The sequence below is a fragment of the Homo sapiens genome, chromosome 2 (assembly GCF_000001405.40).
Source record: "Homo sapiens chromosome 2, GRCh38.p14 Primary Assembly".
In the NCBI taxonomy this organism is placed as follows: Eukaryota; Metazoa; Chordata; class Mammalia; order Primates; family Hominidae; genus Homo; species Homo sapiens.
Genome location: NC_000002.12, coordinates 10,720,383 through 10,945,555, shown reverse-complemented (window position 1 = coordinate 10,945,555; position 225,173 = coordinate 10,720,383). Strand labels below are relative to the sequence as shown.

General features: G+C 48.8%; 3 protein-coding genes, 3 long non-coding RNA genes and 2 pseudogenes across 25 annotated transcripts, besides 22 other annotated features; 4 read left to right on the top strand and 4 right to left on the bottom strand.

Moving 5' to 3' along the window:
- Positions 8,833-10,032: an enhancer, noted in NCBI's record as "P300/CBP strongly-dependent group 1 enhancer chr2:11075650-11076849 (GRCh37/hg19 assembly coordinates)". NCBI's record gives its function as "activates an origin of replication core promoter dependent on BRD2, BRD4, P300/CBP, MED14 and CDK7 cofactors, with strong dependence on P300/CBP, by STARR-seq in HCT116 cells {active_cell/tissue: HCT116}" and the evidence as "EXISTENCE:reporter gene assay evidence [ECO:0000049][PMID:35650434]".
- Positions 24,928-25,831: an enhancer, noted in NCBI's record as "H3K4me1 hESC enhancer chr2:11059851-11060754 (GRCh37/hg19 assembly coordinates)". NCBI's record gives its function as "activates a minimal SCP1, AML or CMV promoter by ChIP-STARR-seq in primed H9 embryonic stem cells {active_cell/tissue: H9 hESC(primed)}" and the evidence as "EXISTENCE:reporter gene assay evidence [ECO:0000049][PMID:30033119]".
- Positions 25,832-26,735: an enhancer, noted in NCBI's record as "H3K4me1 hESC enhancer chr2:11058947-11059850 (GRCh37/hg19 assembly coordinates)". NCBI's record gives its function as "activates a minimal SCP1, AML or CMV promoter by ChIP-STARR-seq in primed H9 embryonic stem cells {active_cell/tissue: H9 hESC(primed)}" and the evidence as "EXISTENCE:reporter gene assay evidence [ECO:0000049][PMID:30033119]".
- Positions 31,331-33,622, bottom strand: KCNF1 (potassium voltage-gated channel modifier subfamily F member 1). The gene has a single exon (NM_002236.5). The coding sequence runs from the start codon at positions 33,127-33,129 to the stop codon at positions 31,645-31,647; it is 1,485 nt and encodes a 494-aa protein (NP_002227.2). The 5' UTR covers positions 33,130-33,622; the 3' UTR covers positions 31,331-31,644.
- Positions 36,077-36,577: an enhancer, noted in NCBI's record as "H3K4me1 hESC enhancer chr2:11049105-11049605 (GRCh37/hg19 assembly coordinates)". NCBI's record gives its function as "activates a minimal SCP1, AML or CMV promoter by ChIP-STARR-seq in primed H9 embryonic stem cells {active_cell/tissue: H9 hESC(primed)}" and the evidence as "EXISTENCE:reporter gene assay evidence [ECO:0000049][PMID:30033119]".
- Positions 43,117-43,687: an enhancer, noted in NCBI's record as "NANOG-H3K27ac hESC enhancer chr2:11041995-11042565 (GRCh37/hg19 assembly coordinates)". NCBI's record gives its function as "activates a minimal SCP1, AML or CMV promoter by ChIP-STARR-seq in naive H9 embryonic stem cells {active_cell/tissue: H9 hESC(naive)}" and the evidence as "EXISTENCE:reporter gene assay evidence [ECO:0000049][PMID:30033119]".
- On the bottom strand, positions 60,438-67,289 carry LINC01954 (long intergenic non-protein coding RNA 1954). Its single transcript, NR_110575.1, has 2 exons — positions 67,112-67,289; positions 60,438-60,722 (listed from the first exon to the last, which is right to left on the bottom strand). It is a non-coding gene; the product is annotated as a long intergenic non-protein coding RNA 1954 (long non-coding RNA).
- Positions 71,440-71,699: an enhancer, noted in NCBI's record as "active region_15314". NCBI's record gives its function as "activates an Ori minimal core promoter by ATAC-STARR-seq in GM12878 lymphoblastoid cells {active_cell/tissue: GM12878}" and the evidence as "EXISTENCE:reporter gene assay evidence [ECO:0000049][PMID:35858748]".
- Positions 80,424-80,593: a silencer, noted in NCBI's record as "silent region_11168". NCBI's record gives its function as "represses an Ori minimal core promoter by ATAC-STARR-seq in GM12878 lymphoblastoid cells {active_cell/tissue: GM12878}" and the evidence as "EXISTENCE:reporter gene assay evidence [ECO:0000049][PMID:35858748]".
- Positions 81,624-81,673: a silencer, noted in NCBI's record as "silent region_11167". NCBI's record gives its function as "represses an Ori minimal core promoter by ATAC-STARR-seq in GM12878 lymphoblastoid cells {active_cell/tissue: GM12878}" and the evidence as "EXISTENCE:reporter gene assay evidence [ECO:0000049][PMID:35858748]".
- Positions 83,166-83,667: an enhancer, noted in NCBI's record as "H3K4me1 hESC enhancer chr2:11002015-11002516 (GRCh37/hg19 assembly coordinates)". NCBI's record gives its function as "activates a minimal SCP1, AML or CMV promoter by ChIP-STARR-seq in naive H9 embryonic stem cells {active_cell/tissue: H9 hESC(naive)}" and the evidence as "EXISTENCE:reporter gene assay evidence [ECO:0000049][PMID:30033119]".
- Positions 83,668-84,169: an enhancer, noted in NCBI's record as "H3K4me1 hESC enhancer chr2:11001513-11002014 (GRCh37/hg19 assembly coordinates)". NCBI's record gives its function as "activates a minimal SCP1, AML or CMV promoter by ChIP-STARR-seq in naive H9 embryonic stem cells {active_cell/tissue: H9 hESC(naive)}" and the evidence as "EXISTENCE:reporter gene assay evidence [ECO:0000049][PMID:30033119]".
- Positions 93,126-98,159, top strand: LOC124905973 (uncharacterized). The gene is made up of 3 exons (XR_007086215.1): positions 93,126-93,270; positions 97,286-97,483; positions 97,637-98,159. It is a non-coding gene; the product is annotated as an uncharacterized LOC124905973 (long non-coding RNA).
- Positions 105,250-105,750: an enhancer, noted in NCBI's record as "H3K4me1 hESC enhancer chr2:10979932-10980432 (GRCh37/hg19 assembly coordinates)". NCBI's record gives its function as "activates a minimal SCP1, AML or CMV promoter by ChIP-STARR-seq in primed H9 embryonic stem cells {active_cell/tissue: H9 hESC(primed)}" and the evidence as "EXISTENCE:reporter gene assay evidence [ECO:0000049][PMID:30033119]".
- PDIA6 (protein disulfide isomerase family A member 6) lies at positions 107,844-162,165 on the top strand. Of its 6 annotated transcripts, NM_001282704.2 has the most exons (15): positions 113,071-113,354; positions 124,638-124,785; positions 126,202-126,282; positions 142,916-143,057; positions 147,799-147,856; positions 148,349-148,475; positions 152,354-152,460; positions 153,631-153,761; positions 154,723-154,837; positions 155,667-155,807; positions 156,575-156,659; positions 156,787-156,859; positions 158,117-158,275; positions 160,526-160,622; positions 161,230-162,165. In NM_001282704.2, exons 2-15 carry the CDS (start codon positions 124,692-124,694, stop codon positions 161,296-161,298), a joined length of 1,479 nt encoding a protein of 492 aa, NP_001269633.1. In that variant the 5' UTR covers positions 113,071-113,354; positions 124,638-124,691; the 3' UTR covers positions 161,299-162,165. The 6 variants fall into 6 exon arrangements, with proteins under 6 accessions (NP_001269634.1, NP_001269633.1, NP_001269635.1 ...); NM_001282705.2 differs by lacking the exons at positions 113,071-113,354; positions 124,638-124,785 and adding an exon at positions 107,844-108,032; NM_001282706.2 differs by lacking the exon at positions 124,638-124,785.
- Positions 109,791-110,291: an enhancer, noted in NCBI's record as "H3K4me1 hESC enhancer chr2:10975391-10975891 (GRCh37/hg19 assembly coordinates)". NCBI's record gives its function as "activates a minimal SCP1, AML or CMV promoter by ChIP-STARR-seq in primed H9 embryonic stem cells {active_cell/tissue: H9 hESC(primed)}" and the evidence as "EXISTENCE:reporter gene assay evidence [ECO:0000049][PMID:30033119]".
- Positions 113,926-114,426: an enhancer, noted in NCBI's record as "H3K4me1 hESC enhancer chr2:10971256-10971756 (GRCh37/hg19 assembly coordinates)". NCBI's record gives its function as "activates a minimal SCP1, AML or CMV promoter by ChIP-STARR-seq in primed H9 embryonic stem cells {active_cell/tissue: H9 hESC(primed)}" and the evidence as "EXISTENCE:reporter gene assay evidence [ECO:0000049][PMID:30033119]".
- Positions 124,644-125,843: an enhancer, noted in NCBI's record as "BRD4-independent group 4 enhancer chr2:10959839-10961038 (GRCh37/hg19 assembly coordinates)". NCBI's record gives its function as "activates an origin of replication core promoter dependent on BRD2, P300/CBP, MED14 and CDK7 cofactors, and independent of BRD4, by STARR-seq in HCT116 cells {active_cell/tissue: HCT116}" and the evidence as "EXISTENCE:reporter gene assay evidence [ECO:0000049][PMID:35650434]".
- RNU7-176P (RNA, U7 small nuclear 176 pseudogene) lies at positions 130,010-130,071 on the top strand (annotated as a pseudogene).
- Positions 132,469-133,218: a silencer, noted in NCBI's record as "silent region_11166". NCBI's record gives its function as "represses an Ori minimal core promoter by ATAC-STARR-seq in GM12878 lymphoblastoid cells {active_cell/tissue: GM12878}" and the evidence as "EXISTENCE:reporter gene assay evidence [ECO:0000049][PMID:35858748]".
- Positions 133,709-133,768: an enhancer, noted in NCBI's record as "active region_15313". NCBI's record gives its function as "activates an Ori minimal core promoter by ATAC-STARR-seq in GM12878 lymphoblastoid cells {active_cell/tissue: GM12878}" and the evidence as "EXISTENCE:reporter gene assay evidence [ECO:0000049][PMID:35858748]".
- Positions 134,755-134,864: an enhancer, noted in NCBI's record as "active region_15312". NCBI's record gives its function as "activates an Ori minimal core promoter by ATAC-STARR-seq in GM12878 lymphoblastoid cells {active_cell/tissue: GM12878}" and the evidence as "EXISTENCE:reporter gene assay evidence [ECO:0000049][PMID:35858748]".
- ATP6V1C2 (ATPase H+ transporting V1 subunit C2) lies at positions 160,446-224,613 on the bottom strand. Of its 15 annotated transcripts, NM_001410707.1 has the most exons (15): positions 223,825-223,926; positions 222,578-222,732; positions 218,987-219,054; positions 191,490-191,575; positions 188,100-188,129; positions 181,131-181,225; positions 176,746-176,837; positions 173,619-173,717; positions 172,946-173,014; positions 170,676-170,768; positions 170,485-170,578; positions 167,834-167,971; positions 166,887-166,984; positions 163,181-163,313; positions 160,446-162,382 (listed from the first exon to the last, which is right to left on the bottom strand). In NM_001410707.1, the coding sequence occupies exons 2-15, from the start codon at positions 222,704-222,706 to the stop codon at positions 162,293-162,295; spliced, it is 1,314 nt and encodes a 437-aa protein (NP_001397636.1). In that variant the 5' UTR covers positions 222,707-222,732; positions 223,825-223,926; the 3' UTR covers positions 160,446-162,292. The 15 variants fall into 15 exon arrangements, 14 of the variants coding, with proteins under 14 accessions (NP_001397636.1, XP_016859234.1, XP_011508642.1 ...); XM_017003745.3 differs by lacking the exons at positions 188,100-188,129; positions 223,825-223,926 and adding an exon at positions 224,380-224,451; XM_011510340.4 differs by lacking the exon at positions 167,834-167,971.
- Positions 172,153-177,686, top strand: LOC105373428 (uncharacterized). Its single transcript, XR_922797.4, has 3 exons — positions 172,153-173,115; positions 175,501-175,559; positions 176,763-177,686. It is a non-coding gene; the product is annotated as an uncharacterized LOC105373428 (long non-coding RNA).
- Positions 173,701-173,856: a silencer, noted in NCBI's record as "fragment chr2:10911826-10911981 (GRCh37/hg19 assembly coordinates)". NCBI's record gives its function as "represses an EF-1alpha promoter that drives an FKBP-Casp9 reporter gene in an ReSE screen in K562 erythroleukemia cells {active_cell/tissue: K562}" and the evidence as "EXISTENCE:reporter gene assay evidence [ECO:0000049][PMID:32094911]".
- Positions 179,626-180,163: an enhancer, noted in NCBI's record as "H3K4me1 hESC enhancer chr2:10905519-10906056 (GRCh37/hg19 assembly coordinates)". NCBI's record gives its function as "activates a minimal SCP1, AML or CMV promoter by ChIP-STARR-seq in naive H9 embryonic stem cells {active_cell/tissue: H9 hESC(naive)}" and the evidence as "EXISTENCE:reporter gene assay evidence [ECO:0000049][PMID:30033119]".
- Positions 186,126-186,706: an enhancer, noted in NCBI's record as "H3K27ac-H3K4me1 hESC enhancer chr2:10898976-10899556 (GRCh37/hg19 assembly coordinates)". NCBI's record gives its function as "activates a minimal SCP1, AML or CMV promoter by ChIP-STARR-seq in primed H9 embryonic stem cells {active_cell/tissue: H9 hESC(primed)}" and the evidence as "EXISTENCE:reporter gene assay evidence [ECO:0000049][PMID:30033119]".
- Positions 199,989-200,048: an enhancer, noted in NCBI's record as "active region_15311". NCBI's record gives its function as "activates an Ori minimal core promoter by ATAC-STARR-seq in GM12878 lymphoblastoid cells {active_cell/tissue: GM12878}" and the evidence as "EXISTENCE:reporter gene assay evidence [ECO:0000049][PMID:35858748]".
- Positions 201,307-201,370, bottom strand: RNU7-138P (RNA, U7 small nuclear 138 pseudogene; annotated as a pseudogene).
- Positions 207,708-207,888: a silencer, noted in NCBI's record as "fragment chr2:10877794-10877974 (GRCh37/hg19 assembly coordinates)". NCBI's record gives its function as "represses an EF-1alpha promoter that drives an FKBP-Casp9 reporter gene in an ReSE screen in K562 erythroleukemia cells {active_cell/tissue: K562}" and the evidence as "EXISTENCE:reporter gene assay evidence [ECO:0000049][PMID:32094911]".

The following is a 225,173-nucleotide window of genomic DNA, read 5'->3' as shown; positions in this document are numbered from 1 at the left end:
ACTGGATAAAGAAAATGTGGCACATATACACCACGGAATACTATGCAGCCATAAAAAAGGATGAGCTCATGTCATTTGCAGGGACATGGATGAAGCTGGAAACCATCATTCTCAGCAAACTAACGCAGGAACAGAAAACCAAACACCACATGTTCTCACTCATAAGTGGGAGTTGAACAATGAGAACACATGGACACAAGGAGGGGAACATCACATACGAGGGCCTGTCGGGAGTGGGGAGCTAGGGGAGAGATAGCATTAGGAGAAATACCTAATGTAGATGAAGGGGGTTGATGGGTGCAGCAAACCACCATGGCACGTGTATACCTATGTAACAAACCTGCATGTTCTGCACATGGATCCCAGAACATATATATGAAAGTATAAAAAAAATCCATGTCAATACATTACCTTTAGAAATGTTGACAAGGCAGCACTTTCAGAGGATGTACCCAGAGGGAGGAGCCCTCCCTCACTGCTGCCCGTCGGCTACACTCAGGACTGAGCAACCTCACTCCCTGCACCCTGGGGGGCTGGCTTTCTTTCAGACAGAAGTGCAAGGTCTGAACCAGGAGCCCCTGCCCGGGCGCCTGACCTGCCTCTGCACCCTCACACCAGCCTAGCCTGGAAGCCTGATCTCTCTCATAGCTGGGATGCTGGGTCCCCAGATCCATGTGGGGCCCTCTTCAGCTTGTCCCTGTCAGTTCTCCTTGGGCTTGGGGTACCTGAGGCTGGTGTTGGCAGCCCGAAGGGAATCCAATGTCCTTTGGGCCACCTCCAGCTAGATGGAGTCTTTTGTTCCCCATAACTTGTCAGTCAGATGAGCAGAGCCCACAGGTGTTTCTGGAGAGCAGGCAGTGGAGTCCTGGAGGACAGCAGGGGAGAGGGCAGGGAAGGGGCCAGGAGGAAGGGGCACAGTGACTATGCACCTCTTCTGGCCGGGACAGGAAGCCTGTGTTACCTCTAGTCCACACCAGTCCTGGAGGGAGGCATTACTTCCCAGCTCAGGGAGGTAAGCAATCCATCCAGTGTAACAGAATGAATGGTGAGAGTGGGAATCAAGGTCAGCCTGGTCCCGAAGCCTTTGTTCTTTGCACCAGACTGTTTTTTCCAATAGCTCAGAGAAGGTTATTTCAAAGGACCAAGTACTCAGCTCCACGCTGGGGCTTTGTTTAGTAGCAGGAAGCTTTGTGGGGTCACCGGTCAGGCAACTGGCAATTTGTAGGACAGTCTTTATTTCAAATGATCTGTCTTGTTGTCATAATTCATGGAGGTGTCTTGGAAAGCTCAATCTTTGAGCACCCAGACTTCCAGAGTCCCTCCTGCACCCATAAGTCACAGAAGTTTATCACCAACCCAAGAACTCCAGATTTTGGCTTAGTTCTGAGCATCCCGAGAGTAAAGGATCTGTTTTTCATCTCGACACCCTCCCTTGAATGGAGCAGGCATCCCACACATCCAGTGATTCTCTCCCACCTTTCTAAGGGCATGGGGCAGGTCTTGTGCCTTATTTATCTTGAAATCTCTGCACCCAAGGCAGATTAACTAGGGTGCGCTCGAACCTTATGGATGACCATGCAATGAGCCTTGGACTCGCCCAACTGCAGAGTGGGTGATAAAGGCTGGATCCCAGGAAGCAATTCCAAAAAATGAATGTCCAAGGAGGCTGCAAATCCAAGAAATGTAAAACATTTCTATCCCACGAAAGGACACGGGGCTGGAGCTAGACTTATTTTATAGGCATGTGTCCCTGTGCAACTTAAGGTTGCCAGTGTTGGGAACATGGGAAGACGGCAGTGAGGAATGTGAGCTCACCTTGCACCCCCTCCTGGCTCACTGCTCTACACTATAAGGTCAACATGTTGCTGGCAGATCCTATGGTAGCCCCACCTGATGACCCCCCACGCTTGTCAGGTAAGACAACTTAGTAGGTTGGAGTCACCCACGGGACTAGACTCCCCAAACGAGGTATAACCCTAAATTTTCTAGCCCGAAAGAGAGACTTTGCAAGCAGTCCTGGTGTAGGTGCCCAGGAATTGTCCTTCTCAGCCCTTTCCAATGACCTCTGAAATTCCAGCCCCTTCCCGATCTGAGCCCTAACTGCCAAGTCTCACCCACTGTGGGCTTGAGCCTCTCTGGCTTGTCCACTCATGGCCCCCGATCCTTCCCTTAGCCAGAGTCAGGGCCCCTGTGGGTCGGCTTTCCTGGTCCTAGGAGAGATGGCGCTGCCTAACATGCATTCATTCAACAACACTTCCTGAGCCCTTCATGCGCTCCAAGCCTTGGGCCCAGTGCTGGGAAATGAACATCTCCTTAGAACTTCCTCCTCCAATGAGCCTTCCTCCTGCCAAGGCAGGCAGGACACAAGGTCCACGCTCATGGAGACAAGGTGGGTGCCTCTCCCAGCTCAGACAAGCACCATCCCTCTGCGAAGCCTTCCCTGGCCGCGTCCTGCCCCCTCCAGCACTGTCAGCCCCCTCAGGCCCTTGCGCCCTCTCCCAGGTGGATCCCTTGTTCCTCTGAGCCTGTAACCCCTGAGAGAGGGCTGCTGCCTTATTCTTCTCCATCACCATCGCTTCGTAACGAGCCAGCCACAGAGTAAACACTCAATCAGAGTTTGCTGGATACAGGAATAAATTTTGTCACCTTCGTGTGTGTGTGTGTGTGTGTGTGTGTGTGTGTGTGTGTGTGTGCTGGCAAGGCAGGGAAGACAGTTTCGAGTCTGAAACATCTCCATGCCTTCTCTCAGATCAGGCAGCTGAGAGTGGGTTGGAGGCCGTCAGCAAGACTCAACGGAGGCTTCATCACACCATCTCCTCTTCCAGCCACCGGCCCAGCAGCCACCTCTGCCCAGGGGCCAATATGCTCTGTGATTATTTTCAACCCACAGATAAATTGCTTTGAAAGATTTATGTTTCAAATTTGCCTTGGGCCTGATGACATTTGATTAAGACCTACGCAGAGCCAGAAACCTCAGGTCTGCTGTCTCCTATAAAAATCTAGGCCACAGAGGGAGGTTTTGTGGTGGACGGGTCCCGCCAACTCAGCTATTGTTAGTAACTGCGTCTGCCATTGCGATGGCCACCAGGCGGGCCAGCTGGGGCTACAGGCCGGGGCGAGCGAGGCTGGCGATTCTTCAGCTCCCTGCCCCCTGAACACATGGCCCCCTGGGTGAGGGATATGAGGGTGGCAGGGAAGTGGGGCGCAGACAAGCCCTCTTCCAAGCTGGGGGGCTGCCAAGGCGCTAATGTGGGGGAGGGCCAGTTATAAAGGTGGAAACAGCTGGCACCAGCAGTCTCCCATGGCAGGGACAACGAGCAGGCGCCCAGCTCTGTCCTACTAGGGATGGCATGATCTCCAGGTCAGAGGTGTGGAGACCAGGCTCAAGGAACACCTGGGGTCCCCCAGCTCTCAGTGACACTAGAATACTAGCACAGATCCTGGAGCTAGAGTCAAAAATGCACACAGGTTGGGCGCGGTGGCTCACGCCCGTAATCCCTGCACTTTGGGAGGCAGAGGCAGGTGTATCACCTGAGGTCAGCAGTTCAAGACCAGCCTCACCCATATGGCGAAACCCCGTCTCTATTAAAAATACAAAAAAAATTAGCCAGGCATGGTGGTGCGTGCCTGTAATCCCAGCTACTTGGGAGGCTGAGGCAGGAGAATTGCATGAACCGGGGAGGTAGAGGTTGCAGTGAGCTGAGACTGTACCATTGCACTCCAGCCTGGGGGACAAGAGCAAAAATTCAACTAAAAAAAAAAATACGCACAGAGGACAATGCAGATTTAAGGGTGAGAATGTAGTGTGTTTTATTTCTCATAACTGCCTCCATCCTTCTCCTGGGTTTCCCTCCAACTAGGGAGTGGAAGATAAACTTGCCAATTACAGACATCTCCATTTCTTCTGGTTTAAAGCCATATCTTGGCAGTCAGCCCAGTCACTTTTGGGTAGATCCCAAGGTGGCATCTGAGTACAGAGCCCATGTCTTGCCCCACACACAGCTGAAGTAACCGAGTGGTCCCTCTGCCTGGTCCTATGATGCCCTGAAGAACAGGCAAGAAATTCTAGACCCACTCACAACTTTGGCAAAAGCTACAGGGAACAGAGTTCCCTGGGGGCTCTGGTGTCTTGACTGCTCCTTCATCACTGCTGTGCCGCCCTTTCCCACGTGGGGCTAGAGGAGCCTGCCCGTCTCTCCTGCTGCTGAGCACCTCCGTGATATATCCTGAGTTTCACATCTGTGGGGTCCAAATCCACCAGCACTGTCTTACATGTAGTGGAGACTGTTAGAATTTAGAAATCCCTTCTTTCTCCTGATGAAAACTCTAGACTCCTAGAAAGTTAACTTAAAGGTAAAGATGACTCCGAAAGGCATGGAAACCCATTGGTTCGACAGGTGGGGACAATTGAAGGAGAATAAAAGATGCATCCGTTTAGTATTTTCAAGAAAGGAAACTAAACCTGTCTGACTCGAGTCCATGCTTCCCTCTCCCTGCTCCCTCACCTGCCTGGGTGGTCCTAGAGGCAGCAGGGGCTGAAGATCCCAGGCTGAGGTGCCCACAGGCAAATGTGGCACCCTTTCTTTGGGCTGTACACAGAGTGACAATATGACGTATTATCCAAGCCCAGATGTTCTTAACAATAATACCAGAACAGTAGCCATAAATTGGGATTGTCAGAGGCAAACTGGAGCATATGACCATTCCAGCTACAAGTTACAGATGATGGACAGCAAACAGATGCAGTCTTCTCTTGCAGAGCTCATCTTGGACCCCTGGCACTTCTCCCATAAAATAGAACAGTGCCAAGCACAGCTTTGGAGTCAGCTAGACCTGGAATTGAAATCTGACTTGACCTGTGCAAGTTGCTTGATTTTTCTGAGCCAACTTTTCTTTGTGTGTAAAACAAGAATAACACTGAGCTCACAGGATTGTTGTGAGGAGAATGAAATGACGTATACAATCAGTGTTATTGTCCAAAAGAACACCAGGATGGCTACACAATAGGAAAGTTGGATTGGCAATATCAGTTAGCAAACCAGGAAGAGACAGTCTCCAGCATGGACCAAAGGTGCTCTGTCTTCAAAGAAAGGATGGGCAGGTTAGGTTTTATGCTTCACAGGCCCTGGATTACACAATAAAGTCATGGAGATTCAATAGGTTTGGGGGGAAAGTCACACATATTTATAAGGGGGTTAGGGCGCAGGCACAACAGGTAAGCATATATGTGATATGTATCCCATCTTCACTTTGGGACCAGGTTTTAGCATTAAAATGGTAGAATTTGGCTCTTTTCATTAAGAGGTAAACTACAGGACACAAAGAGAGTTTATGCACAGCTTCTATAAGCTGCTGACATCGGCTTCAGGTCTGCAGTCACTTATCAGGAAAGAATGTGTGTAAGCCTGGTCCTCTGTCCAGTTGGAGTTGTAGTGATCTGGGTTGTAAAGCAGAGTTAGGACGAGTCTGATCATTTGCCTGATGGCTCCTATTCTTAGGAGTTTAGCAAGAGTGGGGTTTTTGGGTAGCCATAGGAATTAAGGAAAGTTGCCATGCCAGTCAGTCTCTGAACCCTTGGCTCACAGGTAACTTTTGTTTTCTTAACCCCAGGGTCCATCTCAGTTGATACAGGGGCATTTATTTTGAGCTCTCAGATAACAACGTGTTGCTTGGATCATTGCAGGCACCCAATGAAGGGTAAGCAGTACCATCTCTGCTGAAGTTGTCACTCTAATAATCACGGAAACAATGACTTTCCAACATTTGCAAAGGTATGATCAATTTGTAAGATTCTTTCAAATCCATTTTCTCATTTAGTCCATCTCGTTCTGTCTCCATATTCCTTTGCAGTCATTCACTATGTTCTTCATCATCCTCTAGCGGACTTCAGCACTTCTTACTTGGTGATATGGTTTGAGTCTGCGTCCCTGCCCAAATCTCATGTCAAATTGTAATCCCCAAAGTTGGAGGAGGGGTCTGGTGGTAGATGGGGGTGGACTTCTTTCTTGCTGTTCTCATAATAGTGAGTGAGTTTTCACACAAGTTCTGGTTGCTTAAAAGTGTGTGGAACCTCCTCCTTCATTGTCTTCCTCCTGCTCTGGCCATGTAAGATGTGTCTCCTTCCTCTTCACCTTCTACCGTAATTGTAAGTTTCCTGAGGCCTCCTTGGCCATGCTTCCTATACGCCTGCAGAACTGTGAACCAATGAAACCTATTTTCTCTATAAAATCCCCAGTCTCAGGTAGTTCTTTATAGCAATGCGAGAGCTGACTAATACAGAAAATTGGTACCAGGAGTGGGGTATTGCTATAAATATACCTGAAAATGTGGAAATGACTTTGAAACTGGAGAATGGGCAGAGGTTGGAACAGTTTGGAGGGCTCAGGAGAAGACAGGAAGATGAGGGAAAGTTTGAAACTTCCTAGAGACTTGTTGAATGGTTGTGACCAAAATGCTGATAGTAATACTGACAGTGAAGTTCAGGCTGAGCAGGTCTCAGATGGGGATAAGGAACTTATTGTGAACAGGCCTAAAGGTCACTCTTGCTACACTTTAGCAAAGAGACTGGTGGCATTGTGCCCCTGCTCTGGGGATCTGTGGAACTTTAAACTCAAGAGAGATGATTTAGGGCATCTGGTAGATTAAATTTCTAAGCAGCAAAGCACTCAAAAATTACCTGGCTGCTTCATAAACCTAAACTCATATGCATAAGCAAAGAAATTACCTGAAACTGAAATTTATATTTAAAAGGGAAGCAGAATGTAAAAGTTTGAAAATTTGTAGCCTGGCCTTATGGTAGAAAAGAAAAACCCACTTTCAGGGGAGAAATTCAAGCCAGCTGCAGAAATTTGCATAAGTGAAGAGGTGTTGAGTGTTAATAGCCCAGAAAACAGGAAAAAGGCCTTGAAAGCATTTCCGAGAACTCTGTGGCAGCCCTCCCATCACAGACCCAGAGGCCTGGGAGGGAAGAATGGTTTTATGGACTGGGCCCAGGACCTTGCTGCCTGTGCAACATTGGGATATTGTTCCCTGCATCCCAGCTGCTCCAGCTCTAACCATGGCTAAAAGGTCCCCAGATATGTCTCAGGCCACTGCTCCAGAGGGTGCAAGCCATAAGCCTTGGTGGCTTCCACATGGTGTTACGACTGCATGTGTGCAGAGGACAAGAGTTGAGGCTTGGGAGCCTCTGCCTAGATTTCAGAGCATGTATGGAAATGACTGGATTTCTAGGCAGAAACTTGCTGCAGGGGCAGAGCCCTCATGGAAAACCTCTACTAGGGCAACGTGGAAAGGAAATGTGGGGTTGGAGCCCCTGCACACAGTACCCACTGAAGCAATGGCAATGGAGCTGTGAGAAGAGGGCCACCATCCTCCAGAACCCAGAATGGTAGGCCCACCAAAAGCTATACCATGCACCTAGAAAAGCCTCAGGCACTCAATGCCAGCCCATGAAATCAGTCCGGCTTGCATTAGTGTGGCCTAGATGTAAGACATGGAGTCAAAGGAGATTATTTAGAGCTGCAAGATGTAATGACTGCCATGTTGGGTTTCAGACTTTCATGGGGCCTATAGCCCCTTTGTTTTGGTCAGTTTTTCCCTTTTGGAAAGGGAATATTTGCCCAATGCCTATACCCTCATTGTATCTTGGAAATAACTAACTTGTTTTTTATTTTACAGGCTCACAGGCAGAAGGGACTTGCCTTGTCTCAGATGAGACTTTGGACTTTAGATTTTTTAGTTAATGCTGAAATGAGTTAGTATTTTCAGGGGGGCTGTTGGGAAGGCATGACTGTATTTTGAAATGTGAGAAGTACATGAGATTTGGGAGGGACCAGGAGCGGAATGATATGGTTTGGGTCTGTGTCCCCACCCAAATTTCATGTAGAATTGTAATCTCCAGTTTTGGAGGAGGGGCCTGGTGTGAGGTGATTGGATCATGGGGGCAGATTTCCCCCTTGCTGTTCTTGTGATAGTGAATGAGTTTTCATAAGATCTGATTGGTTCAAAGTGTGTAGCACTCCCCTGCCCTTCACTCTCTTCCTCCTGTTCTGGCCATGTAAGACATGCCTCCTTCTCCTTCACCTTCTGCCATGATTGTAAGTTTCCTAAGGCCTCCCCAATCATGCTTCCTGTACAGACTGCAGAACTGTGAGCCAATTAAATCTCTTTTCTTTATAAATTACCCCATCTCAGGTAGTTCTTTATAGTGACGTGAGAACAGACTAACCCACTTGGCCTTGGGGATGCCCTACTCAATTCTCCATGGCTTCTCCCACCCAACAGATGTAATTCACCACTCTGCCCCATCTTGGCCTGTTGGTGCCTAGAATAGACTTCCACCATTTCAGCCAGAGCTCTTTATGTTCCCTGCTCACCTGGGTGGCTCCCTCTCCCACTTTCTGGGCAGAGGGGGGCAGGTACTGAGTCCCATTAACCTTAGCAGCCCCACTACATAGCACATGGCCCCCTCAGCAAGCACCCAGAAAATGGTTTTAAATGGAGAAAATAAAGGAAGGAGCAAAGATGAATAAGAGAATCTACCTACCAGGAACTCCCAGGCTGGTGGAGCAGCCTGAGACAGGCACTGATAAATTCTTACAGCATCCAGCCACCTCCTTACCCCTGTCCCCCCACCCCACCAAACTGTACCCAAACAACACAAAATAAAATCTAAATTCTGGCAAAAAGAAATGTGCTTATTATCTCATCAATGCTATGCCGCGAATGGATCATCTCTATTTGATCACATGAAAACCGAGGCTCAGAGAGGTGGAGTGATTTCTCCAAGGTCACACAGCCCAACATATATTTTTCAAATGTAAACTAATGCTTCAGAGGCCTTAGGAGAGTTCGAGGAGAAAGAAACTGACGGAAAAGGGCAAAAGTGAGAGGAAGGGGCCACATCTCGGGACCCACATTTTCAGAAAGAAAATCCCAAATGTCCCGTATACATGGAACGTGGAATTCTCCCCATTTCTTGGGGTAAGCCTTCTGCTTTGGAGCCTTAAGAGGAGAGAAGGGCTCAGTTGCCATGGTTTTCTGATGGCCGGAGCTGGGAATGCACCCTGCAGCTCACAGTGATATTTGCTTGTTTTAGTTGCATCCCGTGAGTCACACTTGACCCAAGCTTTGTCATTGTTTACTTTACTCCTGAAACTGCAGCAGAGGATGGGGCCATATCCTGCCCTTTGAGATGCTGGGCTTCTTTCGTTCATTCTGCCACTGTCGCCAACAAATATGCCTGGCCTTTACTTACTCATCTACTGACTCATTCATTTGCTCAGTCACCCACTCATTCATTCCCATGTCTGCTCCCTCCGTCATTCACCCACTCCCACTCATGCGGTCCTTCCCGTAGTCACCAAAGTGTTCCCTTGTTTCTTTGTGCATTCACTCATTCACTCACTTATTCATTCTTCTTTGAGGACCTGCTACATGCAGTTGGCCTTCTCTAACAATGCGTTCTGCATGTGCGGATCCAGCCACAGGAAGGTGGAAAGGATTTGAAAAAAATAAATAAATGATAACATACAACAATAAAAAATACAAATAAAAATATAGTATAACAATGATTTGTATAACACATTGTATAGATATTATCAGTTATCCAGAGATGATTTAAAATATACAGGACCAGCAAACTATTACAGTGAACCACACTGTAAAATCGGTGGGGGGAGCCTGGGGCCTGGAGAGACTGTGTGGGGCCCGAGGATATAGAGACAGCCACTGGAGGCCTCCCGCCTGCGGGGTGGGAGAAGAGTCTTCAGCGGTGGGCAGTGAGGATGAGTCCAGCACGGTTAGGAAAGCGAGAGAACGGAGTGAATGAACAGCAGGAGGCCGGGCACGCTGAGGAGAATGAGAAAGTGATGTAGACCAGGGGCCGCCGCCTGAAGAGGGCCACACAGGTCATACAGACAAGGATGCTTGTGTTTCTGGGGACCACATACATCCTGTGAGGAGCCCCAGTGGCCCGGAGGTTGGGGAGCTCAGCTCTCGTCCTCCTTGGAGGCGCGTGCCCCCAAGGAGAAAGCCACTAGGCCAAGTGGGCTGTTCTTTAAAGTCTCTGGGCTCAGTTCCGGAAGACAGACTTGGGGGAGAATGTGACAGAGGGGGTGAGGCAGAGCTTCCAATCATGCTCCCCTACTCCTGCAGGAGCCCCGTGTACTCAGGCCACCCCTTAAAGTCTTGGCCCTGGATTTGTTGCTTTAATTACGGTGACATTTTGCATCTGCACACGAAGCCATCATCACCCAGCAGCAGACGTCGGGGGAGGGAGGGAGGAACTCCACCAAGGGCCAGCTGGCCTGCCCCCGAGATGGCAGGGACGCCCTCAGCTCCAGATCCCGCCTCCCCCACAGCCTCGAAGCACTTGGCCTCCAATTCAGCTTCATTTACTCCACAAACATTACCAAGCACCTTCTCGGGGTCAGTGTGTGCTGAACACTAACAGCACTCCTGCAGGTGCAGCTCAGCGGAACTTCAGCATGGCCCCACAGAGCGGGCTGCACACAGCTGGTCATTTGTGCAGCCGGGATTTGAAGGCGGCGGATGTAGCCTCCTACTCCGGCATCACCTTCCACAGAGCAGCCTCCCAGCCAGCCCTGCCCTCAGGGGCTCATGGCCTGGAGGGAAAGACAGAGCCTGCCCCTCTGGGATGCACCCATCTTTGACAGGCAACAGGAGCCAGGGCCAGAGACACTATTTGTTATTGTTCCCAGGTGTCTATGCCCTTGAGCAACAGTGGGAGGCTGACCTTCAGCCTCCCACAGGACGGGGAGGCTGCCAAAGAAGGAAGACAATGACAGGGAGGCAGAGGGAGGGGCAGGTGGGGGCTTTCCCAGGGATGAGGGGTCTGCCAAACCTAAGAGAAAGTACAGCAGCCAAAATCAAGGGGCACAAGCAGGGCGGGGTGGAGGGAGGGGGACACAGTCGGCCAGCTGGAAAGGGCCTCATGCTCTCCTCCCCTGTAGATGAGGCTGCAAACCCCAGTCTTGCCCCCTCCAACACTTGGAGGAGGAACAGGGATCCAGTGGAGATGGGCACGCGGATGCCAGCACAGGGCAGGTGAGGCAGGATCACGTATTGAGAATCCATGTGTGCTTTGCTCTTCTCTCTCCCTTCCCTTGCGGGAGGCAGGAAGCTTGCCTGGGGAGCCTGTCTCTGTGTGAGGCCATGTGGGTTCTAGGGCTGAAAGCAGAAGTGACTGGAACTGGTCCCCTTCCTGCCCTCTCCAAGCAGAGCATGGTGGGCTACTTTATCTCTAAAGAGGAGACTGACTGTCTTTGAGAAGAGATGGGAACAGCAGGACAGAAAAGAGAGATTTTCCCCACAAGATAACATGGCTCCTGCAAACACTGGGGACCCGCACTCTGTTGCCTGGCAGCAGCCTGGACACAGGTCATGAGGGATCCCAGGGCTGCAGGTTGTCCAGAGGCAGGAGCTGGAACCCAAGTGATGGTACAGTGGGTGGGTGGCTCGTAGGGAGCTAATGCAGACCCGAGAATGCAGGCGCCCCCTTGACTATGTGGTGCTAGAAAAGACCCCAGGACCTGGAAACCACCCAGTGTCCATCAGTGGGTGAATGGATGAGCAAACGTGGCATCGCCGTAGCAGGGAGTATTACTCAGCCCTAAAATGGAATGAGCTGGCACACCCGGCAATGTGGACGAGCCCAGAGCATGATGCTGAGTGAAAGAAGCCAGACACAAAAGGCCACATAGTGCAGGATTCTGTTCATGCGAAACACCCAGGGTAGGTAAATCCCGATGGACAGAGAGCAGGCTGGTGTTGCCAGGGCCTCACAGGTGACTGGGGAGTGGCTGTGTTCCAGGTAGAGGGTGTCCTTTGGGGATGATGAAAGTGTCCTGGAACCAGATGCAGGTGATGGCGGCAAAACACTGTGAATGTGCTGAATGCCACTGGATCGTACTTTTAAAATGACTAGCGGTTCATTTTGTCATGTGAATTTTACCTCACTTTTATAAAAAGGCCCCGTCAGGACCTTTGCCCATCCCTGGGGAGGGAGAAGGAGCCCTAGAGCCCTAGCAAAGACCACCCCCAGTGACGTCCTGGTAGCTCAGAATCCGAGGGACGTTTATTTGGCACAACGAGACCGAAAAGTGTGGTCTACTGAGTTTGTGGAGTGGGATTTGTATCATTTACAGAAGAAGGCGTGGGTATGGAAGAGCTATTTATGGGTCTCATGGGGCAGAAAGGGGTGCTGAAGGAATGAAAGGACCCCTTTCATTCATGGGGTGGTGGGACAGGAGGGCAGCCCTGAGGAAAGCCTGGGAAGACTCGTGAGTCCCGACCCCTCCAGTCCAGGCTGGGAAATGTCTCCTGCGAGAAAGGAGGAGTTGCTCTCCTCTCCCTCCATGCACACACACACACATATACATGTACACGCACACACACAAGGGCACAAACACACACAGGCACACACACAGGCACACATTGCTCCAGAGCTCACCCCTCAGCGCCCTGACCCCCTGGCTGCCTGGGGTGCTGTTTGGCCATGCAGGCTGCTGACCGCCAAGGCCTGCTGGCCCACGGACAGTGTCCAGCCTGGGGTCCCCAGGCAGCCCTGTGACAAGAACTGCATGCTGCCAAGAAGCCTCCCAGGTGGCTTTCCCAGAGGGCTCTGCCCCTGCTGTGACAGTGTCATTGAGAAAGGACATCTGGAGGAGCCTCTGAGAGCAAGTGGTTCCCAGATCCCAGCATGCGCACCCAGACAGATACATCCTCCCCTTCAGACTCCACGTGGAAAGGAAACACACACAAAACAATGGCAGGTCAGGACAGGGGGACCCTGCAGGGGGAGCGGAAGTGTGTGCGTCCTCCTGGAACAGGGTATGAGCCCGGCCTCAAGCAGAACAGTAATGCAGCAGACATTTGTCTCTGGGACTGGAGGCCTCGCTCCACAAAGCCAGCTCAGGCAGCAGCCGGTGCCCAGAGAAGGCTCTGGCCGTATTCTCAGAGGGGGCTCCGTCCTCCACTTTGGGGTTTTCTGGTGGTGGGCCCTGGGCAGGTGTGTAGCTTTCCCAGCCTGTCTCCTCTTCCTGGCCTTCTTGCCTGTTTGGGGATCCCACTTCACCTCGAGGCCCCACTCTCCTCACCTGTGGAGACCAGAGGCCGGCCCATCCTTCGCAGAGTGCTTGCCAAGCTGAGAGCCTGGAAGGAGGGGAGCGAGGGCCAGGTCTCTGCAGGTCCCAGCCACCGGTCTGTAGAGCCCTACAGAGCAGCAGCGCTGTGAAGGGGTGTGCGTTCAAGGCTTTGTCTGTTATAAAATGCTCAAGAAATATGAGTAGTTCACGTTTCAAAGATGAGAAAGGGATGATCGCGGTTGACCCCGTGAATGGTGGAATCTTGGCCAGGGCTACTTTGAGGGAAGGCTTCCAGGGACTCTTGAGTCACCCTCTGGAAGGGATGACCTGGCCAGCCTTGAGCAGGTGCCAGGGTTGACCAAGAGCCACATGCACAGAAGGCACAGACCTGGAGATGCCTGCTGTGATCTGGGCCTCTGTTCATGCCTGGAGCCTGTCCATGCGTGTCCTGGGACCCCAGGGCCTGCCAGGGAAACCACAGGTCTCAGACTGCGAGTCAGACTGCTGCGTGAGCTCCACACTTCATCTGCCAGGAGCAGCAGGTGGCATCTAGCAGCCCCCATAGGGTTTCTGGCCCACTTGTTCCTCCCTGGGAACCCGTAACATGCCTGCCCCAAGGAGTGCTGATCAAGGGAAGCATCCCTCCGCAACTGCACTGCGTCAAACGTGGACCTGGCCTTGGTCCGGCCCCATAGCCGCTGCTGAGCGACCACCCAGCCCCAGATGTCATTCCCAGGAGGACCCTGTGTGAGGCTCTACCCCACCAGCTCTCCGCTCAGAGCTACACACAACACGCACTTGGCCTCCCAAGTCATGATGGGAGGGAGCGCTGGCCCCCACAGGACCCCAGGAGAAATTAGATGAATTAGAGGAATCAGAAGTAAACGTTTTGTTAATAAAATGTGCCTGGTAGAGATCAGGGCTGCTGGGAAGTGTTATTGACATAAGCAAGCTAAAATGGGTTCTTCATAGCGAGGGGCAAATGCCTTCATTCATTCATCACGTATTTATTGAGCACCTACTATGTGCCTCACAGTTGAAGAGGTGTAGGAAGGACTTAAACCAGGCGACAGCTTGAAGCCGGCTCTACTTCCCTGCAGAATCCTGTGTCCCCATTCTGGGGCCACGCCACCCCCAGGTGGCAGCTGCTCAGCTCTGTCTGGTGCAGCGGGAATGGGCCTTGCTGGGCCAATCACACCTGGTCTAAATCATGGGCCCTGTACAAGGAATTGTCACCAGAGCTTAGGGACATGCACAGCATCCCCAACTTTCCCCTCTTGACTGCAGGTCATCTGTAGAAAGGATGATGAAAAACTAAAAGCCAGGGGATAAAAAGGGATCCCTCAACCCTGCCAACCAAGTCTCTATTAGGCCTGGGGGGCAGAAGTTTATGGGGATTATTGATCTCCCTTGGCCCAAACAGATGGTGGGGGAGGTGAGACCCGCGTGCAATTACATTCTTTGGTGACACGGCTATATTAAGATCGATTACATTGTGCAACAAACATATGAATCATTCCCAGAACCCTAACTGCTTGAATTTGAATATGCATGAGAAGCTGCCCAGAAATGCCTAAAATACATACATACACATATATATAGTCAAAAAACAAGACAGCTCACGGGGTGAAGAATAACAAAAGGCAATTTGCCACTCTGATGAAAGGGGCCGTGTGCTAGGTTAACTGATGAAGACTCATTCACAATCAGTGTACACATCCAGGGCCCATGGGAGCTTTGCCCACACCATCCCCGTTCATCCTCACCACAAGCCTACACACCAGGAATTATTTTTCCCATTTTACAGATGGGGAAGCTGAGCCTACAGCTGAGTTAAGATCATACTGCGTGTTGGTCAGTCCCAAGGAAGAATTTGAACTGTGGGCTTTCTGCGCCCAAAGCTCTGCCTTTCTGTGCGAGACTCTGTCTCGCACAGACACTACAAAGATCTCACCCCTACCCACTTTAGTCTTCCAGGTTCAGGCTTCACAAAACCACTATTGTCTCCTGCTTCCTGGAGTTCTGCATAAGAGAACCAAGTTTGAAGGAACAATAAGCTGATACCAAACAGCAACAACAGGAAAACAAAGATGTCTTGGAAATTAAGAACCACAGTTCCAAAAAGGGTCAATTAGATGAATGATAAGATGAACACAGTTGAACACCAAACCAACAATATAGATATAGATAATCTATATCTATAGATAAAGATAGATAAAGCCAACAAAATCTTCAAACATAGAGCAAAAAGGCAAAAAAACAAAACAAAACAAAAACACAAAATAAAACATACACACGCACACTAAGTCAATAAGAGTGCTTGGGTAAGAAAACAGAAGAAATGCAGGAGAGAAAGAAAGCAACAGTAGAAGTAAATTTCTCTGGGCTAAAGAAAGATTTGAGTCTTCAAAGTAAAAGTCCCTGCCAAGTGTTCAGTGGAAAAAGTTTACTTTCTAGGTGAAATTTCAGGTTGTGAAAGAGTTTCAGAATTCCAAAGATACAGAGAATTCTAAAAGCCTCCAGGATGGAAAACCGAATGACCTGAAAAGGAACAGAAAGCAGATTGACTTCAGATAAATTAGCCAGAAAGCATCATGCAGCCAAACTGTCAGTCCTGTGTGAAAGCAAAATAAAGGCATATTCAAACATACAGACTCAGAAAGTCTATCATCCATAGATCTATCCTGAAAGATGCACCCAAGGGTATATTCCCAGCAAATCCAAAAAGGAATCCAAGAAGGAAAATGATGCAGTAGCTAAGAAACTAAGAAACTATCCACCAAACCCAGGAAGCTACGTGAAAAAGAAATCATGGATGGCAACTGTGCCACCAACCCCAAGAGCAAATGGTACAAATCCAATCGGGAAATTAGAAGGTCCTGAAAAGAATGTCTCCAAGAGGAAAAGGACATTTGTCTTTAACAAACACTAGAATGAAAAAGCTGCATAATCCTAGTGATAAGAAGAAGGCATATCAAAATACGAAATTTGTAAAAATTACACGCTGTCTTCTTCATCCTGTGGCATCAGATGTAGAGAATGAAATGGATGGAATTGACATTTACATCTGCGGATGTAGAGAACGGGATTCCATCCGTTCTATCCTCTGCATCTGCAGTGAAGAATAGTTGCATAATCATTATATTAAAAACACTGATTATTGGTTTAAATTTGTTTAGAATCAGCTGGTTGTCAAAGCACAGAAATAACTATAGTCGCAGAACAGAGTGTTTGTGTTTTAAAGCTTGTCAATGTAGCAATGAGAGGTGGGGGCCAGGAAGTGGGCAGTGAGCGGGGAGAAAAGGCAGGGGGATCTAGTGGGGCCTAGGGGATTTTCACATAGGGGAATCCAGGAGATACCGACTAGAGCTGATATTCTGAGAAACCGAAGTTTAAGCATGTGACGTAAAGCAGTAATGGTAACTAGAGAAGAAGTAAACATTTTATTAATAAAATGTGCCTGGTAGAGATTAGGGCTGCTGGGAAGTGTTATTGATATAAGCAAGCTAAAATGGGTCCTTCATAGCGAGGGGCAAATGCCTTCATTCATTCATCACGTATTTATTGAGCACCTACTATGTGCCAGACAGTGTGTAGCATGCTTGGGTGGGAGGTGGAGGTTCAATAGCATGCAGAATCTCAATCCCTGTCCTCAAAGAGCTGCCAGTCTAGTGTAAGAGACAGATATGAATTCTATAAATTAAAAAAAAAGGTAAAATTGCAAGTGTGATGAGCATCAGAAGAGAGGCACAGGGTGCAGTTAGAGTGTAGCTTAGACACATTTGAGATCAGGGAAAGAGACAAGGATTCCACCCAAATCTGAAGGACGTAAACAAGTTAAACAGCGGAGAGAATGTTTCCATCAAGGGAGCAGCATGTGCAAAAGCCCTGTGGCAGGGGGAGCCAGAGAATGAAAGAAAACCAAGATATGAGAGGGTAGAGTAAGAAGAAGAGAGAGCAATAGACAGGGAGGCTGGGAGGTAGGTGGTGGACACATGCCTTGTGGGCCCTGTGGGCTGGGTTAAGAATTTGAGCCTCAAAGGATTGGGAGTAATTACCATGTTCTGTTCCAAAGTATGGACTAAGAGATAAAGTTGTCTGTCTCATTTCATGAGGCTAGTGTAACCCGGATACCAACACCTGAAGAAGATAGCCCAAAACTAGAAAACTATAAGCCAATCTCACTCAACAATATTTAGGCAACGATCTTAAATAAAACATTAGCAAGCAGAATCTGGCCACGAATTAAAATAAAAATGCATTATGACCATATAGCTTTTACTCCAAGAATGGAAGGGTATGTAAACATTAGGAAATCATTTCATCATTAATCTTCACAGAAATACATTAAAGACATATAAAATACATGAAAATATATCATTCCAATAGATAATGGAGAGCTGGGTGGCTCATGCTTGTAATCCCAGAACTTTGGGAGGCCAAGGTGGACAGATCACTTGAGGTCAGGAGTTTGAGACCATCCTGGCCAACATGGTGAAACCCTGTCTCTACTAAAAATACAAAAATTAGCTGGGTGTGGTGGTGTGCACCTGTAATGCCAGCTACTCAGGAGGCTGAGGCAGGAGAATTGCTTGAACCTGGGAGGCGGAGGTTGTAGTGAGCAGAGCTTGGGCCACTGTATTCCAACCTGGGTGACAGAGTGAGACTCTGTCTCAAAAAAAAAAAAAAAAGATAATGAAGAAACACTTAAAAAGATGTAAATGTTCAACGCTGAATTTTAAACAACTTTTTGAAACCTAGAAATGAACGAAGCTTCCTTAACTTGAGATCTACCAGAAGCAGACATCACCAGAGAAAAGATGCTGAAAACCACAGGCTACAGAGATCCCAGCCTATGCAGAAAAGCAAGACACAATGGCACTTAATTGTAGGAGTGAAGAAACAAAACTGTCCTTTGCAGATAATATGATTTTTTTTGTTTTTAGATAAGGTCTTTCTCTGTTGCCCAGTCTGGAGTGCAGTGGTATGATCATGGCTCACTGCAGCCTCGAACTCCTGAGCTCAAGCAAGCCTTTCACCTCAGCCTCCCAAGCTGGGACGACAGGTGTGAGCCACCGTGCCTGACAATAATATGATTTTTGAAACCTATAAATCAAAGGAAAGCAGCTGAACAGTCATTAGAACTAATATGAGAACTCAGCAAGGCACTGGTTCTCAAAGTGCTATCCAGGGACCAGCAGCATCAGGCTACCTGTCTGTGTGTGTGTTAAAAAGGCAGACCCTCGGGCTGACCCCAGGCCCACTGAATCAGAAGCCCTGGGACAGGCTTAGCTTTGTGTCTTTCAGCAAATCAAGCCATGCGTGCGATGCTAACACACACTGAAAGTTTGGGAACCATTAGTTGAAGGCACTAGACTACCAGAAATGTAATCATCTCACTTCAAAACCATATACAAATAAATAGGTGGAAGGGTTTTGGAAAAAAAAATTCTTTTTACAATAAAATGGATAGCATGATAAATTTGCAATCTCTAGTCAAGGTTTGTGTGTATGTGTATGTGTGTGTGAATGTGTGTTGTAATGGCTTTGAGATATAATTTACATACTATGCAATTCACCCATTTAAAGTTTACAAATCACTGGTTTTTAGTATATTCACAGATACTTGCTACTATCACCACAGTCAATTTTAGAACATTTTCATCACCCCAGGAAGAAACCCTGTACCCCATAGCTATCACCTCCCTATCTCTCCTTTCTCCCTTTGCTTCTCTTCCCCTCTCAGCCACTTTCTGTCTCTACAGACTTGCCGTTTCTGGACATTTCATATAAATGGAATCACGGTGGTGACTGGTTTCTTTCACTCAGCGTGATGTTTTCAAGCTTCATTCATCCGTATGTCAGCACCGCATTCCTTTCTATGATAATGTCCCATCCCATGTCTAGACCGCATTTTGTGGCTGGAAGGGAGTTTGAGCCTGGGCTCCAGGGCAGCCTTCTCTGTATTGCCTGGGACAAGTCACGCATCTCTTCAAGTCTCAGTGACCCCATCTCTAGAAGGAGATGACCAGCCCTACCCAGGGAGCCTGGGAGAGCCATCCAGGCGGCCAGGGCGCAGGGGACAGCCCAGAGGTGTCCGAAGGAAGGTAACATCGAAACTGATCACTGACGAACCTGGGGGAGGCTCTAAGCAGGCAGAGGGCAAAGAGAGCAACGGGCTCCAGGCAGAGCCCCCTGGAGTTTAGAAAAAAGAGAGCGAGCCCCGCTGGCTTTTAAAGAAGTGGTTCTCAGCTTGGGTGATTTTGCCCCTGGGGGACATTCACGATGTCTGGAGACTTTTTGGTTGTCGCCATAGGACGGTGGGGAGAATACCATTGACATCTAATGGGTAGAGGCCAGGGGGACTGCTAAACATTCTACAACTCACAACGCAGCCCCCAACCAAGCCCCCAAACAAAAAACTATCATATCCAAAGTGTCACTAGTGCCGAGTTTGAGAAACCCTGACTTCCAGCTTCACATGGTTGTGATCATGTGGAGTGCTGGAGAGGAGGGTGGTGCAGACAGTGAAGTGTGGGAGACACTCTGAACAGCTCAAATGTTCCCCCAGGGTAATGGGGAGCCATGGAAGGCTTTAGGCAGAGGGGTGATCCCTCGGATGTGTGTTTCAGGGGGAGCTTTTTGAAGAATGTCTGGAAAGACTTCTAATGGTTCCAAATAAGCAAGAAATGGGATCTCCTTTGTTGACTCCAGGTCCTGGGATACCAGAGATCTCCAAACCAGAAAGGGTGTTTGTTCTTCGCTAGTGGACTCCTATCAAGCTGTCGGTGGACCCCCTCTGACAGAGTGTTCCTGGGACAGAGGCAGGGCTGGGGACACACCCTGGGAGCTCCCCAAATCCCTCCCTGGGAGCTCCCCAAATCCCACCTGGGAGCTCCCCAAATCCCTCCCTGGGAGCTCCCCAAATCCCACCTGGGAGCTCCCCAAATCCCACCTGGGAGCTCCCCAAATCCCTCCCTGGGAGCTCCCCAAATCCCACCTGGGAGCTCCTCAAATCCCACCTGGGAGCTCCCCAAATCCCTCCCTGGGAGCTCCCCAAATCCCACCCTGGGAGCTCCCCAAATCCCACCCTGGCTCCAGTCACACCCAGGACTCATCCCAGTGAGGCATGGAGAGAAGCCCTGTGCATGGGCACACACAGAGCTACTGCAAAGCTCATGTCCCCTCTCCTCTGCCTCAGAGATGGTAGCAGGTGCCAACACACAGGTGAGTGCCTTTAGGGGACCCCTCCTTGCTGGGCAGGAGCTTCTGGCCCTCCCTGCTCCAACAGCAGCCAGGCCCTCCCATGAAGCCCTGCTCAGCCCCTTACCAACCTCTTCACTCACTGCACACACACTGAGGCCCTGGGCCAGGCTGGGCTTAGGGCTTCTTGGAAACACATCTCCCCGAAATGTGCAGTGTGCTTCTAGTCAATTCTGTGAGGCAGGGAGACCTGACACAGCCCGTGGCCTGAGGCACTAACATGGGTAGGGGGGTCGGGGGAGGGAAGACAGGCAGCAGTGACAAGACAAGGAGCTAGGCGCTCTGATCAGAAGAGGCCAGGGAACTCAGAGAAGGACAGCACGCCCAGACTGTGTGGTCAGAGAAGGCTTCCTGGGGGAGGTGACCAAGAAGATGTGCCTCAAAGCATAACCATGAACCATGGGGCTGTTGCGCCTTGTCCTCCCTGGCAGGAGCAGCACAGTAATTGCCAAGAGGTGTAAGGAAAGTCTGGGTGCGGCGATGCTGCTGCCTGCCCCGCAGTCCTCGGCAGCACCACAGCCATCTCTCCTCAGCATCCTCTCCTCCTTGCTGTAATTCCCACATGGTGACCAGAACCCAGCCCTACTCCAGTCAGGGCATGGCTGGCCCCAGCCACAGGAATGTCCCAGTTCTGGCCAGTGAGCAGCCATGGGGTGTTTGCTAGGGTCAAATTCTACACAAAAATTCATGCTAGCAGAAGGGAGCCAAGAGTTGCCAATGGGAGATAAGGGGGCACACTCCTAGCCTAACAAGATGAAGAGAGAGGCCATTAAGCTGAGGTCCAGCGGGGATGGGCAGGTGCAGAGTCTTGCTGCTGGGACAGAGGTGTTCCCACGGGAAAAAGGCTGGACAAGATCTTGTATCTCCTGGAAATCACAGAATCAGCAGGAAGCCTACTAAGCATTGAAGGGAGAGGTGTCAAAGAAATCCTCAACACAGCCGACCAAAGCCTGGTCTACGCAACACAGAAGGTGGGCCCCAGACCTGCTCCTGGCTGCTAGACCCATGCGGGCCTGGCAGGGACCCTCATCGCCATGTTGGAGGACAGTCATGAAGGAAGTCTCCCAGGGGACAGACCAAGGACAGGGTAGGAGAGTGGACCAGGGATATTTTCCCAAAGTGCAGAAGCAAAGAGTGCCCGGCTGTTTTGGAAGCAGTGCTTTTTTCCCCAGTGTATGATAAGTGCTATGGGCCAGGGCCAACTAGGCTGCCTGTTTTCCAAATGTAAACTTTGAACATCATTTTCCTGCCCTTTCTCCAACACTGGGTACTTCGAGTGTGTGGGTAGAGATGATTTTCTGTGACCAGAAATCGTCAAACCCTGAGGCTCGACATCCAGACCTGAAGGGGACAGAGGCATTTTGCAAAGGCCTGGTGGGCCGCCTGGAGACAATGACTGCCCGTGCCTCCGAGTCTGCCTTGGGGAAGATGTTTGAATTTCATGTATATATGAAAGGTGTGTCAGCCCATGTGGACATTGAAGACTACATATTGTACACACTCCATCAGGCATGGCTTTGTGCTTTGTCATTCACTGTGCTACCCCCAGGTGCTAGAATGACACCCAGCAGATAGTAGATGCTTAATAAAAATGAACTGCATGTGTGTGTGAGTATTGCGTAGACAAAGGAGAGGGCCGTGGAGTCTCCCCACCATCCCACCATTCAGCCCACCCTCACCCCATGCAGTCTGGGGATTGACACCTGGCACAGGATCTGAATAGTCCAAGCCAGTCACAGTAATCTTGACCCTGTGTGAGCGCTGCAGAAACCCAGGCCTCAGCAAATGGCTGTCCCCTGCACACAAGAATGGACTAAAATACGAGCATATCATCCAATGTCTGCCAGTGAAAAGTAAGGGCTATCTGCAGGGGGCTTTGGGGAATGCTTTCTTCGCTCTGGAGCAGGCTGCAGGAGGCAGTGCCTCTCCCGGCTCTGGGTGCCGCTGGAGAGGTGAGGCACATGCCTGCTGCAGCTGTCTTTCTACCAGCCCACGTGTGGAGGAGGCAGAGCTGGGACAACTGCAGAGAAGGGAGCCGAGCCCCTGGATGGAGCCCAGCCTGAAGTCCACCTTCTCTTAGCTTTAAGTCAGTGTGGCTCAGATTTCCTGGTCACTTGCCACCAAAGCACCCCGTGTGAGCACAGGGAGAGAAGCTTCCAAGGGATGCCAAGGAGTTTGGGCCTCACCCCGAGGGCACTGGGGGTTTAAGCAAGGCGATGCCTTGCTCAAGCTGGGGGTTCTTTTGACAAATCCCTTTGTTATGTAGAAAATGGCCGAGACTGGAGGCAAGCGATACGTGAGTGGGCTTTTGCGGCAAACCAGGCTACAGCGGGTGAGGCTGGGACCCTCTGGCCCTGTGGGTTCACACATTCTTGGCCTCTGAGGTGCCCTCTTTCCTCAGAAAGTGCAGTGGGGGTGGGAGGGGAGGGGACTGTGTATCCCAGGGTTGGTGTCACCTCAGACCATCCCCCAGGAGGAAGGCGGGACATGGCCAGGACCCACTGGAAGCAGAGAGCAGGTGAGGGGCTACGGAGGAGGGGCTACGGAGAAAGGGCTGCGAATGTTAAAGGAAACGGAAGCATCCCCTCCCATCTCCCAGCACCATTGCACAGCACATGCTGCCTGCTCTCAGTGCGTCCCCTACTCTGAAGTGAGCCCCCACCGTGCCGCCTGTGGCTGGGCTGCGGAGCCCTCACCTGCCGGCCTTGCCCTGGCTCTGCTCAGGGAAAATCTCTGGAAACCTCTCAGTGCTTCCTGCCCGCACTGGGAGGGCAGAGAGCAGGCAAAGCCTTGTGATCCATCATGCCGAGGAGAGACTGGGGGCTAACAGGGAGGGACTCAGTTAAGGTGGCAGCAGGGACACCCGCTCCAGCTCCACTCTGGTGCCCTGAGGTGTTTGGGAGCTGGCCAGGCCTTCTCTTCCTCCCTCCACAAAACAGGGTGGTGGAAAGCTTTAGGGGGGAGCTTAGAAAATGCTTGGTGATTTTGTCAGGTGTGGAAATCACATTGTGGTTATTTTATTTTTGGAGCTGCATGATGAAGTCTTCAGGGAAACGCGTCTGCGTGTCTGACACGTTTAAAAGGTTTAACAAAATGCGAAATACTAAGAACGTGTATGTAGTGGTTATTTTGATGATAGAATTTATTTTTCTGTGTGTTAGAAAAAATTTATAGTAATGACACTTTTAAAAAGAACATTTTTAAAAAAAGGAAGAAAATACCAGGGCCAACAGTTCTCAAAGGGTATCCTTCAACACACTGGTTCTGGGAGATGTGGAGGGATGTTCTGTGACCAAAGGAAAGAGCACCCTTCTCCCTTTCTAGGGAGGCAAACAGGCCAGAGAACGAGAGGAGCAGCCTGCAGAGGGCACGCATCGCAGGCTAGATCCTGGGGCTCCAGCTTCTGGGCCACAGTGGGGCTGCCCCAGGAGGGAAGGCAGAGAGGGTGAGCCACATGGGTGTAGCTCCGTGGAAACAGGCCCCCAGACACAACCCCAGGTCTGTGGCTGGCCTGAGGGTCTTCCCTCACTGGGCCGGGCAGGGGCCCAGGATCAAAGGCAGAGCTCTGCAGAGGTGCATCCCAGCTGGGCAGATGCTCATTACTGGAACTTTCTGACCAAGGAGTCTGAGCTTCCTCACGAAGGATGCCATTAGGGGCTCAAGTATTCAATGTGAGCATTTAGAGAGGGCACTTCTCTGTGCTGGCAGCCACTGGCAGCTAGGTACAGGGCATGGAGGTGAGACACGGACCCCATCATCAACAGACAAGACAGCCACATGCAGAATTTGAGGACGAGAAGTTCTGGGTGTGGCCACCCCAGGGCACAGCACCGTGCACAGAGTGGGTCCATCCCATAAACATTCGTTATGTACCAACTATGTGCCAGGCACTGCCCCGGCTGCCAGAAGGTACACCTGTGACCCGAACACAAACCTGTCACCCTGGGACTCACACCACAGCTCAGGTCACTGTCCCACAAGGGGCAGCCCAAAGGTGTCATGAGGCACAACAGGGAGGCACATGTTCCCCAGGTTGGGGTGCATGCCCTGGCCCAGCCACTGTGCCGCGGGTCAGTGGAGAGCCTGGACAAGCCACTTAGGCGCTCGAGCTTCAGGTTTCTGGGAAATGTGCACAAGCTGGACACAGAGTCGGTCATTGAGAGAGGCCAACTCTCGGTCCGTCCCTCTGCCATCTCTGCCTGTGCTCTGAGCAGCCAGCTCTTGAGGATGTTTGGGGCCTCCTCCCCCACATGTTCTATGCCCATCTGGTCCCAGGGCCAGAACGCGGCTGGTGTTTCCAGGCACGGGAAGTGGAGCAGTCTATGGCCCCTGCCTTGCTGGCTGTGAAGCAGATTTTTGCGGAAGGTGATCAGCTACAAAGGGAGGCAGCATGCAGTAGTCCTCGTCCTTTCACTCAGAGGGCAAGAAAGAATCTGTTCACACACACACGCACACACACACACACAGGCACACGCACGCATGCACTAAGGTCTTGTGCGTGTATGGTGTGCTCCCAGCTTCATGAGAAGCAGAGGATCCCTCAGTCTGGCTGTGAACTTCAGGTCTTTAAAAGGCCAAGAGGCTTCCACAAAGGTTTGACATGAACAGGAGACTATGGGCAAAGCACTTGGGGCTGGCGAGCCCCGGCCTTGTTCTGATGCCTGCCACACCACACATGGGTGACGGGAAGCTGTTCCTGGGGCTGTCTTTCAGTCTCATCTCTCAATCCTCACCTCTGACTTGGTTGGGCCTACACCTGTGGGCAGTCGTGGGTGAGGGTTGATGGAGTTGGAACAGAGCTGGAAAGTGAGTGTAGAGACAGGATCAGGAGCCTCGTTCCCACATGTGACTCCCGATGGTCACATGACCTCCTGAGATGCTTTCCTTGTGTGGAGTGAGGTGGGTTGACCATAGGATCTCCACAGCCCAGATTCTGCCCCACAGAGCCAGGCCCCTCCCTAGGCTGTGTGGGGGCAGTGTCACCTCCGAGGAGGAGAGTGTGGGGGCAGCGTTCTGACAGGTGGAGGACTGGGGGAAGGGCGACAGGGACAACAGGAAACACCTGTGCACAGCAGGGAGCGTTCGGTGCTAGGGAGGGCTGAGGGTAGCAGCATGGGAGATGACGCTGGAGAGGTCTTTGGAGCCGTGGAGGGCCTTTCCGGCAGGCTCAGCAGCCTGCACTTGGCCATGTGGCCAGGGAGACTGAAGCGAAGGAGGGGGAGGAATCTGGCTCGCACTTGCTACCCACTCTGGAGCAAGGTGTGGGTGCAAGCTGCGGATGCTTCCCTACGGCTCCAGTCTACCTGCAACCTGGCTGCCCGACAGCCTCCGTGGGGCCTCTCCTGGGGCTGGTGCTCCAAGGTCAGACCCATTCTGCTGAATCCAGCAATGGGACTACAACAGACAAAGCCCTTGGCTTCTAGTGACAACTTCGCTAACAGACGCACCAGCAGAAGCCCGGCCTAGATATATTAATATTTGCACCTCTCCCGGGTCTGGGCTGCCGCTATTGCAAGCACAGTCCCCATCTTCCCAACCAAGCCCTTGACAACAGGCATAATACTTTGTGTTTGGGGAGAAGAGGTGTGGCTGCCAGCAGGCGCCCCAGCAGGGCTGGTCTTTCCTTCACCTGCAATCTACCTTTGTGCCAGGGAAGTGACCTAGAGGCTAAGCTGGAGTGAAGGGTTGGCAGTGGTGGGCTCCATCCTCGCTCCTTGGGGACGGACACTGGCCCTCAGGGCCGCAGGCACAGGGCCCTCTTGGCAAGTGGAGAGGGAGGCGGAGGGCTGTGCAGTCCCTTGGGCCCAAGCTGGAGTCCCTCTCTGACTGCACTGACGTCTCTTTAGCCGCGTGACCACAGGCAATTTGGACTCACGGGACCTCACAGGTGTCACCTGAAGTCGGAGCAATCAACGTTTCTGGCCAGTTGTTGGGAGTGTAGAATAAAATCATGATTACGGCGGCCCTGGCGCCGAGCCCGGCTGGCCGATAGCGATAGCCTCAGAAACGAAAATGACTAAGCATAGAGCCTCCCAATCCTTGTTTTGTTTTTTTCCTTTTGGAAACTGACATCCTCTCTATAGCTACATTTTGGGCTGCTCCAAGTGAGAAAAGCATTTAGGGGGAACTTCCACCTCTGATTGAGGGATGGGTGAAATCCCCTTTCAAGTCAACTGGGAATGTGCTCTCCGGAGGAGCACAGAGCTGTCTCCGCACAGGCAGACAGGTGGGAGGCCCCTGGAAATGCCCCCAGCCCTCTTCTTCCTGGGAGATGACAGGAGGCTTGGAGACATTTAATTATCCTCCCTTGGGGGGAAGAGGGCTGGGCCTGGGGGCTGTGGGAGGAGCAGGCAGCCCTTCACAGGATGAGGGGAGACCGGGCACTGCCTCTCAAGTGTTCCTCACACTGGCTCATCCTCCTGCTGGTATCTCTCCATGAGGTCAATGAACCACCTTCCTGTAACCCTGGGGCAATTGCTAGTGTCTTACGTGCCGCCCACCAGGTTTCATCAGGGAATGTGTGAGAAGTAGTTCTAGGTCTTGCCATTTTCACAGATATTTTTCCAGTTTCCCTCGTTTTATGGGGTCCCTCCAGACCCCAGATGGGGGGCTCTAGGCTCCAGACCCTCCTACAATTGCCAAGATGGATCCTGAACTCCGCATGGCCCAAGCATCTCTTCCAAGGAAATGGGTTTGCCTTCTTTTTCTTTCCTTAAAAAAATACTGTGCCAAAACTAAAGCGTAGTTCATGAAGTGAAGCCTTCCAGAGAGATCAGATGATGGCATCCTAGAGAGATCAGATGATGGCATCCTAGAGAGATCAGATGATGGCACCCTAGAGAAATCAGATGATGGCACCTTAGAGAGAGCAGATGATGGAACCCTAGAGAGAGCAGATGATGGAACCCTAGAGAGATCAGATGATGGAACCCTAGAGAGATCAGATGATGGAACCCTAGAGAGATCAGATGATGGCATCCTAGAGAGATCAGATGATGGCACCCTAGAGAGAGCAGATGATGGCACCCTAGAGAGAGCAGATGATGGCACCCTAGAGAGATCAGATGACGTCACCCTAGAGAGATCAGATGATGGCACCCTAGAGAGATCACATGGTGGCCTTATTAGGAAGCTCAGGTCAGACCTTAATTGGGGTCTGTTGGGCGCCAAGTTCTGATGGCAGCAGGGAGAGGTGCACAATCCGCCTCCAGATAAATGTCAGCTGGAGGCTCTGGGCTCGGCTACTAGCTCTGCCACCAACGAGCAGCAAGGCCATCAGCCTGTTGCTTCTGCCCTCTGGGCCTCAGTCTCCCCATCTGTAAAACTGCAGATTAATAGCTCACTGCACGGAGTTATTTTGGGGCTAAAAGGGGATTGTTTGTGAAAGTGTCTACCACATGCCGTTTCATTAAAAGTCAGAAATTGATTTGTTTTTACACACACACACACACACACAGTCTTGTACTCACACGTCTCTATTTTTGAAATGGCATGCACAGAGTGCTCCCAATTTTATGAGAATCAGAATGGGGTGGGCCCCTCACCAGGCTGTGGCATGCAGGCCTCGCTCAGCCGTACACACTCAGAGCCACCATGTCCCCATCTGTACAACAGGGGCTTGCACCCGATGATGCCCTGCTTTTCTCTTAACTTGCGCATTCTGCAACTCCAAGAAACACATCTGCCTCTCACTCAATAGTCATTATTAGCAGGTTACAAGAAGCTTGTGAGAGTCACCCAAACCAGGGAAGAGTATGTGAGGCAACTGCCCCAGGACAGGGAGATTTTACAAGACTGTGGATGGGAGGTCAAGAAAGGAGGAAGAGAAGCCAGTGGCCTTTAAGCACAAGCCAGGACAGCAGAGAGCTGGCTGCAGGGGACCTGGAATCGGGGGTCTCCGTGGGAAACAAAGCAGGGAGCTGTGAGCCCTGGGATGCAATGAGAAAGGAAGATATTTTTACTATGATTCCTGCACCTGCCCTGTGGTTATAGAGTGGGCCTCACTCCCTCTGAAGCGGGTTCCACACTCCTGTGTCTTGGCACCCACACTGTTCATGGTGAGTGGGACGTTCTTTCTACTCCCTCTTCCGGGAGAGCTCCTACTCATTCTTCAAGGCCTAACTTAGACATCATTTTCTATAGGGGATGGAAAATAAATAGTCCACACTTGTTTTGTGGACACTGAAATTTCAATTTTATGTACTTTTCACGTGTCACAAAATGTTATTCTTCCTTTGAATTTTTTCAGCCATGTAAATACATAGAAACAATTCTTAATTCATGGACTGTACCAAAACAGGTAGCAGATCAGATTGGCCACAGCCAGAGTTTGCCAGCACCCCCTCTGCCCTCTTGCTGTTCAAAGTGGGGTCCATGCCCAGTAGCCTCAGCCTCATCTGAGAGCTTGTTGGAAATGCAGATTCCAGGGACCCACCCAGACCTACAGACTCAAAGACTACATTTTAACAAGGTCTCTGGATGGCTCAAGTGCATTTTAAACTTTAAAATCTACGCTCACACCACTGCACTCTAGCCTGGGTGACAGAGTAAGACCCTGTCTCAAAAAAAAAAAAAAAATCCTGCCTGGGTGTCACCCCCAGAAATTCTAATTTAATAGGTATGGGGTGCAGCCTAAACAGCTAAACAGTGGGACTTTTTAAAGCTCCCCATGTGGTTCTAATGCACAGCAGAGTTCCAGAACTCGTGCCCCAGAGAGATTACCCAGGGAAAGAAGACTGCTCCTCCTCCTAGATCCCAGAGTCCCCAGGTCACTCCTGCATAACACAACATGTCACTGTAGAGAAACTATTTGTTACACTCTGAGCTCCTCTGAGATCAGAATCCTGTCCAATCCTAATTTATGAAGGTCTCAGACAAAACACCTACCGCCTCTGGGACTGGATCTCCTCCTCTTCCAATGCATGGCTTTGTAGCCGTAAATCTGCTCTTCACTGACCGCCTCCCTCCCCTGGTGCCCCAGGTGAGTGCAGAGAAGGCGGCCTCCAGAGCCAGGGTCACCCTGGCCTCTCCCGCCCTCCCTGAGCTTCCCCCGCTCAGGCCAGCACAGGCTCTGGGGAAAAGGGGAACAAAAAGAGGCAACCCACACATCCAGCAAACCCACTGAGCCCAGGGGGTGCACAGACTGTACCTTCCACAACCCTCCTCCCCTCTTTCCCAGCTGGAGGGCGTGCAGCCCCTCTCCCCCTTGCAGTGGGTCCCCGCTGCCCCAGCCCCTGCCTCCTGACTCCTCTGCCTTTTGGCCCTGACCCAGCATTTTCCTGGAGAAACGTGTGAGGGAGGGGTGCACGGCACTGACTGAAAGCCACACAAGAGTCTTGCCTGGGAGGGCCTCTGTTCGGGAGAGGGCTGGGGGACACAGGACAGCCCCTTTCAGGCCAGGGCTGACACTCCTGCCCCACCTGGCCTTGCACCCCCTGGCCAGGCCCCTCTCTACCTGGGGCCCTCTCATCACTTTTAGCTCTACAGCTAAGCCCTGCACTCCACAGACCCTAACTCTCTCCCAAGACCTCCCACTCCAAGCCCCCTACAACATGGCAGCCTCCCACCCTCCAGAGTCCCCACCACAGAGCATCCACAGCCTAAGGCTTCCGAATCCTCGAAGGTCGGATCTAGATGGGGCCTCGAGAAGTCTTATTATACGTATAGGGAAACCTACGCCCAGAGGAGGGGAAAAATTGGCCCGAGATGGTGGCAGACTGGGGACCACCACCTCCCTCTCCCCCATCTAGTCCCACACACTTGCCCCACTGCAGGGCTCCTCCCACTGCACCAGCTGCCTTAGCAAGAGAAGCAAGGACACAGCTCTGGGTTTCAGGAAAGATGGAAACCCAGAAGAAGGGGCCTGCTGGGGCCAACTCTTAGCCTTTGACTAAGGACAGTGTGACAATGCCCTGCCCCCAACCTCCCCCCACCTACAAGCCCAGCCCAGATCAGTGGAGGTCAGAGTGGGCAACCGTGCAACCCACCTCCCTCCCAGCACAGAGTAATAGAAACAGCTACTATTTATTGAGCACTTACTAAGTGCCAGGTGCCATGCTAAAAGCCACGATTCTCTGCCGTACTTATTAAATATTATATTCCCATTTACCAGATGATCAGAATGAGGGTCAGAGAGATGAATCAGCAGGCCTACGGTCACAAAGTTGGTAAGGGAGTGGTGGAGGAGAGGCCTTAGAGAAAAATGTTTAAGCTCAAAGGCATCTCAGGGTTCCTCTTCACTGCCTGGGCTTCGAACCCAGATCTGTTTGATCTGTTCCCTCGGGGCTCTCAGAGGAGATTCAGTGAGACACCAGGACACGGGTAGGGGCATCCACACTCGGGTTTATCCATTCAGCAGCTATCTCAAAGGTATCAGGGCTAGAAAGATGGGCTGGAGGACAGGCACCCCCACACCAAGGAAGATCAGCCCCTCTCCTGGTCCAAAGACTGTCTCATCATGAGCCCAAGCAGATGCCTCTGTCCCAAGACCACCTGGTGTCAGAGAGAACACATGGGCTTTGGGATCATCAGACCTGGGATTGTTCCCTTCTCTGTGTGACCTTGGGCCTCAGTTTCCTCATCTGTAAAATGGAGATACCTAGCTAGTAGGGTCAATGGAAGGAATAGAAAGAGGTTGTGAAAAGGGCCCGGTGCACGTGATAACTAAATGCTGCAGGCTGCTGGGCGTGCACTGTGAACTCTCCCCCATCCTGGGCCTGCAGGGGGAGCAAGCTTTACCCCAGAAGGAAGCAGCAGGGAAGCACGGCCTGCAGAGCCTCCAGGAATGTGGTAAGGCTCCTTGGCGCCGAACCTGACTATGAGCCCTTCTTTAATTAGTTCCCACTAAAAATAACTCCCCCACCACCCGGCTGCACACCTACCTCCTGGCCTGGCACTGAAGTGTGCCTGAGCTACTCTTGGGGGTGACAGCCAGCCTGTGACAGAACCTACAACACGGAGGGTGCACAGAGCAGGAGGCTTTATTGAGGGAGATACAGAAGCGGGCGTGGGCTCTCGTGCCAGCCAGGCCGCGGCCTCCACTCGTCCCACACGGCCCTGCGGCTCCTGCACACCCCTCCCTCCCGGGCTCCTGGACAGCAGGCAACATAGAGGAGTCTTACCCAGCCTTGGCAGAGGTGCCGGGAGGGCCTTCAGAGTCTGTCCAGGGGAGGGTTGGGGGGACACAGGACAGCCCTTCTGTGCTGTCGATGACATGCCTGCCACATCTACCCATCTGTCCACCGCCTGGTCCATCTCTGCCTGAGGGGCCCTCCTGTCACTTGCAACTCTGGAGCCGGGTCCTGTGGTGCTTCTCCTCGGTCAGGAGGGGGATGAAGGTGTCGCTGTGGGAGAGCTTCAGCCGGCTGCTGCAGCTCGGCGCCTCCTTCCCCGCAGGCTCTGGAGGGAGGTTGTCCAGGTCACTGCGGGAGCCCCCGGTCTTGCCCTCGCCCCCGCTGCTGGAGTTGAGTTCCATCAGCTCCAGCTCGTGCTTGGCCGCGGTCTCCAGGACGCGCTGCTTGTTGTAGTACCTGACAAAGTTGTTGATGATGGGGTGGATGGGCAGGGCGATGGCGATGACACCACACAAGAAGCTGATGGCCGCGTTGAGCTTGCCCAGCGTGGTCTTGGGGTAGATGTCGCCGTAGCCGACGGTGGTCATGGTGATGATGGCCCACCAGAAGGACTGGGGGATGCTCTTAAACAGGGTCTCTGGATGGCTCTGCTCCATGGTGTAGCCCAGGGCAGAGAAGACGAAGATACCCACTGCCAGGTACATGAGCAGCAGCCCCAGTTCCTTGAAGCTGCGCTTGAGGGCATAGGTGAGGGTCTGCAGGCCCGAGGAGTGGCGGGCCAGCTTGAAGATGCGCGCGATGCGCATGATCCGCAGCGCCTGCACGGCCTGCTGCACGTTGGTCAGCTCCATCATGCGGGCACCCAGGTGCGTGAGCGTGAGGCTCACGTAGAAGGGGAGGATGGCCAGCACGTCCACAATGTTCATGAAGGACAGCGCGAAGTGCAGCTTGTTGGGTGACGAGAAGAGGCGCAGCAGGTACTCCAGGGTGAACCAGCCAATGCACGCCGTCTCCACGTTCTCCAGCGTCGGGTGCTCCACGCGGTTGCCCTCGGCGTCCAGCACCTGCAGCTCGGGGATGGTGCCCATGCACATGACCACGGACGAGACGAGGATGAGCAGGAAGGAGAGCACGGCCACCACCCGCGCCGGGCACGACGACTCGGGCTTCTCCAGGAACTTCCAGACGCACTTCTGGCAGCGGCGCCAGCGGCCCTCGGCTGCGTCCACGCCCAGGTCGTCCAGGATGAGCTGCACGCGGCGCGCGATCTCCTCCAGCTCCTCGCGCTTCTCGCTCAGGTGGCTCTTGCAACAGTCGTCCAGGAACTTGAGGTCCACCTTCCAGAAGTCCATCTCGTTCTTGAAGCAGATGGGGCAGATGCCCTTCTTCATGTGGACCTCCCCGAAATAGTACACCTCGATGACACACTTGAAGGCGTCCGGGTCCCTGTCAAAGTAGAACTCGCGCTTGCCGGGGTCGTAGTCGTCGCACAGGGAGAAGATGGTGTCGTAGCCCCCAGCCAAGCAGTTGATGAGCTCCGCCAGCCGGGTCTCAGGGTACTGACTGAGGAGGTCCCCGTACAGCACCTGCCGCACGCCCCCCACGTTGACGACTATCTCTATGTCGTCGCTGGCAGCGGAGCTCTGGCTGCCCGGCTCCGGGAGGCTGCGCTCCCCGGACCCGTCCATCCTCCCCGCGCGCGCCCTCGCAGCCTCCGCCCCGCGCCCCCTGCAGCCGCCGCCGCCGCTGCCGCTGGGGGTCCGGCGGGTGCCACCCGTGCGCTGATCTCGGGGAGAGCCTGGCCGGCGCCCGCCTGCGGGGAAGGGCGGTCACAGCGGGCAGCAGCCTGCGGGGGCGCGCCGCGGGGGAGGCATGCACCCGGCGGCGGGGCTCGGGGCTGGCATCCGGGCGCCCGGGCGAGCCCGCGGGGGCTTTGGCGGCCGCCGGCCTCGCCCGGGGCACTCACCCCGGCTGGCTGGCGGCGCGCTCCGCCGCTTCAGCTCGGCCTCCTGCGGGAGCGGGGTCTCCTCGTGGGCGGCTGGCACCGTCCTCCGCCCCGGGGCGCGCAGGCAGCGGCGGCAGGTCCCGGAGCTGGCGGACCCACGCCGTCCGCGAGGTGCTCGAGGTGTGCAGAGAGCGAACTTGGGCTGGCTTTGCCCGAGCCTTTTCTAAACACAATAGGAATTCCAGCCTGACGTCAGGAGCTTTTCAAACTGTACCCTCTTCTGGTGAAATTCTGCAAGGCACGCGCGGCAGCTGCAGGGGACGGATTAACCCTTGGGCAGACGGGCACAGCTGCCGCGCCCGCCGCCACCACCGCGCACCGCCGGCCCCTCCTCGGGCGCAGCGGGTCACCGAGGGGTTGCGACCTGGCTTGAAGCGGCAGGCATTCTCTCTCACTGCTGTTTGGAGAGGATTAGTGGGGAGAGAATGCTGCCGCCTGTTGCTGGGCAGGAAAATGTGCTCCAGGAAGCCCCTTAGAAGGTGACTCCTATGTCTGGGTCCCTCCTCCGGCCTTAGACCCGCGCCGGCTTTTCCTGGTGGGAGGAAAATCCTGCCTGATCCTTGAAGCGTTTCCTGCCCCATCCCCCCGACCCAGCAATGCCCTGCTGTGTTGGTGGCACTGTCTCACCTTCCCCGCAACGCTGTACAAGGAGGACATCTAGTCCAGCCTCCTGTAGAAGGGAAGGGACTTGCCCAAGGTCACGCGGCGGAATGAGAGCAGAGCTCAGCTTGACCGCCTCCTGATCCCGAGCTTTCCGGCTGTCCCAGCTGACCGACGCCTGCTGTTCAGCAGATTTCAATTCTGCCTTGAAGTCCCTGCCGTCTGGCACCTCCTATCTCTCTGCAGTCCCACACCAAGGCCACTAGCTTCCAGACCCCTAGGGTCCAGTGGCTCCTGCTTCCCCGTTCCTCACTCCTTGACCAAGGCCTGTCTCTTCCTGACCAGTGTCCCACACCCTCCTCTCTTCCAGCCTTTGCAGCCACAGCTGTCCTTCTGTCCTCACTCACCTGAACCACTACAGCAGCTTCCTAACAGTGTCTCTCTCCTCCGGTTCACCACTATCATCAATACTGCAAATTACTGATATCATCTATGGCCTCGAGATCGTGTTAAAAATATTCTGGAGGGAAGAATGAATAGGCAGAGCAGAGGATTTTTAGGGCAGTGAAACGTACCATAATGGCGGATATGTGTCGTTATGCAATGGTCAAAATCCATAGAATGTTCACCACCAGGAGCGAATGTTAATGCAAACTCGGTGCTGGGCGATGATGACGTGTCCATGTGGGGTGGTCCACCATGACAAGTGTCCCACCCTGTGTGAGATGTTGATGCGCAGGGGAGAGCTGTGGAGACAGGGGGCATGTGGGAATTCTCTGTACTTTCTGTTGAATTGTGCTCTAAAATATAAAGTCTATTTAAAAATGTATTCTGTAGGCTGGGTTTTTTAAAACTTAAGGACATGTCCGTTAATGGATTATGAAATCAATTTACTGGGTCACTGACAGTATTCTTTTTTCTTTAATGAGTTAGCATAAAACAGAATATATTAGAATACATCACATGAAGTATTATTTAGTGAAACTTCGTTTTACAAATTTTACTTCATTTCCATTTAGCATCAGACAATGACATGCTACTACAGAGTAGGAAATCGAGGCTCAGAAAGGTTGAGTAATAATAAGAGTTGCCACTTATTCTCCATGGGCATCGGAGTGCAGTCTCTGAGTGCTTTGCATTTTTGTCATTTAATTTCCCAGCAACCCCTAAGGAAACAAGATGTCAGGTAACCTGCCGAGATCACTCTGTGGAGCTGGGATTTAACCATTGTCCTGCTGGGTTCTGAGGCCTATTCTTCTCCCCAGTACAGTGCTACACACCACCTCCTACACACACCCCAGCTTCCTCTTCCAATCCTTATGCATGCTACTCCCCTTATCAGCTGTCCGAGTACCTGCAGGGTTAAGTTCAAATTGCATCCTAGTCTGAGCTTAATGGGCTTCTAAATACCCATTCATTCACTCAGTTATTCAAATATTTATCGAGCTCTTATGGCACATGTGTGCAAATGCACACACACACACATACACACACCACCCTAGGTGTGGGGACAGGGTTCATATTCTAGTAGATAATATGTTTTTTGTAAATAATAATTAACAGTTTGGGGTAATGACCTTAACAAGAGGGGTATATGTATTATACAAGAGTGGTGCTTCCTGAATTTCTCCACAGGGGGCGCTGAGGGGCGGCCATCTGGTTGGAAGAGGGAGGGGCTGCATTTGCCTAGAAGCCCAGCCTTCACTCACTCAGGTTTGCATCGGGGTGTCTGATGAATCTCCCTCAGCAGATAGAGCCCCAATAGCTACTCCTTTGTATCGTCATGAAATACAAGGTGCTGTGGAACCCGGGAGTTTGCAGATACCTGGGCAGGCCCAGGAGAGGCTGGTGCATTAAAATTATACCGCTGGGATTTAGAGAGATCAATGTCATTGAAAGAACGCATTACTAACATGTCCTGAGAGAAGAGGACACGCCAGAGGAAATTCCAGGTGTGGCCAGGCAGAAGCAGGAGCGAGGGGAAAACGAGGCCAGGCCCTCTATTGGGGTTTCCTGGGGGAAAAGTTAGGGCAGAACAGAGGAAAGAGTCCAGGATTGGCTCCTTGGGATAATTCTGGTGGGCTTTGAACTACAGAGGTGGTCTCTAGTTGCCTGGTCCCTGGTCTGGGATGATTTAGGGCAGGGAAATATTGCCTTGGTGTGTGAGAGTTTGATGAGGGGAAGTTGGGGGTCTGGGCCTGGAATTGGTGGGTTTGCCTGTGAAAGATACGCTCCAGCCTTTCGCAATCTCTAAGGATGTCACCCACTGGGAGGGGCAGTCTCTCCAGTCTGTGAGGCCACATTGCCAGTCATCAGGAATGCAGAAAATAAGAAATCATAGTTAATACACTATTGACCCCAGGCTGAGAGGATGGCAGGCGGACAAATCTAGAATCTAGAAAGATGTGATGACAAGCTGGAGACTCAGGCCCCCGGAAGAGCCAGTGCGTGAGCTGAGCCTGGAGGTCTGAGTGCCACCTGCCTGCTCAGCTGAAAGGGCCACACGGTTTGGAGGTGAGGCTGGCAGGCCTGAGGCTGGTGGAGTCAGCTGGAAACAGACCCCGGAGGGTCTCAGCGGCCCTGGAGGCATCTGGACCACAAGTCAGCACTTCATACTTTAGGTCGTGGCTCAGTAGCTGGCTGTGAAATTAACGTATTGAGTATTAGAAAATAACAGAGAATATCAGACGTGGAAAAATAAATACGGCTTGAATCAGGTCATAGCAGCCAGAGGCTGACTCTGACTCCAAGTCCATTCAGCAAATCCCAGGCCCAGTGGGGAGAAAGCTGGTCTGGTGCAGAAGTGGGAGGGGAGGGGCAGCAGATGCAAAGCCCAGCAGAGAGAATGTCCGCACACAGCCCACAGGAGAGCAAGTGCCCAATGACAACAGGGGCAAGAGAAAGAAACAGCTGTAAATAGCAGGTCAAGGCTGGAGGTGCGAGACCAGCCTGCAGCCAGAAGCCAGGGGAGGGAAGAGAAGAGGCAGAGACACAAATCCTGCTCTGTGAGGATCAGCCCTGTATCCTTAGATGGGGGAGCAGAAGGCTGGCATTCATGTGCCCCTCAGTTTCCCGGGCTGTTAAATGGGTGACATGGACTTACATATTCACACGTTGTCATTTGTTGAATAGCATAGTGAACAGAGAGGCTACAGGTGGAGGCCTTGCCAAGCTCTGACACTTACTGGTGGTATGAGGCTGTGGGTTCAACTGTGTCCTCTCAAAAGATATGCTCAAGCCTTAAACCCGGCCCCTGTGAATGTGACCTGATTTGGAAGTTGGGTCTTTGCAGATGTAAGTGAAGATGAGATCACCCTGGAGTAGGGTGGGCCCTAAATCCAATCACTGGTGTCCTTGTAAGAAGAGACACAGATACACAGGGGGAACACCACGTGGCAACACAGGCAGAGGTTGGAGTGATGCTGCCACAAGCCATGGTACAGCAGGGACTGCCGGCAGCCACCAGAAGATGGGAGAGACGCATGGAGCCCTCTGAGTCCCCAAGAGGGAACCAACCCTGACGACACCTGGATTTTGGACTCTGGTCCCCAGAACTGTGAGAGCATAAATTTCTGTTGTTTTAAAACCACCCCAGTTTGTGGTATTCTGTTACGACAGTCTTAAGATACTAACACATGTGGCCTTAGGCAAGCTGTAACTTTTTTTTTTTTTTTTGAGTTGGAGTCTCTTTCTGTCGTCCAGGCTGGAGCGCAGTGGTGTGACCTCGGCTCACTGCAATCCCCGCCTCCTGGGTTCAAGCAATTCACCTGCCTCCGCCTCCTGAGTAGCTGGGATTACAGGCATGCGCCACCATGCCTGGCTAATTTTTGTATTTTTAGTAGAGATGAGGTTGCACCATATTGGCCAGGATAGTCTCATCTCCTGACCTCGTGATCCACCCACCTCGGCCTCCAAAAGTGCTGGGATTACAGGCGTGAGCCACCACCTCGACCTCCAGAAATGCTGGGATTACAGGTGTGAACCACCACGCCGGGCCGGCAAGCTGTAACTTCTTTAAGCCTCCAATTTTTCATCTGTGGAATAAGGAGACTGCCACAGTACACGGTGATGGGGCTACAGAATACAGTGGGGACTCAGTGCTAGAACAGGTGGGGACTTGGTGCTGGAACAGGTGGGGAGCAAGTGCTGGGACAGATAGGAACCAGATGCTGGGACAGGTGGGGGCCAAGTGCTAGGAGAGGTGGGGGCCCAGTGCTGAGACAAGCGGGGACCAGGTGCTGGGACAGGTGGTGACCAGGTGCTGGGATAGGTGGAGAGCAGGTGGGGACCAGCTGCTAGGAGATGTATGAGCCAAGTGCAAGGGCTACCCTGGAAAAGGGAGGCTCTGAATCAGCGTGGGGCCTAGGGGAAAGCTCACAGAGAAGGTGCATGCACCCGTCTTTTGAACCGGCAGGGGTGGTTCTTACTGCATTCCAGGCTCTGTTCTGGGCGCTGAGAACAGAGCAGAGATGAGATGGACGAAGGTGCTACATCTGCAGAGCTAGAGGATTTGTGTGGAGACCTCAAAGCAGTGCCAATTGTGAAAGATGACTGCTAGGCCAGTGACTGAAGGGACATCTGGGAGCCTCCAAGGGGACATCTGGGAGGCCTGGCTGTCCAGGGAGGTCCAGCCTGTCCAGTGGAGCTCTCAGAATGACTGAAGGGCTCCTTACCCACACTATCCAGTACAGTAGCCGCAGCTGCACATGGCTGCTGAGTGTTTGGCATGGGCCTAGTGCACCCGAGTAGCTGAATTTTTATTTCAATTATATTTGATTTTTAACAGCTTTGTTGAGATGCACTTCACATTCCATACGATTGATACACCAGTGGCTTTTAGTGTATTCAGAGCCGTGCAGCTATCAGCACTGGTTCATCTTAGAACATTTCATTACCCCCAAAATGAATGCCACACCTTTTAGCCATGACCCCCAACCTCCCCCTGCCCTAGACACCCACTAGAATACTTTTTGTCTATGAATGTGCCTATTCTAGGAATATCATGTAAATGAAATTCTATAATATATGACTTTTTGTGACTGGTATCTTTCACTTACAACTTACCATGGATTTTTTGTTTGTTTGTTTGTTTGTTGTTGTTTTTGAGACAGAGTCTCACTCTGTTGCCCAGGCTGGAGTGCAGTGGCACAATCTTGGCTCACTGCAACCTCCGCCTCCTGGTTCAAGCGATTCTCCTGCCTCCCTAGTAGCTGGGATTACAGGTACACGCCACCACATCCAGCTACTTTTTGTATTTTTAGTAGAGATGCGGTTTCACGATGTTGACCAGGTTGGTCTCAAACTCCTGACCTCAGGTGATCCACCCATCTCAGCCTCCCAAAGCGCTGGGCTTACAGGCGTGAGCCACCGCGCCTGGCCACTTAACGTTTTTAACGTTCATCGGTGCATGGCATGTGTCAGTACTTCATCCCTTTTTATGGCTGATCATATCCGTTGCATGGATAAGCCAAATTGTGGTGATAATCCCCTGTGGTCAGTGGCTGCCATGTTGGGCAGATGGAGTCTGGGGAAGCTGAGCCAGGTCAGGTGGGCGTGGGCAGTGAGGAGTAGGGCCAGGCCTCCCAGGCAGACAAGGCAGTAGCATAGACAGAGGCAGGAAAGTCCCCACCAGGGTTCCAGGCCCCGCACTGCACTGGTCTCTGCATGCTCCACGCTAACTGTGCCCTCTACTGCAGTGCTGCCCTCACCCGTCCCTGGGGTCATTCTTTCCACCCTTTCAAAGCTCAGTCCTCAGTGTCACCACTTCCAGGAGGTCTCCAGGGACTGCACCCCTCTCCAGCCCTCCTTTCCCCAAGGGATCAGGGCCCATTCCCTATGTGCTCACAGAGCCCTCAGCTGTCCTATGGCACAGGGTCAGTTCATGCACCACTGGTTTGTCTGCCCCCAACTCCAGCCCCAGTACAATCTGGATTATTCTTCTCTGTGACGGTGCCCAGCATCGGGCCTGGACATGCAGGTGCTAGGCAGGCATGTGGAGGGAAGGAATGAGAAAATGCTTCATTATGCCCAAACAGAACCCACATAACTTTGAAACCACAGGACCTTCATGGTCTCTGATGAGCCTTAATTTGCTCAGCTGTCCCACAGAGCCAGGCTTCAGCAGTGTCTGGGGCGTGGCGGTGAGAAAGACATGGTCCCCTGGGCATGCCCCAGACTTGTGGGCAGACTGATGGGAGGTGAAAAGCACCTGGGAACTGAGCAGGGCTGGGCCGTGGCTAGAGAGATTTTTGGGGGTCAGAGGATGGTCTTCCTTCCACGGTCAGGACACAGGCATTTTCCCTTTACCCCTGCATGCTGCACACCCCACCTCCTCATCAAACCCTGGCAAGTCCACATTCTGGTCTACTGACATGCCCAGGCCCAGAGTGCCCCACACCTGGAATCCCACAAACTCCACTTGTCCTCCCAGGCCAGAGCAAACGGAGCCTGCAGATCAGGTTGGCTGACTCCTTGCCCAGTGCTCTCCCCAAGCCTGTACTACTGCCTCTGTTATGGACTGAATGTTTTTGTACCACCCCCTCCAAATTCGTACGTGGACGCCCTAACCCCCAATGTGATGCTATTTGGAGATGGGGCCTTTAATGAGATAATGAAGGTTAAATGAAGCCATAAAGTTGGGGCCCCAGCCCAACAAGATTAGTGGCCTTAGAAGAAGAAGGTAGAGAGACCTTGCTCTCTGTCTTCACCACGTGAGGGTACATTGAGAAGGTGGCCATCTGCAAGCCAAAGAGAGAAGCCTCAAAGAAATGAAACCTGCCAGCACCTTGATCTTGGACGATAAATGCCTATTGTTGAAGCCTGAGGTCTGTGGTGCTTTGTTACACGGCCCAAGCTGACTAGTACGTTCTCCTTCCCTCACACTTGCTAAGTGCCGCCTCTGCCTTCCTCTTCTCAAAGCTCTGGAAACAGGCCCTTTGTCCTCTGACCATATAGATCCTGTTTGGAAAGGCGAGGCTGGGATCCCATGGATTAGGAAAAAAAGAGAAAAATCAACATGCTGCTTTCTCACTGAAGGTCATTGTTGCATAGAAACTTGAGCCAGCAGCCTGGATCCATTTAGAATTTCCTGAAGGGTTAAACCAGAAAAAAAAAAAAAAAGTCTGAACTTTTTGGCTAAAAATGGAAAGCTTCTTGCTGTGATGTATTCAGTCCAGCATAGACCTTCTATGAGAATTATACATTTCATGATGCCATGGGGGAAGGGACGTAGAGCACAAAATCTATTAGACATAGAAGAAGCAGCAATTTTACCTTGCGGGTTTCTTATTTAAATAAAGGGTGGGGGAACAGTTTATTTAGGCATAATGGGAAGTAGTTGTTTGAGCTGCATTTTCTCATTAAAAATTTTTTTTATTTGTTGAACAATACCATTTTGGGCTACAGAATGCTAGATTTCTATGGCAGTAATTAAAACCAGTGCCTGTGTATCTAAGTGATTTGTCTAGACGGCAAATGATGCAAGCTGTAATCTATTCCTTTTTATGGGCTAATCAGTTCTGCTCAGTTAAAATTTCCTTGTGTTTTGCTGAATTGAATAATACCTTTCATTAAGATTCAGTTCCCTCTCCCTCTCCCTCTCCCTCCCCCTCCCCCTCTCCCTCTCCCTCTCCCTCTCCCCACGGTCTCCCTCTCCCTCTCTTTCCACGGTCTCCCTCTCATGCTGAGCCAAAGCTGTACTGTACTGCTGCCATCTCGGCTCACTGCAACCTCCCTGCCTGATTCTCCTGACTCAGCCTGCCCAGTGCCTGCGATTGCAGGCTCACGCCGCCACGCCTGACTGGTTTTGGTGGAGACGGGGATTCGCTGTGTTGGCCGGGCCGGTCTCCAGCCCCTAACCGCAAGTGATCCGCCAGCCTCGGCCTCCCGAGGTGCCGGGATTGCAGACGGAGTCTCCTTCACTCAGTGCTCAATGGTGCCCAGGCTGGAGTGCAGTGGCGTGATCTCGGCTCGCTACAACCTGCACCTCCCAGCCGCCTGCCTTGGCCTCCCAAAGTGCCGAGATTGCAGCCTCTGCCCGGCCGCCACCCCGTCTGGGAAGTGAGGAGCGTCTCTGCCTGGCCGCCCATCGTCTGGGTTGTGAGGAGCCCCTCTGCCCGGCCGCCCAGTCTGGGAAGTGAGGAGCCCCTCTGCCCGGCCGCCATCACGTCTGGGAAGTAAGGAGCATCTCAGCCCGGCTGCCCATCGTCTGGGATGTGAGGAGCGCCTCTGCCAGGCCGCCCAGTCTGGAAAGTGAGGAGCGTCTCCGCCTGGCCGCCATCCCACCTAGGAAGTGAGGAGCACCTCTTCCCGGCCGCCATCCCATCTAGGAAGTGAGGAGCGTCTCTGCCCGGTCGCCCATCGTCTGAGATGTGGGGAGCGCCTCTGCCCCGCCGCCCCGTCTGGGATGTGAGGAGCACCTCTGCCCGGCCGCCCCGTCTGAGAAGTGAGGAGCCCCTCCGCCCGGCAGCCGCCCCATCTGGGAAGTGAGGAGCGTCTGCGCCCGGCAGCCAGCCGTCCGGGAGGGAGGTGGGGGGGTCAGCCCCCCGCCCGGCCAGCCGCCCCGTCCGGGAGGGAGGTGGGGGGGTCAGCCCCCAGCCCGGCCAGCCGCCCCGTCCGGGAGGGAGGTGGGGGGGTCAGCCCCCCGCCCGGCCAGACGCCCCGTCCGGGAGGGAGGTGGGGGGGTCAGCCCCCCGCCCGGCCAGCCGCCCCGTCCGGGAGGGAGGTGGGGGGGTCAGCCCCCCGCCCGGCCAGCCGCCCCGTCCGGGAGGGAGGTGGGGGGGTCAGCCCCCCGCCCGGCCAGCCGCCCCGTCCGGGAGGGAGGTGGGGGGGTCAGCCCCCAGCCCGGCCAGCCGCCCCGACCGGGAGGGAGGTGGGGGGGTTAGCCCCCCGCCCGGCCAGCCCCCCCATCCGGGAGGGAGGTTGGGGGGTCAGCCCCCCGCCCGGCCAGCCGCCCCGTCCGGGAGGTGAGGGGCGCCTCTGCCCGGCCGCCCCTACTGGGAAGTGAGGAGCCCCTCTGCCCGGCCACCACCCCGTCTGGGAGGTGTACCCAACAGCTCATTGAGAACGGGCCAGGATGACAATGGCGGCTTTGTGGAATAGAAAGGGGGGAAAGGTGGGGAAAAGATTGAGAAATCGGATGGTTGCCGTGTCTGTGTAGAAAGAAGTAGACATGGGAGACTTTTCATTTTGTTCTGTACTAAGAAAACTTCTTCTGCCTTGGGATCCTGTTGATCTGTGACCTTACCCCCAACCCTGTGCTCTCTGAAACATGTGCTGTGTCCACTCAGGGTTAAATGGATTAAGGGCGGTGCAAGATGTGCTTTGTTAAACAGATGCTTGAAAGCAGCATGCTCGTTAAGAGTCATCACCACTCCCTAATCTCAAGTACCCAGGGACACAAACACTGCGGAAGGCCGCAGGGTCCTCTGCCTAGGAAAACCAGAGACCTTTGTTCACTTGTTTATCTGCTGACCTTCCCTCCACTATTGTCCTATGACCCTGCCAAATCCCCCTCTGTGAGAAACACCCAAGAATTATCAATAAAAAATAAATAAATAAAAAAAAAAGATTCAGTTCTGTACTCCATTGAAAATTTACATTTCATTTTTTGCTGTGTACCCATCGGTATCAGGGAGCTGCCCCGTCCCCACCCCCGCTCCTTCTCCTCATCATCCCCCTCCCCTCATCATCCCCCTTCCCCACCTCCACCAAGAAGAGCTGATTGACAGAAAGACCCAGCTGGTCTACTCCTGTCTGAATACCATGGCCCCTGGAAGTCAAGTGCATGAGGCAGCTGGGTGGGAGGCGGTGCTGGATGGAGGTGGGTAGAGAAGGATGTCAAACTGAATCATCAGGAAACTTCATTTTTTTCACCCCAGCTTCTAAGCATTTTTTTTCTTTTCTATGCCTCAATTTTTTCATCAGTAAAATGGAGCTAATGACTCTTTCCTTCCTGGCTATAAGATCTTATAGGAACAAATACATTATTGGGCATGAACAGCTTTGTAATCGACAAGCTGCTGAACCTGCCAAGGCCAAGAAGAGCAGGGGGAGGAGAGCGGGAGGGGTGACTTCCTTGTTCCCATTCCCGAGGTGGGCACGTTTCCTGAAGTCTGCTCGCCTCTGCCTCTGCTTCCCATGGCTTCTGTTCAGCCATGACTCATCCTGCCTGCAGGCAGGTGGGAGGACCGGGACAGGGTTGCCACACACCCCAGATGTGTAGAAAGATGTCAGAGGCTTTGGGCGCATTCAGCTGCCCCAGAGGCTGCGGGTAGGACCCCTCTGGGCCTGAGATCTGGGAAGAGAGAAAAGCAGTTAGGAAACAAGACCAAGAAGGATAAATGTTCCTGCCTGTGGCCTGCCAGGTTGGAGTAGTGGGGCGTGGGGCTGCTGTTGGCTTTTGTGCTTGCTTTTAAAGCACACTAGGAAAGTAAACAAAATGATTGAAGAAAACTCTTCAGAAACAAATCCTTTCCCATTTTCCTTTACTTTAATTGCAAAATTGTTATCTATTTATTGTAAAAAAAAAAAAATGTAATGTGAAAGGAAGGCTTTTATTTACATCCCTGACTTCCGTCTTGCCCAAAGGTCAGAATGATACACAGTCTATCAATTTTCTGTTACTGGGTACAAATTACATCAAACATAGAAGCTTAAAGTAACACACTTTTGCTAGCGCACAGGTGCCATGGGGCAGGAGTCTGGGCACAGCTTAACTGGGTCCTTTGCTCAGGGCCTCGCGAGGCACAATCAAGGTGCTGCCCAGAGCTGCAGCCTCATCTGAGGCTCAGGGTCCTCTTCCGTGCTCATGCAGCAGAATCCATGTCCTTGCAGCTGTGGAACTTACCCAGGCTTCCTTCTTCATTAAGGCCAGCAGTAGACTCTCATCAGAACGGTCTAAGTTATCTGTTCAGAGGCTTACCTGATTAGGCCAGGCCCCCCCCCAACCCAAGGAGATTCTCCCATTTAATTAACTCAAAGTCAGACTGATTAGGGATCTTAATTACATCATCAAAATCCCTTTACGTGTGCCACATAACCTAACCACAGGACTGAGCTCTGTCATAATCACAGTCCTGCCCAAAATCAAGAGGCGGAAATTGTACAGAAGGTGGACACCAGGGGGCGGGAATCATGAAGCCATTGGAGAACTGTGTCTACTACACACTTCTGATGTGCATATTTCCAGGCCTCTTTCACAGATAGACGGATAGATAAAAAGGAAGAAAGAAAGATTCTTCTGTTTGCATTTTGCTTTCTTCCTGTTGAGTAACACCTCACAGACATTACACCATTTTAGTAATCATAGAACTTATGTATCTACTCTCCTATGGTTGGATATTGTTTGTTTATAATTTTCTACTATTAAAATAATCCCATAATAAATATCATATACAGCCTGTATCCTTGAACACTTATACCTCTATAGGATTGATTTCTACTGGTGGAATGGCTAAGCTAAAGGGTGCAGACCTTTTAAGTTTTGATAAATACTACAAAAATAACTTTCAAGGAGGCACCCTCAAGTACCTATTTCCCCAAACTCTTACCATTTCTGAATGTAATCAATCTTTTAAAATTTTTGACAGCCAGAAGAGTGGAAATGGTACCTTGTTCTAATTGCATTTCTTTGATTATCAATGAAGTGCATTTCAATGATTTTAGAAGCTCCATTTTTATTCTATTTTTTTGTTATCACCTTTATGTCTCATTAAAGCATGACCCTTCGGAACTCTACTAGACAATATATTCAGTCATTAACTTTAGTTGCTTTGGTAGAGATTTTGCTCATTAAAGCAGACTCTTAAATACTCCTTCTCATTCCACAGACATTAACTGAGTGCCTGTTTTATGCTGGACTCTGGGCCAGATGTGGGAAATACAGAAATGAAAATGCTATTGTTCTTGCCTACAAAAATTATTCACTCCAATGAGCATTACAGCAACATCTAGTTCAAGATATTATATTTATGTGCAAAGACTGGCAATTCTCAGTTTCCTTGAAAGACACAAACTACCAAAGCTCATTCAAGAAAAATATAGGTCACATGAAAAGCCCTATATCTATTAAAAATCGAAATTATAGTTAGAAAACTTCCCACAAAAAAAAAACTCCAGGTACAGATGGATTCACTGAGGAATTGGACCAAACATTTAAGAAATAAATAATACAAAGTCTACACAAACTTTTCCAAAAAATAAAAGAGGCAAAAACATTCTCCAAATCAATTTATGGGGCAGCAATACCCTGATTCCAAAGCCAGATGAAGACACTGCAAGATAACTATATTTCTTATAAAGACTAAGACAGATATCTCTCTTACACATAGATTCAAACACCTAAACAGAATTTTGGCAAATCATCAAAACTTACTACAATATTGCAGTAATAAGGACTATAATCAAATATATATGTCATAAAGACAGACATATAGATCAATAGAATAAAACCCTCACCTTTATTGTCAAATTGATTTTCAAAGAGGGTGACAAAACAATTCAATGGAGAAAGAACAGTCTTTTTAACCAAAGGGGCTGGGAAATCATTTATGCAAAAGAATAAAGTTGGACCTTTACCTCACACCATATACAAAATTAACTCAAAACAGATCAAAGACCTGAATGTAAGAGGTAAAACTATAACTCTTAAAAGGAAACATAGGCAATATCTTAGTGGCCTTAGATTAAGCAGTGAGATGCTTCTGAGATGACACTAAAAGCACAAATGACCAAAGAAAAAATAGATACATTTAGAACATTTGTGTGTCAAAGGACACTATCAAAAAAGTGACAAAAAGACCCATAGAATGGGAGTACATATATGCAAACCATGTATTTGATAAGTGGCTAGTATCCAAAATATATGTTAGCCCCTTAGAACTCACCAATTAGAAGACAAATAGCCCAATTTAAAAATGCTCAAAGGATGTGAATAAAAATTTCTCCAAAGAGACTATGCAAATAGCCAACAAGCACATAACAAATGCTGTCTCTTGGTGCTCCCAGCTCCATATCTGTTCCTGACCAGAGATTAGGAAGGGAGGTGCTGGAGGAGGAGGACCTTATGGGGTCAAATGAGGAGAGAAAGGAAATGGTATAAGAAGTGGCGTGGGCTGAAAGTAAACTGGGAGCACAGCAGGAGATGGATGGAGAGAGAGCAGGAAGGTGGAATGGGAGTAGAGAGAGAAAATTCTGGAACATCCTCCAATGTTTGGGAGAAAATGTCATGCCAGGCAGAACTTAATAATTACTGTCATTTGTGGGATATTTCAGTACAAGAGAACCAAATAATTATGATGTCATGGGCCTCAGAGCCTTCCTCCAAATCAGCATCCAGTCATCAGATGCACTTGGCTTAGGCGTCCTCGACAGCCTCCTATGCCTTAGTCATAGCACCGGCTGTGAGACAGAGCTCTTTGGGGGAATAGAAGTTTCTTCCTCCTGTGGTTATGACAATCAAATAGGATTTCACAAGTGCACAGATGGATCCTTGAAGATCCTCAGTTTCCAGGGAGTCTGAATCGTTGAGGTCAACCTTCCACCCAAAGTAGAAATCTCTGCCACTGTATCCCTCTAAGCAGGCCTCAGCCTCAGCCCGGATTCCTCCAGTGATGGGGAGCTCCTAACATCCAGGGAACAGGGTACAACATGCAAACTCTTGGGAGGAAAAAGAATCCCTTTCAACTTCCTGATGGTGAAGTAATTTTACACCTTAAAACGGTGCAGGCAATGTCTATCTAGGTAGGCTGGATCTCTAGTTGGGAAACTCAGCTTTGAGTCCCACCTCTACAGTATACGAGCTGTATAACCTTGAACAAGTCATTTTGTCCCTCAGTCTCAGTTGCCTCTCTGTAAAAGGGAGATGATACTCAGTAGACCTATATCAGATGGTTACTTTTAGTAATAAAGAAATCACATTGGGAAGTATGATATGAAGAATTGCTATCACTGCACATATTTTTCATAATATTGGGTTTCAAAGGGACCTAGGAAATCAGATACACATTTCTTCACTTCCCAGCACCAATAGATGTATAAGCTTTAATGTCCCAGTCTGTAACAATGTGCTAACAGTCAGATGGAAAAGGAAGTAGAAAGAAGTTAGGTGTTGGGAAGATGCTTCTGTCCCTATTGTTTTCTTTTGGCTTTGCATATGCACTAACGTAGCTTTGCTCACTGTGTCTGCCTCTCCTACGTTCATTCCACCTGCCCCACCAAGCATGTAGTAGCTATGGGGTCTGGATAGGATTGGCCCCATCTCCATCTTCAGAGGGAGTCCTATCAGTCTAAGCCACTCTCATCATTCTCTTGACATATACATCTCTGTATTAGTCCATTTTCACACTGGTAATAAAGACATACCCGAGACTGGGCAATTTACAAAATAAAGTGGTTTATTGGACTTACAGTTCCACATAGCTGGGGAGGCCTCACAATCATGGTGGAAGGCAAGAAGGCAAGTCACATGTTACATGGATCGCAGCAGACAAAGGGAGAGAGCTTGTGCAGGGGAACTCCTCTTTTTAAAACCATCAGATCTCGTGAGACTTATTCACTATCATGAGAACAGCACAGGAAAGAGGTGCCCCATGATTTAATTACCCCCCACTGGGTTCCTCCCAAAACACGTGGGAATTCAAGATGAGATTTGGGTGGGGACACAGCCAAACCATGTCAATCTCCCTTGTCTTCATTATTGTTTTGGGGAAAGACAAGTGGCCCAGTCTCAAACCACTCAGGGTATTTCCCTGGCCATGGTGATGAGGAGTGGACAGAAGCCAAGTTGTTCCAGTTGAAATGTAACAAAAGATTTTTGTTTGATTGTTGAGGCAAGAAAAACTCCCTCTTCTTCTGGATAAGGACAAGAAAGCATGATTCTCTGGAGGCTGTGGCACTCATCTCGCAACCATAAGGAGAGCCAGGCTTCAGATGAAATGTATGTGGTCAAAGGCAGGATGGAGAGACACACTTAGATGTTGTCCTCTTGAAATACTAGATCAAACTGATCCTGAAGCCTGAACTATGTCTGGATTTTCTAGTCACGTGAGCCCATACATTCCTTTATTGCTTAAACCACTTTGCGTTGGAACTGTCAGCATCCCCATTACCAAATTTTGTACAAGGAAATGTGATCATTACAACAAAACTTAAAATCTGTAATTGGTTGAATAGAAGCTGGCAAGTAGCAGTGTCCCAGGTTGGAATGTTGGCGTTCTTGTTTTGCAGGTGTTTAATAGTTATTTGTGGTTTGGGGAGATACAAGCATGCTTGGTCAAGGCTATACCATCAGGGAACACAGAAGAGAAGGATTAGAATGTCAGGGTGATGCCAGGCGCGGTGGCTCACGCCTGTAATCCCAGCACTTTGGGAGGCTGAGGCGGGCGGATCACGGGGTCAGGAGTTCAAGACCAGCCTGGCCAACATGGTGAAACCCCGTTTCTGCTAAAAATACAAAAATTAGCCGGGTGAGGTGGCGGGCGCCTGTAATCCCAGCTACTCGGGGGGCTGAGGCAGATAATTGCTTGAACCCGGGAGGTGGAGGTTGCAGTGAGCCGAGATCGTGCCACTGCACTCCAGCCTGGGCGACAGAGCGAGACTCTGTCTCAAAAAAACAGAAAACAAACAGAATATCAGGGTGACTTGGCTGCTTCTTGCAGTCTTCCCTGAGGTCCTACAAGGAGACAAAGACAGGATTCAAAGGATCCCATCCAAAAGCAGAAAATATAACTTTGATTAAAAAAATAAGCTAAATATCCAATAATATTTATTTATTTAATAATATTTAGCTTATGATTAAAACTTTGTATCTCTGCTCTCTTAGCAAAATTAGACTGCCATCCTAAAATGCCTAAGGCCCGAGAATTTGGAGTTTTTGGAGTTAGAGAAGCCAAATTATTTTCCCAAGATGTTATTGAGGGCAGGAAGTGCAACAGAGGAGAAAATCCAGTTGGAACCTCTGTTCCTTTTCCTTGGACCCATTGGGCATAGCTAGAGACACAGCAAATGCTATGGCCATGGCCACTGGGCATTTTGGAAGCAGGCCGATCTGTCTACTGCAGGTGCTGTTGCCTCTTCTCATAGCTGATCTTGGAACAGGCTTTTTAGGGTGGAGTGGGAGGGAAGGCAGGGAGAACAGGACAGGTTGAACCTGAGGCCTGGGAGGGCAAAAATAAGAAGAGAAAGTCCACTAGAAGGATCTAGGAAGGATGAGAAAAGTTCCAGTGACCAGGAAATAATTCATCCCTGACTAATTGTTCCCTATCGCCCATTCCCACTGGAGGACAGTCTGGGTGGAAGCACTAGTCATGGGAGACCGAGCCCCCAGTCCGGTACCTTCAGGAGGTAAGACATCCTGGGGCTCAGGTTATCCTCTGAAGGCTCCCAAGGCCATGTAGCAGGAAGGAGAACACAAATATGGTATACAGAGCCAGGGACCAGTTGAGCACTGACTGAGGAAGACGGAGTAGAAACAGCAACCATGCTGCTGGAAGCTGGAAGGTCACAGGAAGGATAGCACGGGGGCAGAAATCAAGGCAGGCAAAGGATCAGGACAAAGTCTGTGCACACCAAACAAGAGGATGCAGGTGTCCCTTCTGAGGTAGACCCAGGGAAGGTGGCTAAAGAAACTAACACCCCTGGGAGGGCTCTTGTCCCCAGCAACACTTCCCTGGGGAACGACAGTGCCCAGAGCACAGGATGTGGACCACAAATGGGGATGCAGTCAGGAAAGAATGGTGAGTGCAGAGTCCCTTTGTTACAGACCACAGGCTCTTTGGCGCCCCATTTAATGGAAATTAACACAGGGCCAAGCAGATGTCCCAGACAAGCCTTTTATTTCAGGGCTTGTGCTGTATCATAAGGGAGACAGCAGAGGCGAGGTGCAAGGATCCTCCAGCTGGCTCCCCAAAAAGCTGGTAGGGATTTTTTCTATTAGGAAAAGTGCGGGAATTGGCATCAGAGGTAAGATATACAGGCTGGGTTGGGCAAAACACTTGAGGGGTAAGGTATGTGGGTCAGCATTATTTGGTTGCCATGGTTATCTTGAGTAATGGGGCACCTTGTGGTTGGGCCACCTGGTGGTCTGGCCAGTGGTAACAGGGCTGCAAATCACTTGTTCAGCATTCATTCCCAAGGTGGGATACTCTGCAATCTTAATTCAATGTTTAGATTTCCTAAGGCCAGTTTCTGGAATTCTTTAAGTAGAAGGCATGGTGAAGCATTATGAGAGCACAGAAAAATGGCTATTTTTTTGTGTGTGACTAAAGCCTTGGGGTTAGCAAGTATAGTGTCAGAGAGGTGGTGGTGTGGGTTTCGTGAAGAGAAGAAAAAAAGCAGAAAGAAAAAGAGTGTGAAGAAGAAGCCATGTCCCACTCCTATTCTATCTCACCTTTCCCTCTGAGGGCAAATGGAGCTGAGCCCACCAGAGAGTAAGAGCAATGCCCCATTAACTGCAGCATCTTTATCTCTGCCCTGTCAAGCTCCCTGGCCCACAGCCCATCAGGACCTTAACAAAAAAAACACTTTAAAGCAGAAAGTATACAGATCTCAACTCCTGCTATGGTCTAAATATTTACGTGAGAGGTGTAGAGAAAGTTTCAATCTTCTGGAGAATGTCTAAGTGGTTGTGAATAGAATGTTGGTAGAAATATGGATGGAGAAGGCCATTCTGATGAGGTCTCAGACAGAAACAAGGGACATGTTATCAGAAATTGTAGGAAAGGCAGTCCTTCTTATAAAGTGGCAAAGAAGTTGGCTAAGTTGTGTTTGTGTCCTAGTGTTTTGTAGAAGGTGGAACTTGTGAGGAACAAGATTGGATATTTAGCTGACGCTATTTCTAAGCAAAGTGTTGAAGATGTGGCCTGATTCTTCTTGACTATTTACAGTAAAATTCTGGAAAAGATAAATTATTTAAAGACAACAATGTCAATAAAAAGAGAATGAGAACTTAAAATTTGGAAAATTCTCAGCCTATCCATATTGGAAAAAATAAGAAAGTCTTTTCAGAGACAGAAGGGTGTGGCCAAATTTGATAAGGAGATTAGTATGAATGGACCATCTCAACAAAAGCTATGAGGTATTCGTCAACACAATGGGGAGATCAGTCAGCCACCTACACAGAAGCCAGGACCTATTGTCCAAGGCAATAACTCTACCACAGAATGCAAGGATCACTAGGGCAGAACAATTTCAAAAGAGAGTCTGCAGTGCAGCATGCATTGTGCCCTGAGAAGCCATGGGGCCATATCTGCCTCCACCTAGATTTCAAAGGATACCCCACAGAGCTGGGGGTCCTAGGCAGAGAACTACCTTGTGGTTTGGCCCCTACAGAGAGCCCCTACTAGGGCAATGCCCCCAGAACCATCGAAGTGGAGCCACGCCATGACCCCAGACTGGTAGAGCCACTGGCATGCGATTTTGTAAGAGTCACTAGCATGTGACTCCAACTCTTGCCACCTGCAGCATGGGCTGCACCTGGCAAATCCATGGGGGCAGGTGAAGGTGTGGAGGTGAGACCCTCACCCCAGTAGACCTGGAGGGCAGAGCATCAAGTCAAAGCTAGATGCAGTTCCTGGCTACCCTGGTCTACCTGCACATCCTTTCTGACCCCTTCATAAATGCCTGTCTGAATCCTCTCAACCCACAACTCCGCACACCATCTCCAGAGGCCTTCGCCTGATCCAGGGATATACAGTGCACTTCTCAGTTCCCCACCCCTTTGCTCACTTCCGCCATGGCTCCTCACACGCTGGGTGGCAATTATTGATTTACAGGCAAATCTGCCTCCCCCTCTAGACAGTGAGCTCTTTGAAAGCATGGACTCTCTATTTTGTCTATGTCCTCAGCACCCAATGTAGGACCTAATGAATGTTTGAGGTAAAAAGATATGGATGGATGGATGGAAGAAGGGATGAATGGGTGGAAGGAAGGAAGGAAGGAAGGAAGGAAGAATGGATAAATGGATGGTTAGGTGGATGGATGGGAAGATGAATGGAAGGAAGGATGAATGGATGGAAGAATGGATGGATGGGAGGATGGATGGATGGATGGATGGATAAATTGATGGATGGATGGTGGATGGATAGATAGATGAGTGGAAGGAAGGAAGGAAGGATGGATGAGTGGAGGGTAAAGGCTCTGATTTTGAGAGCTCTTACTGATGGAATAATGGGAAGCACATAGAGGGAAGAGGTTTTTCTACATGGTGTGCAGGACATGCCCCATGGGTTGGCAAACACTGGGCTTCTCTCACATTCTTTCTTGCTCAAGAATCAGCAGAGGGGTATCATGGGAGATGAACATGACAGTGCCCTGAGCAGGCAGACCAGGTTCTGGATATGGCTGTTTGATTAAGCTGCTGCGTAATCTTAAGCAAGTCATGAAACCTCTCCAGACTTCAGATTTTTTATCTGTACTCTTAGACTAGATGAACTAGCACGGCCTTCTTTGCTCTAAAATGCTGACTGTCTGTTAAATGCTCCACAATGGAATGGTTTCCTTTTGGGTTGCTGAGTCAGGTGGAGCAGTTTTAGCCCCAGTTTTCCTCTCATTTGCTGTGTGACTTTAGGTAAATCGCCCGTCCTCTCTGAGCTTCTTTTCTCTAATCTTTAAAATGTGAATGTTAACAGTACTTACTTCACAGCGCACTTTCAAGGATCAGAGACAACTCTGGAAGGACCACGTACATGTATTGTCACACAGTTTGCAGGTGACAGAGGAAGTGCCCATTAGCACTGTGTGGTGCATGTTTGGGGCCATCTGAGATGCCCTGTTTCCATCTGCACTGACTCTCCAAGGCCGAGGATCGTACTGATTCCAAGGGAAATCTGGGAGCAAGGCTGTGTGCACAATTTTATATTCTGTGCCCAGAACAAAGGCTCCTGGCAGAGGAGCTGAGTGGGAGCTGAAACCCAGCCCGCGTGCCCCTTGCCAAGCCATGCTCCCTGGAGCAGAGCTGCATCTGTCTACGGGAGGGGGCACCATTTTGCTTACCCAAAAGGGCCATCTGCACACCACACCAAGTGCCTGTGGGATGACATCCAGGTGGGAACTGGGCAGACAGGAGGTGCCTTCTCCTAATTTGTATAAAGTTTCTCTATGGGCTAGTGGCAGCCGAGCTCCTGAACACTGAAACAACTCCTGAAGTTCACATTCATGGCCTCAGCTGGCCACTTTAATCCTGGGTCTGGGAATCAAGTCCTTACCTGGATAGCCTTCCTGGTGCCTGCCCACCTGAGCGTGTGCCTGGGTCAGCTCACCTCCCCAGCCTCTTAGAGCACGACCCATTATGATGCTCTTTCCTCTCTGGCTGGACCTCCCTGCTGAGAACGTATGGACCAGCATTCCCTCTGGACACTATTCAGTCTGGCAGACAGCACCTCCTTTCCCCAGAGTCGCCGACCTGTCTCGTCTGCCCTGCTTAGGTCACTAACTCACTCTTTCAAAAAGGACTGATGTAGGGCATCACCTCTTCTTCATCCAGCATGTCACAGGGCAGGCAAGAGGACCTTGTCACAGAGGTGTTGCCTGTTAGGTCCTCTGGAAGCAGATGTGAGGAGGCACTCACTGTGCCAGAGGGTTATCAGGGGTAGACACCGGTGAACAGGAGGACCAGCAGGCAGGACTGAGCAGACAAGGAACCCAAGCTGCACTGCAGGCCCAGCAAAGCCTCGTCAGCCCCCTGGGGAGCTCTGGAGTGGATTTGTCTAGCAGAACTGGGCCACGATGGCTGAGTTGAAGCCCTTGCCTTGATCACTCATTGAAAGTGGACAATCCTGGGAAGGGCCCTTCCCTGCCCAGCCTGGGCTGAAGTCACCCTCTGAAGCCCCAGCAAGCCCTGAAGGAGCGGACATTGGCAGCAACAAGCTCTTACTAAAAGGGGACCTGGGTGGGGCATCTCTACTTGATGTCGAGTAGATAGTCTACTAAAAATTTTTTTTAAAAAAATTCCCCCACAGGAGCTGAGGAATTGCCTGCATCCCTCCTCTTTTTAAAGAAGATTTATCTCACCCGGCTTTTGAGCCAAGTAAAGGCAATTGCAACAACGCTGATTTCCTCGTAGGGCTTTCAAATTGCAGGTCTGCACCTCAGAGTTAGGAATGGTAAGTACTGACTTGGCAAAGACTGTCCCATGTGAAATGGGGAGGATTCCTCAGGAGGGGCTGCAAGAAGGGTGGTTTCCATCTGAGCACTGGCTCTCACCAGGTGCCAAGCAGGAGAGTGTGGCAGGTCACAGCCCACACCTGTCAGCTCAATGGTTTAGAAAACTCGTGAGATCAACTTCATGCATTCAAAATATCCACTGGTGAATGGCAGGGATCCATGGTTACAGGTGTAACAAGCTGATCAGCGTTTCCAAAATAGAGCCACAACATATGGAGATGGAATCTGTCCTGATTTGCCCCTCCGGATTTGCCCAGCCTCCGGCGTGGGGCCATTTGTTGGATGGCAGCCAGAGCACCCACCTGCTCCAGCCTCCAGCATGCCTTCCCCAGCTGGGCAACGCGGATGGGCACCGCTGACTCATAGGCTGCCTAGGCTGCAGCAGCATGGTCCACATGTGCAGCTGGCCCCAGACTGTACCGTACAGACTTGCCTCTAGCACAGAGGCTGCTTGAGCTGAGCCCACCTGCCTGGGAACGGCTGGCAGCTCCTACAGCAGAACATGACCTGGCTCCTCCTACAGCTTCTGGTCTCAAATGGAACACAGTGCATGGTTCTGGTTTCCCCAGAGGCACTCAGTGATTCAACATAGCCTCATGGAGAAGTTACCAACCATGAGGGTGAGCTTTAACCAGTGAGAGCCAGGAGAGCAGAAGGGGCTGGCTGATGAATTTCCTGCCCTTCCAGCACATCTCCCACCACCACCCTAATGGGTTGTTCTGTAATGCAGTGGTTCAGATGGCTTCCCCAGTGACATCCATGTGACTGTGAAGTCAGCTCCATCTTTCTTAGGGAGCTGTGGCCGGCCCAGCCGTGCATTGCTTTGTGTTTGCTTTCCCCCTTTTCTGGACTCACTTCCCTTTCACCTCACCCTTACTTCTCTGGAATTGCAAACCCACCCTGATCCTCTTCCAAAAAATGCCTTGCCTCTTGTGCTATTCCTAGAGAAAGCTAAAGCCTTCATCTCATAAATGTACATAGCCAAGGAAAACATGGTGCATAATCTATGACGGCATCTGTAGAGTCTTCCTGTCTTTAACGATATAATTTGAGACAGCACAAGTTTTTCTTATGTCCTCAGGCTGTGTTGCAATTAGTGACTGATATGATTTGGCTCTGTTTCCCCGCCCAAATCTCACCTTGAATTGTACTCCCATAATTCCCACGTGTTGTGGGAGGGAGCCGGTGGGAGGTAATTTGAATCATGGGGGCGGTTTCCCCCATTCTATTCTCATGGTAGTAAACAAGTCTCACGAGATCTGATGGTTTTATCAGGGGTTTCCGTTTTTGCATCTTCCTCATTTTCTCTTGCCATCACCATGTAAGAAGTGCCTTTTGCTTTCCGCCATGATTCTGAGGCCTCTCCAGCCATGTGGAACTGTAAGTCCCATTAAACCTCTTTTTCTTCCCAGTCTCAGGTACGTCTTTATCAGCAGTGTGAAAATGGACTAATACAGTGATTACACAGTTGACTTACGCTCAGCGGCATGACAGGTTACAGGTCCATTGGTGGCATCACAAATCTCATTATGAACAGTGTGTTATGGGTTCAATTGTGCTTCTCCTCAAATATATGTTGAAGTCTTAACTCCTGGTACCCCTACTTGGAAATAGGGTCTTTGCAGGTGTAATCAAGTTCAGATAAATTATGAATTGTGTTGGACCCTAATTCAATACAACAGATGTACTTGTAAGGCTCGTGTCTCTATTTCCACCCAAACCTCTCAAGGCAGGAGAATGGAGGATTCTTCTCTGGGAAAATGTATGACATCTCGTGTCAGTTCCTCCCCTTATTTTGCCCAAGTTATTTAACCACTCTGAGTCTGTATATAAATCTACAAACTGGATATAAGGATGTTGTGAGTGCAAAAGAAACCATGAATGTGAAAATTCTTCAGAAACCAAAAGGCATGGTGCAGTGTTCATCGTTACTGCTATCACTGTGGCCAGCCAACCCATCTGTGTATGAACAACTTTGGCTTCTTTCAAAATTGAAAGAAAGGCCAGGCACGGTGGCTCATGCCTGTAATCCCAACACCTTGGGAGCCTGAGGTGGGCGGATCACCTGAGGTCAGGAGTTCGAGACCAGCCTGGCCAACATGGCGAAACCCTGTCTCTACTAAAAATACAAAAATTATCTGGGCATGGTGGCATGTGCCTGTAATTCCAGCTACTCGGGAGGCTAAGGCAGGAGAATCGTTTGAATTCAGGAGGGGGAGGTTGCAGGGAGCCAAGATTACGCCACTGGACTCCAGCCTGGGCGACAAGAGAGAAACTTGGTCTCATTAAAAAAAAAAAAAAAAAATTGAAAGAAAAACTCTGATGCCATGTGCAACTATGTCCTTTAAGACCACAACCTTCTCAGGAATTCACTTATCACTGAATATCTAATTGGTTGCAAAGCTCCCTAAAATAATTTATCATAAACAGAGCCTCTAAAGTTCTCTGTCCCTTGTTTTGCTTTATATGAAATAACTATGAAGATAAAAGCAACTGTTAACAGACAACCTCTTCCTACCTACAGAAGATTCTCTCGTGTCAAGGGGAGCACAGTAAAATATTCTCAGATGAGGCATTCATGTGTGGGGTTATGGGCCCATTATTGAACAAAGTAAGTGTTTGCAGCTCACCAGGCATCTGTCAGTGTGCTTGCTGAAATCAAACATGTAAACCCAGACGCATTCGCCCAGACAAACACCACCTGCCTCTGCATTTTAGAAGATCACTTTTTAATCCCTCCAAGTCAGAAATTTTCTTCCTAGACACCAACTGCTTCTTGAGGAACAGTTTTTGGGAGAAGAGTGGAATCCCACTCTCATCTCAGCCCAGTACTTTGGCAGGTGCTAATTACATCCTGGATCAGAGAGAAACTTCTGCACACTTCAGCATTGGGGGAGGTGGCAATTGCAGCTCAGCAGGCAATGAGTGGATGAGAAATTGCTAAAAAGCCTTTCTGGCCAAACATGGGGGCTGGGGAGGTGTGGGTCATGGGCTGTTTCCCTTGGAAGGAAGGGAGCCATTGCTGTAGCTCCCCACTGTCAGCAAATAGACGGGCTCTCCTCGTGTCTCCAGAGCCCCTAGGACCATCCAGGCCATTGGAGGAAGCCCCCAGACTTGCCAGCTTTCCAACTGTCAATAAGCTACTTCTTTCTTCTCCGTCCACCAGAAGAGTGACATCTGTTGAATGGTCAGAGTGCATGATCCCCAGTTGGCCATTCTGAAAACAGAAGGTCATTTCATAGATTTGTGGTGGTACTGCTGGGCCTGACAGGTTGGGCTGCCTTGACCTATCCCACGTAGTGTGCAGACGCTGAGATTTCTCTGCAGAAGTATTTATGTGTTTGATTCCAGGGTGTTGCCTGGATCTCTAGAGTTGCTGGAGGTGTCGTGCAATGTACAGAATATAGATGATATTACTTTTTAAAATATTTTTGGGAAAAACACTGATTCCAAAATACATCTGGCCCTGAGGAATTGTCAACTTGTACTTGGTGGTATTTGAGACCTGCCTTGACCATCTCACCTAGACTCAGAGGAACACTTCCCAGGCAAACAAGAGCACAGCCTGGGCGTTTGCCTGATGCCCTCCGCATTAGCTGTTCCTCCCATAAAGTTGCTCATGGAGAAGGATAAAGTGAACACATCTGGCTGTACCTCTCATTTGCTGCATCATTTCCCCATTGAGGACTCAGTTTCCCCATCTTCAAATGAGAAGTTCTACTTTCTAACATCTAGTCCTTGTGTGCCGTTGAGTCCCAAAGCACCAACTGTGAAACTCAGTGTTATGGACTGAAGTTTCTGTCCCCCCAGAATTCATATACTGAAGCTCTAACACCTAATACAGCTGTAGTTGGTGATGGGGCCTCTAGGAAGTAATTAAGGTTAAATGAGGTCATACACGTGTGCCCTTATAAGAGACACCAAGGCAGGCACAGTGGCTCATGCCTGTAATCCCAGCACTTTGGGAGGCCAAGGTGGGTGGATCACTTGAGGCTGGAGTTTGAGACCAGTCTGGCCAACATAGTGAAACCCCATCTCTAATAAAAATACAAAAATTAGCTGGGTGTGGTAGTGTGTATCTGTCATCCCAGCTACTCAGGAGGCTGAGGCAGGAGAATCACTTTAACCTGGGAGGTGGAGGTTGCAGTGCACTGAGATTGCACCACTGCACTCCAGCATGGGTAACAGAGTGAGACTCCGTCTCAAAAAAAAAAAAAAAAAAAAAAAAAAAGAGACACCAGAGAGCTCAACCTCTTTCTGTGCACATGCATGGAGGAAAAGCTGTGAGCATGTGGGGCACAGAGAACGAGACCCGAGGATATGGTGCCTGGCATGCTGGGCACTTCTGAATGTGAGGAAATTGGAAGCTTTAGAAGGTGCCTCACAGCCAAGGACTTTCTAATCTTCTCTTGCTTCTTGCCCACCTCTCCCCACCCCTGTCCCAGCATAGAAGGGGCACTCTGGAATTTCGTTATCTGATTTTGGAAATCAGATTAAGCACAGGGAGAAGATTAACCACAGGGAGAAGATTAATCACAGGGAGAAGAGGAGAGACCAGGAGTCTTCACCACTCCCCGAGAGAATTTCATCTACTCTTCTGAGGGCAGCTGGAGACATCACCTGGGAGACTCTATCTGCATAATTAGACAACCTTTGTGCACAGTGAAGTTCCACCCCTCACCTTCCCACCACGTCCTCCAGAGCAGAGGGGAACTTTGTCCCAGGACATTGTTCTTTGGGCTCATGCGTTTACTGAAAGTCATTTACTGCCCCTCGCAATTGCCTACAACCCCATTTCCCTCTCCCTTATGAGGAGGGTATTTAAGCCTCAGGCGCCTGGTGCTCCTTTGAATCTCATATTTTCTGTGGCCTTGTGCTTATGCACATTAGCAACTTTGAATGCCTTTCTTCCTCCTATTAGTCTGCATATTGTCAGTTTGTTCAAACCTTCAGAGGAAAAGTTTGAACTTCCCTACAGGACACAGAAGAATGGCAGCCATCTGCAAGCAAGAAAGAGAGGCCTCACTGGAAACCAAATCATCCAGAACATTGACCTTGAACTTCCAGCCTCCAGAACTGTGAGAAAATACATTTCTGTTGTTTTAAGACACACAGTCTATGGTATTTTGTGATGGCAGTCCAGGCTGACTGATACGCACAGTGTGTTTGCCTTTCTAAGAAAAAAAAAATCCACAAAGTGCTGGTGAGATTTTAATTAAAAACCACAACAAATAAAATCTGAACTTGGATTTTAATTGTAAAGGATTAATCTGTATTCCATGGCTAGAGGAAAATGAAATTCAAGTTTTAGGAAAATCTAAGCAGCTAAACCCTTGAGTTGGACAACAGTTGGACCAGAGTCACTGCCCGATGCCAGGACTGGATGTGAGGGATGGTTTCCCAGCAGCACTAGTGTGAGACCATGGCCGAGAGGGAGACCAGGATCAGACTGAGATACAGAGGACTCCTCCCATCACACTTCAGCTCAGGACCCCAGGATGTTTTCTGTGGACCTTCCTGAAATTAAGAAGTGGATTTGCCGTTAACACAGAAACAGCAGAAAGAAAAAAGAGGATATACGTATCTCAGTTACAATGGAGGAGAGATTCACTGCAAGCAGCAGAGCCTGGTTTTGTATGCTGCCCTGACGGCTTCAGAAACCCCACTCCTCCCACTGCGTGGTTCAACCACCCACTGATTTTTTCTTGTTCTCAGGGGCCCTGCCTTTTCCTGTCCTTGAATAAATGTTTGCAGGAACAGCTATCCTCCCATGCAAATGCACACCTCTTTTTCTACAGGCAGCCAGAGAGAAAATCTTGAGTTTGGGGTTAGAATAATATGTCATCTGAGCTGATTCTCTAAAGGATTCCATTACAAAAAGTCCCCTAAATGATAATTGCGGACTTTGTCCTGTTATCAACCACCCCCACCACCCCCCAAGCAGCTGGGCTTAAAATTGCCTGCTGACTGATTCCCTGGGGTTTTCTGTGTAACTCTTCCATCTCCAGTAACATTGCACATGTGTACACATGTGTGCATACACACGCATGCACCCTAAACCCACAAATATTTATTGAATGCTTGTGTAAGACAGTGAAGGCCTTGTGGAAAGTGTACAGTGTGATACCTGCCCTCAAGCAATGATGATCCTGTTGGAGAGTGTGTAAATCTATGAAAAAACAATTTGCAAAGCAAGAGTTAAATATTACCAGCCCCAAGGGAAGAGAGGACAGCTTAATCTTTAATAAAGCTGTCACCTCTGACCCACTGGGTTCTCACAACAGCTCCGAGAAATGCTCATGGCAAAGGCTGCAGAGTGATGAGGGAAGGACCGGAGGGGTTAAGCCATGTGGATTCGCAACACAGAAGGAAGATTGGCCTCGCCAAGCCATCAGCAGGAATGAACAACAACCAAGCGCCGTCTCATTTGCAGTCTTGGCAGCTTGTCTGTACCAAATAAACAACTTAACAAAGAGACCTTGATTTTGATAGTTTGAAAATGGGAGCGGGGTTGATTTACCCAGCGTCTGGCTTTTGCAAAAATCATGCCATTTGAGCTTTCGAGCACTCTGTTCCCCCATCTCCTGGGGTAAATTGACTTTTAAATGAACACAGTTAAATACCCAAGTCTCTGTAACCAGGACAAAGGCTAAAAAGTGCACCTCCTTCCTACACAAGCCACATCAATTTCAGAAAGCACTTTCTCTCGGACCATAGTACATAGCCCTTTCCAGCCCCAGCCAGCAGAACAGAGCCCGTAGAGCCAAAGCCTGGGGTCAGCAGGCTCAGGGGCTGAGGAGGTGGGACAGGAGCTTCTGATTTAGAGGAGGGGAATGTTGAGAGAACCATTTCCCCACCTGCTGCTGTCATCTCCTCTCCTTCCCACTTACTCTTGCACACATAAAGGGAAAAGGATTGAGTTCTTAGAGCAGCGGGTTCCAGTCGGCGGCCTGGGGACTCTTGGGGGGCTGTTGGCAGGACTCTCATGTGCAGGATGCTGATCACTCTATCCGATCATCCATCTACCTGCCCACTCCCTTGTCGCCCCACCAGACATCAGATAAGTCCCCTGCCCCAACCCATGCGTGCTGTGCTATGCTGGATGCTGCTGAGAAGACAGACATGAATCTGATAAGGTCCCTGCTGTCAAGGCCACAGAGTTGCCTGTGGAAAACATAAGGCCTGCTCACTGGTCTGAAGCACTGTGCAGTTAGACAGATCCAGGTTCAAATCTTAACTCTACCATACAATAGCTTTGTTTCCTGGGGCCTCAGATTCCTCATTGGCCAACGTCCCAGTCAAGTAAGTGAAACTGAAATGACCCTCCCTGAGCACACAGTAGATACTCAATAAATGTTAATCCCCATTCTCCTTCCCAGGAGAGGATTAAACGATTACCTAAGACTGGCCTACAGGACTGAAAATGGAGATTAAGACAGAGCAAAGCATGACAGAATTGGGAAAGACATTTTCTGCCTCACCTAAGAATTTTATTCTATTATGGAAAGGAAGCTGCTGGCCCACTCCTGCCCAAAGCATTGTAGTGTAGCCTCCCTCTTCTCCCGATGTCATAACCATGTGTTCCTAGCACCTAGACACATGGTGGACATTAGTGGGTATTTCATTAAATGAGGTTCTCCTGGTGTTTCCCAAGTCAAAAGCAGCTCTGTACCCTGCATTGCTGTGTTCCCATCTCAGCAATCCTGTGCATTATTTTGTTTTGGAAAGATCCAAAAACAAGAGAGAAATAAACTTCTATCACGCAGACAACCCAGGGAGGGAGTGATCTGTTATGAGGGAACTCAGTTTCTGCTAGGCCTTGTGTTCAAAGTTATATGCAGTTTCCAGCTTAGTTTTCCTAATGATGATGGAAGAGATGACAACTATTCCAGGTTTACAGAGAAGAAAAATAAGTTCAGAAAGGTGACATGATGACAGACTCCCAGGCCAGTGCTCCTGTTCCACAGCTGTTCCACAGCTGCCTTTTCTGATGGCTGTGAGTTGTGGGGTGAAAGTCCTGGGGAGGGGAGCGGTTCTCTAATTCCAGCTACTCGGGTGGCTGAGGCAGGAGAATCGCTTGAACCCAGGAGGTGGAGGTTGCGGTGAGCGGAGATCGCACCACTGCACTCCAGCCTGGGCAACAAGAGCGAAACTCAGTCTCAAAAAAAAAAAAAAAAAAAAAAGTTAAGATCCATAAGATCCAGCCATTCTACTCCTAGAGGAAAAAATATAGATGTCCATGTCAGGGAGGGGAACAACACACACTGGGCCTGTTGTGGGGGCAGGAGGAGGGAGAGCCTTAGGACAAATAGCTAATGCATGCGGGTCTTAAAACCTAGATGACGGGTTGATAGGTGCAGCAAACCACCATGGCACATGTTTACCTGTGTAACAAACCTGCACATCCTGCACATGTATCCTGGAACTTAAAATTAAATTAAATTAAATGTTAACAATGTATAGATAGATGTCCATGTAAAGACTTCTGCATAGATGTTCAGAAGAGCTGTATTTGTAATAGACCCAAGTTGGAAACAGCCCAGATGTCCTTCAGCAGGTGAAAGAATGAACACACTGGCATATCCACACCAGGGAATACCACTCGGCAAGGAAAAAGAGGGAATGGCGGACACAGTCAACAACATGGATCACACTCAGAGGTATAATCTAAGTGAAAGAGGTCAGATACAAAAGGCTGTTGTATGATTGCCTTTATGTGCCACTCAGAAAAAGGCAAAACCATTAAGGACAGAAATCTAAGCCACTGTTGCCAGGAGCTGGGGATGGGAAGAGTGATTGAGTTCAAACGGGATGAGAGTGATCGCTTGGGGGTGATGAAAATATTCTGTCTGGATTGTGGATTGTGGTGGTGTTGACACAACTCTATACATTTTGCAAATCTTACAAAACTGTCCAACTAAACTTCACAGTATGCAAATTACACCTCAACAAACCTGACTTTAAAATTTTTTAAGTATTATCATTACCATATTCAGTGATGGTTTCCTCCTTTTTTTTTTTTTTAGCAAAAGCTTATCACTAAAATGAGAGAAAAAGAGCACTATATATACCAATTTCTGCTGATTAATCCATGACTAAATGCCATATTTTTGTATGGAGGGCTATAAATAAAGATTTCTATCACACACACGGTGCATGCGTGCACTGTACCTGATGAGGAACTTTTAGAGCCCCTGCCTCTATGACAGTCGCTGGCACAGAATGGAGATGAGGAAAGTGGCTGTTATCATGCTCATGATGCTGTTTCTCATGCTCGTGTCACTCGCCACAGCCACAGACACATGCGGAAGGCCGGCAGGGCCAGTATTATCATTGCTTCTGTTTTATAAATGTGAAAATGAAGTGAAAGATCTTACCAAAGGTCACACGGCAGGTCCATGGCAAACCCTGAACTTGAATCCATGTCTTTATACCACAGACAAAGTCATACATTTCCATTCATCTTCTCTCCAAAAGCAAGGAAGTGAAAGCCAGGCGGGAGGCGGGGGTATGGACTTAATTGTAAGCCCTGTCGAGGGAAAAATTCATGGGCAGGAAGTAAGCTTGTTACAGACCGTGGTCTGTTCTGGGAGCTTCCGCAAACCAGCTCTGGCGAATCTGAAAAGGCCGCCCACTCCTTCGCACCGGGAGCCTGTGAGGTGGTGCGGGCCCAGATGTGACCAGGACACACTGGACGTTGCTCAGCGGTGGCCTCCACACCAGGTCATGAGGCAGACAGAGTTCCTGGGAGTTTGACATCCTGGACCCAACCCGGCCCAACCCACACTGGCTGCATTTTGAAGCCACCAGGCAGCCCCTGGGCCCAGGACGGCCTGGGAAGGGAGGGCTTGATGAACAGGTCCCCACCCTCCTCCCTCCTGTGTCCCCGTTCTGCGGCCGCCTCCTTTGCCAGGGCCCCAGGTGGCGCCGGACTCCCCTTCCTGCCCTAGAGGCCTCCTCTACGGCCCTGTCCCCATGGGGAGCTCCATCCTGTTCACCACAGGAAGCATTTCCCAAAGGGAGCTGCTCCAGCCACCAGGTCTGAGGGATGGTGGGTGGGGCGGGTGGGGAGGGGGCATTTTCAGAAAGAGTTCTGAGGAAAAAAATGACTTCTGTGGGAAATTCCAGGTTGAAGCGTCATGGGTTGAATCGTGCCCCCTCCGAAAGCTTTGTTGAGATTCTAACCCCCAGTGTTACCACTAGAGGGTCGTGACGGCAAGCTGTCCAGGTTCTTGGCTTTTTGAACGAAGAATTGGACAAAACGCCCAGCAAAGCAAAGAAAGAATGAAACAACAAGAGAACGAAAGGAGGGATTTATTGAAAATGAAAGTACACTCCACAGTGTGAGAGTGGACTGAGCAGCAGCTCAAGAGCCCAGATCTGGAATCTTCTAGGGTCCAAATACTCTCTACACGTTTCCCATTGGCCACTTGGTGATCATATTATGTAAATGAAGTGCTGGCCCACAATTGGTTGCTTTCTGCAACCAATCAGAAGCTGAAATGAAGTTACCAAGATCACGCTCCTGTGCAAACATCTGATTGGCTGCAAAAAGCAACCAATCAGAGGCTAAGATGAAGTTGCAAAGTTGCATTTCTATGCAAAGGAAGACTCAGCGGCCCGGCAATCAGTCTGACTGGTTGCGGAAAACCAATTTCCCATCTGTGGTGCAGAAAAGGTGGGGGTTTTGCACAGGGAGTAGCCTCTGGTCCTTTTGTTACTTAGTCCTGGAAAGTTAGGTGTTTCCTTTCAATTCAGTTCTAGGAAGTCGGCTTGAAACGGCCTTAGGTTCCCCGCCTCCAAACCCTATTCTCCTGCCTCACCAGCACCTCAGAAGGTGACCTTCACTGGAAACAGGTTTGCTGAAGATGTGATTAGTTAAAATAAGATGTCCTGCTGCACTAGGGTGTGCCCTTAATCCAGTGTGACTGTGTCCTTAGGAGAGAGACACACAGAGACACATGAGGACAGAAGCAAGCCTGAGGTGCCACGGATGCCACAGACGTCACAGACGCCATGGACTGTCAGCCACCAGCAGCTGGAGGAGCAGGAAGGACCCTCCCTAGGCCTCCAGATGGGGCACGGCCCTGCCGATTCCTGGATCTCAGACTTCCGGCCTCCAGAACTGTGAGAGAATCGATGTCTGTTGCTCAAGCCCCAGCGTGGTGCTTTCTTACAGCAGCCCCAGGACACTGGGACACTGGGACACTCACACACACAACGTCCATAACCATTTTACTTTTCAGAGACTTGAACAAGCTAACCTGCAAGAAGTTCCAAGAAGGAGGAGGCAATCACCCCCTTGTCTCCATTTATTTTACCACAAACCTTTTTCCTCAAAAAAACTCAGTGTGCCATGAAACGTACTTTGAGAAGTGGGGGTCTTTGGCATGCATCTGTGGTACCCCAGGAAGGTGACATAGAAGGAGGGGCCAGGCAGGGACCACAGAGTCTGGGTGCCCCTCCAGAGAGGGTGTCTCACCAAGCCACAGGCCAACACCAGGCCCCGCAGAGACCCCTGCTCGTGCTCAGTGAATGAGTGGGCACCCCGACTAACAGGAATTTCATCCTATTGACAGACAACCGACCCTCTGCCTCTGGACCAGTGTAGGGGTTCACCCCAAAGGGAGGCCCCACCAGACATTTGCTCGCCTCCCTGGCCTCAACTCCCAGGCCTCCCCAGCCCCTTGCCCACCCCAGGCTTCCGTGACACCAAGCTGCCACATGCCTTGCCTTCTCTGCTCTGGGCCTTCTCACACATTGTTCCTGCTGTCTAGAATGACCCCCTACTCTCACTCCAATTCCACCTTTTGTCTGCTGACTGGATCGCCACTCATTCATGAAGGCCAAGTTCAGGGACTATGGACGCCCCTCTCAGGCCACACCTCCCCACCCTCTGCCAGCACCTTCCACAGTGAGGGCCCTGACAGCTCCTCCACCCTGGTGTCCAGGCAGCTTCTCGCAGTGAAGAGAAGATGAACTTCAACATGGCGGTAGCAGTTCACGCTGACCTTCTCCCTTGGCCTTGGGCAACTTGCTTTGCCTCTTCAAATTTCTGTTTTCTCATCGATAAACATTATCTATGAGCCAGATGTTTGTGAAAATAAAATAGCGTATTACTGATAGGTGCTGGACATCTAGTCGGTGTAAATAAAATTGCGTTGTTATACTGTTGGTAACATAGGATTTGTCCGGGGGCAGCTGGACCGGGAGCTCCTTGAGGACAGAGGCGGTGGGTGTGCCGCTCCTCTCTGCAGCCGAGCCCCCAGTCCTCCCAGAGTGAATGTTTGCTGACTGCACGAGGGAGCCATCCCCTTGGAGGCTCAGCAGGGTGTGGGCTGTGTTGTCAGCCCTTCCTCCTCCTGTTCACAGCCTTCCCTTAATGACTCAGGAGCACTCCCGGCAGCATCCCCTCTTACAACACACTGCCTTGCTCCAGGGTTGGCGATGGGATCGTTCCCCCCAGTTCCTAGAGCCTAACAGCACCTAGAGCACTGTGATTCTGCGTCTGATTCTGAGTCGTGGGGACATGAGCATCAGGGGTCTCCCCCAAGCACTCCATTTAACATTCACCCCCACGCTGGCACCATCAGCCGAGCAGATAGCATTTCCTGTCTCAGAACGTTCTTGTCATTTGTTTAAGCAAGTTGAAAACTGCTGCACCAGATCCCACTGAAAGGAAGTACTCAGAAGTCAGGTGGGTTGGGAAGTCGGGGAAGAAGGTCCCTCCCTTTACATGTCGTAATTTTTTCTGTTTTCTAAATTTATTTATACTGGATGTTCTAACATGCTGATAAAAGCCATCTACAAAAACATGCATTCATTAAACAGATATTGGGTACCTTCTATTCACCAAGCTCTGTAATGGGGTAATGGAGTCAAAATTAAAATTAAAAATTCCTACCCTTAATAAATATATTGATTAAGGTACACATTAAATGGCTAGAACAAAAAACGCCCCTACAGACAATGACCCAAACACTATAAGAGTTTGTTTTTCTCTTTTGTAACAGTCCCAAGGTGACTTCCACTCCACAAGGGCATTCCAGGAATCAGCTTCCTTCTATCTTTTTTTTCTTGCTGAGGTATAACTTACATGCAATAGGCACATAAATCTTAAAAGAATAGCTCAATCAATTTTTATGTGTGTATACACCTGTGTAACCACCACCCAAGTCAAAGTACAGAACTTTTCCAGCACTCAGGCTAGGCATGGTGAGTCACGTCTATAATCCCAGCACCTTGGGAGACCCAGGTAAGAGAATCACTTGAGGTCAGGAATTCAAGAATGGCCCGGGAAATCTAGTGAGACCCTGTCCCTATAAAACATAGAAAAAATTAGCTGGGCATGGTGGCTTTCACCTATAGTCCCAGCTACTGTGGAGGCTGAGGCAGGAGAATCACTTGAGCCCACGATGTTGAGGCTGCAGTGAGCTATGATTGTGCTACTGCACTCCAGTCTAGGCTACAGAAGAAGACCTTGTCTCAAAAAAAAAAAAAAAGAAAAGAAAAGAAAAGAAAAAGAATGCTTCCAACATTCAAGTTCCTCCTGTCTTATTGCTTTGTAATACCCTATGGTGTTATCTTCATTCCACAACAAAAACTCACTCATTTTATCACCTCTACATTTCAACCCACAGGAAAGAGAGAGAAAAAGGAGGAAGGCATGTAATTTCCTAATTTAAAAAACAAACGGTGATCTGGAAGTTGCAGAGATTGCTTCTGTCACACTCTATTAGCTAATTCTTAGTCTTATGACTATACGAGCTATAAGCATAGCTGGGGAAAATTGCCTCTAGTTGGGCAACCACATAAGCCAAATAAATTCTTGAGTTTTTATTACAAAGAGGAAGTAGGTGTTATTTCCATTTTATAGATGAAGAATCTGAAGATCGGAGAGATGAAGTGGTTTGCTTTAGCTGAACTGAATTATACACCAAAGTTTGTCTGATCCCAGAGTTAGTTTCCTAACACTTGTCTTTAAATTAACAGAAAGGCCAGGCATGGTGGCTCACACCTGTAATCCCAGCACTTTGGGAGGCCGAGACAGGCAGATCACCTGAAGTCAGGAGTTCAAAACCAGCCTGGCTAACATGGTGAAACCCTGTCTCCACTAAAAATGCAAAATTAGCTGGGCATGGTGGCACGTGCCTGTAATCCCAGCTACTTGGGAGGGTGAGGCAGGAGAATCACTTGAACCCAGCAGGCTGAGGTTGCAGTGAGCCAAGATTGTGCCACTGCACTCCAGCCTGGACAATAGAGCCAAACTCCATCTCAAAATAAATAAATAAAGGCCAGGCGTGGTGGCTCACGCCTGTAATCCCAGCACTTTGGGAGGCTGAGGTGGGTGGACCACCTAAGGTCGGGAGTTCGAGGCCAGCCTGACCAACATAGAGAAACCCCATCTCTACTAAAAATACAAAAATTAACCAGGCATGGTGATGCATGCCTGTAATCCCAGCTACTCAGGAGGCTGAGGCAGAAGAATTGCTTGAACCCAGAAGGCAGAGGTTGTGGTGACCCGAGATCGTGCCATTGCACTCCAGCCTAGGCAACAATTGCGAAACTCCATCTCAAAAAATAATTAATTAATTAATTAACAGAAAGTTTCAGTTGAGACACCTATATCTAAGAATACTTAAGCCATTAGCATAGACATAATAGCCTTACGTTCTGTAGCAGAGCAATTCAGAAACAATTGAAGTTTGTATAAAAATTTCTGTTAAGTTTCGACTTCCAGTATGGTGACATGAGTAGCTCCTGGACCTGCTCCCCAGTGAAACTGGTGAACATTATTTTTTTAAGAAACCAACAATTTAAATTCTCTGGTAATAGTCCCAAGGGCATGAGTAAATGAAACATTTACTCAAGAAAATCTGCAAGAACTCAGTAAGAAGAGTGAAAATTTGTGGTATTTGAACCACGACTTACTCTCTCCTCCCCTAGTTCCACCTCAGAGTGACTGAAATTCCACTCCAGACAGGTGCAGCCAAGAACACAGAGCTCTGTCTGGCTCACCCACCCGCAACACACAGCTCTTAGTTGGAGAGCTATGGTGTCTTCCTGCTTGCCTGGAAGGAACAAGATGTCAGCATTTCTCATTCTGCCCCCAATCCCTTGCGGCAGAGGCAAAGCTCTGGGCCAGTACAGCTGAAAGGAGGAGGCTTCCTCCAAGCTGAGGCAATGCCAAACACAATGGAGGCTGTGGTGAAAAGCAATTAGGAGAAGACTAGTAGATTCATTAAAGATATAAGCTAAGCCATAGGTTGGCTAGTTTTCCAGCAAGAACCAGGAAAAGAAGCAGATAAAAAGATCTCTCCTAGAGTAAGAACAAATCTGAAACACTGACCTTAAAAACTATCCCTCAGAGGCCGGGTGTGGTGGCTCATGCCTGTAATCCTAGCACTTTGGGAGGACGAGGTGGGCAGATCATCTGAGGTCAGGAGTTTGAGACTAGCTGGGCCAACATAGTAAAATCCCGTCTCTACCAAAAATACAAAAATTAGCCAGGCATGGTGGCTTATGCCTGTAATCCCAGCTACTCGGGAGGCTGAAGCAGGAGAATTCACTGGAACCCAAGAGGCAGAAGCTATAGTGAGCCGAGATCGCGCCACTGCACTCCAGCCTGGATGACAGAGCAAGACTCCGTCTCAAAGAAAACACAAACAACAACAAAAAGCTATCCCTCAGAGAGGTTACACCCTATCAGTCTTTGTGTGCCACCATCCCCCTCTTTCTCGGTGCTACCTAGAGTGGTGGCAGCCATCTCTTACTCGGCATCATGGCCACCCTCAGACCCCTTGTGAAACTCAAGATCATAAAAAAGAGGACCAAGAAGTTCATCCAGCACCAGTCAGACGTATGTCAAAATGAAGCATAACAGGTGGAAACCCAGAGGTATTGACAACAGGGTTTGTAGAAGGTGCAAGGGCCAGATCTTAATGCCCAACATTGGTTATGGGAGCAACAAAAACACAAAGCACCTGGGGCCTAGTGGCTTACAGAAGTTCCTGGTCTACAATGTCAGGGAGATGGAAGTGCTGCTGAAGTGCAACAGAGTTAAGGACAGCAGAGGCCACACCACGCTCAAGAGCTGGCACTGCCTATCCTTGGAGTGAGCTCTGTGCTGGAACGTAGCTTGTGCTGGTGCCAGGAGGGCACAGGAAGGAGTGTGAAGGTTGCTTGTTTGTTTGTGAGAGGAGACATCTAAGGAAACAGAATTGACTTTATCATCATCACTTCTTATCAGCTGTCAAAGATAACTGTGGGCCTCATGCGGTATGGGACCAAGTGACTGCTTTTCACCTATAATCTGGAAACACCCGTCAGGCCAGGAGAACCGGAAATGAGCCATGAAGAGAACGTTTGCCTGATGCACAGCCAGGATCGAGTCATTCTAAGAAGCTCTAATTTATTCTGCTTGAGAAATCCCCTGAGAAACTTCTCTTGGGAAGCCACAGTTGCCTCTGTTCCTGGCCCCACCTTTTCTCATCAGTGACTTTATCATCTCACCAAATGGAGGCACTCAGAAGGCAGACGAGTCAGACGGCTCTTACCCAGTGAAGGCCTTGCTGTCACTCTAAAATGGACTATGATGGGTGGGTGGGTGGGTGGGTGGGGTGAAGCTCTTGGCACAGCCCCTAATCCTCTCAAGGATGGATTTCTCTACAGGGCACGGGGAGCCAGTGAGCTGGAGGATGGGGGTGAAGCCACAGAAGGGGCAGCTTCAGCTGCTTCTGCCAGCCTCAGGATGACCACTTTTCTTGCTGGCCTGGCTAATTTTATGCACCCGCCTCTCACACCAGAGAAGTTGAGGTTGTTGGTTGGGGGAAAGAAGGGAGAAAAAAAAAACTGGTCCCTGAAATGGCTCTCACAGTCTGTATCTGGAAAGTACCAATGGCATTTTCTGCCAAAATGCTACCCAGCAGGTTTTAAATATCACACAAGCATGTCTCCACATCAGTGATACGTCTGAGTCTGCAGTGCTGGTCAGAGGCAGTTCAGCCCAACAGCAGGCACTGGGGCTGTCATGTTAACACTCATATCCCTGGTGCCTCCCACGGGGCTGGCACAGAGCTGGTAGTCAATAAAGATTTTCTAAATGATTTAATGAATGAAACAACAACAACAAAAAGCTATTCCTTAGAGAAGCCCAAATTTAATTGAATCAGTCAATAGAGCAACCTAGGGCATTGTTGAAAACAACAGGGAAATCAGCCAGCAATTTGTGGAGTTTAACAACATATGGCTGTGGTCAGGGAAAAAGACAATCAAAGAGAGCCCTGTCAAATCTGCTGCTAACCCAGGGTAACTGTGCATATGCCCAAGGCTGTGCCTCTGAGGAGCAACATCAGAGGCTTTAACTTGTGGGGACTGGAGGGTGGACTTCACAGCCAGTCACTAAACAAATAAACAATCAAGTATTACTAACAAGCCCCAGAGGAGAAGAGAACCCATCTCTACAGTTGCTGTATTATTTACAATGTCCCATTTCCAACAAAAAATTATGACATGTAAAGAAACAGGAAAATCTGACCCATATATGAGTGGAAAAGCAGGAAACACAAACTGAGAGCAACCAGCTATCAAATTTGACAAAGACTTCAAAGTAGTTATTATAAATATATTCAAATAACTAAAGGAAATCATGATTATAGTAAAGTAAACCATGATTAAAGTAGGGTAAAGGAAGGTGTGATGACAATGTTGAACTAAATAGAGACTATTGATATAGACTAAAGAGATGGAAATTCTTAAAAAGAACCAAATGGAAATCCTGGAGTTGAAAAGTAATAACTGGAATGACATTTTCACTAGATGGGCTCAAAAGATTTATTTGAACTGGCAAAAGAAAGAATTACCAAACTTGAAGATGGATCAATAGAGATTATGCAATTTGAAGAAAAGAGAAAAAGAAAGAATGAAGAAAAATGAACAGAATCTCAGGAAAATGTGGAACACCATTAAATGCATCAACATATGCATAATGAGAGTCCCAGAAGGAGAAAAGAAAAAGAAAAAAGCAGAAAAATTATTCAAAGACATAATAGCTGAAAACTTCCTAAATTTTATGAAAAACATTAATCTACACATCCAAGAAGTTCAACAAATTCCACATAGGATGAACACAAAGACATCCACAAACAGACGCATCAAAGGAAGTCACAACATGATCAACAGCTGACTTCTCATCAGAAACAATGGAGGCCAGAACACAGTGGACAACATTCAAAGTACTGAAAGAAAACAGCTGTCAGCAAAGAATCCTGTGTTCATTAAAGCTGTCTTTCAAAAATAAAGACATTCTCAGATCAACAAGAACAGAGAATCCATTGCTAGCAGACATGTCTTAGAAGAAATGCCAATATAAATTCTTATGACTGGGCCAGACACAGTGGCTCACACCTGTAATCCCAGCACTTTGGGAGGTCGAGGTGGGTGGATCACAAGGTCAGGAGTTTGGGACCAGCCTGGCTAACATGGTGAAACCTGGTCTCCACTAAAAATACAAAAATTAGCTGGGTGTGGTAGCATGAGCCTGTAATCCCAGCTACTCAGGAGGTTGAGGCAGGCGAATCGCTTGAATCTGGGAGGTGGAGGTTGCAGTGAGCCAAGATCATGCCACTGCACTCCAGCCTGGGTGACAGAGCTATTCTGTTTTTTTTTTTTTTTTTTTTTGTCTCAAAAAAAAAATTCTTATGACTGAAAGTAGGTAAGTCAATACCATAGTTCAAATCCACATGATAAACAAAGACCATGAGTATAGATAATTATATAATTATAAAAGACATTATAAAGACATATTTCTTTTCCTTTCTTAACTGATTTAAAAAGCAATTATATAAAACAATATGTACTTACTTGTACTGTTGAGCCTAACCATGTAGAAATGGAACATATTCATAAATAACAGCACAAAGGAAGTGGGTGGGAAAACAGCTGTATTGAGCTAAGGCAATAACTCCCTATGGTAACTCAATTTACAGGAACAAATGGAGAGAGCCAGAAATAGGAAATATGGAGGTTAGTATAACATAAGCTATAAATATATACTTGCCCTCCTTTCTTTCCTTGGCTTCTTTAAAAGACATAAAATTACATAAAGTAATAATATAACAATGTATTCCTGGGTTTATAACATATAAATGTAATATGTCTGACAATAATACCACAAAAAGGTGGGAAAGAGAATAGAACTATACAGGACTAAGTTTACTGGAACTTAATTAAATCTCACTGGAATTAAGTCAGTGTAAGTCTAAAGCAGATTCTGATACATGAAGATGTATATGGTGAGCCCTAGAATAGCCCCGGAGAAAAACCCTCCAAAAATTAGAGGGAATATTATTAAAGTAATTAAAATGTTGCATTGGAACATATTCGCTTAATGTAAAAGAAAGAAGTAAAGGAGGGATAGAAGATAGAAAAAGACATAAGACATATAGACAACAAAAAGTAATTCCAGCTCCTAGGAAAATTTGTAAAAAAAAATTTTTTTAAGTAAAATAATAGATGTAAAACTAACTATATCAATAGTAATATTATGTGTTAATGGATTAAACAATCCAATCAAAATGTAGAAATTGTCAAACTGGATTTTAAAAACAGGATCCAACTACATGCTGCCTGCAGAAGACACACTCTAGACACAAAGATAGAAATGGTTGAAAGCATTTGCTGCCTGGTAAGCAGAGAAACCCAGAGAAACAGGCTGCCTCCACCTTGGTTCCTCTCAATATCCTTCACCACATCTTTTGCCATATAAGGTGACATTGACAGGTTTCAAGGGTTTAAAGTGGATGTCTTCTAGGGTGTTATATGTTGGATTAGCGCAGACGTTGATAGCATCAGTCACTGTCCATCCATTGCCTAAGCCAATATATTCCTTGTCATTAAAATGGGCCAGAGAGAGGAAGGCAGGGGTAGAGACCTTTCAGTTCTGACCTCTAAAATTCTCTCTTGAGGAATGCAGAAACAGGACTTCCACATTTTTTCTATCACATTTCTCTTGTGCTACCCCCACCTTACCTCATTTATGAGCCAACACATATTCATTGAGTATCTCCCCCACAACTCCATATTTCTTTTACAACTGAGCAATTAAATGGATAAAATTCTAAAATTTCCTATTTGGAATGAGACTAAGGACAGTGTATTAGTTGCCTAAGGCTGCCACAACAAATCACCACAAACTGAGTGGTTTAAAACAACAGCAATGTATTCTCTCACAGTCCTGGGGCCCAGACGTCTGAAATGAAGCTGTTCGCAGGTCCATGTCCCCCAACACTCAGAATAGAGCCCTTCTTGCCTTTTCCTAGTTTCCACTGCTGGCCATCAATGCTTAGTGTTTCTTAGCTTGTAGCTGCAACCACTCCTCACTCCAGTCTCCACCTCTGTCTTCACATGGGGATCTGCCTGTGTGTCTCAAAATCTCTCTGTTCTTAAGAGGACACCGATCATTGAATTAGGGCCCACCGAATTCAGTATGACCCCATCTCAATTTTGTTCTACCTGCAAAGATTCTATTTCCAAATAAGGTCACATTCACAGGTACAGGGGGTTAGGATTTCAACATATCTTTTGGAGGAACACCATTTAACTCACCAGCAGCAGGAGAGTGAAAGAGCGGTGATCTTTAACTGAACATTCACTGTTACATGCATTTTCGTATGAAATCCTCCATGGCATAGGGATTATCATCTTTGATTGATAGATGAGGAAATCGAGCCTTAAAGAGGTCGAGTGATCATCTCAAGTCACGCAACTTGTAAGTGGCATAAATAAGATTCCACCCCAAACCTGCCTTCTTCCAAATCTGGATGACACTTACACCCAATCTGGCTGTCTCATATCACCCAGCCCACCCGTGCATTCTGCAGACTACAGAGCTCTTAACACCCCTGAGAAGGGCAAATGCATGCCCTTGTCTCCCAGCAAGTCTCTGGCAAAGCTAAGGCCAGAAGTTGCATCTCCCAAGCCCCGGTCCAAAGCACGTTCGATCACTGTGCCTAGATAGTATCCACAGAAGAGGCTCCTCAATTCCTGTGAGCGTGTTTGTGACAAGTGGAATTCTGTTTCCCACTGCGAGCAGGACCAGGGGTTAAGAAGTGGCTCTGTGATTCACGGAGACCTGAGTGGCTGCCCGGAGGACACCAAAACAGGAGATGGTCTAGAGGAGATGCATAGCTGGAAGCTGAGCTGGCATGTGATGAGGCGCCAGGCACTTAGGGCAGGAATTCAGCACCCCTCTCTCAGGGCACCTCTCCCAGAAGGAATGAGCTGGCGAGCCCGAGGATGGCCCCTCTGGGGGATGGCTTCTATGCAGCAACAAGAGCCTCAGAGGCCCCAGTCAGGTGGGCCTGAGCCCCGAGCTTCCTGTGTCCCGCAGGCCCCTAGGCCGTGGCATGGGGTGGGCTGAACCAGGGCCTGGAAACCCACAGGAGTGGTTTGGACCTTGGCTCAGGCATCTGCCAGCTTTGTGCTGCTGGGCACATTCCAGCCCAGAGACAGGGATCAAGGATCCCTCACGGGCTTTGGTTTGGGGGATAAACTAAATGAGATCGAGCATTAAAGCCCTGAGCCAGGGCCAGGGGGAGCAGCATCGTCTCTCTGTGGCTGATTGGAGGTGGTAGATGGGAATGCTGAGTCCCCAGCTCGCTCCTTTCAGAGCTTTCCAGGCACACAGCAGGCCCAGTGCCAGAGGCAGGCCCTTAGCTGGGCCTGGCCTGTGCCACAGCCTTGCAGGGATGGCTGAGGGAACAGTAGGCCAGAGCTAGTATTCCTGAGCCCCCACAATAGGTACCCCTCTGCCCAGCCACACACCCAGTTGCCCTATTTTGTCAGTTTTCTATTTCCTCAAGCGACCCTTTTGCTGGATCAAGGGCATATTGAAGGGTATGGTCAACCCCTCTGCCACTGCCTCGCTGTGTGAGCCTGGGAAAAACCCCTCCCCGCTCTGGTGAACACAATGGTGGCTGACAGCCCCTGTAGACAACATTTTCTGATTCTGCACACAGGTTTTCCAAAACACAGCCCTGCTCTTATCATTCTTCATAACAATCTGTTTAATGTCTCCCTTCTTCCCGAGCACTCTTGGTTCCACAGGAGCAGAGACTGTGCTTATCTCTTCCTCTCTTATACCCCTGGCATCCAGCATGTGGCAGATGCTCTATAAATCTTTGCCTACTGACATCCTCCCAACTCAGGGCTCATCGGGGCCACAGGGCAAGAATGTTGATTATCTACTGCATGCCAACAAGTGAACTGAGGATTTCCCCATGTGGTATCTTCGTTAATCTTCATAACTGTGAAAGTTAGGGATTATTATCCTCACTGGGGCCAAGGATGGAGCCCAGGTGCCCTACTAGGAACTATCCTATAGTCTCCATATGACAGAATTCCAGAATGAAGGAGCAGAAGCAGATCCTAAAGGCAGCTTCACCTCCCCAGCCTGTAAAAGGCAAAATGCCAAGAGGTGGCATCTCAGGAGAGGCCGGGAAAGGAAGGCATTAACTCATCTTGAGTGCTGCAACATGTTAGGTGGAGTTCCTGGTGCTTCATAGTCGTTACCTGGTGTAATTCTTACACAGAGCCTGGGAGGCATGACCTTGTTATCACCATTACAGAAGAGGAAACAGGCTCAGAGAGGTTAAAAACTTGCTCCAAGTCTCTCAGCTATGGGCAGCAGGGAAGGGTTAGAACCTGGGTCGGTCTGACTCCTAAACCCTAGCCCCTTCCACCTCTGCAGACTCCACACTTGAAATTTGTTGTGGACTAAATCGTGTGCCCCCAAAAATCATACGCTGAAGTCCTAGCCCCCCTCCCCCACCATGTGGCTGTATTGGAAATATGGCCTTTAAGAAGAGATGAAGGTCAAGTAAGGTCATAAGGGGTGGAACCCTCATGGGGTAGAACTGTTGTCCTTATAAGAAGCAAAGTCAGGCCGGGCACGGTGGCTCATGCCTGTAGTCTCAGCACTTTGGGAGGCCAAGGCAGGCAGATCACTTGAGGTCAGGAGTTCAAGACCAGCCTGGCCAACATGGTGAAACCCTGTCTCTACTAAAAACACACACACAAAAAAAAAATTTGCCAGGCATGGTGGCACACACCTATAATCCCAGCTACTTGGGAGGCTGAGGCAGGAGAATCACTTGAACCCAGTGAGCCAAGATCGCGCCACTGCACTACAGCCTGGGCAACAGAACGAAACTCTGTCTCAAAAAAAAAAAAAAAAAAAAAAAAAAAAAGAAGCGAAGTCAGAGCTCTCTGATGTGGCTGTGTGAGCACACAGCAAGAAGACAGCTATCCAGGAGTCAGGAAGAGGACCCTTTTCAGAACCCAGCTGTGCTGGCAGCCCAATCTCAGACTTCCAGCCTCCAGAACTGTAAGAAAATACATTTATATTATTTAAGCCACTCATCTGGTTAGGGCAGCAAACAAAGATTTTTTTCAAACACCAAATAGCTCAGCATTGAATGGAACAAGCTTTTATGAACTCCTTTCCCCATTCCTCATTCTTTTAGAGAAAAAGTAGCTTTAATATCCCCCAAGGACATTATAGCATTTGCAGAGAACTGGGAACTACTGCTGATTGATTTAACTTCCTCAGCAAGAATTGATGACCCCATGAGTGCTCCCCAGGAGCTTCCAGAATCCCTGAAAGTGATTTTTCCCTGGTCTGAAGACTCTACCTTATAAATTCGCTGACCGTCATCACCCCTCTTTCTGGATGGCAACTGTCTGGTTTTCTCTGGGAAGCATCTGTTCTGCGAAAAAGACCTCATATCTTCTCAGTTAATACAGAGTGTTCACACATATGTGATCTGCTCCACAATACTGAGGACAGAGTTGTCTTCTTCCCAGTTTCACGGATAGGGAAGCTTTGGGGTGGGGGCAGTGTTACCTGACTAAGGAGGCTTTGGGGCGGGAGTAGTGTTCAGCTGACTTGCTCAGGAAGAGCGTTCTTGAACTCTGTTCCTGGTCTCTGATCCCCTGTCAATGTCACAGCTAAATGCTCTCATTTTGCACAATAAGTGTGTGCATTGGAATAAATTGTGTTAAATAAGTGAATCAACTCATGGGCAAACAATTAAATGCAAAATGACAACTCAATAATTAGAGCTATTTGAACATCAGCCAGAGAGAACTAACACAAAAATAAACAGGAGGAGGAGAGGGAAGAGGGAGGAACAAAGGAGAGAAGAAGTGCACCTGTGGTTCCTAGTGGTCACTGTTCGATTAGATTCTACTTCCCCATCATGTGCTGGGCACCGGGCTGGGCACTGAGACTCAGAGGTGACTCAGCAGAAGTCCCCCAGGGACCCACTCGCTTTGTCATAGCTCCTCTACACCGTGTCGACCTGCCAGAAACTGGCAGTGAGGGATGAACTTGTCTCTGGGGCTAAGCCATGCTGGTTTTTTCACCATCACACACGATAGGACTCCAAGGTCTTCCAGCGTTCTGATCACACCCTCCGTGAGACACGCTGAGTTTGCCGGTGATCTCCAATGCAGGGTGCTTCATCATTTATAAGATGCTTCCACATTCCATGTCTCATATGTGCCTCGAAATCCCTCTGAGAAGAAGGTACTGTAACCAGCTCCATCTTGTAGAAGAGGTAAATTTACCCTCAGAGGGGCAAATAACTTGCCCAACGTCAAGTAACTAATAAGAGACCAAGCCAAGACCTGAACTCAGGTCTTCATAGCTCCAAATCTAGCTTTTCACCCTTCCCAGTTGCCTCTAGGTCCCGTGCCAGACACCTCATTTATGCACACATACATATGTCTAACTTGGCACATAGAGGCCAGACAAATTTGGAACTGGGTACAATTCAAATTCGTGGGTACAATTCAAATTCGCCTTGACTCTGACTGTGTGAGCAATGTGTGCCCTTTGAAGGAAACTATTTGCACCTGTTTCCGAGAGAGATCTGAAATGGGTGAAGTAATGCCTATGGATGAGACTTGTAAATTGCTGAGCCACGCAAACATGGGTTAATGCCAAGGTCGAGGCTGCTCTGTGTCTGCTAGCCAGCAGGAAATAGAACTGGGGCACAGATAATGCCACAAGACCTCCTAGGACTCTCTCCAGACTGCCCAGCTGACAGTCCCCCACCCCGGCCCCTTCCACATCTTCACCATATCCTAAAGCCACCATGCCTCCATCAACAAAAATATAGTTTAAAATACATTTGATGACTCTCAGTAAAGAACAGAACGGCGCATGGCGCCCTGGCATCTTAGCAGGTGTAGGTTCTGCCAAAGGAAGCCCTTGTGGCTTTCAGCAGCATTGCACACTTCTTCAAAAGTGAAAACTGAATCTCACCTTCTCGGTAGACACTAAACCAGAAAGCGAGTTTCAGATCTATATTTTGAAGTGTTTCGTGAAGCACTCCACTGGAAATAGAGATGCCTTTGCTTTTTACCAAATGCACAGAGTAGCCGGTTTCTAAGCTCTGGAGGTGATCCTGTTTTTTTCAGGGATGTGGTTCCAAGGGGTAACATTGAGCTTTATAAGGAATTCTCTTACAAATGTTGTTTTCCCAATAACTAATGGTCCCATTCAAACCTGAGTACATTGCCTTTTAAATTTCTAAGTGGTTTAATAATAGAACCGCTCCATTAACTCTGACACATGCTTGGGAATCAAGCAAAGAAATGAAGAGACGGCTGGAAAAACAAGCAACCGCAGCCGTGTGCGCTCCTGAGTCCTAAATGCTAGCGAGCTCAGCGGCTGAGATTTTATATCAAAAAGCCATGACCGGGAGCTCTTTGTCTGTGTGGGTCACAGAAGGATCGTCCTAACTTCTCTGCTCCTCCCAAGCCAGCCCCCTCCTTCCCTACAGAAAGGCCATCCTCCACTCCCTCCCGTCACCGCACCCACTATCTCCTGCTTTCTTCCCCTAAGAGTTCAGGCGTCCCTCCTGCTGTTTCAAACACTCCCTGGCCTGGCTACTATGAGGGACTGCAGTTTATTCACCAAGAACAGCTCTAGCTTCACTTCATTCCTCTCTCCTTCTGGAAAAGATTTAAGACCACAATTCACAGAATTAGCCCTGCTTTCCGATAGAATCCAATCCAAGGAGGAAAGCTCCGCATCCTTAAAACCTCTTCCAAATCCCCTAATGCAGCCCAAGTGAGCAGGTCCTTCCTGAACCCCTCTCCTGAGACACCCCAGGGCCTTGCGCAGTGTGCTCCCTTCCTGGTTGCAATGAGCCCAGGGTTGTTCAGATGCTGGTCTGTGGCTTGAGCTGAAGGGCACTGACCACATCCTCATTTGTTTACAGAAGGGGTTTCGTGTGTGTGTGCGCGTGTGTGTGTGTGTTTGTGTGGGTGTGTGTATGTGTTTTCTTTACTTCTTCTTTTTTTTTTTTGACACAGGGTCTCGCTCTGTATCCAGGCTGAAGTGCAGTGTCGTTAACACAGCTGACTCACTGCAACCACCACCTCTCAGGCTCAAGCGATCCTCCCACCTCAGCCTCCCAAGTAGCTGGAACTATAGACACGCACCACCACACCCACCCAGCCAATTTTTTGGTTTTTTGTAGAGATGGGGTAGTGTCATGTTGCCCAGGTTGGTCTCAAATTCCTGGACTCAAGTGATCCTCCCACCTCGGCCTCCCAAAGTGCTGGAATTACAGACATAAGCCATGGTGCCCAATCCAGAAGGGATTTCATACATGCTTTTTGTAATGGAGTCTCACACCTATTATGACGATAGTGAGATTATTTTCATGTCTATAATGAACCACATTATCATCCCTCTAAACGCCTCCTCTCCTGGTAGGCTTTCCTGAACTACGTCTCTGCCACTTTCCTGCACGTAATCCTCTTCTTGATGCTTCTCTGATCCCCAAAGGAGAGCACCTGCAGGTTTCTGCTCTTGGTTTTTCTCTGTACATCGTCTCCCTCAGTTACTTCATCCCTGCCTATCTTATCCTCTCCCTTCCATGTGAAGAACTTCCACACCAGGGCTCCAGCCCTGACCTCTTCCAGCCACCTGCTGGACACCTGCTCCCTAACCCCGGTGTCCTGCCAGCATGTCAGCGTCAGCAGTCACACCAAGCCTGTCACCTCCCCGCACAGAGCTGACTGCACCTGACCCCCTCGTCCCTGCTCACAGCCTGCCCTCCCAGACCCTGAAGGACCAGAAGCAGGGGTGCCACCCCGGAGTCTCCCTCCCTCTGGCCTGCACATCCAGTCAGCACCATGACCCGCATCGATTTCTACAGGCACAGCTCATGCCAAGAGAAGCCGGGAATGCAGAGGCCCAGGGCGGGAGATCATGGTGGCTCTTCGTTTTGCTTGCACTGAGAAACTAAAAACCCAGAGAGGAGTGATAACATGACCTGGGTCCATCCACTGGGGGAGACCAAGCCAGGACTGGCCCCGTGTGTTCAAGCTGCCTTCCTCTTCCCCGCCAGGCAGCGCCTCCTGCATCCCTCAGGACCCTCATGGACCTACCGCAGCCACCTCCCAGCCGGCCTCCCTGCTCCACTCTCCTTTAGCCACCTGCCTCCCGCGGCCAGCAGCACAGCTCACTCCCCAGTCTGAAGCCATCAGTGTCTTCCCAGTCACTGCAGGTCACACAGAGACCCCCATCTTCTCCCGGCCCGGGCCCTCAGGAGCCACAGTCACTCTATCCTCCCACAGCTTCCCACATAAACTTCCAAACGGGCTGCACAGGGACGCTGGGGCCCACCTGCTTCTTGCCTCCTCTGGTCTGAGGTCCTTTCTATTCCACTAGCCAGTCAGCGTCTGCCTGCCCTCTGTCCCCTCCCACACACAGGGGCCGCTCCTCTCCCATGGCACAGTGTGGGCTCCTGTCCACAGCACCGGGCCCTAGGCCGCCAGGGCTCTCTCTGGCTGTGTGGGCTCTGCTGGGCTTGGGGCTCTGCGGGTGGGAGACCCATCGAGTGAGCTTTCCCTCCGAGCCCAGTGCTTAGCATGCACCAGGCCCTTAGGAAAGGTGGAGGGAGAGAATGAGGCGGCCCTCCTTTTTAGAGCACATTAACAAAACCCCCCAAATGGTGGCAATGATCGTTGTCTATACCATGGAGGCTTTCCGTTGACAGAGTTCCAAAACAAGCCTGGTCTCTGAAGATGCTGAGAGGAGCGGTACTTGCTCTTTGACTATAAGAACCGAAGCTAAGGACCTTCTAAAGAGAGTCATCAGGGTCCCTCACAAATAGGGGTACGAATACCTCCCATAGGGACTACGAAGAATTCATGAAACGGCCCTGCTTTCAGGGACTTCCCCACCATGCCCCCGACCATGTAAAGACTGCACTGGGGAGGGGCAGTAAGGGACAAGTGTGCAGCACCAGGGAGCTCACAGCCCAACAGGACAGGGGGACACAGGAAGGCAGAGCTCACAGCCCAACAGGATAGGGGGACACAGGAAAACAGAGCTCACAGCCCAACAATACAGAGAGAGACAGGCAAGCAGAGGCCTGCCACAAGCACAAGCCCACAGGCAAAATCCAAGGGGCCCCATGCAGATGTGCTGGATGGAGGCGGCCTGGCTTTGATGGGGAGGTGACCTTTCAGAGCTGAGCCCCAGAGCTTTGCATCCTTGCACTTAACCATCATCAGCCACATACCATCGAATAGTTGATATCACACAAAAAGACACCAGTTGGGGGGGGGCATTTCCTCCTGATAATTACTTTTCTTACAGAGAAACATCTTTCCCAGAAGTAATGGCCTCTGCAGATTTACTCCAACCTCTATTGGCTGGAATTAGGTCACATATCGACATTTTGACAACCACTAGCAAAAGGCATAGAATTACCATTATGACTAATCAACCTGCACACCCTAGGGCAGGAGAAGGTCTCAAGCATCATCTAGACCCCCCACAACTGAAGAGAATTGGGGTTCTGTTGGGAAGGAATAGGGTGGAGGGCAGTGGCCGTGGCAGCTACCAAGGGACACCCTTTGCCCCACACCCTCCACTTGCCATAGAGGACTGTGGGGCCAGCACAGCCTCTCCCAGGCTGGAACAAAATGCCAGCGGTGAGAGGCAATGTCCCAGTGTAGGAGGGGTTCTGACTGATGCCTCAGAAAGTCTGGGTGCTCCTTCTAGTTCTGATACCTGCCAGTCATCTGACGTTGGCCGGTCACTTGCCCGGGTCTGTTTTCTCACCTGTAAAATGGAGATTGTAATCTTTCACCCACCTACGGTAAAGATCAGATGAGGAAACAAGTTGTGTGTGCTTTGTATAACCTTATTGGGTGTAAAGTGACTTCCTTTTCCTCCCCTCAAAACAGGGTAAAAAAAAATGATTGTGATATGGAATGCAGTTTGCTGGCTGGCACCAATGGAGGCTATTTTGGGATGAGTGGTAACTAAGAAACATGAGGCACTGGTAACCTTGGCAACCATAGGTAAGGCAGGATCCCGGTGCCCCGGCTTTCTGTATTCCACTCTTATCTCCAAATCTAAAGGCTCACTCTCTGGTGATTTGTCAGGCATGGCATCTCCTAGGGCCCAGGAACGCCTGGTGTTGGCCTGGCTAAACTCTTGGACGAAAAGGTCTGCACAGGCTCCGAGGGACAGGCAGCTCCTTGCCTCTGATGTCGCCATGGGGAAGTGCAGGGTGGCCTCCTCAGGAACCCGCTTTCTGCCTTCCTCCTGTCTTGGCCCTTGGCAACATGGCAGCCTCCTCACTCCTGCTGTCCAAGGTACAAACACCGCATACAGAAATCAGGCTTGTATTCAGTAGAGTCTAGTTAGCAATTACAGTGGGCCCCTCTTATCCCTGGGGGCTACCTTCTAAGACCCCCAGGATGCCTGAAACTGCAGACTGCACTGAATCCTCTATATGTTTTTTCTTATACATATATACATACATAGCTATGATAAGATTTAATTCATAAATTAGGCACAGCAAGAGAACTAACAACAATAACTAATAATAAAATAGAACAAGGATGGCCACATGTGGCATCACTACTCTTGCACTTGACACTAGTAAGTAAAATCGGGGTTATTTGAACACAAGCTCTGCAATCCCACGACAGCACATCCATCACCCAGAGAGCTACTAAGTGACTCACGGCCAGGGAGTGTCTACGGTGTGGAGACGCTGGACACGGGGAGGAATCCCACCCTAGGGAGCCATAGTGGGAAGGCACAAGACTTCACCACACTCCTCAGACCGTGTGCAATTCAAAACTTATGAACTATTCATTTCCGGAATTACGCATTGAATATTTCAAGCCTCAGTTGACCAGGGGTAACTGAACCTGCAGAAAGCAAAAGCTCAGATAAGCGGGGACCTCTGTACAAGCACAAAAGCAGTTACAAGCAAGGCAGGTCTGCCCAGGAAGACGCAATAATGATATTCCCTTATAAACTCAAAGTGTTTAAACCGTTGTTTCTATTGAGCAGATATAGAAGAAATTAGTAGATATAGATAGATACAGGATATTTATAAGCAGTGCGTAGGGTGTCAAGACCACTAGTGCTACAAATACCGACAGCCCCACGGCCCTGCTTAAGAACCAGGACACAGCAGGTACCTTTGCAGCCACCTCTATGCCTTGATCATGAATTTCATAAGTCGTGTGATTACATTTCCTTGCTGTACTTCATAGTTTTATCATGTTTGTACCACTGAAGATGTATTTAGTTTTGCAGAGTTTTGAACTTTACACAAATGATATAGACTCATTCTTCTCCTACTGCTTTTTTTTTTTTTTTTTTTTTTTTTGCTCAACTGTATATTCTGGGTTTATTCTTCTTCGTGCACGTATTTGGAGTGGCTTTGATTTCACTGCTTTGTAGCATTCCATTATGTAAATATCAGTACTTACTATGTAAATATGTAACTATACAGGAACTTATTTATCCCTTCGCTGCCAATGAACATTTGGGTGGTTTCCAATCTTAGGCCACCAGGAGCAATGCTGCTATGAGCATTCTTCGTAAGACTTTCTCTCTAGGCTCCATACCGAGGAGTGGAACTGCTAGGTACTAAGATACGGGCATCTTAAGCTTTACTAGGTAATGCCAGAGTATTTGTGCCCATTTACATTCCCACCAGCAATGGACAGATTCACAGAGTCTCTTCATGTCTCTTTTTTTTTGAAACAGGGTTTCACGCCTTCACCCAGGCTGGAGTGCAGTGGCACGATCACATCTCACCACAGTCTCAGCTTCCTGGGCTCAGGTGATTCTCCCTGAGAATACAGTTGGGAGGAAAAACAGGACAAAAGTAAAATGTGCTGGGCCGGGTGTGGTCACTCACACCTATAATCCCAGTACTTTGGGAGGCTGAGGCAGGAGGATTACTTGAGCCTAGGAGTTTGAGACCAGCATGGGCAACAGAGAGTGAGACCCCATCTCTATCTTTTGTTTTTAAAGTAAAATGTGCAGTAATACTCCAGCAGCAGTCAATTTAAAAATATTTAAAATGCCATTTATAGTATCATAAATATATGCGTAGTGATAGATACATATTTAAAAGTATGCAACCCCAAGGTAGATAAAATGACTCAATTTTTACTGAAAAACATGAAAGAAGACCTAAGTAAGTGGCAAGGTATATCAGGTTCCCTAATTCAAAATATTCTAAGTCATGTAGATGTTAATTCTTTCCAAACCAACCTACACATACAATTCGACACTATTCAAAGCCCCAACAATGTTGTGTGTGTGTGTGTGGAATCTGACAAGCTGATAAGCAAATGGATCTGGAAGAGCAATTGGCCACGTATAGCCAAAATACTACAGAAGAACCAGGTCGGGGAACTAGCCCTGCAGGGGAGCAGTACTTAGTAACAAGTTACAGTAATTAAGATACTTTGGTATTGGGAAGGGATATAAAAATAAACCAGTGGAACAAAATATAGGCCCAGAAACAGACGAGGCATACACAGAAACTTGATTTATGACAAAACAGTCTGTGTGGACTAGTGGGGGAAAGTACTTTTTATGAATGATATTGAAATAAAAATAATCATACAGAAAAAAAAATAAAATGGGATTCTTCCTCATGCCATTTACCAAAATCAATTCTAGGCAGGTTAAAGACCTGTTTATGAAAAGCAAAATTGTAAAACTTTAAGAAGATAATGTAGTTTTTATCTTTATGACTTCGGGTTAAGAAACTCTGAAGACACAAAGAAGTACAAATCATAAAGGGAAAGATGGATAAATTTGATAACATTAAAATTAAGAATTTTTGTTCATTAAAGAAACATGAGTGGCTGGGCTCAGTGGCTCACATCTGTAGTCCCAGCACTTTGGGAGGCCAAGGCAGGAAGATTGCTTGAGCCCAGGAGTTCGAGAGCAGCCTGACCAATATGGTGAAACTCTGTCTCTACTGAAAAAATACATATATATAAACTAGCCAGGGGGCCAGGCGCAGTGGCTCACAGCCTGTAATCCCAGCTGTAATCCCAGCACTTTGGGAGGGTGAGGCGGGCCGGTCACCTGAGGTCAAGAGTTCGAGGCCAGCCTGGCCAACATGGTGAAACCCTGTCTCTACTAAAAATATAAAAATTAGCCAGGCATGGTGGCACATGCCTGTAATCCCAGCTACTCTGGAGGCTGAGGCACAAGAATCACTTGAACCCGCAAGGCAGAGGTTGCAGTGAACTGACATCGCACCATTGCACTCCAGCCTGGGTGACAGAGTGAAACTCCATCTCAAAAACAAAACAAAACAAAACTGGGGACTACTTAAACAGAGGAGAACTGGTGAACTCTAAATAGAATAGGCTCTTCCACCATCTACAAAAGGAAGAAGAAAGAGAGGGAGGAGGTGTTGGGGAGGAGGATAAGAAGGGGGAAGAGACGAAGGAAGAGGAGGAGGGGGACAAATCTGTTCATATAAATTGTCATTCCTTTGAAAGTAATCTGTCTTCTCTCACCACTTTTAATGTCTTCTTATCTTTGGTGTTCTGTAGTTTCAGTACGATATGATCTCTCACACATTCTTTTTTTTTTTTTTTTAATGAAACGAAGTTTCACTCTTATCACCCTAGGCTGGAGTAAAATGGCTCTACCTCGGATCCCTACAACCTCTGCCTCCTGGGTTCAAGCGATTCTCTTGCCTCAGCCTCCTGAGTAGCTGGGATTACAGGTGTGCACCACCATACCCAGCTAATTTTTTGTATTTTTAGTAGAGCCAAGGTTTCACCATGTTGGCCAGGCTGGTCTCGAACTCCTGACCTCAGGTGATCACCCGCCTCGGCCTCCCAAAGTGCTGGGATCACAGGCATGAGCCACCACACCTGGCCTATTCTTTACAACAACCCTGTGAGGCAAACTAGATGGCTATTGTATCACTTGAAAGATTCAGAAGCCAAGACTCAGAGAGGTTAAGACTTACAAGGGAGTGAGAGGTGAGAATGCATTTTCAAGAATGAAATTTCTTTCTCTTTATAATAAAGGATCAATGGAGAAATGGCTAAGTTAGGTCTAAGTTCTGTCAGAACTAGCAGCAGAGGACTGAAATAAAGGAGCCCAATGTCAGAAACATCACTCAGGGAGTCAGGTTGGCCTGCAGAGCTATGCATCTGTTGGAGGGAAGGTGTGAAAGTTAAGAGGCTGGTACTCAGCTTTCCCACACCCAGAAGCTCCACCTTTCTGATCACCTTTCTGATCCACTTCTCTGATCGGGGAGTCCAACTGCTAACACTCAAGCTCCCAAGAAGCTGATTGGGAGCATAAGAAAGGATTTCAGAGAATTAATTTGCAACTCAAAATAGAATGACCACACGGATCAGACAGTCTAGAGTAGTGATCTCCCAATTGTTTTTACATGCAGCCCATTGGTAAAATAAAGCATGCACCCTCAATAAGTGCACATTCATTTTTTATAAACGTTCTAAGTATTGAACATGATTATACGACCCATTATTATACTCTTAACAAATAAGCCAAAAATAGGCTGCTAGGACAAGAAGAGAGACAGAGACAAACGGAAGTTATAATATTTGTCCCCAGTGAACCATCTTGTGCACACCCACTCCGGAGACTGCATCTGGACCCCTGCAAGCCCGGAGAGCATGACACAAAAAGTCTAATGATAATGGGGGTAGGGAGAGAGAGCTCAGAGCCCCTCGGAATGAGAAGAAGTGGTGTTGGAGAAATGGCAGCCCGGCCCCCACCCCACCTCCACCATGGGGCAGGCCTGCTGGTGGAGCCCCTAAGTCAGGGTTCCACCCTTGGGCAATGCCCCCCCACCACCCCCCCCCAACACACACACCTGCAGTTCTAAACTTTTCTGCCAAGCTCCTCCGGTGGTCTGACACACTCGGCTCTCTCTCGTGTTAACATTCAGGTCACAGTTAGCCTGTATCCTTAGTCAGCCAGGCAAGGGACCCCTCGTCTCTTTTTAGGGATTTCTGCAGAAGCTGAGGTTTTATCCATATTCAGATTCCACCAACCTTTCCCCATCACGGTCATTTTTTAATGAATACATGCCCTTCTTCCTATTTTGAAGGATCTGTTCATCTTTGTAGATTATGGGATATGCTGGGTGAGGAAAGGTATCCAAGTCCTTGGTGGTGTCGGGTGTGATATGATAACTTTGAAAACCTAAGATGGTATCTGCTTCACTCAAACAAACAATAACAGTAAACATCATTCTGAGAATCCTATGAGATAAAAATATTTTTATTTATATCTAAGGAAACCAAGGATCAGAAAGGTCACCAACTCTGATCTACATCCCACCTAGTAAGTGGCACAGCCAGGACTTGAACCTGGGTCTGTCTGGCTTCAAATCCTGAGTGTGCTCCTTTCCCCTCATTGTCTTTTCAACAATGTCAGAGGCAACTAAGTTACCACAGGAACTCGGCGGGAGGGATATTGCCAGTACTATCACAGTCAGTAATTACAGCTGAAACAGCCAGGACTTCGATACCGTATTTAATTTTTGTAAATACATGGCTTTTTATTGCATACGAATTAAAATGCCCATTACACTAACAAGATACCTAGAATTCGAAAATAAGAAATTTTTAAACCACTGAAACATCTACTGGTATGTAATTATTCACTGCCTTCAGACTTTATATTTTAAAAATAGTCACAAGGAGCAGGGATAATTAAGCTGATATTATTACTCCATTATTAGATCACCACTGTGTTTGAGTCACATGATTAACAAATTTCCTTCCTGATTGAAACTGAAATGCCCATCAAGATTAGTTGGATTTCAGGGTCAATCACAGGAAAATACAAAATGAAGGTAGGGGGTTGATTAAACCAACTCAGAAATTGGCACGCTATCCTGGACCATCTACGAGGTAACAATGTGAGTTCCACTAGAAGGCAGGATGAGCTGAGATGGAAACGGTTGCTGCCCTAGTGCCTCCTTCCCTAGAATCCACCTGGAGAAATTACAGAGCAAGAGAAACAGACCAGAGGAACAAATGACAAGAACAATGAGATTTTTGAAATCTGGACAGCCGACAGCTATCAGAAGTGGTGCCTGGTGTCAACAGCTGCCACCAGCATCACCAGCACCTGTTGAGAAAACAGAGCAGGTGTGTGTCTGGGTGTGTCCCCTTATGGAAAGGGAGGCCACCTCCCGAAGTTTGGTGTGTTTCAGACGGGAAGGAGAAGGCACGGCCACAATTTATTGAGAACTGGAAGTTTGATTTAAGGGGGGGGCGTTTCAAATGAGGAAATCTGATCAGCACTGGGTAACAGCCATGATGCAACAGTCAGTCTGGACATGGTAGACAGAGGAAGGTGAGGATTTTGAGGCAAAGAATTCAAAGACTACCTGTTGATGTTTTCCATCAGAGAGTAGATGAGTCTTTCCAGAAGTTCCTATAAGAACTATCAAGCCATCTGCCTGGGCTTGATGGTGACTCCTGGGAAAATAAAGTCGTGCTGATGAAGACAGGAATAACATCAAGTGAGGTTCATACACACAGTAGGGTGTTTTGGCTTTCAGTGTCCATGCCCAGTGTGGGGTAGATGCTCTGGTTCTTACTGGTTGGAGTGGGACTGGCATCGAGGTGGTGGCATAGGGAGCTACAGCCTGGAAGACAGCCAGAGGGGGCAATAAGAGGGTAGGCGAGGCCGGACACAGTGGCTCACGCCTGTAATCCCAGCACTTTGGGAGGCCGAGGCAGGCAGATCACCTGAGGTCAGGAGTTCAAGACCAGCCTGACCAACATGGAAAAAACCCGTCTCTACTAAAAATACAAAATTAGCCAGCGTGATGGCGCATGCCTGTAATCCCAGCTACTCGGGATACTGAGTCCAGAGAATCACTTGAACCCGGGAGGCAGAGGTTGTGGTGAGCCGAGATCATGCCATTGCACTCCAACATGGGCAACAAGAGTGAAAGTCCATCTCAAAAAAAAAAAAAAAAAAAAAGGTAGGCAAGAAGGCATTTCTAAGTTCCACTCTGGTCCCCGTTCTGCAAGGCTTGGTGCAGCCATTGCCTGGCCCTTCAGGACAGGCAGCTGCTCCTGGTGTCTGAAATAATGTCACGGCAATCCATGATTCCTGCCAGGGTGAGGATTTGATAAAAACAGGTGAGGACAGAGCATTCAACCCCAGTCACTCACCCACAGACACCCACAGCCCTGGGATCTGAGGAGACCGGCTCTGCCCAAGACTGCTTTTCCCTGGGGGGTTGGTGGTACAACTCTGAAGAATGCAGTTGCCAGGTGAAGAGACAAAAATCCAGTGAATCTGAGATCTGGAGGTCTTCAACCTAGGGTCCATTTCTCTCCTTCCATTAAACGCAGGGATGGACATGGGCATGGCCTTTGACCCTTCCCAAGAACACATTTCCAGAGGGAGTAACCAAAACCCCATTCTCATGGGGTTCTGAGCTCATAGGCCAATGTAACCAGATTCCTGAGGACAACTACCATGAAACAAAGCCAGCTAGGTAAGCATCATTTCGTGTCTGAAGCAGAAATATTGGAAGAGGAGGACAAAAATTTTAAAGAGCATAGTAGTATATATACATAAGATAAAGAAAGAAATGGCAAAAATTATTTGCAAGAATGAGAAAATATTTTCTTAAAAAAAGAGAAAGGGCAAAGGATTTGAATAGACATTTCTCCAAGGAAAATACACAGGTAGCCAATAAGCACATGAAAAAATGCTCAAGATCCTTAGTCATTAGGGATACACACATCAAACCCACAATGAAATACAATTTCACACTCACTAGAATGGCTATTATAGAAAACAACCACAACAACAACAACAGAACATAGCAAGTGTTGGTGAGGATGTTGAGACATTAGAACCCTTGTGCATAACTGGTGGAAATATAAAATGGTATAGCCATGTGAAAAATAGTATGACAGTTCCTCAAAAACTTGAACATAAAATTACCATTTCACCCAGCAATTCCACTTCTGGGTATATATTCTCAAAAGAACTGAAGGGACTTGAACAGATATTTGTACACCCATGTGATAGCAGCATTATTCACAATAAGGAATATTGTTTTCACCAAAGGGTGGAAACAACCTATGTGTCCATCAGTGAATGAATGGATAAGCAAGTTGTGCTATATACACACAATGAAAAATCACTCAGCCTATTGCCATGATCTGTTTCTATTCCCGACACTTATGACACCAAATGAATGGGTTTTTTTCCACATCAACCACCAATTCTCTAACTCTCCAGAAACCAACTGGATATACAATGACTCAATTCAATTCTGACACTATTTTCTGGAGTTAGCATCAGACAGGCTATGGGCTCAGTCCCACAAGACTGCTCCCACTTCAGACACCAATCCCAAGGGTGGGCCTCCTGTACTTATGACCAACAAGCTGTAAATCAGTGGTCCTCACAATGCCCTCCTCTGGTTCAATAATCTGCTAGAAGAGGTCACAGAACTCAGGAAGGCACATACCTACTATTACCACCTTCTCATAAAGGATATGACTCAAAAGCAGCTAAATGGAAGAGATGCACAGAGCATGGTATCCGGGAAGGGGGAGAAGCTTCCACGCCTTCTCTGAGTGGATTCCCTTCCCAGTACCTCAATGTGTTCACCAACTCAGAATCTCGCTGAACCCCATTGTTTAGGATTTTCATGGAGGTTCCGTTATGAAGGTATGACTGATTAAATCGTTGGTTCTAGGTGACTGATTAATTTCCAGTCCCTCTCTCCTCTCTGGAGATTGGGGATTGAAGCTGAAAGTTCCAACCCTCTAGTAATACCTTGGTCTTTCTGGAGGCCAGCCCTCCTCCTAAAGGTATCTAGGGGCGCCCATCCACCAATCATCTCATTAGCCTACAGAAAGACACTCATCTGGTGATACAAGGGCCTTAGATGCTCTTACGTCAGGAACCAAAGACTAAGACCAAATATCCTAACAAAAGATCTTTCTATCACCCCATCAGTCAGGAAATTGCAAGGGTTTTAGGAGCTCGCTGCCAGGACATAAACCAAGTATGTATGTATATAATATCACAATATCACACAGTCTTAAAAAGAAAGAAATCCTGATGCATGCGCCCACATGAATGAACCTTGAAAACATGCTAAGTGAAGAGAGCCAGTCACAAAAGAATAAGTACTGAATGATTCCACTTGTATGAGGTACCTAAGGCAGTCAGATTCAAAAGGACAGATGATACAACGGTGATTGCCAGGGGCTGGAGGGAAGGAGGAGTGGTGAGTTATTGTTTAATGGACATAGAGTTTCAGTTTGGGATAATGAAAGAGTTCTGGAGAGGAAGGTGGTGATAGTTGCACGATGTGAATATCCTTACTGCTATAAGGGAGGGAAAAATGCTTTCCTCTACTGTCTTACATTCTATAGTGAGGGTCTGTGAATTAAGCTGAAAAAAGACAGATTAACAGGGGGAAAGGCATATAGATTTTACTTGATGTAATTTTCATTTTCATGTGCACATGGAGGCCTTCACAGAAAAGAAATGAGGATCCAAAGAGACAGGTAGACCTGAGGGCTTATATGCCGCTGTAACTGTGCACCCAAAAGTATCCGAGACAGATCTCAATCAATTTAGAAAGTTTATTTTGCCAAGGTTAAGGCTGTGCCCTGACACAGTCTCAGGAGGTCCTCAAGACATGTGCCCAAGATGGTGATGGTAGGGGCACAGCTTGCTTTTTTTTTTTGGAGACTGAGCCTCACTCTATCGCCCAGGCTGGAGTGCAGTAGCACGATCTTGGCTTACTGCAACCTCCGCCTCCCAGGTTCAAGCAATTCTCATGCCTCAGCCTCTTGAGTAGCTGGGACTACAGGTGTGCACCACCACACCCAGCTAATTTATTTGTATTTTTAGTAGAGATGGGGTTTCGCCATGTTGGCCAGGCTGGTCTTGAACTCCTGACCTCAAGTGATCCACCTGCCTCAGCCTCCCAAAGTGCTGGGGTTACAGGCGTGAGCCACCACGCCCAGCCCAGCTTGCTTTAACACCTTTTAGGGAGACATGACACATCAGTCAATACGTGTAAGATATTCATTGGTTTGGCCCGGAAAGGCAGGACAACTAGAAGCAAGGGGCTTCCAGGTCATAAGCAGACAACAGACAAAGGTCGCATTGTTTTTTGTTGTCACCTTGTTTTGCTTTTGAGACAGGGTCTGGCTGTGTCACCCAGGCTGGAGTGCAGTGGTGTGATTGTGGCTCACTGCAGCGTTGACCTCCCAGGCTAAAGCGATCCTACCTCTTCAACCTCCTGAGTAGCTGGGATTACAGGCACCTGCCACCATGCCAGGCTAATTTTTTGTATTTTTAGTAGAGACAGGGTTTTGCCATGTCGCTCAAGGTGGTCTCAAACTTCTGGACTCAAGTGATCCACCTACCTCAGCCTCCCAAAGTGCTGGGATTACAGGCCTGAGCCACTGCGCTCGGCCAGTTACATTATTTTGAGTCCTTGATTAGCCTTTCACTGAATACACAGTTTACTCTGGCTCAGGGAATCTGCAGTTTCACATAAACAACAGGGCAGAGGAAGCAACAGATAGGCATTTGTCTCAGGTAAGCAGAGGGATAACTTTCTGTCCCACACCTGTGAAGGCGAGCTAACAGTTTACATTGCCAGGGTGAAATTCAACAGAACTGTTTTAGGGTAAAGATCTTGAGCCCCACAAGGAATTCCCCTGTGGGCAAATTGTGAGGGAGGCATGTAGGTTTTTTATCTTTGTAGCTATCTTATTTAGGAATAAAATGGGAGGCAGGTTTGCCTGACATAGTTCCCAGCTTGACTTATCTTTTGGCTTAGTGATTTGGGGATCCCGAGATGTTTTTCCTTTCACAATAACAAAAGGTAATAATTTGTAGAGAAACGGCAAGACAAAAGACAAGGCATTTGGGTTCCTAGAGGCAGCAAATTGTGATAAGGTAAATATGTGGGGGGAATCTTGTGGGAGATAAAGGTTATTGAGCGGCCGGGGGCGGTGGCTCACAGCTGTCATCTCAGCACTTTGGGAGGCTGAGGCAGGCAGATCACCTGAGGTCAGGAGTTTGAGACCAGCCTGGCCAACATAGTGAAAACCTGTCTCCACTAAAAATACAAAAATTAGCCTGGCATGGTGGCACGTGCCTGTAGACCCAGCTACTCGGGAGGCTGAGGCAGGAGAATCACTTGAACCCAGGAGGCAGAGGTTGCAGTGAGCCAAGATCAGGCCACTGCACTCCAGCCTGGGTGAGAGAGTGAGACTCTGTCTCAAAAAAAAAAAGACTTTGGGGAACTGTTGGGAAGACACGACTGTATTTGAAATCTGAGAAGGACATGAGATTTGGGAGTGGCCAGGAACAGAATGATATTGTTTGGGTCTGTGTGTCGGCCCAAATCTCATGTCGAATTGTAATCCCCAGTGTTGGAGAAGGGGCCGGGTGGGAGGTGATTGGCTCATGCGGGTGGACTTTCCCCTTGCTGTTCTCGTGATAGTGAGTGAGTTCTCATGAGATCTGGCTGTTTAAAAGTGCGTAGCACCCCACCCCCCACCCTCTTCCTCCTGCTCCAGCCTTGTAGGATGTGCCTGCTTCCCCTTTGCCTCCCGCCATGATTGAAAGTTTCCTGAGGCCTCCCCAGCAATGCTCCCTGTACAGTCCATGGAACCATGAGCCAATTAAACCTATTTTTTTTATAAATTACCCAGTCTCAGGTAGTTCTTTATAGCAATGTGAGAACAGACTAATACACCATCATAAAAAAGCTTGAAAAAAAATTCAAAAGATGTATCATCCAACTTCTACCACCCACAAGTCACTTCCTGGGGCTGAAGAGTAAGGCAGGGAACCCTGACATTGACATATTGCTTACAATATATGTTTCCTAAGCTTTAACTCTTTGTATTCTTATAAGAAGTCAAGGCAGCCGTGAAGTATCATTCCCCTTTCATAAGGGAACTCCGAGGGATCAGGAGGGAAGTGACTTGCCTGAGATCACACAGGCCGGGTAGGAGGCTGGGCCCGGAGCCCAGGGATCTTGAATGGAGACTGGGGTCACCCCACAGTACCTGCCACTGTTGCCACAGTCTCAAAGCCACAGGAACAGCCCCTGCATGGTAGGACGTATGTGTCTCACAGTACTCTTCTAAGACTCTAAGGAGGAAATTCTAACCCAGCGATTAGCAGTGATTGGAGTTAATTGCATGTTAGTTACCATGGTTATGTCTAACTTAGTTCTCCCTTGAGCCTCCAACAGGAACACGGAAGACTGTTCTCAGGCTAATGCAGTGGGAAGAAAACACCCTGAGCAGGGTCACAATTGTTCTCTGGGCTTTGTTTGCAGAACCTGTTGATGATCTCCAGTTTCCAGAAGTATTCTACATGGAAATAGTTACCAATGTGCAAAAGGAGCACCATTTTCTGGCATCCCGAGCCACAAACCAGGTGTCTGGAGGTGTTGCTTTGTAAGGAAAAAGCCAGCAGCCATCTGGCTTCCTCTCCAGAGCCAATGTAAGGGAGTTGTTTTAAGGATTGAGGATACAGGACCTTGTAACAAGCTTACAACAGTATTTGGCTCTCAGTAAATACCCAATACCTTCATTAACATTACATTTCACATATCTCCACAGAACTTATTTTAAGCAGTGTCTTCATTTCTTGTTTAAAATAGAATTTAATTGCAGGCCTCTTGTCTTTGATTCTCCAGAATCTTATTCATCCAGACAGAAGAGGAGAACAAGCCTCGGAGCACCCCCAGGAGCTCTCCTGAAGCCGCCAGGAATGGAGGAGCTCGCTTGGAATCAGAGGCCCGTGTTCCCAACCCAGGGCTGCCCCTGCTGGAGATGTGACCTCGGGCAGGCACACTGGGAAGCCTCTGGAAGCCCAGGCCTGCACGCGTGAAAGGGTGAGCTGTACCCCTGGGTCAGAGCGCGAGTTCCTTGTGTGTGTCTTGGTGGGAGGTCAGTGGTTGTAGGCCCTGAATGTTGACTGAGTCATCAGACAGAGCCGGCCTGGTCTCAGGTCCCAGAGTGCAGCTTCTGTGATGCTTCAACATCAGGGCTGAAGACCCTCCGGCACCCACAGGAGGATCTGCTGCATCAGCCCAGGTGCCAGCCAGGGAAGGCTCTTGCAGAACTGGAGGCATCCACAGGCTGTCTTCCGCACCTGAACAAGGCCCTCGTGGGGGGACTCCGCTGGCTCCGCCACTGCCTCTCCATCCTTGAGTGACTTCCTAAGCCCACACCCAGGCTTCCAGGGCTCCTCTGAGAGCCCCCTGAATGCAGGCGAGCTCCTCTAGTCACCCCTCTCTCTTGCCCTTCTTTATTCCTCCATGCCAGTTTACTCGCTCCCCAAAACAAATCTTACCCTTTCACAGTTGACCTTAGTGGCCCTTGAGTCCAGAGCCACTGAAATTCTGTATCGGTTCCTCTTCCCTCCAGGACAAGGAGAGCTTAACTTCCTATGTTATGAGGCAGGGGATAATTACATGCCATCCTTCCAGCAGAGCAAAGAAAATGATTTAAAAAAAAAAAGTTTCACATTAAAACAGGCAGAACATTTCTATTCTGCCAATATTTTAATCCATTGACTTTTTTTTAAGCGCCTACTGTATGCCTGCTCAACGAGCTGGGCTCTGATAAGCGAGCTCAACCCCTCCCTGAGTGCGCTGGGAAGAGTGCCACCCAGTAAGGGAGCTCTGAGCAGTTAGGGTGGCAGCCAGTGGTGTGGACACGTGGGGCCCAGGCCAGCAGCCCAGGATCAGACACTCACATGTCCTCAGGAAGTCACTGGGTATCAGGCCTTGGGCTGGGCAGAAGTGGGACTAGAGACAGAGCAGGGTGTCCTACGAGGAAGCTGGCAGCAGGAGGACCTCAGGGCAGTCCGGACCAGCTCATGCTTGGGGGCTGCTTCAGGGGAGCCTTTTGGCTGGGCCAAGGGGGCTGGCTAGGAGGACTTGGACAGAAGGATGGGTCCAAAGGGCTCTGGGGTTCAAGAGAGCACCACTGAGGGAACCGCCCAACCTCACTCAGAGACCAGATCACGCCCAGCTATTGGGGGGATGGTAGAACAGAACAAATGCCATGCACGGAGTGCCAAGGGCTCCCCATGAGTGTGCAGGATTCCCAGAAGGGTCCTGAATGGGAATGGCAGCATTGGAGGAAGAAGCCTAATAAGACCTCCTCCAATTTTCTGTGCATCCATAAAAGCTGCTCCAGTCAGCCACCACTGACGGGCAGGATCCAAAGAGCGGGGAAAGGAATGCATTGTTCACATATTCTCTGGAGAACAAATAATCCCACAGTGATTCTGAAGAACAGTCAGCGATGTTTGATTTAAGAGTGGCAAGGTACAACTCACAGCTCATTTTCCCTGCGGGGACGCTGCTCTTAATCCTCTTCCCCCTCATGCTAACTTTGAATTCTGGGAGGTGACCCTGGCCAAGCATTTAAGTTCTGTTAACATAATAAATGCTTGTTATCAACTACCTTCAAATTCAGAGGAAAGGGGGGTAATTTTCAAGCATCTCCTGAGTACCTCTGAGAAGAAATCGGCTGGCAAATGCATGCAGACATTCTAGAACATTATGTTCTCGTATAATTTGGTCTCGCGTTCTAGAACACTTACCCTTGCTGAGAACACGCTGTTGCTAGGATACGACCAATGAGTAAACACCCTGACTTTCTATTATTGTTTCATAGAGTCAGAGACTATCCAAGCCTCTGTTGCATTATTAGAACGGCTTCACTAAGGGTGTCAGTGGCGCCTAATCAGTACATCTAATGGAGGACACTTTCTAGTCCTTCCCTGCCTCTCTCCCATGAACTTGGGAGTGCATGCCCTGGCCCTCCAGGACACTTTCCCCTCAACACATTCTTTTACCTCTTTGTTCCTTCCCTTCAAGCCTCTGCCCTCAGCCAGCCCCTTTAATCCATGGCTGGTCCCAAGGCTGCCTCCCCCAGGGCTGGGACAAGGGTGAGGCAAGAGAGGCAACCAGGCAACAAAATGTCAGGAGGCCCTGGCTCCCAGGGTGTGCAGGGCAGGGCCTGCTCCCAGTTTGCATCCCGGGCACCTGGCTTGCCCTGGCTCAGTCCCAGTCAGCCCTCTCCCTCGGCGCTGCTCTACCAGGTGGCCCCTTGGAGCTCAAGGCCACACCTCCTACCTCCTCCCAAGCTCCCCCAGCCTAGAGCTTCTCCCCAGCTTCAGGCCATGCCTCCAACTGCTGGTGTCTCCACCCAGCTCTCCTCCAACTGCCCCTGCCACTCCCCACTCACACTATTCTACCTAGCCCCCCGCCAGCCCCATCCCATACCTCAAAGCAACCTTCCTTCCTGATACAGTTCTCCAAATCCTCGCCTCCTGGCTACTCACCACCAGGAATGCCTTAGGCAAGACCCTCACCATCTCTCCCCCAGACTCTTGTAGTAATCACTGTTTACTCTCCCTACCTCCAATCCAATAATCCACCTGGCCCCATCATCCAGGACTCAAAGCATTTCTGCTGCAAATATCCTCATGCACAGGAATGGGTGCATAGAATGAACTCCCCTCCTAAGGAGGACGATTTGACAATATTTATCAAAATTACAAATGTATATACACTTTGACCCAGCAACTCCACTTCAGGGAACTCACTCCACGTACTCATCCCTAGCCATGAGGATATGAATTGCAGCATTGAATGTAATGCAAGAAATTATAAACAACCTCAATGTCCATCTGTGGGGAAGAAGTTGATACGGTCTGCTAGATTCATGGAACATTTGACAGGCAATGAAAACATTGTGGCAGCTCTATGTATCAATATAGAATGACTTACAAGGCCTATAAATAAAAAGCTAGGTATAGAATAGTGTATCTAATACATGGCACCTGCATAAAAGGGAAGAGGTATATATACATACACACACGCACATTCAGACTATCTCTAGAATAAAACAGCGGGTTGGTCAGGTGCGATGGCTCACGCCTGTAAGCCCAGCATTTTGAGAGGCTGAGGCAGGTGGATCGCCTGAGGTCAGGAGTTCAAGACCAGCCTGGCCAACGTGCCAAAACTCTGTCTCTACTAAAAATACAAAAATTAGCCCGGCATGCGGGCACACGCCTGTAATCCCAGCTACCCGGGAGGCTGAGGCAGGAGACCCACTTGAACCCGGGAGGCGGACGTTGCAGTGAGCTGAGATCGTGCCAATGCACTCCAGCCTGGGCGACAGAGTGAGACTCTATCTAAAAAAAAAAAAAAAAAAAACCACTGAAAATGGTGACAGTGATCGCTGCTTCTGAGAAGGGGTATTTGGGGATAAGGATGAGGAAGGACCTTGCTTGCCACTGTATACTCTTCCCATTCTCCTCCTACTGTCCAAATTATTTATGTTGAGTATGTTTCACCTTTTCAAATAAAAACGCATCCCACCAGCTCTGCAACCAGCAACCTTTCTAAAGCACAAATCTGGTTATGTCACACTCTACTTACGACTCTCCAGGGGCTGTCTATGACGAGGGCATCCCAGACCATCACAGTTTATGCTTGTTACAGAGCCATTATATCCTCACTCTATGGCGTCTCTAAGGATATAATCCACCCTCCTTCTCGTGGACCGGCGTCATCTGACATGACCCTCGCCGGGCTCTTTAAACTCCAGAAGCACTGAACTGCTGGTAGCTCCCCTGCCCGCAAGCTATTTTTAGCCTCCAGGCCTTTGCTCCTGCTGTATCCTCTGCCAGGAATGCCTAGAGTACTCACCCAGCTCAGCTCAGGGGCACAGCCAGTGGCTCAGCCTATAAGACGCAGCCACGCCCACCCATGCCCCTGCCTGCGCGGCTCTGAAGCCCTGCCCACAGCCTGCCTCACCCTCCTGTGTCCTTAGAAAGACAGAACACAAGGAGCTATTTATGCGCCTGCTTTATCTCCTATTCTTGAGGGTCGGATATGTGTCCTGTTTGAAATGGAAGAAAAAAGTAATGCCCTAAATTTGAGCCCAGCTCCAGAGCCAGAAACACTTGGATTTGAATCCTGGGTCTGCTACTGGAGCTCTGCAGCCTGAAGGAATGCAGGGATGGCTGCAACCTCGAGCTGTTACTTCACCTCTCTGAGCTTTCCTTTCAGCTGCCTTTCCACTCAACCTCCTGTTTTGTTTTGTTTTTGTTTTGTTTGAGATCTACGAACGCGTGTACATACAGGACTAGTTGGTTTATTTTACCTGACGTGTACTAGTGACGTGTACTAGTAAAGTAGAAAACACATTAACTAATCAGTTTCTCTATTTTCGCTCTGAGGAATCTCTGCCCTGACTGTAACTGATGAGGAATCTCTGCCCTGACTGTACTGAATATGCACATACGAACGTTCCTGCAGACCTTGTCTTTCACTTTACCTGTATTTTTCTTAGCCCTGATCTGTCCATGTATGCGGTCTTCCTCCCATTTGTATTTGGACACACTATCTCAAGCCCTTTTGGGAATGAGGCCAGGAGGATACCTATGCACACAGACACCCTAACAAACAGGCCAAACCTCTAAGGGCATGGGGACGGTAAGAGAAGGGCCTGTCCTATAGGAAATGGCCATCAAAAGCCAACTGCCAGAAATTGCTAGAACCAAGTCTCCCCATGCTAGTGCCGTGTGCTTATTTAACCTCCCAGAGCCTCAGTTTCTTTATTTGTAAAAGGGGGACAAGAATGGTGACTTCACAGAGTTGTCATGAAGATTAAATAACTCATGAAAAGCTGGGCATGGTGGCTCACACCTGTAATTGCAGCACTTTGGGAGGCTGAGGCGGGCAGATCACCTGAGGTCAGGAGTATGAGACCAGCCTGGCCAACATAATGAAACCCCGTCTCTATTAAAAATACAACAATTAGCCAGACGTGGTGGCGGGCAACTGTAATCCCAGCTACTCAGGAGGTTGAGGCAGGAGAATCACTTGAACCCAGAAGGTGGAGGTTGCAGTGAGCCAAGATCACACCACTGCACTCCAGCCTGGGCAACAGAGTAAGTGAGACTCTGTCTTGAAAAATAAATAAATAAATAAAATAACTCATGAAAGACCTTACTACAATACCCAGCATTCAGTAGGTTCAGTAGATATTGATAAACACAGGAACTGATGAATACAGAATCTGAAAGCATCCTCAAAGCTCCTCCAAAGAAATCCAGCCACCTCTCGCCCTAGTGTTGACAAGAGAAGTAAGTTCCCCAGAGGATGCCTGATTGTAACCTCGAATACTGGAGCTGGCCTACAACACTCACGAGCTTTTGCCAGAGAGTTCTGGTTCCTCTAGGAAGATCATCTTTCTTCCTGCCCAGGGCATGGGACATTTGATCCAAGCTGGCACTTGGCTGGATCCTGTCCACATTGGGCAGGCTTGTCTCTGCACCTGCCAGATACTTTCTTAGCCTGCTATCAAGAAGCCAAAGGAGGAGGCATTCTGCAGGAATGGGTGCTCAGGAATGCCTCCAAGCTCACTTCCCGTCAAAGGAGAAATCCTTCCATGTTTAAGGGGTAGAAATCCTTGTAAGTGGTAATCAAGAGAATCCATTGAAAACCTGACTGTACCCTCCTAGAGGTGAGATCTACTTTTGAGCTTTTGCATGCCTTGTGTGCTTGGGCTCCAGTATGCTGTTCCTAAACTGGAGCTGGGCAGGGCATTCATGGTCCAGGGACCTGTGCTCAAGCCAGTGTATACCCTGGGCCTGGGAGTGTAGAGGTCAGTGTCTCCTGTGGCCAGGACCCACAGAGACAGCAGAGGGGCCAAGTCATCAAAGAAGGACAAAGTGAGAGCCAGCACTGAGCTCTCAGGAGCAGAATCCTCCAGGCATTCTGGTTCCCCACAAGAGAGACGGCAGGATGAATAGAAAATACACAGGCCTGGGAGGCAGATGGACACCACTGATTAATGGCATGACTTTAAGCTCATTATTCAACATCTCCACGCCTCTATTGACTCATCTGTGCAGCCAAGATGATGATCACTATGTGGATTGACAAGACAGATGACAACAGGGAAACCCAGGTTATGTGATTAATCAGGGCAGGGTGTCCTCCCTATCACAATTTTTTAAATGCAATTTTGTAATGTCACAGAACTATGAACAACTGCAGAGGAGGCCCAAGCCTTGTTTGCTCACACAAGCTCCCCCACCCCTTTCTTGCTACCAGCTATGCCAGTCATCATGTTATTATGTCCCAGCTCTGAAGTCACCCTTCTTTGCCCTGCTTTGAAATACTGGAGCTGGGCCCTGTAAACATTTCCCCTTTGTCAGCTGGTGCAATGTTAGGCTTTGTCACAGGGGGCTCTGGAGGGATGCCCCAAAGACAGCAGAAGAAGGGGCTTCTCTTCCTGCTGCCAGAACATGGCGTTTCCTCCTGTGGCACAGCTGCCAGTGGGGCTGGTGTGCAGGAGCAGTGATGGCACTCATTCTCCAGCAAACTTCACACCCTACACCCTACGAGCCACTTTTGTGGAGTAGCTCTGGCCCACTCTCTCTCTCTCTCTCTCTCTGAGTTTTCAGGCCGCCGTCTGGGCTGGTCCTCTAGACTTCTCTGGCTCCCACGCTGGCAAATCTCCCCACCAGCAGCAGTTTTTGGTGTTCCAGCAGCAGCTGCATCCCCTCCTGAAGGTCTGGGGCTCCACTCGAGGGGGCGGAAGTCTTAGTTCCTTCATTGTTGACTCCCTCTCAGCCCTAAAGGTAGCAGCCGCTTCCTGCAGCTGCTGTTCCTGAGATCCCTGGAGTCCTCTTCTACCCTTTGTAGCACTCAGCCACCAGATTTCACCTGTTAGTAGTGTCCTGAGGCTGCTGTAACAAAAGTGCTAAAAACCAGTGGCTTAAAAACAGCAGGAACATGTTCTTCACAGTTCTGGAGGATGGAAATTTGAAATCAAGGTGTCAGCAGTGCCCTGCTCCCTCTAAGACCCCGGGGATCCTCCTGGCCTCTTCCACTGATGGCTTGCAGTGGCTTCACTCCACTCTCTCCCTCTGCATTCCATGGCCATCTTCTCCCTGTGTGTCTGCATGCAAATGTCCCTCTTCCTACAAGGACACTGGTCATATTGGACAAAGCCTGCCTTTGATTACATCTGCAAAGATCCTATTTTCAAATAAGGTCACATTCACAGGTATCGGGGTTAGGACTTCAACATGTCTTTCTCAGGGACACAATTCAACCCATAATACCAGACCCTTTGTGCTTGTTGATGAGTCATTTTCCCTGTTACCTTTTCCCTGTTCAAAGTACCGGTGTGGTTTCTGTCTCCTGCCTAGTCCCTGACTAACACATGGCCCTAATTTAACTCACCATAACTCTCATCTGTCCCAGTCCAGCTGAGGTGGGATATTAAAGAAAGAAAAGAGAAATAGAAATTAAAAGGGGGGGGGGAAACAAGCTGCCTGTGATCTCCTGCTTTACCCCGAGGTCTCTCTTGTCCTCCTGATTTTTTTTGCAACAGAGCAACCCCTAAGCCATCTCACTGCCTCCACGCCCATCCATCTACAGTCTCCTTCCACAGCACCCTGCTTAAAACCCTCCAGAGACTTCTCAGCCAGGGTGAAATCCACGCTCTGCCCCGTGGTGCTCTGCCCTGCCCCTTCCCACACTCACCCTGGACCTGCGTCTCCCCTTGCTCGCTAGGCTCCGAGCCCAACAGCATCCCCGCCCCAGGGCCTTTTTTGGGCCACTCTTTGGACCTGGCCTGAATCCCCCAGGGCATCTGCTGCCACCACCTCATCATGTGAGCCTCTGCTCTGCCTCTCCCCTCGGGGAGGCGTTCCCTGACCAACTACTGGCTAAGGCCCCCTCCTGGTCACCCGCTGTCACATGGCCTCCTGTTGTTATCCTCCCCGCATGCACCTGTACCTAGAATTGTCATGGCTGTCTGTTCTGTGTCTGCTCCCCACTCCACCCTCGGCAGCGTTAAACCCTGAGACCAGGACCAGGCACTGCCTAGCATCTCCAGCACCAAGGACAGTGCCCGGCACACAGGAGGGGCTCAGCGAGTATTTGTTGACTGACTGTTGATGTTGCAGCCTTTATTCGAGTACAAATCTACAGAATACGGTAATTACATACCCAGCATTTTAAAAATTCAGATTTTCAGAAATAACAACCACCTGAAAGAAACCCTGGATCTTGTGGGTTTTCTTCATAAACTTCAGCACCTTTGTCCTTTCTCATCAACGCTGTGGAAAATGCTGTACGGTCAGGCCTGCCGCTGAATGAAGTCACTTCCTACTGAACCCTGGGGTGGCCCTGTGCGACTCCTCCGATGGACAAGGCTGGCCCTGGCAAGGGGAACGTCCACACAGGCCTCTCCAGCAGAAGAGCAAGAAACTGGAAGGTTCTCTGATGATAAGTCCTGCTCTCTGAGAAGCAGCACAGTCAAATGTAGAGAACACAGGACTAGGGGCTGTGGTTAGAGCTTTTGCCATAGACTGAGTGTTTGTGTCTCCCCAAAATCCATGCATTAGATCCTAATGCCCAGTGTGATGGTATTGGGAGGTGGGGTCTTTGAGAAGTGGTTGACGGGATCCGTGCCCTTACACAAGAGGCCATGGAGAGCTGCCTTGCCGCTTCCACTGTGTGAGCATGCATTGAGAAGACCCAAGAAATGGGTCCTCACCAGACACCAGATCCGCAGGCGCTCTCATCTTTGGATTTCCCAGCCTCCAGACTATGAGAAATAAATTTTTGCTGTTTTTAAGCCACCCAATCTGTGGTGATTTTTTTACAGCAGCCTGAACAGACTGACAGCTTTGTTCCCCAGTTTGTCACCTCCTGTGTCCTTGGGCCACACCCTTAACCTCAGTCAGTGACAGTTCTCCCCCTGCAAATGAGTAAACTAAGGAGACCTTGCTTTGAGGGAGATGTGTCCTGTAGAGAGAACACTCTAATTAATGCTAATTAAGCTGTTTCCTAATACAAGCCAAAGTAATCATTAAGAAAACAATGTCAATGGTATTAGCATTTGGTTACACTCTTGGGAACAGCTCAGAAAATAAAAGCCTATGAATGATTCCAGAACATGCTTAGAGCTGCTTCCTTGCTGCTGCCACCCAGATCTGACTCCTTAATAAGCCTGAGAAGTCTCCACGAGGAGCTGTTCTTGCCTGGAGCCTCTGGAAAATTGACATAACTCACGACGTGTGTCAGATTGCAGCAAAGATGGAGCTCAGAGAGGTTCCATTCCTGCCTGCTCCATTTTTGAAAACCAAGAGAAACTCATCAGAGTGGCAAGAGAGTGGCCAGCTCTGAGGAAAAGAACCCCTGGGTGGACCTCAACACCCACCCCCGGCACTTTCTGAGCCACTGCTTTCCTCTGCAAAGTGGGGCTATAATCTCTACCTTCAGGGAGAACGCAGATTACAGATACTATATGTACACAGTAGGTAACCAATGAATGGTGTCAAACGTCCACCATCTTGGGGCATGCGGAGTGCAGGGATCCGGCCACAGACCCGGGCCCTCTTCCAGCTGCCCAATCAGAGCCCGCTGCAGCCCACTCCTCACCTGCAGGCCCCTTGCCCCCAACTCATGGGCAGGGTCCCTCTGAAGCTGTTACCCTCATTACTAGAATGTAAGGTCACGGGGCAATCTGTGTGGTCCACAGGTGCATCCCTGGCACCTAGAACACACAATCAAACATTCAGTAAATGTTTGTTGAGGGTCATATGAATGAATGAATGAAGGAAGCGCCCAACGCCAGCCTTTTAGCCAACATTCTCTCATCACGAGAATTTTCTAGGGGCTCAGACACCAGTCCCTGGGTCCCTCCAATTCCAAAGACACACACAACTATCCAGACAGTTCCCTCAAATGCCTCCCCCAGACTTGGGAGAGACTAGTGCACAGGCAGCCTCTCCAGAGCAGTCCCTGCACCAGCCTCCTCAAGCTCCCCAAACTCTCACCCTGCCTTATTCTCCCTGGAGTGGGTGAGGGCCCATGCTGGTAGAACAGCTCTCAACCGCCCAGGCAGAGATGGGCTACCTGACACCTTGTGCTTTCTTCAGAACCCCTCAGGGCCTCAGCTGAAGCTCAGACAGAGTGCCTGCGTGCGCGCGCACACACACACACACACACACACACAACCTAATTTTCAACACACTTGCACAAATATAGAAACATCATGGGGAAAAATGCAAAATACCTATGATTTCTGGAACAAGATCCAAGATGACAAAGATATTCCCTGCTTATTCTGCTCATGCCCGGGCTCCCCTGCCCACCCCCAGTGCGTTCATGTGATATCATGAAAAAGCAGCAGGGGTGGCATGAACTTGCACACCAGGCTGCCCAGGCTTGAGACCCAGCTCTGCCACCTAGAAGCTTGGAGCCCCTGAACAAGCTGCAATTCTGTGCCTGGGCTTTTCTGACTGCAAAATGAGGATAATCACAGCCCCTGCCTCCAAAGTGTCCCGAGGATCAAATGAGTTGATGATACTTGCACGGCGCTCGGATCGTGGTAAGTGTGCTGCATAAGTGCTCCTTAAATCACCATCTGGAGTTTCCATACCAACCTCTCCCTGGCTTCATCTTATTTTTTTCTCCCCCTCATTTTTATTCCTCTCTGATTTCCTCACGTATGTTTTTTAATCTTGTCATATTGAGTGCATCTTTGCAAACTGCTTCTAATTCTTCAGGGAACTAAATGCTGTGTTTCGTGCTCTCTTTTCCCCGTCGCCTCCTTGAATATTTAGTAAGTCTTTGTGAGGACGTCAGCCCCTCCCTGCTGGGCTGGTGGTGTCCTGGGTAAGGGGGCCGTGGCCGCCATGGGAGCAGCACACAGGCCCAGCTTGCTGGGGGCCGCACTCATGGGAAACAGAGAGGGGTGACAGTGAGAACAGAGGCAGGGACAGAGCCAGCTCCTTGATCCTGCTGCCCCTGGAAGCTTCTCCTCCCAGCATCAAGCCCAGGCAGATTTGGGGTTCTGTTGTTTAGGAGACGTGGGATTTCCTTGCTGTAAGTGGGACAAGTATCATCACTGTTAACCATCATGAATGAGAATGAAACAGAATGAGAAGACAAAAAGCCAGAAAGATGTTCTCATTCCTCTGTGCTCACACAGCTCATCAGAGAGGGTTGAGGCATGGGACCCCACGTTCTAACCCCAAGGAGTCCCCATAACCCTGTCTGCTACCCTGAGACACAGGTCCCTTCTTGCTCACATGAAGTAAGCCATCTATTTTTTTTTAATCCCCATAGAACACAAGCGGCAATGAAAAGACACAATATAAAGAAAAGGTTAAGTAGATCAGTGGTTGCCAGGGGTAAGCGAAGGGGAAGATTGGCACAGGTTTCTTTTTGAGGTGACTGATGAAGTGTTCTGGAATTGCTGGGGGGGTTACACAAACTTGTGAATACGCTAAAAACAACCAAATTGGACAATTTAAAAGAGTGAATTCTATGGCATGCGAATGATCTCTTAATTAAAAAAAAAAAAAAGCCTGCAAAAGTTTCATTTAAAACCACAGAAGGCCGGGCACAGTGGCTCATGCCTTTAATCTCAGCACTTTGAGAGGCCACAGCGGGCTGACTGCTTGAGTTCAGGAATTCGAGATCAGCCTGGGCAACTTTGTGAGACTCCGTCTCTAAAAATAGATACATAAATAAATAAATAAATAATAAAATAACACCACAGAGCCCAAAGCCCCAGACCCATCCTAGACAAGGATGCTCCAGGCCTGACGTTGCCAGTGTCTGCAGCAGGCCATCGTAGGACCTGAGTGTGCCTTAAGGGAGTGTGGGATCTGTGGCTGAATTTCAGGAAGATTCAGCTTGTATTTCTTACATGGGAAAGACCCTCGGAAAAGTAGGGGTTGATCTCCCTTCCCCTTCATCACTGGTGGTGGCACCCCCACGGGCACCTAGTGAGGCCAATAGGATCATCTCAGGCACCAAGGTACTCCACGGTCTGAAAGTATTTTTTTTTTTTTGAGACAGAGTCTTGCCCTGTTGTCCAGGATGGAGTGCAGTGTGGCTCGATCTTGGCTCACTACAAACTCTGCTTCCCGGGTTCAAGTGATTCTCTTGACTCAGCCTCCCGAGTAGCTGGGATTACAGGCGCCCGCCACCACGCCCAGCTAATTATTGTATTTTTAGTAGAGACGGGATTTCACTATGTTGCCCAGGCAGGTCTCGAACTCCTGACCTCAAATGATCCGCCCGCCTCGGTCTCCTAAAGTGCTGGGTTACAGGCGTGAGCCACCGCGCCCGGCCCCCTCTCTAAGTATTGTGATTTCATAGGATCCCCTGGCGGTCCCATGAGGGAGACAGGGCCACAGCCACTGTCCCCATTTGGCAGCTGAGTGAAGGTGGAGCTCAGAGGTGGATCCAAACCCAGGCTGGGTTTCCTCGTGGGTCGGAGATGTCTGCTTTACTTTTATTAAAACATCGTCCCGATCTGGCACACCTAAAGCTGTGTATCCGAGTGTGCCGGGCCGGCTCCCTGGGCCCCACCTGCCTTCAGGCCTCCAGCTCTTGCCTGCAGCGACCCCTGGTGGGTGCGCCGGCCTCGTCACCTCCAGGCTGGGGACTGGGCTTCCCCGGAGGCCGCACCTGGAAGGAATACGCCCCGGATAAGGCCCGCGATGGAAACGGAACCCGGCTGGCTCACTGCCAGCGGCCTGGTCAAGAAGGCGGGCTCCGGAGCCCGACTGCCGGGGGTACTTGCCCACCTCACCCGCCTGCCAGCCCTGTGTCCCTGGAGTCCCCAGCCTTTCCACCATCTCAGGCCTGGGATGGAAACAGCACTTCCTGCAGATGGCTTGGGAGGCCTGGAAGGACGGTTCAGGTAAAGTGCACCGCCCGGGGCCGAGCAGCGGCCACAGTACACACACAGGCGCTGGTGCTGCTCCTTGCTGTAGGCCCGCCCCACCTGTTCATGTTCATCAACCCACGCTATGAAATTAGTTCACTCTACGCCAGGCACAGTGGCTCATGCCTGTAATCCCAGCACTTTGGGAGGCTGAGGCAGGTGGATCGCTTGAGATCAGGAGTTCGAGACCAGCCTGGCCAACATGGTGAAACCCTGTCTCTACTAAAAATACAAAAAATTAGCCGGACATGGTGGTGCGTGCCTGTAATCCCAGCTACTAAGGAGGCTGAGGCAAGAGAATCTCTTGAACTTGGGAGGCGGAGGTTGCGGTGAGCTAAGATCACACCACTGCACTCCATCCTGGGCAACAGAGCAGACTCTGTCAAAAGAAAGAACGGAAGGAAGGAAGGAAGGAAGGAAGGAAGGAAGGAAGGAAGGAGGGAAGGAAGGGAGGGAGGGAGGGAGGGAGGGAGAGAAATTAGTTCACTCCACAAACACATCAAGTGTCCCTTGTGTGTCTGAGGCAGGGAAGGGAGGAGACCTGCCTCTTAGTGTTCATAACAAAGAAGGACCTGGACCCTCCCAGGCCACAGGAGCCTCGGCCTGCATCCAGGCCACAAGGGTTTACTAAGCACCCTGTCAGTCCTGCCAGGCGCTCAGGGACCAATGAGATCCCACCTCTGGGAGTCACTGCAGCCCAGAGGGGTGAGGGGCAGTGCCACAGAGAGGCCAGGCCTCCGTGGAAGGAGGGAGGGAGGGTGGCCAGCCCCAGGGAGGGAGGGAAGCCTCACAGGAGAAGGGCACACGTGTCCAGAATGTTCCCTCTCCACAGAGAGGGTCTTTCTCTCCAAAGCACACTGCTGCAGGCAGCATCCGTGGCCCACATAGAAAGAGGCTCGCCTTTGATCCAGCCTGAGAGGTTCCCTTTTTTGTCTCTGCTCAGAAGCGCAGCCTGAAAGGAGAGTGAGGCACTGCCTCCTTTTGAAATCATGCAATTGCTGCTGAGACCCCAAAGAAAGATACAAATTCACTGGGATCTTTCCCCAGATCTGCGTTGCTCTCACTGTAGAAGCTGTTGGGACTTTGCAACAGTATTTAGAAAACACCTAATGCCCAGTTTAAATCTTCTTCAGAAGTCTGGGGATGGGGGAAGGGAGAGGAAATTATTTTAGAATTCCGCTTCCGTGTGGCAACATCCAAAGATAAGAGAAACACAGAGAGCACTGGTGGGACCTGGGAGGAGGCAAAGATTTCTCTAAACAAGCGTCTGGGGCTTCCAATAACCAGACACTGGCTGCCACTTCAGGGTCTTGGCACCTCGAGCTCCAAGCTCCACTTCCAGACACTTGATGGCTTCCAGCCCTGGGGATGTCATTTAACCTTTCCAGGCTCGATGTCCACATCCACTTAACTTCATACATCTCCCTGCAGAGCCCACTATACAGCAAGTACATGCCCTGGAATCCAGGCCCTGCCTCCGGGAGTTCCAATCTGTGTATGGGTATAAGAGGGATGTGTCTCTATTCATAGGGGCTTACAAGGCTGGTGCCAACCATACTGGCACTCTGGAAACTTCTGAGAAGGGGCTCAAACATGTTCTGAGGAGAGGGCCCAGCCGCCTCTACCTGGCAGAAGTCAGGGAATGAGCCCGCTGTGGGTTTTTGAGGTTCTGGGGGCCACTCCCCTTGGCTGTGAGGCTTATTACCCCACTGTGGTGATGGACTGAAAACCCCCAGAGGGGGTGGGGACACACCAAGCTCAGAGACACAGCAGCAAAGTGGGGGCCTGAGAAAGCTGCCTCCCAGGCCTGCTGATCGGGAAATTCCAAACGGGAAAGGATGATTAACAACTGCGGGAGCCGGAGGAGGGGAGAGGAGAGGGACCGGACAGGGAAAAAGACCCCAGATCCTGGGCCTGCCCGAGGGCAGGAGCCAGCCTGGCCAAAGTGAGACTAGAGGCCACACAGACATGGGCCCCTTCCGCGGAACTGGCCTGTCGAGGGAGCGGGGCTGTCCCTGACACAGAGCCTGGGCTCTACATGGACACCTGTCCAGGCAGGGGAGGGGATGCTTTCTGACTGCTCTGCCTCTGGGAAATGGGGACTCCTGGCCTTTCTCCATGCCCCAATATCATCTGTGAGCTCCCTCCCACCCATCACTTGGCCTTTTAAGGAGAGTGACCCCAGAGGGCTGGAGTTCTGGGAGCCTCCAGAGTCCCGGCTTCTGCGGGTCTCAGTGGCTGGGGGGGCGGGGGGTGGGACCAGCGCTGGCCTCGACCTTGCCTTTTCTGCGTCCGCCAAATGTCCCTGGGGGCCCAGGTGATCCTCACCGCCTCCTTACCCTGTTCCTGTGGCAAGCCACAGCCTGGCCTCCAAGCCAGCTGCCCCTCCCCTCAGGAGATGCCTCATCTGGGGTCGCCCTCTTCTGCCCTGGACCCGACCTCCTGGAAGGAAGACCGAGGCGGGAGATGCTGACTGCAGGATTCAGCCAGCCCAGGGCCTGAGCCTGGGCCCTTCGGTCCACCACAGCCCCGATTTTTTAGTGTAAATATTGTATCTAAGTACAGCACATACAGAGAAAAGCGCACGAGTCCTGAGCGCACAGCTCAAATCCCACACGCATCCCCGCAGCAGCCTGCGCAGAGCAAGGGCAGAGCGCCCCCTTGCGGTCACTTCCTGTCACTACTCAACCGAGGGTGCCCGCTGCAAGGTTAGGTCTCCTGGCCTCGTGCTTCAAACAGGAATTAATAGAATCCCACCAGGTGGTGTTTGTGAGGCGTAGATGGCGAGGATATCTGCAGCTGCAGTTTGCTCATTCTCACGGCTGCACTGCATTGCACTGTGTGAGCAGAACACAATTTATCCTTCCACTGCTGATGGGCATTTGGGCGGTTTGCAGTTTGGGATCTGGCCAGTTCTGCTGTTGTGAGCATTCTTAAGCCTGCCTTTCGGTGAATTCACACGCCCGTGGGGTGAGTATGTGCCTGGGGTTGGGATGCTGGGTGGGTGTGTTCCAGTTCAACATTGCTGGCAGGATTGTTGTCTATTTCACTCCCCGCCATATTCCACCACCTCGAATTGTGCCTGGAATATCATAGGTGCTCAGTAAATATCTGTTGAAATGAATTCTCTCCTCTTTTTTTTTTTTTTTTTTTTTGAGACAGGGTCTTGCTCTGTCACCCAGGCTGGAGTGCAGTGGCACCATCATAGCTCCAGGGGACCCTGGCTTGCCCGCCTCTGCCCTCAGCGCCCAGCAGAGAGCCTGGCACATGAGGAGAGAGAGGTTTGAGGGGAGAGGAAGGAGAGGACATTCACACCCCATGACTGGCTGCCCAAGGCAGGACAGCAGGGGTCCAGGAAGGTGGCTGGGAGGAGGAGGATGACTACGGCCGGGAGCTGGGTTCCGCTTGGAAACTGCATCCTGTCAGGCCCTAGAATCTGTCAGACACACAATCACGCGATGAAGGAGACGTTGGTATCAATTAACTCGTGTTCAGTGAAGGCCAATCCTGTCCAGTGAGCAGATTACTTGTGTCTGCCAGGCAGGGTGTGGAGGCGAGGGGCACATCGTAGCTGGATCTGAAAGCTGCTTATTGCACCCAAATCAGCAGCTGACGACACCTCCCATTCAGGCTACCCAGAGGTCTGACCGATGACCTGCCCCTGCCCCAGGATGTGGGGCTGCCGGGTGAAACGCAGTCTTAGCAGCTGCAAGGGAGGGCTCCAGCCACCATGCCAGAAGAGGCTTACAGGGAGAAGGAGCCGGAGAAGTAATGTGACCAGTGCCGCTGATTCTTAGTGAGCTGAGCAGTTTTGTCAGGTGGGGGCCACCCTCAGAAACAAGCCAGCCTGCGTTTCCCCGAGTCAAGAGAGTGCCGTAGACTACAATGTGCACGGGCCCGGGAGGAGGGCAGCGCCACAGCCCTGGCCACGGGGTCAAGGGGAAGGCTAAGTAGGTGGGGGCAAGTGGTCACAGCGCTCATCAACGCCCGCCCTATCACAGTAGACTCATCTGCGGCTCCAAGTGCCAAGGGTGAGGCCAACCCAAACCCACTGCAGTCAAGGAATCCCGGAAAGAGAGAAGGGGGGTCTCACCAGCGGCTGGAAGCAGAGCGGAGTCCGCTGCGCTCCCACAAGGGCCCTCCCCGCCAGCCCCTGTGGCTCAGGGACAGTGAGGGGCTGGGCCGGTGCAGGAGGGAGCTCATTTCTCCCTAGGAGGGAGACAGAGAGGCTAAGTGGGGAGGAACTGAATGTTCTGAAAAGCTGACGTGGCCAAGCGCCCAAGGAGACCACAGAAGTGCCCCGTGTGCCTCCTGAGCCACCAGCCGGCGGGGGTGGCACCAGGCAGACCTCAGCTCCAGCCCACTCTGCGCAGGTGGAGTCCCCGTGTGTCCAGGGGCACAGCCACGCCCGCGCAGGGGGTGACCCGAGGGCCTGGAGGGGCAGTTCAGTTCAGCTCTAAGTCTGAGGCCACATTCTCCCTATTTCCTTGAACTAATTTCTCACTTTAACTGAAGACTTAAGTATCTCCTACAAAATTGCTTTGCCCTCATGGGCTGGGTTTTGGATTTTATTTTTGAGAGAGTGAGCTCCAGAAAACAACTTAGAATCCTCTTTTGTCCCTTGGCTGCACTCCCCAGGCCGCCAGGGAGGAAAGGCCCTGCTGCTTCCTGCAAAGGCTCTGGGTGCCACCCCATGTCCCTGCAGACGCACTCCTGCCCCATAGCTGTGCCCGCAGGAAAAGGTGCCCGAGAGAACCTTGACCCTCTGGCCAGAACCAGGCAGGCTTGCAAACTCACTGAGTTCCACCAGTTCAAACACAAGCATTCAGCCAAAACAAATGGAGAACTGATAGGCACGGAGGTCCACAGCATATTATTCACGGATGCGTTCATTCATTCCAACATTCATTCATTCATTTTCCCAGGCCGTGCTAGGAGCTGGGACACAGCCCAGTCCTGGCCCCTGTCTTGAAGCTGCGCACCCACACTGGAGGGGCAGACACAGGCACTGCTTCTACATGCGGGTGCAAGGAGGCAGTGTGGAGCAGGAGCGGCCCCTCTACCTCCCAGGGCCTGGGGTGAGGAAGCTTCCTAGAAGGGCTGCCATGGCTTAAGGGTTGAGTGTCAGCCAAGGTAGTGGGGGGCAGAGAAGCATCCTAGGCAGAGACAGCCAGAGAGCAAAGTCTTCCATGCAACACGCTTGAAGAACTTGGGCATGGCGGGAGCACAGAGGACAAGCCCTGCCACCTCGCGAAGGCATGTGGACTTCACAGTGCCGCCACGGAGAAGCTGAGGTTTGATTTATGCCACTTTTAGGTGGTCAGAGGGACTGTTTGACCCGACTTCTCATCCTTAGAGGAATCCAGGGATGGACTTCAGAGCTCACCTCCAAAAGAGATTGGAAATGTAATCACGTACAGTGTCAATATGTACACCTACTATGTACCCACAAAAAATTAAAAATAATAATTAAAAAAAGAGGCTGTTGCAATAGCCCAGGCCAGAAATTCTGGGACCTGAACTAGGATTTGTGTGGAGAGGAGAACATGCCACTTAGGTTTCAAATTTGGCAGGATTTGGTGATTGACTCAGTGAAAGGCAGAAAAATTGTTTCTAATCTCCACCCCCCAACACCGTGCCTTCTAACAAGGGCAGTTCCTGGTAAGGACAGGATCTTTTGATTGGAGAGCAAAAAGTCAACACCCTTGGTTATTATGGCTTTTGGCCAAATTATAGGCAATAGCAGGCAATGGAAGGAGGAAAATGAGAGTCTGGAGAAGCAGGGCAGAGCCCACCTGCTCAACTAAGAGAGGGGACAGGGCTGTGAGGCACGGGTGCTCCTGAAGCTGAAGAAGCCAACAGCGCTGGGAGCTGCCTGGGGGCGGGAGGTGTCCATGAGCCAGGATTCTGGGTATGAGTGGCCCAAAAGAGACCCTGGGAGAGAGGACATCAGGGGAACAAACAGCTGAGGAGGTGGGCATGACACAAACCCTTCTCCCAGCCCAGAGCCTCTCCAAAAGCTCAGGCCAGATATCGCCCTTTTCACAACACCGGGTAAGCAGATTCTCTCTTGGGGAATGAGAAGGGCACGAAGACCTGTTGAAGCCAGTGCAATCCTGGAAAGTGCCTGGACAGCACCCCAGAAGAGAGGGTGACCTGGGTCACTGAAGACGGGGTGGGGGATAACACTGTTAACGTGATGATACATCAGCTGTCCCCAGACCACACCAGCATCTGGAGTGAATGAAGCGGGCACCCTAGCAGGCAAGGAGGAAGCCCTGCTTTGCTGGTCATGCATCCCAGGCTTCCGGAGTGCCCCTGGGAATTTCCGAACACATCCATGCACTTGTGACCCGGGGGCCAGAGCCAGGGGTCATTTGGCTTTGTGCCCCCTCCAAAGCAGGGGTTTCCAGTGTAGCACATTTGTGCCCCAAATTCTCAGAGGTGTTTTATTCGCAGCGCCTGTCCTCAGAAGAATCAGACATGATCCAAAGGGGGCTGGTAGGGGACACTGAGACAGCAAGGCTGCACCATGCCCAGTGTCGCCTGCCCCGCACAGGCTAGCAGGAGACTGGCACTGTGCTGCCCCTTCGTCCCAGCTGCCATCTGCATGGGCGGAAGAGTGCCCTGGGCCCTGGTGGTGCAAGGAGGGCGGGAGACAGACCCTCGCATTCCTCTGGTCTCAGGGTCGTGGGCCTGGGTGGAGGGGGCACACACCCTACTGGAACAGGGTGCTCCAGGCTGTGCCCATGGCCTCGACACTCTGCACTTCTTAAAGGGGAAATGACAAACGGCAGCCTGTTATTTCTCTTCCTCACCCTCTGAAACTACTTCCTGCCCATTGAATTTCTGATACATTTTAATTGAAAAATTGATATACAGATAAAGCAAATTGGGGGTAGGTTGGAATGAATAGTTGGAGCACAGAGGATTTTTAGGACAGTGAAACTACTGTGTCTGATACTATAAGAGTAGATGTGTGTCATCTCCATCTGTCCAGACCCATAGAATGCACAACACCAAGTGTGAACCCTAATGTAAACTGTGGGCTCTGGGGGATAATGAGGTGTCAATGTAGGTTCATTGTAACAAACATGCGGGCTGCTGCGGTGTGGGATGTTGATAGTGGGGAAGGCTGTGTGTGTGGCAGGGGGAGGGGTTTTATGGGGAATTCACTGTCCCCCTCAACTTTGCTGTAAACCTAAAACTGCTCTAATAGACTAAATGAAGTCTATTAATTTTATTACATTGCATTAAAAAAATAAAAATAAAAAGATTAAACTTTCACAAACTTTTTTTTTACTCTAGTTCTAAAGAATTGCAAGAAAAAAAAAATTTTTTTTTTTTTGAGACAGAGTCGTACTCTGTCACCCAGGCTGGAGTGCAGTGGCGTGATCTCGGCTCACTGCAACCTGTGCCTCCCAGATTCAAGTAATTCTCCTGCCTCAGCCACCTGAGTAGCTGGGATTACAGGTGTGTGCCTCCATATCCCACTAATTTTTGTATTTTTAGTAGAGACGAGGTTTCACCATGTTGGCCAGGCTGGTCTTGAACTCCTGGCCTCAAGTGATCTGCTCACCTCAGCCTCCCAAAGTGCTGGAATTACAAGTGTGAGCCACCACATCCAGCCCTTATATTTCTTCTGAAAACCTACACTTTCATTAAATTTTCAATCACTAAACTTTATTAGTATGTGGCAGACACTGTTGTAGACAGATGTTGCCAGCACATAGGAAGGTTCTCCTCTGTTCCCTCATGGAGGCTTCATCCTAGTGAAGACAGATGATAAACAAATAAATATGTAAATAAGGCTGGGTGCGGTGGCTCACACCTGTAATCCCAGCACTTTGGGAGGCTGAGGAGGGCGGATCATCTGAGGTCAGAAGTTTGAGACCAGCCTGGCCAACATAGTGAAACCCCGTCTCTACTGAAAATACAAAAATTAGCCAGGTGTGGTGGTGCATAACTGTAGTCCCAGCTACTCAGGAGGTTGAGGCAGGAAATTGCTTAAACCCGGGAGGCGGAGGTTGCAGTGAGCCGAGACTGTGCCATTGCACTCCAGCCTGGGCAGTAGACCAAGACTTCATCTCAATCAATCAATCAATCAGACACATATGAATTCTGATCAGTTCTGAGGAGAAACTAAACACCAAGTTTGATGAACTGCTCACCCGGGGGCACTGTCACTTCAGATCACCTGGTGTGAGAAGAGCCTGAAGAGGTGGTACATAAGCTGAGACTGCAGTGATGGAGGCAGCAGGTCGTGCCAAGGCCCGAAGGCAGGAACCAGCCTGTTGTGTCTGAGGAAATGAAAGAATACTGCCATGAACAGAGGGAAAGAGGGAGGGGTTTGAGGTGACGTCAGAGGCAGGCTCTTAAAGGTCTGCTCAGGAGGGCAGATTTTTCTTCTATGTCTTATAAGAAGCCACTGGGAAAGGTTCTGTCTGTTTAACAGTTTTATTGAGATATAATCCACACACCATATGATTCACCCAATTAAAGCGTATAATTCGACCTGGCACAGCGGCTCACGCCTGTAATCCCAGCACTTTGGGAGGCTGAGGCAAGCAGATCACCTGAGGTCAGGGGTTTGAGACCAGCCTGGCCAACATGGCAAAACCTCCTCTCTACTAAAAATACAAAAATTAGCCGGGTGTGGTGGCAGGCGCCTGTAATTCCAGCTACTCGGGAGGCTGAGGCAGGAGAATGGCTTGAATCCAGGAGGCAGAAGTTGCAGTGAGCCAAGACTGCGCCATTGCACTCCAGCCTAGGCAACAAGAGCGAGACTCCATAAAAAAAAAAATCCATTATTCAATGGTTTTTAGTAAATTCATAGATATGTGCAACTGTCCTCTCCCAACTCCCAGCCCTAGACAGCCACAAACCTACTTTCTGTCTCTATAGACTTCCTAGTTCCGAACTTGAATATGAAAGTAATCATGTGGTTATTTTGAGTCTGGCTTCTTCCACTTAGCATAATGTCATCAAGGTCAATCCATATCGTGGCATGCCACTGCGCTTCCTTCCTTTTAATAGCTGAATAATATTTCCGTTGTATAGCATGGCACTTTTCGTTCATCCATTCGTCAGGTGATGAACATTTGAGTTATTTCAGCCTTTTGATTATGATGAATAATGTTGCTAAAACATACCTGTATGTGTTTTGTGTGGACATGTGTTTCATTTTCTTGGGTAGATGCCTAGGAGTGGAATTTCTGGATCACATGGTAACTGTTGAATTATTTGAGGAGCTGTTGGACTGTTCTCTAAAGTGGTTGCACCATTTTACATTCCCAAAAGCCGGTGTTGGAGGGTTCCAATTTCTCCACCTCTTCACCAACACTTGTTATTCTCTGACTTTGATTCTAGCCAAGCCAGTGGGTATGAAGTTATTTCTCATTGTGGTTTTGATGGACATTTCTCTGGTAACTAATGACGCTGAGCATCTTTTCATGTGCTTTATTGGCCGTTTCTATGTCTTCCTTGGAGAAATGTCTACTCAGATCCTTTGGGCATTTTTAAATTGGTTCTTTTGTCTTCTTATTATTGAGTTGTAATCATTCCTTATACATTCTAGATACTAGTTCATTACCAGACATATCATTGCAAATATTTTATCCCACACTGTGTGTTGTCACTTCCTTGATGGTGCCCTTTGAAGCACAAAAGGTTTTAATTTGATGAATTCCAAATTGTCTATTTCTCTTCTGTTGTCCATTGGAAAGTTTTAAGTAGGGGAGAGGAGTGTGAACTAATTTAAACTTTTTCAAGAATCCATAAGAGTCTGCTTTGTGGAAAAAGAATTTTAAGATACCGTATTAGTCAGGATTCTCTAGAGGGACAGAACTAATAGGATATATATATACAGAGAGAGAGAGAGACAGAGAGAGAGACAGAGAGAGAGACAGAGAGAGACAGAGAGAGAGAGGAGTTTTTAAAATATTAACTCACATGATCGCAAGGTCCAAAAATAGGCCATCTGCAGGCTGAGGAGTAAGGAGAGCCAGTCCAAGTCCCAAAACTGAAGAACTTGGAGTCTGATGTTTGAGGGCAGGAAGCATCCAGCATGGGAGAAAGATGTAGGCTAGGAGGCTAGGCCAGCCTGGCCTTTTCACGTTTTTTTCCACCTGCTTCATATTCTAGCTGTATTGGCAGCTGATTAGCTGGTGCCCACCCAGATTAAGGGTGGGTCTGCCTTTCCCAACCCACTGACTCAAATGTTAATCTCCTTTGGCAACACCCTCACAGACACACCCAGGATCAATACTTTGCATCCTCCAATCCAATCAAGTTGACACTCTATATTAACCATCACAGATACCAAGAGTGAAAATAGAAAGACCAATTAGAAACCCAAATCAAACTTGCTTAAACAATAAAGATGATTTCATATTTCAATAACTGGAATGTTCAGCTGAAGGACAGTCTTCAGACACTGATCAGGTATTGTCTCCATTTCTCCGTGACTGTTTCAGCTCTGCCCCGCTTCAGCTTCATCCCCACGTGGGTTTTCCTCATCTTGTGGGGTAGTTTCCAGGGACAACAGGGATCCATGCTTCTGCCCAAGCAAATGCCACTCTTCTAGCCATTGACCAAAGTCCAGAGCTTCACTCTGATTGGTTTATGTCACATGCTCACCCTGGAACAATCACTGTGGCCATGTGAATGCCACTGGCCACTTGGCTTAGTGGCTATTGTGGTGACAAACCCCTTCCTGAGCCAATAACTGTGGCAAGGGGGATAGAGTTCTGCCAGCTGGACAACGCTGCTAGAATCCACCCAGGGTTGCTACACAATGGGGAGGGGCAGCAGAACACTCGACAGGTGTCATCGGCCACAGACATGTAATCACGGAATGTAAGCTGCCCCCAGGGATGGGGCATAACCTTGGGCACAGCAGCTCTTTTTAGCCAATGGAAGGACACAGCCATGAAGCAACAGCAGTCAACACTCCCCATGACTGGAGGTGTGAGTGTCTCCTCCTGAAGCAGAGTCTGGGCTACATACCACAGCATCCACTACAGTATGGAACCAACATTTTTGACTCTGAGATGGCTATCTGCCTACAGGAGGTTTACTGGAGTGTGCTCTTGGCAATGACACCAACAAGGAGGTGGCAAAAATAAGGTTGGGTAAGAGAAGCTAAATCATAAAGCTGAATCATGATGTGGGTGCTTACAAGGGCCTCAGTGGACCCCCATGGGAAGCTTAAAGCTGGGAAGGGCCTTCAGGGTTGTCCCGAATTGAGAAAAGGAGGGCAGTCCTTTGTATCCCCAAATCTATCAGTCATGGAATGTAAGCTGCCCCCAGGGAGGGAGTATAACCTTGGGCACAGCAGCTCTTTTTAGCCAATGGAAGGACAGAGCCATGAAGCAACAGCAGTCAACACTCCCTATGACTGGAGGTGTGAGTGTCCCCTCCTGAAGTGGGTCTGGGCTACACACCACAACATCCACTACAGTACAGCACTAACATTGTTGACTCTAAGGGGCTACTGCAAAAGTCCACATAGCCATTTGGAACCAAGGTGGTGGCAATTGTGAGAAAGTGGGAAAAATGTCAGCAGATTTTGAATATGTTTTGGTGCTCGAATTATCAGAAATTGCCAAAGAATGTTGGGAGCTGGTGATGGAAAGAGAACCCAATGAGATTTGGGGCTTGAGCAATTGGATTGGTGGTGTCATTGATACAGATGACAAAGTGTTCGCTGAGCACCTAGGCACTGAATAGAGATTTATTTCCTTCTTCTTAACCCTCTCCCACTTTATTCAGAAGTTCATATGAGCCATAACAAGGATTGGAAGAAGTTTTAGAAGTAACCTCCTGGGAGTCCATGAATTAGCAGCAGTGAGAGGCTAGAGGCCTGACAAAGAATTGAGAAGCAGCTGCTATATCCCAAGTGGCAAATGCCAGTGTGGATGGAGAAGAGAGAGCTTCATTCTGTGGCAGGAAAGCTTGGCTGCTGACAATGAGACTGCACCCTTGGGATTTGTCCCTTGGATTCTTTAGCATCTGAGCTCTAACCTCTGAAACACAAGAAAAAATGAGCAAGGTGATTTGTCCAGGCCACCTCTACTTCTGGAGAAAGGAGTCATAGCAAATGATCCACCACTATCTAGTCCCTGAGTGGATTTATACAAACCACCCCGAAGACACTGGGGTACTCTAAGATTGGCCCCAGATAAGCCATGGGGATACAGCACAGAAAAACTGTCCATGGCCAATATCAAAGATGCAGCTGGAGACCAGGCATCATGGGAGGTTCACAAAGGGGAGGCCTTGTCTTGTCCGCAGGAAGCTGCGCTCACAGCTTGTCTCCTCAGACTTGCTAGAGAGGCAACAGCCATAACAAAGGCTCAGACCTCACTTTTGGAGTGGCCACCATATGTTTTGGTTTTAGCTTTGCCTTGCAAATTGTTTAGTAAAGCCAGGCCAGAACATATACCCAAATGCTACTGCACCGATCCCAAGCTACCTGTTTGACTTATTAGATGGTATAGAGGGTGAAGATATTATCACTCTACTAAGTGCCTCCTTATCAATGAGTCCCACTAAGGAGCACGAGCCCACTTATCCCTGTTTGCAGTGCTACATTAAAAATCATTTATGAGGCCAGGCACGGTGGCTCACGCCTGTAATCCTAGCACTTTGGGAGGCTGAGGCGGGTGGATCACGAGGTCAGGAGATCGAGACCATCCTGGCTAACAGGGTGAAACTCCATCTCTACTAAAAATACAAAAAATTAGCCAGGCATCGTGGCGGGCGCCTGTAGTCTCAGCTACTCGGGAGGCTGAGGAAGGAGAATGGCATGAACCCGGGAGGCGGAGCTTGCAGTGAGCCTAGATCGCGCCACTGCACTCCAGCCTGGGCAACACAGCGAGACTCTGTCTCAAAAAAACAAAATAAATAAATAAATAAATAAAAATCATTTATGGCTGGGTGCAGTAGCTCATGCCTGTAATCTCAACACTCTAGCAGGCCGAGGTAGGCTGATCACTTGAGCCCAAGAGTTCAAGACAAGCCTGGACAACATGGTGAAACCCCATCTCTACAAAAATACAAAAATTAGCCAGGCATGGTGGTGCATGCTTGCAGTCCCAGCTACTCGGGAGGCTGAGGTGTGAGGATCACTTGAGCCCAGGAGGTTGAGGCTGTAGTAAGCCGTGATCATACCACTGCACTCCAGCCTGGGCAACAGACTCTGTCTCAAAAAAATTTTTTTTTTAATTTTAAAAATCGTTTATATAAGGCTGGGTGTGGTGGCTCAAGCCTGTAATCCCAAAACTTTGAGAGGCTGAGGCGGGAGGATCACTTGAGCCCAGGAGTTCAAGACCAGCCTGGGTAACATAGTGAGGTCCTGTCTCTACAAAAAATAAAACATTAGCCGGGCATAGCAGCATGTGCCTGTGGTCACAATTACTTGGGAGCCTGAGGCAGGGGGATCACTTGAGCCTAGGGGGTCAAGGCTGCAGCAAGCCATAACTGCGTCACTGCACTCCAGTCTGGGTGACAGAATGAGACCCTGTCTCAAAAAAAAAAATCATTTATTATTGCCCTTGGATAGAATCTTTAAATTCACAGAAACACTTACAACCCTATAGAAGGAGAAGTGCTGAATTGTCGAATTCTCCAACAATGCTTCCTCTTTCTAGATGTTTGCTCAGCATCAATTCAGATACCGCTGAATAGAAGGCAACACCCAACCACACAGCCAGAGGCCTCCTGGGTAAATCGGGGACTGCTCTCCTCTGACCCCTCTTTCTCCTGCCTCTACCCCTTGGCTTCACAGCAATTATTCATTTTTTAACACTCAAATGCTGGGTACCTGTTGCCTATGTCGGGGCACGCTGTTACTCCCTACACACAGGTAAAATTGATTAACCGAATCTTGCCCTCCACTGGCTTACTGTGCAACGGTAGAGACTGGAAGCAACAGACGAGGGTGAGCTTTGGAAGAGCTGATGAGGCCATGATTAATTTCAACTGAGAGGTAAGAGAGGGGGAAGGAAGGAGGTGGATTTCAGCTGGGCCATAAAGGATGGGCAATATTTCAACAACAGAAAAGTGAGAAGAGGGCATTCCAAATCTCCGAAGGCTGTTTTAAAACACGACCTGAAAATTCTGTGGCCATCTCCTCACTGGGAGGTAGAATCCACCCCCCTCCCCTTCGTCCTGGGCCCAACGACCTGCTTAACCAGGGTCAGTTTCCAAACCCAGGTCCTGAAGTGGCAGCTTCCTCTTCCTGACTCTTAGGACGCTCACTCTCAGAGCACAGCTTCCAGAGGAGAGAAGATACCCCCAGCATCCATGAGAAGAGACCTCCGGGAGAAGCTTGTGTGGGTGTGCCGACCACTGGCCCCAGTTGAGGTCCCAGCCAACATCAGCTCCGACTTCCAGCCATGTGAGTGAACTGGCCCAGCTCCCTGGCTTCGGGCCACCCCAGCTGGTGCCGCTGATACAGGAGGTAGAAAGAAATTATTTAGACAGATAGTGAGGACAAAAGAGTCCTCGACAGAACTTCCCTTCTAACAAAAAACAGCTCAAGAAATTATTTTTTTCCTAACGAAGAATAGCCTGAAAAATCAAACTACAGACACAGATAAACAAAGACAACTAGAAAAACTAGAAACTTACACAGGGGAATGCCAACGATGACATCTATAGAAACGAGGCTACCTGGGGGCTGGACATGTCCACCATGGAAGCTCCATCTTCCCCTTCTTTGTTAACACGTGTACAGTAAAAAAGAAATGGGCAACATGACAATTTAGACTGAAAACACACCTGTAATAAAATACTGGGGTGGGGGTTGCCAGAAATGTACACCTTATACAAATGACACACCTGGTCCTAATCAATTTTTCATGCCCTCTGTAGATCAGACACCACCTCCCCAGCGACTCATCTATAAAACACCCCACATTTAACCACAGATCAACAACCCATTTTTCCGGGACCCCCTTCTATAACAGAGAGCTATTCTCTCTCTTTCATCTATTAAACTTCCGCTCTTAACCTAACTCTTCGTGGGTCCACGTCTTTAATCTCCATGACCATGAGACAACGAACCACAGGTATTACCCCAGACAATGAGGCCACTTCACTATGCCAAGAACACCTCTGGACTTCAGTGTCTCCCTCGGTAAAGTGAGACTAGTCATATCTAACTGCAGGGCTGCTGTGAGGATTAAACGAAACACAACACATGGTGGCCCCATCTAATAGAGACCAGCAGGACAAACCTGCAGACCAGCAGAGGCGGGCTTCTCGGATCACTGCAACAAGAGAGGGCACCTCAGAGGACCCATGGGGCAACTCTAACCAAGCAAGCCAACAGGATTACCATAGGGTGTTGGAGAAGGGAAAGTTGTAGGTAAGATTTAAATAAAGCAGTGTTTAATAGGCTCAAAGCAAAACACAACTGTGTATAAAGGAATTACGGTCAGACCTGGGCTACGAAGTGGATGGAGGTTCCTCTTTCCTTGGAAATGATGAAGTTAAGACAAATGTGCAATGTTGTGTCCAGAAGGCCCTGGGTTGGAAATCAAGGCAGCTTCTCAGTGTTAAGATGACCCAGGTCCTTCAGACAAAAGAAGGATGTTCCATTCTTACTCTATTTATCTCAAATAGCACAGTTTATAACAGTCTGTGCTTTTTCAGGAATAAGATTTTTCAGCACTATAACTTTTCGTTGATTAACAAAAGCAGTTTTAGCAGGTTCACAGATGTAAATACGTGGAGCCTGGCATATGGTGAACATTCGGTAATAGTTTCCCCATCCCCACCTCACTCATCTCCTCTTCTCTCTCACTTTCAGGCTCACCAACTTCTCCTGCCCACTCCCTATCAAGGAAAAGTCCCATAATGTATCCATCAACCACCATGGCTAATGCACCCGGTAAGTAGAGGAAACTCCCAGAGTAGGAGCCTCCATCTGTTCACAACAGCCAAAAGGTGAAAACAACCCAAGTGTCCACTAACAGACGGATGGATAAACAAAATGAGGTCTAGTCATATGATGGAATGTGACTCTGCTTTAAGAAGGAAGGAAATTGACACATGCCACAGCATGAATGGACCTTGAAGACGTTAGGCTAAGTAAAATCAATCACTCACAAAAGGACAGTACTATAGGATTCTACTTACATGAGATGTCTAGAGTAGTTAAATTTATAAAGACAGAAAGTAGGATGACAGTTGCCAGGGGTCAGGGGGAGGGGGAATGAGGATTTGGCATTTAATGGGGATAGAGTTTCAGTTTGGGGTGATAAAAAGCTCTGGAGATGAAGGTTGTACAACGATGTGAGCGCATTTAATGCCATGGAACTGTACACTTAAAAATGGTTAAAGGCCAGGTATGGTGGCTCACGCCTATAATCCCAGCACTTTGGGAGGCTGAGGTGGGTGGATCACCTGAGGTCAGGAGTTTGAGACCAGCCTGACCAACATGGCAAACCCCTATCTCTACTAAAAAAAATACAAAATTAGCTAGGCATGGTGGCATAAGACTGTAATCCCAGCTACTCAAGAGGCTGAGGAAGGAGAATCGCTTGAACCCAGAGGCAGAGGTTGTAGTGAGTCGAGATAGTGCAATTGCACTCCAGCCTGGGCAACAAGAGCAAAACTCCATCTCAAAATAAATAAATAAATAAATAAATAAATAAATAAATAAATAAATAAATAAATAAATTAAATGGTTAAAGTGAGCTGGGCACAGTGGCTCACGCCTGTAATCCCAACACTTTGGGAGGCTGAGGTGGGCAGATCACTTGAGGCCAGGAGTTGAGACCAGCCTGGGCAAAATAGTAAAACCCCATCTCTACAAAAAAAAAATACAGAAATTAGTCAGGTGTGTTGTGGCTTTCATCTGTAGTCCAGCTGTTTGGGAGGCTGAGGTGGTAAGATTGCTTGACACTAGGAGGTTGAGGCTGCAGTGAGCTATGATCACACCACTGTACTCCAGCCTGGGTGACAGAGTGAGACCCTGTCTCAAAAAAAAAAAAAAGTTAAAGTGGTAAATTTTATTTTATGTTATGTGCGTTTTATCAGTATTTTTAAAAGGCTTCATCTGCCTATCCCCACTGAAAATAAGACTCGACTCTACCTATGATCTGAACCTCAGAATGAATGAGAAAGTCCAGAGAGGAGCACTGTGTGTCTCCTGAGCACCCCTAGGAAGAGGTACATGTCCCCTGTCGGATCTACCCTGTTCATTCTGTGGGTACGTTAGCCCAGATTCTTCACCCTGAGAACATTAAGCCCTGTATTAGTCAAAGTCAAGCTAAACTCCTGTGGCAAGTTATTCCAAAATACAATGGCTAAAACTATAGAATCTTCTCTCTAAAGTAACAGCTACATGGTGAGCCATCCAGGTTGGAGGGTGGCACTGATCTTCCCGGTCATTCTAGACTTGGGTTCCTTCCCTGTCACTGCTCCAGTGGCCCCAAGGTCCCTGTGGGGGTCTGCATGGTAGAAGCTGGGGTGCCCCAAGTCCAACAATTCCGCCTGGTGGAAGAGGAACAGGACCTGGCTAAGCAGTTGGGATTATCACCTCCTCTCCCATTCCATTGGCAAGGCCTTGGGCGCCCACCGGGGGAGCTGTGTGGTGAAGTGTGGCAGGCAGTATATACCTGGCTGCAGTTCTGCGACTGTGGAGGAATTTCCAGAATCTGCAACTTTGATTTTCATTGCTTGCAGTCTCTTCCACAAGCCCTAAAACAAGAGTCACTCTCAACTCTGGTGCTTGGGGACAGTTCTTTATTCTAACCCAGAAAGATGACCTGAGTGACTAGAACTCAGAATAGGCACCTGGGAGTCCCTTAATTAGACACAGGGGGTTTGCAGCCATAGTTCTACCTGCCGTGTTGTAACAGCGTCACCATCAGCTGCTGAGGCAGGGCAAGTGACTTGCTGCTAATAACATAAAGTACTCATGTCTGCAAACCACTTACTCTTTTAACTAAATTAGAGAGTAATCAAGGTTAGCCTTTTAATAACATCACTTTCACTTATGAAAAACCATACAAGCTTCCTGAGTGGAATAAAAAGGGAGAGTGATCCTAGCGGGCTGGAGCAGCCACGGGTGTGTGTGTGTGCGTCGGCAAAGAACGGCAAAGGTGAAGGATTGCAGTAGTCAAAGAAATCTCACAGGAGGCAGTAGGTTTTAGGGGAAAGAGCTTGAATGTGGGCATCAAGGAACTTGGGTTCTGGCTTTTGATATGTCATTAACTAAGTTGAATGAGGACATTCCTTGAAAGCCTATAGTGTGCCAAGCACATGCCCAGTGTGGGTCTTGGGCAGGCCACATGACATCTCTCCCTTGCCCATCGCCTCCACCCTCCGCCCCCAACAAAACAGAATGTTGAATTCATGTCCTCTGAGACTTTCTTCAGCTCTGCTACAACATGATTCTAGGAAGTAGAAGCTCACCTTCTGATCTTGGGAAGCAAAATAACTGCGGAAAAAAGGAAGGCTGTACAAAGAAAAAAATCCCAGTCACATATGTGGTCTTCCTGGCAAGAGGGCATGACTTGAGTCCAATCGCAAGAAAATTTCAGATAAACCTAAATGAAAAATGCTGTATTTTTAAAAGTGGGGAGGTGGAATTGTGTGCTTCCAAAGTGTCAATGCCAAAAAAAAAAAAAAGAAAGCACAAAAAGGGCATGAAAATGTTGCAAATGAATAGAGGCTGAAGAGACAAGATAATTTAACCCAACACCTGACTCTAGGCTGGAGCCTGTAAAAAAGAGAGGAAAATGGTGTTTTGAAAAAAAAAAAAATGATACAGGCCGGGCATGGTGGCCCACGCCTATAATCCCAGCACTTTGGGAGGTCGAGACGGGTGGATCACCCTGAGGCTGGGAGTTCGAGACCAGCCTCTCCAACATGATGAAAACCCTCTCTACTAAAAAAATTTTAAAAATTAGCCGGACATGGTGGTGGGTGCCTGTAATCCCAGCTACTTGGGAGGCTGAGGCAGGAGAATAGCTTGAACCCGGGAGGCAAAGGTTGCAGTGAGCCCAGATTGCACCACTGCACTCCAGCCTGGGCAACAAGAGTGAAACTCCATCTCAAAAAAAAAAAAAAAAAAAAAAGACAAATGATTTCTCTTATATGAAGTACCTATATTAGCCAAATTCATAAAGAAAGAAAGTTGAATAGAGGTGACCAGGGCTGGGGACAGCAGGGAAGGGGGAGTTACTGCTTAATGGGTACAGAGGTTCTGTTTAAGGTGACAAAAAAGGTCTAGAGATGATTAGTGGGGATGGTTCTACAACATTGTGAATGTATTTAATGCCACTCAATTGTACACTTAAAAATGGATGCTGACCAGGCGCAGTAGCTCATGCCTGTAATCTCGGCACCTTGGGAGGCCGAGGCAGGCGGATCACATGAGGTCAGGAGTTCGAGACCAGCCTGGCCAATGTGGTGAAACCCCGTCTCTACTAAAAATACAAAATTAGCTGGGCAATGGTGATGTGCACCTGTAGTCCCAGCTACTCGGGAGGCTGAAGCAGGAGAATCGCTTGAGCCCAAGAGGTGGAGGTTGCAGTGAGCCGAGATTGCGCCACTGCACTCCAGCCTGGGCAACAGAGCAAGACTGTCTCAAAAAAAAAAGTAAAAGGGGGTGTTACAGCTTATTTAGAATTTGTCTAGCAGATTTTCCAGCTTTTACTGGAAGCCCCCTCACCCCCAAAAATGTGTGAAATGGAAAACTGCATGTATATTTTACCACAGTGAAGAAACAAAAAAAAGAAGTTATTCCTCTGGGCTCCACTGTACCAGGGGCTTCTCTTTGTCAGAGCATGAGGAATACCGCAGTGTAACGTGCCTCTCTGTTGGCTGTGTGCTCCCTGGGGCCAGTGACTGTGCCTGAGACAGTTGCTCGTATAATTAGGTTGTTAATGTGCATTTGGTTTTAATGAAAAAAGAAATGAGCAACACGCCCTGGTGCATTTCCGGAAGCCTGTGCATTTCCAGAAGGCTGTGCATTTCCAGAAGCCTGTGCATTTCCGGAGGCCTGTGCATTTCCAGAAGCCTGTGCATTTCCAGAAGCCTGTGCATTTCCAGAAGCCTGTGCATTTCCCGAAGCCTGTGCCTGTACAGTGGGCTTCACAGGGGTGTGTGCCTCGTGCAGCTGCGCATTCAGCCCACGGTCCAGAGCAGCCAGTGACCTGGGATATTTAGCAGGGAGTTATGATCTGGCCTCTGTTTTCTCCACGAGGATCAGCCCTGAGGCCAACTGGGACAGAGACCACACAGCACACAAAGGGCACTGGCAGTGTGGGCCACCGCAGTTCGAGGGTTCTGTTCCAAGCAGGATTGCTACCCAAACACAGCAGGCCTGGAGAGGCTGCGATCAACTCACAACCCTGAGAAAACAAACTCGATCGTGAGTGCGTTGTGGAAGCTGTGATGTCTGTGGCCCATGGGGACAAAGTTAACTGTCTTAATGTAAAGACAAATGAAGGGGCCCTCTTCTGGTAAGAGAATTAAATTCCTCCATCCAGGGAGGAAAAGCATGACTTTCCAGGCTGAGAGGAAAAGGAAGGACTTCGCTGTAATCCAGTCAGCAACAGCAGCAAATTTAAGGGGGGAAATGTGTCAAATGCAGGAAAGGGGTCAGAAAAACAAACAGCATTCATTGCCCCTCAGGCGCCCTTCAGGGAAAGCAGACAGGCCTGGAGGAACAGGCTCGCAGTCCACTGCCCTTTGCTGTGAATCCCAAACAGCCCTGCGATCACCGGTTGGGCTTCCCACGCACCTTCACATTCAGGAGGAGCTGCCCGGGGTACCAAGCTGAGGATTTCTGTCCCGGGACAAGCAGCCTCCCTGGGGAAAATCAATGCTGGCATGTGGCTTCCAGGAGAGGCCCCCGTGACTTCAGAGGGCTGCTGTGCCTCTGAGTTCAGTTTGCCTGAAAAATCTTCCAAACGCAGCTCTAGTGCCACTTCCTCCAGGAAGCCCACCAGCCGGCCCCCACCACTCCTGGACCCCTGCCTAAGAATACTTATGCCTTACACACTACAATATGGAGAAATTACTAATACAAAAACAAAATGTCCGAGTCCACTCCAAACATAGGAGGGAGAATCAAGGCGGAAAGATACAGTGGTCTTAACTTGTGCTTGAAAGATTTTACTTTTAGGTCGGGCGTGGTGGCTCACAACTGTAATCCTAGCATTTTGGGAGGCCGAAGCAGGCGGATCACCTGAGGTCGGGAGTTCGAGACCAGCCTGGCCAATATGGAGAAACCCTGTCTCTGCTAAAAATACAAAAATTAGCCGGGCGTGGTGACATGCACCTGTCATCCCAGCTTCTCGGGAAGCTGAGGCAAGAGAAACCCTGTCTCTGCTAAAAATACAAAAATTAGCCGGGCGTGGTGACATGCACCTGTCATCCCAGCTTCTCGGGAAGCTGAGGCAAGAGAATCGCTTGAACCCGGGAGGCAGAGGTTGCAGTGAGCCAAGACCCCGCCTTTGCACTCCAGCCTGGGCAACAAGGGCAAAACTCCATCTCAAAAAAAAGCAAAAAAATTTTTACTTTTGCCGGGCGTGGTGGCCCATGCCTGTGATCCCAGCACTTTGGGAGGCCGAGGCAGGAGGCTCACTGCAGCCCAGGAGTTCAAGGCTGCAGTGAACTGTATCATGCCACTGCTCGCCAGCCTGCCCCACAAACATATTTTTTTTCACTTTTGCATATTTTACAAAGCACACACCCACGTGAGCGCATTGCCAGCCCCCTCGCCCCCCAGGACAAAGTGGAGACCCTGTCAGCGAGGAGGCTACCGCTTAAGTCCCTGGGGTTCTCCAGAGAAGGAGGAGAAGGCTCTGCAGAGCCATGCGCCCTGGACGGAAGAACTTTCAAAAGTAATTCAACAAAATAGAAACTTGTCGAATTACATTGCAGACAGCGCGTGCGGAGCAAATGTGTGTCCACGGAATATTCGTCGGGCACAAGAGGAATTCCCTGTCAGCTCCCAGGACCGTGGGTGCCCTGAGGCCGAGTCACGCTCCCCCGGGATAAAGAGGGTGGGGGCGCACACAGGCAAGGAGGAGGCGGGGTGGGGGGGTGCAGAATAAGGAACTAAGGTAAAAACGCCCAGTACTGGACTCCCCTCCGAGCAGCACCCCGAGAGGGCCCGGAGGAGCTGAGGCGGTGCGAGCCGAGACTGCCAGCCCCGCCCCCAGCAGGCCCCGCCTTCCGCTGCTCGCCACCGCCCCCGTGAAAAAAAACCAAACCGGTAACCTCTACCCGGCCGCCTCCCATTGGATATGTGAGTGAGCGATGTCCGCCCGGACCAATGAGCCGCAGCCACGGCTTGGCGAGCGCCTTCCGGCCCGCCCCCGCGCGGCCGCCCCTCGGACCACCGGACTGGCCTGGGGCGGGACGTGGGCGCGGGGGCGCGGCGTGCGGCACGCTGCAGGGCTGAAGCGGCGGCGGCGGTGGGGACTGCACGTAGCCCGGCGCTCGGCATGGCTCTCCTGGTGCTCGGTAGGTGCGGGCCAGCGGAGGGAGGCGGGCGAGCTGGGGTCGGCCTGAAAGGTTTCGAATCTCTAGGCCGTTCCCCGGCGGGCCGCGGCCGCAGGCGGCCGGAAGTGGGCCTGGCGGGCGGGAGGCGCGGGCCTCGGCGTCCGGAGGAGCTGCTAGGTTGCCCCGGCGGAGGTGCGGGTGCGCGGGAGACTCGGGCGCCCGTGGGGAGGGGCTTCCGCAGCCGCGGGGGGCGGGAGCCTCGTGCGCTGGAGCCGGGCGCGGGGTCCAGGGCCGGGCGGGAGAGCCGCGGAGCCCAGCCCCGGCCGGATCCCGGGGAGGGGGTCTGTATTCCCGGAGAGTCGCAGGGGAGCTTGTTCCGGGCTCTTCTCGAACTCGTGCGTGGGGACGGAGGTTGGCGGGCGTCCTGCACTGCTGCTTGTTTCTGCCACCTGCTTTATGCAGCTCCTACTTTTAAAAACTGAAATGTTAAGCCGGGCGCGGTGGCTCACACCTGTAATCCCAGCACTTTGGAAGGCCGAAGCGGGTGGATCATCTGAGGTCAGGAGTTCGAGACCAGCCTGACCAACATGGCGAAACCCCGTCTCTACTAAAAATACAAAATTAGTCGGGCGTGGTGTCGCGCGCCAGTGATCCCAGCTACTCAGAAGGCTGAGGCAGGAGAATCTCCTGAACCCCCAGGAGGCGGAGGTTGCAGTGAGCCGAGATCGCGCCACTCCAGCCTGGGCAACAAGAGTGAAACTCTGTCTCAGAAACGAAAAACTGAAATGTTAAATCTCAGTCCTGAAATAAGGACCCATAGTTCCCTTAGAAAGGGACAGTGCCTTCCAAAAGCTGGGCTTAAGACGCAGGGGCGCTTCGCATGTGATCGGACTCCTTAAAAACGAAATGGAACGCGGCGTCTTAGGAATTCTGTAAATGTCTGCTTCTTAGTGGGCGAGGCCGAGGGTCCTGTCCTTGCCGGGCTCGCCTTGGTCACAGCCTTGGCTCTGACAGTCCTTAACCTCGGCTCTGGCCTCAGACCACCTTCCCCCTATTTACTGGCTCTGTGACTTGGAGCAAGTTACTTAACCACTCTGTGCCAGTGCCTTTTCAACGGTGTTCACCATTTTAGGGACTGATAATAGTACTCCCTTAGGGTTGTCCTGAGGATTAATGAGTTAGTACATGTCTTTCTGTTTTTTGAGACACGGTCTTGCTCTGTCTCCTAGGCTGGAGTGCAGGGTTTCCATCATAGTTCACTGCAGCCTGGAACTCCTGGTCTCAAGGGATCCAGGCACATGCCACCACACCTGGCTAATTTTTAAATTTTTTGTAGAGTCAGGGTCTCATTGTATTGCTCAGGTTGGTCTCAAACTCCTGGCCTCGAGTGATCCTCCTTCCTCAACCTCCCAAAATCCTGGGATTACAAGTGTCAGTCACCTGGCCCAGCTAGTACATGTTTTAAAGAGATGTAAATATTTGCCATATTACTGTGGAGAGAGTAGATGAGGGGAAAAGAGTTTAGTCTGTTTAGTTTCCTGTGAGTGAATTCAGACTAGACCCTGAAAGAGTCCGTGAGTCTATTAATTAACTCATTTTAATAAATGGCAGCCTTTCTGGGAAACCTCATGGTTTCTAGATGACTGCTCTGGGACTGTAGACTCCTCCTAGCAGATGTGGGACAGAGATGTTACTGATGTGAATTTATAGCATCCTTAACTGCCATGGAGGAATGGAAAACCACAGATGGCAGAGCCATCTGCTCACAGAGATTCTAGACACTCACTCGGATGGTCCAATTTCCCATTGGTGTTCATTATCACTGAGTGGAATGGTGATGTGAATTTTAGAAACAGAACGTCATTGGTCAGCATTGACCTACTTTGTCATCTTAAGTGAGCCCAGGGTTTTTTGTGTTCTTGGGGGTTGGAGGTAGTTGTTGGCTACTTTTATGCATTCAGAATGTCCACATCTTTTGTCTGTTCTTTCTCAGTAGTATGTTAGGTTTCCTTGTAACCCTGCTAGGTCACATTGCCTTTTTAGGAATTTTAGTCTCAAACCTTAATCAACACAGCATTTTCATTGGGTAGCCGTGTACAAGCAGAGGAGGCTCTTGTGAGAACTAGGCAAAATTTAAAGACAAACAAAGGTCCCTCACCATTACTAGAAAAAAGAATAACCCAAGTCTATCTTAATACTGTCAGTAAAGAGCGTCTTTATACGGAAAGGGAAGGACATTCCTAAGGTGAAAAACCCTGGTCTGTTCTGGTGACTGCAGCCTGCTTGTAACAGCATGAAGAGGAGAGGACTGACGTTATTGCTGTCCTTGATTGGCAAAGAGAAGTGAAAGTACCTAATTCTGCCACAGTCTACCTAATGATGCTCTGTGGATTATACCCCTGCATTCTCCAGCCCTTCGGTTAGAAATTTGGGTCTATCTAATTATATGATCTTAGGTAAGTTATCCTTTCTGTGTTAAAGTTTCCTGGTCTGTGAAATAATGGGCACCATGACACATACCACATAGGGTTCTTAAATGACTTAATATATGCAAAATGTTTAGAAAAATGCCTGATACAGAGTCACGCAAGTGTTACTGTTTTGTCTCGCCAGAAATAAAGACCCCAGTTTCTGGAGCATAGTGTGACAGGTATCTCAGAATGTTAGCCATACTCCCAGATCTCTCTTATAAGAATTTCTCTTGAAACAGTCATACTAGTTTGAGGGGAGGAGGAAAATATAAGAATTTTCCCTGCTGGGCTGTTAGTGAAAAACTGGAAACAATCAAAATTCAGTCAGTAGTGGATTGACTAAATGGTTCAGCCATTAAAAATGGTTACATTGGAGTAATTTTAAAATTCTTAAGTAGAAAATATCTGTAACTTACTCTTTTGCTTTTCCATTTTTGAAAATTTCACAATAGGCTCAGTGTACTGAGCAAGTACCAAATTCATATCGATTTTACAAAAAAGATAAAGTTCTTTAAAAGTAGTACATCTCTGTAGAAGATTATCCTATTTTTTGGGTTTTTTTTTTTTTTTTTTTTTTTTTTTGAGACCGGGTCTTGCTCTGCCTCCCAGGCTCAAGCAATCCTCCCACATCAGCCTCTGGAGTAGCTGCGGCTACAGATGCACCCTACCATACCGAGCTAATTTTTGCATTTTTGTATTTCATATTTTTTCTCTACAAGAGATGGAGTTTTGCCATGTTGCCCAGGCTGGTCTCAAACTCCTGGCTCAGGTTATCCACCCGCCTCATCCTCCCAAAGTTCTGGGATTACAGGCCTAAGCCACCACACCCAGCCTTAGTCTTACTTTCAAGCTTATTCAGAGTTAGGACTGTCAGTGCTTATGTTCTTGATTTACTTGGCTTTGTTAAACGTGTCAAACTCTACTTCACCTTTTCTGCAGCAGTGAAAAGATTAATGAGCAGTGCCATCCAATAGAAATATAATGCAAACATATATGTAATTTTAAATTTTCTAGTAGCTACATTTAAAATGGCCAAAAGAAACAGGTGAAATTAATATATTTACTGAGTATATCTAAGATCATTTAAACATGTGTTTTCAAAATGAAAAATAATATTGAGGCCGGGCACGGTGGCTCACGCCTGTAATCCTCGCACTTTGGGAGGCCAAGGTGGGCGGATCACCTGAGGTCAGGAGTTCAAGACCAGCCTGGCCAACATGGTGAAACCCCATCTCTACTAAAATACAAAAATTAGCCGGGCATGATGGCTGATGCCTGTAATCCTGAGACGGGAGAATCGCTTGAACCCAGGAGACAGTGGTTGCAGTGAGCCAAGATTGCACCACTGCACTCCAGCCTGGGCAGCTGAGTGAGACGCCGTCTCAAAAAAAAAGAAAAATAATGAGATTACATTTTTCCCTCCATTAAGTCTTCAGAATTCAGTGTGTTTTTACCAGCATATCTTAGTTTGGGGTAGCCACATGTAGCTAGTGGCTATCATGCTGGATAACCTGTTACTGAGAGAGCAGCCCCGCTTTGGTTAGCCTGGCATCCATTCACAGGCATCCTTTCCCACCTCTTGAAATGGAAAAGGAGATCATCCTATCAAAGGCTACTCCATCACTGACTGGGTTCCCGCTCCTCTTCTGACTCTGGGCATTTTATTCAGATACTCCCTGTATTTTATCTTTGGCCTCTCCCACTGCATATGTCTTCCTCTCCTAGATCACTCCCATCTTCAAAGAAAACCTTCCTTGTTTTCTACATTTGCCTGCCTCTGGTCTCTATAATGAAACCTGCTTAAAGAGTTACCTATATTCTCTCCAACCTTCTGCAGACTGCATGCCTGTTATTTTCACTCCACCACAACTGCCAGGGCTCCCAGTGACTTCTTTGTCACTAAATCCAATCAGTAGATGGTTTTAAGTCTTTGCTACTTTATCTCCCAGTAGCATTTGTTAGTGTGGCCCCTTCCACATGTATCTTGGTTTATGTGACACCACTCTGGATAATTCTCCCAATCCACCTTCCACATGGCAACTGGAATACTCCTTCTAGAAAGCATAAATCTATTCTTTCCTCTGAATGATAACCCTTTAGTGGCTTCACTATTAGTAAAATTAACAGTTTTATAAGTTCTTACAGTATTGGCTATATCTGTGATTCAAATGCAGTGTAAATCTTGAATACCATAATTGTTCATTCATACCTATAGCGTACAGAACCACTTTATCTTGAGCACTAAAAAGACAGCATGGTGTAATAGGAAAAGCTTGGAAATGGAGAGCTGCCCTGCCCCTTATATGTATGACCATAGATGGGCCATTTGGTCTAGACCTTTATTTACAAAATGGGGATAAGTCCTACTTTCTAGTTAGTAATGCTGTCAAAAATTAAGTGATCTAACATTTGATAGTGATTTGAAAAATTGAACGTGTTGTATGATGGAGGATTTAGCAGTAAAACAATGAACAATGGTGTACACTCCTTCCAGAAAAAGTGTACCATTTAGTTATTCCAAAAAGGTCCATTTGAAATCTTCCAAATTCTAATTGTGAAGCAAGCATGTGAAAATGTAACTAAGATGGCATGTACACACACTACTTGAGAACACAGGCCAGTCTCACTTATAATTTGCTATATCAACAAATTAAAAGGAAGAAATGATATGATCAACTTCAGAGATGCTGAAAAGACAGGAATAGATAGAAATTTCGTTAACATTGTAAGTACATTTTGGCCTGGCGTGGTCACTCATACCTGTAATCCCAGCACTTTGGGAGGCAGAGGCAGGAGGATCACTTGAGACCAGCCTGGGCAACACAGGGAGACCCTGTCTCTACAAAAAATTTAAAAGTTAGCCAGGGATGCACCTGTAGTCCCAGCTACTGGGGGTGCTGAGGTGGGAGGATCACTTGAGCCCAGGAGGTCAGGGCTGCTGCAGGGAGCTGTGTTTGCACCATTGCACTCCAGTCTGGGTGACAGATCAAGACCCTCTCTCAAAAAAAATTAAAAAGTGTATTTATTTCAATCCAAAAGCCAGCATGATGCAAATAGGAAAACCTTGTTGAAGTCAAGAATAGTCTGAGGATATTCCATTATTTACCTTGTTCTAGAGGTAATCAGCAAATTTTTGTATATTGTCATGTGTTGCTTAACATTAGAGACGTGATCTGAATTATGATCAACTTCAGAGATGCTGAAAAGACAGGAATAGAAATTTCTTTAATTGCTATTGTATCAGACGATTTCTTCATTGTGAATAACATCAGTGTGTACTTAATACAAACCTAGATGGCATAACTTACTAAAAACCTAGGCTACATGGTATAGCTTATTTCTCTTAGGTTATAAATCTGTTCGGCATGTTACTGTACTGAATATTGTATGCAGTTGTAACACAATGGCAAGCATTTGTGTATCTAAACATAGAAAGGGTGCAGTAAAAATATGATATAAAAGATTAAAATAGTACACCTGTACAGGACATTTACCGTGAATGCAGCTTGCATGACTGGGGGTTGCTCTAAAAATTTTATTTCTTGGATAATAGATTAACCTTAATTTACTGTAACGTTTTTCTTTCTTTCTTTCTTTCTGTCTTTATTTTTTAGGAGATGTGGTTTTGCTATTCTGTGTTGGCCAGCCTGGTTTTGAACTGCTGGCCTCAAGCAGTCCTCCCACTTTGGCCTCCAAAGTGTTGGGATTATAGGTGTGAGCCATGGCATCTGGTCAACATTTTACTTTCTAAACTTAATTTTTTTTTTTTAACTTTTTGGCTCTTGTAAAAACACTTACCTTAAAACGCATTATACAAAACAGCAGTACAAAAATATTTTCTCTCTTTTTTTTTTTTTTTTGAGACAAGGTCTTGCCCTATCAGGCTGGAGTGAGTGGTGCATCACAGCCCACTGCACCCGTAGCCTCGACCTCCCTGGGCTCAGTGATCCTCCCACCTCAGCCTCTCGAGTAGCTAGGACTATAGGCATGCACCACCATGCCTGGCTAATTTTTGTACTTTTTTTAGAGAGGGGGTCTCACTATGTTGCCCAGGCTGGTCTTGAATTCCTGAGCTCAAGCGATCTGCCTGCCTTGGCCTCCCAAAGTGCTGGGATTACAAGCATGACCCATAGCACCTGGCCAGTATTTTCTTTTATATCCGTATTCTGTAAGGTTTTTTTCGTTTTTTTTTTTTTTTTTTTAATTATACTTTAAGTTTTAGGGTACATGTGCCATGCTGGTGCACTGCACCCACTAACTCCTCATCTAGCATTAGGTATATCTCCCGATGCTATCCCTCCCCCCTCCCCCCACCCCACAACAGTCCCCAGAGTGTGATATTCCCCTTCCTGTGTCCATGTGATCTCATTGTTCAATTCCCACCTATGAGTGAGAATATGCGGTGTTTGGTTTTTTGTTCTTGCAATAGTTTACTGAGAATGATGATTTCCAATTTCATCCATGTCCCTACAAAGGACATGAACTCATCATTTTTTATGGCTGCATAGTATTCCATGCTGTATATGTGCCACATTTTCTTAATCCAGTCTATCATTGTTGGACATTTGGGTTGGTTCCAAGTCTTTGCTATTGTGAATAATGCCGCAATAAACATACATGTGCATGTGTCTTTATAGCAGCATGATTTATAGTCCTTTGGGTATATACCCAGTAATGGGATGGTTGGGTCAAATGGTATTTCCAGTTCTAGATCCCTGAGGAATCGCCACACTGACTTCCACAATGGTTGAACTAGTTTACAGTCCCACCAACAGTGTAAAAGTGTTCCTATTTCTCCACATCCTCTCCAGCACCTGTTGTTTCCTGACTTTTTAATGATTGCCATTCTAACTGGTGTGAGATGGTATCTCATTGTGGTTTTGATTTGCATTTCTCTGATGGCCAGTGATGATGAGCATTTTTTCATGTGTTTTTTGGCTGCATAAATGTCTTCTTTTGAGAAGTGTCTGTTCATGTCCTTCGCCCACTTTTTGATGGGGTTGTTTGTTTTTTTCTTGTAAATTTGTCTGAGTTCATTGTAGATTCTGGATATTAGCCCTTTGTCAGATGAGTAGGTTGCGAAAATTTTCTCCCATTTTGTAGGTTGCCTGTTCACTCTGATGGTAGTTTCTTTTGCTGTGCAGAAGCTCTTTAGTTTAATTAGATCCATTTGTCAATTTTGTCTTTTGTTGCCATTGCTTTTGGATACAAAATCAATGTACAAAAATCACAAGCATTCTTATACACCAACAACAGACAGAGAGCCAAATCATGAGTGAACTCCCATTCACAATTGCTTCAAAGAGAATAAAATACCTAGGAATCCAACTTACAAGGGATGTGAAGGACCTCTTCAAGGAGAACTACAAACCACTGCTCAAGGAAATAAAAGAGGATACAAACAAATGGAAGAACATTCCATGCTCATGGGTAGGAAGAATCAATATCGTGAAAATGGCCATACTGCCCAAGGTAATTTACAGATTCAATGCCATCCCCATAAAGCTACCAATGACTTTCTTCACAGAATTGGAAAAAACTACTTTAAAGTTCATATGGAACCAAAAAAGAGCCCGCATCGCCAAAGCAATCCTAAGCCAAAAGAACAAAGCTGGAGGCATCACACTACCTGACTTCAAACTATACTACAAGGCTACAGTAACCAAAACAGCATGGTACTGGTACCAAAACAGAGATATAGATCAATGGAACAGAACAGAGCCCTCAGAAATAACGCTGCCTGTCTACAACTATCTGATCTTTGACAAACCTGAGAAAAACAAGCAATGGGGAAAGGAATCCCTATTTAATAAATGGTGCTGGGAAAACTGCCTAGCCATATGTAGAAAGCTGAAACTGGATCCCTTCCTTACACCTTATACAAAAATCAATTCAAGATGGATTAAAGACTTAAACGTTAGACCTAAAACCATAAAAACCCTAGAAGAAAACGTAGGTTTTTTTCGTTTTTAAAGTTTGTTTTAGTTTTTTAAACTTTTTTGTCAAAAACTAGGACACAGGGCCGGGCACGGTGGCTCACGCCTGTAATCCCAGCACTTTGGGAGGCCGAGGCGGGCGGATCACAAGGTCAGGAGATCGAGACCATCCTGGCTAACACAGTGAAACCCCATCTCTACTAAAAATACAAAAAATTAGCCAGGCGTGGTGGCAGGCGCCTGTAGTCCCGGTTACTCAGGAGGTTGAGGCAGGAGAATGGCGTGAACCCGGGTGGCAGAGCTTGCAGTGAGCCGAGATAGCGCCAATGCACTCCAGCCTGGGTGACAGAGCAAGACTCTGTCTCAAAAAAAAAAAAAAACACAAAAACTAGGACACAAACACGCACATTAGCCTAGGTCTACTCAGGGTCAGAGTTATCAAGGCATCACAAGGTGATAGGATTTTTTAAGCTCCATTATAATCCACAGGACCACCCTCATATATGTGTTCTCTCCTTGACCCTGTGGATGTGACTGTATATGTAAATTTAAAAGGTGAAATTTTGATAGTAATGCCATTTCAGAGAACTTTTGGGTTCTTAAGATACTAGTAAGTTCAGAATTTGTTTTCCTAAATTATTGTTGTAAATTGCATGTAAGTTTCCAGAGTTGCTAATGAAAATGCTCTTGATCCACAATGTGGCAGAACTGTGTGGTCAGCAATACAGTCGACACTGTATCCTGTCTTTATAAGGTTGTTCACACGAACAGTGTTTCTGATAATGTGTTATGGATAGTATTAAGAGAAATAAAACTATTTATAAAAATAAACATTGGCTGGGCGCCATGGCTCATGCCTGTAATCCCAGCACTTTGGGAGGCCGAGGCAGGCGGATCACCTGAGGTCAGGAGTTCGAGACCAGCCTGACCAACATGGAGAAACCCTGTCTCTATTAAAAATACAAAATTAGCCGGGCGTGATGGCACATGCCTGTAATCCCAGCTACTTGGGAGGCTGAAGCAGGAGAATTGCTTGAACCTGGGAGGCGGAGGTTGTGGTGAGCCAAGATCATGCCATTGCACTCCAGCCTGGGCAACAAGAGCGAAACTCCGTCTCAAAATATAAATAAATAAATTACCATTGCCCTTGAAAGAGTCACAATCTAGTGGAAGAGACAATAATTATTTTCCCTTCAAAAATATATTTGAATAAAGATAATGTGCTAATAATTGCAACTGAATAACATGAGGAATGATTACTACGTGATTGCCCAGGGTTACACAGGCAGAAGTGACCTCCCAATTTTTCAGCGTCCATGCCATAAAATGACAGTAGTACTGCCTCATGGAGCGGTTGTAAAGAACAAAGACGTTGATACATGAAAGCCACTAAGAATAATGCTTCAGCCTTTTTCCAGTGCAGCCCAAGGAGTGGGAGTGGGGACCGTCCGTTCCTTTCTTGCTCAGCGTTGCAGCAATGGGAGTGAAATTCCAGGGGCTCCAACTGCAGCAGGAAGGGCAGAGGGGCCAGAGCTAGGCCGTCCTCCTGTGTGAAGGGCCCTGGTCAGTTAAAGAGGACTCTGGTTCCCCAGGGTTTCCAGTCAAAGCATGAACAGTGCTGTTAATGGTGCACTTTTGTTTTTATCTTCAGGTCTGGTGAGCTGTACCTTCTTTCTGGCAGTGAATGGTCTGTATTCCTCTAGTGATGATGTGATCGAATTAACTCCATCGAATTTCAACCGAGAAGTTATTCAGAGTGATAGTTTGTGGCTTGTAGAATTCTATGCTCCATGGTAAGTATTATAAAATAGTTGTAGATTATTTATAGTACTTTCTGAAATTGGAGAAAACGCTGTATAAAAATCTGATTTTATTAAGACATCTAGTTTAGCTTAGTGTTTGTTTAAAAGAAGTAGAGAAGAGGGAAATGGGAAATGCAAAGTATCTAGTCTGTTGTTAAGGAAGATCTGTCTTTTGATGAGGTGATGCGTGTGGAAGGAAAACTGCTTTTATGAGGAAGGAATCTTGAGCAAAGAAAATGGAGGGGCCAGTGATTAACTTCACTCTGTTTCTTGAAGAGAATTATTTCCTGAAAAAATGTAGTTAGAAAATCTGGTTTAATTTAAAAATTCTTTTCTTACCTTACATTCAATGCTGGAAGAACCCTTGTGGGGTAAAAATGTAATCACCATTGAAACTAACAGCACAAAATTATATACAGTCAAAAGTACAACATTGCACTAGTTATTTGTGTGATTAAAGCATTTAATGCAAAAAAACACCAAATAGAAGAGTGGAAACTGTGCAAGATGTATATGAGGCTGTCTCTGCTGTAAACCAGCAGGCCACAAGTATCCTGAGAGGAGAACCAAACCCTAGCCAGCTGTGTGTCTGTGAAGAACTGTGTGGTTATCTGAAATCCCAAGGAGTCCTTTGACATGTGAACAAGGCTTTGTAAGCTTAAGTGAGGGATATTAGAACCTGATGGGTACATTTTAGGGTATGCCTGATGAAACTTTTTCCTTTCTCACTTTAACTTTTTTCTTTGAAACTAAGTTTTAGAAACTAACCACCAGTCCTCATGGACCATTTTACTTCATGCTCAGTGTAGCAAATGGAGGTAAAAACGCTCTATTTTCAAAGTGGATGTTGCCACATTGTGCGTCCTGTCCATCTAATGCCTTTACTGTTTTAAAGGCTCTGGTATATATGTGTTCAGTCCAAATGCTAATTCTGTGTGGATTAGCTCAATTATACTAGCAAATACATAAATAGTAATTGTACAAACTGTTGTATTGTTAAACGTCTCTGTATGTGGTTTTTACAAGCTTATCATATATGGCATAGGTAATTTACCTTGTTTCTGAGAGCGACCATACAAGAGAAAACTCTGCAAGACAGCATAATTGAGAAGGCAGGATCTAGATCCACTAGTTAATCATTATTACACTGGCAGAGTTTTACTTTGTGGTGTTTGGGTGACTGAATGTCTGATTAGAGCAAGCGCTTTTTTTGAGAGACAGGGTCTCACTTTCTCCCAGGCTAGAGTGCAGCAGCATGATCACGGCTCACTACAGCCTTGATTTCTCAGGCTCAGGTAATCCTCCCACCTCAGCCTCCCCAGCACTGGTACTACAGGCATGTACCACCACGCCCTGCTAATTTTTGTATTTTTTATAGAGACGGAATTTCACCATGTTGTCCAAGCTGGTCTCTAACTCCAGGGCTCAAGCAATTCGCCTGTCTCGGCCTCGCAAAGTGCTGGGATTACAGCTGTGAGCCACTGCACTGGGTCAGGCAGGTGCTTTTTAACTTCCTTTTGTGCTTGGATTCCTTTAGCATCTTGGTGAAGGCCTTGGATTCTTATAATAAAACTTTTACGGTCAGGCATGATGGCTCACGATTATAATTTCAGCAATTTGGGAGACCACGGTGGGTAAATTGCTTGAGCACCAGAGTTCGAGGCCAGCTTGGGCAATGTGGCAAGACCCTATCGCTACGAAAATAAAAAGAAAAGAAACAAATTACCCAGACGTGGTGCCGTGTACTTGTGGTCCCAGCTACTCAGGAGGCTGAGGTGGGAAGATCACCTGAGCCTGTGAGGTAGAAGCTGCAGTGAGCTGTGATTGTGCCACTGCACTCCAGCCTGGGCAACAGTGAGAGCCTGTCTCAAAAAAAGAAAAAAAAAAAGATCTCCTTTAAAAAAAAAAATCAAAATCAAACCTTCACGTTTAAATAAAGCTTATAGAATCGCAAAAAAAAACCTAAAGTATGGAAATATGATTATTGAAATATTAAAATTTTGATGTTAATGTAGTACTTTACAAGAACAGTAAGTACAGGTTGAACATCTCTTATCTGAAATGCTTGGGACCAGAAGTGTTTCTGATTTTGGATTTTGTCAGATTTTGGAAGATTTGCATAATACTTAGCTGTAGAGCATCCGTAATCTGAGAATACAAAATCTGAAATGCTCCAGTGACTGTTTCCTGTGAGTGTCATGTTGTCGCTCAGAAAGTTTTGGATTTTGGAACATTTCAGGTTGTGGGTTTTTAGAATAGAGATGCTAAACCGGTACCAAGATCCAGCAGCAGGCTTGACAGCTGCAATAATTCTGAATAGTGATGGGCATAAATGATGTTTGAAGATACCTGCAGCAACTATAGTGGCGATCATGAAAACAGCTGTGATTTTCATTCATGATAAAGTCACAATAATTGACTGTGGAGTGTTGTTTACATTCGTAAGGAAATTCTAAATTTCGATTACAGATTAGTGAAAATAAAGACTTTTTTTTCATCCAAATTCATAGACTCCCTCCCCTAAATTTTTCCTAAAAGGCCACCTTGGCTTCAGATTTATTCTTTTTTTTTTTTTTTCTTTTTTTTCCTAAAAGGGATTCCCAAAATTTTTATCCACCAGCCCTTTGGGAGTCTGGACCCCAGTTGCAGAACCCCTGGGTAGACTGTATGCCATATTTATATGTATGTGGCATTATGATGTATGTGCAGATCAAATAGAAGAGAGGATGAACTCTGACAGTCTCTGAATTTAGTCCTCCTTTCTTAAACTGAAATTAAAGAGGCACAAAACCCTGTAAAAATCTGACTTCTGAATTTTTTAGTATCTCACCTAAACAACAAAACATACTGTATGTAAATATGTAGAAGTAGCATTTCAGGACATTCCCCCGATAGACCCTAACTTCAGATACTGGGATTGAGTTTAGGCCCCAATACTCAGTTACATAATAATTACGACTTCTACCTGTATGATTGTAGTGTTTGGAATCAAAAACTTGTCAGGCAGCTCTGACACTGGATGGCTGTGATATTGGGTAAATTTCTTCTCAACATCAATTCCATCATCTGTAAAATGAAATAACAAGAGGACCTGCCCTCAGCTTCATGCTGATTAAATGAAGTCATCTATAAGTGTTTTCATCATGGTGCTGGCACCTAGCATTTGTGCATTTGGTTCTTAGAGACCTAATTAGAAGAGAATTTACTTTGTTTTTAAAAATGCATTAAATCACCAATGGATAAACTATGGTGTCTGCATACAGTGAATGTTACACAGCAATAAAAATAAACAGTATAGCTACCTACAACCTCAATGAGTGGTAAGGGCTAATAGGTTTACGCACATGTAATTTTTTAAAAGCGCTTTTCTGTGTTGTATTTCCCAATAATAGTACCTGCAAGGTTAAGGTTGTTTTTCCTTGTGTTCTCTTCTCTCCTCCTCTCCCCACTCTCTTCCGCTTTCCCTGCCTCCCCCCACCTCAGTCATTCACTCACATCGCCATCTTGTGGTGTCACGTCATGCTTTTCGGCTTGTTAGGCTCACTAACGTGGGTTTATGCATGTGTTTCTAAGTCCAGAAGCAATTTGCGGGACCCAGAAAGTATTGAGATATAGGCATAGTTGATCTGGGCCAGATACTTCATATATAAAATTAAAAAGTTGGACTAGAGACTATCAAACCCCAGTAGGTTTAAGAATCACTAGCAGAACTTAATAAAATGCACTTCTTCCACTAGGAAGTTTGGGTTTGTGGACCCCAAGAATCTGCATCGTGCCTAGGCTTTCAGCTCCACACAGTGAAGCACATTGGACCAGATAGATTCTAAAGGGCTTGTTGAGGGTGTAGAGTTGTAAATTATAGAGTTTAAATGTGATTTAATTGAGCAGTAATTCGGAAGCTTTTTTTTTTTTTTTTGGGTGGGGGACAGAGTCTTGCTGTGTTGCCCGGGCTGGAGTGCAGTGGCACGATCTCAGCTCACTGCAACCTCCGTTTCCCGAGTTCAAGCGATTCCCCTCCCTCAGCCTCCCCAATAGCTAAGATTACAGGTGTGTGCCACCATGCCCAGCTAATTTTTGTATTTTTAGTAGAGACAGGGTGTCACCATGTTGGCCAGGCTGGTCTTAACTCCTGAGTTCAAGTGATCTGCCTGCCTTGGCCTCCCAAAGTCAGGCGTGAGCCACTGCACCTGGCTGGAAGCTTTTTTATTAGGATGATATGAAAAGTGATTGTTGTAAGTAATAAAATGGTGAGTTCATCCAGGTTGCTGATCCTATTTTACTTATTTATTTTTATTTTTATTTTTTGAGACAGAATCTCACTCTGTTGCCCAGGCTGGAGTGTAGCGGCATGATCTCAGCTCTTGCAACCTCTGCCTCCTGGGTTCACGTGATTCTTGTGCCTCAGCCTCCCCAGTAGCTAGGATTACAAGCGTGCACCACCACGCCTGGCTAATTTTTGTATTTTTATTAGAGACGGGGTTTCACCATGTTAGCCAGGCTGGTCTCAAACTCCTGACCTCAAGTGATCCTCCCTCCTCGGCCTCCCAAAGTACTGGAGATTACAGGCGTGAGACACCGTGCCCGGCCTTGATCCTGTTTTATTTGTGCTTGTCCTCTTTGCAGGCATCTCATTCAATAGACCATTGATGGGGTTTTTTAATTGAATTTTTGAATTTTTTGAATTGAGAATCAAAGGCTTTAATGGTTGCTTTGTGTTGTCTTCCCCCAAAAGGTGTGGTCACTGTCAAAGATTAACACCAGAATGGAAGAAAGCAGCAACTGCATTAAAAGTAAGTTTCTTAGGAATGCAAAAGGCTTACAAAACTTTTTTTTACAGTAAGTTTCTAAGATGTCCATATTCACCTGTGTATGTTTAAGTAATAAGTATGCAGATGGTTTAATGTTCAATGGGAAGCTAGTTTGCATATCAGAGTTGAAAATACTGGTTCTGTTGTCAAAATCATACTGAGAACAAGGGGATAATACACATTTAAATGTTTACATTGCCTGTTTTTGTTTATTGTTTTTCCCAGATAAATGACAGTTACTCTCAGCCCTGCCAATTCTGTGAGCTGCAGAGTTCCCTCCATGGGCTTTGATTTCCCCCATCATTCCATTTAGATTCTCTTCTGGTGTTCAAGGCTAAAGCCCTTATTGACTGATTGCAAACTGCACCCTGTGCTTTATTACCTTTTTCTGAGTCTATGTGAAGCAGATAATGAGTTCTTGTGGAGTCTGCTTTAGCGGAAGGAAAAATTGTTATTTCTTTTACATTTCCACAGGATGTTGTCAAAGTTGGTGCAGTTGATGCAGATAAGCATCATTCCCTAGGAGGTCAGTATGGTGTTCAGGGATTTCCTACCATTAAGATTTTTGGATCCAACAAAAACAGACCAGAAGATTACCAAGGTAAGGACTTTTCCTAGCTACTTCATTCCCCTGGTAGACAAGAACCTACTGTTCTTTAACAAGCTTGAGAACCTGCTCTACCTGCAAGGTTCTCAACCTCATTGTACCTGAATTATCTATAAATGGTACACAGTGATTCCTATACCCTCCGAGTCATTCTGAAGATGAAATATGTGTCACACAGGTTTGTCTCATCACTTAACGCTTGCTTAGGTCTATGCTACATTGGCAATGATAGAAAATAGTGTTCTGTGCTACCCTGTTGTCTTTCTCATTACAGTCACTTGTATTTAATAAAGATCTACATGTATTTTCTTGCTCTAATCTCTCTTCCCTTTACTGTAGGAAAAGGGTCTAACATAACACTATGGAAAAGGAGACTGTAATTTGAGAGTCTTAGTCTCCTAAACTGTCAATAATAAATGGATACCACAAATTCTGTTTTGTAGATAAGTAAATTGTTAGTGTCTGCTGTGAGCCACTGAGGCAACTAAAGAAAGAATTCAGGTTTCACCCTCCCAAGACTAAATGTTATTTCAGCCACACTATTCTTTTTTTCTTTTCTTTTTTTTTTTTTTTTAAGAGACAGAGTCTTGCTGTGTTGCCCAGCCTGGACTCAAATTCCTAGGCTCAGGCAGTCCTCCTACTTCAGCCTCCCAAGTAGCTGGGATTACAGGCACCACACTCTTAGAGAATTGTCTTGTTATTTAATTAAGATATCACAAACGGGCTGGGCATGATGGCTCATGCCTGTAATCCCAGCACTTTGGGAGGCCAAGACGGGCGGATCACGAGGTCAGGAGATCGAGACCATCCTGGCTAACACGGTGAAACCCTGTCTCTACTAAAAATACAAAAAATTAGCCGGGCACGGTGGTGGGTGACTGTAGTCCCAGCTACTCTGGAGGCTGAGGCAGGAGAATGGCGTGAACCCGGAAGGCGGAGCTTGCAGTGAGCCGAGATTGTACTCCAGCCTAGGCGACAGAGCGAGACTCCGTCTCAAAAAAAAAAAAAAAAAAAGATATCACAAACAGATTATTCTATTTAAGATAATCAGAGTTGCTGGGTTGGGCCAGATCCATAGTGCTAGTAAAAGTATTGGGCATAATTTGTTTGAAGCTGAAATTATGACTAATTTGGTAAAGGTTTTTGTTGAAGATTTATATGGAACATATGAGTGACTGAACTTTGTCATCTTAGGTTTTGCTTTATGTGAGCAGTATCAGCTCATGGGTTGGGTGGCAGCATCAACATCGTAGTAAAAGAGTTGTCTGTCATCGGTGACTTGCCTGAGTCCAGCTAATAGAAGGCAGGGAAGGTAGGGGTGAGGGGTACAGAATCTGTCGTGTGTGAGCTGGGAAGGCAGCCCATCCTGGCTGCCTGGCTGCTAGCCTCTCCATACTCCAGCGTCGTAACTAAACAGTACTTAGTGTCTTGCTTCTCTGTATAATGGGGATGTGCAAACCTATTTTAAGGTACCAGAAGCTTAATTGAAATAGTACACATAAAGCATATGAGACAAATACTTGGCAAATATGTGTCGTTGGCAAATCTCGAGGCTGGAGGGCTCATCTTCGTCTTCGTCTTCGTCTGAAGATGAAGATGTGGCCTTGGACACGTTGTCTCTGCTAGGCTCCCCAGCTCCAAAGTTCTAGGGAGAGACTTTTTTTTCCCCTGAGTAAACACCTGCTTTTCTGCCTTTGAATAATAATTTGTTTTAGTTTTCCTCACTTATGAAAATGCACATGTTTTTAGTGCAGTCAGTCTGCTGCTGTTTTTATAAATTTAGTTTATTGGAACACAGCCCTGCCTGTTTGTCAACATATTGTCTCTGGCTCCTTTTGCACTGGAACAACAGAATTGAGTAGTTGCAATAGACAGTATGGCCCAAAACGCTGAAAAGTTTTTTTCCTAGTATACTTCATGATTTGGCATATGTCCAGATAAAGACTCGGGGAAGGGGCAGTGGTTCAGATGACGGAAATACCTGACATAGATAAGGAGCAGAGGCTGTTTCATGTTGAGGCCTTGCCCTTCTGTGTTATCAAGTGACATACTTGGTAGGCTCAGCCAGCGATACAGTGCAAGATTATCTGAATAGATGCTGAGAGTTGCTGTAATATATTTTGTGGGTATTTTTGTTTTGTTTTGTTCGAGATGGAGTCTCACTCTGTTGCCCAGGCTGGAGTGCAGTGGTGCTATCTCGGCTCACTGCAACCTCCGCCTCCTGGGTTCAAGCAATTCTCCTGCCTCAGCCTCCTGAGTAGCTGGGATTACAGACATGCACCACTACACCCGGCTAATTGTTGTATTTTTAGTAGAGATGGGGTTTCACCATGTTGGTCAGGCTGCTCTCGAACTCTTGACCTCATGATCCGCCTGCCTCGGCCTCCCAAAGTGCTGGGATTACAGGCGTGAGCCACCGCACCCGGCCTATATTTTGTTTCTTGTGTCAGGTCTGGTGTGTTCTCAAAAGTTTCTCTTCCTGGGCAGAAAAAAAGGCCGGCTGCCACACCTTAGATCTCTAATCCCAGCACTTTGGGAGGCTGAGGTGGGAGGATCACTTGAGTACAGGAGTTTGAGAAAACTCTAAAAAAAAAAAAAAAAAAAAAGAAAGATTTTTTTTTTTTTTCTTGACACAGAGTCTCGTTCTGTCACCCAGGCTGGAGTGCAGTGGCGCGATGTCAGCTCACTGCAGCCTCCGTCTCCTGGGTTCAGGTGATTCTCCTGCCTCAGCCTCCTGAGTAGCTGGGATTATAGATGTCCACCACCACGCCCAGCTAATTTTTGTGTTTTTAGTAGAGACAGGGTTTCACCATGTTGGGCAGGATGGTCTTGAACTCCTGACCTCAGGTGTTCCACGTGCCTCTGCCTCCCAAAGTGCTGAGATCCCAGGCGTGAGCCACCACAGCTGGCCAGAAAATGAACTTTCTAAAGAGATTCTATTAGATCTAGTTTTGCCTTTAAACTGAAGAAAGCAGATGGCATATGTTATTCCAGTACTTCTGTGTTAGTTAATAGCCCCTGACTGTCTTGAGCAAATAAGTTTTTGGTGAACTTCCAAAGACTATTATCATCTTGCCTCTTTGAGTTTTAATGCAGATTTGTTACTTATATTAGGATTAAGTTCAGCTTAACTGTTTCAAGCAAGATAGAAAAAAAGAAGCCTGGAATGGTTTCCAGTTACTTGGCTTTAAAGACACCTCATACCTACTTTTTCCATCTTTTCTATCTGGTATCTCACAGAAATTGTTCCTTTTTTATTTGGGAAATTCCCCTGCTTTCTCAGCTAGATATTAAGCTTCTTATTCATCCATGTTCATGTTCGGTAAACATTTGTGAGTTATTCTCATTAGGAGATGGTGTTTGAGCAGGGAGTTTTCGTTCACACTACGTAAAACTTAAGAAGAGAAATCGGGCTGGACACGGTGGCTCACACTTGTGATCCCAGCACTTTGAGAGGCTGAGGTGGGCGGATCACTTGAGGTCAGGAGTTTGTGACCAGCCTGGCCGACATGGTGAAATCCTGTCTCTACTAAAAATACAAAAATTAGCCAGAAATCACTCGAACCCGGGAGGCGGAGGTTGCAGTGACCTGAGATGGTGCCACTGTACTCCAGCCTGGGCAACAGGGTGAGACTCCATCTCAAAAAATAATAATAATAAATAAAAAAGGAAAAGGAATTGGTTTTCCAAGTGTTAAGTTTAGTGCAAAATGCATTGTGGGGAGAAAGTGTGTTCTGTCAGAGATACACGTGTCAGAACTGTGTCACACCTGGTGAAGCCGACAGTGAGGTAAAGACACAGTCTTGGGCCGGGCCAGATGAGGCACTTGCTGAAGGCCGGGCTGAGGACCGCCTACCTTCCGTCTCCTGTAGGTGGCAGAACTGGTGAAGCCATTGTAGATGCTGCGCTGAGTGCTCTGCGCCAGCTCGTGAAGGATCGCCTCGGGGGACGGAGCGGAGGATACAGTTCTGGAAAACAAGTAAGACCATAAAATGTCAGTTTTTAATGTGTCATAATTTTGAAGCCAGAGTGGATACCTTGTATAAGATAGTTGTTTTTTAACAGTATGTTAAAGTGGTGAACTCTCAATTAAAGAATAATAGAGGATTGGATCCACCGATCCCAGAGGGAACCAGCCCTCCAGCCTGCTCATTTGGCCTCCTCAGAATTGCTGTTGCCAAAGCCAGTCAGTCCCAGGGCCTCTTGCCACACCTGCAGTCCAAGTACCAGGCCCAGGAGCCACGTGCTGGCATCCCATGGCACTTGTAGGTCCAGAGTGGGGATGGGATGGACGGGTTTTCCTCTAGGTAGGCTTTGGCAAACCGTGATGAGATTGGATTACCTCTTGGCCTGTATCTGTGGCAGTCAGCCCCAAATCCATGGAAAATTCTACACAAATGGATAGGGAAGAAGAGAGAGAGAGAGGAGCAGATTGGTGTTTTAGATGCCCTTATGTGAAATGTGAAGCTTACACTGATGTTCTTGTGAAAAGACAAACTTGAAGATCTATCAATATTAAATGGGCTTTTACTTTTAGGAGACCAGTTACACTAGCTTCTTTATACAGGCTCAGAGCTTACCCAGAGATTTCATGCTCTTGCCTTTTATTTTAAACTTAGACATTTAATGAGCATAGTTGCCTGGCCCCCTGCACCCTGCCTGGCAACAGAAAGCAATGCTGACTGCTTCTTAGATTTAGTACTGAAGAACATTCTTCGAAAAAAGAAAAGGATTAAGTGTTATTTTTAGCTCTGTTGACTGGTAGGGACTTTGTCTATGAAAGATGTAACATAACATCCTAGGATGAAGCAGCAGCTGTACTTGAGTCTGAATTAGAACAGTGTTGTTCAGGTGGTTTTTTGAGCCATGTTGAGGTTTCTCTCTAAAAATAGCTGGTGACAGCATTCAGGTACAGGTTATGTGTTGTACTGAATGTATTGATAATTACTTGAAAGTAAAAGACTATTTGCCAAGCAAAAATTACAGTGCTGAGGAATGTACCCAATTTGAATACAACCGTTTTCACTATTTTATTCACTAAAGAAAAACCCTAAAACTTTGTTAAGATGTAGCAGTAGTGTTATTATTTAAAACAGGAAAAGTGTTCTTCTTGGCCCAATTGTTTGATGTTTAATGTCATAAATGACAGGGCAGAAGTGATAGTTCAAGTAAGAAGGATGTGATTGAGCTGACAGACGACAGCTTTGATAAGAATGTTCTGGACAGTGAAGATGTTTGGATGGTTGAGTTCTATGCTCCTTGGTGTGGACACTGCAAAAAGTAAGTGCCTTCTACTAAGTAGTCTGTTCATTCACAGTGTTTTCAGTACATTCATTAGCTTATTTTGAAAGAGCTGAAGTAGATAATAGATCACCACTAAGATCTCTTCCAGCAAAACTCTGACTCTAAGTGAATATTAAACATTGACATTAGCGCCAAGAGCTTCCACTCTCCTATTGCCAAAGATTAACAAGGGACTGGCTCATGTCTGGATTTAGGGGCAGTGGTGGAATGGGAAGCTCATGTGAAGGGTAGCATTGTATCTTTAGTAAAGCCACACACAAAATGTTTTCTAGGTGTGACATAATTGGGGATTGGGCAGAAATGCACAGATCAGTTAAAAAGTATAGGCTAGGCATGGTGGCTCACACCTGTAATCCTAGCTCTTTGGGAGGCCGAGGCAGGCGGATCACTTGAGGTCAGGACTTTGAGACCAGCCTGGGCAACATAGCAAAACCCCATGTCTACTAAAAATACAAAAAAATTGGCTGGGTGTGGTGGCGTGTGCCTGTAGTCCCAGCTACTTGGGAGGTTGAGGTGCAAGAATCTCTTGATTGTGGGAGGCAGAGGCTACAGTGAGCCAAGCTCACACCACTGCGCTCCATCCTGGATAATAGAAGGAGACTCTGTCTTAAAAAAAAAAAGAAAAGAAAAGAAAGGTGTTTGGGCTGCAAGTTAAAATGCAAGTATTTGGCCTGGTGAGGTGGATCACTTGAGGCCAGGAGTTTGAGACCAGCCTGGGCAACATGGGGAAACCCTATCTCTACTAAAAATGTAGAAATTAACAGTGGGTGGTGGCACACACCTGTAGTCCCAGCTATGTTGGAGGCTGAAATGAGATCACCTGAGCCCAGGAGATTGAGGCTGCAGGGAGCCATGATTGCACCACTGCACTCCAGCCTGGGCAACAGAGAGAGACTGTGTCTCAAAGAAACAAAACAAAACGAATATTTTTCTATAGCCTAGAGCCAGAGTGGGCTGCCGCAGCTTCAGAAGTAAAAGAGCAGACGAAAGGAAAAGTGAAACTGGCAGCTGTGGATGCTACAGTCAATCAGGTTCTGGCCTCCCGATACGGGGTGAGTATACTTATAAGGCTCATTTCATTGTGAAATACATGGTGTTTCGTTACTTCTTCCAATACTCCAGGCCTCCCTATGAGGTAGTAAAGGAGATGTTTAAACCATTTTGTAAGTGAAGAGATAAAGTCACTTTATTGTCATAACTAACAAGTCTGAAACTCAGGACTGTCAACTTTTCCCCCTAATGTCACACTGCTTCTGGTATATACTTAATGTGAGGTTTCAGCTTGCCCAGACTTATTCAAGTTGCTCATATGGCTGTTGTGAGTTGGTCCATTTGTTCTAGGGCAGGTACTTTGTGTTAATTATATACCAGGGCTTGAATATGATTGGCTAAACTTCACAGACTGTTAAAACTCCCTGATTGATAATTGACCTCTGTGAGTCATTCCTTTGAAATCTGTGCAGTCTGGAGAACAGTTTTGTTACATTAAATTACCTATAAGGCCAGAGTGGTGGCTCACACCTGTAATCCCAACACTTTGGGAGGCCAAGGATCACTTGAGGCCAGGATTTCAAAACCAGCCTGGCCAACATGGTGAAACCCCGTCTCTATTAAAAATACAAATATTAGCCGGGTGTGGTGGTGTGTGCCTGCAGTCCCAGCTACTCAGGAGGCTGAAGTAGGAGAATTGCTTGAACCCAGGAGGCAGAGGTTGCAGTGAGCTGAGATTGCACCTGTGCTCTCCAGCCTGGGCAACAGAGTGAGACTGCTTCAAAAAAAAAAAAAAAAAATTACCTATAAGGTGGTTTTAGAAACTGTAAAGATTGTGTTATTTTGCATTAAGTGTTAATTGGATTTTATCCTCTGACCTTTTTTTAATAGATTAGAGGATTTCCTACAATCAAGATATTTCAGAAAGGCGAGTCTCCTGTGGATTATGACGGTGGGCGGACAAGATCCGACATCGTGTCCCGGGCCCTTGATTTGTTTTCTGATAACGCCCCACCTCCTGAGCTGCTTGAGGTAAACCACTTCAACTGCTTGTAGTCCAGAAAGCTTTTTTAGCTGATGGTGAGGAATGTTAAAGCAGTGTGACACACTGTTCATTTTATGCCCTTAAAGATACTCTCTTTAAAGTGGTTTCTATACTTTGAAATGGAAAAAAAGTCTGATAAATTGCTTTTCATAACTTTTAGCATTAGAATAATTACACTGAACAGAAATACGAGCTTCTTAAAGATAGAGTGTATTCAATCACTCTTGCTTATCATTCTCAAAGTAATAGAACATTTATCAAGTACTAATCATGTAACAGGCACCGTTCTGGTGTCTTTGTATAGTTTTGTTTTGTTTTGTTTTGTTTTCATTTAATTCTCACATGAACACTGAGAGGTAGATACTGTTTTTAATCTCCATTTTATATATGGGGAAATTGAGGCACAGAGCCTCAAGTGTGTATAAACATATAAGACATATAATACATGTAAGTATAATCTATTTAAACAAGTAAGTGGCAGAGCCAGGCTGTGTCCAGGCATTGCGATTTCAGAGATGTTTGTATGTGTGCTAATCACCCCACCTCCACCACCACAGCTTCCACAGGCTTAAGAATCAGTAGCAGAAAAATCTCCTCTTAGAGAACATGCCTCCAGGTGTTTCCATACGAGGAAGTAGTCGTGGGAGAAATGTTTTCAATGAAAGTGACGGTGCGAAGGTCTTGTTTGCCAGCTTACCTTTAGGTGTTGTATCATGCAGCCTCCTGATTGTCCCTTGTCTTTTGGGTCCCACAGATTATCAACGAGGACATTGCCAAGAGGACGTGTGAGGAGCACCAGCTCTGTGTTGTGGCTGTGCTGCCCCATATCCTTGATACTGGTAAGACAGACGGAAATGATTTCCCTTAGCTGTTCTATGCTAGATGCTCTGAGAATACTTTCTAAATGGATTAATTTTATGGACTCCTTTATCTTTACCTTTAAAAAACTTTGTCTATTTAAATCAGGAGCTGCAGGCAGAAATTCTTATCTGGAAGTTCTTCTGAAGTTGGCAGACAAATACAAAAAGAAAATGTGGGGGTAAGTTACTGAGCTTACTGTCTGAGTGTCATCTGAACAGCTGATTATAGGCTTTCTTGAGAGTGGTTCCCCCGTGTTTTTGTAAGCTGTGTTCTATGTTTGCTCTGCTATATGTTTTTTTTTTTTTTCCCTCCTGCCTCAGCCTCCCAAGTAGCTGGGATTATAGGCGCCCGCCACCACACCCAGCTAATTTTTGTATTTTTAGTAGGGTCAGGGTTTCACCATGTTGTCTAGGCTGGTCTCAAAACTCCTGACCTCAAGTGATCCACCTGCCTCCACCTCCCAAAGTCCTGGGATTACAGGTGTAAGCCACCGCACCCGGCCTGCTCTGCTATATGTTTTTATTCAGGATGTGAAAACTTTATCATGGGAGGAAAAGAAGGAATGAAGGGCTGTCAGCACAGCATGCATTTTTCTCATAGGAATCATGTTTTACATGGTGATTGGAGTGCCAGGTTAGCAGGCAGACACATAAGGAGTAGTGCACCTGAATTCTACTGTGAACTTGAAGGCTGGGTGAGAAAGGGGAAATAGAATTGTTTCCTTCTCCTCTTCTGAGTTAAGGACTGGATCTAGGCACATTTTCAAAACAGTGTATCTCTTTCCTATTTTATCCTTTTTTTTTTTTTTTGAGACAGAGTCTCACTCTCTTGCCCAGGGTGGAGTGCAGTGGCACAATCTCGGCTTACTGCAACCTCCGCCTCCCGGGTTCAAAAGATCCTCCTGCCTTAGCCTCCTGCGTAGCTGGGACTACAGGCGCACGCCACCATGCCCGGCTAATTTTTGTGATTTTAGTAGAGATGGGGTTTGCACCATATTGGTCAGGCTGGTCTCGAACTCCTGACCTCAGGTGATCCACCTATCTTGGCCTCCCAAAGTGCTGGGATCACAGGCGTGAGCCACCGTGCCCAGCCTCCTTCCTATTTATCTTTTTGCTTCTTGTCCTCAGTATCCATTGCTTTCCCCAGGTACCTAGCGCCCCCTGTTGTCCCTCTCTCGATGACCTTGCTCCTCCTCCATTAGTCCAGCAAATGTTTATTAGATGCCTACAGAACGCGAGAACATGCTTAATAACCCAAATGATATTGGTGGGATTTCAGGTAAAAAGGGAAAATCCATATAGAAACTCATCTTTTGTTTTTATTTGTCATTCTACGAAATATCTGAAGCGTGATCTTTTGTTCTCTAAGATCTTCTAGTTAGATCGTAAGCAATTTAAAAGACATATTTGCCCTAAAAACCAGTCTGGTTTTCTAGGTGGCTGTGGACAGAAGCTGGAGCCCAGTCTGAACTTGAGACCGCGTTGGGGATTGGAGGGTTTGGGTACCCCGCCATGGCCGCCATCAATGCACGCAAGATGAAATTTGCTCTGCTAAAAGGCTCCTTCAGTGAGCAAGGCATCAACGAGTTTCTCAGGTAATTTGTTTTCTTAGGTTGTTTGTTGTTTTGTCTGTTTGTTTGGTTCTGTTGTAGGTTTATATTTGGAACTAGGTATATATAAGCCAGGTAATAAATGGAATTTAAAATGCAAACTAATTCCAGAGAATTGAATGTTTATACATTAGAGTTTTTAAATTGTCTCCCTGTTCGTTCTTTTTTCCATGGAATACTCTGCTTGCGGGATGAGGAGAAAGCATTGCTACCCTCGGGCCGCCCTGTGTGCCATTCTGTGCATCTGGCCCTGGGCTCTTTCTCATTCTCATAAAGGTCTCATATGGGCTAGAGGCAGCCCTGTCTGTCCATCCTCACCCTCATATGCATTGTAATCTTGACCTTGGGGAAATGTGGTTTCCATTTCTGGGCACTTGGCTTTGGAATGTAGTTATTTATTTGAAAATGGGCGTACTTAAGTTACTCCAACAATGTGCAAACAACATGATAGGTTCTAAAACCAATATACAGAGCTGTCTACTCTGCTCTGCTATTCAGCTCACCTAATCATCTTTTAGGCAATACAGGGCATTGACCTAAAGAGGTTTTATTTCCCATTCTTGCTTTCTTCCGCGTTCATTTCTTAGCTGCTGTATAAGAGATGTTCAGCACACAAAAGGTAGTTGAGAGGCTTGTGTTGAATAATGAATAGGAAGAACAGTACATGAAAGCCTGCAGTGCTCTTGCTGCCAGTCTTCCTACTTGACACAGAAGTTTGTGTGCTGTGTGGAGACGTGTGTGTGTGCTGTGTGGAGAGTAGGGGCTCCAAAGTCAGGTGCCTCAGTCACAGCTCTGCCTTGAGTAGTGAAGTGGGAGGCATGGAGGAAGCCCTGTGAGATCAGCTGCTTCAGCCTCTGCCGGCGGGGGGCAGACTGTGGCTCCTTCCCTCCCAGCTCTCTCTCATTGTAGTTGGTTAATATGGTTAATGGGTGTTTTCTTTCCCCCCCACCCCCGAGACAGAGTCTTGCTGTGTCGTCCGGGCTGGCACGATCTCGGCTCACTGCAACCTCCACCTCCCGGGTTCAAGTGATTCTCCTGCCTCAGCCTCCTGAGTAGCTGGGATTACAGGCGCCTGCCACCACGCCCAGCTAATTTTTGTATTTTTAGTAGAGATGGGTTTTCACCAGGTTGGCCAGGCGGGTCTCAAACCCCTGACCTCAAGTGATCCACCCACCTCAGCCTCCCAAAATGCTGGGATTACAGGTGTGAGCCACCACGCCTGGCCAAGGGGGTGTTTTCATTAAGTTTGTGGGGCTGGGTGCGGTGGCTCACGCCTGTAATTCCAACACTTTGGGAGTCTGAGGCAGGCGGATCACTTGAGGCCAGGAGTTCGAGACCAGGCTGGCCACCACGGTGAGACCTTATGTCTACTAAAAATACAAAAAATAGGCCAGGTGTGGTGTTGTAGGCCTGCAGTCCTAGCTACTAGGGAGGCTGAGGCACACCCAGGAGGTGGACGTTGCAGTGAGCTGAGATCACACCACTGCACTCCAGCCTGGGCAAAAGAGTGTGACTTGGTCTCAAAGAAAAAGAAGTTTGTGGACTGCTTAAGTTTGTGATTGTCATAGAGTAGTATTTATTAAATCATGAAGTCAGAATGTGAATATATCTCCTGTAATTTTTTTTTCTAATAATAGGTTTGCTTATTCTAGCCCATTGGTGCCATAGATTGTTAGTCTAGCTCTATTATTCTATGAGTTGTTTGGTGAACTCTAAATATTTGTGCCCACAGTATTTCTGGCTCTGGTTTCCCAACAGCCAGATTACACCAGGTCTGGTATGTTTCAAGTACTGATGTTTATGCACATACGCACCCCGCTCTCTGCCAGCGCACTGGAACCAGTCGCCTCACTTCTGATATGCTCCCTCTGTACAGGTTCACAGCAGTCTTAGAAAGCTCGCAGGCAGCCCATGTTCTAGATCAACTTTGATAATTATTTATGTATTTAATTTGTATTTCAGCAAATGCTCTGCTATTTTTAAAAGCTTACTGATAGCAACTGACTTTATCTGATGCAGGGGGCTTAGTTGGGAATGTTGAATCTGGTTGTAATGTTGTCCGTGATTAAAAAGATAATGTCCTCAAGGTGTTTCTGAGGAATGTAGTGCAGCAAGAGAGAAGAAATGCCTCTGCATAAACAAAGTAGGCAGACTGTTATTTTTAAAGTTGTTTATTCTTCTGCACCAGCAGTCCATTGTAAATGTGTGTGTGTGTTTTGGTCATTTTTCCCTAAGGGAGCTCTCTTTTGGGCGTGGCTCCACGGCACCTGTAGGAGGCGGGGCTTTCCCTACCATCGTTGAGAGAGAGCCTTGGGACGGCAGGGATGGCGAGGTGAGTGCCCGGGAGGGAAGCTGTGCGGGCAGCAGTCCTGGTTTACTCTCTTGAGCCTGTGCATCTCTGCACCTGGAGTCAAGTCCTTCCCATCAGACCTCAGCCCTGGTGCACCCGTGGGCCTTTTAAGAGGTTCTTCTCTGAAGACCCTTCATCTTCCTTATCACAAGTTTAAGTGCTGCATGGCATTTGATACTCTTGACAGCCAAGATACATTTCAGTAGTAAGGTTGCTTTCCTGATTATTACCTTAAAGTGAACATTTAACCTGGAATTCATTTACTTTATCTTAGAAAAATAGAAAATGATAGCTTTGAAATTAGCACTTATTTCTGTACTGTTGTGTCCCACCCTCCTCAAAAGGACACGTTCAAGTGGCTTCCAGTGTTAAAATGGTGAGTGATGTGATGTTGAAATGTTTCACCTGAGTTCTGAGCTTTTCCATCCGTATAATCATAGGTACGAAGGTCAGGGTAGGAGTCAGACTGAGGAGAACCTGGATTGTAGCAGGAGTAGCTCCAGAGAGTCGCTCTTCCATAAAATGAGATGTTGACCTTCCAGGGTGTCCCCTTCTGCAGATCTAACAGTGGCTTTCTGTCGTCTCCCAGCTTCCCGTGGAGGATGACATTGACCTCAGTGATGTGGAGCTTGATGACTTAGGGAAAGATGAGTTGTGAGAGCCACAACAGAGGCTTCAGACCATTTTCTTTTCTTGGGAGCCAGTGGATTTTTCCAGCAGTGAAGGGACATTCTCTACACTCAGATGACTCTACCAGTGGCCTTTTAACCAAGAAGTAGTACTTGATTGGTCATTTGAAAACACTGCAACAGTGAACTTTTGCATCTCAAGAAAACATTGAAAAATTCTATGAATTGTTGTAGCCGGTGAATTGAGTCGTATTCTGTCACATAATATTTTGAAGAAAACTTGGCTGTCGAAACATTTTTCTCTCTGACTGCTGCTTGAATGTTCTTGGAGGCTGTTTCTTATGTATGGGTTTTTTTTAATGTGATCCCTTCATTTGAATATTAATGGCTTTTTCCATTAAAGAATAAAATATTTTGGACAATGCCGATAAATGTATGAAGTTAGTATCCACATCATAAATTCAGAGTGATGTTTAGCAGTAAATCAATATTTTGAAGTGATACACAGATGTCTTTCCTCCCCACAAACTTTTTTAAACAAAAAACAAGACCTCTTTTCTTTAGATGGTGCCACCTATGCCCACCACAACAGAGATTTTACATGGAAACCGGGCTCAGTGAGAACTGATTTCCTGCCCAATATTTGTCTTTGGGCTGTCTCTAGTGACTAATTATTAAGGAATCTAGCTGGTTATACAGTTCAAGGCTTTCTATGTTGTTAATGAACCTCAAAATAGCCGTTAAGACATGAAATACAGCAGCAGGTTACCAATGCGAACAGGTAGTTCGCATTTATGTAAAACATTCAGAAAATGAAGTTTTGAATTTGTTGGAACATTCAAAGGACTTGAGAGCATTTTATTGTAACTTAAAAAAATAAATACAACTGTCACTAACTTTTGTGAGCAATTTCTCTGAAAAAGATCTTAGTTCTGTAAGACATTTGAACCATTCTCTGGCTAAAGGAAAGAGGTGTCTGTAATAATCTGCACGAACATGAGACAGAGGTGCCAGCTGGCCTTTCTAGTCAAGAAGACTAAGGTCAATATGGAAGTAGACATAAGGAAAATAGTCTTGGTTATTGAGTTGCAGTCCCGGGATCTCCACAGATGCCTACAAAAGAAGACATGGTAATGCTCTAAGTGCATAAACTAGTTTCCTGTCTTATCCTTTTAGTTTTGAGGAAGCTCGCCAGGCACTGAGCGTACGTTCTGCTCTGCGTAGCTGTGGTCCACCCCTCCAACCCTCTCCTTGCTGTGCTTTAATGTGTATGACATGTAGATTTTCATAACAGGCTGACAGATAGTTTTGCTTTGTTTTGTTTTTGAGACAGTTTCTGTCACCCAGGCTGGACTCAGCTCACTGCCTGCCTCAGACTCCCAAGTAGCTGGGATTACAGGCATGCACCACCACTCCTGGCAAATTTTTTTTTTTTTTTTTTTTTTTTTTTTTTTTTTGAGACAGAGTCTTGTTCTGTCGCCAGGCTGGAGTGTAGTGGCGTGATCTCAGCTCACTGCAACCTCCGCCTCCCAGGTTCAAGCGATTCTCCTGCCTCAACCTCCCAAGTAGCTGAGACTACAGGCACACACCACCATACCCAGCTAATTTTTGTATTTTTAGTAGAGACAGGGTTTCACCATGTTGGCCAGGTTGGTCTCCATCTCTTGACTTCGTGATCCACCCGCCTTGGCCTCCTGAAGTGCTGGGATTACAGGCGTGAGCCACTATGCCCAGCCCAATTTTTTTTTTAGTAGAGACAGGGTCTTACCATGTTGGCTAGGCTGGTCTCAAACCCTTGACCTCAAGTGATCCACCTACCTCCCAAAGTGTTGGGATTACAGGCAGATACCAGTTTTTTGAAAGTAAGATGCTGAGCTTACTGTAGAAATACTGCTGTTTCTGGATACCTACATCCAGTATACTTGTAGCGGCTACTTCATCCAGATGTCGGAAGACAGAGTTTAGAACCTCTCTTAAACGCTTGGTGGATGACTTCTTATGCGGCTGCAGGAGCACTGCCTGGAAGTTCACTGGTAGTCCATACCTTTTCAGATAGACAAAATGTGTCAGTTCACTGCTCCAAATGCAAACACGGATAGAAGGAACCTGACCAGAAACAGTACATTCCGAGGGTGAAAAGCTTCAACCAACACAGCTTCATAAAGTCAAACTCGAGCAAAATGCCTAGGGTCAGCGGTGATCTCTGGATAGAAAAAGCTCTAGAATTTGCTAACCCCCTTCTGATAGCTAGTTTTCAACTATAGAGCAAAAGAGGTCATCCCTCTGGCCATGAATGGCCATTCCACGGTGCATGCTCAAGTTGAATGCAGGTAGTTGGACTGAACATTCGGACTCCAAGGCGTTTGTCTAAAACCCAGCTCGGCCGTTTTTCTCCACTAAAGGAGAGGCAAAAATCTGGTTTATCAAGATTGTTACTATTTTCGCTGAGTTTTTGGGTAGATAGAAAACATTTTTAACATACCTAGTTGTATGCCTGAGCATGTTTAAAACCAGTTGTTGGGATGAGCTATTCCTGGGGTGTTAGCCCACACAAAATATAGCAAGTGCTGTAAATGGAAAACATTTTGTGATTGTTGATGTATTTTTATACTCTGAGGGAGCAAAGGATCGGATGTTCAGTAGTTAGCACCTATGTTCCCTCGGGATCCCCAGGCCTTGATGTGAAGTCTGTTTTTACACGCCCTTCCACTCACCTAGTACTCTGTGCAGACGGGGCTGCCATAAAGATAAGTCCTGGGAGCAGGACCTATTAATATTACTAAGGTTTTATTTATCTATTTTTTTTTTTGAGACAGAATCTCGCTCTGTCACGCAGGCTGGAGTGCAATGGTGCGATCTCGGCTCACTGCAGCCTCCACTTCCTGGGTTCAACCGATTCTCCTGCCTCAGCCTCCCAAGTAGCTGGGATTACAGGCGCCCGCCACCACCACGCCAGGCTAATTCCACCACAGTCATTACCAACTTGCACTGGAGGTTGTTTATTCATCTAGGACACGTCCTTAAAGCTTAAGGCGCTCCTCCCCCAGCAGCCTGGCTTGAGGGAGAGGCCTGCCTCTGTTGTGCTCGCTGTGGTGGGTGGTAGGCACCCTAGGTCCTTAAGGGACATACGCTCCAGCCCTTAACCTTTCCTCAGCCTCTGAGTTCTTCCGGCCCTGTCCTGTCTCTGTGGCACCCGTCCTGCTAATAATGCCTTCTCCATTCTGCCCAGAACAAGACACCATGCCGGGTGCAGTGGCTCACACCTGTAATCCCAGCACTTTGGGGGGCCAAGGCAGGCTGGATCACCTGAGGTCAGGAGTTCAAGACCAGCCTGGCCAACGTGGTGAAACCCCGTCGCTACTAAAATTACAAAAATTAGCTGGGCGTGGTGGTGCACGCCTGTAATCCCAGCTACTAGGGGAGGCTGAGGCAGGAGAATTGCTTGAACCTGGGAGGTGGAGGTCGCAGTGAGCTGAGATTGTGCCACTGCACTCCAGCCTAGGCGACAGCAAGAGTCCATCTCAAAAAAAAAAAAAAGGACCCCAGGAGCGGCTGGCCCATCGGTCTCAACCTCTTTCTTGGGCAGATGCGCATCCTGGAAGGCATGGACAGGCTTCACTGTGTTAGGCCGTTAGGCCTGAGAGCAACCGACTTCTGAGCCGGGCAGGGTTGATCTGGGGCCATGTATATTAGAGATGGCTAGAACACTCCCAGGAGCTGGGTACACCCTCCAACCCAATGCTGCCATCCGTGTCGGTACAGGCTTTTGAGATGGGCGTGCACAGGTGCGCATGGGTACAGGTGTGGGTGCGGTGCATGTGCAGGGCAGAAGAACCAGGAACCAAGGTCAGATCTGTATCTGGGCAGACCACACACTGACAGCCACATGGAAGGGGAATTGGAGGCCAAGAACAGAGAGGAGGCTTATGGCAACAGCCAGGCCGGTGGGGCCAGACCCGTGAAAGAGAGAGTGCAAAGGCGGAGTGGACCGGGCCTGTCAGGGGTGTCTAAACTGACCCTGAAGTTTGGGGTCTGATAAGGGGAAGGATGAGGAGGCCACTGGCAGAAACAGGGAAGCAGAGGAAGGGGTGCGGGAGGGGAGATGAGACAGATACCCAGGTAAAGCCTACGGCAGGCAGATGGCAGGACCTGGAAACCAGGGAACATGGGCAGGAAAACGAGGGAAAGTAGGGGACATCAGCCAGGGGGACGGCAGGGAGGGATGAGGAGCTCCTCAGTGCAGGCGGGGAAGGGGTCCGGAAGGTCACACAGAGGGTCTCAGGGGCTGGAGGAGCCCAGGAGGCCGCGAGTCAGAGCGGCAGGCGGTGCGCAGTGCTCCGTGACGCGGGACGCAGCCACACAGGGCAGAAAAGCGGCCTTCGAAGGCGTTTCCTCTGATTCCACTTTCATAAAAATCTGTAAGAATTACGTATCTATTCATAAAAAAACAACAAAACCTACACCTAAAAGGGCACCCACTGGGACGCTGGCAGTGTTCTCTCCTGGTGTTAAAATTAAAATTACAGGAGATTTTTACTCACTCTGCTTACCTAGAGTTGCCAGGTTTCCCACAGTGAAGTTTTTTTTTTTTTTTTTTTTCTATAGCCGGAGTTTCTCTTGTTGCCCAGGCTCGAGTGCAGTGACGCGATCTCGGCTCACTGCAACCTCCGGCTCCGAGGCTCAAGTGATCCTCCCACCTCAGCCTCCCAAGTAGCCAGTACTACAGGCCCATGCCACCACACCCGGCTAATTTTTGTATTTTTAGTAGAGGTGGGGTTTCACCATGTTGGCCAGGCTGGTCTCGACAGTCCATGACAAGGGCATATATATATATATATACATACATATATATATATATTTTTTTTTTTATTAGGCAAAGGCCGGGCATGGTGGCTCGCGCCTGTAATCCCAACATTTGGGAGGCCAAGGTGGGCGGATCATCTGAGGTTAGGAGGAGCTCAAGACCATCCTGACCAACATGGTGAAACCCCGCCTCTACTAAAAATATAAAAAAATTAGCCGGGCGTGGTGGCGGGCACCTGTCATCCCAGCTACTAGGGAGGCTGAGACAGGAGAATCTCTTGAACCTGAGAGGTGGAGGTTTCAGTGAGCCAGGAACATGCCATTGCACTCTAGCCTGGGCGACAAGAGTGAAACTCCATCTCAAATAAAAAAAAAAAAGGCAAAATAAGCTTTGTTGTTGTTGGTGTGGTTTTGGTTTTCTCTCTGGACTGCCTTGAGGGGTGCGGCTTCCAGGCTGAGGACGGAGGCAGCCCGAGAGCGCCTTCCAGGAGCCACTCGGGCCCTGCGGGCTTCACGAGGGTGGGGACAGGAGCCAGCCAGAGGGTCCACAAGGGCATGCAGGTAGGGCAGCTGGGGAGAACCCAGGTGACACTTGCCCCAAGTGTAGCAGGAACGGAGGGAGCAGACAGCAGGGGACACAGGGCTGAGGGGAGGGTGTACTTGACTCGGAATTGAGCGTGTTGCCAACAGCCACAGTCTCAGAAAGGAGACGGGTGGAGGATGGAGAGAAGGCAGGAGCTGGGGTGCCCCGATAGCTCCCCCAGACCCTGCCCATCCTCAGGACAGTCCCAGCCGGGGCATCACTGCCACGCACCTGAGCACGGACTCCACAAACACTCTCAGGGCCTTGATGTGGATCCAGGCAATGAAGGCTTCACTGAAGTTCACCTTGAGCCAGCGCAGCAGGGGGCCCTGCAAAGACAGAAGAGCCAGGTGACCCCTGCTGAACACCCCGCCTGACACAGAGCCAAGAAAGGACTTGGGTTTTGACAGAGCACGCCCTGAGCTGAGAAGAAGTGCCCAGGAGCCAGAAGCAGAGAGTCGGTCAGACCAGCCCTGGGTCAGGCTCAGGACCTCGAGGTCCAGGGCACCTGGTGCCGGGGAAGCTCAGCGGGCCAGCCACCCGGTGCATGCACGGGGCCACCACAGACCGCAGCGCGGGGAGCTGGGCAGCCCCTGACCTTGGGGCTTTCAGCAGGCAGCCAGGGGCTTCTGCCTGACACTGTGCAGCCAGGGAGCCCACCTTCTCAGAGGCTCTGCCCCCAGGGTCCTGGCATCATCCACAGCAGCCGCCTCCCCTCACAGCCCCACCTCACGTGGCCACAGCAGCAGCCACTGATGCCGGTGTGGCAGGTCTTCCTGGGAGCTCAAGAGTCTTGGAGCAAGAGCCCCGAGCTCCCGCCTGACACTGCAGCTGCCCACAAAGGTCAGGGGTGGGTTCAGCAAGGGCAGCCAAGGGAGGAGAGCTGAGCTGCCAACCACCACCCCAGCCAGGGCCCTGCCCGTCCCAGCTCCAGCCACCTCCAGCCAGGCGCCCGGGGAGAGGCGCCCTGGCCGACAAGCACCCTTCACTGCTGGCGGGGGCAGCTCCAAAGAGGCCCTGCAGATTAGGAGGAAGGCATGATTCCGGCTCCTCAAATTTAAGACCTCAAAAGCCATATTAGAGAACAGAAAAATGCAAGGATTCATTTTCCCAGAAGGCGCCTGAGCTGGCGAGGAGATGTGAGCCAGGGACCCCGGGGTTCCCGGGGCGTTGCTTACCTCACCCTCGCCCTCACTCTCTCTCTCTCTGTCGGTCTGCCCCGCAGCAGGCCTATCAGGGTTACCTAGCGGGGTTACCTTAACCTTGTGGTCCGGGAAGGTGGATGATCCCTTTTTAAGAGCAACACAGGAAGTTTGCTAAAGGCACAGAAATGATTTATTAATCTTTCAGCAAACATGCATCACAAACAAATAAATCATTCTCATCGCCTGAAAGGCACGCGAGAGCAAGCTCAGGAATTCAGGCCCACCCTCGGGACTCGCGTGCTGGCTAGACTAGAGATGTGGTAGGTGCCCACCGGGCTCCTGGAGTGGTGAAGGCAGAGAGAAGGGCAGTGTTAAGGTCTTTGGGTTCCATATTCCAAGCACAGAGCCGATCTCTGGCAGAGGGGTCAGCCCTGAGCTCCCTCCCCTTGCTTGGGCTCAGCCAGGACCCCCATCGCAGGCCGACCAGGACAGCACCGGGAGGCGTTAGTGGAAACGGCTCTCTGCGCTCTGTCAAGGTGGCTCCACCATGCCCAGCCACAGATGCCTTCCTGGCATTCGGGGGGCACCTCGGCATGCAGAGTGCAGGAGATGAGTTGGGCATGCAGTTAGGACACTCACCCTTTCCCATTCTGTCTCTGCAAACAGGTGGGAAACACAGGGACATCCCACTCTGCTCTCAAAGTACACTCAAACCCCAGGGCCTGGTCTGTCCCTCTGGTTGATGAGTGACAAAAAGGATGCAAGACGTTTGGTCATGCACTTCTAGATAGGCCAGAGGGGGCCAGATTCTCAGGAGGCCAGTGGGACTACCCAAGCTGAGAGTGCCTCCACCTCCCGCCCACAGAGAGACCCTGGCAGGGCCCCCAGGGTGGTGTGGGCGAAGGCTACGCCATGTAAAATACGCCAGCTGGCAACCTGAGCCCCACGTGGCAGGCGGCAGGCTCCTGTGTGTCACCCTGTTCCCCGGGGGTCTGGCAGGCCTGGGCCAGTGCCCAGGTGGGTGCCAAAGGCCCTGCTTCGCCACCTGTCCCCCAGCAGGGCCTCCCTGGTGTGGAGGCTGCCACGGTCTAGCCCCGTCCAGAGATACTGCGCAGGGGGTTGGGACCAGGACTGAATCGAGCTGGGAAAAAGCCTGGCTGAAGAGAACAGCCAGGGCGTGCCCAGGTAGCGAGGGTTTCAGGTGAGCTGAGCCTAAGGAAGAAAACACTTTGGAGCTCAGCTTTCACTGGGGAAAATCTTTCCTGCCTGGTGTCTGGGTCTGTGGGCCCTGCTCTGAAGACTGGAGCATCCAAAGGGCTGGGGGTCCCCAGCTCCAGCTCGGCTCCTCGTCCTCAGGAGGCGACACCCTCCCCGCAGGCTCAGCCGGAGCCCAGCAGCGTCTGGCTCTGAGGTGTGTCTCACTTGCTGTGCACACACAGGTCCACACACACACTCATACATGCACGTGCGCGCGCACACACACACACACGTGTGTGAGCGCCCTGTGCTATTTCGGAGGAGGAGGGTGAAAAACCCCCTATATAAACTTGTATATTATCAGCTGTTGTTTCCTCCCTAAAGGGAAACAGACCAGACCAGAGGGGCTCCGAGAACCCCACTACGGGGGCTCCGTGGCTGGGCTCGCTTGTGACGGGGTGGCTGCTCATCCCCAGTCCCTGCAAAAAGGTCGCTGACAGACAGGCCAGGTCCCCAGGAGCCCGGAGCACACACTTGGCAGCACGGACACTGGGAGCACTCCCAGCCTGCCCGCGGCCACGGCGCTCCTCCCCATGGGAGTCCTCACAGTGCTGTGTTCACACAGTGACTTTCCCCCAAAGGCCTCAAGAACTTTCTACTCATTCCTCCTGCCCTGTCACTAGAGGCTGGACTGGAAGGTGCTCACGGAACCCTCCCTGGTGGGCATGAGGAAGAAGGGTCCCAAAAACATTCCACCCAGACAGGCTCCTTCCAAGTTGCCCAGCCTAGCCCAGCATCGCAGCAGGAGAACCTGAGTATGGAAGGTGCCCACTTCCCGGAGCGGTGGAGGGACCTTCCCAAAGCTCTCCTGCTCACAATTCAAACGTGAGCATCTAGTTTTGCTCCCTGGTGAGCTACGCTGTCCTCCTCCGTGAAGGGTTTCTGAGTGGCTGTGGTCGGAAGTCTCCAGATAAGCACCCTCTCCGCACTAAGGACACGGGAGGTAAATACAGGGGCTAGTGGCGCCCTGGAAACCTCACGGCTGCAATCTCCAAGGCCCAGCACTGCCCACCCTGCACACAGATGCTCCCGCCTGGAGCCCACGTGCCTTGCTCAGTCCAAGGAAGGCCTGGCAGGGTCCTCTGGCCAGCTTGCCTCTCAGAGCCTCAGTTTCTCCATACTGTGGAGCTAGCAACCCCTTCCTGGCAGGGCGGTGCTCAGGACCAGTGAGAACACATGTGGAAAGCGCCAGCTTGGGTGGGCCCCCGGCTCCCGCCCCCAGCTCCACCGCCTGGGCTCCTTTGTGCTCACCGCCCCTCCCCCCAGACCCTGCTCAGGCGTCCCATGAGAACAGACGGTCCCCATGGTGTGAGCCCAGGAGCCTGGGGACAATGAGAGGGAGGAGGGAGAGCTGGAGACCTGGGAGGACTCTTCTATCCCCAGGCCTCCGGGTAGGGGCGGGAGGAGCTGCTCAATCACATACTCACATACTGTTGCTTCTTATCAGACAGCAATCTGGCCATCTCCTCCCTTTCCCTTTCAATTTCCTTCTCATCATAGTAAAATTCACGAACAGTGAACCTTAAAACAAGCAAATCATGGGTTTTCACTCAGAAGCTTTCCAGAGGGGCAGAGACCCCCCGCAGCGGGAGATGAACCAAACCTGGAGGACCCTTACTTGTTTTCTTTGGCCTTGGTTTTGAAATCTTCAATCACTTTTCGAAACAGAGTCACAGTGAAAAGGCCCCCTTCCTTGTCCTCAGTAATGAGTCTGTTGGAGAGAAGCATCTGTTGGCTGGACTCACTGCTAGGCCTTGTGCGGGAGTGGGGCTCAGAGGCCCCGGGCCTGGTGGCCTGCACCTGGGGTCCATGGCAGCAGCTGAGGGCTGGGGAACCAAGGACACTCCCTGAGATTTCCTAACTCCTGGCTGCCTGCCCTTCCCTCCTGCCCCTTCCACACCCCTCCAGGCTAAGGCCTCAGGGGGCCTCGGGGTGCAGGGAGTGTAGGGGCCTGGGCTTTAGCTCCCGCTTATCAAATTCCTGAGAGACCAAGCCCTCCTGGGCCTCCGTCACCACAGCTGGCACAGGGTGTCCCTGGCTCTGACGTGCTGCCTGATAGTAAAGCAGAGTGGTGGAAACTATCCTACAAGGTCCATTTCACTTCCAATATCACAAAGTCCTAATGGGACACAGCCTCCCAAGCAAGTCTCAACACAGGACCACTGGGGCCACTGTCTCTAGCAACTCAGGAATTCTTGGGGCCAGGAGTCTAAGCATCTCTGAGTCCTATTGGCCAGAAGACTGGAAGTGGGAGCCCTCAGGCCCAGACACGATCTCACAGCATGCTGGCATGCTGGCAGGGTCACCCTTCCTGTTTCTCAGAGCCCATGCCCATAGGGGCTGCCGCCAGACTCCAGGTATTTCCAGAGTCATCTGTGCAGGCTTTCAGGTGGCCTGTGACAATGAAGGGCCTGAGGCTCTGGTCTGGGAGGCCAGGCCACCTACCAAGGCAGCCGGCCCTGTCAAGGATCCCCGGCTCTTGGCCTTTAAGAGCAGTGAATGCTCCTGCCAGCACACTGGCTTCAAGGGCCAGCTCCTCTGCTCCAGAGCCTTGCTCCTCTTCCCTGCCTCCCCTGTAACCTCGGGCTGTGATTGTCCTGTTCCTTGCACCCTTCAATTTAGATCCCGATTGCCATCTCGTAGCCCTGGGAGATCCCCGTCCCCCAGCAGGGGCCCCAGGGCAGAGGCCTTGCACCGGGAGTTCTGTGTGTGGGGAGTCAGATGAACAGGCTGGCTGCCTGACGCGCATTCTAAAACCTCTTCAAATTACAAACCTTCTCGGCCATACAAAAAGGTACAGAGGAAAATGAGTACCAAGCTGGGTGTGGTGGCTCACACGTGTAATCCTAGCACTTTGGGAGGCTGAGGCAGGCGGATCACCTGAGGTCAGGAGTTCGAGACCAGCCTGGCCAACACAGTGAAACCCCATCTCTACCAAAAATACAAAAATTAGCTGGCCGTGTTGGTGCACGCCTATAATCCCAGCTACTTGAGAGGCTGAGGTAGAAGAGTTGCTTAAACCCGGAAGGCGGAGGTTGCAGTGAGCTGAGCTCGGGCCACTGCACTCCAGCCTGGGCAACAGAGTGAGACTCCATCTCAAAAAAAGGAAAACGCGCAGCTTTGGATCAGCCACCCAAAACCAAAGTTCCAGCAGGTGAAAGCCCACATGCCCCTACCCCACTATGTGCCACTCACTCCATCCTGAGCCACTACCATCCTGAGTGTGGCCTTCCTGCCCGTGACCCATCCCCACAATTCCTTGTGCACCTGTGTGTGCCCGAGTCACGCCCATTTCACATCCATTTCAGACCCTCTGCTCCTCTGCAGCTGCCTTTCCCCTTCATCCCTCCTGACACACAGGGCCTGGCATCCTTGGTTCCCCCGCCATGCAGTGTCCCGTGATGGACAGTCTGTAACCCGCTCTCCTCCTGTCACTGTGACAGGACCCACTGGCTACTGCTGCTCTGGCCCCTGCAGGCCACACGCTGAGGCCGCTTTCCCTCCCGGCTCCCGCTGTGGCCGTTCACTGGGCAGCCACTTAGGCCAGGGCTGGCTTCCCCCTCTGGCAGGGAAGAATTGACGCTGAGCCGAGAACACAGAGCCAGAATGCAGCAGAGGCAACGGCGTGGAGAGGCTGCTCGGCCAGGTGGGGCCAGGGCAGCCTTCCCAGGGCAGGGGCAGGGAAGTGAAGTTTTGAAAGAGGAAGGCACTCTGGCATGTGACAAGGTGGGCGACCCTGACAGAATTCCAGGCCAAGGGACAGGAGAGGGCCCAGGTGTGGAAAGCTGGGGAGCCTCACACCCTCGGGGCATGTTTGGTGGTTGGGTGCCCTGAAGCACCCACACATGTACCCCAGGGGCCCTGGGACCAAGCTGGGGTCTCACTTACTTGGTTGATCGAGGGACCACCATGTCTGAGAGAGATTCGTAGGTTTTTTGCCATTGTGAGTAGTTTGGTCTGCAAGAACATAGAATCGTTACGTGATTTTTTGCAGAAAAGGCTCGTGGGTGTCCTGAGTGCCTAGGAAGCTGCACACCCCTTTTCCTGAAGGCCTGAAGGTGAGCAGGGATGGGGTCAGAGGGAGCCCTCACCTCCCCTGAGGTCTGCTGTTCCCATGGGGAATCCCCTGCCCAGCCTCCACAGGGTACCCACAGAAGTCCCTTTGTGAAGAGCTATGGATACACTTGGGGCTCGCTAATAACCATCTAATCCGGGCCCCGTGTGACCTTGGACAAGCTAACCGACCTCTCCAGCCTCAGGACAATGGGAATCACCAGACTTCCCAGGCCTTTGGTGAGGATGAAATAAAATAATGTCGACCACACATTGGGTATATAGCAAGTGCTCAATAAATGGCTGCTTCTATCGTGGCCACAACCACCATCACCCAACCACTGTCCCTACTGACAGCCGCAGGCAGGGCCCCATGAAGGAATGACTGCTTCCCGAGAACTGGGGCTGGGCAGGGAGCATCCTCGTCCACACTGCCCAAGTCACCAACGGGTCCACCTTCCTCTCCACTGGGCAGGGCCGGTTTCCTTCGTGATCGCCCAGCACTCACTTGGGGACGATGACCAGAAGTGTGACGAGATATTCAGAATCCAGCACGAAGTCCTCTTTGCTCACAATATCACTCAGTGTCCGGGTGAAGAGGTTCCCCCTAAAAGGCAGGTGGAACAAAGGGTGTGAAAGATGTGAGCAGAAAGGGACACAGTGACCCCACACACACCCACACCCGGGCACTGGGGGCAGTTCTCAAGGAAGGGTGGGTGCCAGGGATGCTGGAGCCTAGGAGAACACAGCAATTCTCAGCAATGATTGCTCCCCACAACCCCAGGGCCAGGCTCTGTGCTGGGGCCACAGCTGCTGCCTCCTCCCCTCCAGGGACAGGGAGGCTGGCAGGGCCTCGGGTGCTATCACCCGTCACCCAAGGGGCTGCCGAATCCAACACCTCAGTGACCTGCGCTGCCCTGGTGCCAGCTCCGGCTGCTATGGGAGGGGGCCTCGGGTGGCAGGCAGCTAAAGTTACTCAAGTGTCAACACAACGGCCAGCTCTTAGGGCTGCGTTGAGCCGTCCTCGATAGAGCTCCGTGTCACTTTACAGGCCTCCCAGCCCAGCACCCAGGGGACACTCACCTGAAATGCTTTCTACATGCCCAGTGGACCTGGTCTGAGTGTAGGGTATGGTATTATTGGCACATGGATCAAGGCTGTCGGATCAGTAAATGGGCCAAGATCTCACTACCCAGGCTGTATGTGGCATCAGCACAGGGGCCGTGACGTCGGCACACAGTGCTTCCCCGGGAAATCGCTCTCCAGCGTTGAGCCATGGCCAAAGCTTTAAAGGCAATGGGAAACACCCTCCTCAGGGAGCCTGCGTGGCTTCTTTGCTGTCCCCTGCCTGAACATCACTGACCAGCTGCGTGGCCATGGATAAAGCCCTTAGGTTCCTTCTCCCTGGGCACCGCATGCATGAGCCTCCCTGTCCTAGCACTGAACACGTTACCCTTACACTATCCCACCTCTCTCCCTGGCTCACCTCTGAATCCCCAACACGAAGCCAACTTTCCACACGTTTGTTGAATGAATAACTGTGAGCTCTGCAAGTGCAAAAATTGTATTGTATTCTGCTTTATATCTTTAGGGTCTAGCATCGGGCCTGAGGGCACAGTGCATACTTGGTTTGTGTACAAAGAAGAAAAGAGAGCGCAGAGGAGGGAGTTAGAAACGTTCATCCCTCTTTGTACGCCGCCCTCCTATACTTGGTATATGCACTTAGTAAATCAATTAAAGTCACTGCGAATCAATGATGATCAATGGATGAATGAACCTCACCAGTTGAGCGAAGAGGCTAGACCAGATGTTTGCACAAGTCCCAACCAATCCTGAAGAAATCCATCTCAGGGTGATGCCATGCGAGTGGATGGCCCCATGGCCTGTGGGCTCTAAGCCAGGACGGACAGATGACCCATCCCCTTAGGGCTCTCTGCCCCGGCGCCCGGCCCCTGTCCCATCCTCCATAGCTCATGCCCACTTACTTCTGACATAAAGCCAGGCATCCAACAGCAAGGGTTTCCAGTTGAAGTGGGCTTTTTTGTTTGAGATGGAGTTTCACTCTTGTTGCCCAGGCTGGAGTGCAGTGGCGTGATCTCGGCTCACTGCAACCTCCTCCTCCCGGGTTCAAGCGATTCTCCTGCCTCAGCCTCCCGAGTAGCTGGGATTACAGGCACGCACCATGACGCACGGCTAATTTTGTATTTTTAGTAGAGACAAGGTTCCTCTATGTTGGTCAGGCTGTTCTCAAACTCCTGGCCTCAGGTGATCCACCTGCCTCAGCCTCCCAAAGTGCTGGGACTACAGGCATGAGCCACCATGCCTGGCCTAAAAACCATCTATGGTTTTTAATTTTCCTTCCACTAATGTACCATTTGCTTTTTTCACAGGAAGACAGCTGGCCCAGTGACCCTCAGAAGTGGATTGCAGAAGTGGGGGTACCTCCCAGGTAACATTCTCTTTGCTTACAGTAGTGGGCCAATCAGGGGGAGGGCAGCTGGTTCGGGGCTCCCTGCGCCACTTCCCTTCTCTGGAGTTAGGGGCCAAGTGTAGGTATTATATTGAAAACTCTACAATTGACCAGGGTTCTCAAAGAACCGCCAACAGCATCAGATCCAGAGTCTGGGGGGACTGGGCTGCTCCTCCATGCCAACCCCACCCCACCCTGTTCAGGAGCAGCCTCTCCAGCAGGAGCTCACCTGGCTTCTCTCTCTCCCTGTTTTTTTTGTTTGTTTGTTTGTTTTTGAGGCAGAGTCTTACTGTATGCCCAGGCTGGAGTGCAGTGGCGATCTCAGCTCACTGCAACCTCTGTCTGCCAGGTTCAAGTGATCCTCGTGCCTCAGCCTCCCAAGTAGCTAGAAGTACAGATGCATGCCACCATGCCCAGCTAATTTTTGTATTTTTAGTAGGGACGGGGTTTCACCATGTTGGCCAGACTGGTCTCAAACTTTTGGCCTCACGTAATCCGCCCGCCTCAGCCTCCCAAAGTGCTGGGATTACAGGCATGAGCCACCAGCCTGGCCACCTGGCTTCTCTTACACACCTCCAACAACAGGACACTCACTACACCTCACAAGACAGTCCCTGCCACGGTGTTGCTGAGCTTACACTTTTCTCTGGCATCTCCACCATCCTGGTGACTGTTCTGTCTGTGGAGCCTGCTCCCTCTCCCACACAGTGGTTCTTCAGGTGGGTGGAGAAGGCACCTGAGTCCCTGAGGCTGCTCTGCTCTGGGCCACAGAGCCCACCACCCTGCTGCGCTTTGCAACGGGCCGTGCGCTGACATCCTGGCCTCCCGTCACCCCTGGGGGCCCTCCGTGCAGCCTCCACAGGGGAGGACTGGGGGCAGCACCCAGGCGCCCTGGAGAAGCTGGGAGATGGAAGCGTGCGGTGAGGAGCAGCATGGCCACATCCTCTTCCCTGGGCACATGCACGGGGTGTGATCACCCTCACCTGGCCCTTTCCTCCTCTCCCAGCACGCGGCTCTTGGAGAGGTGAGAGTGCCTCCACCTGTCTGTCTGTCTCACTCTCATGCATGGGCACAGACTCCCAGGTGGCCCAGTGAGAGGACAGGCAAGCGCTAAGCCCCCGCCAGGACCTGCCCCCGCCAGATGTGGAGGCTGGCAAATACACACATGGATTTCTTTTCCAGGTTCTCCAGGTTTGTCTTCAGAGTGTTGTAGGCGGCCGTTCGGGACTTCAGGTCCATCTCGATCTGCGCCAGTTGCTGTTTTGGGAAAGCAAAAGCTCCAGGTGACCCTGAGCATTGAAGGAGTTGGCTGAACTTTTTGAAATGGCCACAACAGCTCATGGTGCTTTCAAGAAAAATAACTGCCCTGCCCATTTGCTGGGATGGCTTCTGTTTACCAGCATTTGGCCCTTCCAGGGAGCCCCTGTGTGGCACCCAGGCGCCAAGCCATGATGGATTTTCTAGGATGACTCAGTGAGCCCAACCTTTCCTGATTTCAAGCCCATCCTGAACGGTCGGGACATCCCACGCCCACACCTACCCTCTCAGGCTCTGCTGGAGGGCAGCTCAGGCTGACCCCCAATCGTTGCTTCCAGGGGTACCCGACATGGCCTGGCCCTCTCAAATGCCCATGTCTCCTGGCTCGGCTGTGCCGATCTCCCTCTCATGGGTTGGCAGGGGCAGGGAGGTGCAGTGGACAGAAACAAGACAGGCCTGGGCTCAAGCCACGCCCTCCTGCTTTCTGGCCGACTGGCTCAGGTTTCCCCATTTGTTCCACAGCGGGGATAATGCCAGTGCTGAGAGCCGACTGTGCCAGGCTCCTTCACATTCCCTCCTCGCAGCCCCACGTCGTGACACCCCACCAGCTTTGACAACCAGCCACGGCAGGAGCATTTACACCACGGTCATCCACAAATGCTACAGGCCAGCACACGGCTGCTGACGGGAGAATCTCAAGAGTCAACAGATGAAGAAAATGGGTGCTCCATAGAATGCCAACAGCTTTAGTCTAAATATACACATTTTTATACATGGAAGAATCCATTGTCAACTTTTAAACATTGGTTACCTTTTGGGAGAATAAAGGGAATGGGGGCGATGATCACAGCTCGGATGATATTATTATTTTAAAGATAAAATCATAAAATAATTTTAAAGATAAAATAAATATAATTAAAATGATAAAATGATTAAATTAAATGATTATATTAAAATGGTAGACTGGGCGAGGTAGCTCACGCCTGTAATCCCAGCACTTTGGGAGGCCGAGGCGGGCAGATCACCTGAGGTCAGGAGTTTGAGACCAGCCTGGCCAACATGGTAAAACCCTGCCTCTACTAAAAATACAAAAAGTGGCTGGGCTTGGTGGTGGATGCCTGTAATCCCAGCTACTCAGGAGGCTGAGGCAGGAGAATTGCTTGAACCCGGGAGGTGGAAGTTGCAGTGAGCTGAGATCACACCACTGTACTCCAGCTTGGGTGACAGAGTGAGACTCTGTCTCAAAAAAATATATAATAAAATGGGCCAGGCACATGTCTGAAATCCTAGCACTTTGAGAGGCAGAGATGGGCAGATTGCCTGAGCTCAGGAGTTTGGGACCAGCCTGGGCAACAGGGTGAAACCCTGTCTCTACTCAAAATACAGAAAAGTTAGCCAGGCATGGCAGTGTGTGCCTATAATCCCAACTACTCGGGAGGCTGAGGCAGGATAATTGCTTGAACCAGGGAGGTGGAGGCTGCAGTGAACCAAGATCACACCACTGCACTCCAGTCTGGGCAACACAGTGAGACTCTGCCTCAAAAAAAAAAAAAAAAAAAGATAAAAAATGATAATTAAAAAAATATTTAAAGATAAAGTGATGATTTTAAAGATAAAAACTAAATGTTTTTCTCTTTACATTTTGCCATTTTTCTTAATAAAATGCATCTTTTTATAATAATTTTTTTAAAACTTTTAATTTTGAAATGATTATAGATTCACAGGACGTTGCAAAAATAGTACACAGAGATCCTAAGTCCCCTCCATGCAGTTTCCCACAGTGATTTCCCACAGCTCACTATACAACTATACTATTCTGCACTATACAACTACATACCATACTGTACTATGCAACTATATTGTACAACTATACAACTATATTAAAATCTTCTGCACGATAGAAGTATACTGTACAACTGTATAGTATACGGCATTATGCAACTATACAACTATATGAGTACTATTTTGCACTATACAGCTCTGTGACTACACTGTACTGTCCTATACAACTATACGATACTATTCTGCACTATACCGTCATAGTGCAGTATCATAACCAGGAAACTGACATGGGTGTAATCCACAGATCTTGCTTTTTAAAATAAGATTTATATATTTTTTGAAAAACAAAAAAACGAAAAAAAATACTGCTTGTCTTTATTTTTCTGATTTCACCACAAGCCAATGAAAAATTGCTGAGAGGTATTTGGGAGCCAGTAAAGCAGTGATAGGAACTAGGGCTTTCGAACCAGTAAGGCCCACATTTAAATGCCAGTTCTGACTTTTACTGGCTGTGTGACCTGACATAAGCTCCTTGACCTCTCTGAGCAAAGTGGCCTGGAATTATTGTGAGATGATAGAGGAGTCTCCTTTGACTAAATGTCTCTAGTTGATAGATTGAGACCTCTCGTTGGCAGAGCGAGGCTGAGGCGGGGGGTGTCACACTGTGTTGCCGGTGTAGGAAGGACTGAGGGAGACAACACCCCGGAGCCTCTGCCCCTGCTGCTGCCAGGAGCTGCTTCCCTGTGGTTGGGCCAGTCCAGGGCTTCCTTGGGAAGTGGTGTCATGCACACAGCACAATCCGCAGGCTCTGGTCCCCAAGACCTGCATCCCCATCCCGGCATAATACTCCAACCGCTGCAGGTCCTGGATCGCTCGCTCAACCCCTCAGCTTCCTCTTCTGCACTCAGAGGAAAGTGATGTCCACCCCATGGCATGAGGCGGACAGTAAGAGAGCCCAGCACAGTCTCGGGCACATCTGGAATGCCACCAAACCAGTGCCCTCCTTCCTTCCTGCCAAAGGCACTCTAGGGGTGCTCTGGACTGGAGAAGCCAGGTCTCCCGACAGCCCCTCTGCTCCCTCCATGTGCTCCAGGGGGCCCTTCCCACTGAGTCTGGCATCCCTGGGACTGAGAGAATCCCAAATTGGCACATGGTGAGGCAGGGAAGGGCCAGCCCCACCAGCCATCATGTGCTTCCAGTTCCTTGGTGGACATGCACAGCGCCCTCTGAAAGGCACACCTGGCACAGGTGCTCTGGGCACACCCTCCTTGAAGGGCCTTCCAGAATCACTGCCTGATCGTCCCAGCAGGGGCCTGAGCCTCTCTGATGTAAGCAGCACCCGAGGTGCCCCACCCAGATTCCCGAGCTTTCTGGCCCCACCCTACTTTCCAGGAGACCTGCAGGAGCTGCCAGAGGACAGGTGAGAGGCCCAGCTCCACTCTGACCCTTGGCCACAGTCACAGTAGAAAACCGGGTGCCTTTGTTCCTGGCCCAGGCCGAGACTCTCCCACAGCCATGGGGGCCAGCAGGAGAGGGGACACATTAGGGGCTCAGTGTTTTGTGGCAGAAGGGAGGGCCAGGCCATCAGAAACCATCAGCCTCAGTCTCACAGTCCTTGTCACCCTCACCTTCAGTGATGATACAGAGAAGTCACCCAGCTCCAGGTGCCCATAGCATCCCCTGGGACTCGAGTCACAGGGTGTTCATTTTATCAAGTGGAGTGGAGGCCATTGCTGAACAGGACAGAGGACTGTCAGGACACTCACTGCCTCTCCATTGTCACAAGTGGAGAGCAACGAGCTGGTGCAGTGTCTGAAGAGGTTAGGGCTCCCAGGCCAAACTCTCCACTTAAACCAAATAGCTTTGCAGGTGAACAATCCCCTGGGGGCTAGAGGTGTCAGGTTCCTAGGAGTAGATGATGAGGGAGCTGCCTTCACCATCAGTAACTTTTTTTTTTTTTGGTGGGGGGACGGAACCTCATTCTGTTGCCCAAGCTGGAGAGCAGTGGCATGATCTCGGCTCACTGCAACCTCCACCTCCCGGGTTCAAGTGATTCTCCTGCCTCAACCTCCCGAGCAGCAAGGACTACAGGTGTGCGCCACCACGCCTGGCTAATTTTTGTATTTTTTAGTAGAGACAGGGTTTCACCATATTGGACAGACTGGTCTCGAACTCCTGACCTCATGATCCACCCACCTTGGCCTCCCAAAGTGCTGGGATTACAGGCGTAAGCCACCGTGCCCGGCCACCATCAGTAACTTTTGAAAAAAGAAGTGGAGCAGCAAGTGAATGGGTGCTGGGCCCTCGAGGGGAGGCCAGGGGACTGGCTCTTTCCCTGTCCAGGGCTGCCCTGAAACCCCAAACCTGCCCAGTGCATGGAAGGAGGCCACACCTCAGAAACCCAGAGGCCCAGTCAGGACAGGCTGAGGCTGTTGGCAGGGGGGCCCTACCCAGGCTCTTGCCCGCCTGACCCACCAGTCAGCTGTTCCCCAGAGCAGTCCCTTTTCTCACCTTGGCTATTGTGTCCACCACACTCACGAGCGGCTGCTTGACAGGATATTTGGCCATGTCCCATTCAAAGTGGGTCACAAAGGATGTTAAGTCAACTGGAAGAATACAAACACATTTCAACACATGAGCCTGCGCTCTGCATCCATGATTGAGACTTCGGAATCCCAAGCCAAGCATCAGCGTGGACACGAAGGCAGCCATCATGGGCAACGCCGGCGGGCAGGCACAGGGCTCTGGAAAAGCAAACGTTCCCTGCGGGAGCGGGGAGCTGTGAGCCAGTGGGAGCTGTCAGCCCAAGCACTAGACAGTTTCAATCTTCACTGTCCATTACAAAGAAGGCATTTTACACATTAGCAAAATACTGGACTGTGTGACTGTGGTTTATATTAAACGGCAGGGAGGTGCGTTTTTCAGTATATGCTATTTAGAGAAAAGTCTCTGGGGAACAGACCACACCAGTGTTTTCAAGCATTTCCTTTTTTTCTTTTCTTTCCCCAAAACCCACTGCCTTCAGGATGCCTCTGGCTCATTCTAACCAGGTGTGGGGTGGAGAGAGCCCCAGAATTGAAGTCAGAAAGAAGCAACACTGAATAAACCTCAGCTGACTCAACCCCCAGGGCTCTAGGCTAGGAGGGAATCAATTTCCCTACCTGAGACACAGCGGAGTGGCACCTTGCCTGCTCTCTTCAGGTTAGTTCTCCACACTCTTGAAGAGAGCTACCTGGGCCAGCCGCCCCAGGACCTGACCTCTTTTAATACGCCGGGTCTATGGAAGAGCGGGAAATTCCCTGGAAGCTGCAGCGCCACGGTGGCCCCTGGAATTCCTGTGCCCCTGGCAGAGGGCCCTTCCCATGGCGGATGTCCCAGCCTAGGCTCCCTGTGCACCTACACTTCCTGGTCTATCCTGGTGCATGAAAGGGGACTGTCACGCTCACTCCACACCCATCACCCTGCTGGGGACACACACTAGACACCACCCCCTGCCCAAGGTCCACAGGGAGACCCCTAGGCAGACACACCGCAGAGAGCTGGGGGCCCAGTGATAACCGCCTAGAGTGCTAAGGGAGGACAAAGAGCTGGCGCCGGCTCCTCCTAGGGAGGATCGTGTCCCTTCACTGGGACACAGACATGGTATTCACGTGGAGGCTAAGGGGAAGAGGAGGTGGCCGTGTGGCCGGTGATGGAGGGCGCCGGGTGTCAGGTGAGGAGGGCTGGCAGCGCTACGTACTCGGGGCACTGTGAGTCAGGGAAGAGGGAGTGTGGACGGATGCTGAACAGAAAGGGGTAGGATCGGTCACCAAGGGTCATGTCTGCACTTCACCACGTGCCAAAACAACACTAGATCCCGCCCACTCAGCCCCTAGCACGGGAATTGGACTGAGATTCCTCCAACCCCAACAGCAGCGCCCAGTGGGGTCACCAAACAAGACTCCAGCTGACCAAGGGCAGCAGGCTGGGGACACTCACACACTCTGGGGGAGTCCTCTGAGGCTGGTGTGGAGGAGGCTCCAGGGGAGAAGCCAGCAGGAACGTGGGAGGGAGAGGGTGGTGCCAAGAGGAGTGGGAGGAGCCCTGGGAGGGGAGAGGAGGACAGGGGAGGACCGACTAGACAGGGTGCAAGGCAATGACGCAGGCCTGGCCACGCCAGCTTTCTCGCTGGGTGGCTGGGTGGAGGGAGGGAAGTGCTCTAAGCCGGGCAGCCATGGAGGTGGGAGGGATGGGGATGGAGGAGAGGAGGCAAGTTCTGCCTGGGACAAGCTTGAGTTTGACATGTGGGTGGACAGGTCCCCAAGAAGCAGATGGGAATGAAATGGGACTCAGAGGAGGAAATCGGGCTGGGGAAGAAATGCCAGCACGTGAGACGAAGGAAAGGCCTGAAGATAACAGGACGACGACGGTGACAATGACCATTAAAGCGGCTGGCACTTACTGCTGCTGACCTTGGGCCAAGACACATGAATTATTCCATTTAATTTATGCTTTGCCGGGCGTGGTGGCTCACACCTGTAATCCCAGCACTTTGGGAGGCTGAAGCAGGTGGATCACGAGGTCAGGAGTTTGAGACCAGCCTGGCCAACATGGTGAAACCCCGTCCCTGCTAAAAATGTAAGAATTAGCTGGGCATGGTGGCACACGCCCGTAGTTCCAGCTACTGGGGAGGCTGAGGCAGAAGAATCGCTTGAACCCAGGGGGCAGAGGTTGCAGTGAGCCAAGAATGAGCCACTGCACTCCAGCCTGGGCAACGAAGGGAGACTCCATCTCAAAAAAAAAAAAAAAAAATTTATGCTTCAACCCCATTAAAACCCTATGATGATCTCCATCTTACAGATGAGGAAACGCTGGCACAGAGCAAGCTGTGGAAATTCCAGGATAAAGTGAGATAAGGCGTGAAGCACCTAACGCCCTGCAGGGCCCAGGCAGGGCCACGGCTCCCCTCCCTGCCACATGCACTAAGTGGACACAGCCTTGCTGCAGGTGGAACCTGCCCGGCAACCAAACTCAGACACCTTCTAGGCCACCGGGACTCGGAAGAAGTCCTTGGGAGAATTTGTTTTACAGACTTAGGATGCTGGTGTTGGAATTAACATGGCGAGTCCTGGCCTGTTGACGAGAGTACCTCTGAGGCACTAAGGGTGGGGCCCTGATCCAATAGGATTCGAGGCCATATAAGAAGGGACAGCAGAGAGTTGGATCCGTGCTCTCCCTGTCCTCATACAGGCACCAAGGAAAGGCCATGGGACGATGCAGCAAGAAGGTGGCCGTCTACAAGCCAGGCAGAGAGCCCTCAGGAGAAACCAGGTTGTCTGATCTTAGTCTGTGGTTTAAGCTGCCCAGTCAGTGGTATTTTGTGACAGCAGTCCAGGCTGACTCAGACATTGGTATTAGTTTGGGTATTAATACAGGCTTTGGTATTGCCACACACAATGGGAATGACCTTGTAGCAAGGGTACAGGCCCGGGGTGGAAGTAAGAGCAGGGAGTGGTCAGAGGGTAACCAGGAGGATGGCGGGGACTCCTCCTGTGGCAGGAACGACAGTGAAACTCACCTCCAGGACCCCATTGCACAGGCACAGGCAAGCTCACCTCCCACCATGGGCCCAGAGCCATCCCACAAGCTGGGAACCAGTCTCAAGGCACCAAGCGGCAGCCCAGGATGGGAGATGACAGGGCGGTGTGTGCTGTCCCATCCATCTCTTCCCTCCACCTCCTACCCCGTCCCCTCTGACACCCCAGGCAAGTCCCCACAACTCCCTACTCTCCTCTCACAGTACCTCTGTCCTTCAACACGTAGGACAGGCAAAGACCAACTCCTTCCAGGGGTGGCCCAACTGTCCCTGCCCCTGCTGGCCTGAACTCCACTCCTTGTGCTGTCTCAGGCTCCTCGAGGACAGAGACTGTGACTCACTGGTCTCTGTGTTCCCAGAGCCTGTCGCAGTACCCTGCACAGAGCAAGTGCTCCATAAACATGCTCAAACACTGACAGACCCCCGCCGGCAACCATGACTGTGGTATCAGCTCGCACTGTCTACGTGGCTTGGAAGAGATACATTTCAGATCAAGCTCTTGTCTCTGGCCATTTGCACCAAGTCCAAGGTCTTCATGGCATTCAGACCAAAGGGCTGAGGTCTCCCTTTCCATCTGAAGCACCCCTGCCCTGTAACTCCTCCAAGACTGAACCCACTTCCTGCAGCTTGGTCTTTGTTTCCAAAGACCATGGGGTGCATGTGGCACTATGAGCCCCAGCAAGGCTGTGGCTTCCAGAAGGCAAAGACTGTGTATCACCTCTGCATGTCCAGCATGTGCTTGGTTACTGACAGATGCTCAGGGAAGTCTGAGATTATGTCTCCCTGCAGGGGCCTCCAGAAGCCTCTGGGTGTGTGACTGTGCCTTCTTCCTCATCTCTCACATGTCCTGAACACCAGCTCCAACTGTGTACACTGAGCCTTGCCCTGGGTCAGGCATCCAAGCCCTTCCCTGTCCACGCACCCTGCCTTTGGAAAGAATGTTGTCTGAGGACGGCCCTCTGCCACCCCTCTGGCCTTCTATTTTTTTTTTTGAAATGGATCTCGTTCTGTCGCCCAGGCTGGAGTGCAGTGGCACCATCTTGGCTCACTGCAACCTCTGGCCTCCAGGGTTCAAGCAATTCCCCTGCCTTGGCCTCCCAAGTAGCTGGGATTACAGGCACACGCCATCACACCCAGCCATTTTTTGTATTTTTAGAGGCGAGGTTTCACCATGTTGGCCAGGCTGGTCTCGAACTCCTGACCTCAGGTGATCCGCCCGCCTCGGCCTCCCAGAGTGCTGGATTACAGGCATGAGCCACCGTGACCAGCCAGATCTTGCTTTTTAAAATAAGATTTATATATTTTTTTTCAAAAAGCAAAAAAAAAAAAAACAAAAAACAAAAAACTGCTTGTCTTTATTTTTCTGATTTCACCACAAGCCAATGAAAAATTGGCGAGAGGTATCTGGGAGCCAGTAAAGCAGTGGTAGGAACTAGGGCTTTTGAACCAGTAAGGCTCACATTTAAATGCCAGTTCCAACTTCTACTGGCTGTGCGACCTGATATAAGCTCCTTGACCTCTCTGAGCAAAGTGATATTGTGAGATAATAGAGGAGTCTCCTTTGACTAAATGTCTCTAGTTGACAGATTGAGACCTCTTGTTGTCAGAATGAGGCTGAGACACCCAAAGTGCTGGGATTACAGGCGTGAGCCACCGTGCCCAGCCCCTCCGGCCTTCTGTACTCACAGCACCACAGCTTGCCCTCTGCTGCTTGGAACACACAGGCCTTGCCTCCCCTGCCTGGGGTGCAGTCACTAAAGCCTGGGCCTCAGAGGGGGCAACGCAGACCTTGGCTGAGGGCTCATGAGGTCAGGCCATGACCCAGGCAGGCTCACCCCTCATCAAAATATGCTGTGCACAGGCTGGCAACTCTTGAGCAATGATGGTCTTGTCCGAGAACAAAAAGGAGGCCTGCCCGGCAGGCAGCAGCATGAGGGACTGTGACCAACCAGACTGCGGCCCATCGCCCAGCAAGCCAGACAAGCCTCGAGGGTTTCTGTCTTCTGTGGGCATTCCAGGGCCCAGGCCGGGCAAGGTGTGTTTGCCAGCTGTGGCTGCAATCAAAGCTGTCTGTGTCCTTCCTGCTCCCAGCTCTGCTGGAGGCAAGGAACAAGCAGAAACAACCGGTCCTGACGAAGCCAAGAGCCTTTGAAGCCATTCAGTCCATCTACAGTTGAGAAAAGGAAACTCCAGAAGTGACTTTTGGACCAGGTCTGACCGGCTGCAGGCAGTGGTGCCCTAAATGCCCCCGGAGGAGATAGGATTAAAATGCAACAATGTGTGCCTCTGGTTCATCCTGTCAATCACTAGTTCATGGGTGCCCTGCAGAAGAGAAAGATTTCCTCATTCAGGTAATATTAGGAAAGCCCAAGTCAAACTAAGTTTAAAGGCCTCTCGGCCGGCGCGGTGGCTCACACTTGTAATCCCAGCACTTTGGGAGACTGAGACGGGCGGATCACAAGGTCAAGAGATCAAGACCATCCTGGACAACAAGGTGAAACCCCGTCTCTACTGAAAATACAAAAATTAGCCAGGTATGGTGGCACACGCCTGGGACTACAGTCCCAGCTATTTGGGAGGCTGAGGCAGGAGAATTGCTTGAACCCAGGAGGCAGAGGTTGCAGTGTGCCGAGATCCCACCACTGCATTCCAGCCTGGCGACAGAGCAAGACTCCGTCTCAAAAAGAAAAAGAAAAAAAAAAAAAGGTCTCTCTGGCCTGGTTTATAGCACATGCTGTGTTTTGTTTTGTTTTGTTTTGTTTTAAGAGACAAGGTCTTGCTATGTTGTCCAGGCTGGCGTGTGGTGGCTATGGACAGGCACAACCACAGGGCACTATAGCCTCGAACTCCCGGCCCCAGGCAATCCTCCCACCTCAGCCTCCCTACAGCCTCCAGGCTTCAGAATGTGCTTTACCAGCTCTAGTCTTGGGAAGTTGAGACCCGACTCACGGGAGGCACAGAGGTCATAAAGCCCGTTCAACAAATGAAGCTGAATTTTCTTCTCCTGAGAAGAGAGGCCACTGCTGCTACCATCGGGACTGGGGATGGATACTGCATAATACTAACATCTAACTTAAGGTTACATTAATTTTGCGTAAAACATAAGCACTTTGATCACTATTTTAATATAAGCTAAAGTTCCTCTGTTGTTTATGTAGAAAAGTAGTTCTCTACCTGAAGTCAGCCTTGCAGTCCCGGGCCCGAGGAGTGACCTTCTGAGAAATCAGACCCGCTTGGTCAACTTGACAAGGTAATTTTTTCTTAGCATCAGCAAAAAATCTCAGTGTGACAAACAAACTGCATTTGGGAAGGCATTTGATAACTGCCAATCTCTAAAGATTCTTATGCAACCTAAAATGATTTGCTATTTTTAATTCTACCAGTTTGAGCGGGTTGGGGAAAATCCAAAGCAAATGGCTCCCTCTAACATTCACACAAGGAAAGACCTGTTTGGGCACCGGGACTGCCCTGGAGGCTCCTTGTATGTCTGAACCCCATCAAGGCCACACAAAGTGAAGCCTGGAGTTTAAGGTTCCAGTGTCCATAAAACAGACGGGCTCAAAGAGCAGGCAGTCGGGACATCGTGTCAGGATCAAAACAAGAAGCAGACCACATGCAGAAAGAGACAGGAGTTCACCTTGAACTCCACAAGGTCAAAGCGTTCCCAGCTTCCAGGCGGCATGCAGTGCTGCCCAGGAGAGGCAGGGATGACAGGACAAAGAGGGGAGGGGATGAGATGGTGGTTATCTGTGTCATATGGATATTGTGACCAAGTTACAAGGTTGTTACTTGAGAAATCGTGGTAACTTGATCACTGTACCAATACAACCAGACCGAGATTCCACCTTCCCGGGACATGCGGGCATCACGCCAAGCACAGACACAGCAAACAATGCATAACCTACTCTTTAAACATTTCATTTTTCCTTTCAAGCCTGCAATATAATAAGGTGGAGTTATTAAGCCATATAGACATACAAAGCCAAGATCACAGGTGGGGTAGGAACATTTCCATATGTCAATTTAAACAGCCAAATAAAGTCTCCTCTGGCCGGGCGCGGTGGCTCACGCCTGTAATCCTAGCACTTTGGGAGGCCGAGGCTGGCGGATCACCTGAGGTCAGGAGTTCAAGACCAGCCCGGCCAGCGTGGAGAAACCCAGTCTGTACTAAAAATACAAAAATTAGCCATGTGTGGTGGCGGGTGCCTGTAATCCCAGCTACTCTGGAGGGCGAGGCAGGAGACTTGCTTGAACCTGATAGGCAGAGGTTGCGGTGAGCTGAGATCGCGCCACTGCACTCCAGCCTGGGTAACAGAGTGAGACTGTCTCAAAAAAAAAAAAAAAAAAAAAAAAAAAAAGTCTCCTCATGTTTTCAAGAGGGAAAACTATAAATATATGTTATATTTATAACAAATGATATAAATCTTATTATAAACATATAGTGTAAACAGTCATGCGTTGCTTCATGACAGGGATACATTCTGAGAAATGTGTCATTAGGAGATTTTTGTCACTGTGTGAACATCACAGAGGGCACTTACAAAAACCTAGGTGGTATCGCCTACTACACACCTAGGCTATCGCAACTGTAGCACATGGTAAGTATTTGTATATCTAAATATTTCTTTCTTTCTTTCTTTTTTTGAGACAGAGTTTCACTCTTGTCTCCTAGGCTGGAGTACAATGTGCGATCTCGGCTCACTGCAACCTCCGCCTCCCAGGTTCAAGCAATTCTTCTGCCTCAGCCTCCCAAGAAGCTGGGATTACAAGCGCCAGCCACCACACCCAGCTAATTTTTGTATTTTTAGTAGAGACAGTATTTCACCATGTTGGCCAGGCTGGTCTTGAACTCCTGACTTCGTGATCCATCTGCCTCAGCCTCCCAAAGTGCTGGGATTACAGGTGTGAGCCACTGCGCCCGGCAATATATCTAAATATTTCTAAACATGGAAAAGGTACAGTAAAAATACAGTATTATCTATTGTTGTTTTTTGTTTGTTTTGAGACAGAGTCTCACTCTGTCACCCAGGCTGGAATGCAATGGTGCGATCTCGGCTCACAGCAACCTCTGCCTCCCGGGTTCAAGCAATTCTCCTCCCCCAGCCTCCCAAGTAGCTGGGATTACAGGTGTGCACCACTACGCCCAGCTAATTTTTTCTGTATTTTTAGTAGAGATGGGGTTTCACCATGTTGGCTGGGCTGGTTTTGAACTCCTGACCTCAGGTGATCTGCCTGCCTCGGCCTCCTAAAGTGATGGGATTACAGGCGTGAGCCACCACACTGGCCCAGTATAATCTCTACTCTCATTTTCAATATATACGCATAGAATCATGTAAGTTTAATTATCTCTACAGATATTTAAACATTTAATTCTAAAGTTTCCAAAGTCTCAAAGGTTTTGCCTTGCACACTTTAAAGGCACTGAAATAGTATGCACACAGTTAATGGGCCAAAACATCACTGGAATCTAAAGGTTCGTCCCATCAGCACGAACGAGGCAGACATTCCCAACGTGACTGCACTGCAGGAAGCCTTCAGGGTGCAGCCTCTGTTCTTTTTACTGGACGGCAATTGAAGCCTGGCTGGAGGCCTTCCTCAGCACAGGAAGGCATTTCTCATACCTGATTTGGGCAAAGGGATAAATCGGTGAGGGTGAGGTGAGGAGGCAGAATTGCCCAGGTGGGGAGAGTGGTGGCTCTGGAGAGGGTGGAGGGGCAAACAGTAGGAGCCGGGCTGAGCTCCCTGGACCCTGTGTTTATCTGCAGCACTCTGAGGAGTTCACCAGCTGGTTAGAGTAGAGGCGGAACTGCAGAGCCATGAATTTATGAAGGGGAACAACTTCCAAACCTAGCAGTGCTGATGAGCTAAAAGCAGTGCACCAGCCAGGAACAGTGGCTCACACCTGGAATCCCAGCACTTTGGGAGGCCAAGGCAGGAGGATCGCTTGAGCCCAGGAGTTTAAGACCAGCCTGGGCGACATTGCGAGACCCCATCTCTACAAAAAATAAAAAATATTAGCCAGGTGTGGCCAGGCACGGTGGCTCACGCCTGTCATCCCAGCACTTTGGGAGACCAGGGCGGGCGGATCACCTGAGGTCAGGAGTTCGAGACCAGCCTGACCAACATGGAGAAACCCCGTCTCTACTAAAAATACAAAACTAGCTGGACATGGCGGCATATGCCTGTAATCCCAGCTACTCGGGAGGCTGAAGTGGGAGAATCACTTAAGCGCGGGAGAATCGCTTGAATCTGGGAGGGGGAGGTTGCGGTGAGCCGAGATTGTGCCATTGCACTCCAGCCTGGGCAACACGAGAAAAACTCCGTCTCAAAAAATATATCTATATATATTAGCCAGGTGTGTTGGTGAGCGAGAGGCTGAGGTGGGAGGACCCCTTGAGCCTGAGAGGTTAAGGCTGCAGTGAGCTATGATCACACCACTGCACTCCAGCCTGGGCAAGACCACGTCTCAGAAAATAATCATAATAGGCCGGGCGCGGTGGCTCACGCCTGTAATCCCAGCACTTTGGGAGGCCGAGGCGGGCGGACACAAGGTCAGGAGATCAAGACCATCCTGGCTAATATGGTGAAACCCCATCTCTATTAAAAACACACACACACAAAATTAGCTAGGTGTGGTGGCGGGCGCCTGTTGTCCCAGCTACTTGGGAGGCTGAGGCTGGAGAATGGCGTGAACCCAGAAGGCGGAGCTTGCAGTGAGCCGAGATTGCGCCACTGCATTCCATCCTGGGTGACAAGCGAGACTCCATCTCAAAAAAAAAGAAAAGAAAAGAAAAGAAAAGAAAAGAAAAGAAAAGAAAATTATCATAATAAAAATTGGCCGGGCATGGTAGCTCACGCCTGTAATCACAGTACTTTGGGAGGCTGAGGTGGGCAGATCACTTGAGGTTGGGAGCTTGAGGCCAGCCTGGCCAACATGGTGAAACTCCATCTCTACTAAAAATACAAAAATTAGCCAGGCGTGGCGGTGGGTGCCTGTAGTCCCAGCTACTCAGGAGGCTGAGACAGGAGAATCGCTTGAACCCGGGCGGCGGAGGTTGCAGTGAGCCAAGATTGCACCACACTCCAGCGTGGGCAACAGAGGGAGACTCTGTCTCAAAATAATAATAATATAAATAAATAAAAGCAAGTGCAGAGCCTCTGCCCAATGTGTCAATCCAGAGCATCCACTGAGACCTGGGCCATCTCGGTGATTGCTGTGTGGCCACAGCAAGGACGACTCTGGTCTAGAGGGAGCGGGGAGATTGTGCTCCACATCAGAGGGCCGCCCTACCTACCTCCGTTTGCCAGGAGGTGCTCCTGGACCTTCCCCTTTGAGTCCTCCATGACTTCCACCACGCTCTGAGCCATTCTCCTTATGAGGCTTTGGAGAGAGAAGAAAAAGAGCCGGTTAGAGTAGGAAGCTGTCCTCAAAATACTGTCACATGCTGCTGGCAGGAAAAGTAGCTGGTGACACCCTTTGGGGGAATAATTTGGCAAGATGTATGAAGAGGGTTAAAATGCCAATAGCGGCCGGGCACAGTGGGTCACACCTGTAATCCCATCCCAGCACTTTGGGAGGCCAAGGCAGGCGGATCACTAGGTCAAGAGATCGAGACCATCCTGGCCAACATGGTGAAACCCCGTCTCTACTAAAAATACAAAAATTAGCCAGGCATGGTGGTGGGCGCCGTAGTCCCAGCTACTTGGGAGGCCGAGGCAGGAGAATCGCTTGAACCCGGGAGGTGGAGGTTGCAGTGAGCCGAGATTGCACCACTGCACTCCAGCGTGGGTGACAGTGTAAGACCCCGTCTCAAAAAAAAAAAAAAAAATGCTAATAGCCTTTGAACCAGTAATTCCACTTCTGGGAAGCTATCTTAAGGAAATGGGACAAACAGAAAAAGCTTTCTGAATAAAACGATGTTCTTCACAGCACGCTGCTGACAGTAAAGAACTGGAGACAGCTGGAAGGTCCGACAATAAGGAATTGTTTAAGTAAATGATGGTATATCCAGCTGAGGGATTATTAGAGAGCCATTGAATATAAAGCTTCAAAGAATTCCTAATACTGTGGAACAAGGCGTGTATTATAATGTTGGAAAAATACCAAGATACAAACTCCTACAGGCAGTATGGGCACTGGCTATGACGACGTGAAAGTGTTTTTCCTACTTTACATATTTTCCAATTATAATCAGATATTGCTTTTACAATTAGAACATTAAAACTTTTTGTCTCTGAAAAACACACTGAAGGCTTCAGAAAGTACAGCATTTGAAGGCAAAAGGGCTCAAATTGGCCACAACTCTGCCAATTACCAAATGTAGGATTTTAGCCAATTTTTCTTTTTTTCTTTTGTTCTTTTTTTGGAGACAGAGTCTTGCTCTGTCACCCAGGCTGGAGTGTAGTGGTGCAATCTCGACTCACTGCAACCTCCGCCTCCCGGGTTCAAGTGATTCTCCCTCCTCAGCCTCCCAAGTAGCGGGGATTACAGAGGCCCACCACGACACCCAGCTAATTTTTGTATTTTTAGTAGAGACGGGGTTTTGCCATGTTGGCCAGGCTAGTCTCAAACTCCTGACCTCAAGTGATCCACCTGCCTTGGCCTCCCAAAGTGCTGGGATTACAGGTGTGAGCCATCGCACCCTGCCGATTTTAGCTAAATTGATGTAATTATTTTGAGCCTCCGTTCTATTACCTATAAAATGTGGATGATACTCATTTTACAGGATTATTATGAATATTGACATAACCAATCATCTGGTAGCAAGGAGAGTCTGCTCCAGAAGGCTAAGCCATTAGAACTCCAGTTGGAAAACAAGTCAAACTAGGATCAAAGTCTGAAAGTTATGATGATCCAAATCATTGCCTCAGGCTCTCTCTCCACATTCTCCCCGCCCTCAGGAGGGAGGTGGTGTTTGCAGGAGGAGCGGACTCAAGTCACTGAATCCTACATGGAGTACAAGGTCTTCCACTGCTGCAGACGCTGGCCACCCCAGCCACTCAGACCGGAGCCCAGAGGCCTAGGGCCCAACACAGAAAACAGAGGCAGGGACACGGGACACCCTGATAAAAGCAAAGGAAGGAGGCAGAGGTAGCAACTTGCTTTCCTGACTCCCAGAGTCATGTGTTTATGGTCAAGAATGGAAAAATACAAGTATAAAGTAGTTAACAAAAATTGAACAACCATACTCCCCCACCCAAGAGGGAACACATTTCATATTCTGGCATATTTCCAAAGGCTTAACACTTGCATGGTTTATGTGAGTTAAGGTTTTTTTGTTGTTGTTGTTTTTTTTTTGAGGCAGGATGTCACTCTGTCACCCAGGTAGGATGGGAATACAGTGGTATGATCACAGCTCATTGCAGCCTTGACCTCCCAGACTCAGGTGATCCTCCACCTCATTTCTAAATTTTTTTGTAGAGACAAGGTCTTACTATATTGCCTAAGCTGGTCTCGAACTCCGGGGCTAAAGCGATCCTCAGGCCTCAGCCTCCCAAAGTGCTGAGATTACAGGCATGAGTCACTGCGCCCAGCCAGACAGAGTTAAGGTCTTCTTTTGATATCACCTATTATTTAGTGGAGTCGAGCAAGTATCAAACATTCTATAATCATTGCCTCATTTAATCCTCGTAAAAATTCCCAAAAGTTGGGTATCATCTCATTTTACAGATGGAGAAACTGAGGCCCAGAGAAGTAATGTGCCCCATCCCTTCCAACCATCCAGTCGTTATGTGGACTCCAAAAGTGAGGCTCTCGGCCACCAGGCCACACTGCTATCTTTACCGTCACTGTAGCCCATCCTGGGATTAAATCTCCATCCGTGCGATGGCATTTCTTAGAACAGTAGTTAATAGCGTCTTACTGATTATAACCTCAGGTAAGTTACCTAACTAATCTCAGTTTTGTCTGTAAAATGTTTTTACATTTTTACAGTTTTCAGCTGTAAAATGGGGATGATACTCCTTATCTCACAGGATTCTTCATGGAGTTTGGTGCCTGATACCATTGTGAGGTATCAGAGTCTGCAAGAGACACCTTGAGATATGCTCTAGGCAACCTGGGTGGACTGTTTTGGGTTCTCTGCCCCATGACTCCTGGGTAGATTTGGCAGGAGATCAGAAGGAGGGAGAGTCTGGTTCCCTCCCAGTTCCAGTGACCTCAATCCTCTTGTCCCTGCCAGCCTAGGGGTTGTGACAATGTCTCTCCACCAGCCTGGGTTCCTGTGATTCTCCTATAGCCCACACATAACTCTGTCTCCCTATAATGAGCCTCTCCTCAAATTATCTCTGGCATAATTTGCAAGTGCATCTTCTGTTATCTGTTGGGACCCTGACTCCATAAATTCATTGGTTCATTTGTTTAGCAAATTTCATATATCAAACAACTACTATGCACCAAGCACTAACAACTACTATGTACCAAGCACTAACAACTACTATGCGCCAAGCACTAACAACTACTATGCGCCAAGCACTGTTCTAAAATGTCATGGACAAAACAAAGTCCCTGCTCTTTCGGAGCTCCTATTTTAATGCTACCAACGGTTCCTCTTTTATCCTCACAGCGACCTGTGGGAGTTGCTGTCTCCTATCACCACATCCCCTATAATATTTTGAGTAGTTATTTGTTTACATAAATCCAGCACCTACCACAGTGCCTGACTCACAGCAGCTGCTCAGCAATGTCTGCCGAATGAATCAATGAATTCTGGCACCCCTACTTGTTTCTGTCCTAACAGACCTAAAAAGAGAACTCACTCATCATTTTGCTAATGACTGTTTAGTGCTCCTTGTCCTAGCCTCTGTGAAGGTTTTGTTTTGTTTTTTTTTTTTGCTTTTCGTTTTTGAGACAGGGTCTCACCCTGTCGCCCAGGCTGGAGTGCAGTGGTGCTATCTCGGCTTACTGCAACTTCCACCTTCCAGGTTCAAGTGATCCTTCTGCCTCAGCCTCCTGAGTAGCTGGACTACAGGCACCCGTCACCATGCCCTGCTAATTTTTGTATTTTTGGTAGAGACAGGATTGCACCATGCTGCCCAGCCTGGTCTCAAACCCCTGAGCTCAAGCAATCCACCTGCCTCGGCCTCCCAAAGTGCTGAGATTACAGGCATGAGCCATCACACGTGCCCTTCTGTGAAGTCTTTAACTACATAGAATTGTGGCCCTTAGGCATATACATGACACCAGAAACGTCTCAGAATAACATGGTCTATGAAGTTCTACTGCTAGAAAAAGCCCTGGTTCCACATAACGCAAACAGCCCTGACTTAGCTGTGATCATTAACGATGGTCATCAGTGAATTGCAGTATTACTTAATCAGAAAATTTTTCTCATTGAAAGGGAACTAAGAGTCTAGATACTGTGTTAAATGTACTTTTTTCACTCCACAGTTTGTTGTGAACACCTTTTCACGGGAGAAGACTGGTTCCTCATTCCTTTCATTTACTGTACTGTATTTCATTTCATAGCTGTATCATAACAAATTCTCTACTATTGGACATTTGAGTTATTGTCACTTTGATATGGCGTCACAATAATACACACATTTTGCTCACTTGTGCAGGTATAGATAAAAAATAAGTTGCCTGGATCAGAAAACTGAACTTTGTTAAAAAACAAATAAATACATTTTTAAAAAGAAAAGTGCATTTAAAAAGAAAAAATAAGTTGCTAAGGAAGCAACTTCTGGAATTAAGAATATGAACATTTACAGTTTTAACAAGCAAGACTAAACTACCCTACACATGTACAAAGTCAGTATACACTCACACCTCAGTGTATGAGACTGTCTGCTTCCCTAAACCCTTGCCAACACAGGTATTATGAATCTTTTTAATCTCTGCCAATCTGATGTCTGAAAAATTATATCTCGTTGTTGCTTTGATTTGCATTTCTTTGATCATCAGTGAGGCTGGACATCTTTTCTCATGTTTGACTCTATAAAAGGCTATTTTCTTCTTCTGTGGATAGCATGTTCATATATTTTGCCGGCTTTTTACTGGCTTGTTCATTTAAAAAAAACTTTTTTTTGGTAGGGCCAGGGTCTTGCTATGTTGCCCAGACCGGTCTTGAACTCCTGGCCTCAAGTGATCCTCCTGCCTCGGCTTCCCAAAGTGCTAAGATTACAGGCATGAGCCACCATACCCAGCCTCTTTTAAAAAATTTTATTTGTTGATATATATAATTTTTTAGGTGTTTTGAAGACTCCATTCTTTTTTTTTTTTTTTTTTTTGAGACGGAGTTTTGCTCTTGTTGTCCAGGCGGGAATACAATGGTGTGATCTCGGCTCACTGCAACCTCCATCTCCCGGGTTCAAGTGATTCTCCTGCCTCAGCTTCCCTGGTAGCTGGGATTACAGGTGTCTGCCACCATGCTCAGCTAAGTTTTTGTATTTTTAGTAGAGACAGGGTGTCACCATGTTGGCCAGGCTGGTCTTGAACTCCTGACCTCAGGCAATCCACCCACTCGGCCGCCCAAAGTGCTGGGATTACAGGCATGTGCCACCGTGTCCAGCCAGAAGACTCCATTCTTGAGAAAAAGTTTTGAGCTAAGTGACATTCCCATTTTAGAGATGAAAAAAATTAAGACTCAGAGAGCTAAAGGTCACCCTACACAGTAAACTAGGGTAGAAGCAGAAATTGATCATAAATCTACACTTCTCCAAGGCCCATGGAAATTAGCTCTTCCATGTTTGTCTAAAGTAAACTCTGGCAGCTTTATGTAAAATGCCAGGAAAAAAATTTATATTAACCCATAAAAGATGGACAAACCATATTTTTAATTAAAAAAGCACTGTAAACAATATATAAAGACCTTGATTGGGATGTTGGTTACACTGATGGATGATACTTATTTGTCTAAACTCTCCAGCCTGTTCACTTAAGATGAGTACATTTCACTGTATCTTTTACCTTGTTTAAAAAAAAAAATTTAAGCAGATACTGCCTTAGTCAAGTGACCAAAGTTAACATCATACACATGGAAAAGACCAATGCTGTGTGCCTCCTGCAACGCACTGAGGAAAACAACATCACTTGTGCAGTGTTTTGCCAAAACTGCATAACCTCCGTCTAGCCATGAGGAAGCAGCACGAGTTCAAATTAAGGAGCATATTACAAAATAACTGACCTAAACACTTAAAAAACTCAGAGCCATCAAGGTCAAAAAGACTGGGTGCAGTGGCTCACACCTGTAATCCCAGCACTTTGGGAGGCCAAGGCAAGTGGACCACGAGGTCAGGAGTTCGAGACCACCCAGGCCAACATGGCTAAACCCCATCTCTACTAAAAATACAAAAATTAGCCGGGCGTAGTGGTGCATGCCTGTAATACCAGCTACTCTAAACCCTAAACTCTTCCAGGTTTAGGCTGGAAAGCTTTGAGGCTGAGGCAGGAAAATTGCTTGAGCCTGGGAGGCAGAGGTTGCAGTGAGCCAAGATTGTGCCACTGCACTCCAGCCTGGGTAACAAAGCGAGACACCATCTCAAAAAAAGAAAAAGAAAAAGAAAAAAAAAGTCAAAAAGTCTGTATAAGTGTTCCAGTTTAAATAAGGCTAAAGAGACATGACAATTTATGACAGAAGACAGGAAGCCATCTCAGTTTTTATTATTATCTGAGAAAATATGACATTTTATTTTGGTAGAAAGTGTGCTTTTTTTTTTTGTTTCAAAGAGATGGTGTCTTGCTGTGTGGTCCAGACTGGTCTCAAACTCCTGGCCTTAAGTGATCCTCCCACCTCAGCCTTCTGAGTAGCTGAGACTACAGAAATGTGCCACTGTCCCCAGCTTAGAAAGCACACTATTGAGACAAGCGGTGATATCCAAGTGAAATCTGTAGACCGAGTACCAGTATTGCATTCCTGATTTTGATCATCATACTAAAGTTATATAAGAGGATGTCCTTATTTTTAAGAAATACACCCTAAAGTTTTTAGAGGTAAAGGAATATCATGTCTGTAACTTACTGTTGAAGAAGTTCAGAGTTCAGAAAGAGAGACAGAAAAGACAGAAGCAGAGACAAAAACAGAGAGAAAGCAGATGTGGTAAAAGTATATGAAAAGTATGAGAATTCTTTTCTTTTTTTTCTTTCTTTTTTTGAGACTGAGTTTCACTCTTGTTGCCCAAGCTTGAGTGCAATGGTGTGATCTCGGCTCACTGCAACCTCCACCTCCCGGGTTCAAGCAATTCTCCTGCCTCAGCCTCCCGAGTAGCTGGGATTACAGGCATGCACCACCATGACTGGCTAATTTTGTATTTTTAGTAGAGGCGGGGTTTCTTCATGTTGGTCAGGCTGGTCTGGAACTCACAACCTCAAGTGATCCACCTGCCCTGGCCTCCCAAAGCGCTGGGATTGCAGGCGCAAGCCACCGCACCTGGCTGAGAATTCTTTTCATTGTCTTTCATATTTTCTGGAAACTTGAAATTGGTTCAAAATAAAGCATTTAGGCATGTAAAGCATATAACCCCACTTAAAAAATTATGTCAGTATATACCTAAATAAGAATCCTAAAAGAAAAGAAACCAAACTGTTGACACTGGCTATTATCTTCATGGATACAAGAATGGAGACCTGCAATTTCCATGAATTTATGTAATGCTATGTTTTAATTTGTTAAAAACATATTACTTTTGCAAATAGAAAATAAAAGAAACTACGGTTGGGCGGGGTGGCTCATGTCTGTAACCCCAGCACTTTGGAAGGCCGAGGCGGGTGGATCATGAGGTCAAGAGATCAAGATCATCCTGGTCGACATGGTGAAACCACATCTCACTAAAAATACAGAAACTAGCCTGGCGTGCTGGTGGGCGCCTGTAATCCCAGCTACTTCGGAGGCTGAGGCACGAGAATTGCTTGAACCTGGGAGGTGGAGGTTGCAGTGGACTGAGATTGGGCCCCTGCATTCCAGCATGGGTGACAGAGGGAGACTCTGTCTCAAAAAAAAGAAAAAAGAAGAAGAAAAAAAAAAGGAAATAAGAGAAACTGAAAATAAAATAGTAAATCATAACAAAATAAATAATAAATAACTAATAAAAATAAACATAGCGGCATTATTAACAATAGCCAAGGCTGGGCTCAGTGGCTCACACCTGTAATCCCAGCATGTTGGGAGGCCAAGGTGGGCAGATCACTTGAGGTCAGGAGTTTGAGAACAGCCTGGCCCACATGGTGAAACCTCATCTCTACTAAAAATACAAAAATTAGCCGGGTGTGGTGGCACACACCTGTAGTTCCAGCTACTCGGGAGGCTGAGGCAGGAGAATTGCTTAAACCCAGGAGGTGGAGGTCACAAACTCCATCTCAAAAACAAACAAACAAAAATAACCAAAAGGTGGGAGCGACCCAAGCATCCATCAATAGCTGAGTGGATACATAGAATGTGGTGTGTCCATACGATGCGGCACTAGTCAGCCTTAAAAGGAAGGGAATTCTGACATGCTGTAAGACATTGAAGACATCATGCTGAGTAAAATAAGCCAGGCAGAAAAGGTCAAACACTATATGATTTCATTCATAGGAGGTACGTAAAATAGCCTAATTCATACAGAGAGAAAGTAGAAAGGTAGTTGCCAGGGCCTGGGGGAGGAGGAAAGGAGGAGTCACTGTTTAATGAATACAGTTTCAGTTCTTCAAAATGGAAAAAGTCCTGTGGGTGGAGGGTGGTGACGGTTGTAACAGCAGTGTGAACGTACTTAACGCCACTGAACTGTACACTTAAAAATGGTTGGCCGGGCGTGGTGGCTCATGCCTGTAAACCCAGCACTTTAGGAGGCAGAGGTAGGTGGATCACTTGAGATCAGGAATTTGAGACCAGCCTGGCCAACATGGTGAAAACCCGTCTCTACTTAAAATACAAAAATTACCAGGGTGTGTAGTCCCAGCTACTTGGGAGGCTGAGGCAGGAGAATCACTTGAATCAGGGAGGTGGAGGTTGCAGTGAGTTGAGATGGTGCCACTGCACTCCAGCCTGGGCGACAGAGTGAGACTCTGTCTAAAGAAAAAAAAAAACGGTTAAAAAGGTAACAAATAGGCTGGGCACAGTGGCTCATGCCTATAATCCCTGCACTTTGGGAGGTTGAGGTGGGTGGATCACCTGAGGTCAAGAGTTTGAGACGAGCCTGGCCAACATGGTGAAACCCCATCTCTCCTAAAAATACAAAAAAATTAGCTGGGTGTGGTGGCAGGCATCCAGATACTCGGGAGGCTGAGGCAGGAGAATTGCTTGAACCCGGGAGGCAAGGTTGCAATGAACCGAGATTGTGCCATTGCACTCCAGCCTGGGCAACAGGAATGAAATTCCGTCTCAGAAAAAAAAAAAAAAAAAAGAAAATAAATAAACAAATGGTAATAAATGATAAAAATACATTTTAAAGTAATAAACCCATATTCTTAAAAATAGGCCGGGTGCGATGGCTCATGCTTGTAATCCCAGCACTTTGGGAGGCTGAGGCGGGCAGATCACGAGGTCAAGAGATTGAGGCCATCCTGGCCAACATGGTGAAACCCCATCTCTACAAAAAATACAAAAAAATCAGCTGGGCGTGGTGGCGCACGCCTGTAGTCCCAGCTACTCGGGAGGCAGAGGCAGGAGAATTGCTTGAACCCAGGAGGCAGAGGTTGCAGTGAGCCGAGATCACGCCACTGCACTCCAGCCTGGCAACAGAGTGAGACTCTGTCTCAAAAAAAAAAAAAAAAAAGAAAAAGAGAAAAAAAAACCCATCAAGCATGGGGACAATTATTGTAACAGTGAGACCTGTTTATGTAGTTCAAGTGTCAGATACTAGAATTTCCCCTTACGTAGTTCAAGTGTCAGATACTAGAATTTCCCCAAGTTAAACATCTGCAGCATTAAAGGTGAGGAGGCCTGGTCAAATGCTCGTCTATAGGTTCACAGAAGAGCATCAACAAATAGCTCATAAGCGTGAGGAAGAAAGCTCAACCTCACTTGCACAGGAATATCTTTTACACCAATTAGTTCAGTGTATAAAGAAAACTCCTAATACAGCATTGGCAGTCCTTGGGGAAACAGGAGCATCAACGCACTGCTGAGATGAGGTGTTGATTGGTACAGCCTCACTAGAGAGTAATTTTAGAGTATCTATCAAACATTTGCAGGCAAGGGTTGGTTCTGGTGAAAACCAGAAAACCTCCTAGACAAATTCTAAAAAAGCTGTATTGTTTCCTTCGAGACAGGGTCGCACTCTGTCACCCAGGCTGCAGTGCAATGGCGTTACATGGCCCGCTGCAGCCTCAAACTCCTGTGCTCAAGGGACCTTCCTACCTTAGCCTCCCAGGTAGCTGGGACTGCAGGCACACACCACCATGCCTGGTTAAATTTTATTTATTTATTTATTTATTTATTATTATTATTTTTTTTTTTTTTTTGAGACTGAATCTCGCTGTTGCCCAGGCTAGGGTGCAGTGGTACAATCTTGGCTCACTGCAACCTCCGCCTCCGGGTTCCAGCTATTCTCCTGCCTCAGCCTCTCGAGTAGCTGGGATTATAGGTGCCCGCCATCATGCCTGGCTAATTTTTGTATTTTTAGTAAAGATGGGGTTTCACCATGTTAGCCAGGCTGGTCTTGAGCTCCTGACCTCAAGTGATCCACCCACCTCGGCCTCCCAAAGTGCTGGGATTACAGGCGTGAGCCACCTCGCCCGGTCTAATTTATTATTATTATTATTTGTACAGACAGGGCGTCCCTATGGTGCCTAAGCTAGTTTCCAACTCCTGGGCTCAAGCCATCCTTCTGCCTTGGCCTCCCTAGTGCTGGGATTACAGGTGTGAGCCATTGAACTTCCAGAAATGTATTCTTCTGCTATACTGGCTCATGTGCTACAAACACCATATTTTGTGGCAGAATGGTTTGTAATTACAAAAGACAGGAAGCCATTTCAATGTTTGTCAACTAGGGACCCATCTGATATAATGGACCACCAAGAAGTCTCTAAAACAGAATGAGATCAGGTGTGGTGGCTCACACCTGTAATCCCAGCACTTTGGGAGGCCAAGACAGGAGGATCACTTGAGCCCAGGAGTTCGAGATCAGCTTGAGCAACATAGCGAGACCCTGTATCTACCAAATAAATAAATATATATATAAATAAATATTAGCCATGGGTAGTGGGGTGTGCCTGTAGTCCCAGCAACTCAGGAGGGTGAGGCTGGTTGCAGTGAGGAGTGATTGAATCACTGCAGTCCAGCCTGGGCAACAGAGTGAGACCCTGTTTCAAAAAACAAAAAGTCAATCATGGTAATTCAAATAGACAAAGCAGTGAGTAAATAAAGGAGTAAGACAGAGGCGTGCTACTCAGGCCCAGCCCCTTACCTCGATAGTCATCTGGGGAATCCCCAAGGGAAGAAATTGGGTAAGATGGAGTGGGAGGAGTGGGGGGCATTGCCCAGGTGTGAGGCAGGGCAGGTAGGGACTGGAGGCCTTTGGGTGCTGGGCAGGCAGCCTCCAGACACGGGCAAGCTGCGGTGGGGGATCAGGCGAGAAGGGGCCGCCCAGGAGCTTCACAAATCTGCCTGTGGCAGGTCTGTACCGAACGTGCCCTTTCCTTCCTTTCCACAAACACTACGGGGGCACCTCTTAGCCCTGCTGATTTCTAAACCCTGGACCCCAAGGCGTTCAGGGGTGGTAGAATGGCCCTGGGGTAGAGGATGGCTGAAGGGCTTCTATCCCAACGGTGAGGGGGGCTCCTGAGATCTGTCTCCTCTTCTTCCGCACCCACAGCCAGGACATTCCTGCCATGCAGGGCCCCCAGGACTCTTCCAGTCCAGGGGTATGGGGAGAGGAGCAGCCGGCGGGTGCCTAGAAGCCTTGCACCCCAGCAGGAGGGCTGGAATTGGAGGTGAATACTTGAGGCTGCAGATCGCAGGGCCCGAGCAGAGGAGATTCTTATGTAGCCTTAAGACACAGTGTCTCCAGGGTTTCTGCCCTGCAAACTGCACAGGCCGCTCCCTTCTTTGTAGAAGGAAGGGTTGGGTCTCCCACCTCCAGCTCTCCCGCTGAGGAGTAGTGGATACAGGTTCTGAGGATCCTGAGGGCAAGTCTATGCAACACCAAAGAGAAGGCTTTCTCCCTCCCTGGATTTTCTGGAAAATTCTAGCAAACGCAGGATAGAGTTGTTTGGTTGTCAGAAATTACCCAGAAAGGCCAGCGTGGTGACTCACGCCTATAATCCCAGCACTTTGGGAGGCCGAGGTGGGCAGATCGCCTGAGGTCAGGAGTTGGAGACCAGACTGGACAACATGGCCAAACCCTGTCTCTACTAAAAATATAAAAATTAGCTGGGTGTGGTGGTGCGTGCCTGTAATCCCAGCTACTCGGGAGGCTGAGGCAGGAGAACCACTTGAGCCCGGGAAGCGAGATTGCAGCGAGCCAAGATCATGCCATTGCACTCCAGCCTAAGCCACAGGGCGAGACTCCATGGAAGGAAGGAAGGAAGGAAGGAAGGAAGGAAGGAAGGAGGGAAGGAGGGAGGGAGGGAGGAACCCAGATGCCTGGGAAGAGCGCAACCAGGTTACACGGCAGGATCGGAGGGAGGGCATCTGGGAGCTTCTCTTTGCCCCCAGAAAACCACTAAGGATTTATATCTGAATGCTCCACACACAAAGCCAAGGCCCTTAGAGCTGAGGAAATGGAGTGCACAGAGGCCCAGAAGCTTGCCCCAGGTCACTTCACTGGTGGCCACATGTCAGCTGGTCCTGACCCCCAGCCTTCCCCTAAAGCCAGTCTCCATCCGTGAAAGCAGGTGCTAGCATGCCCGCTCTGGATAACCCAAAACCCCAGGCCCGCCAGTGCCCGGCCACTGTCAGAGTACCTTGATGAGAGGGGCCACCTGCCCTAGCCTCACTCCTGCAGCCACACAAGAGGGGCCCCCACACCTGAGAGGGGAGGCCCAGAAGCTTCCAGGGGGACCCTGTGTTCCCTGCCTCCCCTGGTGACTCAGGAGCCCCTGGGCACCTCACCCCATCCTTTGTCTCTCTACTTCCTCCTCCACCAAGGGACAATGAAATCGTCATGCCCTGCAGCAAAGTCACCAGGAAAATGTGACTCCACAGCAATTAAGTGATTTTCTTTTCACAAAAACAAAGGTCCAGTGAGGCTCACTAGGAGGCTCCCCCTGGGGACTCTGGACACAGACACACCATGCTTTAAATTCCAACTTGGCTTCACAGAAACTGGAAGTTTAAATAACGAGCTGATCTTTAGCTCTTTAGAGGGGCTCCCCTCTGCATACAGTTGTGTAGAGCCACCCAGCAAAGTTACTCTTGTCACTAAGAACGGAATTCTCATTGGCCAAGCTGGCATTATAGAGTCACCCACATGCGGTCCAGACAGTAATGCTCTACCCTCTTCAAAAAGCCAATTTCAGCTGGGTGTGGTGGCTCACGCCTGTAATCCCAGCACTTTGGGAGGCCAAGGCGGGCGGATCACCTGAGGTCGGGAGTTTGAGACCAGCCTGGCCAACATGGTGAAACCCCGTCTCTACTAAAAATGCAAAAATTAGCCGGGCCTGGTGGCACACATCTATAATCCCAGCTACTTGGGAGGCTGAGGCAGCAGAATCACTTGAACCTGGGAGGCAGAGGTTGCAGTGAGCTGACACAGCGCCACTGCACTCCAGCCTGGGCGACAAGAGTGAGATTTGGTCTCAAAAAATGAAAAAGAAAGTTTTCCCCTTGGAAGGAACAGGTAAGGAGGACCTGAACTCAGCTCCCAGAGAAGTGTTGCTGAAATCCCCTGGGGCCTACAGTCTTTTAGGAATCACTGGGCAATCCCCCAAGCATTTGGGATAGAAAGAAACATCACACATTGAAGTTCTGGAGACTATGCCAAAAAGTCAATCCACCAAGCAGCTTAGCCACTGAGAACAATTGCAGGTCCTTCATGCTCTCGGAGCAGAGTTCCAGCACATACAAAGTGAAGGGCTTCCCCTGGAGTTGTGCAACCTGCAGCCCAGCCCAGGGGATGCAGGAGCAAGGCCAGGAACAGCGCAGTCACACAAATAGGAGTACAATGGCTGATAAGCTCTTGAAAATATGTTTACTCTCACTGGAAATCCAAGAAATGCACATTAAAACAATCACACATCATCCTGCCAGGTACACGAACCAAGCTTCTTAAAAGCACTTGGTTCTTTTAACTTCTTCTAACTTCATTGGAAAACAAGTTAGTAGTATATACAAACAGCTTTCAATATGTCTATATCCATTTTACCAGTAATTCCACTTCTGGGCATGCAACTTTCTTTTCTTTTTTTTTTTTTTTTGAGATGGAGTCTCACTCTGTCACTCAGGCTGGAGTGCAGAGGCGTGATCTCAGCTCACTGCAACCTCTGCCTCCTGGGTTTAAGTGATTCTCCTGCCTCAGCCTCCCAAGCTTGCCCACCACCAAGCCCAGCGAATTTTTTTGTATTTTTAGTAGAGACGAGGTTTCACCATGTTGGCCAGGCTGGTCTTGAACTCCTAACCTCAAGTGATCCGCCCGCCTCGGCCTCCTAAACTGCTGGGATTACAGGCATGAGCCACTGTGCCCGACCATTGGTAAAGTTTTATTTAAACATCTCCATGCAACTTTAAAATAATCAAAAATTTACACAATGAGTTATGCAAGGATATTAATTACAAAATTAATACCCCCAAAAAGGCAAAGATAACTTATACAGTGGGCTTTAATAGTGGGCTGTGGAATGCAGATAATTAAAACGGGGTCACCTAGAGGGACCGGGCTGGCTGGTAGTCTGGAGAAGTCTTCTGGGTGAGCAGTCTTCTGGGATCGGGTCGATAAGAAGCAGCCTGCCCTGCTAGGCTGGGGTGGTGGGTGGGGGGTCTTCCAGGCATAGGACCAAGGCAGGATGGAGCCAGGGTGGCTGGAGAGGAGTACCCTGGGGCCTGACCAGCTAGTCAGGAAGTCTAGCTAGGGGTCAGGAAGTCTAGCTAGTCAGGAAGCTAGGGGTCTGGAAGTGAGGGTCGCAAGTAAGAATTTTACATCGAGGGCACAGAAAAGCCATGGAGGGTTTCATGCAGGAGAGCCATGTGATACAGTGCTTTTATTTATTTATTTATTTATTTTTGAGACGGAGTTTTGCTCTTATTGCCCAGGCTGGAGTGCCATGGCGAGATCTCGGCTCACCGCAACCTCCGTCTCCCGGGTTCAAGCGATTCTCCTGCCTCAGCCTCCCGAGTAGCTGGGATTGCAGGCATGCGCCACAATGCCCAGCTAATTTTTTCTATTTTTAGTAGAGATGGGGTTTCTCCATGTTGGTCAGGCTGGTCTCCAACTTCCGACCCCAGGTGATCTGTGATAGGGTGCTTTTAAAAAGATCACTCTGGCTGCTGTGGGGCAAATGAATGAAAGGGAAACGGGAGACAACTGAGTCTGTTGCAAAAACACAGGAACGCAATGAAGGTGGCTTCGATGGACGTGCTGAGAAGTGGGTGGATACGGGACAGATTTTGGAGGTGGAGCCCACAGGACTCCGTCCTTACTGGCGTCTCCTGTGGAGGGCTGGACAGGGAGCTGGTGCCCAGACTGTCTGCTTGAGCACCAGGCGCTTAAGTCACTGGAGCCTTTGACTGAGATGGGAACGAACCCTAGGCAGAAGGCTGCACAAATGGAAGCTGTTGAGAATGATACCAACTTTGGACATGAAGCTAATGCAAAAAGAACATCCAAAAAGGACCATGGGAGGTTGCCCCTGAAGCTCGTGAAAATAAGGAACGTCCAAATGGCTGCCATTTACTGGGGCTGCGATGAGCACCAACACGGTGTTAAGTGAAAAAGGCCTTGCTGAGACCTGGGGAACAATGGAGCCGTGGGTCCCTGAAGGACCGGGGCAGGGTCCAAGATGGAAATGCCTTACATTAAATTTAACCTCCAAAGAATGATTTCGGGATTTCACAACATTGCCTCGAGCTGACCCTTACTCCCGCATGTTGTACCTAAAGTGGCCAGCCAACATTCCTTCCTCCCCTGCTGGCTGGACTTCTGGTTTGATAAGAGCTGCTGGGAGCTGGGGGAAGCCTGGCAGATACTGGAGACCATCCCAGCTGGGCCTAAACTGAAAATCAAGGCAGGGGAGGCAAAGGAGAGCTACTGCCACCTGTGAGGGGCCTACCACAGAGCAAGGACAGACCAGGCAGTCAGGATGACCAGGTGAAGGCCTGACACTAGGCAGCTACATGATCTAACACAAATGTCTTAACTCTTCAAACAACAATATTCTCATTTATCCATCCATGGCAGTTACCAAAATAGAGATGTGACAAACCATCAGGCAGCACGGAATTCAAGACAATATACTGCACACAGAAGCGCTAGAGAGGAACAAAGGGGCAGCCTTCGAGGAGTTGTAACTGTCATAGATGGCCAGGCGCCGGGGCTCACACCTGTAATTTCGGCATTTTGGGAGGCCAAGGCAGGATCACTTGAGGTCAGGAGTTCGAGACCAACCTGGCCAATGTGGCAAAACCCCATCTGTACTAAAAATATAAAAAATAGCTGGGCCTGGTGGTGGGTGCCTGTAGTCCCAGCTACTCAGGAGGCTGAGGCAGGAGAATCGCTTGAACCCGGAAGGCAAAGGTTGCAGTGAGCCGAGAGAGATTGCGCCACTTCACTCCAGCCTGGGCGACAGAGTGAGACTGTGTCTCCAAAAACAAACAAACAAACTGTCACAGACCTTTCTGTATCCCGTAAGGGCAGCAAAGCGCCTAAAGTATAAAAACATGAAATAGCAAATATGACATTCATTGATAGTGTTGCTCCAATAGACGTTTATCAATGCTACGCAATGAAAACAAGAGAACACACCCATTTCAGACACCCATGAAACACTTAGAAAAATAGGCAATATATTAGGTCACAAAGAAAATTTCAAATTCCCAAAGGTCAGAATAGCACCTAATTCATTTTCTTTCTTTTTCCTTTTTTTTTTTTTTTGAGACAGAGTCTCACTCGCCCAGGCTGGAGTACAGTGGCGTGATCTCCGCTCACTGCACCTCCCGGGTTCAAGCCATGCTCCAGCCTCAGCCTCCCTAGTAGCTGGGATTATAAGCACCCACCACCACACCTGGTTAATCTTTTTTTTTTTTTTTTTTGTATTTTTAGTAGAGATGGGGTTTTGCCATGTTGGCCAGGCTGGTCTCGAACTCCTGGCCTCAAGTGATCCTCCCACCTCAGCCTCCCAAAGTGCTGGAATTACAGGCATGAGCCACCACACCTGGCCAACTTAATTCATTTTCTAACAAAGCAACAGAATTAGAAATGAAAAACAAAAACAAAAATAAAAGAATTTAAAAATTGCAGAATTGACTGAGGACAGCGGTTCATGCCTATAAACCCAGCACTTTGGGAGGCCAAGGTGGGAGGACTCCTTGAGCCTAGTAGTTCAAGACTAGTCTAGGCAACATAGTGAAACCCTCGTCCCTATAAAAAATATAAACTATTAGTTGTGCATGGTGGTGTTCACCTGTAATCCCAGCTACTCAAGAGTCTGAGGCAGGAGGATGGCTTGAGCCCAGGAGTTCGAGCTTGTCAGAAAAAAAAAAAAAAAAAAAGCACAATATCTAGGAAAAAAATAATGAAAATACCACATATCAAAATTTAAATTATATAACACTCAGAGAAAACTTCATTGCTGTTAGCATTACAGAACTAAACAAAAAAAAATGAACTAAGCATGTAACTAAGCATGTTTTACAGAAAAGAGCAAGAAAATAAACCCAAATGAAGAGGAAGGAAAAGATGATAAATGCAGAAGTTAAACTATTAGAAATCAGAAAAATTATAAAATTGATCAATGTATTAAAAAGTTGTTTCTCTTAAAAGCAAACTAGGTAAACCACTGGGTAGCCTAATCAAAGAAAATGCAAATACTAAAAAATGGGGGATGCATAGATACAATATATAGGTAGACTCTATTCAAATAACTTGAAAGAGTTCATGAAACTAATGATTTTCTAGCAAAATGCAATTTGCGAATCTACTCCTCCTCCAAAGAGAAAACTAACAGAGCAACAGTACTGAAAAATTTTGTGAATATTATTAAAGAACTACTAAAAACGTACCAGGTCCAAACATGTCATAATGACATATTTAAAACCTTCTAGAAACAGATCACCTCATTACCATTCAAAGCAGCTATCCTCAAAGCACAGTGGCAGGGCCCGCAGCATCAGTATCACCTGGGAACTCGTAGAAATGCAGGTTCTCAGGCCCCAACTCAGACCTCCTGAATCACAGATTCTCGGGGTGGAGACCAGTGATGTATTTTTAACAAACCTTCAGGATGATTCTGATGCATACTCAAGTTTGAGAGCCGTGAGTTAACGTGTTCAGCCTTAGTATGCCAAATGTGGTCTTCAGGCCAGCAACACCAGCATCACTGGGGAGCTTGCAAGAAATGCAGAATCCTGGCTCCAGCCCAGATCCACTGAGTCAGAATCTGCATTTTGTCAAGGTCTCCAGGAGGGCCTGGCACAGTGGCTCATGCCTATAATCCTAGTACTTTGGGAGGCCATGGTCAGCGGTATCATTTGAGCCCAGGAGTTTGAGACCAGCCTGGGCAACATAAAGAGACCCCCATCTCTACAAAAGAGAAATGAAAAAAAAAAAATTAGCCAGGCATAGTGGCACACTCCTGTAGGAGGCTGAGGCAGGAGGATGGCTTGAGCCCAGGAGTTCAAGGCTGCAGTGAGCTGTGATCATGACTAACACTAGCATGGGTGACAGAGCAAGATCCTTTCTCAAAAAAAGAGAGAAAAAAAAAAAAAAGACCAGGAGATTTGTTCACATGTCCAAATTTGATAATAATTCTCTAGAGCTCCAGCCCAAAGCTGTGCATAGAAATATAATTCAAGCCACGTGGGTAATTAAAAAATGTCTAAGGCTGGGCGTGGCAGTTCACACCTGTAATCCCAGCACTTGGGGAGGCCGACGGGGTGGGCAGATCACATGAGGTCAGGAGTTCAAGACCAGCCTGGCCAACATGGTGAAACCTCATCTCCACTAAAAACACAAAAATTAGCTGGGCCTGGTGGCACACGCCTGTAATCCCAGCTACTTGGGAGGCTGAGGCAGGAGATTTGTTTGAACCCAGGAGGGGGAGGTAGCAGTCAGCCAAGATCATGCTACTGCACTCCAGCCTGGGTGACAGACCAAGACTCCATCTCAAAAAAAAGGTCTAGTCACCACATTTAAAAAAGTAAAAACAGGTTAAATTAACTTTAACAAGATATTTTATTTATGTCAAAATATATATTTTTTTCTTTTTTTCAAACAGGGTCTCACTCTGTTGCCAAGGCTGGAGTGCAATGGCTCGATCACGGCTCACTGCAGCCTCAACCACTCGGGCTCAGGGTATCCTCCCACCACAGCCTCCTGAGTAGTGGGGCATACAGTCACACCCCACCATGCCTGGCTAATTTTTTGTATTATTCGTAGAGAGGAGGTCTTGCTATTTTACCCAGGCTCAGTAAGCCATTTTAAATGTCTAGATTTATAAATACTATTAAGTGTTTTCATAAGTAACAATGATTGATAGTACAATCGGGGAGGAGGGTGGAATGGAAGAGAAAAAGGCCATTTTCTGGTCAGTTCTACCGATGACTCCGAGCTGGAAGCATCGTGGAAAGCCCAGGGCACAGAGTCCCCCAGGGCAGATGGACCCAGACAGGCAGACCATTAATGGCAAGTTGATGGATCTGGAGTGTATTCCCTCCTCTGCCACCCCTGTCTGCCTTTGTCTTTCTAGGATCTTCTCTCTGGGCCTGTTTCCTCATTTGGAACTCTTGCAGGTTAGATAAGATCTCTAACGGGCTGCCCAGCTCTTATAACCCAGGATGCTTCCCTCTATTCATCCATTCAATCAGTCACCAAGGGCCGCCATGTTACAGGTGCTAGGGATCTAATCATAAGCAAAAGACAGGGAAGAAAAATATGACCAAATAATCCCACAAGAAGACGTCAAAATCCACTGTGGCAAGTGCCATGAAAGAGGGGAGCACCGGGTGTGTTAGAGAGGGTAAATCTGTGAGTGTGATGGTAGAGGGTGTGGGAAGAGGTGGGGAAAAGAGTCTCCAGGAGCTGGGAAGGAGGAAGAGGGCTCAGCAGGGGCAGATGGGAGGAGGAGGGGTGAAGAGGCTTGGAACAGCCGCCATGGAAAGTGGGAGCCCAGCAGACACACACAGTAGGGCTGCCAGCAGCTTAGAGCAACCCACCATGCATGCGGCATACAGAGACATGCAACCGCGGTCTATTCACTGAATCCCATGAAATGCCACATAGGTCATCTCAATCTGACATTCTTCCACCAACAGAGAAGAAAAGCCTATATGCTTTTTACAATTCCAGTTTACTTCTCTTTAGAATGCCCTTACAAGAACTGACTCACACGTATCACTAAGCAGACATCCACACTCAGCTATGAAATCTTTGATCAGCCAACCCTCAGTCAGCTCCATGGAACCATGTGGGTAAAGAAGAAGCCAGCAGCTATTCCATAGACAGGGGAAGCACTCAGGGGCAAGCAACGACAGGGGAAGCACTTAGGGGCAAGCAACGGTCACCAAGCACCACAGCACCCAGAAGGTCCTGCTGAGGTCCCGCTGACCGCCCCAGCGCCTGGGAAATGCACTCTGTCAATCAACACCGCAAAACAGGCTAAGATACTGTGAAGGACTCAAACTTTTTTTTTAAAACAGGGAGAGAGGTTTTTTTTTTTTAAGATAATAGCATTTGGTTTTTCAAATGTTCATGAATGATAGGGCAAATACAGAATAAATTAACAAAGGCAGTATGAAGGAATAAATTAAAAAAAGAGAGAGAAAGCTCTCGTAAGCAAAAGCTGCCTTCCAACTACATGGAAAAACACTCTAGTGCCCTAAGTAAATAAATAATAAAAGGATATTGAAACAATACACCCTGAAAACGCTTGTGCCTTCTCTGTTCTCCTGGGCAGAAGCAGTGCTGACAGGTTTATGCTACCGAGGTTACAGACCCAGCTAGCATTTATTTACCTAATAACACTCGAGGACTTTTCAAAGAACTGATGCCATTCTCCAGATTTATTAGTACATATAACCCACTCTTTTACCCCAACCTCTACCAACTCCCAACACAGGACACCCTGACCCCTGGACTAGAAAAAAGCTAAGATTAGAATTTTGACGTGCTCAGACCACACCATTTTCCTTCCCCCTGATAGGAAGGCTCTTAAGAATATATACCCACAAGGAAAACGAAAACAATGCACAGTGATTTTTCATTCTTGCCACACCTAGTCCTTATTGTTTAGAAAACACTTAAATTTGCACAGGTTCTATCTGTTTCACAATTATAGCCACAGTCTTGCCTGTTCACGCATTTTCATTTCTTTTTCTTTTTTTTTTTTTGAGACAGTCTTGCTCTGTCGTCAGGCTGGAATGCAGCGGCACAATCTCGGCTCACTGCAACCTCCACCTCCTGGTTTCAAGCAATTCTCCTGCCTCAGCCTCCCAAGTAGCTGGGACTACAGGCGCCTGCCACCAGGCCCGGCTAATTTTTGTATTTTTAGTAGAGATGGGGTTTCACCGTGTTGACCAGGATGGTCTCGATCTCTTGACCTCATGATCCACCCGCCTCGGCCTCCCAAAGTGCTGGGATTACAGGCGTGAGCCACCGCGCCTGGCCTTCATTTCTTTTTCTTAAACATATGCTATACTACCACTAAAAGCAACTTGTGCAACAAGTATGTACAGAACAGAACACTAATATACTTACTGGGGAAACAGAGCAAACAGACAAAAAAGAAACTAAAGTAGGGCTGGGCATGGTGGCTCACGCCCGTAACCCCAACACTTTGGGAGGCCAAGGCTGGCGGATCACCTGAGGTCAGGAGTTCGAGACCAGCCTGGCCAACATGGGGAAACCCCGTCTCTACTAAAAAAATACAAAAATTAGCTGGGCTTGGTGGTGGGTGCCTGTAATCCAGCTATTTGGAAGGCTGAGGCAGGAGAATCACTTGAACCCGGGAGGCGGAGGTTGCAGTGAGCCAAGATCACGCCACTGCGCTTCAGCCTGGGCAGTAGAGCAAGACTCTGTCAAAAAGAAAGAAAGAGAGAAAGAGTGAGAGAAAGAGAGAGAGAGAGGGAGAGGGAGGGATGGAGGGAAGAAGGGAAAGCGAAAGAAAGCAAGAAGAGCAAGAAAGCAAGAAAGAAACTAAAATGGAAACAATAACAATCCAGGATCACAGAATTTCAGAGCTAAAGGGGTTTTAGTGAATAAGAGGTTAAAAGACTTGCACTAGGACAGAAAATTGGTAGCAAAGACAGCTCTAGAATTGCTACCATTTCTGCAGCAGGTAGGGAACTATTCACACTTTTTTTTTTTCTTTTATTCTTTTCTTCCTGAGACAGGGTCTCACTCTGTTGCCCAGGCTGGAGTGCAGTGGTGTGATCTCTGCTCACTGCAGCCTCGACCTCCTGGGCTCAAGCAATTCTCCCTCCTCAACTTCCCAAGTGCTGGGACTACAGGCATGCACCACCACACCTGGCTAAATTTTGTATTTTTTGTAGAGATGGGGTTTCACCATGTCACCCAGGATGGTCTTGAACTCCTGGGCTCAAGCATTCCACCCATCTCAGCCTCCCAAAGTGCTGGGATTACAGGCATGAGCTACTGCGCTTGGCCCAGTTCACATTTCTTAAGCCAACCTTCCTGCACGAGACCAGTCTCCTTCTGCGGTTTGTCACTGCTGCCCAGGAAAACCTAAGGCATTCACTAGCCTAGGGCAGTGGGCTGTTCTCAATGGCATCTGTTACAGGCCTTTCTTAGGTTTAGCATTATTTGATTATGTGATGTGATTATTTTATTAATATGTGTCTTCTCAGCTAGGCCATAAGTTGTACAAGGCCAGTCATACCTCCCTGTGGTGCAGAGAAGCCTAAGAAGGGAGTCAACATTTCCGGATCAAGTCACTTTTTCTTGGATATTAACTTTTACAGGACAGGCCCTGAGATTTGATAATACTTGATTTAGCATGATTTTACTTCCCTTCATTCGTCTGAGAGCAGACAGATTTTATGAATGAGAGAGCCAAAGATTAGTTTTCTTTCTCAAAGACTATGAATGGTGGCTAGGTGTGGTGACTCATGCTTGTAATTCCAGCACTTTGGGAGGCCAAGGTGGGAGGATTGCTAGAGCCCAGGAGTTCGAGACCAGCCTGGGAGATATAGTAAGACCTTGTCTCTACAAAAAATTTTAAAATTAGCTGGGCATGGTGTGCACCTGTGGTCCCAGCTACTTGAGAGGCTGAGGCGGGAGGATCACTTGAGCCAGAGAGGTGGAGGTTGCAGTGAGCCCTGATGGTGCTACTGCACTCCAGGCTGGCGACAGAGCAAGACCCTGTCTCATGAAAAAAAAAATTGTTGGCAGGGCGCAGTGGCTCATGCCTGTAATCCCAGCACTTTGGGAGGCCAAGGTGGGTGGATCACCTGAGATCGGGAGTTTGAGACCAGCCTGACCAATGTGGAGAAATCCCGTCTCTACTAAAAAACACAGAATTAGCCAGGCATGGTGGCGCATGCCTGTAATCCCAGCTACTCGGGAGGCTGAGGCAGGAGAATCGCTTTAACCCAGGAGGCGGAGGTTGCAGTGAGCTGAGATTGTGCCATTGCACTCCAGCCTGGGCAACATGAGTGAAACTCCATCTCAAAAAAAAAAAAAAAAGGTTTACACCTGTGTATTATCTCATTTCAAAAAAAAAAAAAAAAAACCCACTGTGAACAGCAAACTACTTGGTGACTAGGAGTGCCTGTGTGTTAGTCCAACATCCCATACAAAGCAAAATGTCACTAACAAAGGCATCCTACTATTCTTAGGCAATCAGAAGGTAAATAGCAACAGAACACAGAGAACCCAATTTTTAGCCCATAGCACTAATCTGCAGATTAGAAATCCTCAAAGTGGCCAGGCACAGTGGCTCACACCTGTAATCCCAACACTTTGGGAGGCTGAAGCTGGAAGATCACTTGAGGTTAGGAGTTCGAGACCAGCCTGCCCAACATGGTGAAACCCCATCTCTACTAAAAATACAAAAATTAGCCTGGCCTGGTGGCACACGCCTGTAATCTCAGCTACTTGGAAGACTGAAGCAGGAGAATCACTTGAGCCCAGGAATCAGAGGTTGCAGTGAGCTAAGATTGTGCCACTGTACTCCAGCTGGGGCAACAGAGCAAGATTCTGTCTTAAAAAAAGAAATACTCAAAGTATGTTCACTAGAACTCCTAATTCCATACAGTTCATCAAACAAGGCAGTAGCAGCCATATCACCATTCCACTAAGAAGAAAAGAGCAAGTCCATGGGCCCTAAAAACCTGAAAGTTTCACAAATGTTAAGGGGTAGGAGAAGAAAAAGAAAAGGAATCCCTGAAACCCTTTAAGGAAGCAGTCAGAGCACTGAGTCCCAGCACTGCAGCCCAGCAGGCCACCACCCAGCCCCTGGGGAATGCTGCCCTCATCTACCCCACAGCCAGGGTCTCAATCTGTCATCCAGGCTGGAGGGCAGTGGCACGATCACAGCTCAGCTCAGCCTCGACCTCCTGGGCTCAAGCAATCCTTTCACCTCAGCCTCCCAAGTAGCTGGGACTACAGGTGCACCACCACAGCCAGCTAGTATTTTTTACTTTTTGTAGAGAGAGGGTCTCACTATGTTGCCCAGGCTCTTCTCAAACTATTGGGCTCAACTGTCCCTCCTGCCTTGGCCTCCCAAAGTGCTGGGATTACAAGCGTGAACCACGGCACCCAGCCTGATCTTACTTCTATTACTACGTTATCCAGAAATTATATTTATATGTTGAGAAAATTAGATGTACACACTGTAAACACAATATAATAATAGTTATATTTGGATGGCTTAATTATGGGTGATTTGTATTTTTTTCATGCTATTCTATGATCTATAAATGCTTTCCAATGAATCACTTGAGGTCAGGAGTTCGAGACCAGCCTGGCCGACATGGTGAAACACCGTCTCTACTAAAAATACAAAAATTAGCTAGGCATGTTGGCATGTACCTGTAATCCCAGCTACTCGGGAGGTTGAGGCAGGAGATTGCTTCAACTTGGGAGGCAGAGGCTGTAGTGAGCCCAGATCGTGCTACTCTACTCCAGCCTGGGTGACAGAGTGAGACTCTATCTCAAAAAAAAAAGTTTTCCAATGATTATACACCAGATTTGTAATATTTTTTTTTTTTGAGACAAAGTCTTGCTCTGTCCCAGGCAGGAGTGCAGTGGCACGATCTTGGCTCACTACAACCTCCGCCTGCCAGGTTCAAGCAATTCTTGTGCCTCAGCCTCCCGAGTAGCTGGGATTACAGGCGCCAGCCACCGCACCCAACTATTTTTTTTTTTTTTTTTTTGTATTTTCATGTTGGCCAGGATGGTCTCAAGCTCTTCACCTCGTGATCCACCTGCCTCGGCCTCCCGAAGTCCTGAGATTATAGGTGTGAGCCACCACGCCTGGCCCAGATTTGTAATAATTTAAACAAAGATATATAATTTTAAGACTCCACGACATCCTCATACACTTTTTTTTTTTTTTTTTTTTGAGACAGGGTGTCACTCTTTCGCCCAGGCCGGAGTGCCGTGGCATGATCTTGGTCACTGCAGCTTCAAACTTCCAGGCTCAGGTGATTCTTCCACCTCAGCCTCCTGCATAGCTGGCACTACAGGCACATACCACCATACCCAGCTAATGTTTTGTATTTTTAATAGAGATGAGGTTTTGCTATGTTGTCTAGGCTGGTCTCGAACTCCTGGAGTCAAGCAATCCACCAGTCTATTCAAATAAATGAGGGTACATCTATTCACAGTAACACAGCCATTAAAAGAACGAACATGAAGTTATGGACTGATATGAAACTACCTCTAAGATACGTTATTTAACTAAAATGCAAGATGCAGAATATATGCTATCATTTGTACAAAATTAATTTTAAGGCTGAATGTGGTGAGTCACATCTGTAATCCCAACACTTTGGCAGGCCGAGGCAAGAGGATCACTTGAGGCCAGGAGTTCAAGGCCAGCCTGGGAAACACAGTGAGACCTTGTCTTTACCAAAAAAATACAAAAATTAGCTGGGCATGATGGCATGTGACCATAGTCTCAGATAATTGGGAGGCTGAGGTAGGAGGATCGCTTGAGCCCAGGAGTTCAAGGCTGCACTGAGCTATGATTGCACCACTGCACTCCAGCCTAGGCAACAGAGCCAGACCCTGTCTGCAAAAAACACAAATAAGTAAACAAATACATGAATGAATAATATTAATTTTAAGACATATTTATTTGTGCATGTATTGGCTATCTCTGGAAGGCTTACCTAGAAAGTTATAGGAAAATTGCCTTAAAAGAGGGGCAATGGAGGACTAGGGGACAGGAAAGAGAAAAACAGGTGAGAAGAAAACTTAATTTTCTTTTTGAGACGGAGTCTTGCTCTGTCACCCAGGCTGGAGTGAAGTGGCGCGATCTCGGCTCACTGCAACCCCCATCCCCCCTCCCCCGCTCAAGCGATTCTCCTGCCTCAGCCTCCGGAGTAGCTAGGATTATAGGCACCCGCCACCACACCCAGCTAATTTTTGTATTTTTAGTAGAGACGAAGTTTCACCGTCTTGGCCAGGCTGGTCTCAAACTCCTGATCTCAAGTGATCCACCTGCCTCGGCCTCCCAAAATGCTGGGATTATAGGGGTGAGCTACCACTCCTGGCCGGAAACCTTCACTTTCACTATATATATCCTTTTTGTACTTTGGGTTTTTGTTTGTTTGTTTGAGATGGGGTCTCACTCTGTTGTCTAGGCTGGAGTGCAGTGGCACAACCATAGCTCACTGCAGCCTCAAGCTCCTGGGTTCAAGCATTTTTCTCACCTCAGCCTCCCCAGTAGCTAGGACTACAGGCACACATCACCACATCTAGCTATTTTTTTTTTTTTTTTTTCTTAGAAACAAGGTCTTTTGGCTGGGCATGGTGGCTCATGGCCTGTAATCCCAACACTTTGGGAGGTCGAGGCAGGTGGATCACCTGAGGTCAGGACTTCGAAACTAGCCTGGAACACATGGTGAAACCCTGTCTCTGCTAAAAATACAAAAGTTAGCTGGGCATGGTGGAGGGTGTCTGTAGTCCCAGCTACTCAGGATGCTGAGGCAGGAGAATCACTTGAACCTGGGAGGCGGAGGTTGCAATGAGCCACGATCAGACCATTGTACTCCAGCCTGGGCAACAGAGTGAGACTCTGTCTCAAAAAAGGGAGGAAGGGAGGGAGGGAGGGAGGGAGGAAGGAAGGAAGGAAGGCTCTCTATATTGTCCAGGCTGGTGTTGAACTCCTGGGCTCAAGCGAGTCTCCTGACTTAACCTGTGGAGTAGCTAGGGTTACAGGTGTGAGCCACTGCCCCGGGCCTCTTTTTGTAGTTGAAATTTTGTGCTATGAGCATTTATTACTAAAAAATAAACAAACTTAAAAAGGCTTGGTGGGAAACTACACCAAGGACTTTTCCAAGTGTCTCGGCACCTATGCATGATCTTCAGGTTGAAGGCAACCCCTTAACAAGTGCTGCCTCCAGCAGACAAAACACCAGGAGGGATCAGGCGGGCTCCTGCAGACCCAGCACCCGCAGGGGGACTGATCGGTTTTCTCTGCTCACTTTTGGAACCAGGTCTAGACAAGTCCATACTCCGGTTCAGCCAAAGCAAGAACACTGTGTCCTCTGACAACAATGTCAAATTCTCACTTGTATGTAGTAAATAAGGAATATTTTACCTTTCAGCAAAGGTGTCGAGTTTCCCCAACTCATCAGAGAGGCCAACCAGGGAATCCAAGGTCCCCACCTAGACAGATCATAAAAACGTCAGAGGCTCACAGGTTTCTGGCCAAGCATGATGCCATCTCAACAACACGGCAGGGACTCTGTCACTTCATCTTGAATTTGTCACCCTTGGTCAATGGCCAAAGTGGAAAGTAGAAAAAACTCTTAATGGAAACCAGTGGATTTGGGGGTGTCTTTATTTACTTATTTTTGACCAACAGGATAAACTGTCATATGCCTGCCATAGGAAGGAGTGACTATGATGTTACCATCTGACCTCAGCTCATTTTCCTCTTAGAATGGCAGCCTGCTAGTCAGTCATGTTGTTAATCCCCATAGCTGAGGAAGAGATACACCAGAAAGCAAGTTAAAGAAGTTCTCATTCCTAAAAGCTTTTCTGCTCCAAGACAGTCCCATCAGTTGTGTTTTTTGTTGTTGTTTTTGAGATGGAGTTTCGCTCTTGTTGCCCAGGCTGGAGTGAAATGGCACGATCTCGGCTCACCTCAACCTCCGCCTCCTGGATTCAAGTGATTCTCCTGCCTCAGCCTTCCTAGGTAGCTGGGATTACAGGTATGCACCATCATGCACGGCTAATTTTTTATTTTTAGTAGAGACAGGGTTTCTCCATGTTGGTCAGGCTGGTCTCGAACTCCCGACTTCAGGTGATCTGCCTGCCTTGGCCTCCCAAAGTGCTGGAATTACAGGCTCAAGCCACTGCACCCGGCCCCACCGTCTTTTTCTCTGTTCTTTGCTGTTATTAACCATGATCTTGAGGCCAAGGTGGGCAGATCACCTGAGTTCAGGAGTTTGAGACCAGCCTGGCCAATATGGCAAAACCCTGTCTCTACTAAAAATACAAAAATTAGCCGGGCATGGTGGCATGTGCCCGTAATCCAAGCTACTTGGGAGTCTGAGGCAGGAAAATCATTTGAACCTCGGAGGTGGAGGTTGCAGTGAGCCAAGATCGCACCACTGCACTCCAGCCTGGTCAGCAGAGCGAGACTGCATCTCAAAAAAAAAAAAAAAAAAAAAAATTCTTGCTGGGGAAGGAGGCAGCTTTTCCTTTCCTCCCACTTCATCATTCACCTAGGTCCTTTTCTTTTCAGAGAACTTATGATCTGTTTTTTTTGTTGTTGTTGTTTTTTATTTTTTGAGATCTCGGCTCACTGCAACCTCCACCTCCCAGGTTCAAGTGATTCTTCTGCCTCAGCCTCCCAAATAGCTGGTATTACAGGCATGTGCCCCACGCCTGGCTTATTTTTTTATATTTTTAGTAGAGATGGGGTTTGGTCATGTTGTCCATGCTGGTCTCAAACTCCTGACCTCAAGTGATCTTCCCACTTCGACCTCCCAAAGGGCTGGGATTACGGGAGTGAGCCACCGTGCCTGGCCATGATCTATTTCTTAGTGTAGAAATTACTACAATGTCCAAAATTGTATTTAAAGGTCTTTTCACAGAATCAGAAAGAAAAGGGTTGCTATCATGTGGTACCACCAACTAGATGTTAAAAAGTAATTAGGTTCTGAGATTTGGCAGAATTTCAAGAAAAAAAAAATTAAGAAAAATAATTAGGAGGCTGGGCACAGTGGCTCACACCTGTAATCTCAACACTTTGGGAGGCCGAAGGTTTGAGACCAAACTGGTCAACCTGGTGACACCCCGTCTCTACTAAAAATACAAAAACTAGCCAGGCATGGTGGCATGTGCCTGTAATCCCAGCTACTGGGGAGGCTGAGGCAGGAGAATCACTTGAACCCAGGAGGCGGAGGTTGCAGTGAGCCTAGATTGCACCACGGCATTCCAGCCTGGGTGACAGAGCGAGGCTCCAACCAAAAAAAAAAAAAAAAAGTAATTAGGAAATGATGAAGCCTGAATATCTCTACCAAGACAAGTCGCTTCTTCTCAAGTAACTTAATTTTAAGCAACTTCTGCAGGGGCTGTGTCTTCTTTTTTTATCTTTTTACCTTCCAGAGTCCAGCACAGTGCCTCACACACAGTATCAATGAGTGGATGCAGAATTTACTCACCCGTACAGTGTCCATTGCTGGACAAGCAGAGGCAGGCTTAAAAAGGCAGCAAGATGTGGTTTCAGAACCCACTGCTGCCACTTACCAGCCTGACAACACTTAGCCTCTCCCAGCCTGTCCCCAGAGTCAGCTTCCCGGTGATGCATTTCAAGTATCTAGCCGTCAGCTCTTTGCTCAACAAACGTTAGCAAATGGGGTAGCATTACAACCCTGGTAGCTGATGGGGCAGCTGTTTGGGCGGAGGGGCAAAGTGAGGTTTGAAAAGGGAGTATATGGCAGTTTTCTACAAGAGCAGATGCTGGGCAGTCAGTGCCATCTCACCAGCACCTGTGCCATGTGGTCTGGGAGAAAGCTGTAGTGTCTTCCCCGTGGAAACCTACAGCCTCAGAAAGCACCACGGTAAGTCCACTCTTTTTGAAGTAAAATAATTGTGTGGCCAGGCGTGGTGGCTCACTCCTGTAATCCCAGCACTTTGGGAGGCCGAGGCAGGTGGATCACCTGAGGGCAGGAGTTTGAGACCAGCCTGCCCAACATGGTGAAACCCCATCTCTACTAATAATACAAAAATTAGCCGGGCATGGTGGCACACGCCTGTAATCCCAGCTACTCGGGGGGAAAAAAATTGCACATGTCTCATTCTTTTTTTTTTTTTTTTTTTGAGACAGAGTCTCGCCGTTCACCCAGGCTGGAGTGCAGTGGCGCAATCTCGGCTCACTGCAAGCTCCACCTCCCGGATTCACACCATTCTCCTGCCTCAGCCTCCCGAGTAGCTAGGACTACAGGCGCTCGCCACCATGCCTGGCTATTTTTTTGTATTTTTTAGTAGAGACGGGGTTTCACCGTGTTAGCCAGGATGGTCTCGATCTCCTGACCTCATGATCCACCCACCTCGGCCTCCCAAAGTGCTGGGATTACAGGCGTGAGCCACCGCGCCTGGCCTCATTCTTCCTTAATGTTGGTTTCGTTTGAACTTTGCCCTCCACTCCAAGAACCCTTAGATGCCTGGGCATGACCCAAACTCTCTTCTGTCACCAAATTCCCTCCCTTCCCCTCCCTCAGGACCAAAGGGATCCTAGATTTCCTCCCCTGCCCCCAGGTCAAGAGTACAATCAAGGCTGAAGCCCCCCAAGCCTGCACATCTAAACTATATGGTGGGTCTTCTGAGATGTTGCAGACAAACCAGGAGGAGCCAGAGGAACACCCAAGAGAACCTGAGTGTGCATTTAACGTGCTTCCCACTTTTTGAAGCATTAGACACTGCTACCCACAACCTTGTCCCCCTGTTCATTCCTTCCTGTGGCTGCATCTACATAGGTATCACAATTTATTTGGGACTATGGCATGATATCCCACCTAGCCCATCACCTCCCCGTCCATCCTCAAACCTCAGCTTGTCCTCAGAGCCCCTGCTTTGCCTTGATACTTTCTCCTTGGCTTCCTGAGGTAGCAACCTGTCTCCCTCTCCTGTCTCCCCCTGACCAATCCATCCCTTTTTCACTCCTCCCCAAGAATTTTACCTTGAAGTCAGGAATAGCGAATTTGGTATTATAAGACAGGTTGGACTTGGAGGTTACAGTATTCATCCTCTCCAGAGCTTGCAAATTTTCCTTATCGCCAGGGGCAGAAATTAACCAAAACTCCGACATGCTTCCAGTCTTCTCTTACCCAGTGACTGCCCAGAACCAGGACAAACATACACAAACAGAAACAGAAGGAGAGATGTGTCAGATATCCCCGCCTCACCACTCCCTACCCTCCAATTCATCCTTTCTAGGATGAGCTCCAAGGACATCCATTTGCAAAAGCAAAGCTCTTATCTCCACCTGGGCAGCCCTCAGGTGTTCCCGAAACTCCAAAGCTCCTTGGTCCCTGCAGTGGTTCTGGCTGGTTTTCAGGAGCAGAGGAGGAGGGAGAGGTTCCTTTCTTTCTCTCCACCTCAGTGAACAACCCCTATCAGGCATCATAAAACGGGAGGACAGTAAGCTGGAGGCGGACACCTTCTGGGGGAATATTTGTCTTCCTTCCACACTGCATCTTCTGGGATGCAGGATGGGGTGGAGGAAGGCGTGGGATGAGGAAGGGATTTTCACAACAGGCTACCAGGTCAAACCGCAGGTCAAACTGGCCAACCTTGTGATTGGTATTAGCTTTAAAAATAGACTTCAGAGGATTTTTTTAAATAAGAAAAAAAAAAGTAGTAGGGGGTGAGGGGAACTACTAAAGTCTTTTTTCCACTAGGCGAGGTGCCCGCTCAGCAGTGCTGGGTCCCTTGCCCGGCGTGGCCGGTGGTTTCGCGGCCGCGTCTGCAGCCTCTACGGCCGATTCGATTCGTGCTGCTCCTTCACAGGTGTCCACACCCGCACCTTTCCCCCTCGGCCAGGTTCCCCCTTTCCGCTTGCCTCCCCGCGGCGTCTCCGGACGGCTGGGGGAAAGCAGGATAAGCTCTGAGGAGCCAGAGACCCCTGGTGGAACCTCTTCCTTTCGGACTCCCGGTCCCGCTCCAATCCGAGGGCATTTTGTTCTCTCCTAACCCCGCGCAGACCCAACGCAGCTCCTTTCCGCCTTGACTGCCCATGGCCTGGGGACGAACTGGCCCGCCGCAGCACCTGCGGAGATGCTACCAGCCCGGCCGCGGGGAAGCGCGCGGAGGTGCACGCTGCCCACGTTTCCAATGGGAAAGCGCAGGCTGGTGCGCAGCCGGACCCCGTGCCTGTGTCCCCACCCCGCCCCTGCCTCGGGTCCCCGCTCCGCGGTGCGTCCTTACCGGGAGCCGGCGGGGCGCGGGCCGCGCGGTAGGGGGCTGCGGGCGACGGGCGGCGGGTGCGGGGCCGGAGCGCTCTGCCGGCTCCCGGGAGGCAGCGGCTTCGCTGCCCCGCGCCCCGCCCCGCCTTTTATCCCGGGCTCTGGAGGCGGCCCCGGCCCCGCAGGATATTTGCATACGGGCCGTCCGCCTCCCGCCTCGCTCCAGCCAGGGGCCCGAGAGCCGGGGAGCAGGTGCAGGCGCCGGGCAGGAAGGCGCGGAGGAGACGCGCAGGGTCTCCAGTCCCCTACGCGCGAGGGCCGGGGCCCTGGGGGCTTCTGCGGCGCGTCCCACGGGGTCTCCTGCCGCACGACTGCGCTGCCGCGTCCGGGACGCGTGGACGGCTGAGCCGGGTGGGAGTCGGGAAAAGGCTCTGAGCTCGGGACCACCCCGCCCTCCCGCTGCGGCCGCCGCAGCCCCGCTTGCCCACCCACTCTCGCCTCACAGAGACATGCGCGGATCTCAGGGGAATCACCTACTCCCAGGTGTCTCCAGGCCAGTGCAAGAGACAGGGCCCACCTGTGGGGAGCCGCGCAACAGGTGCGCAGGTGCTCGGGACGCACCTGCGTAGACAGCGAAGCTTTTCCTGTCCGTGTGGGCGCGGGTGTGCGCCCGGTTGCCCAGGAAACTCCCACCTCACCCTCTCCACCTTCCGAATTGCCCTGTGGATGGGGGGTGGGGGGGCGGTTACAACTCACCGTACGACGATCAGAGATGAGTTCATGATCGGTGCTGTCTGGAACCAGGAGGGGGAAACCCTGGAAATTAACGTGTGAAGGTTAAAAACAAGACAAAACCAAAGGAAAACTCGGAGAATTCATTTTCTCTGGACCGAAGGAGAAGGCTTTAAAGCATCCTTCCATGTGGGCGATGTTTTCAGTGGTTTCTGGGAAAGATGAAGATCTCAAGAGTGTCCTTCGAGGGGGCATTGGAGACGGTGTTCTTGCTTCCTTAAACGTGGACTCCCCCTCCTGTGTAAACTAGCCTTATCTATCAACCCATTCTTGTGAATGCATCAGGGTCTTTGGCAGAAGGATTTGACATCATCTGAGACTTAAGCTGTAATCACATAGGGTGGGATGGGAAGCCCCAGAGACGGGACAGAAAGGTGGCTTTAAGATCACAGTGGGGTCGTACTGCCAGCCTAGGTTAGACTTGGAAGTCCCAGCACCTGCAGCAGGCATCGTTATTGGGACACTAATGTGCATTAGTCAGTCCTTGCAACATCTTCCTGAGGGAGGATACCTGAAACCAAGGGATGGGGAAACTCCGGTATGTTTGAGGACATTAAGTGGCTATTCCAGGGAAGGAGT

Excerpts from the sequence above, each read along its gene's own strand:
- KCNF1 (NM_002236.5), bottom strand. The coding sequence starts at position 33,129 with ATGGACGGGTCCGGGGAGCGCAGCCTCCCGGAGCCGGGCAGCCAGAGC.
- ATP6V1C2 (XM_047443858.1), bottom strand. The coding sequence starts at position 222,706 with ATGTCGGAGTTTTGGTTAATTTCTGCCCCTGGCGATAAGGAAAATTTG. Across the intron at positions 181,226-188,099 it reads AAAAATGAAATGTTTAAAGA|TTGACTTAACATCCTTTGTG; the intron begins GTAGGTTATGCA and ends GTATTCTTCCAG. Across the intron at positions 170,579-170,675 it reads ACCAAGGCCAAAGAAAACAA|GTTCACTGTTCGTGAATTTT; the intron begins GTAAGGGTCCTC and ends GCTTGTTTTAAG.
- PDIA6 (NM_001282704.2), top strand. The coding sequence starts at position 124,692 with ATGAGAAGAGACCTCCGGGAGAAGCTTGTGTGGGTGTGCCGACCACTG. Across the intron at positions 153,762-154,722 it reads TGGTGTGGACACTGCAAAAA|CCTAGAGCCAGAGTGGGCTG; the intron begins GTAAGTGCCTTC and ends ATTTTTCTATAG. Across the intron at positions 154,838-155,666 it reads TTCTGGCCTCCCGATACGGG|ATTAGAGGATTTCCTACAAT; the intron begins GTGAGTATACTT and ends TTTTTTTAATAG.